Below are 288,358 nucleotides of genomic sequence, written 5' to 3'. Positions count from 1 at the left end.
CTTATCCAAGTATATTCTGATGTTACAGGAAGAGATTTTAAACTTTCAGGGCATTTATATTTGGGTAATAGAGACGACTTTCAATGTGCATCTCATTTAAAAACTACCTGTGAGGTAGCCAGTATTAGACATTTAGCAGTTGAATCCTGATTGCTACTGAATTGTTCAGGATTATTACTATTCTTGAGTACTGTATTTCCTAGTGGCTTGGTTCTTACAATCTCCATTACACCAGGAAAGGTATACAAAGCAAAGACTTATATTTTACACAGCAAAAACAAAAAAACAAAAAAAACCCAGACATAAATCTATATATATAAATTTGTTAGGGGCATCCAACGAGGAAACAAAACTCAAAAACCCCCCAACGAAACTTAACCAAAATTCCCATGCCCATAACACAACCCACAAGGTACAAACATATCTACTCAAAATGAAAAACAACACAACAACACACTCACAAAACGGCAAAACAACAAAACTCAAAAAAACCCAACGAAACTTAACCAAAATTCCCATGCCCATAACACAACCCACAAGGTACAAACATATCTACTCAAAATGAAAAACAACACAACAACACACTCACAAAACGGCAAAACAACAAAACTCAAAAAAACCCAACGAAACTTAACCAAAATTCCCATTCCCCTTAACACAACCCACAAGGTACAAACATATCTACTCAAAATGAAAAACAACACAACAACACACTCACAAAACGGCAAAACAACAAAACTCAAAAAAACCCAACGAAACTTAACCAAAATTCCCATGCCCATAACACAACCCACAAGGTACAAACATATCTACTCAAAATGAAAAACAACACAACAACACACTCACAAAACGGCAAAACAACTGAGCATGCGCATTGGCGCCCAGCCGCAAGTTCCCTGGCGCGCGCACATGGCCTTCCGGCCAACGTTCCCTCTGCGGAAACCATGCCCACTCCAAGCCCCGCCACGCCGCTTCCCGCACACACACACAGCCTGCCGCACACACACACGCAACCCCACTCCCCCCGCCGCCACACACACACACACAACCCCACGCTCCATCACTCCCCCCACCGCTGCACACACACGCAAGCCCACTCCCCCCGCCACCGCACACACACACGCAACCCCACTCCCCCCGCCGCCGCACACACGCAACCCCACGCTCCATCACTCCCCCGCCCCAATCTTACCTCCTTTTACTTCACACCACCTCCAAACCCCACCCCGCCCCTTCCCGCCCTGTCAAAATCTAGGAAAGACAGGAAGGAAGGAAAGAAGGAAGAAAGAGAAAGGGAGGTAAAGAAAAAGGGGGAAGGAAGGAAAGTTACAGGAAGAAGAAAAGGAAAGAAAAGGAAAGATGGAAGGAAAGAAAAGAGAGACAGCAGAAGAGAAAGAAAAAGGGGGAAGGAAGGAAAGAGATAGAGAAAGAAGAGGAGAAGGAAAGATGGGAAGGAAGGAAGGAAGGAGGGAGGGAAAGAAGGAGAGAAAGAGGGAAGATTGGCCACAGCAACACGTGGCGGGTAAAGGTTGTTATTTCTATTATTATTATTATGCTATTATTATTCCTATGAGACCCTTTTAGGGGGAATGGGAGAGGTGTCAGGTCCCGGAGGCAATGCATTGCATTATTGTTATTGTTATGATGGTGGTGAAATAAAAGCAAATAAAAAGTGAAAGAAGGAAGCAAACAGGGAGGGAAGAAAGGCAAAGGAAGAAAGGGGGAGGGAGTGAAGGAAAGAGAGAAGGATGAAACCAAGTAGTGAAAGAAGGAAAGAAAGAAAGAGATAGAGAAGGAAGAAAGGAGAGAAAGGGGGAGGAAAAGGGGGAAGGAATAGGTAGGTACCTCTCTTTCATAATAGTCCAGATATCTACCTCAACTTTGATAAGTTTTACTATAGGCCACAGCAACGCGTGGCAGGGCACAGCTAGTGAGATATATACTGGGTGTCCACCATTAGCCTCCCTTAATACAGGGGTAAGACATTGTGACCACAAAGTTTGCCCCCTTCCCTTCTCTAATACATCATCTACAGCAGTAAAGTTCCAGAAGTTGGGGGGGGGGGGGATCACATAGAAGGGCCCTTCCTCATTCCCACCAGCCACGCTTGAGACAGGGGTGGGACCGAGAGCAGGGCCTCCTCCACTGACCCTAGTGCCCAAAAAGGTTTGTATATGGAGATGTGGTTTGCTAAATAGTCTGGGCCCAAACCATTTAGGGCTTTAAAGTTAATAATCAGCACTTTTATTCATCCTGAAAGCAGACTGGCAGCCAGTGGAGCTGCTGCAACATGGGAGTGCTTCTCTCCCTGTATTTATTTATTTAGTACATTTCTATACCGCCCCTCCAGCCTTCTGGCGACTCGAGGCGGTTTACAAGGCAAGAATTCAGTGCCACCAAGGACACAATTACAATATACAGTATAAAAACATGAGCAACAATAAAATCAAACATTATAATGAAACATACTTCAATCGATAATCATTAAAACAATGTCCAGTTCCGCCATATAGTTATTCCATTATTCCATTATCCGTTATTCCGTATTTTCAAATGCCCGCTCAAATAGCCATGTCTTAAAATTCTTCCGGAATGATAGGAGTGAGGAAGCCAATCTAATCTCTCCAGGAAGGGCGTTCCATAGCCGAGGGGCCACCACTGAGAAGGCCCTGTCTCTCGTTCCTGCCAACCATACTTGTGATGATGGTGAGACTGAGAGCAGGGCCTCTCCAGATGATGATCTTAAAGTCCTTGCAGGTTCATAAGGGGAGATTTGTTCAGACAGGTAAGTTGGGCCAGAACCGTTTAGGGCTTTATAGGCTAAAGCCAGCACTTTAAATTGTGCCCAGTAGCGAACTGGCAGCCAGTGGAGCTGGCGCAACAAGGGAGTTGTATGCTCCCTCAGAGCTGCTCCAGTTAGCAATCTGGCTGCTGCCCGTTGGACCAGTTGAAGCTTCCAGACAGTCTTCAAAGGCAGAGAGCATTGCAGTAGTCTATACGGGATGTCACAAGAGCGTGGGCTACCGTGGCCAAGTCAGACTTCCCAAGGTACGGGCGGAGCTGGCGCACAAGCTTTAACTGTGTGAATGCTCCCCTGGTCACCCTCGAGAACTGGGGTTCCATGCTCAGCGATGAGTCCAGGATCACACCCAGACTGCGAACCTGTGTTTTCAGGGGGAGTGTGACCCCCATCCAACACAGGCTGTAAGAGCCGTCGCAAACTAGGTTCCTGCGGGAGAAAACCTTGCTAGCAAGTCCCTGACGTCATGAGCCTGCGCCTCTCTCCCCGCCCCTTTCTCCGCCCCTTTCTCTTTGCCAGCGTGGTTTTTCCTTTGCTAGGGCAGCATTGCCCGCATTTTCTCTCAGTTGAATTCTGCCAACTGAGAGAGTATGCTGGCAATGCTGCCCTAGCAAAGGAAAAACCACTCTCGCACGGAGAAAGGGGTGGAGAAAGGGGCGGGGTGAGAGGCGGAGTCTCGTGACGTCAGGGATGTGCTAGCAAGGTTTTCTCCCTCAGGAACCTAGTTTGCGACGGCTCTAACCCTATGCCCTGTTCGGCCTTATGACTGACCAGGAGTACCTCTGTCTTGTCTGGATTCAATTTCAATTTGTTAGCCCTCATCCAGATCTTCACAACAGCTAAGCACCGGTACAGGATCTGAACAGCCTCCTTAGTAGCAGGTGGAAAGGAGTGACAGAGTTGGACATCATCTGCGTACAGATGACACCTCACCCCGAAACTTTGGATGATCCGTACAGTGCTCCAGTTAGGTTTTTCCCCAGAGTTTTATTTTATTTTATTTTTTGTTGTTTCAACTTTACAATATCTTGCTTACAGTTTCTTTCTATTGATGCTCATATTTATACACACTTCATTTCCATGAAACATTGCTTTTATGTGACCTTCTCTTTTGATACATCCTTCTCTTTTTAAAAAAGGAAAAAAGATGGGGGAGGACAGGGGAGATCCGGTCTATCCCCATCTAGTCACAAAGAAAACTAATATCATATGCTCATATGCTCATATTACAACAAAAAAAAACCCTTCAATTTATTCTTCAAAACTCAGAATTGTCAAGCTCTTCTCTTCTTCATGCAAAAAGTGTATAAAAGATTTCCAGTCTTTTAAAAAAAAAATTCCCTTCTTTTAGTAGACATGTCAATGTGTCAGTTTCAGCCAAGTCTATCATTTTTATTATCAATTTCTTTGTTGCTGGTATTGTTGTACTCTTCCATTTCTGTGTGTATAGTAGTCTGGCTGCTGTAGTAATATATTGCCATAGTATGGCACTCCAGTTAGGAATCTTGTTGCCAATCTCAGAACTATTTTCAAAGGCAGCCCCACGTAGAGAGCATTGCAGTAGTCCAGATGGGAATGTGACTAAAACATTCTAAAACATGTGACTAAAAAATGTGACTACCATGACCAGATCTGGTGTTTCAAGGTACGGGCACAGTTGGCAAACAAACTTTAGCTGTAGAAAGGCACTCCTGGCCAACATCTGAGGTTCCAAAGTCAGAAATGAATCCGGGATTACCCCCAAACTGTGGACATGTGACTTCAGGAGGAGTGTTATCCTGTCCAACACAGGCAGTATCTCCATACCCTGATCTGCCTTCTGATTGACCAGGAGCACCACTGTCTTATCTGGATTTAGTTTCACTTGTTGGTCCTCATCTAGTCCATTACTGATGACAGATCACTGGTTTAGGACCAGGACAGTATCCTTGGATTTAGGTGGAAAGGAGTAACAAAGAAGCAATTGAAATCCACAAGCATGTGGACAATTACAACAGAAAGGAGGAAACTATGAAAATGAACAAAATCTGGCTACAAATATTTAAAAACTCTAAGATCAGGACAGTAGATAAAGAACAACACTCAGAAAACAGGGATATTCCAGGCATGGAACAATCAGAGCCAGCTAACACCTCCCAACTAAGAGAAGGCTGAGAGGAGACATGATAGCCATATATAAATATGTGAGAGGAAGGCATAGGGAGGAGGGAGCAAGCTTGATTTCTGCTGCCCTGGCTTCAAACTACAAGAAAGGATATTCCATCTGAACATGAGGAAGAACTTCCTGTGAGAACTGTTCAGCAGTAGAACTCTCTGCCCTGGAGTGTGGTGGAGGCTCCTTTCTTGGAGGCTTTAAAGCAGAGGCTGGATGGTCATCTTTCAGGGGTGCTTTGATTGTGCTTTTCTTGAACTGAATGGTCCTTGAGGTCTCTTTTATCTCTGTGATTCTATATCATATACCCCATCAGGCTCCATTTGTGTTTTAGTTCAAGTTGAAAGCATCCCCAAGATTCACCTTCTAGGTCCAGCCCTTCAGGAAGGATTGGAGCCACTATAAAACAGTGCCTCCTAGCCCATCCTAGAGAGACAACCCACAAGGATCCATGGTCGATGGTCTCAAACAACGCTGAGTGGTCCAAGAGAACTAACAGGGACACACTCCTCCTGTCTATTTGTCTTCGTAGATCATTCACCAAGGCAACGAATGCCATCTCTATTCTGTAGTGGAGTCTGAAATCAGATTGAGATGCATCCAGATAATAGGTTTTATCCAATAAACTTTGGAGCTGAGAGGACACCACCTTCTCTAGTATCTTGACTAGAAAGGGGAGATTTGAAACTGGCCAATAGTTGTTCAGTTGAGTGGGATCTAATGCTGGTTTCTTTAATAAAGGTCTTACTTACTACCTCTTTGAAGCTAATTGCCATTGTGCCTTATGTCAAGGAGGTGTTCGCCAGCACCTTCATTCATTCTGTCAGTCCCATCCCCATCCCGTCCCCCCGGCTGATTTAATTAGCCAAGGGGCAAGGGTCCAGAGGACAGGTGGTTGCCTTCATTTCTCCCAAGATCATTGTTGAGTTTCATCCCTGACTGCACAAGTCTCCAACTATCAATGAGCAGTTAGCCTAGATAGATTAGAGTGAGGGATTTCTTCCCCAATTTCCTCAAGCAAGCTTATCTTAAGAAGAAGCTTAGAAGGGAGGTTGTCTTACTCATCTTTGCATGCCACTATCTCCTCCCCCCTTGAATACTTAGCAGTGTGATCTCTTCAGGGAAAACATAAGTTCCTCTTTAAAGGTATTTTTATTGCCCTAGCGAGGCCATGTGGTCGGAGTTCTCCATATTGGACTGCCCTTCTTTCTTTTGCCTTCTCTAGAGTGAGGAGGCATCTTGCCATTGTCTAGGCAAAATGCAATAGATATAACTATTTTTATTATTTTTCCTTTCCTTAGAACATAGGTCAGTGAAGGTAATTAGCTCCAAGAACCTTTCCTATCCAGAATGGATTTCTTTTATCTTTAATAAACATATTATTTATGAAGTTGTGGATCTGCAATCCTGTTCCATCCTGTTGAATGGAAGCTAATCCTTGCTCACTACATGTACGTTTCTGCTGCTTATGAACTGTGCATCTGGCTATAGTTTTGTGGAATCACCCCCAAGTGAGTGTTATTTTGAGCCTAACAGCTCCTGATTCCCAACAATCTTGTCCATGTCATCAGGCTGAACAAGCTGAAAAGAATCCATTAAAATAGGACAAGCAGATGCCTCAGTTACCTCCACGGAGACTGCATTAATACTGGCATCTGAGTTGGAATGAATCTAAGGGACTTTATCTGCAAAGAACCAGGCAAACTCTTCACAATGAGCCGTCGATTGGTCAGGAATCCCTGGCAAAGCAGGATTTAAAAGTCCACTGACCATTCGAAACAGTCCTCTCAGATGGTTCTTTGCAGATACCATGTTCGCGGCAATTTTGTGCCACCTTCATTGCCATGGAGTAGGATCTTAAATACACTTTAGCCCACGTGCAATCGGATTTGCTATGAGTTTTTCGCCAACACTGCTCTAGTCTCTGTTTCACTTGTTTCATCGCCACCAGAGGATTGATTTGACTCTGCTTTGTGAAAGGAAACATTCAGGAGCAATTGTGTCAACTGTTCTAACAACCTCCTTATTCCAGAGGTCTGCCAGAGCTTTGATAGAATCACCTACCAAGGTGGCAGGAAAATCCCCAAGGGCCATCACGAATCTGTCCACTTCCATAAGCCTCCTGAGGTGGACCCTCCTCCCCTGCAGAGGTTTAGAGCCCAGTGAGTCTAAACCTACTATACCATCACCCTCATCTCGTCCTGAACAGAAGACCAGGTCTAAAGTGTGTCCAGCACTATGAGTGGGACCAGAAACCACTTGGGACAGACCCATGGCTGTCATGGTGGCCATAAAATCCTGAGTCACTCCCAACAGAGAGGTCTTGGCATTAATGTTGAAGTCCCCCAGCACAATTAGGCGTTGGGACTCCAACACCATGCTTGGTACAGGGCTTTAGAGCTTCAAGGAAGGGATTGGTGCTAATCTCAATTTCTAAGCTGAAGAGCCAGTATGGTCTGTAGACACTTCCAAGGTCAAGGTCATGTGACTGGCATGACTGCATGGAGCGCCATGTAATGACCTTCCCACCAAAGCAGTACCTATTGATCTACTACATTTACATGTTTTCGAACTGCTAGGTTGGCAGAAGCTGGGGCTAACAGCGGGAGCTCACACCACTCTCTGGATTTGAAACTGCAACCTTTTGGTCAACAAGTTATATAATACATCCTTAAAGGACAAAATGTATCTGTTCATTTTTTTATAACTATGGCTCAGGCACTATACATATCTTACGTTTCATTTACTACTGTACTAAATGTAAACCAGGGGAGCCCAGTACTCTGTTGGCCAAAGATTTTGATATGTAATTGAAATAGTATACATTATATAATATCTTTTAATGAAATTGTATTTGGACTAGTGTGAAACATAAATCAGCATATCTATTTAAATACTCATGCTAAAAAAATCAGGACAGAAAATTAATGAGCAATACAGTGGGTTATCTTTGTCAAATGCAGTTTGCATTTCCCCCACACCCACTTAGGATGTGTAAAAATATGTGCCAGATGAATTTTATCTCTTCTTATTGCTTCCTGACAGGTCAACATGGATGCAACTGCACAAAAAAGTGTGTTATTTAGGTCAACTTGGCATGCCTGCAAATATGAAGAAATGCCAGACACAGCCTGACATTTAGGGGCTCACCAGTGGTATTTCTGGGGGAAGACGTTAAAGGCTTGTCATGCTTCTTATACTAATGCACCCACCAAGCTTCTATCTTGCCTAGGCATCTACCTTCTGCTACACACCAGCTCCCTTTTATGATTAATGTTTGGTAAGCCTCTGCATCCCCATTCCACTTGGTGATGTTACTGAAATAATTGTGTGAAGGTTTTCTAATATATTTTATTACCTTGGTAAGTGCTATAGGATTATTAATAAAACTCTAGGGCTGATTATTCTGTCTTGGTTAGAGCACATCTGGAATACTGTGTCCAATTCTGGGCACTACAAACTGAACGGAGATGTTGACAAGCTGGAATGTGTCTGGAGGAGGGCAACTAAAATGATCATGGGTTTGGAGAACACGCCTTATGCTTAAAGAGCTGGGCATGTTTAGCCTGAAGAAAAGAAGGCTGAGAGGAGACATGATAAACATGTATAAATATGTGAGAGGAAGTCATAGGGAGGAAGGAACAAGCTTGCTTACTGCTGCCCTGGAGACTAGGACACGGAACAATGGCTTCAAACTACAAAAAAGGAGATTCTATCTAAACATTAGGAAGAACTTCCTGACTGTGAACGCTGTTCAGCAGTGGAACTCTCTGCCCCAGAGTGTGTTGGAGGCTCCTTCTTTGGAGGCTTTTAAACAGAGGCTGTATGGCCATCTGCCAGGGGTGTTTTGAATGCAATTTTCCTGCTTCTTGGCAGGGGGTTGGACTGGATGGCCCACGGGGGTTGGACTGGATGGCCCTCTAAATGAATTCATGTAGAGTGGCCAGGTATTCTTGGACAGCTTGTTTCCCAATTTGGGGTTGGATTTCCCCTAATCCCTCATCCAATCCAACTTGCTGAGGTTGAGGGTGACTTTCTTTTTGTGAGACGACTTGAGACAAAGAAGGCATTAAGTAGTTCTGCCTTTTCCCTATCCCCTGTCAGCATTGCCCCATCTTCTCCTTGCAGAAGCCCTATTGCCTCCTTGTTTTTCTTTTTTCCACTGATATAAGCAAAGAAGTCTTTTTTATTGTTTTTAATGTCCCTGGCAAGCCTGAGCTCATTTTGTGCTTTAGCCTTGAAAAACTTTTCCCTACAGGAGTTGGTTATCAGTTTCAATTCTTCTTTGGTGATTTCTCCCCTTTTCCACTTCTTGTTCCTTGTCTCTTTTGTGTCTTAGCACAGTTAGAAGTTCTTTGGACATCCATTCTAGCTTCTTTGCACTTGTCTTATTTTTCTCTCTCGTTCTTGGCACTGTTTGCAATAGCGCCTTGAGTATTTCACTTTTGAAAAACTCCCATCCTCCATAACTCCCTTGTCTTTTAGTATCAGCATCCATGGAATGCCGCTCAGTATTTCCTTCATTTTTTGGAAGTCAGCTCTCCTAAAATCCAGAATGCGAGTTTAACTTGTCTTAGTTTCAGCTTTCCTTCATATCACAAATTGCAGGAGCACATGGTCACTTGCCCCTAAGGATCTGACTACTTTGACTGCATTGATCAGGTCCTCCACATTTGTTAGGATCAGATCGAGAATAGCCAATCCCCTTGTTGCCTCCTCTACCTTCTGGACTATTAAATTGTCTGCAAGGCAACCAAGAAATTTGTTGGAATTTGTACTCTTGGCCAAGTTTGTTTTCCAGCATATATCAGAATAGTTGAAATCACCCATGACTACTATATCTCTTCTTTGTGCCTGTTTGGTCAACTGTTGACAGAAAGCTTCATCAGGTTTTTCATTCTGGCTTGGAGGTCTGTAGTAGACATCCACAATGAGAGTCCTGGTTCCTTTGATTCTTATCCAGATGCCTTCAAACTGGTTTCCCAGATTGCAGTGCTGTATCTCTTCTGTGATGTAACTGTTTTTCACATATAAGGCTACTCCGCCTCCTCTCCCATTTATTCTGTTTCTGTGAAAGAGGTTATAGCCCTCGATGCCTTCATTCCAGTGATAGGAGTCATCCCACCAGGTTTCAGTGATGCCTATGACATTGTAAGTGTGGTGTTGTGCTAAAAGTTGGAGTTCATCATGTTTATTTCCCATGCTCTGTACATTACTATAAAGACATGTGAGCCCCTGAGATCTTCCCCTGAACTGTTTATTTCGGATAATTGTACTTTTGGTACTTGATCCTTGTTGTGTTTTTGCAACCCTCCATTTAGCCTTCTGGCGGTTCCCTGACATTGTGGGTAAAGTACTGTTCACAAGGCTGTTGTTCCCTCCCCTGGTCTCTTAGTTTAAAGTGCGCCTAATGAGTTTTGAGAGTCTGTGAGCAAAAAGGTGTTTTCCTACTTTTGTGAGATGCACCCTATCCCTTGCAAGTAGGCCATCCTCCAGGAAATGCAGGTCAGGAGCAGCAGCAACAACAGGAGCCACAGCAGGGAGGCGGCAGATGGAACCCGACAAGGAGGGGGAACACCGAACGGCACCAACGCCACGCCACCGCCGCCGATCGCCACCCCGCCGGACTCACCCTTGGCCACACTGTCAGACAGGGCTCAATAAATATCCAGTAGGTGGAGGGAGCAATCCGGTTGCACTTTGCCTCAAACTAGGCGCTGCAAGATATAGTTAATGGTGGCCACGCTCCACCTTCTCTCCCCTGGTCTTCTTTGGATCTTTCTTCTGCCTAGCCGCATCTAGCGCCTTAACACCCCTCTTCAGGGATTCTCAAAGACGCGTTGATGGTTTTGGCAATTCAAGTCAGGCACAGGAGGTCTGTGGAGGTAACTGAGCAGGAACAAGAGGGGCTAGGCGAGGCTCAAGGGCCCGGCCCCTTTGGGAAAAGATTCGCCCGTCAACGAGGCAAGAAAGCCGAGGCTCCCCCCGGACTGCTAGGGCTGTTGTGAGCTGAGGGAGCGCTCCTCAAGTGGCGGTCGAGGGGCATTTACAGAGGCGCCTCTGCCTCTGCGCCCCTGGCAAAAAAAAAGTGTTCTGCGACCGCTTACTTCGCGTAATGGACGAGCCGCCCCTGGTAGGGGTAGGGGTAGGGGTTCACATGCACCACTAGGCTTCTTGCTTCCTCTACTTTTGTGGGAACCCAACTGCCACTTGAGTTCAAACCCTGGCTTATATAGCTTCAGGAAGCAAACACTAACTCCATAATCACTCACTAATTGCTGACCTGAAACTGTCAATCACTGCTGGCTGATTAATTTAGCCTACAAAACAAAACAAACCCTCAGAGCAGCTAGTCTCTAAGACAAGGCTTCTTGCTTCCTCAACTTCTGTGATCAGGACTCAAAGTAGCAAACAACATGTAAACAAAAACATTATATAGAATAAAACATAATAATCAAACCACAACATATCTAATAAAAATTATAAATCACACAACACATGTAATAAATAAATAGCAAAGATATAGTTAAACATTCAAAAGGTTAAAATCACATCTAATATCCTTGCCTTAGGCTGTGGTCAAAAATTCATTGCCGGAGGTCAACAATATAGTTCGCACATTGCACATATAGATCTGTTGTTTGCTATACTTTGACTTTTATATCTATATACATAGATGTGGCTTCCTTAAAAATAAAGATGAAATTTCAGCTGGCCCAGAAAATAGCCACTCGCATTCTGTCATCAATAGAAAAAAAATCTATAGAGATCTAGGAAGCTGGGGAGCTATTGAAGAAGGAACTAAGACAGCAAAAAGTTGTCAAGACTGGAATCTGAAAAAATTCTGTATCATGAAGGTTTCACAAGTTCTTCATATTTTGGTCAGATTTGATCCCCCTTTTTGTTGCACAGTCCTTTTGAAATAAAATAGAATTTCATCTAGTTAAAAGTTGCACTGAGATAGACGTACAGGGTTGATCTATCCATTACTAGTTCAATGGTGCTAGCTTTTAGGACTTGTAGAACATAGCAGCCTTTAATGAATTTAAGCCCTTAAAAGAATAATTCACTTGTCTGCAAACTTATCTAGATGATATTTGGCTGTGTAGGGACCCTTAGCTAATAGCCAGAGGTCCCAAAGTCATCCGACATATTGAATCCAGTGATGAGATTAGCTGGAACACCTTAGACAGTTATTGTTGTTTTGCCAAAATTAGTGTGGATGTGATTTTATGGCTGACCAAAGTCTCATCTAAACCTTTAGGCACAGTCCTTTATTCAATTGAACAGAGGACTTTTAATTGGTTCTGTCACTTCATTTTCTGTTTATTAAATACACATTAGTCAGTATGTCAGAGTAGATTACCATCAGTTTCAAGGAACAAACTCATCCCCAGATATAATAAAATGATCAGAACAAATCAAAATGTAATTAGTATATAAATGAAATGCTTTATGGTGATTATAAGCAAGGAATCAGTGCACAGAGCTGTGGAGCTTAATCCCCCAGTAAATAATTACTGTATTAACAGTCTTATACAAATTTATCTGGGAGTATCCTCTATTGAACTCAATGAGGTTTACTTATGAGTAAACATATTTTGGATTGCACTATAAATAACTGTTAAAGTCAGATCAATTGAGCTGAATCAACGGTGGCTCGGTTTTCAGGGCTACCAGTTGGCAATGGCAGTAATGCAGCTGGGTCTTGAACACAGTGGCCTAATTAGGTTATTTCCAACAGAGGTGCCATCTAAAAGTTCGGAAACCTATTCTGATACATATTAAAGAGTTAAACTATCCTATAACAATGTCGTTGAATAATGTAGGTTTTTATAGATAGCAATAACTATAAAAACATAATTAACATCCTTTATTTTTATTTTTTATCAATTAAGAAATCTGAATTCTGCCACAGCACTCAGACCTAAAAGAGCACGTGTATCTTACCACATGCTTTTCTAAGTTATATGTATTTGTCAATGGCTGCAGAATATGAATATATTTCCCTTTCTCAAACTGGAAAGTAAAGACATTAGTGGAGAAAGCAAAACACAAAAAATGGAAAGAGAAAATGGGGAATATGGAGAAAAACTTTTTTTTCAAATTCACTCAGCAACCATACTTTGGCAAGGAGGTTATTATTCTCTCTCTCTCTCTCTCTCTCTCTCTCACACACACACACACACACACACACACCCAAAGCAGCTTACTATATTTTGCCTTCTTGCAGAAGGAAGGGAAGGGAAATTGTATTGTGGAAAGGCTTTCATGGCCGGAATCACTGGGTTGTAGGTTTTTTCGGACGATATGGCCATGTTCTAGAGGCATTTTCTCCTCATGTTTCGCCTGCATCAATGGCAAGCATCCTCACATGTAGTGAGGTCTATTGGAACTAGGAAAAGGGTTTATATATCTTTGGAATAACCAGGGTGGGACAAAGGACTCTTGTCTGCTGGAGCTAGGTGTGAATGTTTCAACTGACCACCTTGATTAGCATTTGATGGCCTGGCAGTGCCTGGGGCAATCTTTTGTTGAGAGGTGATTAGATGTCCCTGATTGTTTCCTCTCTGTTGTTTTGCTGTTGTAATTTTAGAGGTTTTTTTTTTAATACTGGCTGCCAGATTCTGTTCATTTTCATGGTTTCCTCCTTTCTGTTGAAATTGTGCACATGCTTGTGGATTTCAATGGCTCCTCTTTGTAGTCTGACATGGTGGTTGTTAGAGTGGTCCAGCATTTCTGTGTTTTCAAATAATATGCTGTGTCCAGGTTGGTTCATCAGGTGCTCTGCTATGGCTGACTTCTCTGGTTGAAGTAGTCTGCAATGCCTTTCATAGAATCATAGAATCAAAGAGTTGGAAGAGACCTCATGGGCCATCCAGTCCAACCCCCTGCCAAGAAGCAGGAATATTGCATTCAAATCACCCCTGACAGATGGCCATCCAGCCTCTGTTTAAAAGCTTCCAAAGAAGGAGCCTCCACCATGCTCCGGGGCAGAGAGTTCCAGTGCTGAACGGCTCTCACAGTCAGGAAGTTCTTCCTCGTGTTCAGATGGAATCTCCTCTCTTGTAGTTTGAAGCCATTGTTCCACGTCCTAGTCTCCAAGGAAGCAAAAAACAAGCTTGCTCCCTCCTCCCTGTGGCTTCCTCTCACATACATGGCTATCATATCTCCTCTCAGCCTTCTCTTCTTCAGGCTGAACATGCCCAGCTCCTTAAGCCCACCTCATAGGGCTTGTTCTCCAGACCCTTGATCATTTTAGTCGCCCTCCTCTGGACACATTCCAGCTTGTCAATATCTCTCTTGAATTGTGGTGCCCAGAATTGGACATAATATTCCAGGTGTGGTCTAACCAAAGCGGAATAGAGGGGTAGCATGACTTCCCTAGATCTAGACACTATGCTCCTATTGATGCAGGCTAAAATCCCATTGGCTTTTTTTGCCGCCACATCACATTGTTGGCTCATGTTTAACTTGTTGTCCACGAGGACTCCAAGATCTTTTTCACACGTACTGCTCTCGAGCCAGGCGTCCCCCATTTTGTTTCTTTGCATTTCGTTTTTCCTGCCAAAGTGGAGTATCTTGCATTTGTCACTGTTGAACTTCATTTTGTTAGTTTTGGCCCATCTCTCTAATCTGTCAAGATCGTTTTGAATCCTGCTCCTGTCCTCTGGGGTATTGGCTATCCCTCCCAATTTGGTGTCGTCTGCAAACTTGATGATCATGCCTTCTAGCCCTTCATCTAAGTCATTAATAAAGATGTTGAACAGGACCGGGCCCAGGACGGAACCCTGCGGCACTCCACTTATCACTTCTTTCCAAGATGAAGAGGAAGCATTGGGGAGAATCACCCTCTGGGTTCGTCCATTTAACCAATTACAGATCCACCTCACTGTAGTTATGCCTAGCCCACATTGGACTAGTTTGTTTGCCAGAAGGTCATGGGGGACCTTGTCGAAGGCCTTACTGAAATCCAGGTACGCTACATCCACGACATTCCCTGCATCTATCCAACTTGTAACTCTATCGAAAAAAGAGATCAGATTAGTCTGGCATGACTTGTTTTTGATAAATCCATGTTGACTATTAGCGATGACCGCATTTGTTTCTAAGTGTTTGCAGACCACTTCCTTAACAATCTTTTCCAGAATCTTGCCTGGTATTGTTTGGGTCATCCTTTTTTTCCCTTCTTGAAGATTGGGACCACATTGGCCCTCCTCCAATCTGCTGGAACTTCTCCTGTTCTCCAAGAACTCTCAAAGATGATTGCCAATGTTTCCGAAATGACTTCCGCTAGTTCCTTCGGTACTCTTGGGTGTAGTTGATCTGGCCCTGGGGACCTGAACTCATTTAGAGCGGCCAGGTATTCCTGGACGACTTGTTTCCCAATTTGGGGTTGGATGTCCTCTAATCCCTCATCCACTCCATCTTGCTGAGGTTGAAGATTACCTTCTTTTTGTGAGAAGACCGAGGCAAAGAAGACATTAAGTAGTTCTGCTTTTTCCCTACCCCCTGTCAGCATTGCCCCATCTCCTCCTCAAAGAGGCCCTATCGCCTCCTTGTTTTTCCTTTTTCTACTGACATAAGAAAAGAAGCCCTTTTTATTGTTTTTAATGTCCCTGGCAAGCCTGAGCTCGTTTTGTGCTTTAGCCTTTTCATGTTCCTTGATTCGTATTTGGGCACTGCGTTTGGTGGTCCTTATGTAGACTTGTCCACAGCTGCATGATATATGGTAGACTCCTGCAGAGGTGAGAGGATCCCTCTTGTCCTTTGCTGAACGTAGCATTTGTTGGATTTTCTTGGTGGGTCTGTAGATAGTTTGTATGTTGTGTTTTCTCATCAGCTTCCCTATGCGGTCAGTGGTTCCCTTGATGTATGGCAGGAACACTTTTCCTCTGGGTGGATCTTTGTCTTGACTCTCATGGCTTCTTCTCAGTCTTGCAGCTCTTCTGATGTTTGCAGAGCCCAGTTTAGGTGGTTCAGTTCATTTTGGAGGAGGTGGGGTTCGCAGATTCTTTTTGCCTGGTCTGCCAAAGTTTTAATGGTGCTTCTTTTTGACTTTGGTGATGGTTGGAGTTTTTGTGTAGATAGCTATATGTGTGTGGGGGTTTTCTGTAAACAGTGTGACCCAATTGTTGATCTGGTTTACAGATGACTAGGACCTCTAGACTGCTGTCTTCTTTCATTTTCTTTTTCCATGGTGAATTGGATGTTTGGGTGGATGCTGTTAAGATGGTCCAGGAACTGGTTTAGTTCTTCTTCTCCATGGCTCCAAATGGTGAAAGTGTCATCCACATATCTGAACCATATACTGGGCTTTTTTTTTTTTTTTTGGCTGTTTCCAGGGCTTGTTTTTCAAAGTGTTCCATGTAGAAATTAGCTATGACCGGGCTGAGAGGGCTCCCCATAGCTACTCCATCTTTCTGTTTGTAGAATTCATTGTCCCACTGAAAGTAGCTGGTGGTGAGGCAATGGTGAAACAGAGCTGTGATGTCTTCTGGGAACTTCTGGTTGATTAGTGCAATGGTGTCTGCTAAATTTCCCACATTTAATTTTTCAATAACCTGCACCATAATAATTCTGTATGTCATAATTACCTGGTTATTTCCAGTACTCTGCTAATATTCTGGTAAGAAAAGCACCTGATTGGGTAAAGCTCCCAATTGGCAGTCAACTGCTGCTGAACACTGGGCAATGAATTTGGTAGGTATATTCTCATAGACTCCTGCGTAGGAGAAAGGCTGTCATATGTCAGCTTCAATTATGGAATGTGACCTCCAAAGGATTTAAAAATTCATTCCATTATAAAAGTGCAGAGAGCTGGTTAATTGTAGAAAACTCTATTTTTGAATTTTTTATGAAGTGAAACATAAAAGATTTAGATGAAATCTTTTAAGAGCAATAGCTTTAGAAAACACAGAATCATCTGGCTTTGCATGTACATGTCAACTCTTTACTACCTTGTTTCAATGTGGTATATGGCTATGGAGCATGAGATGGCAAAACAGATTTTTGAAAACTGCTTTGCCAATTGAGCCCTAAATAGGAACTTTAATTTTTTTCTCACATTATGAAAGCTAAAAATACTTTTGATTTGATATCTTGAATATCTGGACTATAATTCATAGTATAGTCAACTCTACCTTGAAGGACTAAGAAAGGTGGTTTGCAAGGATTTCTCAAATCAGGGAATTTCCAGGGCCTGTTCTTTCCAAATTATTCCTATTGTCTGGCAATGGATGTGGCCATTTGTCTGTCAGTTAAGATCATCACTGTCAGCTGTGAAGAGATTAGGCACCCAATACTGTTGGCAAATAGCCATTTTTTTTCTTCTTGACACTTTTTTGTTAGCAAAGCAAAATCTAGGTTCTTGTGGGTTTTTTCGGGCTATAGGGCCATGTTCTAGAGGCATTTCTCCTGACGTTTCGCCTGCATCTATGGCAAGCATCCTCAAAGGTAGTGAGGTCTGTTGGAATTAGGACAATGGGTTTATATATCTGTGGAATGGCTGGGGTGGGGCAAAGAGCTTTTCTCTGCTGGAGCTAGGTGTGAATGTTTCAACTGACCACCTTCATTAGCATTTGAAGGCCTGGCTGAGCCTGGGAAAATCTTTTGTTGAGAGCTGTTAAGATGTGCCTGGTTGTTTCCTCTCTGCTGATTTTCTGTTGTAATTTTAGAGTTTTTTTAATACTGGTAGCCAGATTTTGTTCATTTTCATGGTCTCTTCCTTTCTGTTGAAATTGTCCACATGCTTGTGGATTTCAATGGCTTCTCTGTGTAGTCTGACATGGTGGTTGTTGGTGTGGTCCAGCATTTCTGTGTTCTCAAATAATATGCTGTGTCCAGGCTGGTTCATCAGGTGCTCTGCTATGGCTGACTTCTCTGGTTGAAGTAGTCTGCAGTGCCTTTCATGTTCCTTGATTCGTGTTTGGGCGCTGCGTTTGGTGGTTCCTATGTAGACTTGTCCATAGCTGCATGGTATATGGTAGACTCCTGCAGAAGTGAGAGGATCCCTCTTGTCCTTTGCTGAACGTAGCATTTGTTGGATTTTCTTGGTGGGTTTGTAGATAGTTTGCATGTTGTGTTTCCTCATCAGCTTCCCTATGCGGTCAGTGGTTCCCTTGATGTATGGCAGGAACACTTTTCCTCTGGGTGGATCTTCATCTTTACTCTTGTGGCTTGTTCTTGGTCTTGCAGCTCTTCTGATGTCTGAGGTGGAGTATCCATTGGCCTGGAGAGCCCAGTTGAGGTGGTTCAGTTCATCTTGGAGGAGGTGGGGTTCGCAGATTCCTTTTGCATGGTCTGCCAAGGCTTTAATGGTGCTTCTTTTTTGACTTGGGTTATGGTTGGAGTTTTTATGTAGATATCTATCTGTGTGTGTGGGTTTTCTGTAGACGGCGTGACCCAATTGTTGATCTGGTTTGCGGTTAACTAGGACATCTAGAAAAGGCAGTCTTCAGAAAGGAAGAGACCATGAAAATGAACAAAATCTGGCTACCAGTATTAAAAAACTCTAAAATTACAACAGAAAAACAGCCGAGAGGAAACAACCAGGCACATCTTAACACCTCTCAACAAAAGATTTTCCCAGGTTCAGCCAGGCCTTCAAATGCTAATGAAGGTGGTCAGTTGAAACATTCACACCTAGCTCCAGCAGGGAAGAGCTCTTTGCCCCACCCCAGCCATTCCACAGATATATAAACCTGTCAGGAACCGGTTTACAGGCCTTGAGTTGGCGCAAAAAACCAGGATCCTGACATGTGATGCTAAGAATGTGCAGCTGGTGGCCTTGGGGGGAAGCAGTTGGCATTTGGCGGGGAATATTGCGCGGGACTCTCAGCCGGCAGGAAAGGGGAATTCAATTGTGAGGGAGGATATATAAGGGTTAAACTGTGGCGGCCGGCCAATCCTGGCTTTCTTCGTGTATGAATGTCCAGCAGTAAAAGTTCCTGATTGATTACGGATTGAGGAAACACAATGGCGTCCTGGCGTCCTGTGTCGTTATTGGGAACGGCTGCTGTGAGCTTACATTAAGCCAGGATTGATCGGTACCGTCCCGCGGCTGCGTTGAGGTACTCTTATGGAACGGGAGGAAATTCCAGCGGCAGAGGGAGAGCCGGACTCCCCTTTCGAGAATGCGGAGGAGGAGCTGGAGAGAGTGGCTGCCTTGGCTTCATCGACTGCTTATGCCTGGCCCAACGGGGTGACCCAGAGGCGAGTGAAGGGGGCAGAGGCGGCAGCGAGAGAAAGCAGTGGGCTAGATTTCCCCTCCCCGCAGAGGTTGGAGTATCTGGAGGAAAAGGTGGCATCCATGGAAACCACCCTCGCAGTGATGTCAAGGGTGATGGAGCGGCTGGCCCCCTTGATAGAGGAATCACAACCCCGAGGGGAATCGGTGTGGAGTGCAGAGGAGAGGAGTGACCAGGGACCCGGAGCACGGCCTAAAACGAAGGCGAGTTGAAGAGCCGGGGCAGAGAGTGATGAGGAGGAAGGACAGCCGCGGGGCCTAACGCGAACGTCCCAGCAGACGCTTCTGGTGCCCTCGGCCGGAGCCGGGCGCGGCACAGGGCGGTACGGATTGCCCCCGGAGCAGCATGGGCTCCAGGGAGGGCCACCGCGAGCAGAGAGCCGGGAGATGCAGCCCCTTCTCCACCACCAGAGAAGGGAGGAGCTGAGAGTCGAATTTGGAGGTGAAGCCAGAAGCCTCGATTATTTCTTAACCATGGTGAGGGGATATCTAGAGGACAATGCACTCACCTTCAGATCGGAGGCAAGCAGAGTGCGGGCAGTGGGCGCGGCACTGAGGAGAGGAGCGGCAGAGTGGTATGTCCAGCTCCACGCCAGATGTGACCCATGTTTGGGATCCACGAGGTGATTCCTAGCAGCGCTGGAAGCACGCTTCAGGGATCCGCTCGAGAGAATCCGAGCGAGAGAGAAGTTGCAGACAATAACCCAAGGCCAGCGTTCTGTATCCGAATACGTGGAAGAATTCCAGTTGCGGGCAGAAAAGGTGCCTGAGTGGTCCAATACCACTAAGGTCCAAATATTTAAGGAAGGCCTGCGGAAGGAAATCTTGGCTTGGGCACTTCATCGCGATGATCCGGAGGAGATAGGCGGATGGATTGAGCTGGCTGGTCGCATCGAGACGACCCTGGCTCAGGTCAGGAGACATCGAGGGGCAGCACCGCAGCAGACGAGAGCCAGGGAGGAGAGTCGGAGGACGGAGAGAGGCACGATCGGGAAAGGCCCAGCCGGAGGACCCAAGGAGCAGAGAGGCGGCTGTTTTGTATGCGGCCATTTTGGGCATCGGGCCGCAAATTGTCAGCAGAGAAAAGGGGGGGATCCCCCTCAGCCAAAGTTTAAACCGGCCACTGGCAAGAGAGCGGAAGAGAGCCTCCCTCACAGGGCCCCAGTGGGGGATCTGGTGAGTCACAACCCAGGGATGTTAGTGTTCCCGATAAGGCTAGAAGGGGAGGGGAAGTGGGCCAGTTGCAAAGCCCTCATGGATTGTGGCTGCTCCAGGAACATTATAACCCCAGAATTGGCAGACGAACTGAAATGTGAGAAAGCCGTCTTGCCAGCCCCTATAGCATTTTCACAGCTGGATGGCTCAGTGGCGGCTGGAGCCCCAGCGCGATTTGAAGTGGGGGAAGTGCAGTGCAAGATAGGGAATTGGGAAGGCAGCATAACATTTGTAGTATCCCCTATAGCAACTTATAATGTGATATTGGGGATGCCGTGGTTGAGGGAGGCAAACCCACAAATCAATTGGAGGAAGGGCAGCCTGAGCTTCCAAGACGAAGAAAAGGGGGAATGTTGTAAGGGGGAGGGAGGCACGACAGACGGAGTGCAGGAGATCCCTCCCGAGTATAGAGACTTTGAGGACGTATTTGATGAAAAGGAAGCAGATCAGCTTCCTCCCCCAAGACGGGTCGAGGTGAAAATTGAGCTCAATAAAGATGCTAAGCTGCCTAGGAGTAGGCTGTACCCAATGTCGGCGAAGGAGAAGGAGGAACTGAGGAAGTACATCGATAAGAACTTAGCCCGAGGGTTCATAGTACCATCTGAATCTCCATTGGGGGTCCCAGTGCTATTTAGGAACAAAAAGGAAGGCTCATTGAGGTTGTGTGTGGACTATAGGGGGCTGAACGCAGTGAGCACGACCAACAATTACCCATTGCCTCTAACCAAGGACTTACTGTCAAGACTGTCAGAGGCAAGGGTGTTTGCGAAAATTGACTTGATTGAGGCCTATCATAAGTTGCGAATACGGCCTGAGGACAGATGGAAAATGACTTTCTCATGTGCATTGGGGCATTCCGAATATTCCGTGTGTCCCTTCGGGTTAAAAGGCTCTGGAGGGGCATTTATGCAAATGATTAATGAGGTGTTGCACCCACTACTGTACCGGGGAGTGTACTGTTTTGTGGATGATGTAATAATATTCAGCCGTGATAGGCAATCCCATATTCAGTTGGTGAGGGAAGTACTCCAGAAATTGAGGGAAGCAAAGCTGTTTGCAAAGCTGCCAAAGTGTGAATTTAATAAGGAACAAATAGATTTCCTCGGATACAGAATCTCCCAGGGAGGGGTGGCTATGGATCCTTCAAAGGTAGAGGATGTCAGGGGGTGGGGGCCCCCCAAAACACGCAAGCAGTTACAGTCATTCTTAGGATTTGCGAACTTTTATCGAGTGTTCATAAAAGACTTTGCTCAGGTGGCACTGCCCCTCACTGAATTGCTGAAGACAAAGGGGAGGGGGGAGACGGTAAAGGTGCGGTCCCCAGGGGCACAGTTGAATTGATCAGCAGAATGCCAGAGGGCTTTCGAGGAACTGAAATGCAGGTTCACGAAGGAACCTGTCCTAATCCACCCCGATCTGACTAAGCAGTTTGTAATCCATTGTGACGCATCAGATTGGGCCTATGGGGCAGCACTGATGCAAAGGGATCCGGAGGGGAGGTTGAAGCCATGTGGGTTCATATCAAAAAAGTTCAGTGAAGCTGAGCGGAACTGGCCGGTGTGGGAGAAGGAAGCCCTATCGATCCTAAGAGCTCTGGAGACATGGAGGCATTTGTTAGAGGGAAGCGACATACCCTTTGAGGTATGGACCGACCATAAAAACCTACAATACATCACTTCGCCCAGGAAATTGTCAGCAAAACAAATAAGATGGGGGCAGTTCTTCAGCAGATTCGATTTCCAGCTGAAGTTCCACAAGGGGAGACAAAATGTGGTAGCAGACACTTTGTCACGTATGCCGGAGGATGAAGGGAGGGGGCAAGACCAAAAGGGGAGTATTTTCTCGGAGCGGCAGTGGGACATGGCAGCGCAGACAAGGGCGCAAGCAGAACGCAGTCAAAGGCTTGTAGGAGTAGAGAGCAAGGACGGGGGATGGGAGGAGGAGATAAGGCAGGCATGCAAGGAGGATGAGTGGCTGGAGAGGAACAAGGAAAAGGTGGAATGGAAGGGTGGATTGGGATTTGTAAACAAGAAGGTATACATCCCAGTCAGCCTGCGGGAAAAAATGATGATCAGATGCCATGACAATAAGGGGGCAGGACACTCGGGGGTTACGAAAACCCTGAAATTATTGGCGCGCCAATGTTGGTGGCCTGGGATGAGGGGTGACACAAAATCATATGTGTCCCGATGTAATACATGTGCAAGGAACAAGGTGCCCACACAAAAGCCAACAGGATTGTTGCAGAGGGTGGCAGAGCCATCAAGGCCATGGAGTGGGATCGCCATGGATTTTGTAGGCGAACTCCCGAACAGCCGGGGTCAGCACTACATATGGACGGTGATGGACCTATTCTCAAAACAGGCACATTTCATGGCGCTGCCTAAATTGCCATCTGCGGAAAAGTTGGCTGAGCTGTTTATCAAACACATATATCGGTTGCATGGGTGTCCCGATCAGGTGATTCGCGATCGAGGGATGCAGTTTACGGCACGGTTCTGGGAAAGGTTCATGCAACTGATGGGGGTGGAAAGGACCCTGAGTTCAGCATTTCATCCCATGACCAATGGGGGGGGGGGGGGGTCGAGCGCACTCAGCAGACGTTGGGATTCTTCCTAAGGACGTACACAAATCATTGCCAGAACGACTGGGCAGATCTCATCCCATATGCAGAAATCGCATATAATGGAGCCTGTCACGCATCCACAGGGAGATCCCCCTTTGAAATAGTCTACGGCATGGAAGTAGCCCCTTTACCAAAACTGCCGAGTTGGGAGGAGGAGGAACCGTGGGGAAAGGAGGGGTGGCCGGACAAGGTGAGGGCGAGTTGGGAGGAGGTAGTGAAGTCACTCAGAGAAGCCCAACGGAGGTATAAGTTATTTGCAGATAGAAAAAGGAGGGAAGGAGACAGGTTGGAGGAAGGGGACTTAGTATGGTTGAGTACCAAAAATCTCAAGCTGAATGCCCCGTCCAGGAAGTTATCTCCCAAATACATCGGCCCGTTTAGAATCTCCAGTAAAATCAATGATGTCACATATACCTTGCAACTACCGAGGGTTTTGGGGAAAATACACCCAACGTTTCACTGTAGCTTATTGAAAAAGTATCGAGGTTCGCTGGATGAGGAAGGAATATAGTAGTGACATGTATTTCCATTCCAGGAAGAAGAGGAGGAGGAGGAGGACGTCATGTCAGGAACCGGTTTCCAGGCCTTGGGTCTTGGCGCAAAAAACCAGGATCCTGACATGTGATGCTGATAAGAATGTGCAGCTGGTGGCCTTGGGGGGAAGCAGTTGGCATTTGGCGGGGAATATTGCGCGGGACTCTCAGCCGGCGGGAAAGGGGAATTCAATTGTGAGGGAGGGTATATAAGGGTTAAACTGCGGCGGCCGGCCAATCCTGGCTTTCTTCGTGTATGAATGTCCAGCAGTAAAAGTTCCTGATTGATTACGGATTGAGGAAACACAACATACAAACTATCTACAGACCCTCCAAGAAAATCCAACAAATGCTACGTTCAGCAAAGGACAAGAGGGATCCTCTCACTTCTGCAGGAGTCTACCGTATACCATGCAGCTGGACAAGTCTACATAAGGACCACCAAACGCAGCGCCCAGAATGCTAAGATAACACACCAAACAGCCTTTTTTCTACATAAAGCAACGCAGCTGAGAACTGTGTATTTGGAGGTGATTGGGGTAAACCGCAGGGGTGATGCAGATATCTGAACTGGATTGGGATTGAGTAATAGCTGATCTATTTTAACCTTTGTTTTAACCTTTGTCCTTAACCTCTGTTGTATGAAGATTTACCTTGGCACTTTGATGATGATGATGATATTTTTTACTTATCTTTAACACAATCAAGTTTTAATTGTGTTTTAATGTATTTTCATTATTACAGGAGTTTTAGGACAGTGATTAGTGTCTATTTGTGTATTTTCTTCTTTTTTCTTTTACTGTTGATATGGTCAGTGAACTAATCAATAATCTTTACTTACTATTCCTAACTAAATGATGTAAAAACTTTCAAGCCTTTTTTGGCAAATGTTTCATGATAGATCTCAGAAGTCTATAACAAAAAAAATTCACATTTTAAAAGAACAATGTAATTGATATGGAAGCAGCTGATCTTCTAAGCAACCCCAACCCATCTCCTGGGACCTAAAACATATCAACTAAAATTCTTAAACCCAAAAAATCCAAGGCATTCCATCTGTTTCTGGCAAGAATACAATGAAGATCTCACTGTTTATTGATGTAGGACTACAGCTTCTGGAATGCAAAATAAATAGAGGCTGAATATCTCTTATCTAGAATCCAAACTACTCCCAAATTCCAAAATTTTCACATAGGTCACTGAGATAGTGACTCCTTTTGGTTTCCTATGGTTCAATGACACAAACTTTGTTTTCAGTTCAAAATTATTTTTAAACGTTGTGCATAAAATTACTTTCTGGTTATGTATAGAAGGTGTCTATGAAACATTTAGACTTGGGTCTCATCTCCAAGAGATTCCATCATAGATATGCAAATATTTTTTTAAAATGTAAAAATCCAGCATCCAAACACCTCTGGTCTCAAGCATTTCAGATAAGGGATATTTAAAACGTATTACTATTTTAAAGGGCTCTTCCATGGATAATCCCTCTTGGCCTAAAGGCAGCCACCATTTCTTCAAAGTCCTCTCCTTTCAAGAATGCTTTGGTGTATCTATATGAATCACAAGATCTATTGGAGCTCGACTAGCTGAAACAGAGGGACAGGATTTTTACACGTTTGTTCATGTTCTGCAGTTTTATATGGTAATTTTTTAAAATGAAAGCAACAAATTAATCTCACATGTGAAAGCTCGCTCAGTTGTTTGATCAAAATGTTTTTGTTAATTGTAGACAAATGTACTCCATGTATTTATCAGCCTTATTAACCACTAGGTCCGGAGTGAATTACAAACATTTCTCTAAATATGATGCAAACTATTTACAAAATCTGTGAGCTGTAACAAATACCGTGCACACATCTTGAAGAAAACAAATCTAAGAAACATTAAATGCAAATTATTTAGCTTTATCATGCTATTCTTTTATACAATGTATAGATGTGTTATCTCATTCTTAATATTAGTATCAGAAGAAAGAGCTTCTCAGGCCCAGCCAACGCTTTAGGGAGATGTGCAGACACTAGTGAGTTGTCTCCACCTCTGAATTTCCTCAGTAATATGTGCAGGCATTCCTCAACAAATTACAATTCCAAGGGTTCCTTAGCATTGGCAGCTAAAGTGGTGTCAAGCTGCATTATTTCTGCAATGTAGTCACCTTCTAAGCCTCTGACAAAAACCCCAAAATCATACACTCCTTCTCCTCTCTCCAGCTGGAAGTTTAAAGCAGCACTGGCAGTAGAGGGATGGAAAAAAGGGCTAGAAAAACACAGACTTTTGATGCTGAATTGCAGTAGCATATATGAAGTCAACAAATCAATAAAGCATGAGTGCAAAACATTGGGTATTCCTCTAGCAAATCCTGCTGTAATTATGCCTGACTACAATGCCAATTCAATAGGTTTATTGTGTTAGTCAAAGACCATGACAATTTTTTTTAAAATTTAAGAAAAAAATAAGTCAGCCGATATATTACATGCAGTAAACAAAATTACTGGTATTACTATTCTCATACAAAGGACAGAACATTTGAAGTTATAGATAATAATAATGATAATAATAATAATAATATTCTATATAAATTACTTATTAATCGCCCTCCATCCAAGAATGCTCTAGGTGATTTACAGCTAAATTGTAAAAGATAAAATACATACATACAGAAATTAAAAATTAACAGAGATCGAAAGCTCTAGTAAAAAGCCAAGTCTTAAGTGCTAGAGTAAAAGCCCCATAAAGCAGGGGCAGAAAAGGAAAAGCTCTGCGTCTGGTACTTTCCAAGTGCACTTCTCTAGGACTCGGTATATAGAGTAAGTCACGTTGGGCTGGTCGTTGCGACCTTCGATGATGGGAGAAGGAGAGGCGGTCCCTAAGGTACGATGGACCCTGGCCGTAAGGAATGTTAAAGGTCAGAACTAACATCTTATACAGGCCACGGTACTCAACTGGAAGCCAATGTAAATGTTGCAGCACTGGTGTTATATGGCATTTCATGGGCATTCTTGTGAGTAACCTGGCTGCCGCATTCTGAACAATACGGTGCTTTCAGGTCGTAGACATAGGAAGGCCAACATACAGGGCGTTGCAATAGTCCAGCCTAGATGTGACTGTGGCATGGATGACAGTTGCCAGAGCCTCGTCAGATAGATAGGGTGCCAGTTGCCTCGCTTGTCGTAGATGGAAAAAGGTCTGTTAGCTGGCAGCAGCGACCTGAGCTTCCATTGTCAGCTGTGAATCCAGGACGACACCTAAGCTCTTAAGAGTGGTCGATGGAGATAGGGCGGCACCATCGAAGGTGGGTAACTGATGAGTCAGACCTGCCGGGCGGCCATGCCAGAGAATCTCAGTCTCCGCCGGGTTCACCTCCAGTCTGCTAGCACTTAGCCAATTCGACAGAGCCTTCAGACATCGGGTGAAATTGTCTGGAATTGACGTATAAATAAAGATTAATAATAATCTTTATTTATACCCCACCACCATCTCCCCAATTGGGACTCAGGGCGGCTAACATGAGTCCAAGCAAAAAAACACAATACAACACAATAAAATACAGAATGAAAAACAAAACTTACATCAAAAAATAATTACAGTAGCAAAATAAATAAATAAATAAAAGAAGAGAATACAAAAATGGTCTGAGATCAAGCATACTGCTTTTTGGCAATCTAATGTTAGGAATGCCAAACAAAGAAATGAAATCAATGTCTAAATCTGAAGTGATAGGCAAGAACTGAGTTCACCTAGTTAATTAATAACTCATTGTTATCTGAATACTTGGCAAAATGAAACGATTTCCTACAGGTGAACATGACATGTCATTGTCAGTACAACCTGACAATGCATTTTTGTAAATACCTAATTTTAGGGGAGTCCATAGGTCCAAAATAGCTTTGAGTTATCCAATACTTCCCTTTTTAGTTAACCTTCAACAGGTTCCTTTCACAGGCATTTTGTTAAGAGGTTTTTTTTTTTTTGTGGTGTCAGGAGCAACTTGAGAAACGTGAGTATGAAAGTTAAGAAACAAGAAGCAGTTAACAAGTCCTGCAACCTGTTACTTCTTTCAGAAACAGGCTTTTAACAAAGAACAAACTAGGATGTTAGAAATAATGTTGTCCATTCACGGTAACTTTCTGGCTACTTAAAAAAATGCTATGGGTATTTGTAGAGGCATTCTGAGCAGAAATGTTCAGGATCCACCCATTCCTTTATGGATCATAAAGCAATAAAAATGCAACATAAAGGTTAAAAGTAATTCTCTGAATTAGTTGGTGCGAAGAAGTATTAATGCCACCAAATATTGTAAGGTATTTCCTAAAATGCTAAATTAAACTGCCACCAATATGTATAGAGATGCTGGTATTAAAGTCTCTGTTTGTCCCTATTTGCGTTGTGAGGTGATTTTGGTAGAGTGGACTGCACCGAACGTAAAATCAATGGAGATGAGGCAGATTTAAAATAACAAAGAGAACAAGTTTATTGTTAAACAAAGCTTATTGTTGCAATATAAAGATGTTGAGCTTGGCATATGCTTGATGGTTACAATATGACTTGGTTGAGATACATTCAGGCTATTGATGTTACAACTTATAAACTCTTTCTTTTAGTGAAGCGCTTTAATATTTCAGTGTTCCGTGTTGTGAATATTCTCACTGTTTGTCCTATACTGGATCAAACCACTGATCTCCAGTCTTCCACTACTGGCGATCCTAAAACCCCTCTGTTAGCTCTTTAAACTCAAGCAACCTAACAGAGTTTTTCCCTTCAGCTCCCTTGCTGAAGAAATATTCACGAACACACTAAAAACTAACTGAGTCTACACTGCTTCACTTCTCAGAGTCCCTTCCTGACTCTGCTACTCTCCCAGAGTCCTATCTGACTCTGCTCCTCTTCTCAGGGTCTCTTCCTCCTGACTGAGCTACCCTCTCAGAGTCCCTAACTGACTCTGCTCCTCTTCTCAGGGTCTCTTCCTCCTGACTGAAACTTAACTGTCACTTTCAAACCTTTTTCTCTTTAAGCTCCTCCCACCTCCTCTTCAGCCTTGTCTCCATGGCAACCTATCCCTCACAGCTAGGCCATAGGCAACCAATGTAAAACACAAATACAGTTTTAAACACATTATAATAAACACTTTATAATAAACACTTCCGTACAGTTGGTAACAATGCTATGCAGTACTGAGAGGCTTTGCACGGAGCATAACGATTACTGAGAAAAATTACTTTCAAGATGGATGAGTTACTACAAATATTGTATGGGGAGGTTTTGCGCTGAGTTCTATAATGATTACTGAAGAAAAATAACTTTCAGGTGGATGAATTACTGCAGATATTGTATTGGGAGGCTTTGTATTGAGTTCTATAACCATACCTGAGGGGGGGAAATATTTCAGGCTGGATGAGTTGTGACAAATATTGTATTGGGAGGCTGTGCACTGAGGCCCCTTCTACACTGCCATATAATCCAGATTATCAAAGCAGATAATTTATTTAAAAATTATCTTTTTTAAAAAAGAAAAGTAACTTTCAGGCTGGATAAGTTACTACAAATATTTTATGATAATGTTTTGCATTGAGCTCTAAGAACAATCTGCTTTGAACTGGATTATATGGGTCTGTTGTTCATTCGTTCAGTCATTTCTGACTCTTCATAACATCATGGGTCTACACTGCCATATAATACATTTCAATTCAGATAATCTGGATTTTATAAAACAGTGTAGAAGGTGACTGAGTTCTCTAATGATTACTGAGAAAAATAACTTTCAGGTTGGATGAGTTAATACAAATATTTTATGGTGATGTTTTGCATAGAGTTATAATAACAATTACTGAGGGAAAGTAACAATAATAGAATCAGAGAAAAACTTAATAACAAAGATATATAAAAATTATTAGAATGGGAATTAGAATCAGGAAAAGGAAAGAATTATATGAAAAGATGGAATGAAAATATAAGAAGAAATATCAAGCAAGAAGAATGGGAAGAAATTTGGAAGAAAAATTAAAATATAGTTATGCAACTGATCTAAAGGAGAATTGGGTAAAGATAGCACACCGATGGTATATGATTCTGAAGAAGTTAGGAAAGAGCTATAATAACACGAGTACAAACTGCTGGAAATGTAAAGAAAAAGAAGGCTCATATTTCCACATATGGTGGACCTGTGATAAGGCTAAGAAATATTGGAAAGAGGTACAGAAAGAATTACAAGAAATATTGAAGATAAACATCCCATGGAAAGCAGAGTTATTTTTATTAGGAATGCATGACCTAGAGATAGAGAAAAACACAGATAAACTGTTATTCTTAATGACAATGGCAGCAAGGATATGCTATGCAAGAAGATGGAAACAAAAAGAAATACCAGATGAAGATGAGCGACTAACGAAATATTGGAGATTAAAAACATGGACTGGTTTACATTTCTTATGTCAAGAAATAAAGGAATAAATATGAAAGAAACAAATTGGGAAAAAGTCACTGAATACTTCAAACAAAGAAACGAAAAGATTTTGATTCAGTAAAGAAGAATTGACAAATACAAAAAAGAAGAAACTAAGTTGAGAGGAGAAAAAGAAGACAGGAACAAGAGGTTGGAGGGGAGGAAAAAGAAGGAAAGAGAAGAAAGTTTGACCTCTAGAAGATACCAGGAAGTCAAAACAACTTTTAAATATCCTTTCCCCCCCTTTCCTTTCCTCTTTTTCTTCTTTTCTCGCTCTCTTCTATTTTTCTTTCTTGTCTTTACTTTTTTCTTCCTGCTCTCTCTATTTTTTATTTTGTGCTATTATTTTAACTGTATTTGAAACATTTAATAAAGATTATATTTTTAAAAAAAGAAAAGTAACTTTCAGGCTGGATAAGTTACTACAAAACTGTGTTTCTTGTAGTTTTTTGTCAGTGTTGATGTGGATATTGTCTGGTTTACCTACTCTGGAACATACAACATATCATTCTTTAGGGGCCCCTTTCAAATCTATGATACTATGTGTGTGTGTGAATCATATATATCTAACTATATCTATGGCTGGATGACTCTTTGTTAGGAGGGCTTTTATTACGTTTTCTTACCCTGGTGAATGTGGACTGGATGGCCTTAAGTATTTTCTGCTGGTCATGGGGGTTCTGTGTGGGAAGTCTGCCCCAATTCTGTCGTTGGTGGGGTTCAGAATGCTTTTTGATTGTAGGAGAACTGTCAGGACCAAGTTTTCAGAGCCTGGGTTTTGGCGCTGGAAATAGGGTTCTGATGTGGGACGCTGATAAGACTGTTGCAGCTGGTGACCCTGAAAGACAACGGCTGGCGGCTTGGCGGGGAATTTACGCGGGGTTTTGCACTTGGCGGAGCCCCCGGTGGCGCAGTGGGTTAAAGCACTGAGCTGCTGAGCTTGTTGATCGAAAGGTCGCAGGTTCGATTCTGGGGAGCGGCGTGAGCTTCCGCTATCAGCCCTAGCTTCTGCCAACCTAGCAGTTCGAAAACATGCAAATGTGAATAGATCAATAGGTACCGCTCCGACGGGAAGGTAACGGCGCTCCATGCAGTCATGCCGGCCACATGACCTTGGAGCTGTCTATGGACAACGCTGGCTCTTCGGCTTAGAAATGGAGATGAGCACCACACCCCAGAGTCAGACATGACTGGACTTAATGTCAGGGGACTACCTTTACCTTTTACCTTTGCACTTGGCGGGAAGGATGCTTTCAAATGAGGGGGAGGGTATATATAAGGGGCACAAACGAACACCAAGCAATCTCGGCTTTTTGCATGTTTTGATTGGGAGCAGCTGTTGTGAGCTGGCAGAGAACTATAAATCCCAGTAGCTACAACTCCCAAATGTCAAGGTGTATTTCCCCCAAACTCCATCTGTGTTCATATTTGGGCATATGGAATATCTGTGGCAAGTTTGGTCCAGACACATCATTGTTTGAGTCCACAGTCAGGCCTGTAGCGAGGGGGTGGTTTTAGGGGTTCAACCCCCCCCCCGGAATGTTTCAGATTTTTTTTAAAAACCTGGTTTACTCATGAATTTTAACTGGTTCACCAAATCCCCATGCGAAGTCTATGAGATGCAAAAAATTAAGAGTTCCTCCAAAACTGTAAGCACTATCTCAAGCAAATATTGACAATTTATTCACACTATCATTACTTGCAGCAATAGCCAATGTAGTGAAGCAACCAAGTTGGGGGGGGGGGGGTGTTGAATGCTCTCATTAAGGAGGCCAGACTTGGTGGAGGTGGTTGACAGGTGCGGAGCTGCAGGCTATGGAAGGTTGCTCTGCCCCTGCTGTGCTCTTTGCTTCAGCGTGAGCTAGGAGGCAGGCTCCAACCCCCCCCCCCCCCAAATTTCAACCCTCCCTGAAATTTTCAACCCCCCCCCCAAATTTTCAACCCCCCCCCCCAAATTGTCAACCCTCCCCGAAATTTTTTTCTGGCTACGGCCCTGTCCACAGTTCTCTCTGGATGTTGGTGAAGGGACGACCTAGCTACGGTGATCCAGGCCACGGTCATCTCAAGACTGGACTACTGTAACGCCCTCTACATTGGCCTCCCTCTGTCGGTGATTCGGAAGCTCAAGTTGGTACAAAACGCAGCTGCTCGGCTTCTTGCGGGAATTCCGATGAGATGCCACATAACACCAGTCTTACTACAGCTGCATTGGTTACCAATTGAGCACCGGATCACTTTCAAAGTGATGGTACTCACCTTTAAGGCCTTGCATGGTCTGGGGCCAATGTATCTGAGGGATCGTCTCACCCCCTACCAACCCCAGAGATCCCTCTGTTCTGAGGACCAAGATCTATTGGAAGTCCCCAGTGTCAAGACCTTGCGTCTAACGACAACCAGACGCAGAGCCTTCATAGCAGTGGCGCCATCAGTCTGGAATGCTCTGCCACCTGAAGTTCGTGCCCTGCGGGACTTACCAGCTTTCCGCAGGGCATGTAAGACATACCTGTTTCGACAGGCTTTTAATGTTTGATACTGTTGTTTTTAAATTGTTTTAAATTGCTTTTAAACTTTGTTAGATTTTAGCTATTCTTGTAAGCCGCTCCAGGGGAGTGGCGGCATATAAGTTCAAATAATAAATAAATAATAAATAAAATAAATAAAAGTACAACTCCCAAACTCAAGGTCAATGCCCACAAACCCTTCCAATATTTTCTGTTGGTCATGGGAGTTCTGTGTGCCAAGAATGGTTCAATTCCATCGTTGATGGAGTTCAGAATGCTCTTTGATTGTAGGTGAACTATAAATCCCAGCAACTACAACTCCCAAATGACAAAATCATAATTTTTGGAGTGATGGTCACTCTTTGTGTTGTGAGGCGTTTTGTGGCCAAATTTGGTGTGATTTCGTTCATTGGTTCTTTTGTTTTTTAAGGTACTCATTATGCACAGAGCATATATATATATAAAAAGCTTTTGCATATATATGTTTGTTTTTTTTCGTGTCAGGAGCGACTTGAGAAACTTCCAGCCTGGATGAGTTACTACAGATATCGTATTGGGCGGCTTTGCGTTGAGTTCCGTAACAGTTCCTGAGGGAAACTAACTTCCAGGCTGGTTGTTGAGAAGCCCTTCTCCTTCCCTCCCTTCAGCTGCCCCACCCGCCCGGTGCCGCGCTGCCTTTGCGGGGAGGGAGGGAGGGGGGGAGGGCGCCGCTGGCTCTGGCCCGGGACCTGGCGGGAGGAGCCAAGGGCGCCGCCCCCGTCCGCCTGCCCGCCTGCCATATGATCCAGCCGCCTTCCTGCTCCGCCAGTGCCTCTCCACGGGCAGCCATGGAGGCGTGGGGGCAGCGGCTCTCCTTCGCGTCCTTCCAGAGCGGGCTCCCGGCGGGGGCTGCCTATGGCTACGATGGGCAGAGCCCTCAGGGGCTGCGGGGGAGCGAGTTCGCCCGGCTGGGAGGTAACCCGCGCTCGGGGGCCAAGGGAGCGGGGCGGGAGGCGGGTGGGTGGCCCCTCACGAGGCAGCTGTTGTGGCGTGCCCTTGAGTGGCCTCGTGTTTTGCTTTTGGAAGAGAGGACACCGTGAATAGATACTCTTCAAAGGCTGGGAAAGAATTGGGGAGTGGGCTCAGAGGGACTTCCCAATTTTTCTGGAGGTCCTCCCCAAGAATCATAGAATCAAAGAGTTGGAAGAGACCTCATGGGCCATCCAGTCCAACCCCCTGCCAAGAAGCAGGAATATTGCATTCAAATCACCCCTGACAGATGGCCATCCAGCCTCTGCTTAAAAGCTTCCAAAGAAGGAGCCTCCACCACACTCCGGGGCAGAGAGTTCCACTGCTGAACGGCTCTCACAGTCAGGAAGTTCTTCCTCATGTTCAGATGGAATCTCCTCTCTTGTAGTTTGAAGCCATTGTTCCGCGTCCTAGTCTCCAGAGAAGCAGAAAACAAGCTTGCTCCCTCCTCCCTGTGGCTTCCTCTCACATATTTATACATGGCTATCATATCCCCTCTCCAGGCATGTAGCCAGGGGGGGGGGGGGGGGGGGCTCGGGGGGCTTCAGCCCCCCCCCCGAAATTTTCATGGTGGTTCTCGAAAAGGCCTTAATGGTGCATTATTTAAACTGTTATGTTTATTCATATCATGATCTGATCACCATACTCAATATATCCCATATGCATGAAGGTATTGGGGTAACAATACAAAAGGTTTGCTAGGCTAGCCCCTCTTTCACTCAGACTCAGCCCCCCCCCCGAAACTCAGCCCCCCCGAAACCCCCCCTGAAAAAAAATTCAGCCCCCCCCCCCCCCCGAAACGAAATCCTGGCTACGGGCCTGCCCCTCTCAGCCTTCTCTTCTTCAGGCTAAACATGCCCAGTTCCCTAAGCCGCTCCTCATAGGGCTTGTTCTCCAGACCCTTGATCATTTTAGTCGCCCTCCTCTGGACACATTCCAGAATTGGACACAATGTTCCAGATGTGGTCTAACCAAAGCAGAATAGAGGGGTAGCATTACTTCCTTAGATCTAGACACTATGCTCCTATAGATGCAGGCCAAAATCCCATTGGCTTTTTTTGCCTCCACATCACATTGTTGGCTCATGTTTAACTTATGATGATATGGCAGTGTGGACTCAGATAACCCAGTTCAAAGCAAATATTGTGGATTATCTGCCTTGATATTCTGGATTATATGGCAGTGTGGAAGGGCCCCGTGAGTACACAACATATCCCATAAAAAGTTTTTGTTTATATATATTTTTAAAAAAACAATGTTTTGTAAGATACTAACATACATTTTCAAGATTTCTGTCATTTCTATTACTAATATTAATTATGTTGCTAATACTTACTAATTGGCAGCTTTGCTGCGTAAAAATGTATGCAAGCTGGTATTGCTTGTTTCATAGAATCACAGAGTTGGAGGAGACCATATGTGTCATCTAGTCCAACCCCCTGTCATCCAAGAAAAACACAAAATACATAGAGGGGGGATCTTTCTACACTGCTATATAATCCAGATTATTAAAGCAGATAATCTAATTATTGTCTTTGAACTGGATCATATGAGCCTGCACTGCGATATAATCCATTTCAAAGCAGATATTCTGTATTTTATATGCCAGTGTAAAAGGGCCCCCAGAGGTGTCTTGTGTTCATGCGATGCACCTAAACACTGCAGCTAACACAGTGATGTGCTACGACACGCAGTTTGGAAAGCTCAGTTCTAAACCCAGTTTTAATCTTGTTAAGATAGCCGTACTTGTGGCGTCAGTCAGGGATAAAATATGCAAACAGGTGCACATTGCTGGTAGAGCAAACGGAGTCAGTGGCGGTGCTTCTGCTCCCAATCCTGGCTGCCTCAGGGACCTCATGGTGGAAAGATTTATTTTATTGGACTCAGTCTACCCTGCTATGGGGGCATCCAGACATCTTGCAAAAAGCACAAGCTCCTACACTTTTACTTAGGGCATCCAAATGATGCCTCATGTAAAAGTGAATTAATTCTGCACAAAGCCGTTTTCCTGAAAGACCCAGGTTTAATCCAGCATGGCTGCCTTCTGGATTGCCTCCTCAGAAGTCCGTACAGCCCTCTCACATTTTCCATGAGTCCATAGGGCTGTAACCCCCTCTCCCAAACCCGCAGAAAAGCCTAAAAACTAAAAATGACTTACCCAGTCACCATTACCCTTCTGCCAGCCCTCTCCTGGTGTGTAGAAATGGTGCTCCAGGAGAAAGGGGGGCCAGGAGGAAAATCACTCCTGGCCCCTCTTCTCCTGGCGCATCGTTTCTACATGCCGGAAGATGGCTGGCAGCAGGGTAATGGTGGCTGGGTAAGTCATTTTTAGTAGTTGGGCCTAACCAGTGTTTTTTAAAATCCAGGTTGGACCTGACCTTTCCCCTTTTGTGGAACCAGCCTGAATACCCAGGAAAAAGAAGGGCATGAAAAGGAAACAAGGAACAGTTGCTGCCTTCTCTAGCTCCCCAGGTAGTCATCTCCCCAGATAATAGTACTTTGAGGTGAAAGACATCAAAAGTAGCTGCTGTCATCACATGATTGCTGGGCAAACTGGATGAGTGCTTCTGCCGCTGCACTTTTGTGCCCTCCTGGTGCGTCGATACCTTGCATCTTTGGGGGGATTCAGCACAGTGAGGTGGGATGAGCAGAAAGGGGCTGATCCATCAAAAAGTAACCACCATCCTTGTCCATTCACTCCCCTTCTATCAGACAAGTGACCAGTGGTGGAGAACTGGTGGGCTGTTGAAAGAAATGGCCTATTCTTGCAATGAACAATTGGAATGAACAATGAACAAGAGAGAAGGCAAACTTATTTGCATCTCTTGATCGTAGAATCATAGAATCATAGAGTTGGAAGAGACCTCATGGGCTATCCAGTCCAACCCCCTGCCAAGAAGCAGGAATATTGCATTCAAAGCACCCCTGACAGATGGCCATCTAGCCTCTGTTTAAAAATCTCCAAAGAAGGAGCCTCCAAAACAGAGAGTTCCACTGCTGAACGGCTCTCACAGTCAGGAAATTCTTCCTCATGTTCAGATGGAAGCTCTTTTCTTGTAGTTTGAAGCCATTGTTCCGCGTTCTAGTCTTCAAGGAAGCAGAAAACAAGCTTGCTCCCTCCTCCATGTGACTTCCTCTCACATATTTATACATGGCTATCATATCAACATCTCTCTTCAATTGTCAACATCTCTCTTCAATTGTGGTGCCCAGAATTGGACACAATATTCCAGGTGTGGTCTAACCAAGGCGGAATAGAGGGGTAGCATGACTTCCCTGGATCCAGATACTATGCTCCTATTGATGCAGGCCAAAATCCCATTGGCTTTTTTTGCCTCCACATCACATTGTTGGCTCATGTTTAACTTGTTGTCCACAAGTACTCCAAGATCTTTTTCACACGTACTGCTCTCGAGCCAGGCGTCCCCCATTCTGTATCTTTGCATTTTGTTTTTCCTGCCTAAGTGGAGTATCTTGCTTTTGTCGCTGTTGAACTTCATTTTGTTAGTTTTGTCCCATCTCTCTAATCTGTCGAGTTCGTTTTGAATCCTGCTCCTGTCCTCTGGAGTATTGGCTATCCCTCCCAATTTGGTGTCATCTGCAAACTTGATGATCATGCCTTCTAACCCTTCATCTAAGTCATTAATAAAGATGTTGAACTGGACCGAGCCCAGGACGGAACCCTGCGGCACTCCGCTCGTCACTTCTTTCCAAGATGAAGAGGAAGCATTAGTGAGCACCCTCTGGGTTCGTCCATTTAACCAATTACAGATCCACCTAACCGTAGTTTTGCGTAGCCCACATTGGACTAGTTTGTTTGCCAGAAGGTCATGAGGGACCTTGTTGAAGGCCTTACTGAAATCCAGGTACGCTACATCTACGGCATTCCCTGCATCGAAAAAAGAGATCAGATTAGCCTGGCATGACTTGTTTTTGATCAATCCATGTTGACTATTAGTGATGACCGCATTTGTTTCTAAGTGTTTGCAGACCACTTCCTTAACAATCTTTTCCAGAATCTTGTCTGGTATTGACGTGAGGCGGACCGGGCGGCAATTGTTTGGGCCATCCTTTTTCCCTTCTTGAAGATTGGGACCACATTGGCCCTTCTCCAATCTGCTGGAACTTCTCCCGTTCTCCAAGAACTCTCAAAGATGATTGCCAATGGTTCCAAAATTACTTTTGCTAGTTCCTTCAATACTCTTGGGTGTAGTTGATCTGGCCCTGGGGACTTGAACTCATTTAGAGTGGCCAGGTGTTCTTGGACAACTTGTTTCCCAATTTAGGGTTGGACGTTCTCTAATCCCTCATCCACTCCATCTTGCTGAGGTTGAAGATGACTTTCTTATTGTGAGAAGGCTGAGGCAAAGAAGACATTAAGTAGTTCTGCCTTTTCCCTATCCCCTGTCAGCATTGCCCATCTTCTCCTCGAACATCAGGAGATGAGAAGTTCTAGTTTGCATGCTTAAATAAAAACATGGCCTCATCTAGCCCCCAAAACCTCCCAATGGCTTCATTAAACCTGTCTGCTTGTCCTTGAATGTTCATTGGATCCTTTTTGCCTACTTTATTACCTGTGTACCATGCCCCACATTTCCCTCTCACCAGACTTCTGAAAGCCAAAAAGTGACTTCAGCTTCTGTTGGGTATTTTTGGTTGCTCCCTGCCTTGAAAGGAAACAGGAGGAGTACTCTGGTTAGGCACCTCTGCATTTCAAACTGAAGATTTACTTCTCACTGCTTAATCTCAGCTAAAACTTTATTATCCTGTCAGCCGCTTTCATAATTTGCTGCTAGAACTAGTTTGCATTATAAAAGACATCCCCAAGGCTGTAGGGTTTTTTTCTCTCCTGTTTTGGCTCTCTTTAGAGTAGGCACCTTTTAATTTTTTCTTTAAAAATTCTTCCTGTGAGTTACATTGCTTTACCTAGAATTTCTTGTGCTTCAGGGATGAAAAGTGGGTTTTGAGAGAACTCTTATGTCTGTACGGTTGTGGCAAACACCCCCCCCCCCTTGATGGACTGTCACCTTTTCGTGGTGAGGGGGCTTGCGTGTTCTAGTGAAACTGGAGTCATGCACTTCAGGAGTGGCCGCAGGGGAGGTTCCATACCAAGCACAGTCCGAAGACCCAAAGACCTCAATGGTGGAGCAGGCAGAAGATAACATGGTACATGTTACCACGGCTGTGAATGTGGAAGAAGGTTGCAACAGATTGAGAAGCCATGGTCATCTTGGTAAACTATGCCACCCGTGGAACCTCACTCTGTGAAGACTGTGTGTTGATCAGCTGTGCACTGACATCCACACATTTAAAAAATCCACGCACAGGCGTCTTCCAAGGAAAATAAAAACAAGCCAACCAAAGTCCCATGGCAATCAGCGAGTGGCAGCGGGGGCAGGACTGTGAAATCTGGAAGCCCCTAGTCACAGACTGGCACATGGGTGGTGGATATGAACTCAGTCTTTCTACCTCAAGGTCTGAGGCAGTTGAGTAGTTCGGCAGCTGTATCCATGACTGAGCAGCCCTTTTGAGGATCCACTCTGCTCACCTCTCATGGGGAAGGGGCTAGAAAAGGTGCCCTAAACATAGTCTGCCTCTCTTATCCCTGACTGGACTGCCACGTCCAGTGGGCTCACCACCCTGTGGCCAAAAAAGAAAAATGAACTTCGGAACATGGAACATACGGACACTGATGGACAACACTGACAGTGAACGCCCTGAACGCAGAACTGCCATCATTGCAAGGGAGCTGGGACGCTTTAACATTGACATAGCAGCCCGTCAGGAGACCCGGAGTGCAGGAGAGGGACAGCTGAAGGAAGAAAGAGGAGGCTACACCTTCTTCTGGAAGGGACTGCCTGAAGAAGACCAAAGAATGCATGGAGTTGGCTTTGCTATCAGAAATGATCTGGTGAAACGTCTGACCAAAGCACCCACCAGCATCAACGAATGACTCTCAATCCTCCGAATTGAACTTGCCAAAAACCAACAGGCAACCATCTTAAGTGCCTATGTATCAACACTAGAGGCTGATGAAGACATCAAGGAAAACTTTTACTGCCAGCTGGACACTGTCCTGTCGGAGATACCAAAGGAGGTCAAAATCATCCTCCTGGGGGATTTTAATGCAAAAGTCAGGCGAGACTTTGACCTGTGGCCAGGGACCATAGGAAAAGACGGGGTTGGAAACAGCAACTCGAATGGTATCCTGTTTCTCACCAAATGTGCAGAACACAACCTTTCATCACCAACATGCTATAACGCCAGAAAAACAAGTTCAATATATTGGCACCTCTTAGACTATGTAATCACATGTGCCAGAGACCGCCGTGACGTGCTTCTCACAAGAGCCAACTCTCATTTGCTATGTTTCTATCATTCGATATGTTACCTGGAACCGATGGGAATTGCATCAGCATCTAGAGAGCTAGGTCGACTCTCATGAAAAGGGATAAAGCTGTCAAATGCCCAGATTATTAAACCATATTTGAAATAATTTCCACGTCAGCTCACAGCGGCTGCTCCCAATGAAAACACAGGTATCAAAGAGAACTGCTGGAAACATAGACTTGCAAAAAGCCGAGATTGCCTGGCGCCGGTTGGCACCTCCTTATATACCCTCCCCCTCATTCAAAGACGTAACTCCCGCCAAGACAAAAACCCAGCATAATTCACCCGCCCAAACCGCTGGCCGTTTTCTTTCAGAGTCAGCCGCCACAGGTGCTTTATCAGTGTCCTACGTCAGAACCCTGGTTCCTGGCGCCAAAACCAAGGCAGGAAAAACGAAATGCAAAGATACAAAATGGGGGACGCCTGGCTCGAGAGCAGTATGTGTGAAAAAGATATTGGAGTCCTCGTGGACAACAAGTTAAACATGAGCCAACAATGTGATGTGGCGGCAAAAAAAGCCAATGGGATTTTGGCCTGCATCAATAGGAGCATAGTGTCTAGATCATGCTACCCCTCTATTCTGCGTTGCTTAGATCACACCTGGAATATTGTGTTCAATTCTGTACATCACAATTGAAGAGAGATATTGACAAGCTGGAATGTGTCCAGAGGAGGGCGACTAAAATAATCAAGGGTCTGGAGAACAAGCCCTATGAGGAGCGGCTTAAGGAGCTGGGCATGTTTAGCCTGAAGAAGAGAAGGCTGAGAGGAGATATGATATCCATGTATAAATATGTGAGAGGAAGCCACAGGGAGGAGGGAGCAAGCTTGTTTTCTGCTTCCCTGGAGACTAGGATGCGAAACAATGGCCTCAAACTACAAGAAAGGAGATTCCATCTGAACATGAGGAAGAACTTCCTGACTGTGAGAGCCGTTCAGCAGTGGAACTCTCTGCCCCGGAGTGTGGTGGAGGCTCCTTCTTTGGAAGCTTTTAAACAGAGGCTGGATGGCCATCTGTCAGGGGTGATTTGAATGCAATATTCCTGCTTCTTGGCAGGGGGTTGGACTGGATGGCCCATGAGGTCTCTTCCAACTCTTTGATTCTATTATTCTAAGGCCCTGGAAACTGGGTCCTGACATGATTTCCTCCTCCTCCTCTCCCTGGAAAGGAAAACATCAATCATATCTACAGTCCTTCATTGTCCAATGTCCCTTGATACTCTTTCAGCAGGCTACAGTGAAAAACTGGGTTGACCTTCCCCAAGTCCTTTGGCAATGGCAATTTATACGTGACTTCGTTGACCCGGTTGGAAATTCTAAAAGGCCCTATGTAACATGGAGATAATTTCTTCGAAGGAAAACCTATCTTCAGATTTTTCGTACTGAGCCAGACTAGGTTTCCTTCTCCCAATTCTTCCTCTTCTCTGCGTTTGTGGTCTGCAAACAGCCTATATTTCTTCTTTGTCTCCTGTAGCATATTCACCACTCCTTTCCAACCCGTCCTTATCTTTTCTGGCCATCCTTCATCACCTGGAGCTCCCTCCTCCCCCCATTCTGGCAGCCGGGGCAAGGGAGCTACCTCCTGGCCGTATACTATTTCAAAAGGGGACCGCCCAGTGGCTGAATGTACTGCCCCGTTGAACACCATCTCTGCAAAAGGCAACAGCTCTGACCAGGCCCGTAGCCAGGATTTTGATTCGGGGGGTGGGGGGCTGAGTGTGAGAGAAAGTCTACCCTAGCAAACCTTTTGTATTGTTACCCCAATATCCCCATGCATATGGAATATATTGAGTATGGTGATCAGATCATGATATGAATAAACATAACATTTTAAATAATGCACCAGTAAGGCCTTCTCGCGGACCATCATGAGAATTTCGGGGGGGGGGGATGGTGGTGGTGGTGAAGCCCCTCAAGCCCCTCCCCCCCAGCTACATGCCTGGCTCCGATCAATCATCTTATTGGTAATTTGAATACGTTCTCAGGAAATGACCTAATGTTTGTTGTGTGGGCTCGACCCCTCCGTTTGTCATTGGGTGGAAAGCAGAGCTTAAATTCCTCTCTGCTCCTAAAATCTGCACGAACCTTCCCCAAAACCTGGCTGTGAATTGAACTCCCCGATCGCTGATCACCTTGTCAGGGCACCCATGCAGACGATAAACATGTTTTACATATAGTACTGCTAACTTTTCTGCTGATGGTAATCTAGGCAATGTGATAAAATGTGCTTGTTTTGAAAATAGGTCCAGGACTGTCCAAATATAGTGGTTGCCCCTGCTGGGAGGTAGTTCGCCCATAAAATCCATCACGACGCATCACCAGGGTCTCATGGGTTCTACTACTCTTTGCAAGAGTCCCTGCGGCTTCCCTGGAGTCGTTTTGTTTATGGCGCAATGTTCACATTTGGTGATGTACGACCTCGCATCTTTTCTCATTCCTGGCCACCAATACTGCCTCACTAACAATTTCAAGGTTTTGGTTAGCCCCAAGTGTCCCACCTCTTTATGGTCGTGACACCATCCCATCATCTCCCTTCGCAACTCCTCGGGAATGTATAGTTTCTTATTCACGAACATCAATCCACTCCCCCCGCTCTTTATTTCCCTTTAGCCAGTCATCTTCTTCATATGCTCATTTTATGTCCTTCTCCCACCCTTCTCCCCCGGCAGCTATTCCCGTGAACCTGCTACTTCTTTCTGCTTGTGCCCGGGTCTGTACTGCTAGGGCCCACTGCTGTTCTGAGAAAAGGCTCCCACTGTGCTCTTGGAGGCCTCCCCCCTGTTGAGGCATCCGAGATAGCGCGTCCGGCAGCACATTGTCTTTCCCTTTAAAGAATTTGAGCTTGAAGTCGAAACGACTGAAAAATTGTGCCCATCTGACTTGCTTTGCTGACAGCTTGCGAGGCGACCTTATGTATTGTAAGTTTTTTATGGTCTGTCCATACCTCAAAAGGGGTCCCGCTCCCTTCCAAAAAGTGCCTCCAGCTTTCTAACGCTTTCAGTATTGCCAATGCTTCCCTCTCCCAGATTCGCTAGCGCCTTTCTGTCTCGCTGAATTTTCTCGAGAGATAACTGCATGGTTTTAGGTAGCCCTCTAAGTCTTTCTGGAGCAAAACTGCCCCATATGCACAGTCCGATGCATCGCAGTGCACCACAAACGGTTTGGTCATATCTGGGTGGGCTAGCACAGGTTCCTCTGTGAACCTTTTCTTAAGAGTTTCAAAGGCTTCTTGGCATTCCAACGTCCAAGATAGCTTCACCCCCGGGGATTTTACTTTGACTGTCTCCTCTTTGTTTTCAATAAGTCAGTGAAAACTTTGTTTTCAATAAGTAGTGTGAGTTGTGCAAAGTCTTTGATGAAGGTCCTGTAAAAGTTTGCAAAGCCCAGAAACGACTGCAGTTGTTTGCACGTCCTTGGCGCTTCCCACCCCCTCACGTCTTCCACCTTCATGGGGTCCATTGCTATGCCCCGGAGTGAAATCCTGTATCCCAAGAAGTCTATTTGTTCCTTGTTGAACTCACATTTGGAAAGTTTTGCATACAGCTTCGCCTCTCTCAGTCTTTGGAGGACCTCTCTAACTAGTTTTACGTGTTCAGATTTATCTCTTCCTAAAATCAGGATGTCATCTAAATATACATAAACTCCTTTATACAGCAGCGGATGTAGCACCTCATTGATCAGTTGCATAAATGCACCTCCCCCTCCACTTAATCTGAATGGAAGCACACAAAAAATGAACCGTCCGAATGCACATGAGAATGCTGTGTTCCACCTATCTTCAGGCTTGATTCTTATCTTACGATAGGCTTCTATCAAATCCAGCTTTGTGAATATCCTCCCTTCTGACAACAGGGAGATTAGCTTTGTGACCCGGTCGGCTACACACAAAACACCCGCTTCTTCTTTCTTTAGCATCTCCCTTCGCCTCTCCAACTCTCCCGGCTGGGGGGTTCTCCGACCTTCTGCTTTCCTCCTTTTGGTGGGTGTGCTGTGGCTGCGCTCCCTGATGCCGCCTCACTTGGGCCAGCGTTGTCTCTATGCACCCCGCCAGCTGTATCCATCCTTGTAGGATTTCTGGGTTGTCACGATGCAGCGCCCATGAGAGGATTTTTTGCCTTAGTTCCGCTTTTTAAAAACTCCAGTTTGGTCACCCCTGACCACTCTGGAACCCTTTCAGCCACGCACTGAAATTCCTCTGCATACTCTGCATACTCTGACACTGACTGCTGGCCTCTGCATACTCTGACACCGACAGCTTCTCTCTTGCCCTGATCTGCTCCAGTGGGTCTTGGAAACGTGTTTCCAGAGCAGCAAGGAAACGTCTCACCGACCTTAGACATGGGTCGTACCTTGCGTTCAGCTGGACAAACAAACTTGCTGCTCCCCTCCTCAGGACCCCTCCGATGGCCCAGACCCGACTGGCCCCCGTTCGGAAGGTATGGGCATTGTCCTCCATGTAACCCCTCACAGTGGTTAGGAAAAAATCCAATTCGGGGCCCTCTCCTCCATATTCGATCCTCAATTCCTCCCTTCTCTGCTGGGGAACTGGTGGCGGCGCCTCCTGGGGTCCTGCGTTCGGTGGCCCACCATGGAGTCTTGGATGCTCCAGGGGCAATCCTCATTGCCCTGTGCCACGCCCAGCTCCTACCAGGGGCACCAGGGGTGTCGTCTGGAGGGTGAGCACAGCACTCTCATCATCCTCGTTGCTCTCCTCCCCTCTCGCCCAACTTGCCTGGGGTTTGGGACGAGCTCCCGGCTCCCTCCGTGCTGCTTTCCACTTTGCTGCTGGGAGGTCCGCTGGCCCCTGGTTGCTTCTTGAGCTTATGTTATACAGTGACCCTGCTTGGGGCTCCTCTCCTTCCTCTGGTTCCACCAAAGGGTCTAAGCGTTCCATTATTTTCGACATCATCGCCAAGGTAGTCTCCATGGCCAGTATCTTTCCCTCTAAGAACGCCAGCCTCTTGGGGGGGGGGGAGGGTGGAAAGCTGAGCTTGCTACCTCCTTCAGTACTGTCCCTCTGTCTCTGTGGGCGCCTCTGGGTTACCCCGTTTGGCTGGGCATATGCCGTGGATGAGGCCAGGGCTACCGGCCAGTCAAGCTCCATTCCTGTGTCCTTGGAGGGGGATTTCAGCATGCCCCCCCCCCCGCTCTGGAGAGGTCTTCCCTCTCCTCTTTCCATTCTTCTTCCTGCATATTCACACTGCAGGATAGTGCTTGTAATCTCGGCTTAGATGTCAGCTCACAGCGGCTGCTCCCAATGAAAATGCAGGACCATGCTCTGGTATCCAAGAGAAGTTTACGGCTGGAAACATAGACATGCAAGAAGCTGAGATTGCCTGGTGCCAGTTGGCACCTCCTTATATACCCTCCCCCTCATTCAAAGACGTAACTCCCGCCAAGACAAAAAACCCGCGTAATTCACCCACCCAAATCGCTGGCCGTTTTCTTTCAGGGTCACTCGCCGTAGGTGCTTTATCAGTGTCCTACGTCAGAACCCTGATTCTGTTTCCAAGGCCCTGGAAACTGGGTCCTGACATTCCGCTTCTGATACCTATACTTAACTTTTGAATAAAAACAAAAGGATAGAGCCCTATCAGGATTTTAGGACTAACTGGTTAATTTTGCCTGTGCTTTCATGAATGTCATTATATATATTCTACTTCTTTGCTGGTTCACTGGTAGTGTACAGTATTGAAGCCACAATTGTTTAAACATGATTACATAACTGGGATACAGAAAGATGCAAATTGTGACATGGGCTGTAAACCTTCAAAGACTTGTGTAAGGCTACAGATTTATCAAGCAACTGTCCTTTTAGTCTTGAGGTGTCAGTGACATACATTCAACTTATCCAGAAGTTCATTCCATAGAAATAGAAGCTTTTTCTGAGAATGTTTAATTATATTTGCAACTGGGATGAGAAACTGTATACTAATATATGTAGTGTAACAAGACACCATTATCTTATTATCATACCTTTGCTAATCTGTGAAAATGTATTCAAATTTTGAATGTGTGGCTACAACTCAGTTCAGTTATCCTCTTCATATGATACCAGTATTTCTTTATTCCAGAGCTTTAGGTTGCAATTGTGTCCCTGAGGGTTTTTAAATCATTGATTTTATGTCCAGGGTGATTGAAATGTTCTGCCACTGTTTTTGCTTGTTGGCTTGTTTATAACCTTTGTAATGTCAGGTTTCTCTATTGATTCCCTTGGATGGACAGACTAATTGATTTAGAGATTTTACTCCTCAAAATTATTCTTGGAAAAGTCAGTATTTGTATGCAATCAGTATTGCCTTTTTCTAAAGTTAAAGCTGGAAATCTGGTTGTGTCTGTTGCAATGTGTTTTATTCAAAACTCTTAAATGATTTGTGGGGTGAAAATTTTGAGTGTCTTAGAATCAAGTCACTTTGAGTCTTTTCAAAATAAATTGGATTCTGCTGGGACTATTGCCAGTTTATCACAACTACCTATTCATCATCATCATCATCATCATGGATACCCTGCCTTTCCCCATTGGCACTCAAGGCATCTAACACTAGACAGATTTTAAAAGTGCAACACAAAAGTTAAAAATCAATTAAATGGTAACATTGTAGTAAAAACAGAATTTAAATACATTAAATACACTAAAATTGCATTTAAAATTCATACCCCCAATCCCCCTTCCAAGCCTGTCTATATAGGAGAGGTGGGCTTTAAGTCAGTACTGCATTATCTGATGTTCTAGATAGGTTTGCTTTTAAAAGTTGTAATATTCCTTAATCAGTTGGTTAATAAATGAGTAGCAAGGTAGTTAAGATCAAACTCCTCATGTGCCTGGATTTTGAGGAAATTCCTTTTGACTTGTACTCACAACTGCTAGTTTGCAGTTTAGTCAGAAAATTATTAACAGGTAGCTTCAGGAATATGATATTGGTATAGATATTGAAGTAACTGCCATTTCTATATTATCTGACACTTTTTTTCTCCTAGAAAGGTAGCAGAGTGGAATATGTTTTTGAACTTTCTTCACCTCCCCAATGCAAGGTTTATGCAGCCACCACTTTCAAACTCTGAAATCCAATATCTTTTGCATTTAATTGCCATGAAATCTTCTTGGTTATTTTTCGTAGTTAACAATATGTGTCATTATACCAGTTTCAGAGTCTTCCATGCATTACAAACTCTTAATTTTGAACCACCAGTTCAAAAGATCTAGAAATAAGTGAACTTTGATTGGATCGTGTAATCCATTCCAAGCAGTGTTGCTTTCTGTAGTTGTGCTGTCATTATTTATTATTACTATTGTTATTATTACAGCTAATAATTACTTTAACTTATGATGTTATTACAAGAGGCTGATAAATTACAGATAGAGTAGGATAAGAGTGTGTTTGACTGGTTATCAGACTATACGTCATGGCGTTTGTTGCTGCTTTGCATTTCAGTCATTAGTAGAGTGTCTCTTGTAATTGATGAAAAAAACCTGTTAATGGCTCCTAATATTGCTTGTGTTCCAATATTACTTGATGTGGTGGGTCCCTTGTGCTGCGGTTCTTCCAATATTCCAGCAGTCACATGGAGCGAGTGGGTGTGATTCCCTTTCTCACTAATCCTAAGCAGTATGAGGTTGTTTTTACTCGAATTTTCTTTGTGTGTGTGTATCATATTTAATAATTGCACAGTTGCAAACTATACATAAATTGAAAGGTTGCTGTAAGTTTTTCAGGCTGTAATGCTATGTTCCAGTAACATTTTCTCCCGATGTTTCACTTTCATCTGTGGACAGCATCTTCAGAAGATGTCAGCCTCCGTAGATTCCAGCCACAGATGCAGGTGAAATGTCAGGAGAGAATACAAAATTAAAGAGAAATATGATACAGTACAGCAGTTTCCAGACTGGTATGCTTCCATTTGGTTCAACAAAAAATTGCTGTAAGACAAGAGGCTGATGTGATAAAACCCTTAATTATGCGGTAGCTCTGTATCAGTAATACAAACCCTCATATTACTTCTAGAGCCAGAGGAGAAAAGACTGGTTTTCACCTCCAAAAAGAATAAAATAACAACTCAACAGGGAATTTGAAAGCATGTGCAAGGGGTGGTAGTGGTTAGACTTGTCAAGGCAAAGGAGGGTGTTGGCAGTGGGAGCAGGACTGTTACTGCTATCAAGAGAATTGTATTTGAAGTAGTCAGAAGGCAACCAACAGCAACATTGCCCAGAAATGGCAGTCACTCAGTCTGAGATAGCACATAAAAGGTAGAATTTTATGGGATGGGAAAAGATTTCAGGATTGCTATCTGCATGCATTGGATGAGCAAGGGCAAATTGCAAAGGCATTAAAGAAGCCATAGGCTGCTCAAACAGAAGAGAAAGCACTGCCGTCATGCTGAGGACAGAGACAGAAGACTCCCAGAACTTAGGGAAAATTAATGCTGGAAAGTAAAAAATTAATGCTGAATACCCTGGCAGTTCTTATCTCCCTGAAGAAGTTTAGGGCAGCAACTATAAATATGGGTTGGAGGATGTATGGAAGAATGAGATAGAGGTTTTTTTTAATGCTAATCTGTATAAGGCATCACTAAATGTCTTCATGGGGATTTGGGGGATTATGAAGGGAATTTCCACAATTTGGGTTGCTGGTAAAGGATCATCTCATCACTCCTTGCTTCATTGCTGTGTCACTGAATGTCATCAGTTGAAAAGTATCCTCTACTCATATTAGCTGTGATTTATTGTCATTACTATATGTATTTACTGGTCAAACTTTAACATGCTTAAACTGACTGATGCTATCTGCTTGCTGCCCTGGCTCAAGGAGTGAAAAGCATCTGAAGGTGGATGCTCTGCCTCTCTTCCTACCTCTCTGCTTACCTTCGCCAAGTGCTACTGCCTGTCTTCCTGCTTGTCTGATGTCCCGTTGCCTTTACTCTTCTTCTGTGAAGTTGATTCAGCTGTAGAGGTGAGGATCTTTCATCATTCCAGGAAGCAAAAGATGTCTGTCATCTTTGTGTTCTCTGTCACCACAAACAGCAGGTTGACTGTGCAAAGTAGATGCCATCTTGTGTCCCCAGGGTGTCTGAGTGGGATGGAGATGTAAATAGCCATGGTTGGTTACTGAACAGGAAGTTGTACAACTGCTTACACGGGCCTTATGCCACAATTTACTTTGGATTTTGGGGGGAAATCCAGAGCAACCCATAACCCAAATCCAGAGCAACCCATTAATTGTTGATGATGCTACTGTTTTTAACTATCCCATATTCGTTTTGTGATCTTTTGCATTGAATTTTGCTGTTGTTAACTGCTTTGAGTCACCTGAGCGCTGAGAAAAGCGGTATATAAATGAGGTAAATAAATAAATAAACAAACTTTTGTTTATGTGGTTCAGGGCCATGTTAATCTGAATCAGCTCTGTGTATTGTGCAATCACCACAGAACTGATTTGTTCTCCTTCAGGATGCAGCATAAGTGAAGACGCACCTTAGGATTTACAAGACGAATTTACCGTATAGACCAAATTGGCAGTCTTTTGATTAAGATATAGTAAAATATTCATGCATTTACCAGAAAAGAAAAATGTGTTTAAGAAGTAGAGTCTACATCTCTGCCGCATTAAATCATCTGGCTTTGTGTGTGTGTGAAATGTATTTTGTAATGTGATGCCTGAATGAATGTGCTCAAAATATCTAGAACTCTAGTGACAGATGAGTCTAACTTTACTATGAACAGAGTGGCCCCTAAGACAGAAATTAGTCAGTTGGGATTTAGTGCAGGTTTTTTAAATAAATAAATAAATAATGTATCTTGATAATTTGATTATTTCTAGGTAGTATTGCATAATAGTTGGAGTGTTAAGGTTTTGCTTTTTCAATTTGTTTTTAAGTTGTTTGCATATTTCTCAGAGAATCTGACATAGCAGCTGCCATTATTTGGAAGGCCCGATACCATATTTTTACTTATTGGCTTCAATTACTTCTTTCTTTCCTGAAAACTCGCTGTGGTGGATTATCAGACATTGACTTGCATCTGGCACTGGTCCATGAATTGCCACTTTGAGGATCCCTGCTTTACTTTACATTTTCTGTACTTCATTATATTAATTTCCTTAAAATTTAATACTAAGACAACTATTTTCCTTGGTTTGCTGGTTTGTGAGTTTGGACCCAGATTGTAGTTATGCCACATTGTGTTTGTTTCCATCACCATTTAGTCTGGATTCCTAGCCTCTATTGAAAATATCAGCAACAGCTCAATATGTGCCCACAGGTACTATTTTACACAGTTGTTTTGTGAGAAGTGACTTCACTGCTGCCTTTCAGTGTTTTAGCCAGAGTATGAATCATTATAAAGAGTGGGAAATCAGTTGAGGAGTTATTTATTTCTCTGTGAAGCCATCATGTCATACACATAGTTTGAAAACAGTCTATTCAGTATGAAAACTAAGCTACCAGATTTGTGGAACTTGAGTGTGAAAACACTAGTAAATTTGTGTGTAATACATTTTTGTTTGTTTCATTGCAGGAATCACTTATCTTGACCATGCAGGCACTGCAATTTTCCCACAAAGTTTATTGAAGGCCTTCACTGATGACATAAGTGAAAATGTTTATGGTAAGGAGAAATCAGGAGTGTAGGCTTTTTTCCCACACCAGGTTTATCCTTGAGTCCCAATTCAAGGTGCAGGTGCTTACCTACAAAGCCCTAAACGGTTTGGGACCCACCTACCTGCGTGACCGCATTTCTGTATATGAACCCACACGATCTCTTTGATCATCTGGAGAGGCTCTTCTCGCGATCCCTCCTGCATCGCAAGCGTGATTGGTGGGGACGAGGGACAGGGCCTTCTTGGTGGTGGCCCTCAACTCTGGAATTCACTCCCCAAGGACATCAGGCATGCCCCAACACTGGAAGTCTTTAGGAGGAGCTTGAAAACATGGTTGCTCCAGTGTGCCTTCCCAGAATAAGGAAACTCCAAGCAATTTGTCCCGAATGCACTTTATTAGAGATCTAAGATTGTCTGCACGCCTCACCTATCTTCAAAATACCTATCCTATTTCACCTGGTCATGTCCAGCATTTTTTAAAACAATTTTAATTATTACACTTGGCCCTGCCATAGGTTCTTTTAATGCATCGTGGTGTTATTGTTAATGTTTACTGCATGTTTATGAGTTTATTTATTGTTGTTGTTGTTTTACTGATGTATTTGGGCTCGGCCTCTTGTAAGCCGTACCGAGTCCTTCGGGAGATGGTAGCGGGGTACAAATAAAGGTTTATTATTATTAAAGCCTTTGACAATACATTTATTATTATTATTATTATTATTATTATTATTATTATGGTGATTGGCCAAGACTGTATGGGCCCATCTACTCACTGTTCTGTTAGTTGCACATGTAAATCTTACCCTCTCTTCTGAAGAAAGTATAACAGATTTCTTCATTTTAGTATGCATTATATTGAGCATGGGAACAGAAGTTATGCTCCAAGACTTTGTAACCTCATTCTAGTCTATTTTTTTGAAAATGATAAATTATGGAGAGGATGAAAATTTGCTTTCTCCAAGGTTTGAATGTCAACACCTGGCAACAGGATAGCAAGATAAGATGTGGATTCTATTGTTGTACACCTTTCTCCCTGTTTCACTATCTGAACTCCTGGAGGTAGTCTCAGGGGTGGTGTGAATCTCCTCCAAATGTATTTTATTAGGGAGGTTTTAACATCCTTGCTGTGACATCTTTATCAGGACCAACTCAGGGTATCATGGCTTCTGTGGCAATCTTGGGCCTGTCTAAATTAATATTTGGTCCCACACATGTAGCAACAGTATTGATCTGGTTTTTGCTGGTCAAGGATTTGGAAGAATTCCGTTGTCATGCATGGATTACAATACTACTTGATAGGCCTGGGTAACAACGGAAAAAATTGTTTCTAAAATCGATTTGTTTTTGGGGGTTTTTTGCATTTCGATATTTAAAAGAATTCCGAAATTTTTCTTTTAAAAAGTTCGATATTTACGAAATTTCGTAAATGATTAAAAAAATTACGAAAAAAATTACGAAACATTAACGAAACAATTTCGAAACAATAACGAATTGATTCGTTAATGGCGGACGCGACCGCGCAATACGCTAAAAAACCTCCAAATGGGACAGGGGGAACTTCTGAAGCTTCCCTCTCCCTCTGTTGTTGACTGTTGGTGTGATATTATAATTTTTTTTCACTAATTAAACAAAAAACAACTATAAAACTTGCCCCAGACATGCGGAAATAATAACGAAACGACCTCAAAACGATAACGAAACGAATACATAACGAATCCGAAGCATTTACGAAACGTTTTTAAGTTGCTCCAGAATGGTTCATTATCGCTTCATTATAAAAAAAATAACGAATTTTTAACGAATTACGAATTAACGAAACGAAACCGCCCAGCCCTACTACTTGATATAGTTCAGCTTTGGTGGGATTCCTAGCCTCTGCAATGGTGGTGTGCCCATTTAAATGGTTGGTCTCCAACGACCATTTGATCTTCAATGAAAAGCGATCTTCAGTGAAAAGTGAGACAGGATGCCTTCACCATATGAAGAATGCACCAAGGTGGGAAGAAGAGAAGTAGGGGGTGGGCAGAATTCCACTATCTTCATTGTGTGATAGCTTCACTTTCATTCTTTGCTAGTTACAGAAATCATTCAACAACCTGCTAAGACTTTCAGAGAACTGCAGTAAGGTGTAAAACGAATGCCATGCTTATTGATTAAATAAACTACTGTATTTACTCAAATCTAATGCTCACCTTTTTGGGCTAAATTACCTTCCCAAAATTTGGGTGTGCATTAGATGAGCGTAATATGGTAATCGTAGTGCTGAGCCAAATCAAATGGGGAAGCTGCTTCAGGAGCTTCCACTTTAACTTTAACTTTGGTGTTCTAATGCTTTTGTTTTTAAAGAAGGAATTATAAGCATGCAGCCACTGTAATTTGCACCTTTTTTGTTCAGATTACAAAGTGTGCTTTTTGCTGCTGCCCATTACATTTGCCAGCAAATACTTTTTTTAGTTTCAGGGTTTTGAAAATTGAGGTATGCATTAGATTCAATGGCATATTAGACTCGGGTAAATTCAGGTATTTTAGGGGGTGCTGCTTATCTTTTTAAAGATTCACTAAGGGTTTTTTTACTTCCTAGGTAATCCTCACAGCAAGAACATTAGCAGCAAGCTGACATATGACACAATTGAACACGTTCGATACAGGTACAGTGATCTTCACTTTACATACTGGCTGCTGTGCTTCATCTGTCTATTTGGGTGTTTCTTTGTATCATAAATCTCTTTTTTATAACTATAGGCATATATACACTGATGGGGAAAAAAGTCCTTTTTCCACTCCATTTTCACAGTCCATATTGGACTTTTAGTGACCTAGTTAATGCCACACACGTCATAAGTGGCCACACATTTCTCCCTGGCAAATTCACCTCACTGTTAGGGGGCAGTCTGCATGTCCTTTACATTTTTTTTTGGTCTAAGGCTTATGAATGCTCTGCTATTGTCATGATTATGCTGCATTATCAGAGACACAGTCCAGAAGGTAAATACCAAAAGTTTGTGGAAACACAGCCAAAGTCAATGCTCCAAAGTGTAAACAATAACTTATAAGGATAGTCCAAAACCATTGCCTAGATTCAGTTACCAGAGTCATGCTGAAGAATCATAGGATCATATCTGGAATAAAGAATAGCCAAGGTCCAAAAAACTGGGATCATAGAATCATAGAATCAAAGAATTGGAAGAGACCTCATGGGCCATCCAGTCCAATCCCTTGCCAAGAAGCAGGAATATTGCATTCAAATCACCCCTGACAGATGACCATCCAGTCTCTGTTTAAAAGCTTCCAAAAAAGGAGCCTCCACCACACTCCATCTTGCTGAGGTTGAAGATGACTTTCTTTTTGTGAGAAGACTGAGGCAAAGAAGGCATTTTTTCTGCCTAAGTGGAGCATCTTGCATTTGTCACTGTTGAACTTCATTTGTTAGTTTTGGCCCATCTCTCTAATCTGTCAAGATCGTTTTGAATCCTGCTCCTGTCCTCTGCAATATTGGCTATCCCTCCCAATTTGGTGTCGTCTGCAAACTTGATGCTCATGCCTTCTAGCCCTTCATCTAAGTCATTAATAAAGATGTTGAACAGGACCGGGAGTCCAAGAGTAGCAGAATATGGGTTGAGTCAGTGAACAACAATGTTGACTGCCACAACAAGCCTTCAGACTGAGCTGCTTTATTCTAACATCTGAACTGTTGCTTGTTGAGAGCTTGTTTCTCCGCTAATCTTGCAGATCTGCAAGATTCTGCACGTTCCCTTCAGCGTTCTAAAGCTGGAGTTTAATTCCTCTGGTTCTGCTGTATTTATCTCAGCTTGCTCAAACTAACTTGCTGAAACTGCTGGGGATTATCGTCACTGTCATCACATTAAACTGGGGAAACTACTGGGAGCAGATCTCTATCTCCCCTACCAGCCTTCCAGCTACTCCTCATCCTCACTGTTGGAGCTGGCCATGATAGCTATTTTCTCTGGTCATGCAGTTGAATAAACTTATTTTCTCTGAAGTGTAAGTCTGCTAATATTAATATACTGATATGCAAGTGAACCTACACACATGAACCTTTTTAGAAATTACTATACAACCCCCCCCCCCCGAATCCCTCCCCTCAGCTAAGCAGCAAAGTGCTGCTGCCTGGAGGGCCAGCTATATGCCTAAAAGTTTGGATTTTTTGGTAAAACCTTGAGCTAAAAGGCAAGTTTTTTGAAACAATTTAAAGCCCAATGTAACACATTGCAAATGAATCATCGTGGAGGTTGTGTGCCAGGATTAGAGCACTTACAAGTACAATTTTTTTAGTCTGTGTAGACAAGCCCTATATTGCACTTGATCTGTTCCTCATTTTAGGTCTAAACTTTAAAGTTCCAAGAACAATTTACTTCTTATTCAAATTGTCCCATTTAGCACTAGTTAAGATCAACCATCTTATCGTGATCTCAAATAGTTTCTTTCTTTCCCTCTTGTAAGTAAATCAGTTCCATTAATTTCAGTAGTACTTTGAAAGGAACCATTTTTACTCATGGAGCCAGAATTTATTGATAATGTAAGCAAAATGTGCCTTTTATTAGAACATATTGCTGGTGTTGAGATTATTCAGACATTATTGAAACTCCTTGATTGTTATCAATGTCTCCTTCAGAACAATAGTGTGAAGCTAATAACACACATGACAATCTCCTTTGACCTTTAATGCACAGTAAGAAACATCTGATATGGTACCTCTTCAGTATCGATTTGTCCCTTTCAAAGGTCACTAAATGGAGACTGCTGTACAAATGGATGAAACAAGAGCACTTCACTGTGTTCAGTACATCTACTTAAAAGCATATCTGAAGTTTTGATGGCTCAATTACTCATACTTGCTTAGGAATCTCTTGTAATTCATGTAATTATCTTCCTCTATGCAACCCATTATGCAGGAATAGGTAGGATTCATTCACGTGAAACAGTGCATGTATGGCTGCATATTTCTCATCCATACAAACATAAACAATGACAATATTCCCCAATAATTAATTTCTTTGTGTGTTTCACTAAAGTATAACCACTTAACAACTTTTGCAATAATCCACTGTCTGCATTTAATAATAATGTATGTGTTAACATCAATATAAAAAGTTAACAACCAAGTCTTTGAGACGGATCTCATAGTTCTTTCCACAGTGTTGGTGTTTTCTTTGGCCACCCTGAGTGGCTGTAATATTTAAAAAGAAATCAGTTCCTGACAAGAGCATTCCTTAAGCACCTGGTGACAAGGGAAACTGTGACCGAGAGAAAGGAAGGGTTAAATTGATATTCTTTCTTTTGGAAGCATACATTGCACTGCAGTTAACAGTCAGCTCTTAATAATGACTCAAATAACAATGTGGATGGTACAGTATTTTAAATGTTTTGTTTGTTTGTTTTTTTGCTAGCAGTGCTGGTGGACATTTCCCAGATAACTGATAATAGAATTTATTTATTTTTTCTCACCTGGATGGTTGCATTGCAACAAGGAAAAATGCACAAGTATAGTAATAGCTGTATTGTATTAATGTACTGTGGGCCTGCCATATCCATGGGCTCAGAAGCCATGGATTTAGCCAACCACAAATTGAAACTACAGTCCTGACAAAACAAAATTTTGTTTGTGAGACTGGAGAGGCTGCAGAGTGAATGTGAAGCTGCAGAAAGGCACAAGGCTGGAGAGAAATGTGAAAATCTGAAATGGTAGCAATTCAAGTGTAAAGTCTGGCATGAAGCCATGCCTCTCACCATTTCACAGATCCTCACATCTTTGCAGCCTTGTGTGTCTCTTGCAACAGCTCTCTGGAAGGCAGTCCCAGGATGTGAGGGATCTCAAAGAATGATCCTTGGTAGTTTGAGACTTGCCGCGCATCTGCTTTTTTCCTGTGCCATTTTATTAATAGGATCGAGGAGTTTGTGGCAGCATTCTGATTGACTGCCACTGTGGTGCTATTTGCATATGGTCTCTGATTGGCCAGCCTCAATTCCAAGATTCCGAGATGACAAAGAGAAGAAAGGAAAAGGCCAGAGGGGGCAGAGTCAGAAAATGACCAATACAGACCAAACTGGGCACACAGAGCCCCCATGACCCACTCTACATCCTGGTGCAGTTTGGAGGAGAATATAGCATAGATTTGCATATGGAAGTTGTAATTCACCCACACCCACTCAACCCACCTGACATTGGATCTAGACTAAAAGTGGGACACAGACAATGCCTTTCTCAAGTAACCCGAGCACTGCTGGGTCCCCAAGCTAATATAATAATAAATGACAGCAGGCATCCCAATTAAAAAAACCCTTCTACATTAGTTTATCACCCCAAACCTATTTAAATAAAAAGATATTTGCCTATTAGTGGAAGAAGAGCCTCCAGTGGAAGAAGAGCCTCCTGCGGAAGAGAATTTCACAGCTTGGGAGCAGCCACTAAAGGTGCCCTCTCACATGTGCCCGGGTGACGAAACAATGTCAGTAATAGTGTAAGGGACCCCAAATCAGGGTCCCTGTTGAAGTTCCGGTCGCAGGAGGCAAACAGGCAAAATGTCCAAGTCTCAGGAGTAAATCAAAAGCAAGGTTTATTCCATTATGGCTATAAGGAGACGGATCAGCCGTACTGCACATGCAGGTCACAGTACTTGAAAAGACTTCCATCCCCCACACCCCTTAACCACACATTATATAGGTTTTTCTTATCTATCAAGATTCTACCACACATGTTTTCTGGGGCAAATTTCAGTCAAATATTTGTTACCACTCAAGTCCTAGCCCATGTTCAGCCCATGTTCCGCAAGCCCTACCTTCATGACTAGCTTATCTATTGCAGAACACACAATTTCTTGGAGCATTTCCACCCTGCAATTGACGTGTTACTCCCTCTCTGCAGAGAGGGGTACTTTCTTCCCATTTTGTTACCAAAGCAAATCTACTACAGGCTTGAGCCTCCTTCAGTAGGATTGAGATCAAGCTCCCATCTAAAGATCACGGAACTCAAGCGGTTTCATAGAGAAGGATACAATCTTTCAGGTATTCTGGACCCAAGCCAAATATACAGTTTTAATGTTTCTCTTGACATCACAAGTGAGAGAGCCAGAAGCCATTGGGCCTTTTGCCACTGATGAAACTGCGTACATAAATGTACAATTGGGGAGCAATCTCTCACTGGAGCTTTCCGTAGGCGAAACCCCGTAGAACCAGTTTTGCCCTTTTTTTGGCAAGCAAATAAAATACTGGTATTATTTGCCAGATAATATCTTTTTTTTTCACCTAAGTGGTTGTACTGCAACAAGGAAAAAAATACACAAGTACAGTAATAGCTGTATTGTAGTAATGTACTTCGGTCCTTTTGCCACTGATGAAACTTGGGTAATCTCTCACTGGAGCTTTCCACAGAGGAGATCCTGTAGAACCAGTTTCTTGGAAGCATGGATGATTGTGGAAAAGAGTGGAACACATAGTCTGCTTTAGAACAAGGGAGCATGCAGCTTATCATATAAACAAATGATCTTATTTTAAATATTTCTGGGAGCATGATCCAACTTTGAAACAATGAATGTAAATTGCTTTTTTTAAAACTTTTTTTGTTTATTTCTGTTGCTACACCAGTCAAATGTGGTAGGACAATGGCAAATTCAGCCATGCAGGGCAACAGGTGGTTCAAAATCAAGCAGGAGTGGGTAAAAGAGGTGACCATACCCTATTACACTGGAGCACGACTTGATGTAAACTCGCATATAACCGGGGCCTTGGTCTTCAGAATCCAAATATGATCAAGTTTAGATTAGATATGTTGAAATAAAATAAGTTTCTAGACTCACTGACATTAGTGAGACTAGTAGAAGCACACCCAAGTCTGAGTCCAGCTCTACACACACAAAAGTAGCTCCTTTTAAAGAGAGAAAGCCTATACCTAGTTTTTCACTCTTTATTTTTTAACTATCCATGTGACAGTAGATGTGGCTTGAAAGGGTTGGTTGAAGGACATGAGCTTAAATCTGCCCTGATGGGAACCCACTAAAATGGTACACACTCAGGGAATAATGAACCCAGTGGTCCAAACTAATGTTTCACTCACTGTTAGATTTTTCAACTGGTGGAGTTCAAGATTCTCTTGATGTAGTTGATCTGTGGAATACAGAGATGATCTAGGACAGGGGTCCTTACACCTTTTAAGCAGAAGACTACTCCAAGGAAGGAAGACAAGGCGCAAAATGAACACCCAAGCCCTTCAGGAGCCCTCCAGACGAGCCCATCTCCAAACAGCACTCAAGGACCATTTACCCATAGTACACCCTGAAAATGTTGAGGAACATTGGAACAAACTGAAGACCTCCATCATCCAAGCCTGCAAAGAAACTATTGGATACCAAGCCAAGAAACATCAAGATTGGTTTGATGAAAATGACACCGAGATCCAACAGCTAATTGACAAGAAAAGGAAAGCCTTCCAAACATGGCAGAGACATCAACTGTGCTGCTAAGACAAAGATATACGCCAGTGCAAAAGCTGAGGTCCAAAGAAGGACAAGAGAACTCAAGAACATCTGGTGGACAAAGAATGCTGAAGAAATCCAACACCTGGCAGATACCCATAATGCTCAGGGATTTTTCAAAGCCACAAAGGTCATCTACGGACCAAGAAACCATGGCATACAGCCTCTACGCTCATCAGATGGAACCAAACTCCTGAAGGACCAAAACTCAATTGCACTACGTTGGAAAGAACACTACCAAAGCCTCCTGAACCGCAGCCCCAATGTGGCCGAAGAGGTCCTCTCACAAATCCCACAACAACAAACCAGGGATGAGCTTGCAGCATTGCCTAGTTTGGAAGAAGTGAGCAATGCCAGCAGCCAACAGAAGAATAACAAAGCCAGCTGACCGGATGGGATCCCTGCTGAAATCTTTAAAGAGGGAGGACCTGAGCTGACACACCAACTCCACCAGCTCATAGAAAAAGTGTGGGTGACCGAGAAAATCCCAGCAGATTTCAAGGATGCCACCATATTCACCCTCTTCAAAAAAGGGGAAAGAACAGACTGCGGAAACTATCGAGGTATCTCCCTTCTAACCTACGCTGGGAAAATCCTCGCAAGAAACCGCCTTCTGCCCCTCTCAGAAGACACCCTCCCAGAATCCCAGAGGAACCGTGGACATGACCTTCACTGCACGACAGCTCCAAGAAAAATGCAGGGAACAAAACCAACCTCTGTACATGGCATTCATCGACCTTGCAAAGGCATTTGACACAGTGAATCGCAGCGCTCTCTGGACCATCCTCCAAAAAATTGGGTGCCCTAACAAATTTGTGAACATCCTGCGACACCTCCATGATGACATGATGGCAACAGTCTTGGATAGCAATGGCTCCCAAAGTGACCCATTTAAAGTGGAATCGGGTGTCAAATGGGGAGGTGTTATTGCCCCAATTTTATTCTCCATCTTCATTGCTATGATACTTCACCTTGTTGATGGGAAGCTTCCCACCGGAGTGGAAATCATCTATCGGACAGATAGCATGCTGTTTAACCTCAGCAGACTGAAAGTCAAAACCAAAGTTACAACAACATCTGTTATAGAACTCCAGTATGCTGATGACAATGTCGTCTGTGTGGGGTGGTGATGGCTGACGGGGAGCTCTGGCGTGAGCTGGTCCATTAGGTCACGAAGAGTTGGAAGCGACTGAATGAATGAACAACATGATGATGTGGACAAATTGAAGAAGCTAGGCACATGTCCTTCCTGGCTGATCAGAGCTGTCAGGAAAGAATTGGTGGATTATGGATGAAATTTAGGTTATAAATGCTGCTTTGGAAGAACGCTTAATTCCAACCCCTCATAAAATTGCTTCAGTGGTCTTCATTACTCTAGGTAACTATCCGGCAGATTCATCTATTGGTTCTGTTGAATTTCTAAATGGCATTTGATTCCATTGTTTGTGATTATGCTGGTTGGATAAGGTGATAAACAAACTTCAGTTGATTTAAATTATGGTTTCATCGCTGTATTAGATACAAGCAGTGAAGGTGGTAGGGGGAAATAGATTCAGATCAAAAAGATTTCAGGCTAAACATCTGTCTTTAAATTATTATAACTTTGAAAAATAAAAGTCAAAGCTTAGGGAAAAAACTTTCAAGATTGTAATAACTTAGCAGAAATGGGCATATCAAAAGTACATGTTGAAATTGTTATGTTTCTATCTTGCCCAAAGAACAAAATGTACCAATTGCAAACTCCCTATAACATGTAACTGGGTGCACAATTAAATATTGATGAGAGTGATGAATTGCTAGACTGTATGATCTATGGACTCAGCCAGTGACTCAGTGTATCTTGTATGCATTATAATAGAGCTATAATGAAAATATTTTGAGAGCTTTCATAAGGAGAGATCCACCAAGCTACTGTCAGTCATAACTGAATTAATTTTGCAAAATGTGTGACTTTTTGATTTCAGCAGTGTTTCCCACAGCTTTTTGATGTAATGTACTAATTATTGCATTTTATATCACTGTGACGTACATTATTAGATTATCATTAGGTGGATTTGAAGGTTATAATGAACCTGTACCCGAAGAGTGCTCACAAAAGGCTTTTTTACAAAGTTGAAGAGAAAGTAGGATGCTTAGTCCTGCTGAATTGTTCAAAATTTTATAAAATAATTATGAAGTACCAAGGAAGTTTTAGGCAAGTTTTAGAGTTCTGAACCTGATGTGTTTGTGCGGGACTGTGTCCCTCTTCTAATGAGCTGGTCATTGACTATCATAAAGTGAACTTGAACCAAGGATATTCATAAAGTTTGTTGATGCGATTCAGTTTTAAAGGACCCCTCATTCCATAGAAAAGAGGATCAGGATCCAAGGTGGCAATGACTTGGTGGAATGCTGGGATGATTCTCAAGGGCGAAACAATAGATGGGGAAATATGAATGAAGGTGGTCCCTCTTGCCTGGTATTTGGTAGACATATTTTGTGACTGCTTCTTCATTTAAAAATGCTGGTGACAAATGTCCTATGCATTACCTCATGCCATAATTTAACAAACTGATCAGAATAATCTTGGTGGTGCATAAGATTGAAATTCAATATGGAAAACATAATGTAGCTTACATATCTCGTCTGCTTAAACACAGCAGCCAAGAAAAGTATTTTTTGTACTTTCTAAATGCCTCTTCAAAGTTGCTGTTTTTCTTCTTCTTTTGCAGGATATTACAGCACTTCAATACAACCGTAGAAGACTACACTGTCATTTTCACTTCAGGAAGTACAACTGCACTCAAGTTGGTTGCAGAGACTTTCCCCTGGATACCTGAAACACCGGAGGATCCTGGCAGCCAGTTTTGTTACCTCACTGATAGCCACACATCTGTGGTGGGCATGAGAGGAATTACTGCTGCAGTGAATGTCCCTTTTGTGCCTGTGAAACCAAAGGAAATGTCATGGACAAATGACATAGTAGTGGAAGAGAAGGGTAGTATAACACCTCACCTCTTCTGTTATCCTGCTCAGAGCAATTTTTCAGGCACTAAATACCCCCTTGATTGGATAGAAAAGATAAAATCTGGTAAACTGAGCCCTATTAAGGTCTGTGGAAAATGGTTTGTACTCTTGGATGCAGCATCTTATGTTAGCACTTCCCCATTAGACTTAAGCATTTGTTTAGCAGACTTTGTGCCACTTTCATTCTACAAGATATTTGGGTTTCCCACTGGTTTAGGTGCTCTGATAGTAAAAAATGATGTTGCTTCTTGCTTAAGAAAAGCCTATTTTGGAGGAGGAACTGCAGCTGCGTATTTAGCAGAAGAGGATTTCTATTTACCAAAACAATCAGTGGCTGAAAGGTAACACTGCAAAACATTTTTTTAAAATTAGTTATTCTCTGGTTATATAGGTTTCAGGTCATAGTGAGAGGGTCAGTTTAAATATTGTAAACCTGTTCGTCTGTTTTATGTATGCCTAAGCATAGGCTCTGCTCAGTATTCCTGTTATAAGTTCCAGTTCTTTCTTAGGAATATTTTACATCTTTTTGGTAAAAATTACCCCTTTTAGGTTTCATAGCTTTCTGTGACATTATATTTGGGTGTGGCTAAAATTCACCCAGTTTCTAACTGTATTTCAAATCAGAAAAATTGATTGTTCTGCTATCATAAAGCATGTTGAATTTGTGGAGTACCAAAGCCCTGGACCATGATTTGGCAGGATCAGCCATGAACGCTCTAAAATGAGACTACAGTAAGTCAAACTGTATGGGAGCTAACTCCAGAGAACGGAGGTCAGAGACACTGTTTACAAACGTCAGATTTTAGAATTCATGTGGTACTCACCAGTAGATCTTGTATATATATCTGATTGTTTATGGGTTATAACTGTTGGCCACAACAAATGCTTCTTTTTTTAAAATAAATTTTATTGTGCATTTTGTTTTACAATAATAAGTGGGTGAACAATTAAATAGATAGGATAGTAGGAAATGAGAGAGGAGGGTGGGGGTGGGCAGAGAGATAGAAAAAGGAAAAAAACACAAAAAAACCCATATATGCACATATATGCATAATATTTATGTATATGTATATATATATATATATGTATGTATATATATACATCAACATATAGGAAAAAAATTGAAGAAGAAAACAAAATAAAATAAAAATCATAAAAATAAATAAATAAAATACACAAAATTAGAAGGGGAAAAAAAGGGGGGAGTTGACTTCCATTCTTGTTCGTGGCAGTTCATCTGTTTTGTATGTCCCTATGTTGGTCTTTATATGATATGATATGATATATGTATAAATACTCTTCTTTCTTCCCTTTCTCTTCCTCTTTTTCTTGCATTTTTTTCCTTGTCTTTAAGAGTATTGTCTTTCTTTGTCTCTTACCCTTGGTTGTATATTCTCTCTTAATCCTTTTTCAGTTCTTCTTTGAGGTATTCTTCGAAAAGTTTCCATTCTGTTTGCTTTATACACTTTCCTGTGGTTTTCTTTAAAAAGAAAGTTAGTTTGTCCATGTCTTTTATCTCGGTTACCATTTATCTCGGTTAGCCATTGTTCTTTTGATGGTATTATCTCACTTTTCCAGTGTTTTGCAAAAAACATTCGTGCAGCTGTACTAAGATACGTAAACAAGATGTCTTCATTTTGATCTAGTTTTAGTTCATTATCAGTGATTCCTAGTAGGAGATATTCAGGTTTCATTGGGTATTTTTCCTAAGGATCTTCTGTATAGCTTCGTGTATTGTTTTCCAGTAATTGTTTGTTTCTTTGCAAGTCCACCACATGTGGAAGTAACTACCCTCATGTGATTGACATTTCCAACAGTTTGATCTTAAAGTTTTGTACATTAGACCTAATTTTTTAGGAGTCATGTACCATCTGTGGAATGATTTAAGCCAGTTTTCCTTGAGGTCTGATGACTATGTGTTTCTTGATTTTTTCTCTCCATAGTTGTTCCCATTCGTGCATTTTTATTTGTCTTCCAATATTTTTTGCCCAGTTTATCATACATTGTTTTACTCCCTCTGTCTCTGTGGCCCATTCTAGGAGTTTGTTGTAAATTTTTAGAAGTTTTTCTTTTCTGTTTTGATTAAGTTATCCCAGAAGTCCTCTTTATCGGTGAAGCCTAGTTTTTTTATCCTGATTGAAAGATTCTTTTATCTGTGCATACTGGAACCATGTTATGTGGCTAAATTTCTTAGTCAGTCCCTCTTGTGTTTTCGGCTCAAACTTATCTTTAGATTTTTTAAGGATTTCCTTGTAAGTTGGCCAGGTTGTCCATCCTAGTAATCTTCGTTGTTTAGCTTCTAGGGGTGATAGCCACATTGGGGTTTTGGTATGAAAATGTTGTTTATATTTATTCCAGATCTTTATCAAGGCGGAACGGACAAAATGATTCCCGAAATTCTTCTCCACTTTTGTTTTACCATACCAGATGTATGCATGCCATCCGGCTCTAAGGTCGAATCCCTCTAGTGTTAGTAATCTCTCCTTTTTGAGTATTATCCATTCCTTTACCCAAGTTAGGGTGGAGGCCTCATAATAAATTTTTAGATTGGGGAGTCCAAATTCTTAGCATTAGTTAGTAATCTATGTTTTATTCTGGGGGTTTTTTCCGTTCCAGATAAACTTTGATAGATCTCTATTCCAGATGTCGAATATTTTCATGTTGCGTATTATGGGGAGATTTTTAAAGAGGTATAACATTTTAGGGAGTATGTTCATTTTTATTATAGCTATTCTCCCCATCAGCGAGAGGTTTAAATTTCTCCAATTGATTAGGTCTTTCTTAATCTCTTTCCATTTTTCCATGTAGTTGTTTTGGAGCAGTTGTGCATTTCTAGCCGAGATCCATATTCCTAGATATTTTATCTTGGTCTTGACTTGGAATCCTGTCCTTTCTTGTAATTCTCCTTTTTTTCTTTTTCGTGATGTTTTTTGTTAGGATGACCGTTTTCTTACTATTTATTTTGAATCCCGCTATCTTCCCAAATTCTTCGATTTTTGATATCCACTTTTCTATGTTTTTGACTGGGTCCTCTATGATGCAGATTACGTCGTCTGCAAAAGCCCGAAGTTTGAATTCTTGTTTGGCAATCTTCAATCCTTTCAGCTCTCTGTCCCGTTTTATGTATTCCAGCAATGTTTCTAGTGCCATTATAAATATTAAGGGGGAGAGGGGATATCCTTGTCGATTCCCTTTACTGATTTGGAACTTTTCTGTTAACTGTCCATTTATTTGAATTCTTGCTTCTTGGTTGGTGTATATTGAGTTTATAGCATTCTTGAATTGGTAGCCTAGGTCTAATTCGTCCATCAGTAATTTGAAAAAGTTCCAATTTAGGTTGTCAAATGCCTTTTCCGCATCTAGTGATAGTAGTGCTAGTTCTTTCTGATGATGAGTGTCGTAATATTCCATTATGTTTAGTATTGTTCTTAGGCGCTCTTTTATGTTTCTGTCCGGTAAGAAACCAGCCTGATCTTCTTGGATCCAGTCCTTTAGGAAGAATTTCAATCTTTATGTTTGTATGTTTGTGAATATCTTATAATCGGTATTCAGCAGGGAAATCGGCCTGTAATTTCGGACATCTGTAGGATCGGTTGTTTCTTTGTGTATCATGATGATTACTGCTTCATTCCATGAGTTCGGTAGTCCTTTATTTTGTAAAGCTGAGTTCATTATTTCTTTAAGGAAGGGTGTAGTTTCCTCTAACATTGTCTTATAAAAGCCCATCGTGAAGCCGTCAGCACCTGGCGCTTTGTTACTGTCCATGCTATTGATAGTCTCTCTGATCTCTTCTTCTGAGATGTCTCTATTTAGAAATTTACGCTGCTCATCTGTTATTTTCTGTAACTTAAGTTTTCCTAAATATTTGGCTATTTCTTCTTCCAATATTTCTTCTTTATTGTATAGCCTTTCATAATACCTCTGAAATTCCTCCCGTATCTCTTTGTCTGATGTTATTTCTCTATCTCCTGATACTATTTTTGTTATTATTTGTGATTGTTTCTTTTTTCTTACTTTTCTTGCGAGCCATCTTCCAGGTTTGTTGGCATTCTCAAAATGCTGTTGTTTTATATACTTGAGTTGTTTTGCAATTGATTCTAATTCCAGATGATGTTTTCTTTTCTTTAATGCTTCTAATTTCTTTTCCCTTTTTCGATTGGATGTTTCTACTTTTAGGGACTTCTCTAAATTTTAGTTCTGATGGTATGTCTTCTTTTATATAAGTTGCTACTACTCTCCTCTTTTTTGTGTAAAGAATAATATACCTTTCTGGTTTTTTTTGTGTGATAGATATGCGACATGTCTTTGAGAAATATGAGTCTCCTGCAACGTTACAATGTAGTAATAATCTTTATTAATTTGATAAAATAGTGTCCTCCTTTTATTAGGAGAGTTCAGTCCATTTACGTTGTCAGAGTATAATTTTAATTGTCTTTCATGCATCCTGAGGTTTATTTTCTTCATCCAAATCATCATCTATATCCTCTCCATCTTCCGGTTGGTCTGTCTTGGACATTGCCTGGTCAGTTTTGGTTTCCTCTTCGTCTGATGATTGGGTTCGTTGTCTTTTCTTTTCTCTTCGATTCTTTGTGAAGGGTTCCTGTGGATTTTTCGATTGGTCTTTTTTTAGTCTTTTTAGGAATTCTCTCGCTTTGTCCTCCAATGTTATCCATATTCTTTGTTCTTTGTAGGGTTAACATAATTCCCTCTTCCTTTTCCCATCTGAATCTAATTTTCCATCTTTTAAGTTCGTCGGTAAGAAAATTGTATTTTTTCCTTCTGTGTAAGATGGAGATTGGAAGTTCTTTAAGAATGATTATCCTGTTGTCTTTGTGAAACAAAGGGGTTTTGTTAGATTGCCGGAGTATGTCATCTCTCGTTGTTTTCCTGATGGGTTGGACTATAACGTCTCTTGGGGTGTTATTTTTTCTTGAGTATGAAGTTTGTATACGGTACACTCGGTCTAATTCTTTGTCTACTTCTAGATCCTGTTTTTTGAGTATGTTTGCTATGAGTTTGGTTATTGTTTCTCTTAGGTCTTCTTGTGTTTCTTCCTGTATGTTTCTTATTCTTAATTGGTATTCTAATTCTTTGAATTGGATTCTTTCTATGTTCTTTTCTAGGGTTTCTTCGTTTTTCACTATTTTTTCTATTTCTTTTGGAATTTGTTTTGGTTCTCTTCCATTTTCTCTTTGGCTCCTTTTAGCTCTTTTATATCGGTTGTCGCTTTGAGTATTTTTCATTTGTCTTAGATATTCTTTTATTACATTTCTCATTTCATTTAACTTTTCTTGAACTTTTTCATATTGTTTATTTTGGCTCTCTATTAATGCTTTAACTTCTTTTTGTCCTTCCTCTTGTTTCTCCGATAGTTTTTGAATTTCCTTTAGAATGTCTTTAGTATGGTCTTTGGGGTTTAGGTCTTCTGAGCATGATCCTTTTCTGGCTGGTAGTTTTGGTTCTTTAGCCTCTCTCTCCATCTTTGGTTTTGGTGTAGCCATCCTTTCTTCTCTGAGATAGATGTTTTTGTTGTTTTTATTGCTTTTATTTAGTTTTTGTTACTTTATTATTATAGTTATTATTGTCAAATTCTACTTCTTTTATATTATTGTTTATTTTATTACTTTTGTTTAAATATAAATATTTATATTTATTATTGTTTTTGCTTAGATTCTCTTATTTTATTATTTGTTATTCTTGTGATTATTTTCTTTAGTTTTACTTATTTATTTATTATTTAAAGAATTTTTCTTGGTTTTTGTTTGGTTTTTTTTGTTTTTATAATTATTTTTATTTATTATTTATTTATTATTGTTGTTTTATTTTATTTTTTTGGCTTAAAGGATAATTAAATAAATTTATGAATGTATTATTTATTTATTTATTTATTTTTATCTTCTTTTTATTTTTTTGTTAATTTTAATTATTTTATTATTATTATTATTCTCTCCCTGTTATTCTTTAAAGTGATATTTTTTTAGATATTATTTAATTATTGTCGTTATTAATATTGTTATTATTATTTTATTCTTATTGTTCTCCTTATTATTATTATATTTATTAATTTTATTATTTTTTATTATTTTTTATTTTATTTTTAATTTTTGTGTTGTTTGTTCTTTTGATGTCTTTTAATTGGATTAGGATATTAGTTGTTGTTATTATTGACTGTTATTGCCTTGAGTTTCTTTGTTTTTGTTTTGTTTTGTTTTGTTTTATTTATTTATTAATTTGTTGTATTTTGTTATTGTTTTATATTTTGTGTGTATGTGTCTTTATGTTTTTGTGTTCTTTCCTCCCCTTGCTTCTTTATATAATTGATTATTGTTCTGTAGTGTAAATTTATTTCCTTTTATTTATTTTATGTCAATGTAGGTATATATGTATATGTACAGTGATGTCAATTTATGTTTGTTTCCTTCAGCCGATCTCGTTCTGCCTCCTCCCACCCTGTTTCCTCTCTCCTTGTTCGCGGTTTTATGCCTCTGATTCTGTCTTAGTAACCCTCCTTTTCCTTCTCCTTTGCTTCTCCGCTGGCTCTTTCTGTTCCCTTCTAATCCTGGTCCGTTGTCTCCTTCTGTCTTGATCTTTTCTCCGCTCCCAATTCTTGGCCTTCTCTTCTTTCCGCTTTCTCTCTCTTTTCTTGCACCTTTAGTTTGTATGTGCCTATGTTTTAATGTTTTATTCTCGCTTGGTTTTCTCCTGACTGTTGTCCTTCTGTCTATTGTTTGCTCCTTTCTTTGTTTGTTTGTTTGTTTATTTATTTTTATTTGATTATTTTACTTATTTTATTTTCTATTTGTGGTGGCCTTTCTATGCCGTCCTTTCTCTATGGTTGTAGTCTTCTTCCTTCTGGCTTCTGCCCTTCTTCCGCCTTTCTGTTTTGTCACTTCCTGCTGCTAGCCTTCTCCTTAGAACCTGCCTCTCCCTTTCCGCTGCTTTCCTTGTTTCGTTGCGTCACGTCGCCTTCTCCTTTCCCCTCCCTCCCTCCTCGTGAGTAAACCTTCCCGCCTCGCGAGGATGCCCTCCTCGCAAGGATACCTTCTCGTTGCCTTCTCTATCTCCCGGGGGAGGGGTGGAGGGGGGGTGGAGGGGGGTTTGTCCAAGCAGAGGGCCTGCAATCTGAATTACTTGGCTCTAGATGCTCTTAGAGTCTACCAAAGTCTGTTAAAGGTCAGTGTTTTTAATATTTTCTTTTGTATAAAGACAATTGTTAGCTTTTCTTTTGGGTGGGTCCGTTAGGGGTCTTCCCCCCTAGGTATAATCTCTCTCTTTTGAATTTCTTCGTATACTTATATTTTAAAGTTTCCCAAGGGCAAGTTCTGCCTAAAACAAGAATTATTTCTTTTGAAACTTACTTTTCAGCTTCTGGCTGTCGCCTTCGTAGTTTCTTTTCATGTTGATTTAAAATGAGCGGGGCTGGCAGTAAATGCGGATCCGTTTGGGTCTGCTTCCTCTGGAGTGGTCCGCTAGTCTTCCTCTCGGTACCTCTCCCTTGAGAGGAGGGGTTCCACTGGGGTCTTCGGGTTGGGTCTCCAGACTCAGCGACACCCCTGGTATCAATCCATCAGGGGTGTGGGAGCGTTTGCTCTACCAGGCCTATCTCTCAGAGTTGAGCTGCCAAGAGCTCCCAGCAGCTCCTGCCTGCCACCATCACCTCCCACCGGAAGTCGTTCTGCCACAACAAATGCTTCTAAACTACTCCTTACTCCCCCTCCCCCACACAGTTCTATTAATTGAATTTTTATAGTTGTAGCTGCTGTGCAAAATCACTCTGTTGCTGAAGCCAATGTTAATTAAAGAGAGTTAGTGATTTCTGCTAAATAATTTTCAGTTATATATAGCTTATATATGAACAGTATGCAATATGAACTATGCAAACTTAGTTGCATAGTTATGTCTTCCTTTTCTCCTTTTATATAGGTTTGAGGATGGTACAATTTCTTTTCTTGACATTATAGCATTGAAGCATGGATTTGATGCCTTGGAAAGACTTACAGGTTAGTATCCTATAGAGTATGTCTTACATCTATTTCTGAGCAGCAGTATTGTTGTTCTGGTTTGCATAAACCAGCCCTGATGATTTTCTTGATAAACGGCCTGAATTACAGCCTTGTGTATATAAACAAGCTTTTAAAATACTTGAGGATCTCGATGGAGGGAGGCAGAGGAGTAGAGAAGAAAATGAATGTAAAGCCAGAACAATTGAATTACTATCATTTGTCCAGGTGGTAAAGACAGGCTTACTGCTTTTTACTTTTCCTGTAGTTTGATACTAGAAAAAATATTTCCTACTTCCTAATGTTGTTTACAGCATTAACTATTGTTTTACATTACAACCTGTCATTATTTTAAAAAAAATAGTTCAATGTGTTCAGTGACATCTTTTGCCAGGAAAGTATATAGAATACTACTTGCTTTACCTTCTATGTAGAAGTTGACTTGAAATGCTCAGAATTTTTCCATTGCAGGCTGAGATTACCAAAGTACTTAAAGATCTTTGCAACTAGCCTTATATGAAATTTAATTTTTACCTTTTCAGTAGTTTGTGAACAATAATTTAAGGCTCTGCTCCTACATCTGGGAATAAGTCTTATTTGATTTAATGAGACTGACTTTGAACTGAGTTTGGTTCTTCAAGGAACTGATGAGGAAAGCAGAACAAATATGTTCATCCAGTATAGTATAGTGATGGTGAATTTCATCAGAAGCCACAGTTTTCATTATATGAGGAAATAACCATAGTAGTTAATCTTATCAGAAGACTTTTATGGATTTCGTTAAGAAGTATAAGACCTCTGCATTACTGCCCCCAAGTGGTTAAACCATTTGCAATAACATCTAAGGAAAAAGGGAGTGCCTTTCAGACTAACCAGTTGATTTCAGCGTAAGGTTTTGTTCATGGGATCACCATAGTTGACAGTGACTTCGAGGTGCACACACACACAATGTTTTGTGTTTTGTACATATTCAGTAGATGAAAACTGCTTCTGAACATTTATAAGTTCTACTAGCTGTCCCCTGCCACGTGTTGCTGTGGCCCAGTCTGGTGATCTGGAAAATAAAGTAATGAGAAAGTGTTGGTTTCTAATATATGTAATTTCTTTAGGGTTGTGAGTAAACAGTATTTCTTGTTTTTTCTTTGTCAGTGTTGATGTGGAGAGTGTCTGGTTTGCCTACTCTGGAATATAGAACATATCATAGTCCTTCTTTAAGGGTCTCTTTCAAATCCATGATACTATATCTGTGTGTGTGAGAGAGAATCATATCTATCTATCTATATTTATTTATGACTAGATGGTTCTTTGTCAGGAGGGCTCTGATTACATTTTCTTGCCCTGGTGAAGAGAGTTGGACTGGATGGCCTTAAGTATTTTCTGATGGTCATGGGGGTTCTGAGTGGGAAGTTTGCCCCATTTCTGTCGTTTGTGGGTTTCAGAATGCTCTTTAATTGTAGTGAACTATAAATCCTAGTAACTACAAATCCCTAATGTCAAGGTCTATTTCCTCCAAACTCCATCTGTGTTCATATTTGGGCATATGGAATTTTGTGTCAAGTTTGGTCCAGATCCATCATTGTTTGAGTCCACAGTGCTCTCTGGATGTGGGTGAACTACAATTCCCAAACTCAAGGTCAATGCCCACCAAACCCTTCCAGTTTTTTCTGTTGGTCATGGGAGCCCTGTGTGCTAAGTTTGGCCCAATTCCATCATTGGTGGAATGCTCTTTGATTGTAAATAAACTAGAAATCCCAGCAACGACAATTCCCAAATGACAAAATCATTTTTTTTGAATGGAGGACATACATTGGGTTGTTAGGTGTCTTGTGTCCAAATTTGGTGTCAATTCCTCCAGTGGTTTTTGAGTTTTGATGGTATCACAAACTAACATTCCATTTTTATTTATATAGATTGAGCTATTAAGGGTAATCCTCATGGATGTGATAAGGCTGAAAACAACATCGGCCAAATTAAATTAGGGATAGAGAGCAGGGGTCAACTCACAAGAAGATCTAGGAAAGTAGAAAGGCGTCAGTGCTTAAGGAAAAACATGTTAAGAACAAGAAGGGCCATATTTGTTGGGGCATATCAGTTTAGTCCTTCCCCTGCTCCTCAAAAGACCGAAGAAAAGTCTGGTTGCATGAAGGGTGTTTTGTAAACCAGAACAATTTGTGATGTTCTACATCATTTCTGGTCATAGAATTTTGCCAGTAGTTATTGCTGTAATTGAGCAAGTAAATTTTAAATGAAAGCAGCTTTCATTTAAGATTCTAGCTTCTGCCCAACATAAGTTCACCATTTGTTCCAGTGGAGTTTAATACAGTGCAAAACTTTTAATAATCTTTGAACCACCATTTAGAATTTTACCAAAACAATGAATGGCACCTCTTACTCCACAAATTACACCCATAATATTCATTATGAACCCATACAGTTCTTTCATGTATTATATATCACTGAAAACATTATGTTTCTGAATACAGGTAGTCCCAGAGTTACAAACATCTGATTTACAAATAACTCAAAGTTCAGAAGGGGGGGGGGGGTGACACAACAGGAAGTGAGAAAAATCTACTCTTAGGAAGGGAAATTCACTCCTGAAAGAGATTGCCTCCTGAGGTGCAATCTTCTGACCAGGGGCACACTCAGCAAAACAAATACCACAGTGGTCTTAACCCTTCCTGTGCTATCCAAAGCATAAGGAAAGCAAAAGGCTGTTAGAGGTAGGAAGGCTCTAGTATCTTCAGGTTCACAGCAGCCGTATATATGTGTATATCAATCACACACACACACATATGGCTGGTGTGTGTGTGTATGGCTGGAAATACACTTACAAATGTACCTTTTCCGACTTACAAATTCAGCTTAGGAACAAATCTACAGAAGCATTCTTGTTCGTAATTTGGGGACTGCATGTAAAGCCTTCCCTTCATTCTGTAAGCTTTTCAGGTGTGAACTTCCAATTTCAGTTTTTCTCAGAATTGATCTTATTCTCTATTTTGATGCAATTTTTCTGCAGTAACAAACAATCTTTCTTTTGGTGATAAACATTCAAAAACTGCAATTTTCTTACCAGATTGAATTTTTTAAAAATATGATCAGTACAGTGTTATAGCAAGGATTTTTTCATTTATAAAATGTTTCATTTCTCTGCTGGCTTGATCCAGTCCTTTCTGTAATGCAGAAATGATATGCTAATTCCAGAGGGACCTCATTAAAGAAAAAGAAAATTTGCATATTTTGAGAAACTTCTTATTCAGAAGCTGTAGATTAAATGGCACTAATCATAAACAGTAGATATATTAAATCCTTTTGAAGTCACCATGGGATTAAGTCAGCTTCTACTTTACCCTGGCACAAATGCATTAAATATGTCATGAAGTCTTGTTTGACATCTTCTATTAATGACTGCATATATTGTAATAAAATTCTCTGGATAAAGTATGCTGTTTGAGAATTTTGACCTGCAAAAGAGAAAATAGTTTATACTGAAGGGATTTCTGAGTTTGAAACTAGCAGTAGTTTTCTGATGCAGCTAAAAGCAAGTAAGGCTGAAATAGGAAGTTGAACTGTGAACTGCCAGGCCATCCAAATATTGATGAGCAGGTTGCCAACTGAGCTAATGTTTGATGATGTAATTAATTAATTCATTATAAAAATCTAGTCTATCACCAGAGATTTGAATTTGAGTAACCAAGTCTTATCATACAATAGGCACTCCCAACAAATGACCACCCAGCCTCTGCTCAAAAATCTCCAGAGAAGGAAACTCTAGCACACAGTAATGCAGCATGTTCCTTTGCTGAACAGCTTTTACTGTGAGGAAGTTCCTCCTAATTCTTCTGTGGAATCTCTTTTCCTGCAATTTGAATCCATTGCTCCATGTTCCAGTCTCTACCTTCTACTCAATGTGACATCCTTTCTGATATTTAAACATGGCTATCATGTCCCCTCTCAGCCTTCTTTTTCTGCAAGCTAAACATACCTAAACTGCTTCTCATAAGGCTAGGCTTCCAAACATTTGACCATTTTGGTCACCTTTTTCTGGACACATTCCAGCTTGTCAATATCCATCTTGAAATGTGCTGCCCAGAACTGGAAACAGTATATTCCAGGTGAGGTCTGACTAAAGCCGAATAGAGTGGGGCTATGACTTCCTTCGAACTAGAATAGAGCAGAATAGCTTTATTTGTTATTATGCTACTGTACAACAAAATTACATGCCTTCCGCCCCCCCACCCCCACCACAAAATAACACACCTGTCTCTCCACATTCCCACCACCATCATATAGCCTCTAATGCCACATCAGTGTGAAACCACAGAGTTCAGCATGGCCACAGCTCCTAGGCACTATATTGATGCAGCCTAGAATCACAGTGGCTTTTAAAATTTATTTATTTATTTATTTATTTATTTACATTATTTATATCCTGCCCATATTAGCCCGAAGGCGACTCAGCACATCATGCTGTTGACTCATGTTCAGCTTGTAGTATACATGGCCTCCTAAATTCATTTCACTATTGTATTTGTGCCAGGTAGTACCCGTCATATACCTGTACATTTCATTTTTATTGCCTAAGAGTCCATACATATCTCTGTTGAAATTCATTTTGTTAGTTTTGTCTCAGCGTGAAAGGAAGGCAAGGAGAAAACCCATCTGAACAAATTCCGCTAAGAAAACCCCTTGATAGATTTGTCTAAATGTTGCCATAAATCAGAAATGACTTGAAGGAACATGACAATAACAACAATAACAGTAGCTCAACTGTCATTTCCCACATTTTAAAAAATCAAAATCTGTTAAGGTCATTATGAATTCTGATTCTGTTTTCTGGGATATTAGCAATCCCTCCCAATGAGGTCACGAAGAACTGGAAGCGACTGAACAAATAAACAACAACTCAATTTGTTGTCTTCTGCAAATTTGATAAGCACGCCCTCTATTCCATCATCTAAGTCAATGTTTCTCAAACTGTGCTCCTCCAGATGTTTTGGACTTCAGCTCTCACAATTCCTAATAATTGAATTGTTTAAGTCAGAAGGCAAACTAATGCAAAAATAATACCCCATTAGGGATATCACGTTTTTAAACATGATAATCTCACTATCGATTGGGTGTGTGTGTGTGATTAAAATACATCAACATATATGGATACCAGCTTAAAACACAGAACACCATGCAGTTAAAAGAGCATAATATCATTTAAACAAGCATACTAAAATAATAAATTCATAATTTTAAAAGTATAATTTAAAAAAACATCTGGATAGGTCTGTCAGAAGATATTAGTTTTTAGTGCTATTTTAAATGTGGGCAGCATATCCAGCTATTGAATTGCTTCTGACATTCCACAGTCTAGGCCGGGACAGCTGAAGATTGTCATATTGGAAGAAGCAGGCTTGTTTCCTTCTGCTTTAGAAACCAGGACACAGAGCAATGGATTCAAATAGCAGGGAAAAGATATTCCACTTGAATATTAGAACTTCGTGATGTTAAGGACTGTTCAGTGGTGGGATAAGTGGCCTCAGGGCATGGGGAAATCTCCTTCTCTGGAGGTTTTAAAGCAAAGAAACATCAGGAGACCTCTGAGGATGCTTGCCATAGATGCAGGCGAAACGTCAGGAGAAATGCCTCTAGAACATGGCCATATAGCCCGAAAAAACCCACAAGAACTGAGTGATTCCGGCCATGAAAGCCTTCGACAATACAAAGATTGGATGGCCATCTGTCAGGAGTGCATTGATTGTGTGTTCCTTGCATGACAGCGATTTGGACTAGATGGTCCTTGTGATCTTTTTCAGCTCTCTGAATCTGTCATGGCCAGCTCAGATAGCAAGGAGTTGCTAGAAGAGCCATCAGAGGAGATGGAGGCCAGCAGCTCCCAGAAATCTGCCTAGCATAGGTCAGTCACTGCTGCAGACGAGCCTTCAGCAGCAGCAAAATCTCTATCTGGTCAAGCTGCTCTAGAAGTAACTGAAGCAAACATATATGTCTGAACAAGCAACAGAGGGATTAAATATAACCATACTTCTAGAGCATAGGAAAGAGTGATCAGGGTATTGCAGTTCTCAGAGAGAACATTAAGCGAGCACCTGCTGACATTTTAAGATTAAAAACCACTCATTGTTGTGAATCTTTTGTGGAGGACAGCGTTGTTCCATTGTTTGAGTACAGGCCTTTGTCCTGGGATCTGACTCTTGGCTAGGACTGATGGGAAATGAAATCAAACAACTTCTGGAGGGAGATGTGTACCCCCAACTCTGTGATAGAAAAAGGATTTGAAAGAAATTAAAACAGGAACTGCTGCTCATGAAGTAAAAAAGAAAAGTAACATATCATAGGAGGCCAGTTGGAAGACCTCATTGAATTGATTTGGAAAGAATCAACACAGACTGTGTGATTGCACATGCTCCTGATGTCTGTGGTGGAGTTTTGGCGCACAAATGCTAAATGTTTCAGAAGCTTTAAGAGATTCACTACACTAACGGTACGTGAAAATAAATAATGAAGTTTCTTTCCTGCTGATGGTAGTTTCTTTAAATGGAAACATCTCTCATAAGCTTAAATGTTTCAGTTCATTTTGTATGCAAAGCTTCTTTCAGGGTATTAAACCATTTCATTTCAAAGACTTAAATGTTGAAGTAGAATGATAGTTGGAACAGGAAGGTAGAGGAATGAAAAATTGTTATTTCCCAGTTTCTTCCCGGCTTTATTAATATTCACAAGGCCACATAATCAGCACTGGAGACTCAAAATGGTGTCTTGTATAAAAATACTAATAAAATATGATTACAAACTCCCTTAATGAATGGCAAGGAATTGTGATCCTGGTTATTAGACACCAACTGCCATTAGTTACAGCCAGTAGGCATTATAGTTATAGTCCAATAACTTTTGGAGGTCACTGTCCATGATGCATGGTTGACTAGAGAGCCAACATGGTATAGTGGTTTGAGTGTTGGTCCACTGAGATATCAGGGTCTGAATCTTTGCTCCACCAGGGAAAACCACTGGGTAACTTTGGGAAAGTCACATTGTCTCAGCGTGAAAGGAAGGCAAGGAAAAAACCCATATGAACAAATTCCGCTAAGAAAACCCCTTGATAGATTTGTCTAAATGTTGCCATAAATCAGAAATGACTTGAAGGAACATGACAATAACAACAATAACAGTAGCTCAACTGTCATTTCCCACATTTTAAAAAATCAAAAGCAATTGTGGATTTCAATTTTGAACACAGGCTTGTTGAGAGAAAGGGAAAGGGCTGTCTGCCTTGAGAAACTGTAGCTGTCTTAAGGTAAAGCTACTCTTCCGATGCAAATACTCAAAGTATTATTGAGAAGTTTTTTCCTCAGAGTTTATGCCCTTCAATCTGTTTCTATCTACTTCAATTAATTAATTGGCTTGCTCTCTTTGAGATAAACAGTCTGGACATGTTGATTCAGCCCCTTTAGAATTTCTTAATAGTTGCAGGATTTCCTACTTCAAGGAAAAGAAAATGGGCATTTGTAGGGATGTTTATTGTGCCAAATCTCTTTATAAAACTACTGTTCTATTTCAAACTTGCTGGTAGGCCAATAGGATGCAAACAACCCATGACAAAATATCTTGTGTGGGAGTGGAAGAGAGTTGTCACAGTACTGTGATATATTTACCTTTGCCTGCATGCTCCTCCATACTTCTGTTTTTATGAGGTACAGAAATATACAATAAATCCTCTTCATAAAAATCCTTTTCAACAGCACTCATCTTTTATCATTGTTGTTGAACTGCTTTGTTCACCATTATAGTTTCTTCCTTCAGTCTACCCTTGGGAATGTAAAGAATGCGGGAACATTTTTTGTACATTTGAAAAAACATAAAAATAAAAATGATCCTTATTTCAGTCAGAAACAAACATTGTCCTACTTCAAACTAGGTCTGCTAGTGCATTTTTTTAAAGGAACTCTAATTGTTCATGTTACAATCAACCTTTTTATGGCAAAATCTTATCTTTGAAGTAAATTGTGTAAATGGTTTAATATAACTAAGAGCTTAGATCTGATTACTTAAATGCACAACCAAACAGCCAAGTCTTGAGTGCCTTTACAAAAGGTCACAACTCCGACATTGCTCTAATGTATGGAGGCAATGAGTTCCACAGAATTGGAGCATAGATTGAAAAAGCTCTATGCTTGTAGCTTCCAGGTGTACCTCCCTAGGTCCCGGTATGTATAGGAGTTTTTCCTGGGTGGATCAAGGTGACCACTGATGGAGAAAAGGAATGAGGCGGTCCCTAAGATATAAAGGTGCTTGGCCAATTTGAGCTCTAAATGTCAGGATCAGTATCTTGTAAGAGATGTTCTATTGGTAGCCAATGCAGTTGTTGCAGAATTGGTGTAATATGGGTTCTTATAGATGATCCCGCTAGCAGCCTGGCAGCTGCATTTTGGATTATTCAAATCTTCTGGGTTGTTGACTTCGGAAGGTCGGCATATAAGGTGTTGCAATAGTCCAACCTCGTGGTGACTGTTGCGTGGATTACTGTTGCCAATGCTTCTACCGAAAGGTAGGATGCCAATTTCCTTGCCTGGCGAAGATGAAAAAACGCCTGCTTACTTATTGCAGATATCTGGGCCTCCATCGTCAGTGATGAGTCCAACACACTCCAAGACTTTTAACAGTGGCAGATGGAACCAGAGCTTCCCCATCGAAATCAGGCAGAGACTGGATTAATTCTGGCGGCTGGCCAGGCCAGAGGATCTCAGTTTTAGCAGGATTCACTTTTAGTCTGCTCGCTCGCAGCCAACTCATCACTGCTTCCAAACACAGCCTAAAGTTCTCAGGAATCGTGGTTGTTCCAGGTTCGAGACGCAAGTGTAGCTGGGTATCATCTGCACACTAGTAGCACTCTATGCCAAAGCTCCGCACCAGTCCAGCAAGTGGTCGGACATAGATGTTAAATAACAGGGGCGAGAGGATAGCACCCTGGGGGACTCCACAGCAAAGGCAGGAGCTCTCCGAGCTTTGGCCTAACCACTCCACCCTCTGTCTCCGGCCCCAGAAGAACGAATTGAACCATTTCAGGGCTAAACCTTGTACACCAGACATAGCCAATCGATGAATCAGCAAGTCATGCTCCACGGTGTCAAATGCAGCTGTGAGGTCCAAGAATACCAATAGCGCTGATCTGCCTTGGTCTAACTGACGACGAATTTCGTCAGGAATAGCTACCAAGACAGTCTCTGTCCCATGATCTGAATGAAAGCCTGATTGAAAGGGGTCCAAACCCGCAGTCTCATCTAAGAATTGCTGTAGCTGCCCCGCCACTGTCCATTCAATCACTTTGCCCAAAAATGGAAGGTTTGAAACTGGGTGATAATTACTAGGTATAGTGGCGTCTAGGCTTGGTTTGTTCAAGAGAGGGTGGACCACTGCTTCTTTAAGGCAATTTGGAAAAATTCCTTGCTCCAAGGAACTGTTGCTGATGCTCCTTAAGGGATCTCGTAGTCCCTCCCAGCACTCCTTAATCAACCGGGAGGGGCAAGGATCGAGGGAGCAGGTGGTTGGCCACTAGATGGTCAGAAGACCTCTAGTTCCCTCTATGTGTCCTCTGTGGGAGGTAGCCCTTCGCGGAGCAGATTGATCTTATTTATAAAGTGGCTCTGGAAGGTCTCTGCTGTAATATCTTGACTAGCCACATCTTTGGCCATATGGGTTGGATTTGTGATGTTACGAACAATTTTAAATATTTGAGCAGGTCGAGATCTGGCGGATGCTATCAATGAGGAATTATATTCTTTTTTGGCCTCTCTGGTGGCTGCTTCGTAGATTTTTCGATGCATTTCAAAAGCCGACTTTGATATTTCATCAGGTTTCTTGCGCCAATTACGTTCTAATCTCTTCCGCTCAAGTTTCATCTGACGTAATGCATCCGTGAGCCACGGAGCCCGTTTAGGGGCAACTATATCTAAGGCAGTTGATAGATTTTTGTTCCAGTTTTCCACTCGTTCACATAGAGAATCAGCGGTGTAATCCAGTTCTTTAAGGGCACTTGAAAGTCTAGTAGGATCCATCAGCTTCCTCGGCCACACAAAAATTTGTTCAGTCTCTGGACGCTGTGGTGGTGGAATCTCTATTTGAGTGTTCAAGATGTAGTGGTCAGACCAAGGAATCTCTAAGACTGAAGATAGAGTCACTTGTATTCCGATACTAAAAATCAAGTCCAAGGTGTGCCCGGCTCGATGAGTAGGACCGGTCACCATTAATGAGAAGCCTATTGTTTCCATAGATTGTACTAGGTTCCTTGCTATCGAAGAAGACAACAACCTATCTGCATGTACATTGAGGTCTCCCAATACGATGAGACTTGGGAACTTCAGGGCCCAGTCTGCCACAAGGTCTAATAACTTGGGGATGCTCTCGTTCGGGGCCCCAGGGGCCCGATAAACTAAGAGGATAGTCACACTTTCCCTAGCAGCCAATGTCAAACCTATATATTTGATACCCATAATATCTGGGGTAGGAATAGTTCTAATGGAGAAATGATTGCAGGCTACTATTCCCACCCACCCCTCCTCGACCCCCCTTTCGAGATCTTTGAAGCATCTGGAAACCTGGTGTTAGTTCATACGAGGGAGTTTGCCAAATAGTCACTGTTGAATGTTTTTATGTTGAGTGTTTTTATATTGTGTAAATGCTATTTTAGACTGTAAGTTGCTCGGAGAACCTTGGTGGAGAATGACTAATTAAGAAATAAAGTGAAGTGAAGTGAAGTGAAGTGAACTTTTGCTTTTCACATAGCATTGGTCTCTGAATAAAAATAAGTTGTATTTTGTATTATATTTTGTATTATATTTTCTTGCTGTGAATCTCAGGTTATTATTCTTCATGCCAGATGTCTCCTGAATATCTAAGTTTGAAACAATAGATTTAAGACAAATTCTAGTGTGATTATGTGATTAAACAACCAGGAGTTGCATTTTAAAATGTGTTTGGAAATGATGTAATTAAATAGTTGGTCATGCTATATTTCATTTTGCTTTATCTGAGAATTCTGGCAAGAAAATGTTGAAGTCATTAAAATGTTTTCAACTAATACGGCTAAATGGTTGTCACAATTACAGGAAGACATAATATTCTCTACCACCAGATTTTGATTACTGTATAGTGAATGCATTTTCAAGATGCGAGGACATTTCAAGATGCGAGGAAATCGTTATCATGAGTAAACTTACCAATTTTGAATAAGTATGAAAATGAAGGCATGTTTAAAGCAGATATGAAGACGTCATTTCTCAATATCATTCAGTGAACTTAAGAGAACAGAATCAGGTGGCGGAGCATTTAAAAGGCCACAAGCAACCATGTAGGCTTTTTAGGTAGAAAAAAATAACTTGGTTGGAAAGAAGATTATTTTGCTTTAATGAAACTGAAATTTTTGGATTCCGTTCTTTAAATTAGTGGTTCCCAACCTTTTTTTGACCAGGGCCCACCTTGACCAGGAACCACTCTCCAGCATTAGTACCAAAGGGGGTGGGGCTGGTTAGCTCTGCGCAAAGGAGTGGAAATAAAATAAAATAAATAGGAAGGAAGTTGGCAGACCGGATTTTCATTCTCGGCCACGGCCCACAGCTTGAAAACCACTGCTTTAAATGCTCTCTTTTCCTCTCTTTTTCTGGAGCAACCACTAGCAGAGAAAAATATGTTTCTGTTAATATGAAGAAAACATTGCTTCTCAGTATATCAAAAGGTTGGACAATTTTATTGCATTGGTTCATCATAGGCTTTGTATATTGGTTGCTCTTTCAATCCAACTATCATTTGAACCAAATGTTCAGTTATCTAGTCTACAAAAAAATCAAATGATTGCAAGGAACACTGACAATGATATACTTTAAATAAATAAATAGTAAATAACTTATCTCTTTTGAAGCTTCCTTACTGAGTACAAAGGTTCTATACAGCCTTAATAAACACATTGACTGTTCAATGAAATGAGATGGGGAATTTCCAGAAGCGTTCTTTTCACTAAGGTTAAGTAAGACTGAAAACTTTTAACATGTGCTCTGGATGTACTGTCCTTAGTGAGAGGATTAATCCTCTGCTTTCTGAAACTACACACAGGGAGAAGAAACCAAAAAGGAACTGCATATTTTATTAGAGTTGGCAAAATGTTTCTTTTTACACATACATTAGAGCAGATGACAGCTAAAATCTTGTTCTGTAACCTATGGTGTCTTCTCAGGGAATTGTGTCAGAGAGGTGGCCAGTTCCTCAACAAGCAAACACATGAGTGAGTACCTATTAGGCAGTTGTGGAATATATTGGCACAGAACTTGGTGTCTGTTGTGCAACATATGCAATTAATTGCACAATGGTGAGATCCAGTGTGATTACACTGGTGAGTATTTAGTTTACCCATCTGATTTTGGAAGCTAAGCAGGATCTGCACTGATTAATACTTGGACAAGAGACCACCAGTGAATACCAGGTACTGTGGGCTGTATGTCAGAGGAAGGAATTGGCAAAGCCAGCTCTGAATATTCCATGCCTGAGAAAGCCCTATGAAATTCACAGGGTCACCATAAATTGACAGGTGATGTGAAGGCATTGACACTCACACAACCCACAGAAAATCTTGGCCTTTGCCAAGAGTTGTTCTATTTATATTTGTGATATATCATGCCAAGCGAAAAGGAAATTCATGGCAAATGTGAGCTCTTGAAAATGTTTGCATGCTTCATTTCAGACATGAGAGATGGGGGCAATTCTATGATTAATGCAGTCAGACATATATTATTAAGTCAGACACACTATAGTGTTTTCAAAAATTAGAGGAAACCAACATTTCTTAACTATCCCAACACCTGCTTCTAAATTGCATTGCAATAGATGCAGAGGTGAATGAAGAAACAAGAGATATGCTTTGGGTTGTGTTTGTAGGTCAGGAATTCTGCCAAGGTAGAGACTCTGTGGATAAGTGGGTCTGAGGAAGCAGTATATACCATACAACTTGTACTAGATGGGATCGCACTTCTTCTGAAAGAACAGATTTTTTCCTCCAGGGTGTTCCTAAATTAGGGGTGGGAATTCTGTGGTCCTTTATATGTTGAATGGCAAATCCCAAAATTCTTCACTAGGCTGGCTTGGACTGCTGGAACTAGCAGTCTAGCCATATATGGATGACTTTCCAGCCCTGTCCTAGATTCACCATTTTCACCAATGGAACTTGTCAATCTATTGGAATTCAACAATGCTCTGAAAAAGCTACAGAGCCTTATAGTGGTGGTGAGTAAAATAGTAGATAGGGATTAAGGAAGTTTAGGGTGATCTGAGCTCTTCTTTCCTTTTATGATTATCTATTCTGCACGTACACACATTGGCTGACATAGTTTTACCATTTTTTTCATGTCAGGTGTGACTTGAGAAACTGCAAGCCACTTCTGGTGTGATAGAATTGGCCATCTGCAAGGACATTGCCCAGGAGATGCCTGGATGTTTTAACATTCTGTGGGAGGCTTCTCTCATGTCCCCGTATGATAAGCTGGAGCTGACAGATGGGAGCTCACCCCACTCCCCGTATTTGAACCGCTGACCTGTTGGTCAGCAATCTTGCCGGCACAAGGGTTTTACCATGCCTCTTCTCTATTTCCATTCCACCCTTGGAATTTTCCATTCTCCTATTCCATTCTCTTAGGATGTAGTCATGCTATGTCAGGATTAGTCCCTCTTTCCTATCGGTAAATAGAGTTCTCTTGGTAAAGATTACTTTAAATGTTAGCAACTAATGTCCTTGCTCCTTAAATGCCATTTCACACTCTTTCAGAGGTATGTTTACTCTGCTAATATGCATTACCTGTAGCTTTCAGTGATACATAGAGAACACATTCGATAAATGGCTACTATATTTTTTTCTGAAAAAAAATATTTTAAAAAGATTACAAAGTGAACAGATCATAATGAATTCTTACTAAGTTCATGTGGAAAATGCTAAAAACAAGATACTGATTATTGTGTTTCCTCTCCCATTTTAGGTGGAATGGAGAACATAAAACAGCATACATTTGCTTTAGCTCACTATACCTATACCATCCTCTCTACCTTGAAATATGCTAATGGGGCACCTGTGGTGCACATATACAGTGATACAGACTTCAGCAGTGCAGATACCCAGGGTCCAATCATTAATTTTAATGTATTGGATGAAAATGGAGAGACAATTGGTTATTCACAGGTACATTTTAACAATTTGCCTCTTATATATTTTGCTGGTTGTTTGACTTCTAAAATAACTATACACAATAACACTCTGGAGTGTTAAGAATCTTTTCTTCTGCATGGAGAAATAATGCACTTGATGTGCCCCCCACTTCTATTGGTTTATGAGAAACATCAATTATTGTCCATAGTCTTTTCAGTCATTCAGCAAGAGGCTGTGAGAGTGAAATGTGACTAGGATAACGACAGACAATTGGGTTTTTTTCTCCAGAACTGAGGGTGAGGTGGTGGAGCATCATTGATCGTGATGTGTAAGCTAATCTGCTCTGATCTATAGGATTTTCCATGCACCTTCATTTTCCCTTTGCTTAAGGAACTATTGGTGAAACAGTAGGAATTAAGATAATTACAAACAAAGCAAAAAGAAAAAAAATGTCCTGTCATGGCCGAACGTAAACTAACCAAATTTAGTCCAATCTGCCTTTCTGAAGTTGAATTTTCGTTTAAATCGAACTTCCTGAGGCCTTATTGTTGGGAACAGCTGGCATACTATTGGTTGGTGCTGTGTGTTTGGGATTGGTGGTCCCAATTGCTGTACGATGCTGTCGCTCACAAATAAGAGGTCTGGGTTATAACCTCGGTGCCATCTCCCGCTGTTGTAGGATGGCGGGAGCTTGCTATCATAGATGAGTGATAGTTTAATGAGCAAACCCTTCAGGCAGCGCAGAGCATTATGTCCTCCATCTCTGAAGCCAAGAAAGAACAGTGGATCAAGCTGATCACAGAGGTCGACATGGGCAGGAGCGGCCAGAAAGCCAGAAAGCGTGGAGGCTGCTGAGACGGCTGAGCAACGACCCCTCACAAACTAATACCCATGCCAACATAAAGGCAGATCAGATAGCACACCAACTCTTGAAGAATAGGAAACCCAACTTTGCCACCAAAGTAGGAAAGAAACCAATAGCCAGGCAACCAGAGATTGAGACCAGCAACCTCCATGAACCCTTTACACCTACTGAATTGGACATGGCTCTCAATAAATGTAAAAATGGCAAAGCAGCTGGCCTGGATGATCTACGGATGGAACAAATCAAGAACTTTGGTCCCAAACCAAGGCGCTGGCTGCTGGAGCTGATGAACACTGCCAGATCCCCAAAATCTGGAGAAAAGCAAGCTACAAAAAGCTACAGACCAATCTCCCTGTTGTGCCACCTCTACAAAGTTCTGGAGAGACTTATCTTGCATAGAATTATGGAAAATTATGGAAAAAATAGACCCATGTCTGATCCCACAGCAAGCTGGCTTCAGAAAAGGCAAAAGCTGCACATCACAAGTGTTGAACCTGACTCAGCACATAGAAGATGGCTTTGAAAGGCAGCAAATCACAGGAGCTGTCTTCATAGACCTGTCAGCAGCCTATGATACTGTGAACCACCGCCTCCTCCTGATAAAAATGTATAATATCACAAAGGACTACCACCTCACCCGCCTCATAGGAAACCTGCTACAAAACAGGAGCTTTTTTGTTGAGTTCCAGGGCCAGAGAAGCAGATGGCGGAAACAGAAGAACGGCCTGCCTCAGGGGAGCGTGTTTGCTCCATCCATGTTCAACATCTACACAAATGACCAGCCACTGCCAGAAGGGACAGAGAGTTTCATCTATGCTGATGATCATGCCATTACTGCTCAAGTAGGGAGCTTTGAGACGGTAGAACAGAAGCTCTTCGAAGCTCTAGGTGCTCTTACTGCCTATTACAGGGAAAACCAGCTGATCCCCAACCCATCTAAAACACAGACGTGTGCCTTTCATCTCAAGAACAGAGAAGCATCCCGCGCTCTGAAGATCACCTGGGAAGGAATCCCACTGGAGAATTGCAGCGCACCCAAATACCTGGGAGTCACTCTGGACCGTGCTCTTACCTACAAGAAGCACTGCCTGAACATCAAGCAAAAAGTGGGTGCCAGAAACAATATCATATGAAAGCTGACTGGCACAACCTGGGGATCACAACCAGATACAGTGAAGACATCTGCCCTTGCACTGTGCTACTCTTCTGCTGAATATGCATGCCCAGTGTGGAACACACCTCACCACACTAAAACAGTGGATGCAGTTCTGAATGAGACATGCCGCATTATCACGGGGTGTCTGCTCCCTACACCACTGGAGAAATTACACTGCTTAGCCGGTATTGCACCACCTGAAAGGACCAAGGCAGAGACATCTCCAGCTCATCCCCTGTTTGGGTATCAGCCAGCACGTCAACGACTTAAATCTAGAAATAGTTTTCTAAGATCTACAGAGACACTCGCTGGAACACCTCAGCAAGCGAGAGTCCAAAAGTGGCAGGCTCAAACCCAGAACCTCAACCAATGGCTGATACCAAATGAGAGACTCCCTCCTGGGCACACAGAAGACTGGGCGACTTGGAAGGCACTGAACAGACTGCGCTCTGGCACCACGAGATGCAGAGCCAACCTTCAGAAATGGCGCTACAAAGTGGAATCCTCGACATGCGAGTGTGGTGAAGAGCAAACCACTGACCACCTGCTGCAATGCAACCTGAGCCCTGCCACATGCACAATGGAGGACCTTCTTGCAGCAACACCGGAAGCACTCCAAGTGGCCAGATACTGGTCAAAGGACATTTAACCAACTACCAAACTCACAAGTTTTGTATTTGTCCGTTTGTTTGCTTTGTTCTGTTAATAATGTAATATAATGGACTGGTTGCTCTGACACAACAAATAAATAACTAACCAAAGCTGAGGAATTCATTGTCAGGTTGAGTCATGGCAGGAAAGGCAAAGGCAATTTTTTGTCAGTAATCTAGACAGAGCAATGTTTTTTAAGAGATATGGCACATACTGGGTGTGGTCATATCAGCAAAGTGCCAGAAGCTTTTTGAAACCTTGAAGCAAAGTGAAAACCATCTGATTTGGCTTTGCTGTTAATTCCATTCTCTTTTAAGGTAATGTCTGAATTTTTAAAAGGACAGTTACTTAGTTATAGAGCCACTAGTTCCTGTAACATGGAGGTGAGAAGGGCAATGCCAAGAATATTGTATTCTTCCCCCATGCCTCCCCAAACTGTCAGACTTGTTTCTATATACACCCATCAGTGAATGATATGAAGAATGGGAAAGAAGACAACCTGGGAGTTGCATTTAAATCTTCCAGAAAATAATGGGGGATGGGAGTGGAGTTCTTGATGGAGCTACTTTTTTAGTGACCGCCCCATTTACAGTGCAGTCCTGCCGCAGAAAATGGCCAGATAAACATAACTACAGGGAATAGTGTTTACTATAGCTGGTCTGTTTTCTTCAATACTATTATGAAAAATTATCCTTTTGTCCTTCTATAAGTTACATCACTAGAGTCTTTCAGGTGATATTGAAAACAGCCATGATTAACCCTCCCACCTCTTTAATTCTGCTAAAGAATATACTACTCAGTGATTGTCAAAGAATATGAATTAGATATTCCAATGCTTTTAAGAGCATGTTCATTCATTACATTAAGTGTGATGACTCCAGCTAAGACAAATATTCATAGCTGGCCTAATGGATTTTTTTGGCTATATTCCCAAAAACTGTCTCAAAACTACTGTGGTGATTGCTCAGTATTGATTTTTTAAAACATTGATCTAGCCATTAAGACTCCAGACAACTCAAAGAAGTTGATGGACTAGGACTACAAAATACAAATCAGATTAGGAGAAAGGCAATTCTGCTGATGCATTCAAATTCTAGTAATTCTTTAGCTTTGGATCATTTTTACTATTGTTAAATGGATGGCCTAGCACCCGATGCCCATGGTTAAAGCATTGGGTTGTGTTTTGTATAACCACAATAGAACAAATATTGGAGTGGTGTTTCATTATCACATGCTGCCAAAGTGCATTTTAGAATGGTTTGCAGCAAAACCTTTTAAAATGTGCTGCCAAATATACATTTATGGAAGAGAGGGTATGAATTTCCAAAATAAAATATTATGGTTAATGTATCCTGCATCAGTGCTCTAAAATCCACAGGGGCTGAACTAACATTTTGTCTGGAATTGCCGTGTCTTGTTCATCCTTTTCTTGCAGTGGGACCACACAGAATTGCTTTAAATTTACTCTTAGCATGGGTTTAGTTTTGAAAAATATCAGAAAATTTCATTTGGTCCAAAACAGGGTAACTAGACTGCTAATCTAGGTGGACTGACAGTTTTATGAAATACATCTGTTTCTGAACTATAAGAAAGAGGATCATCTAAAATCTTTCACCAGGTATGGTGATGTGCTCTCCCATTATCTGAAGAAGTATAGTCCCTCCTCTATGGAAACATGATGTAATGACTTTAGATTACATTTATTTATCAGTATGATTAAGAGCAACAGAGATCATAGAGATAATTGATCAATGAGAATGACTGTTTGAGGAGAAGTATGGAAGTTTCCAAGATGCTTCCAAAATGAGAGCTTATAAAAGATGGTAACACAAAGTACAAGAAAGACTGAGAGATCTTGAGAATCTTTGAGGAATCTTTTGAGACTGATAGAAAGGTCAGGAAAATTCACCTTGTCAACATCTTTAGAGAGTCTTGGCTGTATGCTGGAGTAAGGTGTGCAGACTCCCAGCTTTCCATGAACATTCAGATCCGGAACATAATTATTATTATTATTTATTTATTTATTTATACCCTGCCACCATCTCCCTGAAGGGACTCAGTGTGGCTTACATGAGGACAAGCCCGTCAAATAAAAATACAACAATACATCAACAAACAAGCTAGCAAATAAAACAATAAAAATAATACAATTGAACATATAAGCAATAAAACACAAAAAATTCAAAAACATTAAGGCAGGGCCAGATGTAGATTAAAAATTTTAAACCCTGGGCATGTACAGAGTAGGGTATGTCTAGGCATTAGGTTTTTAAAAAGTGCTATGGGGGATCAATCCAACGGATAGATAAAGTGCTTCAGAGGACGTATAGAAGGAAATTAGTCAGATCAGGCATTATTTCCTTCATTCATGGAAGGCACACTGGAACAGCCACATTTTCAAACTCCTCCTAAAGACTGCTAAAGTGGGGGCTTGCCTGATACCTTTAGTTAGAGAGTTCCAGAGTTGGGGGGCCACCATAGAGAAGGCCCTTTCCCTTGTCCCCACCAATCACGCCTGCGAAGGGGGCGGGAGTAAGAGCAGGGCCTCTCCAGATGAACAAAGAGATCGCGTGGGTTCGTAAACAGAAATGCAGTCACGCAGGTAGTGCTCTAAAATCCACAGGGTCCCAAACTGTTCAGGGCTTTGTAGGTAAAAACCTGCACCTTGAATTGGGACCGGAAGATGAAAGGCAGCCAGTGGAGCTTCTTAAACAGGGGAGTAGACCCTGTAAGTCGCTCCAGTTAGTAACCTGGCTGCTGCCCGTTGGACCAACTGAAATTTCCAGACCGTCTTCAAGGGCAGCCCCACGTAGAGTGCATTGCAGTAATCCAATCTGGTGGTGACTAAGGCATGGACCACCATGGGCAGATCCGACTTCATGGGGTACGGTCGCAGCTGGCGAATGAGTTTTAATTGTGCGAAGGCCCTCCCAGCCACCGCCGATGCCTGAGCTTCTAGTGTTAGCGATGGGTCTAGGAGGACATCCAAGCTGCGGACCTGTGACTTCAGGGGGAGTGCAACCCCGTCAAGCACAGGTTGCCACCCTATACCCTGATCCAGCTTACGATCAACCTGGAGGACCTCTGTCTTGTCAGGATTGATCCTCAGCTTATTCACTTCACTTCACTTCACTTTATTTCTTAATTAGTCCCTCTCCACCAAGATGCTCCGAGCAACTTACAATTTAAAATAGCATTTCACAATATAAAAACATTCAACATAAAAACATCCAACAGTGACTATTTGGCAAATTAGATCTGATCACTTTACTTAAATGCACAACCAAACAGCCAAGTCTTGAGCGCTTTTACAAAAGGTTGCAACTCTGACATTGCTCTAATATATGGAGGCAATGAGTTCCACAGAATTGGAGCATAGGTCGAAAAGCTCTGCGCCTTGTAGCTTCCAGGTGTACCTCCCTAGGGCCCAGTATGTATAGGAGATTTTCCTGGGTGGATTGAGGTAACCACTGATGGAAAACAGGAATGAGGTGGTCCCTAAGATATAAAGGTCCTTGGCCATTTTGAGCTCTAAAAGTCAGGATCAGTATCTTGTAAGAGATCCGATGTTCTATTGGTAGCTGTCATGAACTCATACCTTTGCTAGGCCGCAGCCTGGAAGTCAGTGAGCTGGCCTCCATGTTGGGAAGGCAGCTCAGGATGGTGGACATGATGGTATAGGCAGAGAGGCAAGGGGAGGAGTCAGCTAACTCCTGATTGGTTCAGACCCCAAGGGGAGGAGTTGAAGGAGAGTGTAAATAGGCTGTCATTTCTGACAGAAGGAGGAGAGAAGGATTTGATCTAGCAGAGAAAAGATTAGGATTTCAGACAGGGAGAAGAGAGTTTCTTAGTGAGCTAGGAATTAGCCTGTCAGGAAATAATTAAGAGCAAGTGCTTCTGTATAGTTTGACTAGGGCAGTCAAAGTGAAGGCTTGTTTACTTGTATTAGGACAGAATACAAGTGGGGTTATTTCACTAAAGGTCAGAGTATTCCAGGGGAAACCTAGATACTCTGGAAGGCAGCCAGGGGTGGCTGGTCAAAGAATCTCACTGTTACATATTACAGGGTAGAGTGAGGAAAGTAGCTCATGTTAAGGAAAAGATACTCCTTCTAAAGAAACCATTTGCTTAATAAGTCTGTGCTTCAGAAACAATTTACGCGTATGTACCTCTTAGTAGTCAGTTGTTTGTTTCAAATACTTCAATAAACCTGTTCTCTAATTTACTGTTAATCTGCCTCAGCCTTGTTTCATCATATAAGGTTAGATCCAGTAATCCTCCACATCTCTACAGTTCAGTCACCAGAAAGGGAGCCAAAAGGAAGAGCCGGTGTATAGGGACATTTTACCTCAAGTACAACAACAAGACAATTCCTCAAACTTTAATTTTGGGGTGGTGGCAGCAAACCTACCATTACACACTCACATTCCACAACACACATTAAAGTGTTTTGCAACAGGGCTGTCTTAGCGTTCTCGAAGAACCTAATGGAGTAAAACCCTGTACTCTGATCTTTTAACGTGGTGTTCAGCCGAGAGTTATATAGCAGCTGGGGGAACGCGTGTGGGTGTGTGTGAGAGGGGATCTGTTAGAGACATATTAGTATAAGATCTTCAGCACTCTGTTACAGTGGTGACCAGCAAAGAGATTTAAATTTTCGAGTCAATGTCATAAGGATCCCCCCTCCCCGATTTAAATGTAAGATTCTTTTACATTGGTGGCAGCGGTGGGATAAAAAGGAAAGGTCTCCCCTGCCACCTGCAAAACCATCGTTTACAGTAGCCAGTGCAGTTGTTGCAGAATCGGTGTAATATGGGATCTTATAGATGATCCCGCTAGCAGCCTGGCTGCCACTTTTAGGACCATCCGAATCTTCTGGGTTGTTGACTTCGGAAGGCCAGCATATAAGGCGTTGCAATAGTCCCAATAGTGACTGTTGCATGGATTACTGTTGCCAATGCTTCTACCAAAATGTAGGATGCCAATTTCCTTGCCTGGCGAAGATGAAAAAAATCTCATCCTCATCCAGACAGTCACAGCGGCCACGCACTCGTCCAGCACCCTAGGGGCATCTTGGAGTTAGGTGAAAAGGAGTAGTAGAGTTGGGCATCATCTGCATAGAGATGGCACCCAACTCCAAAACTCCAGATGACCTCTCCCAGCGGTTTCATGTAGATGTTAAAAAGCATGGGGGACAAAATGGAACCTTGCGGGACCCCACAGGTCAAAGGCCAGGGGTCCGAGCAGGTGTCCCCCAGCTTTACCATCTGGGAATGACTCTCCAGAAAGGTCCGGATCCACAACAAAGCAGTGCCCCCAAGACCCATCCCAGAGAGCCCTCAGAAGGATACCATGGTTGATGATATCGAAAGCCACTGAGATGTCCAAGAGAACCAACAGGGTCACACTCCCCCTGTCCAGCTCCCTGCGGAGGTCACCCAGCAAGGCGACCAAAGCTGTCTCGGTACCATGACCAGGCCTAAACCCAGACTGTGACTGATCCAGGTAATCGATGTCCTCTAGGAATCCCTGGAGCTGAGAGGTGACCACCCGCTCCAGCCCAAAAAAGGGAGATTAGAGATTGGTCTGTAATTGCTCAAAACTGTAGGGTCCAGGGAGGCCTTTTTCAGGATTGGTCTAACCACAGCCTGTTTTAGACCAATTGGGAATGTCCCCTGCTCCAGTGAAACATTAATGATCAATACAAACCAATCAATCAACCCGTCTCTAGGCAATTTAATTAGCCAGGAAGGGCAAGAGTTCAGAGCCGACGTGGTCTCCCTCATAGCCCAAGGATATCGTCAGGATGAACAAGCCGGAAAGAATCCCACAAATCAGACAAGCAGATGCCTCGGTCACCTACTCTGGCCCTGCATTTAAACTGGTGTCTAGCTCTAGGTGTATCCGAGCGACTTTATCTGCAAAATGGTGCGCGAAATCACAGCACTGGGCTGTTGGATCATCGATGATCCCCTTCACCCCAGGGGGTTGGAGGAGTTCCCCAACGACCCGAAACAGCTCAGAAGGTCTATTGGATGCAGTCGCTATGTGGGCAGTCAAGAAAGTCTCCTTGGCTACCCGTATAGCTGTGGTATAGGCCCAGCACGACCTTGTACTTCCCTGAGTCCCCTTCTGGGTGAGAAGGCCGGGTAAAAGTAAACCAAATAAATAAATAATTGAGCCTCTAACCTGTGCTCGGCCGGAAACACCCTGAGATTTCCTCCAGATGCACTCCAGTCCCCTTCTCACCCATTTCATCTTAGCCACTCCTCAGAGAACCAAGGAGATGATGTGACTCTGCGCAGTGAGAGAGGACGTTTCGGAGTGATCGTGTCTGGCCACCTCGCTATTATAGCGATCAACCAGGGCGTCAACAGGATCATTTGTATCATGAATAGAATTAGAATATTCATTTCATCACAGAAGGCTTATTTTTCTTCTGACTTTGGCTAAATACTGTATGACCAAGACTGTAATGGTTGAAGGAAGGTGCCTTCATGTATTAGGTGCTCTCTTGCTAATGTAACATTGCTTGCTTAGAATGAGGTGTTGTTGTTTGCAGAAAGAATTCAGCATCCTCTCTCCTACTCGAGCAAGAGACAGAACTGGGGCCTGTGATACCAGGTTGCCCTCTTCTTCTAATGACTGAAAAATTGAAATGCTCAACATTTTGGTTGAGATGTTCATTTACATCTCCCACATTTTTGTTGTTACTACTGATGCTGACATAATGTATGTATCCTTCATATCCAGTAATGATTATATTTATCTGTATTGATGAATGAATGCTGCTTTCATTTTCATTATTTAGGCAAGCACGAGATTCTAAAAACGAAAGCGCAGATTTGTAATTAATTTTTTTTCCATTACAGTCTGGTGGTTGATTGGGGCCTCTTGTGCATTATAAAGTTATATAATAATGACTACACAATTATAGTTTCTATTCACAATCATTTTAGGATATATAATCTAACACCAGTTGATGTGAATACCCTCATCTAAGTAGACCCATTAAAATAATGGAAATGGTATATCTGTTGAGTGAGTAACCATTCAGTTGTTGATTTGATGGATCTATTCTAGTTTGGCCTAACCAACAGGATCCAGGCAATGTGTTAGTGGAGGTTTGTCTAAATTTCATATCTTACTTTTTTGATGTGAGGGGAGCAAATTATTATTGTGTTATTATTCCTAATCTGAGAATTACTGATATTTGATTTGATTTTCTTTTTTTTCTTTTTCTTTTTGGCTGTTCTAAATCCACAAGGTAGACAAGTTGGCTGGATTGTACAACATCCACATGCGCACTGGTTGTTTTTGTAATACTGGTGCATGTCAGCAGCATTTAGGGATCAGCTCTGATGACATCAAAAAGAACCTAAAGGTCAGTGTATATTGGATCTGCCAGTCACCTCAATTACAGTGTTTAATGTACAACTGCATGTTTCCTAATATATCTCAGCAACATAATGGCATCACTTGAACAGGTTTTACCACCTTCATATTACCAATATTTGTTAATTCAAAAAGTAATACAAGGTCCCCCATGACCTTCTGGCAAGGAAACTAGTCCAATGTGGACTAGGCAAAACTACGGTGAGGTGGATCAGTAATTGGTTAAATGGATGAACCCAGAGGGTGCTCACCAATGCTTCCTCTTCATCCTGGAAAGAAGTGACAAGTGGAGGTGAACTACAAATCCCAGCAACTACAACTCACAAATGTCAAGATTCTATTTCCCCCATACCCCACCAATGTTCACATTTGGGCATATGGAATATTCGTGCAGTTTGGGCCATATCTTTCATTGAATCCACAGTGATTTATGGAGGCAGGTGAACTACAACTCCAAAACTCAAGGTCAATGCCCACCGAACCCTTCCAGTATTTTCTGTTGTTCATGGGAGTTCTGTGTACCAAGACTGGTTCAATTCCATCATAGCAATAATAACTAATATAAAAACAAAAAGAACCACACTGATTCTTTTGTTAGAGCTCACAATTCAATCCTATAATTTTTTAAAAATTAGTGTATTTCAGTTTATAGAAGTCCCAAGTGAGTAGTAAGAAAACAAATAAAGACTAAACAGATTTCTCTAAGCCTGACTAATCACAGTCCCTGAGTAAAATAAACTTCATTCTTTTCCTGTTGCCTTCTTCTCATGTTGCAGATAAGTTTCTTGCAGAATCATATTAGCAAACTTTTCTTCAAAAAATGTGCACTCCCTGTTCTCTCACAGATCATACCTCACATTGGCTATTCTTCTGAATCCTTTCTTGAGTTCCTTCTTGGTCTACTTGTGTCTCTGTTCTATCTTTTGTCTTCTTCATTTTTTCCTGCAAGCTTAGTTGTCCTTCCAGCTCTCTTTTCACAGCTTTTATTCAGCTTCCTTTTTCACCATCCCCCCAACTTTTTTGACACAAGTGAAAGGATTGCTCTTTCACACAGTAGACAGAACTGTATATATCAGTTATTTTAAAAGGAAGTAATCTTATTGCTATTAAACAGTAAACTATGCCATTGCATACTAAATATTTACAGTAACTTAAGTATGTTTCTTTTTATTTAACCAGGCTGGTCATGTGTGTGGAGATGACATTGATGTAATTGATGGATGTCCTACTGGCTCTGTGAGAATCTCTTTTGGTTATATGTCTACATTTGAAGATGCACAAGCTTTTCTAAAATTCATTATAGCCACCAGACTCTCTGGCTGCACTATGGTTAAAGTTACATCTTCAAGAGATGGCATTTCAGAATTTGTAGCACCTCCCAAAGAGAATGACCACACATATGATGACAGAAGCACTAACAAGGTGCTACATGAAAGGACCATTGAGGATTCTCATCTTAGTGCTAATGCTGCTTCAGTGATTATGCCAATCAATCTACAGCCTACTCGGGGACATGTAGAAAGGACCGTGCCTGATGTTTTAGGGAATTCAGTTGAAACATTACCAAGTGATGGAAGGACAGTTGTCATCACCAATATTTATCTGTATCCTATCAAATCATGTGCTGCGTTTGAGGTAAATTATTTTCATGATACTGTAAAACAACCATTTTGCCATTTTATTGATGATAGTGTTGACTGCATGTAGGCTACTTCCAAGTGGCATGGAGTTCTAGTGCTTTTTGAGGTTTCCATTTCCTTGTGGTGGAGTTATCAACAATTTAGGGCATTACTGTGATCTATAATTAATTTCCCACAAACAATACTACCTCTCCAGGACATTGGGATTGTGTGCTACTGTGAAGGAAGAGGTTATGCTGATGGCAGAAGTGCTGCTGGTAAAGTTTCCCAAATCAGATAGGCATTTGCTGAGTAGCCAGACTAAATGTGCCAAACAGTACTGGACAGCAGCAATTGTTGTTGTTGTTGTTTTATTATATTTCTTACCCACCTCTCCTCCTGTTTGAGACAGGTTGCAGCATAGTTAAAACACATAAACATTGTAAAGATTCTATAAATACACATATCAAATGTATTTCTTTAAAAGATACATATTAAAACACATTTCCATAAAATACATATTAAAATACACAGAACAGAGATTAAAACACAGGACATGAGTTTAAAATACATGATTAAAACTGGCTAGGTAGTGGAGGGATGATACTGGTAGAAGATATGTCAGAAACAACAGCAGTGGCACCATAGCTAACACTCGGTAATATTGTATGAGTTGAAGCATACTAATTTAATAAAGACACTTTACTACAAAATTCTCATGATGTGACAATCCAAATGAACCAAGAGAGAATGCCAGAAGATGAAACTCGTAGGTCAGATTGCACCACTGGGATATAGTACAGGACAACCACAAGCCGCACTGTGTTGAATAATGCAACTGCAGTCAGGTTGAAAGGATGCTGTTGATGTGATCACAGGCAAAAGGAAAGTGTGAAGCTTCACAGCACATACTACCAGAATATTGAATGAGAGAATCATGAATGAGAGCTAGACATGGTAAAACAAAAACAAAAAAAACCTGGAATATATAAACATAATAATTGCAGGAGCAGGCTAAAATAGAAAGGAATGAGACATCTTGAGTCTGATGATTCTAGTGTGCTTTACACAGGAAATGAAAATCTAGGAAGAAATGAGGTCACATTTATAGTGAGGAGAGGTGTAATAAAAGCAGTTAAACTAATGTAAAGTCTGGTGAAATCATGTCAATAAGACTCCAGAGGAAACTCATCAATGTAACCTTACTTCAAGTTTATGCTCTAACTATAGGAACAGGGGAAAATGAATGATTGTGCTGGGGCCTAGAAGGAAATAAAGTACATACATACATACCAAAACCCCTACTTGAATAACTTAATCTAAATCTACTCTAAATATTAAATCACTAATTTGCATGCTTGTACCCTTTGGCATGATGTGGGCTGCAGCCAGTGATTGGTTTTAAACAGTAGAAGCAAATCTTGAACATACTATAATTGGGAGGAAACACATTTGCATTACAAAGAAATGTTATAATTAAAAATACATTTGCAACAAAATATGACATTTGTTGTGGCAATTTTTGAAAGTTCATGCTTTGAAGATTTTAATTGGTTTTCTTTTTCAAAGTTAATAACTTACCTTGCCTGTTTGTTTTTTTTAAAACGAGGTATGAAGAAATACATGGGTGGTCTGCACACTGACCTAGAAACTAATTTTCCTGTGCAGCATTTTTCAGTGTATTAATTACTGTTAATATTATTAGAGTTTCTGTTGTGAAAATTTACTAGTATGGTTCACAGTCCTTGCACTTCACTGAAAATTGAAATTAATAGCATTGACGAGTCATCTGCTTTTGAAATATTTTCTGTTTAATAAGGTTTGAAGATAAAATTAATGAGAAAGATGAGCAAGACTGTGACATGTTTTTATGAGTATAAATACAGTAAGTTGAGTTCTAAGTTCACAACCTTGTCAAGCAACACATTTCTCATTCAAAATTCCATGCAATAGCAATGCCACAGCTAAATCACATACTTTACAAGTATTAATTGTTGTGGCAAAATGTGCAAGATTTTGTTTAAAAATATGAAAAGGTTGAATCCCCCAATCTGACTTCATTATTCATATTAAGTCAAGGTACATGAACCAAATCCTTCAGAAGTTCCATGGTACCATAAAATCAGAGAACACTTTGGTCTCTATATATTGTGGCATAAATATCACAGATCTGTTTCCAGCAGTATAATGACAGGCATTTTGTGATGACTTGCCATGATCCCACACTTCACAGAATGCAACATGTACCCGAAAGGCCCCAAAGGTTAGGAAAACCTCTAGGTAGCATGAAACAGAGGGTTCCAACAGGCAGAAGCTGCCTTAGAATAATAAAAAAAATTCTCACACCTTTCAAAAGGCTAAAGAAAAACTTGGCATGGGAAAAGTAGGCACACACTTTGGTGAGTCAAAGGGCAAAAATCATATATTTATACACGATATGTGCATATACTCTTTTTGAGATCTATTTAGACAGCATTAGGTTATATCCAATAAATAAATATTGATGTTTCCCTCAACTATATTAACAGAGTAATACAAAAATAGTTGAACATGTTCATCTTCATCAGAGACTTATATGATGGCAGTGAGCCAGAAGAAAGACAGAAAACTAGCTGTTTCCAAACTCATGCTTTTAACAATCTGCAAACTATTATATCAAGGAACCTCAGTTTTATATACTTGTGACCTCATCAGATGGGTGTAGGGCTCCATTTCCATGCATTGTGGAAATGGAGCTCCATAGGAGTCCCATGGAGGCCATCACATGATATAAGGGCACTTCTCCAGGGATTCCATGGGGCTCTGTTTCCACAGTGCATGGAAACAGAATAATATACCCATCTTCAGATACCTGACTCCAAACAGCTTTAAGATAGAAGAAAGATGGGCATCAATGTGGTAAGGATGTAGGATAGCTGACCATCCCACAAGTTGATGAAAGACAGGAAGGAATGGGGTAAGATGCTTCCCTCCACTTTCCCCTGCTTTCCTCCATTTTCCCCTTCTCCATCTGATGGAAGTCCTTAGCCAAGTTTGGTTAATTCATCCTAGTTCCCTCACCCCAGATAACTTTGGGGCCTGAAGCAAAATAGGTTACTGATGTTTGGGGAGACCTGGACATTCAGGAGGCATATTTGGATTTGGGCTATTGCTTAACAATTGTTAGAGGGTCTGAGGTAGTTTTTCTATTGTTTCCTCCATTACCTTAGCTTAAAAGAATAAACCAGTCTTGGCTGCAGATTGTCAAGCACCCTGACATTACACAATAATATAGAATTGGGAGAAAAAATGCTACTTAAGGTAATAACCACATAGTGATACTCACATGATGTAATTCCAAGAGGAAATGTATTTTCCCATTGGAATGCCCTTCTGAACAACTCCACATGAACATTGTTCATAGTATTGTTGTAAAGGGGTGTGCTTGTTACGTTTTCAGAACACCAACAAAAACAGAGCTAAATCACAACTTGGACTCTTTGTATGTGTGCAAAATGATAACATCCTTTGGATCATCTAATTGTTAATAGTCAGCACCATAAAACACTTTGATTTTCACACATACACACACACAATTACAAAAGTACTTTGCCTTATTTTATTGTCAAGTGTGATAAAGAACTGACAAAGGATGGGGTTGTACACATTCCTCCATTTTATTTTAGTATGCAGAGGGGTAACCATGACAGTCTCTTGTAGCATAAACTAGAAAGAAGAGAACTTATAAACAAAAACATTATTTTGATATACAAAACTTTCTATCACAAATGTGTTAAGTGTTTAAGACAACCATAAGTCTTATTGGGTTAATCCTATTCCAGTTATTCTTAAAACCTGTTGAAACCAATGGCACTTAGATTAACCATTAAGTAAGCTGAGTTCTTTGTTCTGAGTATGGCTTAAACTGGGTCCCATCTTTGTCCTTTTATCTGAAACATTTATATCCCAATTCTAATTTATAAACATAAACTGCTAGCAGCATGCTTTAAAATTCCATTAAAATTGCATGTCATTTCCCTGAGAGAAAAAGGAGGAAAGAGGAAAAAGGGAGACTGCTAAATGTAATAGTGTAGTCATCAGACACTGAAGAGGTTATACTTCGCACTATAAGCTGTTGTGACCTTAGATCAGGGGTCCTCAAACTAAGGCCCGGGGGCCGGATGCGGCCCTCCAAGATCATTTACCTGGCCCTCGCTCAGGGTCAACCTAAGTCTGGATTGACTTGAAAGCACACAACAACAACAACAACAATCCTTTCTCATCAGCCAAAAGCAGGCCCACACTTGCCATTGAAACACTTATAAGTTTATATTTGTTAAAATTGTTCTTCATTTTAATTATTGTATTGTTTTAAGTGTTTTTTTGCACTACAAATAAGATATGTGCAGTGTGCATAGGAATTAATTCATTTTTTTTCCAAATTATAATCCGGTCCTCCAACAGTTTGACAGACTGTGACCTGGCCCTCTGTTTAAAAAGTTTGAGGACCCCTGCCTTAGATAAATCACTTCTGGGAAGGAGAACAGATTGTGTTCAAATTGCAAGGAAGAGGAAGAAAACTTTGCCCTTTATTTTTTAAGAACCAATAATGTCCCACATTGTAAAGCACCTCTCCAAATAACTTACCATCAATATTATGAATCATTGGGTGACCTTACATTGTATGTTGCTTTCTGAAAGTTTTTCTAGAAAAAAATATCCATCTAAAATGTAAATTGTTATTTCTGAAAGAAACAGTTATTGTAAGGGAATGGACATATGCTGAGAAAGGGACTAGTCTGGGTGAGTAATAGTGATGCTATATGTATGAAAAATGGCTATGTAAGATTGATGTCTGTTTTCTTACAAGTTTTCAGCAAGACAGTACCTGACATTATATCTGCCTCGGTATTCGACTTTCAGACTACAGTTATTGGAAAAGTCTCTGTCTCTCTTCAGCAAAGACAAGCTATACATTATTATTAGCTCTTTACAGTCCTTACAAAAACAACTATATATGCATTAAACTGAAATGAGGATCACCAGAAAAAAGGGCAAAGAATACTGATTTTCACCGCATAATAGTTACAAGCCCTTTTACGCCTTTAGAAAGGAAGATGCAACTATTGTGCAATGAAATACAACAGTTAACCCTGCCTGTGCTACTATTCTCATCAGTTCTTAATACTTTTGAGTTCAAATCTTAATACATTCTAGTCAATCTGAAGTGACCAGTAGCTGCTTTGCATTAAAAATGGGCAAAACAATTTAGAACATTTGAATCAAACATTTCTTATTAGAATTACCTATTACCCCCACTGTAAAATAGTAACCCCTAGGTTGTAATGGGAGCATTACTTTTGTGACTAGAGCTTGCTAACTTTAGCATAGTACCATATGAATAACATAAAATACTTCATTAGTTTGGAAAAAAGGTTAAAACATCCTTGGCTAAGTGTCATATTTTCCTCCTTCAGGTTACAACGTGGCCAGTTGTTAATCAAGGCTTGTTGTATGACCGTAACTGGATGGTTGCAAATCAAAATGGTGTTTGTATTACTCAAAAGCAAGAGCCAAGATTGTGCCTTGTACAACCAATAATTAATCTGGAACAAAATGTGATGATAATCAAGGCAGAAGGTCAGTAAATGAGATTCTTCATCCTTTTTCTGTGGGACAACTGGAGTAAAATGTACATTACCATAAATCACAAATATTTCTGAAATGCTTCTTAGAATTTCAGCTATTGGGATAGAAGATAATTCCTCCATGGGTGAGGTGACTCTTTCAGGGATCTACATCTCCATGTTTCTTTGTCCAATACAAATGCTCTTGGGATAATGAGGCCTTTGTTATGGATCTTTATTATTTATTTTGTTTTACTAGGCCTTTATTACAGACCCAGTTTCAACTGCTTGTTCAGTCAGCTTCAAGACAAGTTTGACATCAAATAATGGTCATGCACAGGGTCCCAAGGGATCCTTTAATAATAATAATAATAATAATAATAATAATAATAATATTATAGAAACCCCGGTGGCGCAGTGGGTTAAACCCCTGTGCCGGCAGGACTGAAGACATGTCGCAGGTTCAAATCCGGAGAGAGCGTAGATAAGCTCCCTTTGTCAGCTCCAGCTCCTCATGCGGAGACATGAGAGAAACCTCCCACACAGATGGTAAAACATCAAAACATCTGGGCATCCCCTGGGCAACGTCCTTGCAGACGGCCAATTCTCTCACACCAGAAGCGACTTGCAGTTTCTCAAGTTGCTCATGATACGACAAAAAAAAAATTATTACTATTAATATCCCGCCCCATCTCCCGAGATGGACTCAGGGCACCTTACAAAACAGCAGCAATGCAAACAGGACAACATATTATATAAAAATTCAACAATAACCTAATCAGTGTACAGCAACCAAAAAAGAAAAGAAAAGCTAAAGCATGACCATGAAATTGAACATAAACCACATAAAATTAAAATAAAATGACAATACACATAACAAGGTTAAGAGAGAGAAGTTAAAACCATGGTATATAAACCCATTTAGACTACCCAGCCACAAATCAATTAATATCAACACCAGGGTAACTTCAGCCATCGTTAGATCCTTTAATTATTGGATGTTTTATTAGCCCTTATCGAAGTCTATTTGAAAAGCCATGTCTTCAATTCTCTCCAAAAAGTTTGAAGTGTGGGGGCCTAACTAATCTCCCCAGGGCATTCCAGAGCCGGGGGGGGGGGCACAATTGAGAATGCCCTCTCCCTCATCCCCACTAACTGAGCTTGTGACGGAGGTGGGACTGAGCAGGTTCATAGAGGGGATCTTTCTCTAGAATCTCTTTCATATTTTTTGATTTGATAACATTCAGCCCAGTTAGGAGTTTGACATTAGTAAGATCTTTTAAAATATTTTCTTAGAACAGTATAAAATAAAAATATACAAATAAGTCACTAAAGAAAGAATGAAGGGAGTGGAAAACAGGAAAAATGTAAGAGGGAGGCAAAGTATAGCAAAAAAAAGTAAAAATTGCAATCTTTTTCATAACTACAATCACTAAATTCTGATTAAGCCTTCGTCGTTTTTTAAAATATAAAACAAAAATACACTTTTTTCCTAGTCTGTCAATATTGCAAGTAGACATATGAATACTAGCTTGCTATACTAAATACAGACCCTCTGCAGAAAGTTAGTAAAGGGTTAACTCCAGTATCTATTCATTAGTATTAATAATAATAATTACTTTTATTCAAACAAGAAACAATCTTGCATTCTTCCAAATTCTTATAATCCTAAAATTTGTTTAAGAATTAGAATTAACAATTTAACACACCTGTTAACAATTTAACACACCTGTTAATGTTCTGACACCATTACATTAATGCCTCTTCTATTAATAAAATTCACTTCTCCTCATTATACAGACATAATATAAGAATTCATATATTTTATTAAATGAAAAAGTATTTTTTCCTTTTGATTCTGACAGTAGAATATCAGTAAATTATTTGTAATAATCACCTCTCAAGTTTTAAATGAAATTAACCCTACTTCATTATCCCCACAATGTAATAAATAACAGTACATATTTTAAATATACTTTTCCACACCATCACCCCATCTTAATCCCCACCTCTTCCTAATATATTTTCAATATTTTCTTCATTTCACAGTAGATATTTTCATCACAACTTCAATATTTTTGAACATTATATTTATATCTTCAACATTCTCCATTGTATTAGACTGATCTTGTGTCCAGTTCTGGGCACCACAATTGAAGAGATATTGACAAGCTGGAATGTGCTCAGAAGAGGGTGACTAAAATGATTAAGAGTCTGGAGAACAAATCCTATGAGGAGCAGCTTAAAGAGCTGGGCATGTGTAATATTCTTACCGAGTAGGCCGAAGGAGAAGCCTGGGATATCAGTAGGCAGGCCTCCATTTTGGGAGTGTAAACAAAGGAAGCAGACATCTTGTGAGTGTAAAGTGAGAAGAGAGGAGGAGCTGGAGCTCTCTTGGGATTGGTTAGGACAGATGGGAGGAGTTGTCCTGAGAGGGAAAAATGTCAGCTTCACAGAGAGGAGTGAGATGAGTTTTGGGAACTGACGAGAGAAGAGGTGTTTTTGAGCTAGGATTTTTCTGACAGAGAGCGTTTGTGACAGGCAAGGCTGCATTATTGGTCAGGACAGTCAAGTAGTCGCCTGGGTGCTTGTGTGGGTTTACACAAGTGGTTTGCTCTCTGGGTAGAATAGATTAGCCATATAGAGAACTCTGCTTAGAGTGGGCTAATTGCTCTGAGGACAGCCTGAGTAGGTTAGTCTGGGGACCTCACTGCTACTGTGTTACTGTAGAGTGAGGAGTTTTACTGGTGATTCAGTCAAGTAACTTGTTTATAGAAACCATCAAGAATATTGTATTCTAGTAACCATTTAAGCTTTTGTGCCTCATTGATCTTATCAATAAATATTTTCTCTATTTCAACCTTTAAAGAAGCCTCAGTAGTATATCATTCTTGTGGGGAATATTCTAGTTGTTTTAACATCTTAACATCACAGTCATCTCTGGGAGCTAAGGGAGAGCTGGGTGGCAGGAAGAAGTTTACCTCAGAGAAACATCTTTAATATCCTAAGTTGTCTTAGGTGGTGGCAGCAAATCTACCAGAGCACACACGCGTTACCTCATATATATATATAGACGCTCCGTGTCAGAATTCTTAGTCCCATAAATTGGTGTCCAGCTTTGGGATTAGTAACCATGATCCTTTAAAGTGGTGTCAGTGGTGGGATGTGATATATCCCCCCCCCCCCCACTGACAGTGTAAAAGGTCCCTTCACCCTATCTTATTCCTTTAAAGTGGTGACCAGTGGTGTGATTTAGAATAGCATACTTATAATAACTCCATGTCAGGATCAGATTTCTTTATAGCATATTTAGCCTGAAAAACAGAAGGCCGAGAGGAGACATGATAGCCATGTATAAGAGGAAGTCATAGGGAGAAGGGAACAAGCTTGTTTGCTGCCCTGGAGATTAAGACGTGGAACAATGGCTTCAAACTACAAGAAAAGAGATTCCATCTCAACATAAGGAAGAACTTCCTGACTGTGAGAGCCATTCAGCAGTGGAACTCTCTGCCCCAGAGTATAGTGGAGGCTCCTTCTTTGGAAGCTTTTAAATAGAGGCTGGATGGCCATCTGTCAGGGGTGCTTTGAATGCAATTTTCCTGCTTCTTGGAGGGTGGTTGGACTGGATGGCCCATGAGGTCTCTTCCAACTCTATGATTCTAACCTGCTTGTTAAGCTTTTCATCTAATGTCACATCCCACCTTGTTCATTCATTGCCTTTCCCTCCCCTGACAATATATTTTTCTGTTCAAACACATCGACATCTTGCAATTTTTGATTAATCTTATTGTTATAATCGTCGTCATCATCATCATCATAATTCATCCCATCATTTTTGTACTCGGTTGATTGTTCAAAACATAAATTGCTTTTAGATTCCCTATCTCCTTTCTCAAAGACTTGAACAAGGACTTTGACATGGACTTTAACATTCTTCTCATTCCTCTGAAATTAGCAAACACCAGTCCAAAAAAAGTTTCCAACCCTTTTGGCCATTGCAAACTCTATTGCTTCTAATTTAGTGCTGTGTTGCTTTTAGTATTATTGGAACTTTCTGTGCTTATTTCAAAAAGAAGGTAGCTTACTGAGGCAGAAATATCACAGATGGGTCCAAGATTCCTCCAATTCCAAATCTTAATACATTACATCTAGAAATGAGAAGATTTGGGGTTCAGTGTCTATAGAGATCTGCTTTCCAATTCTTCAGATGAGAAGATGATGAGAGGTAAAAAGGTGGATGAAAAGATAGTGTATGTTGTGTGTATGTGGTAACAGGATAATGATTCTGAAAAACAGCAGAAGTTACTCTTATAACAGTTTGGCCGGTGATGCTCATGTCAGTGAGGCAGTGCATTTTTTGGCTTTTAATCTGAATGTTAAGCATTCAGGCTGGATCTAAACTGACATATAACCTACTATCTGATCCAGGATTATCTGCTTTGAACTGATTATATGAGTCTACACTGCCATATAATCCAGATCAAAGCAGATAATGTGGGATCCGAAACTGGATTATATGGCAATGTAGACCTAGTCTCAGATTAAACAAGGTGATAAACCTGTTTGAAGGATCAGGTTCGGCTTCTTAGGCAGCGTCTTTAGGTTTTGGAATAAATCCCAAAGAAGATCCATTACTCAAGTACATAACATAATTTCTCACACATGATTCCATCTTCCAGTTTCTCCACTGCTTTGGTGAATATTTAATACAGATGGGATCTGTGATAGAATTTTGCTAAATTTCTATGCTAAACTGTAAGGTCAAAACACACCATTGATAAAAAAATATTTGGAGAGTTTGTCCAGCTATGCTGGTTTGTTTCTTAATGACTGTAATGCGCATGTGAAATTATTGGATAAACCTAAGTACCCAGATGGCAAAAATAATTTGTTTTGCTATGGAAGATTATTTTCAATTAGCCATGTCCAATAACATCATATTTTTCTTTTATTCTATAAGTGATTGCAGTTTCTACAATCCCTCTGTTCATTTTATTTTAAGGTAGGATAATATAGCCAGAAAAAAGTATTGCTGATTGTTTTTAAGTCTTTTTAAATCTGAAGGGGAAGGGGATGTGTGTGTACTCCAAGCTACTGATTAAGCCTAATTAATATTTTCCCAAATGATACACATTTTAATGGCAGGCATTTGTATTTTCTCCTTTAAATAGGGCATGTTTTTTCAATAGGATTCTCTCTTTGTACTCTTTTTTTGAAAAGCCCATCTTTTCCTTTTATTACAAATTACAGAGGTGTGGTAAAGTTGTCTTTTTCTTGGTAGGCAATAGTCATGGTGGCCACAGTAAATTTATGCCAGTCTCAATATATGCAGGGTATAGCTTTACTGAAAGCTGAAATTGTATAATGGCAAATGTGTTGTAGGAGCGAAAGCTACACAAACCATTGCTAAATCCTCGTTTAATAGTATTTGGAGCCACCTACAGGCCTCAAAATGTAATTTTCTACAGTAGTTATATTATTTTAACCTGGTGTAGTTCTAATTGCTACTCCCTAAAAATCATTGTCCATACCTAGTCATTACTCCCAACTATATCAGGTCCATTGAATTAATGGAATTTACATAAGTGTTTATTAACTGTGTTCCAGCTGAGACTAGCAATTAGATTTAGATTCAACTGGAATTCAGTTAATCATCACTTAGCCCCAGAAGTAGCCCCACTCTTCTAGCAATCTCCCTCTGAGTGAACTCTCCCCTTTTTTCTTGTAATCATTAATGGTTTTATGTTACATTCCCATGATGCTACACCTGGTTTTCTTGTTTGTATCAAAACAAAGTACATAAACATTGAATCTTCGGACATTGAACTCTGGAAAACTTCATACCCTCAGACTACAAGATTGTGTGAAATACCTGTGAAAGCAGTTGCTCCTTTAATTGAAAGAAAATTAAAATAAATGCAAATCCTACACAAGAGAATCAGCAGCATACCTCTAAGAACAGAAGGAGGGAAAAAGAGTGGATTTTTAAATTAAAAAATGAAGTTTATGCACTGCTTTAATTCAACAGAGTATCTAACAATAACATTGCAAGGGGTCATAAAAGAGGAAGATAAATTCTTGCCTAAAATACCATGTGGGGGGAAAAACTCTCTGAACATCATTTTTAACTGTGTGTGTGAGAGAGAGAGAAAGAGAGAGATTATAAATAGGAGAGTGAATAACTGGAGAAGGGGACAGGTGAGAATGAAAGCGAGAGATAGTTTCACACTGGTGATTTTGGACTCAAGCATTTTGGAGATAGGTAAAGACCTAAGAAAGGGAGAAAAGAAGAAAGGAAGAAAAAAAGGGGGGGGGGGGGAGAGAGAAGTATGTGGAAAAACCGAAAAAGCAAAAATAAACCATAAGTCACAGTTTGATCCATATGTAGGAGGAGAATTCAAAGTTATGTAATACATTTATTAGAAACACTGAAATACCACAAATGAGGGCTTTCCAGTTCCCCAGAACTTTTTCTTAGGTTAGTTAGTACAAATTTAAAGAATAATAGAAGAAGAAGAAAAACCCAGCCAAGATTGGATATTTATGACATTTCTTTTATTTATTTATTTATTTCTTTTATTATTTATTTAATGCACTTATTAACCGCCATTCTCAGCCCGTTCGGGCGACTCATGGCGGTGTACAAATACATATAGAAGACAACCTACAAGAACATATAGACTATACACAACCACAAACAACACTAAAAATCCGCTTCGTCTCTTAGTAGAATCATAACCAGTCTCATATTCCTTGTTCCATTCCGATCTTCTTTGCCATATTGTCATATTGTTGTTGCACATTAATTGAATGCCCTCTCGAAAAGCCATGTCTTGAGGCTTTTTCGGAAGGACATGAGGGAGGGCGCCTGCCTGATGTCTTTCTTGTAGTTACCCCATTCAATCCATCCCAATCTTTCCTATTTGCCCCAATCTTTTATACTATCAAAAACATGTTTTTAATCAATAAAATTTTATTCTGGATTTTAAAACTTAGCAAAATATTAAGAAACCAGAGAGGAAGAGTTTATTGGCTTATGTCGCAATTAAAAGAGAACTTAGTCAATGCAGATATTTTGCCTCTCATCTGCAGATGTGAAAAAGAGAGAAAGATAAAATTAGAGGAATTCTTCCAGGATCAAAAGTAATTAAGTACTTACTTCCTTACTTAGGCGATCCCTCGTTTTCCGAGGATGATTGTCTTCCAGTGTTCTTGTGGGTCCGTATGTGGCTGTGGAGCCCTATTCTTGCTCTGCATCTTCTTCCGCAGTGAGGGCATTGGTTTCCAGGGGGAAGGCGGTCTCAGTCGGGGTTGGCTTGACGTGCCGTCCTCTTGGCACGCTTCTCCCTTTCGCCCTCCATTCATGCCTCTTCAAATTCTGTAGCACTGCTGGTCACAGCTGACCTCCAGCTGGAGCGGTCAAGGGCCAGGGCTTCCCAGTTCTCAGTGTCTATGCCAGAGTTTTTAAGGTTGGCTTTGAGCCCATCTTTAAATCTCTTTTCCTGTCCACCAACATTCTGTTTTCCATTCTTAAGTTCGGAATAGAGCAACTGCTTTGGGAGATGGTGGTCGGGCATCCGGACAACGTGGCGGAGGACCATTGCTTCAATGCTGGTGGTTTTTTCTTCTTCCAGCACATTGACGTTTGTCCACCTATCTTCCCAAGAGATTTGCAGGATTTTCCGGAGGCAGCGCTGATGGAATCGTTCCAGGAGTTGCATGTGGCGTCTTTAGACAGTCCACGTCTCACAGACATATAGCAGGGTTGGGAGGACAATAGCTCTATAAACAAGCACCTTGGTATCCCTATGGTTGTCCCTGTCCTCAAACACTCTCTGCTTCATTTGGAAAAATGCTGCACTCACAGAGCTCAGACGGTGTTGTATTTTGGTGTCGATGTTGACTTTGGTGGAGAGGTGGCTGCCAAGGTAGTGGAAATGATCAACATTTTCTAATGTTACACCATTAAGCTGTATCACTGGCATTGGAGAGGGGTTGGCTGGTGTCTGCTGGAACAGCACCTTGGTTTTTTCAATGTTCAATGACAGGCCGAGCTTCTCGTATGCTTCTGCAAAGGTGTTTAGAGTGGCTTGTAGATCTTCTTCTGAATGCGCACAGACGACGTCATCAGCATACTGGAGTTCTATAACAGATGTTGTTGGAACCTTGGTTTTGGCTTTCAGTCTGCTGAGGTTGAATAGCTTGCCATCTGTCCGATAGATGATTTCCACTCCGGTGGGAAGCTTCCCATCAACAAGGATTCTCCATCTTCAAGACCAGTATGTGTCACAACAAACTCCAATGAAGAAAGAGAGAAGGGAGTCACATGTTGTTGTTTTTGTTGTTGTCTTCATGTCATTTCCAACTCATGGTTGGAAACTTTCTTGACATTTGTTCAGAAGTACTGATTCCTAACTTGCAAGGTATCTGCACGCAGCCTCTGTATACAGTAGGCCTGGGTAACAACGCAAAAATTTGTTTCTAAAATCGATTTGTATTTGGGGGATTTTTTTGTTTCGATATTTAAAATAATTACAAAATTTTCCTTTTAAAAAGTTCGATATTTACAAAATTTCGTAAATGGTAAAAAATTAACAAATCGATTTCCGAAACAATAACGAATCGATTCGTTAATGGCGGACGCGACCGCGAAATATGCTAAAAAACCTCCAAAAACTTCTGAAGCTTCCCTCTCCCTCTGTTCTTGACTGTTGGTGTGATATTATAATTTTTTTTTCACTAATTAAACCATAAAACTGGCCCAGACATGCGGAAATAATAACGAAACGAATACAATAACGAAATACGAAGCATTTACAAAACGTGTTTAAAAATTCGTTTTTTTTAATGATTGCTCCAGAATAGTTCGTTATCGTTTTGTAATTGGAAAAATTAACGAATTATTAACGAATTACGAATTAATGAAACGAAACCGCCCAGGCCTAGTATACAGGGATTGTTCAAGGCACAGTCGTTCCTCCACATTTGTGGTTTTGACTTTTGAGGATTTGATTAAAATGTCCTCTCTAGGTCCTCCAGTGTGACTTTGTGGTCATCTTTCACCAGTCATGCTGGAGGACCTAGACAGAACATCGCTAGGCCTCCTGACACAATTCTGTGGTCAACTTCCAGGAGAATTCAACCATACAGTCATGCTGGAGGACCTAAAAATTCTTAAAGAAGTGTCTCTCTGGTAAGAAAAACTAGCAATTTCATTATTCTTCATGATCTTTCACTTTCACCAGGGTTCTGTGCCCCTAACCCCAGCAGATATGGAGGGCTGGCTGTATTATGGAAACCGTAGTCCAGAAATTCTTGATCACAGACATGGGTTGCAAGCGTAGCAGTAGTACAAATAGTATTTAGTATTTAGCAGTAAGTACAAATAGTATTTGTAGAGATATTACGGAACAGTTGGAACAGCTGTTTGGTGGTTTCTGGGTAAACCATGCTTGCAGTCCAAATCCATCAAGGAGTACATGAATTCCCAGGTGCTGAATGAAGAATCTTAACATTATTTAGGCCAGAAGAGCAATTTGATCACCTGTGCTGGATTATGTGAGTGTGCTTCATAAATGAGGGCATGAATGCTTCCCTGTGCTTTTTTCCAATATAGGGATGGATCCTATATCTGTATCCTTAGAAGAAAAGAGTGGAAGCCAAAATGAAATCTGTCAAAGCAAAGTCTGCTCACACAGGTGAGAAGGAAAAGGTACCAGGAAGCTATAGATGTCATTTTTTTTATAAACACTTCTTTTGAGTATAGAGATTTGTGAGGGCAAACACTATTTGGCTATAGCTCTGAACTCTGATGTATTACTATGTGAATGGACTCATATCTTCTCCCTCATCTGTTGGTTCAACCACAAGAAGGTAATCAAAAACATTTGATTCTGTTTTCAAGTAACAACATTATTGGGTTGCTGTGAGTTTTCCAGGTTGCATGGCCATGTTTCAGAAGCATTCTCTCCTGGCATTTCACCCACATCAGTGGCATGCATCCTCAGAGGTTGTGAGGTCTGTTGGAAACTAGACAAATGGGGTTTATATATCTGTGGAATGTCCAGGGTAGGAGAAAGAATGTATAAAACTCACTTGCATAGTTTCCAACAAACTTCACAACCTCAGAGGATACCTTCCATAGATGTAGGCAAAATGTTAGGAGAGAATGCTTTTGGAACATGGCCAAACAGCCCGGAAAACTCATAGCAACCCAGTGATTCTGGCCACGAAAGCCTTCGACAACACATTTAACAGCATTAATGTTTGCAGTCAAACTGGGACAGATTTTCAAATAGTCTTGAATACCTTCAATTCACGCTCTTATCACCAGTGAAGGTGTTTGGCATGAGTGCCAGATATTGAGGAGTTTGGTGATTAGCATCAATGTTAAAATTAAAAATGGCACTAAGTTTATTAATATATTTATTTGCATGATTAGTCATAATATTGGAACCATTTTATAATAAGCATTCTTTTGAGAAACTAATAGAGTAATGTTGTGGAAAAGAGAAACCCAAGTTCAAATTCCTGTTGGCTAATGTAAACAAAATGTTAGACTAAAGAGTCTGTTGCAGTAGATCTCAGGCCCCAAAGACTTTATGGTATACACACCTATACTACTTCAATAGCAGTGAATAATATCAGTAATTAACAAAACAGTCAGGGGTGCATATATTATCACTAATGTTGTAGCTAAAAATTCCTATAATAGCTGCTGCTATTTTCTGTTTAGCAGGTATAACAATATCTAATTATCCATTGCCACCAAACTTACATTACTTTTTAGAGTGCTTTTGTGTGTTTTTATTCCCTTCCAGAGTACAGACATATGATTGTGGAAGAAGAGTAGCTGACTGGTTTTCTGAATTTCTTGGCCGGCAGTGCCGCCTCATCAGGCAGAATTCAGACTTCAAAAGGAATGCTAATAAGAAAGATGAAAAGGGTATATATCTTGCATGGATGCTAGAGAAGAAATAGTCTAGTATTGCGAATATGATGACTCTGCATGGCTTATATATTCCATAGCCAATAAACAAAATGGCTGCAGTGATAAGGGAAGCATTAAAATTTCTAAATAAATACTCAATAAGTTAGGGCTTAATTGTTTTAGTTACTACATGTCCCCCTGGTCAAAGGCCCAGTGCTAAAGATATGGCTTGCTGATTTTCTTATCCTCTCATTTCCACTCTCAATGTTTCTGTTATCAGTATTTTGTTGTTTAGCAACTGAGTAAAAATCAATGGGACTCAAAGTTGGAAGGGACCACCATGGCTATTTACTACTGTCCCATGCCATGGTCTCTTCCATCTGTGTGATTCCATGATTTCTTCAGAAGTAGCCATCCAGTATCTATTTTAAGACCTCAGACAAAGGAGAATTTATCTGAAATCTTTTACAGCTCTTTCTGATAGTGATTCTCATTGGGTTGAACATTTGCACATGATTTTGTACTGTTTATTGTAGTTTGTTTATGTCTATAATTCATTTCAATGCCACTTCTAGAAGAGGCCACACATGTGCAGAAGGAGGGAGAGAGATTAGTTCCCATGCTTTTAGGATGAGGAACCTGCAGAATTCTTTGAAAAAATAAGCCTTTGCTGCTATATCCTATACCCTAGCCTCAATGGCCAAAACAAGCCACGTATGTATTCTACACACACACACACACCCCATTTCTAGATCCATTTAATATATGTGTTGGTTGTTGTTACATACCTTTTAGTCAACTGATTTATTATGATGCAATCACAGGGTTTTCTTTGGCAAGATTTATTCATAGGAGGTTTGCCATTGCCTTGCTCTAAAGTTGAGAGAGCATCACATGCTCAAGATCATCCTGGTGGGCCTCCATTATTGAGAGGGATTTGAGCCCTGGTCTCCCAAAGTCCTAGTCCGACACCCAAACCAATACATCATGCTGGATATTTCCTTTAACAATACTTAAATTAAAGTACTTAAGATCACATACCTCTCAGTTACATCAGTATATGTCACCAAGAGGATTCTGGTTGGTATATGGAAATAGAGTAGCTCTAAGGTTGAAAATAATGTTCATAATTTGTTCATCTAAAGTTTGAAAAACTGGTTTTTTGACTGTCAGGAAATCCTGTCATGAATAAATGTAGACCAGTGACAATTTGGTGCATTTTTCTCCTGGTATTTGACTATTCCAAACTGTTGCAGATTAATTACTCTGTGGTTATTTTGTATAATGTCCTCCTGGATTCTGTGCAGAAAAATGTATTTCCAGTATGTAAAATACAATTTACTGTGCAAATAATGTATTTTCTGCATGGAAAATAGGTTTTATACTAAAAGCCATTTTTTCTCCAGTGATAATTCCTCTGCAGCAGTTCAATAAAGGGAGAATACTGAAAGAGAAAAACTTATCTTTTTTCCTGCAGCGGAGAGAAAATTGTAGTTGTTTGTCCTCTTATATGAAGATGCAATAGTTGAAAAATTACACATATGTAAGCATTAGAGGGCACGCATGGAACATGTATATAAGTCCCAATTGCATCATATCATTGGCCTACAATATATCTGACCCATGGGAGACATTGGAAAAACTTACCTTTTTTCCTGCAGCAGAGAGAAAATTGTAGTTGTTTGTCCTCTTATATGAAGATGCAATAGTTGAAAAATTACACATATGTAAGCATTAGAGGGCACGCATGGAACATTTATATAAGTCCCAATTGCATCATATCATTGGCCTACAATATATCTGATCCCTGGGAGACATTGGAAATATGGTAGATCACATTCTTTATGCTATGGTCACTGCCTCCAATTACTATTGTCTTATATTTTATATGTTTCAGGAGAAGCATCTGCTGTAGCTGCCTCACTCTCTCTAGTAAATGCGGCACAGTACCTCCTGATAAACAGAACAAGTGTTTTAACATTGAGGGATCACATTATTGAAATGTAAGTGCTTCCTATTATGTAACTGAACATTCCCCTAGAGTTAAGCATTTTGATCTTTTGCATGAACAACTATGGCACTGAAGTTGAGGAAGTTGAAACCTGCCCCTCTAAAGCAGGAAGTAAATTTACCAATGCAATTTATGCAACTACCATCTTTAAGTGGGATTGATGAGAGGAGACGTCATACTCATATATAAATATTTAAAGGGGTGTCATAAGGAAGAGGGAACAGGAATGTTTTCTGCTGCCCTGGAGACTAGAACTTGGAGCAATGGGTTCAAATTACAGGAAAAGAGATTCCATTTGAACATTAGGAAGAACTGACCACAAGATCTGTTCAACAGTGGAACTCTCTGCTTTGGAGTGTGGTGGAGGCTTCTTCTTTGGAGACTTTTAAACAGATGGCCACCTGTCAGGGGTATTGTGCTTTTCCTGTTTGGTAGGGGGTTGGACTGGATGGTTCATGTGGTCTCTATTCTGTCCCCCATGCTATTTAACATCTACATGAAACCACTGGGAGAGGTCATCTGGAGTTTTGGAGTATGGTGCCATCTCTACGCAGATGACACCCAACTCCACTACTCATTTTCACCAGATTCCAAGGAAGCCCCTAGGATACTGGACCAGTGCCTGGCCGCTTTGACGATCTGAATGAGGATGAACGAGCTGGGAGTCAATCCTGACTAGACACAGGTTAATAACCAGATTAATAACTGGGGTGAGTTACAGGGAGCGGTCAACCCCCCTGTTTAAGGAGCTTCACTGGCTGCCATTCATCTTCTGGTCCCAATTCAAGGTGCAGGTTATCACCTACAAAGCCCTAAACGGTTTGGGACCCGCCTATCTTTGTGACCATATCTCTCTCCATGAACCAGCCTGAGTTCTTCGATCATAGAATCATAGAATCATAGAATCAGAGTTGGAAGAGACCTCATGGGCCATCCAGTCCAACCCCCTGCCAAGAAGCAGGAATATTGCATTCAAATCACCCCTGACAAATGGCCATCCAGCCTCTGCTTAAAAGCTTCCAAAGAAGGAGCCTCCACCACACTCCGGAGCAGAGAGTTCCACTGCTGAACGGCTCTCACAGTCAGGAAGTTCTTCTTCATGCTCAGATGGAATCTCCTCTCTTGTAGTTTGAAGCCATTGTTCCGCGTCCTAGTCTCCAAGGAAGCAGAAAACAAGCTTGCTCCCTCCTCCCTGTGGCTTCCTCTCACATATTTATACATGGCTATCATATCTCCTCTCAGCCTTCTCTTCTTCAGGCTAAACATGCCCAGTTCCCTAAGCCGCTCCTCATAGGGCTTGTTCTCCAGACCCTTGATCATTTTAGTCGCCCTCCTCTGGACACATTCCAGCTTGTCAATATCTCTCTTGAATTGTGGTGCCCAGAATTGGACACAATATTCCAGGTGTGGTCTAACCAAAGCAGAATAGAGGGGTAGCATTACTTCCTTAGATCTAGACACTATGCTCCTATTGATGCAGGCCAAAATCCCATTGGCATTTTTTGCCGCCACATCACATTGTTGGCTCATGTTTAGCTTGTTGTCCACGAGGACTCCAAGATCTTTTTCACACGTACTGCTCTCGAGCCAGGCATTGTCCCCCATTCTGTATCTTTGCATTTCATTTTTTCTGCCAAAGTGGAGTATCTTGCATTTGTCACTGTTGAACTTCATTTTGTTAGTTTTGGCCCATCTCTCTAATCTGTCAAGATCGTTTTGATCTTCGAGGGAGGCCCTCCTTTTGCCCCTGCCAGTATCACAGGCCCATCTTGTGGGCGCAAGGGAGAGAGCTTTCTCCTCTGTGACCCCCCGACTCTGGAACTCATTGCTCTGGAACTCATTGAGATTAGGAAAGCCCCCACCTTAGAAACCTTTAAAAAGAATCTTAAAACCTGGCTTTTCTGTTTTGCCTTTGGAGAGTAGCCACACAACTTTACTCTATTGATCCCCTCAACTTTATTGTCCCTGGAGTACACTCCCCCTTGTTCTCTTAGAAATGTAATACAACTGTGTGGTTGCCCCTGACACAATAAATAAATAAATAAATAACCTCCCCCTTGTATGAAGCCCTGTTTTTTACAATCCCGTTTCTTTATAAGCTCTCCCTCACAAATCCTCTCCTCTTTTATCTCACCCTGAGTTTTAGTATTTTATTTTACACATTGTGATTGTGGATATTGTACATGTATATTTTTTTAGTGTATTCATATGTTTTATGTATTCTACTGTGTTGTTGCTTGTGTTTTGGTTTGTAATTTGCTGTTTGGGCCTGGCCTCATGTAAGCTGCCCTTAGTCCCCATTGGGGGAGATGGTGGCGGGGTATAAATAAAGTTTATTATTATTAATAACCTATCAAGGTAAATACAGCCCTTTTATTAAGTGGGGGATTGTTGAATCAGTGTAATTTATTTTATATCAGGTTTTGGTAACAAGTCCAGGTTTGCCAGCCGAGTTCCTGGCAAAAATTAATTTATAATGGCATGACAGTATAGCCCAGTGTTGCTATTATTTTTATTATTATCACTATCATCATCATCACTCCCTATGAGTGTTTATCCATATACCTATTAATGAGAGCATCCTGATTAAAAAAAGAAACCAGGCCTTCCTGTAATTTTATTAGACAATCCTATTTATATTTTACTGATGGTTATTAATGGGGCCAAATCTTCTGTATGAATGTTTATAGGATAGATTTACATTCTTAATGCATAAACAGTCACTAAAAATATGATTGTTTCAATATTTCATTACTTAATGTAACTTATCTCTACTTGTTTCTTTGTAATCAATTCAACAAAATAATATTTATTTGTGATTATTTCCTATTTAATAAAATAAATTATATATTGGGATAAATGCATTTTATTAATTTCTTCCTGGCATCATTAAGAATAATTAATTTAGAAGTACTAGAACTAAGGGGGAAAGTTAGATTGTTTCAGTAATGTCATTTTCTCCCCACTAATTGCTAACAAGATTTTTGAATAGTGTTTCTTAAAACAGTGGATTAATAAATTAGTACTTATTGTAGTTTTCTTTGTCTTTATTTCTATCTTCTCTGATAATTCCGATTAAAGTAAGATGTATTTATATGAATTAATTGATATTTTTATATAATAAAGTTTTAACAGTTTTGGATGACCTATTCATATTGAACGTATTTGTGACTCTGTCTTATTTACCTAAATCATGTCCATATATTATTCATTCTTATTTAATTATTGGCTAACATGCATGCATGCAAGCAAGCACATTAAACATATTGCAATGTCCCCGTCCCCCCATGGGAAGAATACATTGTTCTGAATATTAATATCCAGTTGGAACTAGCTTTAAGAATTATTTTCAAAGGAAAGCCATTGTCCGTTCAACAAATCTTGCTGCAAAAATTCAACTATTATTTTAAAATGCCTCTGAGAAAAGAGAATAAAATCTGATTATCAGCAAGTAGTTCTGAGGAATTACCTCCCAGGGAGGCTGGCCCTGTCTCTGCTCTCTTCTACCAGCATTTGTTGATCAACTGGTTATACATAAAGGTCTTTAAATGTTGTTTGTAATACCTCTATCATGGGTTTAGTAATTTTAATAAGATAGCTAATTTAGTTATTTTAACACTTTTTATTATCAGGATTTTAGCCATACACCACAATGTTTGTATCAGTTGGGGATACATTCCAGGACTTAATATGGATACATGAAACAGTGGACAATAAAAAAAATCTATTGCATGAAAAACTTTCAGCAGAAGCATACCATATAGTCATGCTGGAGGACCTAGGTAATGCCTACAGAAGGCCTATTTCTAGGCATCGCTAAGTACTCCTCACTCAGTACAGGAAACCCAGTTAGAGTATCTCCAATAGAATCATAGAATCAAAGAGTTGGAAGAGACCTCATGGGCCATCCAGTCCAACCCCCTGTCAGAAGCAGGAATATTGCATTCAAATCACCCCTGACAAATGGCCATCCAGCCTCTGCTTAAAAGCTTCCAAAGAAGGAGCCTCCACCAAACTCCGGGGCAGAGAGTTCCACTGCTGAACGGCTCTCACAGTCAGGAAGTTCTTCCTTATGTTCAGATGGAATCTCCTCTCTTGTAGTTTGAAGCCATTGTTCTGCATCCTAGTCTCCAAGGAAGCAGAAAACAATCTTGCTCCCTCCTCCCTGTGGCTTCCTCTCACATATTTATACATGGCTATCATATCTCCTCTCAGCCTTCTCTTCTTCAGGCTAAACATGCCCAGCTCCCCAAGCCGCTCCTCATAGGGCTTGTTCTCCAGACCCTTGATCATTTTAGTCGCCCTCCTCTGGACACATTCCAGCTTGTCAATATCTCTCTTGAATTTTGGTGCCCAGAATTGGACACAATATCCCAGATGTGGTCTAACCAAAGCAGAATAGAGGGGTAGCATTACTTCCTTAGATCTAGACACTATGCTCCTATTGATGCAGGCCAAAATCCCATTGGCCTTTTTTGCCGCCACATCACATTGTTGGCTCATGTTTAACTTGTTGTCCACGAGGACTCTAAGATCTTTTTCACACGTACTGCTCTCGAGCCAGGCATTGTCCCCCATTCTGTATCTTTGCATTTCATTTTTTCTGCCAAAGTGGAGTATCTTGCATTTGTCACCGTTGAACTTCATTTTGTTAGTTTTGGCCCATCTCTCTAATCTGTCAAGATCGTTTTGAATTCTGCTCCTGTCCTCTGGACTATTGGCTATCCCTCCCAATTTGGTGTCGTCTGCAAACTTGATGATCATGCCTTCTAGCCCTTCATCTAAGTCATTAATAAAGATGTTGAACAGGACCGGGCCCAGGACGGAACCCTGCGGCACTCCACTTGTCACTTCTTTCCAAGATGAAGAGGAAGCATTAGTGAGCACTCTCTGTGTTCGTCCACTTAACCAATTACAGATCCACCTCACCGTAGTTTTGCCTAGCCCACATTGGACTAGTTTCCTTGCCAGAAGGTCATGGGGGACCTTGTCGAAGGCCTTACTGAAATCCAGGTACGCTACATCCACGGCATTCCCCGCATCTACCCAGCTTGTAGCTCTATCGAAGAAAGAGATCAGATTAGTCTGGCATGACTTGTTTTTGATAAATCCATGTTGACTATTAGCGATGACTGCATTTGTTTCTAAGTGTTTGCAGACTGCTTCCTTAACAATCTTTTCCAGAATCTTGCCCGGTATCGACATGAGGCTGACCGGACGGTAGTTGTTTGGGTCATCCTTTTTTCCCTTCTTGAAGATTGGGACCACATTGGCCCTCCTCCAATCTGCTGAAACTTCTCCCGTTCTCCAAGAACTCTCAAAGATGGTTACCAATGGTTCCGAAATGACTTCCGCTAGTTCCTTCAATACTCTGGGGTGTAGTTGATCATTAAGAGCGGCCAGGTATTCCTGGACGACTTCTTTCCCAATTTGGGGTTGGATGTCCTCCAATCCCTCATCCACTCCATCTTGCTGAGGTTGAAGACTCTCTTTTTGTGAGAAGACCGAGGCAAAGAAGGCATTAAGTAGTTCTGCCTTTTCCTTATCCCCTGTCAGCATTGCCCCATCTTCTCCTCGAAGAGGTCCTATCGCCTCCTTGTTTTTCCTTTTTCTACTGACATAAGAATAGAAGCCCTTTTTATTGTTTTTAATGTCCCTGGCAAGTCTGAGCTCGTTTTTTGTTTTAGCCTTGCGGACCTTTTCCCTACAGGTGTTGGCTATTTGTTTGAATTCTTCTTTGGTGATTTCTCCCTTTTTCCACTTCTTGTGCATGTGTCTTTTGTGTCTTAGCACAGTTAGAAGTTCTTTGGACATCCATTCTGGCTTCTTTGCACTTGTCCTATTTTTTCTCTTTGTTGGCACGGTTTGTAATTGCGTCTTGAGTATTTCACTCTTGAGAAATTCCCATCCATCCATAACTCCCTTGTCTTTTAGTATCTGTGTCCACGGAATGCTGCTCAGCGTTTCCTTCATTTTTTGGAAATCAGCTCTCCTAAAGTCCAAAATGCGGGTTTGACTTGTCTTAGTTTCGGCCTTCCTTTGTACCTCAAATTGCAGGAGCACATGGTCACTTGCCCCTAAGGATCCTACCACTTCGACCGCATCGATCAGGTCCTCTGCATTTGTTAGGATGAGATCAAGAGTAGCCAATCCCCTTGTTGCCTCTTCTACCTTCTGGACCATGAAATTGTCTGCAAGGCAAGCGAGGAATTTATTGGACCTTGTACTCTTGGCCGAGTTTGTTTTCCAGCAAATATCGGGATAGTTGAAATTGCCTATGACTACTACATCTCTTCTCTGTGCCTGTTTGGTCAACTGTTGACAGAAGACTTCATCAAGTTCTTCCTCCTGGCTTGGGGGTCTGTAGTAGACGCCTACAACGACATCTTTTTGAGGTAGCTATCTAGCTGCTTTTCAGAGTTTTCAGAGTTAATTGCTTCTCTTCCATGCTTTGAGGTCATTTATATGAAAATAGCACACACTGTAGAGATATCATCAGTAAAAAACAAAACAAAACAAGACCATATGTGCAAGGACTAATAAATGAGTTTAAAAAACAATTTAACTTTTAAAAATTGTGAACCATGACAGCATTACGACGACAGACATGCTCTTCAAAAGTCAGAGCTCCCACTGTGCCAAAGCCCAGTGATTGGATAAATTCGCATAAAGATAAAACATCATTAGACTCACTCCCTCTCCCATCTCTCCTTATCCAGAGAAAAATTATGGAACTGTAGGAGGAAATGGTCTCTACATCCCTAAATTTGGAAGCCTTAAGTCCAGTTCTATTATTTATCAGCTGGTTTGGTTATTTCACCTTAAGAAACAACCAAACCAGCTAAAAAAATCTTATTATCTTGGACTTCAAATCTCATCCGAGTGGTCAGCTCATCTCCAGAATCAAGTGGCCAAAATACAATAACACCCCTCAGGCAAGTGATAAAATCATCTTATAAATATAATTCTGTCTTTATTGTACTGAGGAATGTACTGGACTGATAAATCACAAGTAAACAAGTCATTTGGGTTAGCCCATAATCTTGTCTTCTCTGCTTCTGTGGAACAGAATAGGTGATTCGCTTATCCTGCAGGATCTCATCCATCGCTTCCGTGCTAATATTGTTATCAGCACAAATGAGCCATTTGAAGAAGACCTATGGGAAGAGATTTCTATTGGTTCCCTTCATTTTAAGGTACAAATTTGATGTATTTTAGTTGTATAAAGCATGCTGGGAAGGTGAGAGGTGTATTTCCTGAAAAAGTCAAGTTGGAAAAAATGATAGCTGCTCCTACAGGAGAGCTGTTAAGAAATAACACCAAACAGAAATGTGTATTATTGTGTGTATGAACTGACTGTCCAAATTGTTGAGTTGTGCCACAGCCATTCCATGATATGATGAGTATTCTCAACGTGTCAGCAACTATTTATCCCATTCTAGGCTTCAGGGTGTGTTGGGAGATACCTTACTTGTCCCTTCCCACAAGGCGCTCCAACATGTCCCAAAAAGTGCAGTGGTGGCACTTTTTTATAGAACTGATTGCTAATTTCATCCATGGTAGGTGGCTCTATCTCAAATAAGATAGTATCTCTTTTCTGAAGAAAGAAGCTTAGTGCCTCCCTTGGGTGAGGATGTCACAAGCAGAGAGGAGACTGTCAGATTCAGTGAAGGATTTAAATTGAGAAAAAGAAAGAATGAAAAAGGGAACTGATCAACCATGTAGGTGAGAGAAAGCGGAGTGGAAAAAACAATAGGATGACAAGAAAGCAAATAGTACTATACCTCTAGTTAAGTAATTATTTCAGAGACTTTTCTGTGCAAATTTCAGGTTATGGGTCCATGTCATAGATGTTTGGTTATCTGTATTGATCAACAAACTGGACAAGGAAACAAGGATTTTTTTCAGGGTCTTGCTGCAACCAGAGATAGAAAGGTCAGTATAAAAATGCCTCTTCTTAAATCATTGCAATTTAATGAAAGTGATAGGAACTAACTAACTGAAATCAATTATCAAATCCAAAGTAATTTGGAAATGGGATGATAAACTTAATAAAATTTACTTGTAGATTTAAAGTTACTGGCTTTTATTGGAATTTCAGCATGAATATGTCTCTAGAATTAACTTGTTAATTGATTAAATAAGTGGCAATGCTAAAGAGCCAGTAAATTTTACCTCATCTACTTGGTTCTTTACTAAACATCTAGTTCTCTTGTATTTTGCATAACCATTTAATTTTTGTTGGACCTGCGTTAGGCCATAAGACCCAACCTTCTTACTCAACAATGGATTCAGGGGGATGAATTGGGTTACAAGGCTTCATAAATTAAAAACCTTAGGGCCCATCTACATAGGCACACAAATCTGGGGCTGGTTTGAGGTGTTGCTGTTTCAACTGACCTCAGGTTCTGCCAAGATATTTTCAACTCTGTACTTCTGAGCAGCAGTAGAAGTGGAACATAACTGAGCCCTGCTGTGTTGCCATGCTTACTTTTTGTGAACTTTGTTGCCACAGTGGTAACCATGGAGCTTGAGATGTCAAAAAGGTGCCCGTGTGATATACAGTGAAACGGAAGGAGAGGAGGAGGCAGTCCCCTTCCTCCTTCCAAGTGCTTCTCCTCTCTCCAGGACGTACAGGCACCTTTGTGACATCGGTAATAAATAATATTGACTCGAATATAAGCCGGCGGAGACTTTTTCAGCCTTTTCAGCCTTTTCCAGGACTGAAAAACTAGGCTTATACTCTAGTATATACAGTATTACAGATATGGTTCTTCCCTGCTAACAGAGACTATAGACAAAGCTACCAGGTTCTTAGTACAACACTCTGGTTTGGTTCTAGAATTCTAGAAAGTTGTGCTAATAGAAAAAGTCATTGAGCTCAGTAAGCAAATACAAAAAAAAAATCCTCAGTAACGTTGTACATTGAATCTTTAGAGCAGAAGACTTTAAAAAAAAAAAGAAAAAAAAGATGCAATTGAAAATTTGTTAACATTTTTAACTGCAGTCACAGCATATTCTTAGCTTGTGGTGTAAGTCTGACTTTGGTCCTGTAAATATATGGATTAACTCATAGCTTGCAACCCAAAGCACTCTTATTAGACAATCATCCCCCTGCCAAGAAGCAGGAGTATTGCATTCAAATCACCCCTGACATATGGCCATTCAGCCTCTGCTTAAAAGCTTCCAAAGAAGGAGCCTCCGCCACACTCCGGGGCAGAGAGTTCCACTGCTGAATGGCTCTCACAGTCAGGAAGTTCTTCCTCATGTTCTGATGGAATCTCCTTTCTTGTAGTTTGAAGCCATCGTTTTGCATCCTAGTCTCCAGGGAAGCAGAAAACAAGCTTGCTCCCTCCTCCCTGTGGCTTCCTCTCACATATTTATACATGGCTATCATATCTCCTCTCAGCCTTCTCTTCTTCAGGCTAAACATGCCCAGCTCCTTAAGCCGCTCCTCATAGGGCTTGTTCTCCAGATCCTTGATCATTTTAGTCGCCCTCCTCTGGACACATTCCAGCTTGTCAATATCTCTCTTGAATTGTGGTGCCCAGAATTGGACACAATATTCCAGGTGTGGTCTAACCAAAGCAGAATAGAGGGATAGCATTACTTTCCTAGATCTAGACACTATGCTCCTATTTTTCTTCAATACAATATGCTGAGGTATGCACTTTAAAAGAAAGATTTAAGCAGACCTTTTACTAGTTTGAATGAGTTATAATTCAGAACATGATCTCTGACCCCTTTTTCTTTAAATGTATCACTGAATACTCCCTTTTTTTCCTAGAATTTCTTTCAAATGTGCTAAGAAAGCAAAGCTGGAATGGTCATATGATTTTAGGGCTGCAAATCAGTTTTAATTAAGCAAATTTGTTGTGTTCATTCAAGTAGTTTCCAACTTGTGATGACTTTAAGGTAAACCTATCACAGGGATTTCTCGGCAGTTTTTGTTCAGAAAGGATTTGTAGTACTACTACTTTTACTGAAAGGAGGTAATTTAGAAAGATTTAGAAAGACAATTATCATTCTTGATTAATTTCATTGGAAGAAAACAACTTTATAGGAGAAATAATAACACATGTTAGATTTAACAGCAATTGATTCCTTCAGGAAGAAAGGAATGTGGAGTCTAAATTGGATAATCTCCTTCTAATGTAAATCTTATATACTCTTGGGAATGGGTTTCGGGGGCACTGCCTTGCAGTGGCTCGGTTCCTTCCTGGAGGACTTAGTCAGTGAAGCTGGGGGATACCTGCTTGGACCCCTGATCATAGACATGTGGAGTCCTGCAAGGTTCTATTATTTCCCCTATGCTATTTAACATCTACATAAAACTTCTGGGTGAGGTCATCCAGAGTTTTAGAGTTTGGTGCCATCTCTATGCAGATGGCACTCAACTCTACTACTACTTTCCACCTGACTCCAAGGAAGCCCCCCGGATCTGGCTGCTATGATGAGCTGGATGAGGGCTAACTGAAGCTTAATCCTGACAAAACAGAAGTCCTCCAGGTCAGTCATGTAGCCGATCGGAGTATAGGGTGAACCTGTGCTCGACGGGGTTACACTCCCCCTGAGGACACAGGTCTGCAGTTGGGGGTGCTTCTGGACACTTCTTTGACACTTGATGCTCAGGTGTTGGCAATGGCTGGGAGGGCCTTTGCACAACGCACCCATACCTCATGAAATCTGACTTGGCCATGGTGGTCCAAACCCTAGTTACCTCCAGGTTGGATTACTGCAATGCACTCTAGGTGGGGCTGCCTTTGAAGATGGCCTGGAAACTGCAGTTGGTTCAGAGATCGGCAGCCAGGTTAATAACATGAGCTGGTTACAGGGAGAGGTCAACCCCCCAGTTTAAACAGCTCCACTGGCTCCCAATAAGTTTCTAGTCCCAATTCAAAGTGCAGCTGATTACCTACAAAGCCCTAAATGGTTTAGGGACCTGCCTATCTTCGAGATCGCATCTTCCCCTATGAACCAGCACATATTTTAAGATCACCTGGGGAGGCTGTGTTCTCGCTTCCGCCGCCATCTCAAGCACAGCTGGTGGGAACGAGAGAGAGGTGGTGGCCCTCGGCTCTGGAGATCAAGTTGGTCCCTACCATTTCCAATTTTCCTCAAGGAGTTAAAAACCTGGATGTTCCGCTGTGCGTTTGAGTAGGCAGTTTCACCAGAGAATTGGATCGATCTCGCCATAACTTTTTGCACTTTCTGTTATTACTTTCTGTAATCCTGTTATTGTAAATGCCTATGGACTTCATCCTTCCAGCTGTGACCTTAATTTGATTTGAAGCACACCTTGTACTTTCCCTGGGCTCTCCTAGGAACAATTGCACATTCTCTGATCCCTCCGCACTCGGCACTTATTTCTTCAGTCATGATACTGTTTTTAAAATGTGTAACGTGATTCTATGCTTTTCTGATGTTGCAGATGATTTTGTTTTGTCTTATTTTTATTGTGTGTGTTTTAATCTGTACACTTGGGCTTGTCCCCTTGTAAGCCGCCGCAAGTCCCTTTGGGGAGATGGTGGCAGAGTATAAGAATAAAGTTATTATTATTATTTGAAACACAACAAGATGAGTCCACAGCAGACACTCTGCTGGCTGTTTTATTGGATCACACGTCGGACACTTCCCAAGTGTCTAGGACTGTGTAATGTATCAACAAATAATGAGTGCAGATCCCAGTAAGGTTGCCTTTTGCAGCTGGCAGATGGTAATTTTGTCAGTGCTGATTGTGTTTAAGTGCAGGCCTAGGTCTTTAGACACTACACCTAGTGTGCTGATCACCACTGGGACCACTTTTACTGGCTTGTGACAGAGTCTTTGCAGTTTGATCTTTAAATCCTCATATCCTGTCAGCTTTTCCAGTTGTTTCTCTTCAATGCTGCTGTCACCTCGGATTGCAACATTGACAATCCATACTTTGTTTTTTAACACGAACGTGAGGTCAGGAGTATTATGCACAAAACTGTCTGTCTGAATTCGGAAGTCCCAGAGTAGCTTGACATGTTCATTCTCTGTAACTTTTTCCGGCTTGTGTTCTTTGTCATAGGCAGATAGTATTTGTGGCACAAGTTCCAATGAATCATCTGAGCAACGGTGTTATGCCTCTGCTTGTAGTCTGTCTGCGCGATCTTCTTGCAGCAGCTGAGGATGTGATCTATTGTTTCATCTGCTTCCTTGCAGAGTCTACATTTGGGATCTGTCGTTGACATTTCAATTCTGGCTTTGATGGCATTTGTTCTAATGGCTTGTTCTTGGGCTGCCAGAATCAGGCCCTCCATCTCCTTCTTCAAAGTTCCATTTGTGAACCACATCCATGTTTTTTCTTTGTCAATTTGGCTCTCAATTTTTCCCAGGAACGGTCCATGGAGAGCCTTCTTTCGCCAGTTTTCTCTTCTGCTCTGGATTGTGTTGTTATGGTATTCACTCTTTGTCTTTTGCACTTGAAGCAGTTTACTACTATTGACTTCCCTCAATATTGGTTCTTGACTGCCTTTCACATAATCCGCTAGTACATGTTTCTCTTCTACCATTTGTTTTACTTGCAGAAACTCTCTGCCTCTCGATTTTCTGGGCAGGTAAAGTCTGTCGACATCACTATGCGGGTGTAATGAGTAGTGGATTGTCATCAGTTTTCTTGTTCTTCTGTCCAGATTATCCTGCTCTGCTTGTGTCCAGTTCACAATTCCAACACCAACATTATCATCATCATCATCATCATCATCATCATCATCATCATTATTATTATTATTACAAAACAGAAAACAAAACACACATGCATACATACACACAAAACAAATAAAGAATTATCTACCAACTTCCAATGCTTATTTGATGTTTCATCTTCCTCTTCTTTTCCCCTCTGATATTTGTTGAATCTTTCTCTGTATTTCTCCGTGAATTCTTTCACTTTTTGCACTGTATTTAATCGTTTGATTAAATCTGGGAGAGATTCCTTCCAATTTCTCCCATCTAAGTGGGAAATCCTTTACCTTCAACTTCAGAATTAAGAGAGATTAGATCATTTCATAAAATACTCATTGGTTCAGCTTTGTTTCACACATTTACTAGCATAGAGGTTATTTCATGCATCCTGAATGTGAACCCTCAGCTTTTTCAGCAGTTTATGGCCACTCTAGATTCTGACGCATATGACTAGGTCAGAGGTATTAAGATTGTGGCCCTCCAGGTGTTTGGGACTCCAACTCTCAGAAGTCCAAACCAGCTTGTCCAATGGTCAGGAATTCTAGGAGATGATGTCCGGAACACCTGAAGGGTCACTAGTTGCAATGGGTACTATGGGAAAGCAAGTATCCTTTTATGTCTCTTTTCTTTCAATGGTTGATGTAGTTAAGTGGGTTGATGCTGCCCAGGACTTCGTGGTGACTTAATTTTCACTGATGCCACTCTTATGTCCCTAATGTTACTGTAGCTTCCTGGGCATTCTTAAATAGCACAGAAAATTAAATCCTCCATATTTTCCAAATCCTCACCCTTTCTATCCCAAGGCATTTTCAGCTACTGGGGGATTTTTTTATATAAATGTGTGATCATGGGTTTCCTCCTTGTCTTTGCAGTTACCAAACCTCCCATTGTCCAGCCAAGCTACTTTTGTCAACCATGCAAGTGTCAGTGCTTCAGAAGGAGTCGTCGAAGCAGTGTTGACTCATAATAGCATTTCTAGAGAGGCTAAAGACTTGGGGTTTTTTTTAACAGTTAACGCATGGAAGATAGGAATTGGATATTTTGGAAATCACTGAGAAAAGTGAGAAAGGTGTTTACAAATCATGGCTATTCTGTCCAGACTGGAATTGGGGCATTGTTAATTATTACTAAGCATAAGCATTTCAAGTTAATGGTGGGAAATTCATCAAGTACTTGTTCTTACAAACTTACAAGTGTGCTTTTTTTCAGACTAACTTTGGAATATATCTCATGAATGACCCAGCAAAGCAGTCCTCCCTTCCAGATACCTTGTCAGTGGGATCTCAGCTACTTGCAGTGATGAAGGGCAGCATCGTGTCTTCAGCATCTGCTAAAGAGCAAAATTCAGGATGACATCTTAGCTATCTCTGCAAACAGTGCTACCTTGCATACTGTTCTCAGTTCACATTATTCATCTTGCACACTTGTAAACACTAAATGCCTTCTCCAATGTTTCTAGTAAAGTATCAAATGTTGGTGAACAATGAGTTGATGTTCATCAATTCAAGTTGCATCACATCTTATGGCTCTTTACACCTAATTCCTTTGCTAAAGGACAAGCTCAAAAAAGGTATATTGAAGTACTGAAGACCATTTCACATTATTTGCCAAATAATGGTTTTCATGTTGAGTTTGGGAGAGGCAAAGGTCACTCTTGTGGAACAAGGTTAGGAGACAGAATGGCACGAGTACAGTAGAAGAACGCAAGATTATGATCATTGCCAATATGTATACTCTCAGTAAACCAGAAATCAAGCAACCAGAACTCTCAAGCAACTGGCAGAAATTGAAGAAATAATACTAGAAATAAAAATTAAAATATATGGATAATACAATAAAACAATGTTACATTAAGTTTATCGTTATTTGTCATGATTTGCATTTACAGTATTTCAATATTAATATCAAGTCAACGTATAGTTTACGGTATGGTATAATATGGGGTATTAGTTAGGCCTATTTTTAATAATCACTCATAAGCAACCAGAAACTGCATTTATCCAGCATCTACCAATCCCCATGAGAATCTACTGTACTTTGTTTATACTCCCAACTCTTTCTCAAGATTGATACTCAATGTGCTTTACACATTAAAACAATTAAAAACATAACAAAAAGCCAATATCAAAATATTTTATTATAATTAAACTGGTAATAAATATTAAAATAATTAATAATTATTAATAAACAATATTAAACAACTTAAAATATACTCTTGAAAAAGCCAATAAACTACCAAAGCAGTACTATTTAAAATAATACAGCATCTACTTAAAAGTTTTTTCCTTAAAATTCTTCACTTTTATTTCAATTAAAATATCTTTGTCTGCCAACTGAAGGAAGAACCATTCCAGCTTCGTCAGAGAAGACATTCCAAAGTCTAGAGGCGCATCCAACTGAGGGGGCTCTGGCTAATGTTTGCACCTACCATACATCTATGAAACTGCAGAAAAAGCCGTTCAGTTTTTTCAGAAAGGCTGAAGTATAGAACTGCATTTGCATTCTAAGATGATGTGTCTAAATGGCTGTTCAAATTAATTAATTAATTTCTATATCGCTTTTCTCACCCCTTGGGGTACTCAAAGTGGTTCACAGCAAAATCAATAGGAAAATTCAATCAATAGGAAAATTCAATAGGAAAATTCACATAAAATGTAAAATACATCACATATCGAAAATATGAAATTATTTCTAAAATAACTATGAATTAAAACCAGTAAACTATTTCAGTAGTGGTTCATATACCACTGAAATGAAAATGAATTCAATCTGCCAAGAATTAGCCCACCCTAACTTCAAATTCTTGTTCATGATGAAGTGATCAAGAGATAAAGCTCACATAGTGACTTTTAAATTATTTTTCTCAGTAAAATCCACAATATCCTCAAATCCAAGTTGTAGTTTGCTATCGCAGTCGTAGACCAGAAAACAAAACTGAAGATATTACTTCTGCTGGTCAGCAGTGACAATTTTCAATGCTTCGGCATCATATAAAACAAAGTGGTACAACCTCTATAGGAGCTCTTTGCTTAATATGAACATACAGAGTTCCCTGCGTACCTTAGTATAACTTGCTCAAGTATGTGAAATTATGAATTGCATCATAGCAACATCAGCTATAATGCTGTTATCTTTCAGTCTTCCACAACATTTTCAACATGATTACTTCATGACTTCAAACACCAAATCCAGAATACTGTTCAGGAGAAACCTTTTTCCTTTTGATATGTCTTGAAATAATAACAAAAGAATCCCACACGAGTGAAAATATGATGTTGCAAATAGTGCTTAAAATTCCTAGGAAATAGGGGCAACAGAAATATGTGGTTATTAAAAAAAACCAAGAACACCTGCAATCAATATTACAACCTCTAGACATATCTGCCCTACCTTGTGGATGCCAGTTTTATTTTTAGTTCCTCGTTGTGCCACTAGATGGCAAACTTTTTCTTTCATATAAATGCTTCCTTAAATGTACAGGCAGTCCACAAGTTACAAACATCCAGTTTGCAAACTGCTCAGTTAAGGGGTGAGGGTGGGGAGACAACAGGAAGTGAGAGGAATCTGCCCCAGGGAAGGGAATTCTCTCCTGAAAGAGTTATCATCGGGAAAAGGTGTCTTCCACTGAAGCTTTATCACCAATCCTTGTTTCCATCACAAGCATTTTTTTTTTCAAAATCCAATTATCACAGGGACAGAAAGTGAGGTGTAACCTTCTGAACAGGGGAGCAGACAGCAAAACAAACACCATGGGGATGTTACTACTTCCCTATGCTACCCAAAAGTACGTTTTAAGTGTAACTCCTGTGTGTGCGTGTGTGTGTGCATACATACATACAAGATAGGTTCTATGGATTTGTTCTGAAGTTGAATTTGTATTTTAAAGTGTAACTCCAGCCATATGTGTGTGTGTGTTATACTTTAAAATGTACCTGCTCTGACTTACATAAAAATTCAGCTTCAGAACAAATCCATAGAACCGATTTTGTTTGTAACTTGAGGACTGCCAGTATATGCCTTCAAGTTACCTGAGGCAAAGAATCCTCAGATTTTTTTCCAGTTTTTTTCCTATGACCTACAACACCTTGTATCCACTAAACTATTTTGTACTATTTCCCCTAAAATATAAGTTGCAATTTTTATAAGAAAAAAAATTATGTTCGGACAATCCATAGCTCACAAAATAGTGTTCTAGCTTTTGAGTTCTCCAAAGCCCTTTATCAAGTTCTACAATTAAAAAGATGTTTAAAGAAGAAGTTAGATGATTGATGGTAAAGCTGTATACTACACTAATATTCCAAGGACTATCTGAAGAGATCAGTAGTCTTAAGATGAACAGTGAGAAGTCTTTGCAGATATTCAGACTAGGCTCTTGTGATACTCTGTTGATTCCCAGGGATTGTGGCGCAGCTGGCTGAGTGTCAGCTGCATTAAGATCACTCTGACCAAAAGGTTATGAGTTCAAAGCCAGCCCGGGTTGGAGTGGGTTTCCAACCAATTGTGTGTAGCCTGTTGTCGACCTTTGCAACCCGAAGGACAGTTGCATTTGTCAAGTAGGAAAATTAGGTACCACATTAAAACTGTGGGGAGGCTAAATTAACCGATTTATGAGGCCATAAAGAAGACTCCAGCAAAGCATTCCAGCGGGGAGGCATGCGGGGAATGCAGATGGACGATCGTTGCAGATGGACGATGAAAGCGACAGCTCCCCTGGTGGCCAGAAAAAGTTAAATAGCCTCTGTGTATGTCTATATATGTTTGTATGTCAAAAATTGGCATTGAATGTTTGCCATATATGTGTACACTGTAATCTGCCCTGAGTCCCCTGGGGGGTGAGAAGGGCAGAATATAAAAGTTGCAAATAAATAAATAAATAAATAAATAAATACATCTCAAACTGTTCCAAGGACTCCTGACGTTGAAAAAACCCTCAGGTTTTAGATAACAGATGTTTTTTTACTGCTTTTTTATGACACTTGCAGACTATTAAATTTAGTCATTCAACAATTTATCATGTCAGAAGCAAACTGAGGGTAAAATTAAAATGTATTTAAAAACACAAAGTTTTAAAACTTGGCATTTTGCTAGATGTCCTTTGACTAGAAGCTGGCCACTTGGAGTGCCTCTGGTGTCATTGTGAAAAGGTCCTCCATTGCGCATGTGGCAGGGCTCAGGTTGCATTGTAGTAGGTGGTCTGTGGTTTGCTCTTCTCTGTACTTGCATGACACGGGCTCCACTTTGTAGCTCCTTTTCTTAAGGTTGGCTCTGCATCTCAGGGTGCCAGAGCGCAGCCTGTTCAGCGCCTTCCAGATTGCCCCATCTTCCGTGTGCCCAGGAGGAAGTTTCTCATCTGGTCTCTGCCACTGATTGAGGTGCTGTGTTTTAACCTACCACTTTTGGATTCTCGCTTGCTGAGGTGTTCCTGCAAGTGCCTCTGTCGGTCTTCAGAAGCTGTTTCTTGATTTAAGGCATTGGCATGCTGGCTGATAAACAAACAGAGGATGGGCCGAAGATTTCACTGCCTTGTTCCTTTCATTATAAGCTGCTACTTCCTGATGGATGTCAGGTGGTGCAATGCCAGCTAAACAGTGTAATATCTCCAGTGGTGTGGGGCGTAGACATCCTGTGATAATACGGCATGTTTCATTAAAAGCCACATCTATTGTTTTAACATGGTGAGATGTGTTCCACACTGGGCATGTGTATTCAGCAACAGAGTAGCAAAGCGCAAGAACAGATGTTTCCACTAAGTCTGGTTGTGATCCCAAGTTGTGCCATTCAGCTTGCATATGATATTTCTAGCACCCACTTTTTGCTTGATATTCAAGCAGTGCTTCTTATATGTCAGATCACGGTCCAGAGCAACTCCCAGGTATTTTGGTGTGCTGCAAAGCTCCAGTGGGATTCCTTCCCAGTTAATCCTCAGAGCTCGAGATGCTTGTCTGTTCTTAAGGTGAAAACCACACCTCTGCATTTTAGATGGATTAAGAATTCAGCTGGGTTTCCCTCTAATAGGCAGTGGCTGGTCATTTGTATAAATGTTAAACATTGGTGGACCAAGCATGCTCCCCTGAGGCAGGACAGTCTTCTGTTTTCGCCATCTGGCCCTGGAATTCAAAAAAGAAGCTCCTATTTTGTAGCATATTTCCTATGAGGAGGTGGTAATCCTTTGTGATATTATAAGTTTTTCTCAGAAGAAGGTGATGATTTACAATATCATATGTTGCTGACAGGTGTAATCTGCTATCTTTCAAAGCCATCTTCTATGTGCTGAGTCAAGTTCAACACTTGCGATGTGCAGCTTTTGCCTTTCCTGAAGCCAACTTGCTGTGGAATCAGACATGGGTCTATTTTTCCCATAATTTTATGCAAAATAAGTCTCTCTAGAACTTTGCAAAGGTGGCACAACAAGGAGATTGGTCTATATCTTTTTGGATCATTACGGTCTTTGCCTGGTTTCAAGATGGCTATTTCTTTTAAATTTTTTACATCCAGCTATTCCTTAAGGCATGGAACCATATGCAGGGTTGTCAGCTCACAGCAGTTGTTCCCAGTGAAGACACAGGGCTGCACTCTGGTATCAAAGAGAATCTTTACTACTGGATACATAGACGTGTGGAAAGCCAAGATTGACCAGCAGCTGCTGGTCGCTCCTTATATACACACACCCTCAATTGAAAGTACAACTCCCGCGAAGTCAAAACCCCGCACAATATTCCCGCCACACTGTGAGCCGTTGTCTTCCAATGTCGACAGCAGCAGAGTCCTTATCACTGTCCTACATCAGGGGCCCAGTTTTCAGCGCCAAAACTGAGGGCCTGGAAACTGGATCCTGACATGGCGTCCTCCACCTCTTCTTCCTGGAATGGAAACATCAATTATATCTACAATCCTTCCTTATCCAGAGATCCCTGATATTTTTTAACAAACTACAATGGAACACCGGGTGTATCTTTCCCAAATCCTTAGGCAGCCGTAACTTTTATGTAATCTCATTGACCTTACTGGAAATTCTGAATGGCCCTATATAGCGTGGGGATAGCTTTCTTGATGGGAAGCCTAATTTGATATTCTTCGTACAAAGCCAAACCAGATCACCCTCTTCCAGTTTTTCCCCCTCCCTACGCTTGCAGTCAGCAAACAGATTGTATTTCTTTTGGGCCTCCTGTAATGCTCTTACCACTTCATTCCACCCAGATCTGATCTTATCCAGCCATTCCTTACTACATAGGAATTCCTCCTCCTTCCACTCTGGTAGCCTTGGCAAAGGGGCCACCTCTTGACCGTAAATTATTTCAAACGGGGACTTTCCGGTTGTTGAATGGAGGGCTCCATTGAATGCTACTTCTGCGAATGGTAGGGGTTCTGCCCAGTCGTTTTGGCGATAATTAGAGTATGTCCTCAGGAAATGTCCCAATGTCTGCTGCGTACACTCGACCCCCCCCCCCCCCGTCATGGGGTGAAAAGCAGAGCTCAAACTCCTCTCTGCCCCCAACAATTGCATGAACCTCCCCCAAAACCTGGTGGTGAATTGAACTCCTCTATCGCTAATTACTTGATCCGGGCACCCATGCAAATGGTATATGTGTTTTATGAATAGTTTTGCGAACTTTTCTGCTGATGGGAGTTTGGGTAGTGCAATGAAATGTTCCTGCTTGGAAAATAAATCTAGAACTGTCCAAATGTAACGCTGCCCCCTACTGGCAGGAAGTTTGCCCACAAAGTCCATAGCAACACAGCTCCATGGTCTTGAGGGCTCCGCCACCTTTTGCAACAACCCCATGGGCTTCCCTATAGTGGTTTTGTTCCTGGCGCATAGGTCACATTGGGATATGTATGACTTCGTATCCCCCCTCATCCCTGGCCACCAACATTGCCGCGCCAGCAGTTTTATATTTTTGTCACCCCCAAATGCCCCGCACCTTTATTATCATGACAGTGTATCATCATCTTTCTCCGCAGACTCTCAGGGATGTACAATTTCCTGTTTACGGATCCCATCCATTTTTCTACTCCACCTTTTCTTTATCTCCTTCTAGCCAACTGTCCCCCTGGTATGTTTTTTAAGCTCTTCCTCCCACCCTTCACCTCCGGCTACTATTCCTGTGAACTTTTGACTCTGATCTGCCTGCACCCGGGTTTGCACTGCCAAGCCCCATTGCAGTTCAGAGAATAGGCTTCCGCTTTGCTCTCGTGTCTCCCGTGACAATCCGAGACAATGCGTCCGACAAAACATTTTCCTTCCCCTTGAAAAACCTGAGTTTGAAATCAAACCTGCTGAAATACTGACCCCACCTTATCTGCTTTGCCGACAACCTTTGGGGTGAGGTAATATAATTGTAAATTTTTATGGTCAGTCCACACTTCAAAAGGGATACCACTCCCTTCCAACAAATGTCTCTAATTTTCTAGTGCTTTCAATATGGCCAATGCTTCCTTTTCCCATATTGGCCAATTCCTCTCTGTCTCACTAAACTTCCTTGATAAGAACTCACATGGTTTCAACCTGCCCTCCGAGTCCTTCTGCATGAATACCACCCCGTATGCCCATTCTGAGGCATCGCAATGCATTATGAATTGTTTGTTTGTGTCCGGGTGGATCAGTATCGGCTCCTCTATAAATCTACTTTTTAGCTTCTCAAAAGCCTCTTGACATTCCTCTGACCAATCTAGTTTCGTTCCTGGAGATTTCACTTTGGCGGTTCCCTTTAGTTTTCAACAACTCTGTGAGTGGCAGTGTGAGTTGGGCAAAGTCTCTTATGACTGTCCTATAAAAGTTTGCAAACCCTAGAAAGGATTGTAGCTGCCTGCACGTTTTAGGGGGTTCCCAATCCTTTACATCTTCCACATAGCGATGCCCTTGTGTGAAATCCGGTATCCCAGGAAGTCTATTTACTTCTTATTAAACTCGCATTTGGGGAGTTTGGTGTATATCTTCGCCTCCCTTAGCCTCTGGAGCACTTCTCTCACTAACTTTATGTCATCATCCTCATTTCTACTAAATATAATAATATCATCAATATAACAAAACACACCCTTGTACAATAATGGATGTAGTCCCTCATTGATCATCTGCATGAATGCCCCTCCCGCTGCATTTAAACCCATAGGACAGACACGGTAATTGTATAAACCTAGAGCACAAGATAAAGCCGTCTTCCACCTATCCTCTGGCTTTAACCGGATCTTATGGTAGGCTTCAACCAAGTCAAGTTTTGTAAATATTTTGCCTTCTGATAACTGTGACAATAGGTCCTTGGTTAGCGGTAATGGGTAGCTTGGTGGTGGTGCTGACAGCATTCAGTCCCCTATAGTCCACATATAGCCTCAGCGACCCGTCCTTCTTGCGCCTGAATAACACTGGGGCTCCCAAAGGGGATTCTGATTGTTCTATAAAGCCTCGGGCTAAGTTTTTGTCTATATATTTCCTCAGTTCCTCTACCTCTTTCGCTGACATTGGGTACAGCTTTCCCTTTGGGAGATCAGTATCTTTATTCAGTTCAATCCTTACTTCTACCCTTCTCTTGGGGGGAAATTATCTGCCTCCTTTTCATCAAACACATCTGCAAAGTCACGGTATTTTGGGGGAAGGTCCCGGGCCAATTCTGGTAGCCTGCTTTTGTCTTCCTCCCCTCGGCTGCATCCCTCTCTTGGGGCCTCTTGGAAGTGCATACTTCCATCTCTCCAGTTGATTTGGGGGTTTACTTTCTTCAGCCATGGCATCCCTAGGATTATGTTCTACGTAGCCATCTGGGATATTACGAATATTATTTCCCCTTCCCAGTAACCTATCTTGCACTTCACATTCTCCACCCCGAACTGTGCCAGGGTCCCTGATTCTACTGATCCATCTAACTGAGAGAAAGCTACAGGAGATTGCAGGGTCACTTTCTTGCACCCTAGATTGTCTGCTAGCTCAGGGGTGATTATGTTTCTGGAGCATCCACAATCTAAATGCTCTACAGCTAGCCCATTTGTCCTCCCCCCTCCAGCTTAATAGGGAATATCAGCATTCCTTGGTCATGACTCACCAAACCCCCTATCGGGGCCCCGAGGGGGATGCCTTCCTCTGCTTTCCAGCAGCAGGCTTTGCTTTGGCCTGAAGGGCTCCTCCCCCTTTCCGCTGCCAGCACTCGGCTGCTCTGTGGCCTACGCGCCCACAGACAAAGCATCCGCTCTGTTTCTCTTTAGCTTCCCCCTTCGGCTCTCCTCCTCTCCCGGCTGGTCCTTTCTCCAGTCTCCGGCCTTCCTCCCTCTGGCGAGCGTGCTGCGGTGTCAATCCCCGATGTCGTCTGACTTGGGCCAGCGTCGTCTCGATGCGTCCTGCCAGCTGTATCCACCCCTGGAGCGTCTCTGGGTCATCCCGGTGTAAAGCCCAAGAAAGTATCTTCTTTCTCAGTCCTTCCTTAAAATTTTAGTAATTTCGGACCATTCCGGAACTTTTTCGGCGTATTCGGACACTGGCCTTTGGCCTTGGGATATGGTTTTCAGTTTGTCCCTTGCCCTGACTCGCTTGAGTGGGTCTCGAAAGCGCGTTTCCAGGGCGGCTAGGAATCTTCTCACCGATCCCAAGCACGGATCGTGTCTCGCGTGGAGCTGGACGTACCAGCTTGCTTCTCCTCTCCTCAACACTGCGCCCATGGCCCGTACCCGACTGGCTTCCGATCTGAAGGTAGGTGCGTTGTCTTCCATGTAGCCCCTCACCATGGTTAGAAGAAATCTAGTTCCTCAGCTTCTCCACCGAATTCGATCCTTAATTCCTCTCTCCTCTGCTGGTGAACTAGTGGCTGTGCTTCTTGGGTGTCTGCATGCGGTGGCCCTCCCTGGAGCCCTTGCTGCTCCTGGGGCAATCCTCATAGCCCTGTGCCACACCCGGCTCCGGCCAGGGTTACCAGGGGTGTAGTCCCCACAGTCTCTCCCCTACTTCGTCGCTCTCCACACCTCGCCTCCAGCTCATCTGGGTTTTGGGGCGGGCTCCGGTCTCCCTGTCACTCCTCTCGCTTGCGCTCCACAGCAACTCCGTCTGGGGCTGTACCTCCTCCACCAGAGGGGCCAACGTTCTATCACCCTTGACATAACTGCGAGGGTGGTTTCCATGGCCATCACCTTCCCTTCCAGTGACTCCATTCTCTGGAGGGAAGGGAAATCCAGGTCGCTGCTTCCCCTCACAACATCTACTGGCTCCTTCACTCGTCTCTGGGTTACCCCATTGGGTCGGGCATAAGCAGTAGACGATGCCAAAGCCATTATCCTCTCGAGCTCCACTTCTGTTTCCTCAAAAGCCAGCACCTTGCTTTTGAACCAAAGTTCTTCTTTTGTTCCATCTGTAGATCATCCAGGCTAGCTGCTTTGCCATTTTTACATTTATTGAGAGCCATATCCAATTCAGTAAATGTAAAAGGTTGTTGAAGGTTGTTGTCCTTATTATCTGGTTGTCTGACTATTGGTTTCTTTCCTACTTTGGTGACAAGGTTGGGTTTCCCATTCTTCAAAAGTTGGTGTGCTATCTGATCTGCCTTTTAAGTTGGCATGATTATCAGTTGGTGAGGGTTCATTCCTCAACTGTCTTAGCAGCCTTCACGCCTTCTGGCTGCTCCTACCTATGTCGACTTCTGTTATCAGCTTTATCCACTGTTCTTTCTTGGCTTCAGAGATGGAAGACAAAATGCTCTGTGTTGCCTGAAGAGTTTGCTCACTAAATGGGTCTTTGTTGTGGAAACCTGTAGTAGTCTTCCAAGAAGGCAGCTATTTCAGGAGTAATGCCCTGAAGGTAGTGTGTTCTGCAGCCTCTCAGTATAGAGGTTCGTGAGCAGGTTTTCACTATTTCAATAAAGTGCTCATATTCTTCAGGGATTGGCGTGACCGATATGATCATGTCATCTAACATGTCTGAGAATTCAGTCCAATCTGCCTTTCTCAAGTTGAATCTTCGTTTAAATCGAACTTCATGAGGCCTTATAGTTGGGAACAGTTGGCATACTATTGGTCAGTGCTGTGTGTTTGGTATTTGGTACATTGCTGCACAATGCTGTCGCTAACAAATAAGAGCTCTGGGTTGTTTTTAAGGTACTCATTATGCACAGAGCATATATATGTGTATGAGAGAGAGGTGGGGGGGAGGGAGAGAGAGATCCAAATTAGACACTAGTTTCTTGATTTTGAACAGGGTGGATATATAACTATTACTCAATTACATCTGACATATATACCAGAGTTGTTCCTGGGCCAGTTTTACAGGTATTTCAGGAGAGGAAACAGTAAGACTATGATTATAATTAGGACAAGGCGGAGGCAAATCTTGTGAGATGAGTTATTAGGTTTGCATAAAAAAATCCTTGAACTATATACAGGAGTGGACATCCTTGATGAGACCACAAAAACTACCACGGAGGATACAATGGTGGAGCAAGATATTTGGCTAGAATGTCCCCCTCCTCAAGAAAAAGGTAAGTTTTCTATATTGTTTTAAAACTCTGCACTATAAACGGCTGAGGCAACAATATTAGATCTTTAGATGTTTCTAATGTGATGGTTTCATTTCCAGTGTAAAAATAAAGCAGAAATAAATCTTGTTTCTCAAAACACACACATCAGTAGTTTCTTGGGGCAGATGACAAAAAATTTTCTATATGTTTAAACTGGGTATGAGACAGATTTTTTGAAAATAGTTTCCAGTGAAAAAGTATGCAAAGAAATAAGCTATTTTTAAACTCTCAACATTAGTTAAGATTTAGTGCATGTTGTGTGTAATAAAATTCAACACGTTTAATTAATATAATATAAAATGCTAATTTAAATAAAACACTTTGGCAAACTTGACAGGAAATTGTGTGCTTGTATTGTACATATATGTTTTCAGATACAATTTTGTCTCATTTGTGCAATGCCTGTTTATGAGTATGCTTAATACCTCTGATGATTTGTCCTAAATATTCTGCCAATACCTTAAGTTTTTTTTGGTCCACTTTTATACTTTGGCTAAGCATGAGTGCAAAGTTTTCAGAGGCTGGGGAGTTCCTGGTTAATTCCTCATTTGTTGTTGCGATTTTGTTGTTGCTTCGGTCAAAAAGGAGCTGGGCTGAAATGGGAGCCAAATACAAAATCAAACATGACAACTTGCCAAAAAGGCCGACAGGCCACAGGGCAAATCCGGACACGTCAGAGACATTTCAAGAGGTATTTATATATTAATGCTAAAAGCTTCTGAGCCAAGAGAGGAAATTTGGAGTGTTTAGTTTTTAAATAAAACACAATGGAAATCTGCTGAAACAGAGTGAAACACAGTGAATGTCACCTCTGGATATACATACACCTTTACTGGAAAGATGAGGATGGTCGTGCTGAGGGCATCAAAGTGGTCATATTATCAAATAAGCTAGACTTTTCAAAAGGGACTGACTCCTTGATACAATCATTGTGGATAACATTGTGGATAAGACATTTATAGCACTGAAGATGTATTACTATCCCGCCTGACCCAAATGTTCAGGATAATCTTAAAATGGAAATGAAATCAAGGATCATTCAAAGGGATAAAATGTTGCAGAAATGCCATGGGTGACTCTGGTCATCCTTAGAAAGAGTACATTTACTACAATTCCCAGAATCCCCTAGCCAATTAGAGCTGTGGAATTTTGGGAATTATAGTCAAATCAATAAAATTTTTCAAGGAATAAATGTATCTTCCAGCCATGGCAAAGTGGCCCAATGTCTAGATTGCCTAGATTATTTATTTATTTATTTATTTGACTTGTATACCGCTACTCCCAATTTGCCTCAGAGAGGTTTACAGCAGTAGATTAAAACAATACAATTAACTTTAAAATACAATAAAAACAAGAACAGACATGGTCCCGAGTTATTCACCCATCAAAAGCTTGTCGGAAGAGAAAACACAGAACAACTGGTTAGAGAATTGACAAAGAGAGGCCAACTGGAGACATTCTTCAGTGGATGCAGAACACAGTGCAAGATATAAATGTCACTGGACCGATTGAGCCCTGAGCTGTCAAATTTAAGCTGACCAAGAAATCCAACAGTCATATTCTACTTCAAAATATGGATGCTCTCTAAAATGAAAGTTAAAAGAAAAATTCAAGAATGTGAAACCTTTCAAAACTTGGAGATTATTTTAAAATTGCAATAAAAGAAGCTCAGCTGGAGAGCATACCTCAGGTAAAGAAAGGTATCACAAATTCCTAACATAATTAATAAGTAGTGTTAAGGTAGACTTCAGAGCAAAAGAGGCTTCCTTCTGGAAAAGGAAGTTCCGCCCAAACATGAAAACCAAAAGGGAATATGAACTTACACAAAGTAAACACAAACAGAGAAATATAATGTTAATAACATCAAAAGGAATGCTATAAAATTATTTGCATACATTACAAACAGATTATTAGCTTGGGAAATATCTGAACTGTTGGGTGAGAAGCTAAATGAATTATTAGTGTCTGTGTTCAATGCAGAAGATGAGAGGCAGATATGTGCACCTAAGCTCATATTTTTATGTCCTGGGACCAGTCCTGTTCAACATTTTTATTAATGAAGATGAAGGATTAAAAGGCATGATCACCAAGTTTGCAGACGACACCAAATTGGGATAACCAATACTCCAGAGGACAGGAGCAGAATTCCAAACGATCTTGACAGATTAGAGAGATGGGCCAAAACTAACAAAATGAAGTTCAACAGTGACAAATGCAAGATACTCCACTTAGGCAGAAAAAATAAAATGCAAAGATACAGAACGGGGTATGCGTGGCTCGAGAGCAGTACGTGTGAAAAAGATCTTCGAGTCCTCACGGACAACAAGTTAAACATCAGCAAACAATGTGATGCAGTGGCAAAAAAAGCCAATGGGAGTTTGACCTGCATCAATAGGAGACCAGGGAAGTCATGCTACCCCTCTATTCTGCCATAACTAGAACACACCTGGAATATTGTATCCAATTCTGGGCACCACAATTAAAGAGACAAACTGGAATGTGTCCAGAGGAGGGTGACTAGAATGATCAAGGTTCTGTAGAACAAGACCTATGAGGAGTGGGTTAAAGAGCTGGGCATGTTTAGCTTGAAGAAGAGAAGGCTGAGAGGAGACATGATAACCATGTTTAAATATGTTAGGGAAAGTCATAGGGAGGAGGGAGCAAGCTTGTTTTCTGCTGCCCTGGAGACTAGGACACAGAACAGTGGCTTCAAACTACAAGAAAGGAGATTCCATCTGAACATTAGGAAGAACTTCCTGATTGTGGTAGCTGTTCAGCAGTGGAACTCTCTGCCCCAGAATGTGGTGGAGACTCCTTCTTTGGAAGCTTTTAAACAGAGGCTGGGTGGCCACCTGTTGGGGGTTGTTCCGTCTTCCAGGAGCATGGTTTACATTGCCTTTTAGCTGCATAGGATAGCATTCTTTTGCATTTCCCCAGGGTTTGCTACAGTTTCAGCTGCACCCTGAAAGTTAACAGCATCAGAGGCTGGAAAGCCAGCCTGCAGGCCTTTTTGCAGCTATTGGTTTAGAAAGTATCTCTTTGGGTTTAGAGACCGTCCTTTTTCCTAGGGTTTGAGATCTCCATTTTGGAATCTTCCCTGCCTCCTTCAGTTTAGAGAAAAAGCCTCAGATGTGCTGTTAGGCCAGTCAGGGAGCTCTGAAAAAGCCATTGTAAGTACAATTGAGTCTTAATTGAGTTATTTAGATAAAGAAACAAATAGAGAATATAGATAGATAGTAATTGAGTCTTAATTGAGTCTTTAAGATAGATAGATAGATAGATAGATAGAGAGACAGATAGGTAATTGAGTTATAGATAGATAGGTTTGTTGAGTCTTAATTGAGTTATAGATAGATAGGTATTGAGCTATAGAGAAGCGTATTGAGATTTTGAGCTATTTAGTATAAAGGACTATTGAGATAGTTATTGAGGGCTATTGAGATAGTTATCGAACACTGTTTGCTTCATCTCCAAAACTAACCTTGGGCTGGAATAGGGGAAGGCCTACGCTTTCTAAAGATAGTAGCTCAGGGTTGGGGTAAAAAGATCTCAGGATATTTTCTACCATTTGGAGGAAGGCAACTCAGCGACTAGAGGAAAAAAGAAAGAAAGAACATCTCTATGATTTCACCAATTGACTGTTTTGTTTGTAACTTTGATAAGCTGTGCCAAGTCTGCAAGGACTTTGAGAATAAATATTCTGTTTTGATGTTCCAAACCTGTAGTAGCCTCAGTTGCTGGGAATCTCAAGCTTTTAAGAAAGACATCCGCAGTTTGCCCAGATATAGAGAGAAGCACATCTTAGTTTTATTTTTATAGTGTCTTGGTGTGATGGCACAGGGGTGCTTTGAATGAGATTTTCCTGCTTCTTGGTAGGAGGTTGGACTGGATGGCCCATGAGGTCTCTCTTCCAACTCTATGATTCCATGATTCTATGTAATACACATTTTGAAAAGAGGATCCGAAAAGGATCCAGAAAATTACAGGCCATTTTTGTATAACATACTCTGCTTAAGATCACTATTAATGACAATTTATGAAGAATATGGAAAGAGAAATCATGACAATTTATGAAGAATATGGAAAGAGAAGAAAAATTGGCATGGGTTTCACAAACATTTCAGAATTGTTTGAAAGTGTCAACAGTATTTAGACAAGAGTACATTATTGGGCTTTCTTTTTATTTGTCTTTTGACAAAGTCCCTCATAAAAGGTTCATGGCCAAACTAGGAAGTCATAAGAGAAAAAGCCCTGTAAGGATCAATAAATGGTTGATAAATAGAAATAAATTAAAAATAAGTTGTCAATTCTCACAATGGTGTTTGAGGGTAAATAGTGCCCCTCCCCATCTACTGGAATGAGTTTTTAACTTGTTCAAAAATGATAGAGTTCATAAATGATAAGTAGAAGTATGAAAATGGCCAAATTTGCATATGATCCCAATATTTTGTTTATTAAAACTGAGAAGTGTAAGTGGGGAGCTCTGAGAGTTTTATTTGAAATTGTAAATGTACTGTAATTTAATGTATGAAAGTTTAACTGACTGATATTTGGACAAAGATTTCTAGGCTCATATATAGCATCTCTTTCCTGATCAATCATCACAAGTCCTAGTCACATCAGTGTGTGTGTGGGTGTACACACAAACACACATTTACTGATGTGAGTAGGGCTTGTGAGCAGGGCTTGTAATGATTGGCCAAGAAAGAGATCCTGTGGATAGGTCACTGTGTCTGGCTGCTGTAAAAAAACCATGCTGGATATCATCAGGAATGGATTGCTGTTACTAAAATCCACAGTGTGACTACATGTTATTTAAATGTTGTGTTCACTATAGCCCAAGAAAATATGTTGTGATACTAGGAAAAATTATCAAGATGATTGAGCAGCTCCTCAATGTGGAAATTAACATGCTTTAGGCATTTTAGATTAGAGGAAAAAAGCAAATAAGGGTGGGGGACTGACAGGCAATCTGCTTTGGGGAATGGGGATATATTCTAAAGTCCTGTTCATAATAATGGAAGATGGGATCACCCCTGAAGGCTTAATGATAAGCAATGCAGGTCAGACAACACAAAGTACTTCTTGACTCCATTTCTGATCAACCATTCCATTTGCTACCATCAATCGGTGTTGGAATGATGGCTGCCAATATGCAGTTTTTAAAGAGGATTATACAACTTCATGTCTAGCTTCATGTCTTGGTGACAGCTATTATAATCTTAAGGGATGTTATCTGCTGTTGTACCCACACCTGCTTGATAGATTTCTTGTGGTTCTTTGACTGTTCTTTGTATGTTTATCCTGGACTACATACATTGTATGTTTATCCTGGACTAATGCTTGTTTTATGTGGACAATCAAGAATAATGCCCTTCTTTATATCAAGTTATCAAGAAGAATGGACATTTCATGCATCTTGTCCTGGGTTCCTTCTCTCAAGGGACTAACCGCTCATTTGTTATTTGTGATTTTATCTCTCATTTTCTCCCAGATTATGGGGATTTAGTACTTGTATATATCTTAAAACACATATAGCATGTGGTTCCAAGGTTTAAAATACTTCAAAAGATCCTGGAAAGCATCATTTTATACTCCTTAGGGTCATAAAACCTAAGTTAGTCATTTTTGTTAGTCATTTTTGTATAGTTTTAACATTAACAAAATAAAATATTTTATTTTTGTATTGTTCCAGTTAAAAAAAATCCCACAACTAAATTGGGACTGGAATTTGGCAACATAGGATTTCAGCCTTGAATTGCATTTACACTGTAAATGTATCTACTTTCTCAGGTTTCACACTCCCAGTTTTGATTAATCACAAGCCTGTACTGTAGCTCCTGCCTCCCAAAGTTGGGGGTGCTTTGTAAACTTTCACACAGCAGGCCAATCTTCAGGAGGTGGAGAGAGGTGAGGAATCACTTCCTGTGCTGTGCCTGGTTCCTGCAGATGGATCTACCATGTGAACATTCACACAGCAGCAGGAGCTGACCTGGGGCGGGGGCTGTTTGTGAGGCAGGCATGCTGCATGTTTCTGTTTTTCCCAGTACCTCCCTTCCTTTGCCCAGGGCAACACAGGCATTTGCAGGAAAAGTAGGTGCTGGCCCCACCTGCACTACATTTACTCAATGGATCCAGTTCCTTTTCCTCTTCCTGTGTGTCTTGAGTGTCTGTTTCACCCAGGCAAAGAAAGGGAAGTACCAGGGAGGAGGCACACAGAGGAGCCAGATCCAAAGGGTAGGTGATGTTACAGGCACTCGTGAAGCTGTTCCTCTTCCTGATTCACCCAGTACCTCCCCTCCTTTGCTCAGGTGAAACAAGCACAGGAAACACGCAGGAAGTAGAAAAGGAACCAGGATAAGTGAATTGGTATGTGGGGCTGGCTCCTCCTTCTCTTTCCCTTGGGACAAATGTGTCAAGCTCAAGGCCCACAGGCTGAAACTCTCATGTCATTTTATGTGGCAATCCAAATGCTGGACTACAACTCCTGTATTCCTCATCATTAGATATCATGACACAAGCTGATGGGAGCTGTGATGCAGTAACATCTGGAAGGCTGGAGTTTGTTCTGTTTAGGATAGGAGTTCACGCCTTCCCATGCTCTGATACTGAAAAACAAGCTCATGACAAGCTAATTATTGGTGTTAATAGTCAAGACAGGAGATGGATCACATTGGACTCATCAGTGAAAGTTGTAATTGCTTTGTATCTTTTGGGATGGCAGTATGTTATAGACGCTATTCCAGGGGTCAGGAACCTTCGGCTCTCCAGGTGTGGTGGACTTCAACTCCCACAATTCCTTGAGGCTCGGCATTCACCCCAAAGGCTTACCTTGGCCTCAAGGAATTGTGGGAGTTGAAGTCCACCACACCTGGAGAGCCGAAGGTTCCCCATGCCTGCGCTATTCAAAGCTATTTATTTTCTATCCCGCCATTTAAGGGGAAAGATGTACCTATTGCTGCACCTTCCTGTCTGAAACAGTCAACAAGGTTAGGTTTCGTTGCTCAAATATTCAAACTACTCCTTTGTGAATAAATCAAATTAGTTCCTGTAGTCTTGTAGTAAAACAAACTATGAAAGTTATATAATCTTTTAAATGCCTACCTGCCACAAAAATGGGCAGACTTGTGACTGATTTATGATATTCTGTGCTTTGAGGGAGTGGGATGTCAAGTTTCTCTGCCCTCAGGAAAAGAATTTGTGAAAAGCCTGTGCTCACAACTAGTCCCCATATCCAGTGAGTGAAATGAAGCCAGAAAGCTTTTACTATTATCTTTCTCACACATAAACACACATAAACATACACAAAAAGAACAATGCAGAGGTGCAAGTCCTACTTTCCCACTTCATTAGGAGTGAACTGTCAGCTACTTTTAAAAAAATGCAAAAATAGTATTTTTGGAGGAGTTACATAGTGATCTCAGAATGGATTTTTTTCTTCTTCCAGTGTCAACCAAAGTAGTTTCCAACACTTATATTCCAAAAATATTGCATGTGTTTCTATCATATCCATAACATACAATAACACAATCATCTTGTGTCCTTACACCAGTAGGGATTTTCTTGTTTTTCTTGCTGTGCTTTCAACTCTGAAAGTATAAAACTAAAGACTTAAATGGATCTTGTCTCAGGGTTATGCTAAATTTCCCTGCACATTGAGGATTCCCCTTGTCATCCTTCTTGTACCTTCAAGAAACAAAACACATACTTACAGAATATAAACTCTTAAAGTAAAAGGTAAACAGCTAAGAGTCCTGATGCCATTCATGCCTCCTCACAGCTTTCAACTTGGGCTCCCATCCCACTAAACCAACACATTAAAAAAATGTTATTCAATAGCAAGAATGGGGTAAGAAAACCATGGAAAATGGTATCACTAGAGGGCACGAGTACCATTCTAAGAAAGGAAATTTTTATACGGTACTTACTTGACCTACTTCCATTTACAGCTAAAAAAAGACTCGGAGATGTTTGCAGCGAACAAAGATAAGACATAATGCAAAAGAAAAAAGGATGCAAGGGTTTGAGAGGGATAAAAAGCAAACTAGTTCTTAGCTACCATTTTATTATAATAATTAGCTGTCCCCTGCCACACGTTGCTGTGGCCCAGTCTGGTGATCTGGAAAATAAAGTAATGAGAAAGTGTTGGTTTCTAATATATATAATTTCTTTAGGCTTGTGAGTAAACAGTATTTCTTGTTGTTTCTTTGTCAGTGTTGATGTGGAGAGTGTCTGGTTTGCCTACTCTGTAATATGGAACATATCATAGTCCTTCTTTAAGGGTCTCTTTCAAATCCATGATACTATATCTGTGTGTGTGAGAGAGAATCATATCTATCTATCTATATTTATGACTGGATGGCTCTTTGTCAGGAGGGTTCTGATTACATTTTCTTGCCCTGGTGAAGAGAGTTGGACTGGATGGCCTTAAGTATTTTCCGTTGGCCATGGGGTTCCCGAGTGGGAAGTTTGCCCCATTTCTGTCGTTTGTGGGTTTCAGAATGCTCTTTAATTGTAGTGAACTATAAATCCTAGTAACTACAAACCCCAAATGTCAAGGTCTATTTCCTCCAAACTCCATCTGTGTTCATATTTGGGCATATGGAATTTTTGTGTCAAGTTTGGTCCAGATCCATCATTGTTTGAGTCCACAGTGCTCTCTGGATGTATGTGAACTACAACTCCCAAACTCAAAGTCAATGTCCAGTGTGTTCCATTGGTCATGGAAGTCCTGTATGCCATGTTTGGTTCAATTCCATCATTGGTGGAGTTCAGAATGCTCTTTGATTGTAGGTGAACTATAAATCCCAGCAACTACAACTGCCAAATGTCAAGGTCTATTTCCCTTAAACTCCACCTGTGTTCATATTTGGACATATGGAATATTCGTGCCAAGTTTGGTCCAGATCCATCATTGTTTGAGTCCACAGTGCTCTCTGGATGTGGGTGAACTTCAATTTCCAAACTCAAGGTCAATGTCCACCAAACCCTTCCAGTTTTTTCTGTTGGTCCCTTTGTGCTAAGATTGGCCCAATTCCATCATTGGTGGAGTTCAGAATGCTCTTTGATTGTAGGTAAACTATAAATCCCAGCAACGACAATTCCCAAATGACAAAATCAATTTTTTTGAGTGGAGGACATACATTGGGTTGTTAGGTGTCTTGTGTCCAAATTTGGTGTCAATTCCCCCAGTGGTTTTTGAGTTCTGATGGTACCACAAACGAACATGACATTTTTATTTATATAGATGTTTGTTATATTTGTTATTCTGTATTTTATGATGTGGCATTGAATTATTGCCAATTTTAAACCGCCCTGAGTCCCCCCAGGGGTTGAGAAGGGCGGGGTAAAAATGTTCGACATAAATAAATAAACAAATCCAGTTCAAAGCAGACATTGTGGGTTATCTGCTATAATATATGATATTGGTTGCCTTAGTGGATGATCTGCGCCTGGAGCTCGACAGGGGGAGTGTGTCCCTGTTGGTGCTGCTGGACCTCTCAGCGGCCTTCGATACCGTTGACCACGGTATCCTTCTGGGATGCCTCGCGGGGATGGGTCTTGGAGGTACTGTTTTGCAGTGGCTCCGGTCATTCCTAGAGGGTCGATCTCAGAAGGTGTTGTTGGGGACACCTGTTCAACCCCACAACCATTGTCTTGTGGGGTTCCTCAGGGCTCAATATTGTCTCCCATGTTGTTTAACATCTACATGAAGCCGCTGGGGGAGATCATCCGGAGTTTCGGGGTACGATGTCATCTGTACGCGGATGATGTCCAACTCTGTCACTCCTTTCCACCTGCTACTAAGGAGGCTGTCCAGGTCCTGAACCGGTGCTTGGCCGCTGTGACGGTCTGGATGAGGGCGAACAAATTGAAATTGAATCCAGACAAGACAGAGGTACTCCTGGTCAGTCGCAAGGCCGAACAGGGCATAGGGTTACAGCCTGTGTTGGATGGGGCCGCACTCCCCCTGAAGGCGCAGGTTCTCAGCTTGGGTGTGACCCTGGACTCATCGCTGAGCCTGGAACCCCAGGTTTCGGCGGTGACCAGGGGAGCATTTGCACAGCTAAAGCTTGTGCGCCAGCTGCGCCCGTACCTTGGGAAGTCTGACTTGGCCATGGTAGTCCACGCTCTGGTTACATCCCGTTTAGACTACTGCAACGCTCTCTACGTGGGGTTGCCTTTGAAGACTGCTCGGAAGCTCCAACTAGTCCAACGCTCAGCAGCCATGATTTTAACAGGAGTGGAGCGCAGGGAGCATACAACCCCCCTGTTGCCCCAACTCCACTGGCTACCGATCTGCTACCGGGCTGAATTCAAAGTGCTGGCGTTGGCCTTTAAAGCCCTAAACGGTTCCAGCCCAAGCTACCTATCCGACCGCATCTCTGCCTATGAACCCACCAGGACTTTGAGATCTTCCAGGGAGACCCTGCTCTCGATCCCGCCTGCTTCTCAAGCTCGGCTGGCGGGGACAAGAGATAGGGCCTTCTCGGTGGTGGCTCCTCGGCTGTGGAACGCCCTTCCTACGGACATTAGACTAGCACCATCTCTAATGGTATTCCGCAAAAAAAGTGAAGACCTGGCTGTTTGAGCAGGCGTTCCAATAATTAGTGCAATGATTGGTTAATGAACACTGGAATGGAACAATGGATGACGAATCTGGAACATGTTTTTGATGACGAGACGACAGTGAATGGGTATTGTAGTAACTGTTTATTAATTGTGTAATGTGTTAGGTTGTTAACTGTTTCTATACTATAGCACTGAATTTTTGCTGTTCGTATTTGTTGTGAACCGCTGTGAGTCGCCTTCGGGCTGAGAACAGCGGTATATAAGTAAGGTAAATAAATAAATAAACAATATTCTGGGTTATATGGTTGTGTGGAAGGGCCCTTCACTCCCCTCTGATGATTCCTGAGGCCCACAAGCGTCTCTCTTGTTTTCCTTCATGCAAAAGCGCGTCACCAGCAAAAAAACGTTTTGGAGCGTTCAAAGGGCGCTCACTTCCTGGTGTAAACTGGGGACAGCATTGAAGAGATAAACAGCCCCCCTGCTCCCGCCTTCCTTTGCCCGGCGTTGGCGCGAGGCGGGCGTTGTTCCCACAGCTGGAGCCCTTCCCACGCGGCGTTCTAAGGCCAGCTCCCAGGAAACGCGTGTTGACCGCTGGGGGGCGCCCCGCGAGCGCGTGAGATGGGGCCGAGGTGGGAGGCGCGTGGAAGGAGAGGGCTGGCTTTGCCTCCGCTTCGCCCCGCAGCAGAGCGCTTCCTGGTCTCGTGGTCAGCCGCAGGTGGAAGGCACAGGGTCCCCGAGCCCCCTCCCCACAGCAGGCAGGCAGGTAGGTAGCAAGCAAGCGGGAGGGTTGTGAGCTGGAGCTGGAGCGGCCGGAGGAGGAGGGGAGGGAGCGGAAGGAGGAAAGTTGGCCAAGCCAGAAGCATTTCTTCCTGGGGCCCCGCCCTCAGTTGAGGGAATCGGGTGAGAGGCGGGGGGAGGGGCTTTGGTTTCCTGATCCCATTGGGGACCCCAGCAGGGAACATGGCAAGATGAAAAATAGTCTGATTGGAATTCCCCCCCCCCCCCCCCCCCAGGACCCAAGTGTACAGGGCAAATTGTATGGGAGAAGGCGATCCTGCAGGTCATCTGGATCCAAACCATGTAGACCAGGGGTCCTCAAACACTTCAAACAGATAGGAGCATAGTGTCTAGATCTAAGGAAGTAATGCTACCCCTCTATTCTGCTTTGGTTAGACCACATCTGGAATATTGTGTCCAATTCTGGGCACCACAATTCAAGAGAGATATTGACAAGCTGGAATGTGTCCAGAGGAGGGCGACTAAAATGATCAAGGGTCTGGAGAACAAGCCCTATGAGGAGCGGCTTAGGGAACTGGGCATGTTTAGCCTGAAGAAGAGAAGGCTGAGAGGAGATATGATAGCCATGTATAAATATGTGAGAGGAAGCCACAGGGAGGAGGGAGCAAGCTTGTTTTCTGCTTCCTTGGAGACTAGGACGCAGAACAATGGCTTCAAACTACAAGAGAGGAGATTCCATCTGAACATTAGGAAGAACTTCCTGACTGTGAGAGCCGTTCAGCAGTGGAACTTTCTGCCCCGGAGTGTGGTGGAGGCTCCTTCTTTGGAAGCTTTTAAGCAGAGGCTGGATGGCCATTTGTCAGGGGTGATTTGAATGCAATATTCCTGCTTCTTGGCAGGGGGTTGGACTGGATGGCCCATGAGGTCTCTTCCAACTCTTTGATTCTATGAGTGCCAGGTCACAGTCCCTCAAACTGTTGGAGGGCCGGATTATAATTAGAAAAAAACTTGAATGAATTCCTATGCACACTGCACATATCTTATTTGTAGTGCAAAAAAACACTTTAAAACAATACAATAATTAAAATGAAGAACAATTTTAACAAATATTAGTGGTCCCCTGCCACGCGTTGCTGTGGCCCAGTCTGGTGATCTGGAAAATAAAGTAATGAGAAAGTGTTGGTTTCCAATATATGTAATGTCTTTCTGCTTGTGGGTAAACAGTATTTCTTGCTGTTTCTTTGCCAGTGTTGATGTCTGGTTTGCCTACTCTGGAACATACAACATATCATTGTCCTTCTTTAGGGATCCCTTTCAAATTTTTGATACTGCATCTGTCATATACACATATGTGTGTGTGTGGATGGCCCTTTGTCAGGAGGGCTATGTTTATGTTTTCTTGCCTTGGTGAAGGGAGTTGGATTGGATGGCCTTCAGGCAGCATTTTTCAACCTGGGGTTTGGGACCCTTTGGGGGTTGCGAGGAGGTGTCAGAAGGGTTGCCGAAGACCACCAGAAAACACAGTATTTTCTGTTGGTCATGAGGGTTCTGTGTGGGAAGTTTGCCCCAATTCTGTCATTGGTGGGCTTCAGAATGCTCCTTGATTGTAGGTGAACTATAAATCCCAGTAACTACAACTCCCAAATGTCAAGGTCTGTTTTCCCCAAACTCCATCTGTGTTTATGTTTGGGCATATTGAGTATTCGTGCCAAGTATGGTCCAGATCCATCATTGTTTGAGTCCACAGTGCTCTCTAGATGTTCAATTCCATCGTTGTTTGGTTCAATTTCATCATTGGTGGAGTCCAGAATGCTCTTTGATTATAGGTAAACTATAAATCCCAGCAACTATAACTCCCAAATGACAAAATCATAATTTTTGAGTGATGGTCACTCCTATTGTGAGACGTTTTGTGGCCAAATTTGGTGTGATTTCATTCATTGGTTTTTTTGTTTTTTGTTTTTAGGGTACTGATTATGCACAGAGCATTTATATATATATACTAGCTTGGGGACCCGGCATTGCCCAGGTTATTAGAGAAAGTGGGTAATAGTGGTTCTGTATGCCAAGTTTGGTCTTTATTGGTCTTTGGATAACGGCTGCATTATTTTCAGGAAGTGAGTGAAGGTACTTGAAGTCCCATCATCCATGGCCCATCCTCCTACAAACAGCAGCAGGATATAGAGTGGGTCATGGGGGCTCTGTGTGCCAAGTTTGGTCTTTATCAGTCATTAGATGAGGGTGGCATTGGTGTCATTAAGTGAGTGAAGGTACTTGAAGTCCCATCATCCAAAGTCCATCCTCTTTCAAACTGCAGCAGGATGTAGAGTGGATCATGGGGGCTCTGTGTGCCAAGTTTGGTCTTGATTGGTCATTAGAAGAGTGTTGCAGCAATCTTCGGAAGGGAGTGGAGGTACTTGAAGTCCCATCATCCATGGTCTGTCCTCCTCCAAACTGCACCAGGATGTAGAGTCGGTCATTGGAGTTCCATGTGCCAAGTTTAGTCTTGATTAGTCATTGGCTAGGGTCTCAGTGGTCTCAGGAAGTGAGCAAAGGTACTTCAAGTCCCATCATCCATCTCCAAATTTTTCCAAACAACACCAGGACGTAAAGTGGGTCATGAGAGGTCTATGTGCCAAGTTTGGTCTTGATCTGTCATTGGATGAGGTTTGCAGAGGTCTCAGAATGTGAGTGAAGGTACTGGAAGTTCCATCATCCATGGTCAACCCTCCTCCAAAACTGCAGCAGGATGTAGAGTGGGTCATGGGGGCTCTGTGTGCCAACTTTGGTCTTGATTGGTCATTAGATGAGATTGCAGCAGTCTTGGGGAGTGGAGGTACTTGAAGTCCCATCATCCATGATCTGTCCTCCTCCAAAGTGCACCAGGATGTAGAGTGGGTCACTGGAGCTCCATGTGCCAAGTTTAGTCTTGATTGGTCATTGGCGAGGGTCTCAGTGGTCTCAGGAAGTGAGTGAAGTGACTGCAAGTCCCATCATCCATTGTCAAATTCTTCCAAACCGCACCAGGATGTAGAGTGGGTCATGCTGGGTCTCTGTGTAAATTGTGGTCCTGATCCATCATTGTTGGCAGTCGTAATGGTCTTAGGAAGGGAGTGCAGGTATTGCAAGTCCCATTGTCCATGGTGCATCCTCCTTCAAACTGCACCTGGATGTAGAGTGTGTCATGGTGTCTCAGTGTGCCAAGTTTGGTATTTATTGATAATTGGATGAGGGTTGCAGTGGTCTGAAGAATTGAACAATGGCACTGCAAGTCCCATAATCCACGGTCCATCCCCGGCCAAACCACACCAGGACATAACGTGGGTCATGAGAGTTCTATGTGCGAAGTTTGGTCCTGATCAATCATTAGATGAGGTTAACAGTGGTCTCAGAATGTGAGTGATGGTACTGCAAGTCCCAACATCCATGGTTCATCCTCCAAACTGCAATAGGATGTAGAGTGGGTCATGGGGGCTCTGTGTGCCATGTCTGGTCTGTATTGGTAATTTTCTGACCCAGCCCCCTCTGGCCTTCTCCTTTCCTCTCTTTGTCATCTTGGAATCTTGGAATTGAGGCTGGCCAATCAGAAACCATATGCAAATTTCCTTCTCATGTCCCCGTTTCTATCATGAACTCTTTTCTCCACCAGGGGCTCCTATTGAAGCTGGCCAATCAGAGACCATATGCAAATAGCACCACAGCGGCAGCCAATCAGAACGCTGGCACATACTCCTCCCGCCACACTTTTGTCCTCCGCATACAAGTTTTGACTTTTATTATATACATAGACTAGCTTGGGGACCCGGCGCTGCCCGGGTTATTAGAGAAAGTGGGTAATGGCGGTTCTGTATGCCAAGTTTGGTCTTTATTGGAGGTAAGATCAGCCCCCTCGCTGATGGTGTTCCAAAGAAGATTAAAAACCTGGATGTTTGGACAGGCATTTGGTTAATTCGGTGCAATGAATGTGATGATTAAAGGATTGGTAATATGGACGACGAAACTGGATCACGATTTTAGTCAGGAGATGCATTGGATTGTTATTGATGTACCAATATTGTGTATTATGTTTTTATGGTTTTAAATTGTATACTGTTGACTATTGTATTTGGTATTTTGTTGTAAACCGCGTTGAGTCGCCAGCTAGGCTGAGAAACAGCGGTATACAAGTACAGTAAATAAATAAATAAATAAATAAAATATTGGTCATTGGATAATGGCGGCATTATTTTCAGGAAGTGAGTGAAGGTACTTGAAGTGCCATCATCCATGGTCCACCCTCCTCCAAATAGCAGCAGGACGTAGAGTGGGTCATGGGGGCTCTATGTGCCAAGTTTGGTCTAGATTGGTCATTAGATGAGGGTTGAGCAATCTTGGGAAGGGAGTGGAGGTACTTGAAGTCCCATCATCCATGGTCTGTCCTCCTCCAAACTGCACCAAGATGTAGAGTGGGTCATGGGGGCTCTGTGTGCTAAGTTTGGTCTTGATCAGTCATTGGATTAGGGTCGCAGTGGTTTCAGTAAGTGAGTAAATGTAGTGCAAGTCCCATAATCCATGGTCAAACCTCCTCCAAAACTGCAGCAGGATGTAGAGTGGGTCATGGGGGCTCTGTGTGTCAAGTTTGGTCTAGATTGGTCATTAGATGAGGGTTGCAGCAATCTTGGGAAGGGAGTGGAGATACTTGAAGTCCCATCATCTATGGTCTGTCCTCCTCGAAAGTGCACCAGGATGTAGAGTGGGTCATGGGGACTCTGTGTGCCAAGTTTGGTCTTGATCAGTCATTGGCGAGGGTCTCAGTGGTCTCAGGAAGTGAGTGAAGTGACTGCAAGTCCCATCATCCATTGACAAATTCTTCCAAACCGCACCAGGATGTAGAATGGGTCATGCTGGCTCTCTGTGTAAATTGTGGTCCTGACCCATCATTGTTGGCAGTTGTAATGGTCTCCTCCAAACTGCACCAGGAAGTAGAGTGCGTCATGGAGACTCAGTGTGCCAAGTTTGGTCTTTATCAGTAATTGGATGAGGGTTGCAGTGGTCTCAGGAATTGAGCAAAGGTACTGCAAGTCCCATAATCCATGGTCCATCCCCAGCCAAACCACACCAGGACGTAAGGTGGGTCATGAGAGGTCTATGTGCCAAGTTTGGTCCTGATCAGTCATTGGAAGAGCTTAACAGCAGTCTCAGAATGTGAGTGATGGTACTGCAAGTCCCATCATCCATGGTTGCAGTAGGACAGGGGTCCTCAAACTAAGGCCCGGGGGCCGAATGCGGCCCTCCAATGTCATTTACCTGGCCCTCGCTTAGGATAAACCTAGGTCTGAAACGACTTGAAAGCACACAACATCAGCCTAAAGCAGGCTCACTTCCCATTGAAATACTAATCAATTTATATTTTTAAAAATTGTTCTTCATTTTAATCATTGTATTGTTTTTAAGTGGTTTTTGCACTACAAATAAGATATGTGCAGTGTGCATAGGAATTCATTCATGTTTTATTCAAATTATAATCCGGCCCTCCAACAGTTTGAGGGACTGTGACCTGGCCCTCTGTTTAAAAAGTTTGAGGACCCCTGCAGTAGGATGTCGAGTCGGTCTTGCAGGCTCTGTGTGCCAAGTGTGGTCTGTATTGGTAATTTTCTGACTCAGCCCCTAGCCTTTTCCTTTCCTCTCTTTGTCATCTTGGAATTGAGGCTGGCCAATCAGAGACCATATGCAAATTTCCTTCTCATGTCCCTGTTTCTGTCATGAACTCTTTTCTCCACCAGGGGCTCCTCTTGAAGCTGGCCAATCAGAGACCATATGCAAATAGCACCGCTGTCCAGCCAATCGGAATCTTGGAACTTTCAGGCTGGCCAATCAGAGACCACAGTGGCAGCCAATCAGAAAGCTAGCACATACACCGCCACACTTTTGTCCTCCGCATACAAACTTTCACCTTTATTATATACTAGCTTGGCGACCCGGCGCTGCCCAGGTTATTTGAGAAAGGAATTGTGTATCAAGGTTGGTCTTTATCAGTTATTTATATGACTCGCAGTTGTCTCAGAAAGTTAGTGAAGTTACTGTGAGTCCCATTATCTGTGGTCCATCCCCCTCCAAACTGCTCCAGGATGGAGAGTTGGTTATGGGGGTTTTGTGTGCCAAGTTTGGACTTGATCAGTCATTAGATGAGTGTTGCAGAGGTCTTGGGAAGTGAGTGGAGGTACTTGAAGTCCCATCATCCATAGTCTTGTTAAAGAAACCTAGCTTGGATCCTATGACCCTTGCCAATTACCGTCCTGTTTCTAATCTGCCATTCTTAGGCAAGGTGAACTGGGACAATTGCAGCAATTCCTGGATGACACAGCTGGCCTGGACCCTTTCCAGTTAGGTTTTCGCCCGGGTCATGGGACGGAGACAGTCCTGGTTGCCATTACGGATGAACTCCGTCGCCAATCTGACAACGGTGGATCTGCACTACTGGTACTTCTCGACCTTACCGCAGCGTTTGACACCGTTGACTACGATCTAATGATTCACCGTCTTGCCATGTCCGGAGTTCGTGGTCAGGCCCTCAGTTGGTTCAACTCATTTCTCCGGAACCAGAGTCAACGCGTGGAGTACATGGAGCAAGTCTCCGATAGATCCCCCTCCTATGTGGGGTCCCCCAAGGTGCAATTCTCTCTCCCCTTCTCTTCAACATCTACGTCAGACCCCTTGCTAGTTTGGCTCGGAGTTTCGGCCTGGACTGCTACCAATATGCAGACGATACCCAACTCCTTCTGCGCCTGGAGCAACATCAATTCCAGACAATTTCACCCTACGTCTGGAAGCTCTGTCAAACTGGCTACGTGCTAGCAGACTGAAGGTGAACCCAGCGAAGACTGAGATTCTCTGGCATGGCCGCCCGGCAGGTCTGACTCCTCCATTACCCACCTTCGATGGTGCCGCCCTATCTCCATCAACCACTCTTAAGAGCTTAGGTGTCATCCTGGATTCATAGCTGACAATGGAAGCTCAGGTCGCTGCTGCCAGCAAACAGGCCTTTTCCCATCTACGACAAGCGAGGCAACTGGCACCCTACCTATTGACGAGGCTCTGGCAACTGTCATCCATGCCACGGTCATGTCTAGGCTGGACTATTGCAACGCCCTGTATGTGGGCCTTCCGATGTCTACGACACAAAAGCTTCGTATTGTTCAGAATGCGACAGCCAGGCTACTCACAAGAACGCCCATGAAATGCCATATAACACCAGTGCTGCAACATTTACATTGGCTTCCAACTGAGTACAGTGGCCTGTATAAGATGCTAGTTCTGACCTTTAAAACTCTTTACGGCCAGGGTCCGTCGTACCTTAGGGACCGCCTCTCCTTCTCCCATCATCGGAGGTCGCAACGACCAGCCCAACGTGACTTACTCCATATACTGGGTCCTAGAGAAGTGCACTTGGAAAGGACCAGACGCAGGGCTTTTTCTATTTCTGCCCCTGCCTTGTGGAATTCCTTGCCACCCTACATGAGAGCCATGCGTGACTTAGGGCCTTTTACTCTAGCACTTAAGACCTGGCTTTTTACTAGAGCATTCGATCTCTGTTAATTATAAATTTTTGTATGTATGTATTTTATCTTTTATAATTTAGCTGTAAATCGCCTAAAGCATTCTCAGATGGAGGGCGATTAATAAGTTATTAAATGGTGATGACGATGATGATGAATTGTGGTGCCCAGAATTAGACACAGTATACCAGATGTGGTCTGACCAAGGCAGACCAGAGGGGTAGCATGACTTCCCTGGATCTAGACACTATACTCCTATTTATGCAGGCCAAAATCCCATTGGCTTTTTTTGCCACCACATCACATTGTTGGCTCATGTTTGACTTGTTTTGTCCACGAGGACTCTAAGATCTTTTTCACACATACTGCTCTCGAACCAGGCGCTCGAGATTCTGTATCTTTGCATTTCATTTTTTCTGCCTAACTGGAGTATCTTGCATTTGTCCCTGTTGAACTTTGTTTTGTTTGTTTTGGCCCATCTCTCTAATCTGTTGAGATAGTTTTGAATTCTGCTCCTTCTGGAGTATTAGCTATCCCTCCCAATTTGGTGTTGTCTGCAAACTTGATTATCATGCCTTCTAATCCTTCATCTAAGTCATTGATAAAGATGTTGAACAGAACCAGGCCCAGGACTGAACCCTGCGGCACTCCACTCGTTACTTCTTTCCAGGATGAAGAGGAAGCATTGGAGAGCACCCCTTGGGTTCATTCATTTAACCAATTACAGATCCATCTAACTGTAGTTTTGCCTAGCATACATTTGACTAGTTGGTCTTTCTAGTGAATTAAGTTTCAGTTCAGTTGGCTTCAAGGGGAAGTTCAAGCTTGATTTGCTCTAGGACCTTTTTGATTGTCTTTTTCCAGTCCATGGTGTCCGTAGAACTCTTCTCTAATAACATATTTCAAATGAGTTGATTTTCTTCCTTTCAGTTTTAAAAAGGAAATGAAGTTCAACAGAGATAAATGCAAGGTACTCCATTTAGGCAGAAAAAAATGAAATGCAAAGTACCTCCACTCCCTTCCCAAGACGGCTGCAACTCTAATCTAATGTCCAATCAAGACCAAACTTGGCACACAGAGCACCCATGACCCACTCTACAACTCGATGCTGTTTGGAAGAGGATGGATGATGGGACTTCCAGTACCTTCCACTCACTTCCTGAAACCACAGCGACACTTATCCAAATACCAAGAAAGACCAAACTTGGCACAGAAAGCACCCTTGGCCAACTCAACATTCTGGTGAGGTTTGGGGGAGGATGAACCATGGATGATGGGACTTGCAGTACCATCACTCACATTCTGAGACCGCTGTTAACCTCATTCAATGACTGATCAGGACCAAACTTGACCACTGCGACCCTTGCCAATGGCTGATCAAGACCAAACTTGACACACTGAGTCTCCATGACGCACTCTACATCCTGGTGTTGTTTGGAGGAGGATGCACCATGGACGATGGGACTTGCAATACCTGTACTCCCTTCCTGAGACCATTACAACTGCCAACAATGATGGATCAGGATCACAATTCGCACAGAGAGCCCGCATGAACCACTCTAGATCCTGGTGCGGTTTGGAATTATTTGACAATGGATGATGGGACTTGCAGTAACTTCACTCACTTCCTGAGACCACTGAGACCCTCTCCAATGACTGATCAAGACCAAACTTGGCACACAGAGCCCCCATGACACACACTACATCCTTCACTTCACTTCACTTCACTTTATTTCTTAATTAGTCGCTCTCCACCAAGGTGCTCCGAGCGACTTACAGTCTAAAATAATATTTACACAATATAAAAACATTCATAGAATCATAGAATCAAAAAGTTGGAAGAGACCTCATGGGCCATCCAGTCCAACCCCCTGCCAAGAAGCAGGAATATTGCATTCAAATCACCCCTGACAGATGGCCATCCAGCCTCTGTTTAAAAGCTTCCAAAGAAGGAGCCTCCACCACACTCCGGGGCAGAGAGTTCCACTGCTGAACGGCTCTCACAGTCAGGAAGTTCTTTCTTATGTTCAGATGGAATCTCCTCTCTTGTAGTTTGAAGCCATTGTTCCGCGTCCTAGTCTTCAAGGAAGCAGAAAACAAGCTTGCTCCCTCCTCCCTGTGGCTTCCTCTCACATATTTATACATGGCTATCATATCTCCTCTCAACCTTCTCTTCTTCAGGCTAAACATGCCCAGCTCCTTAAGCCGCAACATAAAAACATTCAACAGTGACTATTTGGCAAATTCGATCTGATTACTGAAATGCATAACCAAACAGCCAAGTCTTGAGTGCCTTTACAAAAGGTCGCAACTCCAACATTACTCTAATGTATGGAGGCAATGAGTTCCACAGAATTGGAGCATAGGTCGAAAAAGCTCTACGCCGTGTAGCTTCCAGGTGTACCTCCCCTAGGGCCCATTATATATAGGAGATTTTCGTGGGTATATCGAGGTGACCACTGATGGAGAAAAGGAATGAGGCAGTCCCTAAGATATAAAGGACCTTGGCCATTTTGAGCTCTAAATATCAGGATCAGTATCTTGTAAGAGATCTGATGTTCTATTGGTAGCCAATGCAGTTGTTGCAGAATCGGTGTAATATGGGTAACAGCCTGGTGCACTTTCGAGGAGGACAGACCATGGATGATGGGTCTTCAAGTACCTTCACTCTCTTCCTGAAACCACAGCAACACTCATCCAAATACCAATAAAGGCCAAACTTGGCCAACGTAACATTCTGGTGAGGTTTGGGAGAGAACAGACTATGGATGATGTGACTTGCAGTACCTTAACTCACTTTCTGAGACCACTGCGACCAATCAAGACCAAATTTGGCACACAGAGCCCCCATGACCCACTCTCCATCCTGGTGCAGTTTGGAGGAGGATGGACTACAGATGATGGGATTCACAGTACCTTCACTAACTTCCTAAGGCCTCTGCGAGGCATATAAATAACTTATAAAGACCAACCTTGATACACAATTCCTTTCTCAAATAACCCGGGCAGCGCCGGGTCCCCAAGCTAGTATATGATAAAAAAATTGTTGTAGATTTTTGAGCATCATTTTGCTTGCATAGGAGATTGGATTATATATTGAATGTTATCAATCTGTGGGCCATTGTTTGTTTTCCATTTTTGTTGACAAAGTTTAGTTACAACTAGAGTAGATGATATCTTTAGATTGAAGATCTCTATTGATATGCCATCTGTTCCTGATTATTTATTTCTCCCAAGTGCTCTAAGTGTAATTTCTACTTCAGTTTAAAAATAAGAGATTCACCTTCTTACAGTTCTGGAATGAATCTGTAACCCATCATCTCTTCTTTATAGTTCTTCTGTGTATTGTTTCCCCTGGCTTTTTAGCTTTTCAGCACAAGTTGTTGGTGTGGCCCGCACCCCACCCCACCACTTAGTCACTGCCTCCCCCCCCCCCCCCCCGTTTACTGCCAATTGCCACTGCTTGTACCCACTGCTGGGAAGGAAGGGCGGAGGAATGAAAGGAAGGGAAAAAAGGTATTTTATTTATCGTGTCAGGAGCAACCAGACATTTGCATTACATTTTTAACTAAACAAACAGACAAAACACAAAGTTTGCAAGCTTGGTAGTTGATTAAATGTCCTTTGACCAGTATCTGGCCACTTGGAGTGCCTCTGATGTTGCCGACAAGGAAGTCTTCCATTGTGCATGTAGCAGGGCTCAGGTTGCATTGCAGCAGGTGGTCAGTGGTTTGCTCTTCTCCACACTCGCATGTCGTGGATTCCACTTTGTAGCCCCATTTCTTAAGATTGGCTCTGCATCTCATGGTGTTCAGCGCCTTCCAAGTCGCCCAGTTTTCTGTGTGCCCAGGGGGGGAGCCTCTCATTTGGTATCAGCAATTGATTGAGGTTCTGGGTTTGAGCCTGCCACTTTTGGACTCTCGCTTGCTGAGGTATTCCAGTGAGTATCTCTGTAGATCTTAGAGATCTTAAGGGGGGGGGGGTAGGAAAAAGAAAGAGAAGGAGAGAGGGGGGTGAGGGGAGAGAGAAAGGAAGAAAGAGAGGGAGGTAGGAAAATGAGAGTGAAGGAGGGAGGGGAAGAGGAGAGGAGAAAGAATTATTTGAGTCTACACGGCCATATAATCCAGTTCAAATCTGATAATTTTGATTCGGAAACTGGATTATATTGCAGTGTAGATGAGGCAATAGCCTCTCCTCTCTTCCTCATTTACATGAAGACTAATATATTCAAGAAGCTTTAGCACAGAAATTTCCTTTTCCTCTTATATCTAATACTCATCACATTCAAGTATATAATATATTTAAGAATAAACCACCATTTTCCCTACCTCCACTTAATCATAATTTATTTAAGTTTTCTAAACAGAAGGGATTATTGGATTTGGTCCAACATAATATTTATCTGCTTCAGACCCTGATTTGCTTTTCTTAGAAGAGTGTTAAAGGGGCAGTGTGTACTGCTGCATCTCTTTATTCTCTCATTGGTGGCCAGTATAGTTTTATAGCTATGACATTAAGTAAGTTGAAACAATTCTAGAACAGGATAGTAGTTAGTAAAGGTGGTTTTAAAACGATGACAGAAGCTTTAGGAATATGGTAGAAAGAGCCAACATGTACACCCTAATAATCTCAGATTACTTGGCACACATTCTTCAACATTAATTGCAAAATGAAAAAAACCCTACGTATGCCTGGAAGTTACAAATGTTCTTGGCATAGATAAAATCAAGAATATGAAATGCACAGTATTTTCAGCTCAAGGAAACAAATGATCATTCATGTGCTACCATATGAAATTCCATGAAAGCTGTAATAAGAGGTGTGTGCATAAATGCAAAAAGATCTTTTAATTCTGTTTCTTATGAAATCGTATGGTCTTCCAGATGATGAGGAATTGCAACTCCTAGCAACCTTAGCCAACATAGCCAGCGATGAAGAATGCTGGGTGTTGCAGTTCAGCTTCTGAGGGGCTTCATATTTCACATCACTGCTTTAAAAACAAATATTACCAATTAATTTTCTATTTTACCTTTTAAAATGCAGGTACCTGTCACAGGATTTTTTTTTACATTTCTCCACTTTTATTTCAGAATACTTACATTCCTTAAACAAGTGGTCCCAACCAATACCTCTCTCCTAAATGTGTGCTTGACCTAAATCCAGTTGTTAGTTGTGACTAAAGTAAACCTAGTTAGTTGCTGAATTGTAATGTAATATTTATAATAATATTTATAACAGCAATGCTTTTGCGTGATATGTGATGTTATTTTTGTGATGTGTTTAATAATGTTTAATGTTTTATCATGGGAGTGTCAATTTTGATGTTTTATACTGTTTTTATAGATCACATTGAATTGTTGCCAACACTGTGAACTGCCCTGAATCCCTTTAGGGGTTGAGAAGGGCGGTATATATAAATACTCCAAATAAATAATATAATAATCTAATTAATTCAATTTGTCTACTGCGGATAGGTCTAGCAGTTTGGATTCATTACAGAGTATCTGTTGTTGTCTTAAAGACTAGCACATTTCATTAAATTATGTTTTCATGGATTGTAGCTCACTTTGTATGGTTTTGAAATCATTGTAGTCAATTTGTGTTGTTAGAGCAGTGTTTGTATTTCCTTTCTGTTTACAAGGAAAGACAAAATTACCTCTACATGAATTGGCTTGAATCTGAATGAGGTGTGAACTCTCAACCATAGGAAGTGGGTAGCCTGTATTACTGGTTTAGTCATATGATTGCTCCAGGGCTATCTGCAACTAGTGCGTACCTTGCCAGAAGAAAATATGAAGGAAGTCTTGCTGTCATAGTTAACTCTTCCTTGAATTAAATCGCTTTCTGAGCCCCTCTCCTGTCATCTCATTTGAACAAAAAAGAACCCCACAATTTCTAGAGTTCGGATGCTTGCAAGTGTTTTATCAAAAGAGTAATTTAAAAGTGACTGTACTGTGTGCTTCATCAAAAGGCTTATAGGAGGGGTTATTCATTTTAATCTGTATACCAGAATTGTATTGTCTATTAGTCATTTGAATGCTGCTATTATTATTATTATTATTATTATTATTATTATTATTTTACTGACAAAAAGGCACAGTATGTCACAGCGTCTAGGATAGTGTGATGTATTTTCGAATGATGCGCGCAGGTCCAAGTAAGGTGGCCTTTTGCAGTTGGCAGATCATGATTTTGTTGGGGTTTTTTTTTGGTTTTTTAAAATAATTTTTATTGAGAGTTTTAGTTGGGAATACATCTATAGAATGGTAATCATCGACATATCGAATAATAGCTAAAACAAAAAGTAGAGGGGGAGGGGGAAAAGGGAAAAGGGGAGAAAGAGAAGGAAAAAAAGAAAAAAATAAGAGGGGGGGAGAGAAAGGTTGTGAGGGGAATAGAAAGGTGAGACAGGGAGTGTTAGTACTCTTAATTACTGGTTGGTTTCATATAGCTTTGTTAGTATGTGTCTTGGTACATCACCCCTAGTAAATTGGCAAAATACTACAAAAATGTCTCCTATGTTTGTTGGAAATACCAAGAAAAGAGAGGCACCTTCTTCCATCTATGGTGGACAGGTGAGAAAATCCAAAAATTCTGGATAGAGATCCACAGAATCATAAGCAAAATATTAAACTTAAAAACGGAGATGAAAGCAGAATATGACCTACTGGGAATCCTAGACTTTGAAATTGAGAAGAATAAGGACAAGCTCCTTTTCCATATGGCAAGGCTGGTAATAGCCAGAAAGTGGAAGAACAAAGAAACACCGACAACATCAGAATGGAAATTAAAGCTAATGGACATAATGAATATGGACGTATTAACACAGCATATGAAAAACAAACTGATGACAGGGGTAAGCGAGAGGGACTGGTCCCCAGTCAAGAGATAGAATCATAGAATCAAAGAGTTGGAAGAGACCTCATGGGCCATCCAGTCCAACCCCCTGCCAAGAAGCAGGAATATTGCATTCAAATCACCCCTGACAGATGGCCATCCAGCCTCTGTTTAAAAGCTTCCAAAGAAGGAGCCTCCACCACACTCCGGGACAGAGAGTTCCACTGCTGAACGGCTCTCACAGTCAGGAAGTTCTTCCTCATGTTCAGATGGAATCTCCTCTCTTGTAGTTTGAAGCCATTGTTCCGCGTCCTAGTCTCCAGGGAAGAAGAAAACAAGCTTGCTCCCTCTTCCCTGTGGCTTCCTCTCACATATTTATACATGGCTATCATATCCCCTCTCAGCCTTCTCTTCTTCAGGCTAAACATGCCCAGCTCCTTATCTAGAAGCAAAGTAATAACAGGAATACAAGAGATTAGACAAGAAAGTAAACCCAATTGAAGACAAGGCAGATCATGATTTTGTTGATGTTTATTGTTTCCAAATGACAGCTGAGATATTTTGGAACGGCACCCGGTGCGCCAGTGGCCATTGGGACCACCTGTACTGGTTTTTGCCAGAGCCTTTGTGGTTCGATTTTGAGGTCTTGATAGCGGCTGAGTTTTCCCTGTTGTTTTTCCTCAATATGACTGTCACCTGGTATGGCGACATCAACAATCCAGACTTTTTTCTTTTCCACAATCGTATTGTGCTCCAAAACTTTGTCAGTCTGGATTCGAAAGTCCCACAGTATTTTTGCATGTTCAGTTTCCACGACCATTGCGGGTTTTTAATCCCACCAATTCTTTACTGCTGGCAGGTGGTACTTGTGACATAAGTTCCAGTGAATCATCTGGGCCACAGAGTTGTGTCTTTGTTTGTAGTCTGTCTGTGCGATTTTCTTGCAACAGCTGAGGATATGGTCCATGGTTTCATCAGCTTCCTTGCACAGTCTGCATTTTGAGTCATCAGCTGATTTTTCGATCCTGGCCTTAATTGCATTTGTTCTGATGGCTTGCTCCTGGGCTGCAAGAATCAGGCCTTCTGTCTCCTTCAGTGTTCCATTCGTGAGCCATAACCAGGTCTTCTCCCTGTCAACTTTTCTTTCAATTTTGTCAAGGAACTGCCGATGCAATGCTTTGTTGTTCTAGCTGTCAACATCTACATTGTTAATTAAATGCAGTTGTACTAGCCAGTCAACATCACTGCGAGAATGCAGTGAATTATGAATGGTTACGAGTTTTCTTGTTTTTCTGTCCAAATTGTCTAGTTCTGCCTGCGTCCAGTTTATGATGTCAGCAGTGTATCTTATGACAGGTATGGCCCAGGGGTTTATGGCCTTGATGGTATTGCCTCCATTGATCTTGCTTTTGAGAATTTTTCTGACCCTTTGAATGTATTCTTTGCTGACCACAGTTTTCACATGTTCATGTTCGATGTTGTCCAGCTGTAGCATGTCCAGATATTTATAGGCCTCTGGCTGGTGACATTTTATCGCTTGGCCATTGGGCATATTTATGCCCTCACTTTCAATGATTTTTCCCTTCTTCAGTGCCACTACAAACATTTGTCCAAACCAAACTCCATGTTGATATCAGTGCTAAAAATTCGGGCAGTGTTAGTCAAGAGACTGGATTTCAGTTTCACTTTTCCCATACAGATTCAGGTCATCCATGTACAGCAGATGTGAAATTTTGTAAGATCTCTGAGACATTCGATAGCCAAGGTTTGTTTTTTGTAAGATTGTTGACAGATTGATCATGGCAATTATGAAAAGCAGTGGGAACAATGAGTCTCCCTGGAAAATTCCTCTTCTGATATTGACAAGTCCATAGTTTTCATTTCCAACAAACAGTTCAGTTTTCCAGTGCTTCGTCATATTTTCAATAAAAGTGCCAACATTTTTACAAATTCCAATGTTGTCTAGGCACATGAATAATCCAACTGTGTGGGAGTAAGTCAAAGGCTTTTTTTCCCTTTTTTTTTTTTTGGTCAATCCATGTCATGTGAAGATTGCTTTTCCGGCTTTTGCAGTTCTCCAGAATCATTTTGTATTATTATTATTATTATTATTATTATTATCTCTCTACATCACTCCCAACCCCCCCCCCCCCCCCCCCCCCCCCCCGTCTAGACATACCCTACTCTGTGCATGCCGGTGTTTTTAAATTTTTTAATTTATTGCATCTGGCCCGCCCACAGTGTTTTAAATTTAATGTGTGTTACTGCTTATATGTTATTTGTATTGTTTCATTGCTTGCTTGCTTTGTTGTTGTACTGATGTATTTGTTGGACTTGGCCTCATGTAAGCTGCCCCGAGTCCCCTTGGGGAGATGGTGGCAGGGTATAAATAACAATTATTATTATTATTATTATTATTATTATTATTAGCTTTGTATTATTCTTTTGGTCAATGTTTCATCAAAATCAAACTACTTGAAAGTAGGTTTTGTAGGCATTTCTTTTTTGGTCTTTAGTTGACTCACACCTTTGTGTATAAATGTCTTCTGAAACTACTGTTCTATATTGTAAATAGCAAAATCAATGTTTGTTTTTTTCTCATTTAGTTAATGTAATATTATACTGAATATAAAAATTATGAATAAGATAAATTATAGAAAAGAATGGAACCAAAGATTAGCAGCTAAAACAAAAGCCTTCTTAAAGCAATGTGAAGGCCTATCAGTCTTAACATTTCCTAAAGAATGTCTTTTAAATTTCTCAGTCAGTTGTAGGGAGGAATGTCTGTTTCCAACAAATTGTGAATGCTATGCTTATAGCATTGCTGTTAATATGCTACTTCGGTTTTTTGTGACATATCATTACAGCATGAGATAGAAGTAGATTATGAACTTGCACTATCATTTTCAGCTAACTAAAGTTGCAAACTGTTTCTTTGATTTGTCATTGGCAGGGGTGTGGCAGCACAAGTCCAAAGTTCATTTCCAGTGTCAGTGTCTAGGGAGTGAAGCGCCTGCATTCCTTGAACAGGAGCTCTGTGCGTAGTTTGTAATTACTTGATAAATAATTGTTTTCTATAGAGGGAATAGCACTGGCTGAATAGTTCAGTGGTATTTTAAATCCCTAAGGATTTTGGTGTGCATATCAAAAGGTACAAAAAATATATTGTTCTTACTGCTGCTGCAAATAAGCAACTGGTTTCATTAAACCTGCTACTCTGGAAGAGAGAGAGAAATCTCTGTGCTTTGCTCTTGAGTATTTTTATTTTGTTTTGTTTTGCATTTCTTTTAGTGCAGCCCTTGTCAACTTGGCTTGCTGCTCACATTCTTCTGGTATCCGTTGTTTTAGTTGTTTCAGCATGCAGAAATGACTTGCAGGGAAGGAGAGAAACAGTTTACCTGCTAATAAGAAACACCAAACTTGCAAAAAAAAAACCCACACAATTCAGTGTTGCACTTGATTGGATTCAATAGACTCATTAATAATTTTCTTATTCATAATGTTGAGTTCAGAGTTATATTTAGGAAGAAAATAACATTGTTAATGGTAGAGGCCAGTACTGTTAAGATATTTAATTTGTAACATAAATGATCAGAAGGCACAATGCCTATAATTTGTGAGATTGTATCATTCATTTTGACCAAACTTAAATGAGTATTGAAGAATATTTGGGGTAAAATCTATTGCTCTGTGAGCAGACGTCCATTCATTGCAAATGTATATCTGATTCCCTTTTTCCACCTCCCTCTCTCTTCCAGATGATCCTCACAATCGTTAATGTACATTTAAGGACAACATAGGGACTCCAAGGCAGGACAGTTCAGGCCTGTAGTATTCTGTTGGTGAAAGTATTTTGTTTGAATCAATAATTGCTATTTAAATAATACCCTGAAGTAGGGTATTAGATGAATGGTTGACTCTCTGTGCACACACCATTTCAGAAAATGTCCTGCTCTCAAATGTCATGGACTTTCCTACCCACGATCCTAGTACCCCTTTCCTGCATGCTTTGAAACCTTTGGTGTAACATTTTTCAGGGCCAAGAGAAACAGGTGTCAAAAACAGGACCCCTTTCAATCAGGCTTTCGTTCAGGTCATGGGACAGAGACTGTCTTGGTAGCTATTACTGACGAAATTCGTCGTCAGTTAGACCAAGACGGATCAGCGCTATTGGTACTCTTGGACCTCACAGCTGCATTCGACACCGTGGACCATGACTTGTTGATTCATCAATTGGCTATGTCTGGTGTACGAGGTTTAGCCCTGAAATGGTTCAATTTGTTCCTCCGGGACCGGAGACAGAGGGTGGAGTGGTTAGGCCAAAGCTCGGAGAGCCCCTGCCTTTGCTGTGGAGTTCCCCAGGGTGCTATCCTCTCGCCCCTGTTATTTAACATCAACGTCTGGCCACTTTCTGGACTGGTGCGGACCTTTGGCATAGAGTGCTACCAGTATGCAGATGATACCCAGCTACTCTTGTGTCTTGAACCTGGGACAACCACGATTCCTGAGAACTTTAGGCTGTGTTTGGAAGCAGTGATGAGTTGGCTGCGAGCGAGCAGACTAAAAGTGAATCCTGCAAAAACTGAGATACCCTGGCCTGGCCAGCCACCAGAATTAATCCAGTCTCTGCCTGATTTCGATGGGGAAGCTCTGGTTCCGTCTGCCACTGTTAAAAGCCTTGGGGTTGTGTTGGACTCATTGCTGACGATGGAGGCCCAGATAACTGCCATAAGTAAGCAGGCCTTTTTTTATCTTCGACAGGCAAGGAAATTGGCATCCTACCTTTCGATAGAAGCATTGGCAACAGTAATCCACGCAACAGTCACCCCGAGGTTGGACTATTGCAACGCCTTATATGCCGGCCTTCCGAAGTCAACAACCCAGAACATTCGGATGGTCCAAAATGCAGCGGCCAGGCTGCTAGCGGGATCATCTATAAGATCCCATATTACACCGATTTTGCAACAATTTCATTGGCTACCAATAGAACATCAGATCTCTTACAAGATACTGATCCTGACATTTAGAGCTCAAAATGGCCAAGGACCTTTATATCTTAGAGACCGCCTCATTCCTTTTCTCCATCAGTGGTCACCTCGATCCACCCAGGAAAATCTCCTATACATACCAGGCCCTAGGGAGGTACACCTGGAAGCTACACGGCGTAGAGCTTTTTCAACCTATGCCCCAATTCTGTGGAACTCATTGCCTCCATACATTAGAGCAGTGTCGGAGTTGCAACCTTTTGTAAAGGCACTCAAGACTTGGCTGTTTGGTTGTGCATTTAAGTAACCAGAACTAATTTGCCAAATAGTCACTGTTGAATGTTTTTATGTTGAATGTTTTTATATTGTGTAAATACTATTTTAGACTGTAAGTCGCTCAGAGCACCTTGGTGGAGAGCGACTAATTAAGAAATAAAGTGAAGTGAAGTGAAGTGAAAAAGAGGGGGCAAGAAAATCTACTTTCCCGTGGGGCACATCTACATTGTTAATTAAATGCAGTTTCATACCATTTTAACTGCCATGACCAGATTGGACTAAATTCTCAGACATGTTAGATGACATGATCACATCGGTCGCACCAATCCCTGAGGAATACGAGCATTTTATTGAAATAGTGAAAACCTGCTCACGGGTCTCTACGAGAGGCTGCAGAACCAACTACCTTCAGGGCATTACTCCTGAAACAGCTGCCTTGTTGGAAAACTGTTACTGGCTCCACAACAAAGACCCATTAAGTGAGCAGACCCTTCAGGCAGTGCAGAGCTTTGTGTCCTCCGTCTCTGAAGCCAAGAAAGAACAGTGGATCAAGCTGATCACAGAGGTCGACATGGGCAGGAGCAGCCAGAAGGCGTGGAGGCTGCTGAGATGGCTAATACCCATGCCAACATAAAGGCAGATCAGATAGCACACCAACTCTTGAAGAATGGGAAACCCAACTGTGCCACCAAAGTAGGAAAGAAACCAATAGACAGACAACCAGAGATTGAGAACAACAACCTTCATGAATCCTTTACATCTACTGAATTGGACATGGCTCTCAATAAATGTAAAAATGGCAAAGCAGCTGGCCTGGATGATCTACAGATGGAACAAATCAAGAACTTTGGCCCAAAAGCAAGGCGCTGGCTGCTGGAGCTGATGAACAACTGCACTGCATCCTGTCAGATCCCCAAATTCTGGAGGAAAGCAAGAGTCATCGCCACGCTGCTCTGAAGGCCCAGATTGAGATTCCCATCTCCTCCTCCCCCAGTTGTTAAACCAATCCTTGCTCGGCCTAGGAGACTCATGGAAACTGCTAGGTTTTTGAATGCCCTTAAGGGCCTGGGAACTGTGTGTGTCACTCTCAATGAGCAAGTTAACAATTGTTGTCTGCCTTGGATGAGATTGCTCCCAAACGCCACCTTCACCCTCATCGGAATCACTCTCCTTGGTATACTAATGAGCTACGGCTGATGAAACAAGCACAAAAGCGGCTAGAACATCAATGGCGGCGGAAACCCGATAAGGTGCCAATGTCCACTTTTAAGGCTTTTCGCAAGTCCTATGAGTCAGCCGTCAAGGACACAAAAAAATCATATAATTCCTCCTTAATAGCCTCTGCCAGATCGCGACCAGCACAGTTGTTCAAAATTGTTCATACTTTGATTAGTCCGGCTCCCCCAGTCCAGAACCCAGCAACCATGGCTCCTACAGCTGCGGCATTCCAGAAGTTTTTTTACTGACGTGGCTTAATCATAGCCTTTTGGTGGTGGAGGGACGGAGGTGCAACAGTGATCAACACTGACAGGGAGAGTGTGTCTCTGTTGGTGCTTCTAGACTTCTCAGAGGCTTTCGATACCTTTGATCATGGTATCCTTCTGGAACGCCTGGAGGGGCTGGGAATCAGTGGCATTGTGCTGCAGTGGTTCCGGCCTTAGGCAGTGGTTCCGGTCTTAGGCAGGTCCCAGGTGATGGTGCTTGGGAATAGCTACTCCTCCAAAAAGGTGCCATTCTATTTCCAATGCTTTTAATATTTACATAAAACCACTGTGAGAGATCATCTGTAGGAATGGGGCAGGATGTTATTAGTATGCTGATGACACCCAACTATATTCTCCATTCCTTCAAAAACAACCTCAGCTAAGGATAGCATGTCACTTCTGAATGAATGCCTGGAGGAAGTAATGGGCTGGATGAGGAAAAAATTGAAACTGAATCCAGAAAAAACAGAGGTGCTTGCCATCAAGGGTCCTAATCTAGGGATAGAGGTATGTCAACCAGTCCTGGATAGGTTTACACTCCCCCTGAAAGATGGTGTTCACAGCTTGGGGGTGCTCCTTGATTTGTCTCTCCAAATGTCAGCTCATGTAGATGCAGTGGTAAGGAGTGCTTACTGCCAGCTTCAGCTGATATGCCAACTGCATCCCCTTCCTAGATTTGGAGGACCTGGAGATGTTATTGCACGCACTAGTAACCTTGGTTATGGGAAAATCTAGGAATGAGCATATTACACCGATCCTAAAGTCACTCCACTGGCTGCCAATTAGTTTCCAGGCAAAATACAAGGTGCTGGTTTTGACCTTCAAAATCCCACATGGTTTGGGTCCAGGTTAGCTATAGGATTGCCTTCTACTGTACAATTCACCTTGAACACTTAAGTCCTCTGGGGGATACCTACTGCAATCAGTCACTGTCAACCAGAGGACCTTTTCATCGGCCTCTCCAAGACTCTGGAACGACCTGCCGGAAGAGCTCCAACAGCTAGATCTACTGTCGGAATTTTAAAACCATCTAAAAACCTATCTCTTCCAACAGACCTACCAAGCCAGTCGAAGCATGAATTTAAAATTCACACCCTATGTTTTGGTCTCTGCACTTTGTGAATAATGTGTATTTTATAGAAATGCTTTGATATGTATCTTTTATGAAACTGTATTTTAATATTTATTTATTTATTTATTTATTATTCGAATGTATATGCCGCCACTCCCCTGGGGTTCGGAGTGGCTTACAAAAACAGGCTAAAATCGAACACAATTTAAAACAATTTAAAAACAGCAATATCAAAGATCAAAGGCCTGTCGAAACAGATATGTCTTACATGCCCTGTGGAAAGCTGATAAGTCCCGCAAGGCACGGATTTCAGGTGGCAGAGTATTCCACAGTGATGGTGCCACTGCTGTAAAGGCTCTGCGTCTGGTTGCTGTTAGACGCAAGGTCTTGACACTGGGAATTTCCAACAAATCTTGGTCTTCAGAATGGAGGGATCTCTGGGGTTGGTAGGGGGTGAGGCGGTCCCTCAGGTACATCGGCCCCAGACCATGCAAGGCCTTAAAGGTGAGTACCATCACTTTGGAAAGTGATCCGGTGATCAATTGGTAACCAATGCAGCTGCAGTAAGATTGGTGTTATGTGGCATCTCATCGGAATTCCCACAAGAAGCCGAGCAGCTGCATTTTGTACCAACTTCCAGATCACCGACAGAGGAAGGCCAATGTAGAGGGCGTTACAGTAGTCCAGTCTTGAGATGACCGTAGCCTGGATCACCATAGCTAGGTCGTCCCTGGACAGATAGGGGGCCAGCCGTCTAGCCTGCCGCAGATGAAAAAAGGCGGTTCTGCTAACAGCGGAGACCTGGGCCTCCATCGTCAGCAGAGGGTCCAAAAGGATTCTCAGACTCTTTACCAATTATGATGGGCGTAGCGCCTCGCCATCCAGGGTAGGCAGCTGGATATCCCCACTGCCCAGTTGTGTTTGTAGACTTTTTATAGTAGTTGTGTCTTTTTGACTATGCTGTGACGCGCTTCTAGCCATGTGGAGAGGTGGGTAAGAAATAATAATAATAATAATAATTATTATTATTATTATTATTATTAAACAGCATAATTGTAAAAAACATACATTCTCTGTAGACGTCTAAATTACAGATTTAAATATAATGTTCCACAGTTCTTTGCCAGTGAACTGCTGAGATCCTTGGAAACTGTTAAATGTGACACAATGTTCAAATAATTAAAACCAAGAAAAAACAAAGCTAAAGAGGAATCTGTCTACCAATGTATATCAAGTAGCAGAACTTTGTAGAAAGGTGCAGACTTGTATTAGGGACTGCAAGTAAGCTTGGGCTCTCTTCCCCATTATCACTCTAAATTACATTATTTCTGTTTCTGACCTGTAAGTGGATGTTTGTGTGGCAGATATAATCCATCCTTTGTCTCATATGAGTGAATGATGAATGAATCAGTTATGAATTTTTTATACTATAGTTCTTAATTTTGGGGGCAACTTTTCAAGCATAGTCACAACCAATGTAGAAGGACACTGTTTTTGAATATTTTGAAAGCCCTATAAATTCAGGAGTTGTTTAGTATTCCAAAACACTGTCATTAAACGTAACAAGTACTTTTGTTCTCCTAAGTTGCAATATTATTTCTTAGTATGTTGTGTCTTTTTTGTGTTGTATTTTGAATGAGTGAGGTAGAATTTTTGAGTTTAGTATGTTGGATAAATTATACCTTGCTATCCCTCTTGTGTTACAGGCTTCCCTGCAATAGTTATGAACACTCGATTACGAGCATTGGGTGGGAGAATAAATAACATTTGTGCATCAGAACTACCAAAGGACCGTATCCGATCTGACATAGTTTGCAATGTCCACTTTCTGGATGGTTCACTACGAAGCTTCAAAGTTAACGTAAGTTTTGAAAATTTAATTCACCTTTGAGTGAATTAAAATTAAAATCACATTTTAAAATTACCTACCTTGATCATGGCTATTTCTACAAAAAAAATCATTTTTGGGATATACTTAAAAAGCAAAGGTCCCAGAATTATCGTTTTCAAGGCAATAGGTTAATTAATATTTATTTCTGAAATCTCCCCAAAAAAATACAGCTTATGAATCATCACATTCTGTAGTTATGATCAGACTTGGGGGGAGGGAAAGTTTCTTAGAAAATGGCTCAGTATACCAAATTGCTTGACAGTTTGTTCTGAAACTTCTCAAAATAGAAAAGATCAGTCTGAAGATATTCTGTCTCAAATGTTGAAGTAAAAAGAGTAATAAATGCTTAATTTTATAGAAGTACAGTTTGATAAGTATTTCTCAATTATTTGAAAGGTTTTTCCCTGATGATTTTACAGGGGTTGAACTCATGATAGCTGATGTTTCCATTTTAATGTGTTTCTGCGATGTGTGTGTATGTTAAGTCATAGACAACTTCAACTTTATGCTTTATTTTTTAACAACAGTTTAAAGGGGGGTTTTATAATACAGTTTTCTAGTACTTACAGCCTGTGATTGATGGCATGGATTGTCATTATGTGCTTAACACATTCCTGAGTGGCATGATCAGTTAGTTGACTGCTTAGAGTAGTGGAATGAGGGCTCCTTAAGGGATGATAGACATAGGGCTCTTCCACACTGATCGCTTAGATAGGTTTGGAACTGGTTTGGCAATGTCTGTTTCACTGTGTGGATGATTAGATTGACATTTCTGGAATAGGTTCAATGCCAGGAAACCATTACGACACCACACACTGTATAAATTACTTGATGGAACTTATCATCCTTCCATGAATTGGTATTTTCTGCATCACATTTTTTTATCCCTCCCTCAAAATGTGAAGGTATTTGTTTACTTATTGGGTTTATATCCTGCCTTTCTTCTAGATTCTTCCACTAGAAAAACCATAGTTATATGAAAACACTAACTGTCTGGAATTTGGATGAGTTCCCAGAATACTTGAATATTTTAGGAAAAAAAAATGAAAGTTTATTGAAGCATGTCCTTTGGACAAATTAGATAGGGACTGATTGTTCAAAACATCTAATTCAGCTTATTAATATGTGTGTATATGTGTAAGTCAGAGATGGAATATGGGTACCAAAATCCTTCAATTGTTAAATTGGACTGGAATTTTATTGATGCTAACTGCACAAATGACAGTCCTTAATGGGTGTGAATCTCGGACTTGAAAATATCCTTTCCTACTTCCCCTGTGCTTGCCTTTACTTCTACCAGCATTGTTATGCTGTGTGCAGAAACTAGAGGGCTCCAGTCTTATTCTTATACGTGAGAGGTTCTGTTTTCCACGTGCTGTGCACTTTAAAGTTGTTCATAAATGATATATCAAAATATGGTTGCCTGAACAGACTGTGGCCTCCACCTGTGTTATGAATGGTTTCTGAAGATAAATTTACAAATACTGTATAGAAATAATTGCTGTTATGATGGGGGGGGGGGGGGGGGGGGTCTGTGACCAAAATAAACCAATTCATTAAAAAGTGTAGATCTTCCTTTTATTTTTTGTTAAAAAAATCTCTGTTTCAAATGGGATTATTAGTGCTTCAGAATTTGTTTTACTGTATTAGATTACTTCACTTAATATCTCTCATTTTATTTACATTTTTAGAAACAAGATATTGGTCAGGTGTTGTTGGATTTGACCTTTAATCACATGGGTGTGACAGAGAAGGAATATTTTGGTTTACAGCACTGTGAAGAGTCAGCTGTTTCACCAGTAAGGAATCCTTTTAACATTCACAGTGCAGCTTTTGCTGTCAACAAGCTACTTCACTATTTTTTTTTCCTTTTCTTCCCTTGAACTTTTACAGAGATGGCTTGAATCTGATAAGCCTATCCGGAAACAACTAAAAGGTAATTAAAATGTCCTTGTCATATTCAGCCTCCAGTGTATATGTGCAATGTCCTGCATAAGACTATCACCAGGCTGTGGCCTGAAACTTTTTTTAATTTTATTGATTTATGGTGTATACAGGGGGGAAAAACAGAAAAAAAGATTTACAAAAGAGTATGCACATTTACAGAATAGTATACAGTCAGTGCTCGTTAACATGAAAAATCAACTTTGACTGTACAATTATTATACCTTAACATTTATTATCCCTCTAACCTCACACCCATGAACCCAACCCTCATGATCTCCGATACCACTCAGTATGGATCACATAACTAACCCACAACTACCTGCATGTCTTCTTTCACTAAATCCCCTTTATGGTGATCTTCAAATCTACTTTTGTCTTCTTTTTGAAATATCCAATTGCCAACCTCCTTCTTTTTTTTTCTTTTTCTTTCTTTCTTTTTCTTTTTCTTTTTTTTTTTTTTTTTAAATTCTTCTTTATTTCCTCCTCTGCTGCTATTTGTCAGTTTGGCCATTTGGATATAATCTACTAATTTATCTCTCCAATCCTTAATAGTTAACTCTTTTTCTTCCATGTTTTAGCTATTATTAGTCTCACAGCAACAAAACAATACTGACAAATTTCTTCATCTCCTGCCCTAATACACCTTCTAAATATTCCTAATAAGCACATGTCCACATTTTTCTTGACTTTTTGTTAATCATTTTGTTTGTTTCTATCACTACTTTTTTCCAGAATTCTTTAACTATGCTACAGGTCCACCATATGTGGAAAAAAGATCCCTTCACCTTCTTACATATCCAGCAAGCCCCTTCTCGTGTTTTCTCTATTTTAGCCAGTAACTCTGGAGTTATGTAGGTTCTGTAAAACATTTTAAACATATTTTCTCTAATTGAGCTGGCAACTGAAAATCTAAACCCCTTTTCCCAATGATGTTCCCATTCAATATTTCTACCTAAATCATAACAGTTTTTATTTTGTTGTCTACTAAATTGTATTCTAAAATATATTTGTAGAGCATGGAGATTAGGCCTTTGCTGCCCTTCTTGAAGATACTTTCTAACTCTTATTTGTTAGAGGCAAATCCTACTTTTGCATCCTTCCTAAATCTGTCATATAGTTGGAAAAAGCTGAATCAATCTTTTCACCCAGATTCTTCTATAACTTTAAATATCCATTGCCCTTGTTCTTTGACCAGATGATCCTTGTATATGCCGGCGTCAGTATGTGTAGCCGGTCTCTGAGCTGCTTCCAGTGGGAGTGGGGGTGGCTCCATTTCCTCTTATTCCTTTTCCATGTTGCTAAAAGGCTGTGTTGAAAGTATTATAAAGTGTGCAAAATTATATTGTTCATTGAATGGTTTTGGTTGTGTTTGGTTGGTGGGTTTGTGCCTTTAATTGTTGGAATGCTTGTGGTTTGGGTCTTATCAATTGGATGCAGGTGAGGCTCATTACTGTTGTTATTATAGTTTGCATCTGCCTGTAGTCTCTGGTCTGGTCTCTGGGTGTTTCTTTTTGTGTCTACTATGAAGCTGTAATAAAGTAAGCTTCGGCTGTAGTATTTTTATTTGATATCATAACTCTGCTGACAAGCTGGCTCTTATTGCATGCCCATTAAATTCTTTATTCACCTTATCATCCCATAGATAGGCATGCCATCAGCTTCAGCTCCTCATGCGGGGACATGAGAGAAGCCTCCCATAAGGATGATAAAACATGAAATCATCCGGGCGTCCCTTGGGCAACGTCCTTGCAGACGGCCAATTCTCTCACACCAGAAGTGACTTGCAGTTTCTCAAGTCTCTCCTGACATGATAAAAAAAAAAAAACCTTTCCAAATGACTGGGAAGTTTTAGGTTTTTTCGGGCTATATGGCCATGTTCTAGAGGCATTCTCTCCTGACGTTTCACCTGCATCTATGGCAAGCATCCTTACTACCTCTGAGGATGCTTGCCATAGATGCAGGTGAAACGTCAGGAGAGAATGCCTCTAGAACATGGCCATATAGCCCGAAAAAACCTACAACAACCCAGTGATTCCGGCCATGAAAGCCTTCGACAATACTTTCCAAATGAATTTGACTAGATCTCTTTTCCAATTTCCAAACACCTTTATTCCCTCAATAGTTGGTAAGTTTTAAAACAAAAACAACATTTTGGGTAATACTATCACTTTTACCACTGCTATCCTCCCTAACCATGTGAGTTGAAGTCTTTGCCAATTTTCAAGATCTCCTTTTATCTTCTTCAGTTTTGTCATAGTTATTTTGGTAAAGTTTACTATTTTTGTTACTTAACCATAGTCCAAGCTATTTTACTTTCTGGACTACCTTACAATTAGTTATTTTCTCCAATGTAACAATATTGCTTTTAGATAGGTTCTTAGTTAAAAATCATCTCGCCTGTCTGGGCTGATTGCCAAGGGGCTGATGACATCATATGCTAATGTGACAGGCAGTGCTGCCAAACAAAATAAACAGCCAGATACTAACACTCCCTCTAGTGGTCTCTCTGAGCAAATCCTTCTGGAAATTAGATCTATGATCCAGGATATAAAAGGAAGTATGGACTTATTGAGGGAAAGTGTCACAAAAATAACAGAAAGACAAAATATTGTGAAAAATAAAGTGACCAAACTAGAGACAGAGAGCAAGTCCCTGAAAAAAAGTTTGAGGAGAACAATTTTTTGAATTGAAGCGGGGGGGGGGGGGGGGGCAGAAGCAGAACAATTTGTTTTACAAGATCAAATGAATTTATTGGAACTGAAGGTCAATGAATGCTCAATCAGAATCAGAAACTTGCAATAATGGTAAAAGGTCGTAAAATTCTGTTTCTCAAGAAGATACTAATGAAGCTGCTGAGAAAAATAAAAGAATTGACTTTTTTGGTGACAACACTGAAGCAGAAAGGGGTTACCTTCCGATGGCAATACCCCTGGGGATTATCATTCTATAACAAATATAAAAGACACACCATTCTGGACATATCAAAAGCAGAACAATTTCTACAAAAATATAACAGGGAATTTGAGGAGGACACTGATTGAGAGTAGATATAGCCCCCCCCTCCCAAAAAAAAAAGGATGCAGAAGGATCAGGTTTCTTCGATGGCGTCGCAGAGCCAACAAGCAGAAGGGGAAGAACAGAGCCACCAGAAGGGGGCAGATGATGATGAAGAAGACGTCGATGAAGATGAAGAAGCAGAAGAAGAAGAAGAGTCGGTTTCAGAGACTGTCTAATGTTTTGGGGGTATACAAATAAATGGTAACAAGATGTGGGAAGTACTTGTGGATAGGGGAGGGAGAGGGATGAGATTGTTAATAGATGAAATTACATAGGTTAAGTACTATATGAATGCAAACGGGCTGAATAATTGTATAAAAAGGAAAAGGGGTTTTCACTTCTTACATAAGAATAAGGTAGATATAATTTGCATTCAAAAATCCCACTTTATATCAAAAGATAAAAAATTTATTAGTCCAAGATAAATTAGGGCAGTTATTCATGGCTTGTAAAGAAAACTATTCTATATAAATAAATATCTAAAACCAGAGAAAATATATGAGGACCAAGAGGGCAGGATACTAATTGTTAAAGTGAGGTATCAACATAAACCTATTCTATTAGTAGGGATTTATGTGCATAAACCCAAATCACATTTCAGTAGGGGATAGTGAAATGTTGTGGTTAGGGGATTTTAATGGAGTAATGGATACAAAGTTAGACAGGAATTATTTTTTTAAAAAGGACTCCAAGGAAGGGAGACTTCCTACTAGAAGATTTAACACTGGGAATTATATGATCTATGGAGGATACAAAATCCAGATAGAAGGGAATATTCATACTATTTCCTTAGACACGACTCGTCGTCCAGAATAGATTATATATATGCAACTAAGGATTTGGTAATCAAAACAGAGAAGGTGGAATTCCTTCCCATTGTGTTTACAGACCATAATCCTATGCTGTTACAATTAAAAGGGGGACTTTGGGAAAGGAGACTGGAGACTAAGGAGATCTTTAAGGAAAAGATTAGATTAGGAATAAAAAAATCACATTAGAGAGAACAGTAAGGAAGACATAGTGGAAAAGACAGTTTGGGATGCAGGAAAAGTGGTGGTAAAAGGTTTATTAATTCAATAACAAGCTATTTGGTGTAAAAGAAGAAACAACATGCAATTAGAGATGCTTAGCAAAATTAGGGAGAAAGAAAAAGAATTAGAAAATCCAAAGGTGGATAAGAAAAAACCACAAGAGTTAGCCAAAGTGCAGCAGCAATATTATTTATTTATTATTTTATTTATTTCTTGCATTTGTTAACCGCCGCTCTCAGCCCTAGGGCGACTCGCGGCGGTGTACAGTACAAAAAAGGACACATTACAAAGGAATCAGAACAACAACTAACATCACTAATACATAACACCTAACTTACACTAAAAATCCGCTCCGTCATATTTATGGAATCATAGTCAATCTCGTAGTCATAATTCAATCCGGTTGTCGTTACCCGTAACATAGCACTTAGTTGAAAGCCTAATTAATTATTTTATTTATTATTTATTTATTTTGGGTACTTTTACCCTGCCCTTCTCAACCCCCGAGGGGGGACTCAGGACGGCTTACAAAAGGCACAATTCGATGCCTATACAAAAATTATACATAGTGTACAAAACCATAGTTAAAACAATTATCACAGTTAAAACAACCATAACCATCAATATACATCACATCATATAAAAACTATTCACATGCTCAGTGTTCGTCTTTCAGAGTTCCAAATTCCATTCCATTAGTCATTTCCTGGCCATTCTCAAAGTCCTTTCTTTATCTTCATGATTGTCCGAATGCCTGGTCCCAAATCCATGTTTTCAGTTTTTTCCTGAAGGAAAGGAGTGATGTCGCTGATCTAATTTCCCCGGGGAGCAAATTCCACAGGTGGGGGGCCAACACCAAGAAGGCCCTGCTCCTCATCCCTGCCAACCTCATTTGTGATAGTGGCGGGGTCGAGAGCAGGGCCTCCCCAGAAGATCTTAGACTCTGGGGTGGGACGTAAAGGGAGATCCGTTCGGACAGATACACTGGGCCGGAGCCGTATAGGGTTTTGAAGGTCAAAACCAGCACTTTGAATTGTGCTCGGAACTGGATCGGCAGCCAGTGGAGCTGACACAACAGGGGGGTGGTATGCTCCCTGTATGACACTCTGGAGAGCAATCTGGCTGCCTCCCGCTGGACTAGTTGGAGTTTCCGAACAGTCTTCAAAGGCAACCCCACGTAGAGCGCGTTGCAGTAATTTAATTGGGATGTAACAAGAGCGTGGACCACCGTGGCCAGATCAGATTTCCCAAAGTACGGGTGCAGCTTATTCCTATCAAATGAACTAGAAAGGAAAATTATGTATAACAAGCATAATTTCTTTGAAAATGCGAATAAACCTGGCAGACTCTGGGTATGGCAAGTGAAAGATCATAGGAAGAGGCCATTAATAACTAAGATAAGGTACAAAGGAGAAATAACTATGAACATATGAAAAATTCAAAAAGTATTTAAAGATTTATTTATTTATTTATTTATTTATTTGGTACACTTGTATACCGCTAATATCTCAGCCTATACGGCGACTCATTGCGGTTTACAGCATATTTAAAACTACAATATTCCAATATAAAATATAAAATTAAAATATAAAATACATACATATACATACATAGTATTGGGCCACCAATACAGACCAGAACATCTCATAATTAAAGTCACAATCCAATTCGTTGTCCGAGATTGCTAATCCATGATCAAAACATCATCACGTCGGGTTAGCCGAAAACTTGCTGGAACATCCAAGTTTTCAGTTTTTTCCGAAATGCCATTAGCGAGGTGGCTGATCTTATTTCAGTAGGGAGGGCATTCCAAAGCCGCGGGGCCACCACAGAAAAGGCCCTATCTCTCGTACCCGCGAGCCGCACCTGTGAAGCAGGCGGGATGGAGAGAAGGGCCTCTCCCGAAGATCTTAGGGTCCTGGTGGGCTGATAGGCCGAGATGCGTTCGGATAGGTATGTAGGGCCAGAACCGTTTAGGGCTTTAAAGGTCAAAGCCAGCACTTTGAATTGGGCTCGGTAGCTAATCGGTAGCCAGTGGAGCTGGTACAGCAGGGGAGTTGTATGCTCCCTGCGCCCTGCTCCTGTTAATACCATGGCTGCTGCCCGTTGGACTAGTTGGAGCTTCCGGGCCGTCTTCAAAGGCAACCCCACGTAGAGAGCGTTGCAGTAGTCAAGGCGGGATGTAACCAGAGCGTGGACTACCGTGGCCAAGTCAGACTTCCCAAGGTACGGTCGCAGTTGGCGCACGAGTCTTAACTGTGCGAATGCTCCCCTGGTCACCGCCGAAACCTGGGGTTCCAGGCTCAGCGATGAGTCCAGGATCACACCCAAACTGCGAACCTGTGTCTTCAGGGGGAGTGCGACCCCATCTAACACAGGCTGTAACCCTATACCCTGTTCGGCCCTGCGACTGACCAGGAGTACCTCTGTCTTGTCTGGATTCAATTTCAATTTGTTCGCCCCCATCCAGACCGTCACAGCAGCCAAGCACTGGTTCAGGACTTCGACAGCCTCCTTAGTAGCGGGTGGAAAGGAGTGACAGAGCTGGACATCATCTGCGTACAGATGACACCGCACCCCGAAACTCCGGATGATCTCGCCCAGCGGCTTCATGTAGATGTTGAACAACATGGGGGACAGTATTGAACCCTGAGGAACCCCACAAAACAAAGGTTGTGAGGTAGAACAGGAGTCCCCCAGTAACACCTTCTGAGACCGACCCTCGAGGAATGACCGGAGCCATTGCAGAGCAGTACCTCCGAGACCCATTCCCGCGAGGCGTCCCAGAAGGATACCGTGGTCGACGGTATCGAAGGCCGCTGAGAGGTCGAGTAGCACCAACAGGGACACACTCCCCCTGTCGAGCTCCCGACGGAGATCATCCACTAAGGCGACCAAGGCTGTCTCGGTACCATGTCCCGGCCTAAAGCCAGACTGTGCCGGATCTAGATAATCCGTGTCTACCAAGAATGCCTGGAGTTGTGAGGCCACCACACGTTCCATGACTTTGCCCAAAAAGGGAAGATTGGAAACAGGCCGATAGTTTACCAATTGAGTGGGGTCCAGTGATGGTTTCTTCAACAGCGGTTTTATCACAGCTTGCTTTAAGCTGGCTGGAAAAATGCCTTCCCGAAGGGAGGCATTAACCACCACCTTAACCCACTCGGCCAATCCCCCTCTGGCCTCCTTTAGAAGCCAGGATGGGCAGGGGTCTAGGATGCATGTGGTAGCTCTCATTCCTCCAAGCACCTTGTCCACATCCTCGGTTTGAACCAATTGAAAAGAATCCATCAAAATTGGACAAGCAGATGCTCGTGTTACATCCTCAGAGACTGCCGTTAATGTGGCGTCCAGTCCAGAGCGGATCAAAGCGACTTTGTCTGCAAAGAACTGAGCAAAAGCTTCACAGCGAGCTGCCGAGTCATCAGGGCACCCATCCTGAATGGTGGGTTTTAATAGGCCTCTGACAACTCGGAACAGTTCAGCCGGACGGTTCTTTGCAGACGCAATAGTGGCCGCAAAGAAAGTTTTCTTTGCGGCTCTTATTGCCGCGGCATATGACCTTAAAAAGGACACAAACCGTGTTCGGTTTGGCTCGCTCGGATCCGAACGCCACACGCTCTCTAGTTCCCTCTTCTTTCGCGTCAACACCGCCAGCTCCTCAGTAAACCAAGGGGCTGGTTTAGTTCGGCTACTTGAGAGGGGACGTTCTGGAGCGATCGTGTCTATTGCCCTAGTCATCTCCCCATTCCAGAGAGCGACCAGGGCATCAACAGGATCACCAACCGAGGTGGCGGGAAAATCCCCAAGAGCCATCAGGAATCCTTCCGGATCCATAAGCCTCCTGGGGCGGACCAATTTAACGGGTCCTCCACCTCTGCGGAGGTTAGGGGGTGCAGTAAGTCTAAAGCTGACCAGGTGGTGGTCGGTCCATGGCAACGGAGAGATGGATAACTCCTCAACACCGCCACCTTCCTCCCATCCCTGACAGAAAACCAAGTCCAATGTATGTCCAGCACTGTGGGTGGGGCCAGATACTTGTTGGGACAGCCCCATGGTCGCCATGGTAGACATGAAGTCCTGAGCCGCTCCCGTTAGGGCAACCTCGGCGTGGACGTTGAAGTCCCCCAGCACAAGCAGCCGTTGGGACTCCAATGCCAGGTCCGAGACTACCCCCGCTAGCTCAGGTAGGGAGACTGTAGTGCAGCGAGGTGGACGGTACACTAACAGAATCCCTAATCTGTCCCGGTCACCCACCCTCAGGTGGACGCATTCAAAATTTGTTGACTGCGGGATGGGGGTCCTGGTCAGAGAAATAGAATCTCTGTAGACTACTGCAACTCCGCCTCCCCGCCCTCCGGATCTCGGTTGGTGCTGCACAGAGAACCCGGGTGGACAAAGCTGGGTCAAATTTACACCTCCCGCTTCGTCCAGCCAGGTCTCTGTGATGCACGCCAGATCTGCCCGTTCGTCCAGAATTAAGTCCTGGATGAAAGTTGTTTTACCGTTGACAGATCTGGCGTTCAACAGCACCACTTTCAATCCAGAGGGACCGCCATCCTGGTTACACCTACTTACCGTATCAGGAGACCGATTTGGAATTACTAATGTTGTTCTACGTTCCCTAGGCCGAATTAAAGGTCTCCCTTTCCCGTATCTCCCCTTCCCCACCACGACTTCTATGGGGACTCCTCGGTTAACGGAAGCCTCTCCCTCCTCCATGACGCATTTGATACCTATAATAATAAACCAAGGATCATTGCGGTTTGCATGCCATGTTACAATTTCAGTTTGCCATGGCTTTGTTTTCCAAGTGTTCCCCGGTCCTGTTGAATTATATTCGAGTTCCCCCGTGCTATTCCATTTCTTATGACCCACATATGCAATTAGCAACCAAATTAACAGATGCCAAGGAGTGGGTGGTAACATGGGTAGTAGTTGTTAAGCACAGTCAGGGGCAAGATTAAGCTCTTGGAGTACAGATGGAGACTTATTCAGCACAACACAGTAGAACAACAATTAAATGCGATGGCTTGACAATTAACCCAAGGTTTTAGATAAGGTGCGTCATGGAGGCCTGATTCAACACTGGATGTATCAAATCAACTATCAAATCAATTAAAGTGCTATAGTTGGTTAAGTGCCACAAAAAGGTAATTTAAAGTGCTAATGGCATAAAGTGCTAAGATCACAACAATTAAAAAATACTCGATGTAGCCAACTGGTCATGGAGTCAAAATTAGTTAGCAACCATCAGGAGCAGTCAGCACAATTAAGATGATCAGCATAGATTCCGATAGTAGTCAATAAAAGCAGAGATGATTAGCACCATCAGAGATGATTAACACACTCAATAAATGGTTGACAAAGTTAAAAGGATTAAGGTGCTTAGGTTCAATAAAGTAATAGTCCACTGATGTAATAGATTAAAGTGCTGATAGTATAAATACTAGTATCCCACAAAATTGGAGACCGTGAGATGCCGGGAGATGGCAGTAATCAAACCAAAACAGAGGGTGGCCCACACGGTCTTCCGGATTTGATGGATTGCTCGACGAGATGGTGAAAACTCGAGCTTAACAACGAACAGCACAGTTTGTCCAGGATTGGATCAGCGAGATGCAAGGTGGCAGTAATTTGGTCACAGGTGGCCGACTCAGTCTTCCAGAGGTGGTGGGCTCTAAGTTAACGGCCGCGATGGTGGGCGGCTCGTGCCTGATGGCGGGCAGACCACCCCTCCCCCCTCACAGGATGACAATACTCGGCCAAGAGTTTTAGTAATCAACACAAGAATATAGGAGTCTCAATAGTCGGTCGGCACAGGGCTGCTGTAGGTACTCTTCCTAAGGCAAACTTGCCAGTAACAGGAGGTTGGAGAATGCAGTCAGCCAACCAGATGGAAATAATACAACTCGATCAACACAAACTCGGTCGGCACAAATAGTCAGTCAGCCAGATGGAAATAATATAGCTCGGTCAACACAAACTTGGTCAGCACAAATAGTCAGCCAGATAGTACAACACAGACTCGATCAACACAGTCACACAGCCTGATGATGACAACACAGTTCAATCAAAACAGGGCCGACTCAAGCCGGAGCCGATGAAGGCCGAACTGAACCAGCAGAGGGCCGGTGCGATGGAGGACGGGGGTCTCGAAGGTCGGGGGACGGGGGGTCTCAAAGGGCGTCAGGACGCCGGAGAATACCAGAGTTGCAGCTGCGGGCGCCTCACTGCAGACGGGCCGCGGAGCAGGCCGGACCACGCATTAGGCCCCGGCTACGACAGATGGAGGATCGCGGCCCGCCTCCTCTGGAAGACCAGGCGCGGCCGCGCGGCAGCAGGGACGCCGAGGTCGCGGCAGCTCGGCGCAGCAGGGCTTTTTGTGTTCACAAAAAGCAGCTACACAATAGTTCTCCAGGGAGCAACAACATAGGCCAACATCACGAGTAGAGCCTAGAAAGGCAGGCTGATAGCAAGGTGCAGCTGGGAGACAGAAGTTCTTAAAGCCTCCTTTCCTGGCTTGCTTTCTCACCAGTGTGGGGGAGATGCAGCCAGGACGCCGACCCTCTCCTGTTCTTGCAGGCAGGCTGATAGCAGGGTGCAGCTGGGAGACAGAAGTTCTTAAAGCCTCCTTTCCTGGCTTGCTTTCTCACCAGTGTGGGGGAGATGCAGCCAGGACGCCGACCCTCTCCTGTTCTTGCAGGCAGGCTGATAGCAGGGTGTAGCTGGGAGACAGAAGTTCTTAAAGCCTCCTTTCCTGGCTTGCTTTCTCACCAGTGTGAGAAGATTTCTTTACAAAAAATACACCGATAGACATAAAAATAGATCAATACCTAGTGGATATGAAGGTCACTAAGCTTTCAGAAGATATGAAATCAGATCTGGATAGGCAAATCACATGGGAAGATAAAGCTTAATTAAATAAATTATAGATAAAGCTTAATTAAATAAAACCCCAGGTCCAGATGGATTCTCTGCTTTGTTTTATAGTGTGTATAAAGCAGAATTAGGCCTGTTATTGCTTTCTACGATAAATGAAGTGCTCCAAAAAGGAGAGATGCTTGAGTCTTGGGAGGAAGCTACAATAGTTCTTTTACCTAAACAAGACAGAGATATCAAGCAAGTAAAGAATTATAGACCAATTTCATTGGTCAATAATGATTATAAGTTATTTGCAGAAATTTTAGCGAACGGATTGAAAACAAATCTTAACCAAAATAGTACATGGGGATCAAGCAGGCTTCTTCCCAGGTAGGCATGTGAGCCAAAACGTGAGAACAGTGATAGATATATTAGAGTATGCTGAACAAGACCCAAATACGAGATCGACGAGATCGCCCCTAGACGCCCTCTCCAACCCCGTAAGAATCGGTCTCCTTGGTTCACTGAGGAACTCCATGCGAGAGAAGAGACGGCTAGAGGTTGTGTGGCGGGAACTCCGTGACGGGGAATTGGAATCAGCTTATAAGAATTTTAGAGAGTCTTATGAGCATGCTGTCACCAAGGCTAAAAAATCTTATTATGCTTCCTTGATAGCGTCTGCGAGCTCATACCCAGCACAATTATTTAAGATTATTAGATCCCTGACAACAATCCCTTCTGTCCCAAACAATAATGATCTGGCCCCTTCTGCTGAGGTTTTCCAGTGCTACTTCGCAGAGAAGATCTCGCTTCTCTGCCGGGATCTCCCTGCCACGATTGATACAGTAAGTGAACTTGAGACTCCATGGCCACTCGCGGGGCAAATCCTCGACCAGTTCACCCCGCTGGATGCAGAGGCTGTCGATAGGATCATGACTGCAACTAGGCCGACCACCTGCTCCCTTGATCCGTGTCCCTCCTGGCTAGTAAAATCTTGCTTGGAGGGATTACGTGAACCTCTGTTGAATATAATAAATAGCTCCCTTGAGCAAGGAGTTTTTCCAGAGGGTTTAAAAGAGGCGATGGTATCTCCGCTGCTGAAAAAACCAGACTAAGATCATTTGGTTCCCTCTAGCTACCGCCCAGTCTCGAACCTTCCGTTTCTGGGCAAGGTGGTTGAGAGGGCAGCAGCGGAACAGTTGCAGCAGTTCCGAAATGACACAGCCAGGCTTGATTCCTTCCAGTCTGGCTTCCTTAGGGTGCACGGGACGGAGACTGTGCTAGTTGCCATCACAGATCAGCTTCGCTGCCAGATGGATCAAGACGGATCAGCACTGCTTGTGTTATTGGACCTCACAGCAGCATTTGATATGGTTGATCACAATCTATTGACCCACCGCCTAGCCATGACTGTGGTTAGGGGGATACCCCTTAAATGGGTGTCTCCCTTCCTCCAGAATCGGGAACAGCATGTGGTGAGGGGAGGGATGGTTTCAGAGAGATCTCCGCTAACTTGCGGGGTCCCGCAGGGAACTATTCTCTCTCCTCTATTATTTAACATCTATATGCAACCACTTGCCCGACTGGTGCGGAGCTTTGGGCTTGAGTGCCACCAGTACGCTGATGACACTCAGCTCATTCTGAGGATGGAGGGCCGGCCAGACTCTGTACCCGAAAATTTCTATCAGTGCCTTGAGGCCATTACTGGCAACCGCGTGCCAGCAGGTTGAGGGTGAATCCAGCGAAGACGGAGATCCTTTGGCTGGGCCATCCGGGTGGGAGGGAGATCCAGCTTCCTACCCTGGATGGCGAGACACTACGTCTGTCATCTTCTGTAAAGAGTCTTGGTGTCTTATTGGACCTGCTGCTCACAATGGAGGCCCAAGTCTCTGCTGTGAGCAGATCTGCATTTTTCCATCTACGTCAGGCTAGGCGACTGCCTCCCTACCTATCTAGGAACGACCTGGCTACGGTGATCCAGGCGACGGTCATCTCGAGGCTTGACTACTGTAACGCCCTCTACATTGGCCTTCCTTTGTCAGTGATCTGGAAACTGAAGCTGGTGCAAAATGCGGCGGCTCGTCTGCTCGCCAGGGTGCCGGCAAGGTGTCGTATCACCCCAATTCTACAACAGCTGTACTGGCTACCGATTGAGTACCAGATTACTTTCAAGGTGCTGGTATTAACCTTTAAGGCCTTATATGTTATGGGGCCAGCATACCTGAGCGCCTGCTTATCCCCCTACCTGCTTATCCCCCTTCGGACCAGAGATTACTTTGGTCCGAAGACCAAAATTTGCTTGAAGTCGCCAACATCCGGACTTATCATCTGTCCTCTACTAGGCAGAGAGCCTTCTCGATTTTAGCGCCTTATTTATGGAATGCCTTGCCAGTTGAAACCCGATCTATCTGAGACCTACTTGTTTTTCGGAAAGCCTGTAAAACCTTTCTCTTACGACAAGCTTTCGATGGGTGAATAACTCGGGACTATGTCTGTTCTTGTTTTTATTGTATTTTAAAGTTAATTGTATTGTTTTAATCTACTGCTGTAAACCGCTCCGAGCCAAATTGGGAGTAGTCAAATAAATAAATAAATAAATAATAAAATAAATAGAGAGATTGTGTTACTGTTCATAGATGCAGAGAAAGCATTTGACAATGTTTGATGGGATTATATGTTTAAAGTATTGGACCATTTCAGAATAGGTCAACACTTTAGAAAGGCAATAGGAGCTATCTACTCAAGGGAAAGATCCAAATTAAAAATAAATGATCAAATGTCAAATTATGTAGAAATTCAAAAAGGGACAAGACAAGGCTGTCCCTTGTTGCCCCTACTGTTCATTTGGATACTAGAAATTTTGAACAGTAGAATTAGAGAAGTTAGTGAAATTAAAGGAGTTAAAGTAAAAGGGTATGAATTTAAAGGGAAGGTGTATGCAGATGATTTGCTGTGTTTCTTAAGGAAACCTTTAAGAAGCATACATGCCTTATTGGAAATTATCAATGAATTTAGTATTGTGTCAGGCTGTAAAATTAACAAGGAGAAAGTGGCCTGAAACCTTTTGATTTCTCCTAGCTAGAGTAGACTCCATAGAATCATAGAGTTGGAAGAGACCACATGGGCCATCCAGTCCAACCCCCTGCCAAGAAGCAGGAAAATGCCATTCAAAGCACCCCAGCCTGTTTAAAAGCCTCCAAAGAAGGAGCCTCCACCACATTCTGGGGCAGAGAGTTCTACTGCTGAGCAGCTCTCACAGTCAAGAAGTTCTTTTTCATACGTACTGCTATTGAGCCAGGTGTCCCCCATTCTGTATTTTTGCATTTCAATTTCTCTGCCTAAGTGGAGTATCTTGGATTTGTCTATGTTGCACTTGAATACATAGATAAATCCCATTTGTGTACTCTAGGACAAACTATGGGTTTTACCATCTGTAAAGTACCAGTTATTTTCAATGGCATATCCATGTAGATCACACACACACACACAGAGAGAGAGAGCGAGAGAGAGAGAGAAAACAGAGTCATGTAGCTTTTCCTTGATTTTTCAATTTCATTTAATACCATGGTATCTTGCATTGGGCCTGTGGGTCCATATTGAGGATTTTGTCCTTGAGTGTTTCCACTTCTCACTGAATCGTAGTTTCTAGATATTGCTGTTGTGAGATGGTTTGCGACTTCTGTTATGGGTACCACAGGTTACCATCTTATCTCACACAGTTTTTAATATTCATCCTAGTAGTGGGAATAATGTAGCCCTGTTGCAAATTCCATCAGCCCTAGCCATGGCACTTAATGTGAGGGAATATGGGCCAAAATCGGGCCCAATGTGGTTTTCAGACTATAAAACAGGCAAAAGCTCATGCAGAGAAATAAGTAAAAATAGTTCAAGTAATTTTTAAAATGCAGTTAAACTCTCTATAGAATTTAAACCATTTAAAACTAATTGGCTTTTAACAGTGTGCCATTAATTAACCATTTAAAATTAATTAATTAATGACACACTGTTAAAAGCCAATTTTGAAATAGAAAAACGGAGAAACTATTACCTTATAAACTCCTGTATAAATCTAGAAATTTTATTCAAAAAGGTAAACCCGCAAAACCTGGGTCAACTTATCCCCAAAACAGTGTGGTTCTGTACCTTAGCACTTATAAAAAAAGCAACTGCCCCTTCTCTGAGTGGCAAAAGGCAAGAGTTTGATCCATCCCAGGACAACCTGAAAGAAGCATTCGCCTCTCCTACTCTCTCCACCAAACCATCACTTCTGCCATCTTTAAATGCCTGGATGAGGAAATGGTGCTTGTGGCCAGTGCTTCCTAGCTCCCTTGTGCAGCATTGGCACTTTCCCATCCCTGCAGAATAGCCTTCAACTTATTCATGGGCTGTATTGAAATTCATAATTTTGGCCTCAAAACTTGCCCTCAACTTTGGCATGAGTATACACATGAGCATATCTGTCTGTGCTTATGTCTTTTTGTGCCTCCCTAATATGCCAGTCACTCAACCAAGATATGAATGGTTTTCACATTTGATAGCTCATAAACAGGCTGAATTATATGTGAAATGATGTGGTGCAATCCGTTTCTAAAAATATTATTTGTATTTTTAAAATGGAAAATTGCATCAGTGTTCTTATTGTGTTTTTCTTATGAATTAAACATTTAATAATTGAGATTTATTCATTTTCTGTTTTAAGAAGATAATGCCTAAGATTCTGTTTTCCTTATGAAATATCATCTGATATTTTAGATGGTATATTGCTTTCTCCTTTTCATGTATGTATAATATATATGCATATATCAGTCTACTTGGAAAAAAGAATCTATTGATCATTGACTGTAATTTTATAAAACATTGTAGGAGGTTCCCCCTGCAGTCTGTACTTCCGAGTAAGATTTTTTATGCCTGATCCCAACACACTGCAGCAAGAAAAAAACAGGTAAATCCCCCCCCCCCCCCGGTCCCATATCTATTGTCGTATGTTAAGAACTGCTTGCATTTCTCTTATCCTGGTATTCTTATTAAATATGTCATGATTGCTATCTTCTACCTACAGTTGGCATTTATATTATTGGACAGTTCGTTTAAAGCACACATATTAAATTTACAATAGGAAATACAACATATTGAACCAGATGTAAATTTAGTTGAGATATTTTGTTTTTCAGAAAGTGCTTTTTCCTATTGCAGAAATTAGGTTTATAATTTTAATGTAAGTAATTTCTAGAAATCTATAATTTTTTTCTCATAAAGTGTTTTTTACTGAAAACTATTAGATAAATATTTAGATATGCTGCAAGAATAAAACATGGAATGATGATTTTAGTAGGTGTAATGTTTACTTTCTTTTGCAGATAAAGAAATTCTTAGTATTACAATTATTATTCATATTAATTTTTATAATGTAGTTTCTTGAAGAATAATCCATAATTATTCTTTACTCATTCTTTTTGTAGACATTTAATCTTCTTGCAGTTGAAGGCTGATATTTTGGAAGGAAGGTAATAAGTTCAGACTGAAACAGTTTGATTGGTTAACTGTTGAATGAATGGTGCCCAGATTTGGAATGATCAAAGAATAGGGATTCAGCCTGCATTGGATAGGTTTACATACTCCCTGAAATGTCAGGTTTGTAGTTTGTTCTGAGCTTGAATGCCCAGATTTCAGCAAGACTAGGACTGCATGTGAATAGCTTGAAACTAGTGTGGCAGCTGCACATGTTCCTTAAAATATTACATCAGTTCACAGTGACACAAGCTTTGATTGTATGACATTTAAATTGCTGTAAAATGCTCTACACTTCTTTTGTAAGCTGTTCAGAAACTTCCGCACATCCAAAAGCTTGTGACCAGAGTGATGACTTGGGTTAGTTAGAGGGAACATTGTTGAAACAGCTACAGTATTGAAAGAGCTACAGTATTGACCAGAGTGATGACTTGGGTTAGTTAGAGGGAACATTGTTGAAACAGCTACAGTATTGAACCCTGCTGGTTCTTTTTTCTAGAACAGTGCTGGGGATGTCTTGGGTCCAGACTATATGAAAGACATTATTTCCCTGTAGAAGTTTTCTTTTGGTCCCATCACTGTCACATGCCTCTCTGGTGAGGAGATGGGCTTTATCTTCTTACTATTCTCCTTCCACCAACTGTGAAAATTATTGTATTTTAAAAAGACTTTGAGAGTTTGTGCAGAATGGTTTTTTAATGGGATATGTATACTGCACTAATATTCTTATTGTTATGTTTTTAAATTCTACCATAGTATTTTAAAGTAATATTTTAATAGAGCAGAATCACTGAAGGTGGCAGGCAGATATTGCAGCAATCAAACATGAGATTGCAGGCCTCTGGATCAGTATGAGGCAACAGTACAATTATAGCACATGTAGATCTATATCATAGAATCATAGAGTTGGAAGAGAGCCATCCTGCCCAACCCCCTGCCATGTAGGAACACACAATCAAAGCACCCGTGACAGAGGCCATCCAGCTTCCATTTAAAAGCCTCCAAAAAAGGAGCCTCGAAGACAGAAGGTTCCACAGTGAAACAGCTTTTACAGTCAGGAAGTTCTTCCTAATGTTCAGGTAGAATCTCCTTTCCAGAATCTTTATTGTTTTATTTAGTTTAACTGAAATGTCTATTTTTTTTTTTTTACAGAAAACCAGTTCAGGATAAATTCATGGGTATTATATTTGTGGTTTATTTCATGGCACAGATAGAATAGTTTATCTATTTCTCTGCTTATCATCAATTGGTGTGTATTGATCAATCTCCTCTCCAAAGGAGTTGCTGCAAAATGTATGACCCTATAATTCAGGTGTTTTAATTAAAGTAAAAGATTATGAATCCAGTGTTTTACCTGTGAACGGCTTGATAGGTTCTGTTAGATCTAAAAGGAGGTGAGGGCGAAAACACAATATGCACTTTTTATATGAAAGTGGCAGGTAGATGCAAGGCAAAATAAACAGTGTTGATTTAAAACTATAGCTTATTACAACTGTGATAGACATTTTGGTGTTTAGTGGTTAAACATATAATGTTCATGGTGCATTTTGGCATATAACTATAACTACAGATCATGCAGAATGTTAATAACCTTTCACTTTTCTCTTTCAGGTTGTTATGCCCTGTGAATTCAGCTGTGGTACTTGCTTCATATGCAGTTCAGTGTAAGTAGTGATATTGTCAGTAAGTTGTTCACTTCTATTTCCTTGAAACATGAAAGAAACGTTTGTGCTTTTCATCTTTATTGTCTAGTTCCTTAGCCTTTCTACTTCATTGTGTGAATATTACAGTTTTTTTAAAAAAGCTTAAAACGTCCAAGGTGTTAATGAAATCCAGTGTGTGAAAATGCATTTGGATGCAGATAAAATACATGTCAATAAATAACTTATCCATAGAACCAAATCTGTTTAACATTCTCAAAATGCTTTCATAACTTTGTTTAGGAATTAAGATTTCTTGCTTAGTTCCTTGGGCCAGCTAGCAAAGACACACACACATCACTGTCCCCAGTAATACCCCTGTAAATGTTGAGTTAGTAAGCAAGTACAGAAATAAATGACAGAAATAGAAATGAATTTCAGTGAAATTATGTATCTCTAGATGTTAACTGATACAAAATTCCATGTACACTACTTGAAAGGGAAAAGTGTCTGGCCTAGCTTTGCGAATTAACTCTCCATTTGCTTAGAACAACAAGACGTGAGTGTTTCCTTCAAATATGTCATTAGTACATGAAGGCATCTCCTTAAAAGATTCACCACGTGGACATATCTTGAAAGCACATCACGATACATGTAGGCACCCTCTAAAAATAGGCTTTCTTCAAATACATACACCTTATCATTTCCGAAATGATCTTATGTAGAACACAGTAGTTCTGAATGTGGAAAATAAGCTCCTAGCCCATGTCAACTTCCTCTTGACTTCCACATGTAGGGTCCACACCCCTGATGGAATTGCAATCATCTCTCACTGGCTAAATACCAGGTTTTTTCCATCCTGTTATATGTGGATTTTATGAAATTCTTGTTAAAACTGACATGAATAAAGACAGGCCTACACTCATCAAATTCATAATCTACTAGCTGTACCCACCACGCGTTGCTGTGGCCAACCTTACCTCCCTCTTTGTCTCCATTCTTTGGGAGGAGATATAGTGCATGCACACACACGCGCATACACATATGGGTGTGGATAATATGGCAATGTCTATGTTGAAAGGAAGTTGTGGAGAATACCTACATGGATGTTAATTTTACTATATTTCCTCAACTCTCCCCTCAAATACACAGTCACGCGGGAAATAAGTGGCTCTGGTGGAGTGCATGTCTTGAGGGGTTATTGTGGGGATGATCTTGCATGTGCATTAATTCCACTATATTTTCACAACTCCACACACCCATATGCGGCCACTGTTGCTCTGCCAACATGTGTATGTTGCCAAGTTGTAAAAGATAGATAGATAGAATGATTTTCAATTCATACAGCAGTTCAAAAACATGCAAATGTAAGTAGAGCAATAGATACCACTCTGGCAGGAAGGTAAGGGCGCTCCATGCAGTCATGCCAGTGGCCACATGACTTTGGAGGTGTCTATGGAAAACGCCGTCTCTCTCTCCCCCCCCCCCCACCTCTCTCTCTCTACCTCTCTCTCTCTCTACCTCTCTTTCTCTACCTCTCTCTCTCTCTCTGTACCTCTCTCTCTCTACCTCTACCTCTCTCTCTACCTCTCTCTCTACCTCTCTCTCTCTCTACCTCTCCCCCTCTCTCTACCTCTCTCTCTACCTCTCCCTCTCCCTCTCTCTCTCTACCCCCCCCCCCCGGGCTGTGCAAGGCGCGCTCTCCCCTCTTTCCCATGCTTCCTTCTTTCTTTCCCCCCTTCTTCCTTTCTCTCTTTCCTCCGTTGCCACAGCATGCAAGGAGGAAGGGGAAGGGGAAGGGGTCATGGCGCCATGGAGATCGCCTGGGAAGTTCAAGGGGAAGGAGCGAGGGAGAGAAGGAAAGAGGCAGGAGGAGGAGGAATGAGAAGGAGAGGAAGCTGCCTGAAGGGAGAAAGGAGGAGGACTTGCAAGCCTTGCAGGGAGTTTCCTTCCCCCCTCTCTCACTCACACACAACCGTCAGGAAGAAATGCCTCTTTTGCGCCTGCTTGCCTCACCTTTAAAAGAAAAAAGCAAAGAGCAAGGGGAAGGCGAAGTTGTGTGTATGTGTGTGGCCATGTGTGCGGGATAGGCTCCCGAGTATGCTGCCGTGAGGGAGGAAGCTCGCACGCGCTTGGATCTCAATGCTGTAACGGTAGCTCTTCCCTTGTGTGGATTTTTGGGGTGTCTGCTGTTTCTTTGGGGGTTTTTTTGAGTGGAGGACAGGGCGCGCGCGCGCGTGTGTGTGCCGCGCGGGGGTGTGTGTGAGGGGCCATGTGTGTGCGCGCGCGCCGGGGAGTTTGCGCCAGTGCGCATGCTCAGTTGTTCTGCCGTTTTTTGGGGTTGTTGTTGTGCGGTTTTGATTTCTGACTGGATTAGTTTGTACCTAGTGGGTTGTCCTTGGGGCATGGCAATTTTGGTAGAGTTTTGTGGAGGGGTTTTAGAGTTTTGCTTCCTCGTTGGACGCCAGGAGGAAATTTATAGATATAGATGTTCCCTAAATTCACCTGATACTGTTATTCCCAGATTGAAATGATCATATTGTACCTATCTTCTTATAGCTTTCTGATGTAGGAGCTTGCCATTCTGTTTCCACACTAACATAGTTAAATGTAAACGGGGTTAAATCTAGATTTTTATGAATTCTTTTTAAAAAGAAAATGCTAGGAGATGTCATCCATGCCTTCCGGACCTCTATTCCTCGATGGACTGTCACCTTGTCCTGGTGAAGGGGCTTGCGTGTTCCAATGAACATGTGGGCACAACGACTGGAGTCGTGCACTCCTTGGAGTAGCAGCTGGGGAGGTTCCCGAAGACCCAAAGACCTCAATGGCGGAAGAGGCGGAGGATAACATAATACATGTTACAACGGCTGTGAAGGCGGAAGAAGGCTGCAACAGATTGAGAAGCCACAGTCGTCGTGTTAACTATGCCACCAGATGGAACCTCACTCTGTAAAGACCATGTGTTGATCCGCTGTGCACTGACGTCCACACATTTAAAAAACACACGCACAGACATCTTCCAAGGAAAATAAAAACAAACCAACAAAAGTCCCATGGCGATCAGCGAGTGGTGACGGGGGCAGGACTGTGAAAACTGGAAGCCCTTAGTCACAGACTGGCATATGGGTGGTGGATATGGACTCAGTCATTCTACCTCAAGTTCCGAGGCAGTTGAGTAGTTCAGCAGCTGTATCCATGACTGAGCAGCCCTTTTTAGGATCCCATCTGTTCACCCCACATGGGGAAGGGGCTAGAATAGGTGCCCTAAACATAGTCTGCCTCTCTTATCCCTCACTGAACTGTCATGTCCAGTGGGATCATCATCCTGCGGCCAAAAAAGAAAATAACTTTGGAACATGGAACATACGGACACTGATGGACAACACTGACAGTGAACACCTTGAACGCAGAACTGCTATCATTGCAAGGGAGCTGGCATGCTTTAACATTGACATAGCAGCACTTCAGAAGACTCAGAGAGCAGGAGAGGGACAGCTGAAGAAAGAAAAATGAGGCTACACCTTCTTCTGGAAGGGACTGCATGAAGAAGACCGAAGAATGCACGGAATTGGCTTTGTTATCAGAAATGATCTGGTGAAGAATCTGACCAAAGCACCCACTGGCATTAACAAACAATTCTCAACTCTTCTAATTGAACTTGCCGAAAACCAGCAGGCAACCATAAGGGCCAACACTAGATGCTGATGAAGACATCAAGGAAAACTTTTACTGTCAGCTGGACATCATTCTATTGGAATTACCTAAGGAGGACAAATCATCCTCCTGGGGGACTTTCATGCAAGAGTTGGACGAAACTTCAACCTAGAATGATAGAATCATAAAGTTGGAAGAGACCTCAAGAGCCATCCAGTCCAACCCCCTGCCAAGAAGCGGGAAAATTGCATTCAAAGCACCCCCAACAGATGGTCTTCCAGCCTCTGTTTAAAAGCTTCCAAAGAAGGAGCCTCCACCACACTCCGGGGCAGAGAGTTCCACTGCTGAACTGCTCTCACAGTCAGGAAGTTCTTCCTAATGTTCAGATGGAATCTCTTTCTTGTAGTTTGAAGCCATTGTTCTGCATCCTAGTCTCCAGGGCAGCAGAAAACAAGCTTGCTCCCTCCTCCCTATGACTTCATCTCACGTATTTATACATGGCTATCATGTCTCCTCTCAGCCTTCTCTTCTTCAGGCTAAACATGCCCAGATCTTTAAGCCGCTCCTTATAGAGCTTGTTCTCCAGACCCTTGATCGTTTTAGTCGCCCTCCTCTGGACACATTCCAGCTTGTCAATATCTCTCTTGAATTGTGGTGCCCAGAATTGGACACAATATTCCAGGTGTGGCCTAAGCAAGGCAGGATAGAGGGGGTAGCACGACTTCCCTGGATCTAGACACTAGACTCCTATTGATGCAGGCCAAAATCCCATTGGCTTTTTTTTCCACGGTAGGACCATAGGAAAAGATGGGGTTGGAAACAGCAACTCAAATAGCAAGCTCCTTCTCACCAAATGTGCAGAACACAACCTTGTCATCACCAACATGCTCTTCTGCCAGAAAAACAAGTTCAAGACATGATGGAAGCACCCCCGGTCAAAGCACTGGCACCTCTTAGACTACATAATCACACATGCCAGAGACCACCGTGACATGCTTCTCACAAGAGCCATGACAGGTGCTGACGACTGCTGGACAGACCACAGGCTAATCCAATCCACGATGGCTATCAAGTTCGCCCCCAAGCGATCTTGATAGCCAAGGAAGAAAGACAAGGTGCAAAATGAACACCCAAGCCCTTCAGGAGCCCTCCAAACGAGCCCTTCTCCAAACAGCACTCAAGGACCATCTACCCATAGAACACTCCAAAAATATTGAGGAGCATTGGAACAAACTGAAGACCTCCATCATCACAGCCTGCGAAGAAACTATTGGATATCAAACCAAGAAACATCAAGATTGGTTTGACGAAAATGACAATGAGATTCAACAGCTGATTGACAAGGAAAATAAAGCCTTCCAAACATGGCAGAGAGACGTCAACAGTGCTGATAAGAAAAAGATCTATGCCAGTGCAAAAGCTGAGGTCCAAAGAAGGACCAAAGAACTCAAGAACATCTGGTGGACAAAGAAGGCTGAAGAAATCCAACACCTGGCAATACCCATGATGCTCAGGGATTTTTCAAAGCCACAAAGGTCATCTGTGGTCCAAGAAACCATGGCACACAGCCTCTACGCTCATCAGATGGAACCAAACTTCTGAAGGACAAAAAATCAATTGGAAAGAACACTACCAAAGCCTCCTGAATCGCAGCTCCAATGTGGCCGAAGAGGTTCTCTCAGAAATCCCTCAACAACAAACCAGGGATGAGCTTGCAGCACTGCCTAGTTTGGAAGAAGTCAGCAATGCCATCAGCCAAAAAACAAAAACAAAGCTAGCACATTTGATGGGATCCCTGCTGAAATCTTTAAAGAGGAAGGACCTGAGCTGACACAACAACCCCACCAGCTCATAGAAAAAGTGTGGGTGACTGAGAAAATCCCAGCCGATTTCAAGGATGCCACCACCTTCACCGTCTTCAAAAAAGTGGAAAGAACAGACTGCGGAAACTATCAAGGTATCTCCCTTCTAACCTCCGCTGGGAAAATCTTACTGTGTGCTTCATGGCTGTAATTTCTGATGCTATTTGGTTTATCAGATACTGTTGCCCCATCTATGAATTGTTTGCTGTGGTAGTCTACCACATAAGCCCACTTCAACAAAATCTGGAGAGTGATATGCTCTTTAATTCCATTGGCTTTCATTGATAACAGTCTTCAGCTTTCTGCTAAACCTTGGCCAAGCCTTTTTGACACTTTATTAGGTCTTGGAGCTCCTATGTCTACTAGTTCCCATGCCTGCTGAATAAAAACATGATTGAGAGCAAGCAGGACCAGCTTTTATGGCCCATTTAGCCCCGCACTCTTGATATTTATATGTGTGTATGCATAATTCCCACATTGGTTGTGCTTGCCTCTTGCGCAAGCCACTTGCAATGACTAGTTTCTCCCGTCTGTGAATTTCAGTGCGTTTGGGAGGGTGTCAGGCAAAAATACCTTTTGGTATCATGACCACTTGATTCCACTATTGATTTTGTGTATAATTTTCCAAATCAAAAATGAAGTAGGCTATTCTCCATAAAAATGTATACTACAATAAAACCCCAGTTTTCAAGGTTCCACAAGACTGTTGCATTTAAAATTCTGGTTTCAAGAGCAATGCAAATATTATTTCCTTAGGGAGACAAACTACTACTTTGTCTGGTTCCCATCCAGGTATATCTGAAGATGTATTTGTTTCATACCAACAAATGTAGAGTAATTATGTAGTTCAGCTCACTTAAACAATTTGCATCAACTCTGATGGGGAATTTTTAAGATTTGACACATAAAGATTTTTGAAACAAGAACATAAAAGATATTTTCCTTTCTTATTCCACAAATTATGTCTTCATTTCGGCTCATGCACTAGCATCCCGTAAATCTGGAAAAACAAAAAGAGCATTAAGTTCTCGTGGGTTTTTTCGGGCTATATGGCCATGTTCTAGAGGCATTTCTCCTGACGTTTCACCTGCATCTATGAGGATGCTTGCCATAGATGCAGGCGAAACGTCAGGAGAAATGCCTCTAGAACATGGCCATATAGCCCGAAAAAACCCACAAGAACTTAGTGATTCCAGCCATGCAAGCCTTCGACAGAAGGAGCATTCAGTTGATTTTGAATACAGAAGGTTCTTCAATCCTAGATGAGAATAAGAGCATTTTATTACATTACTTAGGTCCTTGCGTGGAGATTTTATAGATCTATCCCTCAATTCATAGAGGCTCAGGATAAACAAATAGCTTTTGTGTTGAAATATAGAGCCAGCAGCAGATTAAACTAATCTTCTAATCTCAGTGATAGAGTTTGTTTTAAATGCCAGATTTTATGTAATGGCAAAGGTTAAATTTTACTAAATTACCAAATGCATAAAGTATCTAGTCATGGTGAATGTCAGTAGAAAACTTATCACATTCAAATTCAATAAGTTTAGAAGGAGTCACAGATGCCAATCACTGCTTTTGCTGATTTGAGAGTGTCTACAATTTTATCCTCACCACTTTTCTTTTGAGCCAAGAAAAGGTGTTAATGTACGCTTAATCCTAAAAGCAGTCAAATATAAGTAATGAAAGAAAACATGAATTCAGTCTGCTTCCAATGTCTTTAGCTAATAAATTATTCCCAGTGCTATTAGTGTTGCAAGACAGATCCCTTAAAGCACCAGACCAGTATTTAGTAAAAGTAAAGTTTATTAGTTCACAACCAAGAGAGTCCAAAAACAAACCAAAAAGGCTCAAAACACATATTCTTCAGTGTGAAACAAAGTTAACCCAAAACACAGGACCTGGAAAATAACCTGGATTAAACAGGAATATAATCTGGTTTAAATTTAAAGCTATGCAGTCAGCAGGAAAAAAAGCACTCCAATCCGCAGCAGGATCTCAGTGAACATGAAGGGTCAAACAGAAAGGCCAGAGTCGTCTACCAAAATCAGTCCAAATGTGGCATAGTCGTCGTGGTGAATCCAATCCTGGTTGAAGAAGGAGAAGGCAACAAACACGGTAATCCAGTCTAGGTCTTACATAGAGCCAAAACGAAGAACGGCAGCGCAGCAGCTAATGCATAAGATCAACACAAAGGCAGTCCAGAGAAAACCCCACAGTTCCAACCCCCACAGCCATGGATAATCCAGATTAAACTTACGTCCACAGAAGTCTTCCCAAACAGCTCTCAAGGACACACAAATACCCATCAACACCTTACGGACTGCAAGGAACCCCATCTCCCAACCCCACTTTTATTCACAAATCATCCTCCGAACTAGAACCAGCCAACACCCTGTTACGAGCTGAAACCCCTTGCCCCGATTCCTCCTCAGAACTGGAATCAGACAACGCCCACCAGACCTCCTTTCAGCTGAAGCCCTTTGCTGATCTCTCCAATATCTCCATGTTCTATCCAAACCCATAACTCCCCAAGACTCAGCTGGATCCCCACTGTGCCAACCAGAGAACCCCACAAACGTGTCACTACTTGTGGGCTCTTCACAAATGTTCTGAACCTCCCGCACTTTAGTCCGTTTTCTCCATCCTCTGAACTTGTCATATCACTCTCCTCAGTCTCAGACCCATTATTCCCTGCAAAGCCCTCAAATATTCATCATCACTGGATTCCATAAATATTTCCCTGATCCGCTTTCTCTGTTGCTCCTCATCGAAGTCTTGCTCACGAGTAGTCTTTCTTCCCCTCCTAATACTCCCAGTAGTATCACTACTCGAAGACTCCATCACAACACTAAGCAAACAGTAGTAATGGAATGAAAGAATTTACTTTTAATTTTTGGTCAACCACTTACCTTCATTTGCAATTGCTACCTGTGGTCTCTTACATTTCATAGAATCATAGAATCAAAGAGTTGGAAGAGACCTCATGGGCCATCCAGTCCAACCCCCTGCCAAGAAGCAGGAATATTGCATTCAAATCACCCCTAACAGATGGCCATCCAGCCTCTGTTTAAAAGCTTCCAAAGAAGGAGCCTCCACCACACTCCGGGACAGAGAGTTCCACTGCTGAACGGCTCTCACAGTCAGGAAGTTCTTCCTCATGTTCAGATGGAATCACCTCTCTTGTAGTTTGAAGCCATTGTTCCGCGTCCTAGTCTCCAGGGAAGCAGAAAACAAGCTTGCTCCCTCCTCCCTGTGGCTTCTTCTCACATATGTATACATGGCAATCATATCTCCTCTCAGCCTTCTCTTCTTCAGGCTAAACATGCCCAGCTCCTTAAGCCGCTCCTCATAGGGCTTGTTCTCCAGACCCTTGATCATTTTAGTCGCCCTCCTCTGGACACATTCCAGCTTGTCAATATCTCTCTTGAATTGTGGTGCCCAGAATTGGACACAATATTCCAGATGTGGTCTAACCAAAGCAGAATAGAGGGGTAGCATTACTTCCTTAGATCTAGACACTATGCTCCTATTGATGCAGGCCAAAATCCCATTGGCTTTTTTTGCCGCCACATCACATTGTTGGCTCATGTTTAACTTGTTGTCCACGGGGACTCCAAGATCTTTTTCACACGTACTGCTCTCAAGCCAGGCATTGTCCCCCATTCTGTATCTTTGCATTTCGTTTTTCCTGCCAAAGTGGAGTATCTTGCATTTGTCACTGTTGAACTTCATTTTGTTAGTTTTGGCCCATCTCTCTAATCTGTCAAGATCGTTTTGAATCCTGCTCCTGTCCTCTGGAGTATTGGCTATCCCTCCCAATTTGGTGTCGTCTGCAAACTTGATGATCCTGCCTTCTAACCGTTCAACTAAGTCATTAATAAAGATGTTGAACAGGACCGGGCCCAGGACGGAACCCTGCGGCACTCCGCTCGTCACTTCTTTCCAGGATGAAAAGGAAGCATTGGAGAGCACCCTCTGGGTTCGTCCATTTAACCAATTACAGATCCACCTCACCGTAGTTTTGTCTAGCCGACATTGGACTAGTTTCCTTGCCAGAAGGTCATGGGGGACCTTGTCAAATGCCTTACTGAAATCCAGGTACGCTACATCCATGGCATTCCCCGCATCTACCCAGCTTGTAACTCTATTGAAAAAAGAGATCAGATTAGTCTGGCATGACTTGTTTTTGATAAATCCATGTTGACTATTAGCGATGACCGCATTTGTTTCTAAGTGTTTGCAGACCCCTTCCTTAACAATCTTTTCCAGAATCTTGCCTGGTATCGACGTGAGACTGACCGGACGGTAATTGTTTGGGTCATCCTTTTTTCCCTTCTTGAAGATTGCAACCACATTGGCCCTCCTCCAATCTGCTGGAATTTCTCCCGTTCTCCAAGAACTCTCAAAGATGGTTGCCATTGGTTCCGAAATGACTTCCGCTAGTTCCTTCAATACTCTTGGGTGTAGTTGATCTGGCCCTGGGGACTTGAACTCATTTAGAGCGGCCAGGTATTCCTGTACGACTTGTTTCCCAATTTGGGGTTGGATGTCCTCTAATCCCTCATCCACTCCATCTTGCTGAGGTTGAAGATGACTTTCTTTTTGTGAGAAGACCGAGGCAAAGAAGGTTTTAAGTAGTTCTGCCTTTTCCCTATCCCCTGTCAGCATTGCCCCATCTTCTCCTCGAAGAGGCCCTATAGCCTCCTTGTTTTTCCTTTTTCTACTGACATAAGAAAAGAATCCCTTTTTATTGTTTTTAATGTCCCTGGCAAGCCTGAGCTCATTTTGTGCTTTAGCCTTGCGGACCTTTTCCCTACAGGTGTTGGCTATTTGTTTGAATTCTTCTTTGGTTATTTCTCCCTTTTTCCACTTCTTGTGCATGGCTCTTTTGTGTCTTAGCACAGTTAGAGCCGCCGCAAACTCTGTTCCTGCGGGAGCAAACCTTGCTAGCACGTCCCTGACGTCATGAGCCTGTGCCTCTCGCCCCGCCCCTTTCTCCGCCCCTTTCTCTTTGCCAGCGTGGTTTTTCCTTTGCTAGGGCAGCATTGCCCGCATTTTCTCTCAGTTGAATTCTGCCAACTGAGAGAGTATGCTGGCAATGCTGCCCTAGCAAAGGAAAAACCACTCTCGCAAGGAGAAAGAGGCGGAGAAAGGGGCGGGGCGAGAGGCAGAGTCTCATGACGTCAGGGACGTGCTAGCAAGGTTTGCTCCCGCAGGAACAGAGTTTGCGACGGGTCTTAGAAGTTCTTTGGACATCCATTCTGGCTTCTTTGCACTTGTCCTATTTTTTCTCTTTGTTGGCACAGTTTGCAATTGCGCCTTGAGTATTTCACTCTTGAGAAACTCCCATCCATCCGTAACTCCCTTGTCTTTTAGTATCTGTGTCCAAGGAATGCTGCTCAGTGTTTCCTTCATTTTTTGGAAATCAGCTCTCCTAAAGTCCAAAATGTGGGTTTGACTTGTCTTAGTTTCGGCCTTCCTTTGTACCTCAAATTGCAGGAGCACATGGTCACTTGCCCCTAAGGATCCTACCACTTCAACCGCATCAATCAGGTCCTCCGCATTTGTTAGGATGAGATCAAGAGTAGCCAATCCCCTTGTTGCCTCTTCTACCTTCTGGACCATGAAATTGTCTGCAAGGCAAGTGAGGAATTTGTTGGACTTTGTACTCTTGGCCGAGTTTGTTTTCCAGCAAATATCGGGATAGTTGAAATCGCCCATGACTACTACATCTCTTCTCTGTGCCTGTTTGGTCAACTGTTGGCAGAAGAACTATTTGAAGAACATTTGAACTATTTTAGATTGGGAGAGTGAAGGTCTACTAGGAATCTTTGTAGATGTTATAGAATAATATATGCCATTGTATTAAAGGGCATTTTGCTTTAAAAAAATCTGTATTGACATTAAAACAAATACTTTTTCTTCATCTTCTCTTTTTCTTCTCCTTCTCTCCTTCAATAGCTCAGCTTGGAGACTACAGTGCTTCCACCCATCTTCCAGGATATCTTTCAGACTATTGCTTTATACCAGAACAAAATAAAGATTTTATAACCAAAGTGGAATCTTTGCATGAACAGCACAGGTAATTCCAGTTTTCCCCATTTATTATTACATTTTCTTGAAAGATTTGTTGATTACAAATGAATTTCATCTCTCTGCCACTGCTTCACCCATGATTTATTTATTTATTTATTTCAATTACTTATACCCCGCCCTTCTCACCCCCGAGGGGGGACTCAGGGCGGCTTACAGACAACGGATATTTGGATATGATATTCTCTCTGATACTAAACCCATGAAACCTCTTTATACATCCACCCATATAATGAATTTATAGTTTGAAATTTTGATTTTTTTTTTCATTGCATGTGGGAGAAAGAGATCACCTGGAATCTATAATGAGAAAAGGACAACGAACCCAGATAAGGCAACTGTTGGAAAGGCTAATATCAATGGATTAGAGGTTTTACTGAGTCCTGAGGTCCTTTTGAGGATTGCTAGCAGTTAAAGTGAACAGGAGTCCAGAACACTGTGTCCTAAGTAACTTTTTTGTGTCAAGTGTAACCTAAATACAAGGCAGAATGCGCAAATGTAAACTTGATTGTGGCTAATGCAGAACTCCAGTTACCTCATGTAACATTTACTTTCATGTTACTTTAAGATCTAAACTTGGAAAGGTGACCTTTTTCAAATCAATAGTTTTGAGAAGATGGAGTTGGCCCAGCCTCAGTGGACTCCAGCACAGTCAATAAACCTGGGATTTCAAATGTCTCGATGTGTGACTGGCCCAAACTGAGTTTCAAAACAACGGTGTTTGCAATCTCACATTTCAGTCTCACATGATAATCTTTGAAACAAATGCTTTCATTTTGATATAATGCCACATTTAAATTAAGTATTTATCCAGTCCCTTCTGAAATACTGTATTACAGGAATGCACACTAAAATATGTAAAAAAATTAATCATTTCAAACATTTATTTATTTTGTATTCATGATGTGGGTTGCTGACCCCCTGGCTTTGACTTTTGTGACACTGCCCACTTTACCACCATTTGCAATTATCACTAGCTGCCCGTTGAGTTTGATATTATCAAGTGTCACATTTGGCAGCCATAATGTCATCATCTAAGAGGCTGCCATTCTCCTCTTACTTGAGGAGGTTCCTTAGTAATAATCTGAAACGGGGCAGTGAACTTGGATGACAATTGAGCCTCAATTCTGCGGCTATACTTCAGGTATTTCCCCATAACAGAATGAAATTATTATCAGCCTAAGATGTTAGTTCTTGCTATGTTTTTTAAATATATATATATACATTTATTTTTACTTTGGAAGATTGATTTGTGTCCATACATCCCAGGGGTAGCTTTCAGCATCAGCGTCTGATTGTAGCTTCCCCTTTGGAATGTTTACCTGGGGCTTCATTTGTACTCACAATGACCCTAAAGGTCTTATAAAGTACATGTCTGCTTTCTCTTTGCCCCTTATTCAATGTGTGAGTTTCTTATCATGCATCAGCACTGGCTGTTGATGGTATCCTCTAATCAGCAACTATAAAGTTGGGATATCTAGGATTAAGATATAAAAATGCATGTGATATCTATCAAGATCACTCCAATTTATTATGGGAATTTTGATTTTGAACTATCAAAGTACATCATGTTCAGAAATATTCTAGGAACACAACTGGGAACTCAATCACAACACAATCTTCCTGCCTAAAATCTCTTTCTTAGACTTTGACTCACATCACTGGGGTTCCCCTCTGGTGGATAGCTTTGCCAAATGCAACAATAGAAATATAGCTCATATTGCAAAGTGGAAGGAATGAGGCAAGACATCTTTGATGACGATGATTATGATGATGATTTTTTTTTTTTATCGTGTCAGGAGCAACCAGACATTTGTATTACATTTTTAACAAAACAAACAGACAGACAAAACACAACGTTTGCAAGCTTGGTAGTTGGTTAAATGTCCTTTGACCAGTATCTGGCCAGAAAACCTGAAGAGAGGGGGCTAATTAATTTCTTTAGAGAGGCTATTCCAGAGCCAGGGAGCCACCACTGAGAAGGCCCTCACCAGTAAATAAAGCAATTTTATTCATGTAGCTTTTCACTCACTGTCACCACCAATTTTTGGCAGCAGTTATGATGAAACGGGAGTAGAGGAGGGCTTGGTGCATTGCAGTGTAATCTTATCATACTCGTTATAACTCAGAGGTCCTTCCCTACTGTTGTCTTATTTGGGTAACACTGGGTATCAGTCTTTCATATACGAATTTATGAGACAAGACAGGGTAAAGATAATGTGTTCCTAACTATAGTTACAATTTTAAAATTGTATTATTCTCCCCTTAACTTTTTTCTCAGGATCTTTCCTTATTTATGCATGTATATTCATCCAGACATGTTGCATATAAAAAAAGAGAAATGGATAAAAAATCCACCATGCCATAAATATAGGGGAATTTTTTTTTAAATTGTCTCTGAATGTGCATACTGACTGAATGTAGATAATAGCAAGTTTTATTGCCTGTAACTTTTTGTTTCTCTGTAGTGGCCTTAAACAATCAGAAGCAGAGTCCTGCTACATTAACATAGCCAGAACGCTTGAATTCTATGGAGTGGAACTACACAGTGGTAGAGTATGTTTATAGCATCGTTTTTATATTAAGAACAATTTTATTCTGGAACTACAGGGTGAGGCAGCATAACTTCCCTTTTTCAATTTTTTTGCATTTGTCATGACTCTTGCCAACATAGCAGGCGTTATGTTGGCAATTTCTTCCTGGATGTTGGTCTTCAAATCTTGTAGGGTCCTTGGACAGTTCACATAAACACGGGATTTCAAAAAACCCAATTGAAAAAATCACAAGGGGCCAAATGTGGAGAGCGGGCTGGCCACTCCAAATCCACTCAAAAAGTAGACCTCAATGGCAACAGCCCGCTCCTCACTGTTCCAACGCATGATGGCAACTGAACTGTGTCAGGACAAAACTTTATACTCCCGCCTCTCGAACGAGATCACTAGCGCTCCGCTACGTCTTCAACTGACTGAATGACGTGCATTTTAAAAAAGGAAGTTATGCTGCCTCGCCCTGTATATCTGTTGATGGATGGCAGAAATCCAGTTTTGTTATTCTTTTAACTTCCTTTGAAGTTTACTTACTTGATACACCACAGAGTATTCCCACCAAAATGAAAGTGACGTGCCTCAATACAGGAATGTAATGTTAAACTATTGTTTGTTGTCTTAAATGAGTACTGGTTTGCCTCAAAATTAGATATATTGCTATAATTGCTCAATTAAAAACTGATGTGGACCTTTTGGTAGTCATGTGGATATACCATTCAACATTTTTCTGTGTGTTTGTTTTTCTGGTGAATAGCAGATCCTCCCTGTCTTCATCATATTATGAACGGTTTCTTAGAAACATTTATTCAGTTTTAAAACAGAATTGGTCTGTGATAGACTGCTACTCTTTGGATTTATGGAACTAGTTGTGTATGAATGTATTTATTAGCTAAGATAATGCCCATTTCAGCAATTGCTTATATTTAAGATTATATTTCCCAATGAGAGCCACTGGCTTGTTTATATAAATCTAAACTGATTACAGATCAACATGCTGTGGAGGGTTGAGGCATTAATAAGCACTGAACAGGTGTAGACTAAGCAAAGTGACTCCATTCCATCAGTATTCCCAGATACATTTCATTTTCTTTTTTCCATAAACACCAACAGGGAGAAATTATGTTGTCTATTTATACCACATGCTGTCAACCCAGTTTTTTTTTCTGAAGTGAGCAATGGGCAGCCTTTTTCTTTCTAGTTTGCCAGGGACCAGCACTAAAACTGTGCTCACTGAATACAATTGTTTCTTTCTTTCCTGGAAATTTGCCAGGGTCCAATAGCCAATGGCTCAGGAACTGGCACTACCAATTTTTGGCAGCAGCCATGCTAAAATGTGATGAAATGGGAAAAGGGAAGGGCTTGGTGGCTTGTAAGTTTCTCGCAGGTGGGAGCTGGAGACAGAGATTTGTATGTCATGAAGTCAAAACCCAAAACTTTCATTCCTGCAGCATAGAGGTATTTCATGATTAAGGAAAGAAGAAATGAATTCTTTTGTTTTGAGAAACTTATTTCCTTCCTCAAGCACACTAAACACACATATATAGCTCCTGTTTGCAGCCGGTTGAAATAACATATTTACTTGAGACCAACGCTCACTTTTTTGCCTAATTGCATTGCCAAAATTGAAGTTTGCATTCGTTTTGATGGCACATAAACCCACCTGCATGAAAAAGCATGAAAGGACCCAAAGCCGTGAAGCCTGGAAAGGGAGGTGGCGGCGAAGAGGCTGCTCCTGGTGGCCGTGGCTTCAGGGCTTCTGGTGCCCAGAAAAGAAAGAGGAACACCCTGCTAGCAACCCATACATTTCTGTTGGATCTTGTCTTTGCCAGCCTCAGCCTGATGGAGTGATGTGGCTTCCCAAATGGCCTCATTCACTCTGCCCACCTCCCTGATGTACTGTGCCTTTGCAAATCAATTTTTTTTTGTAATGCACATCTTCAAAATTGAAGTGAGCATTACATTCGATGTTGAATTATATTTGAGTAAATACGGGTACATCTGTTTGGACTTTGGGAATATTTCCTTATGGGCACTACTTGCTTTAGTAGATTTTTCTCATACCTAACAATATCATGCATAGTATTGAAGACTGAACTGCAATATGTATTGACAGCCATGTTACATGCAAGAAGTATGTGTACTGCTTAGTACAACATGAGCAACTGCAGTGTTCACCTCGTTGCATAAATAATTGGGTTGTATATACCAAATGCAAAGATAGTGAACTCCTTTCTTCTTCGCAAATAAAATATGGAAATTACAATTAGTAGATTAGGATTCCTAGTACTTCAATTTTCAATTTACTGACATTTTTCTCATGTGTGTGTGTGTGTGTGTTTGTTTATTTTTTAGGATTTGCATAATCTTGATCTTATGATTGGAATTGCTTCAGGAGGCATTGCTGTATATAGAAAACTCATCTGTACAAGTTTCTATCCATGGTAAAATGAACGTACTTTATCTTATGTGTGAATAAAACCAAAAAAAGTCTGAATTTTGAAATTATACATTTCACCTACAATAAAAACAGAAGTTATAAACTAGGTTTTGAACTCCAATTCCCAAATCCTAGCCACTGGCAATACTGCATGGGACTGATTGAAACTGAAGACCAAAACAATTAGAAAGTATTGGATTGAGGAAGGCTGGTAATTAGTGTGTTGTGATATGAGTAAATTTAAGCAAATATTCCTCACATTTATTCCTGTCTCCTTGGTAAACTGTCATAATCACTCCCATCTTCCTACGTTCTTCTATGTATGTTTGACAGGAGACTTGAATGCAAAGCAAACAGAACAAAAATGAGATGAATAAAATCACATTTTAATAAACACTAGAAACATTTTATAGGAGCACAAGGGAAACTGGGCTTAGACATTTCTTCAACTCTGGAAATCTGGGAAAGCAATACATTTTCCTTTTTTTTTTTTTTTTTTGAGCTGCAAAATTGCATTTAGATGGTGCCCAGGAACCCTTGATTCTACTGGAGTCTAACTGGTCACAAGAGTGAACAGTGGTGCCCTGTGGTAGATTTGAATGTAAGACTGAAGGAAAGCCTGGTAGAAGAAGCTGTTAGAGGTTTACATTGCTCCACTGATCATATAGGATTTCGACCACTGTGTCCATATTGCCCAGCAATACTTGTTTTGTTTGTGTGCATTTTACAACATTACTTAATTTAGCTTTCTTTCCAGGGTGAATATAATAAAAATTTCTTTTAAACGAAAGAAATTCTTTATTCAGCAGCGGCAAAAACATGTGAGTATAGCTTCACAAGGAATGTATGGATTAATCTTGTCCCAGGTTTATTATTTTCTTGTGGGCCTTACTTCCACTATGTAACTTTAGTGGGGGAGATAAATAAGAAAGTGGCCACAAACAAGAATTCTGATATTTTATTTCAGTCCCACTGGTGATGTTTTAAAAAAGACTTTTATAGAACAGAGCAAAATGGGAATTAGAATTAAGAATAAATTAAAATACCTGGGAGTAATAATAACAAAGGATTTAAAAGAAATGGAAGAGGTAAATGTAGAAGCATTGAGAAAAGTTGTTCAAAAATTAATAGAATATGAAAATATACATTTATCTTGGGTTGGAAAGATAGCATTAGTAAAAATGAAAATACTTCCGAATATAAATTTTGTATTTAGAATGCTGCCACTTCAAATTACAGAAGAAGAGCTAAATAGATGGCAACAAATGATAAATAAATATTGTAATGGTAGTAAAAGAAATAGATCACACAAACAGTTATGGTACAGATCGCAAAAGAGGGAGGATTAGCACTCCCTAATATTAAAAAATATTATGAAGCGAGCAGATTAAGATTGGTTATAGAAGGAATGATAAAAAAAGAGGGAGTAGATTGGCTAAGAAAGGATTCAGAAAAAGTGGAGGAAGAAATTTGGAATATATTTTTTAAACAGTTTACGAGAAAAGAAACTAGGGAAATTAAAAACCCAATGTTGAGCAATATATTAGAAGTATGGAACAAATATAGGAGAATGTTAATAACGGATGGTTCAGTAATAACCCCAATTGTACTGGAAAAGAAATTTCCAATTTTTTTTAAAGTAATGGATAAAAAGTAGAGGAGCATGAAAATTTGAAAGGAATAACTAGTAAAGTATATAAGATAATAAGTGAAATAAAGAAAGGAAAAACAAAAAATAACACCCTCAAGGAGGTCTGGGAAGAAGATTTAGAGATACAAATAAATGAAACAGAGTGGCAACAATTATGGAGACAAAGACATCTAAAAAATTTATCAATACGGCTTAAAGAAAATTATTACAAGTTAATATGGAAATGGTACCTAACAACCAGTAAGAATAGCAAATATAAATAAAAACTATTCAAAAAATTGCTGGAGAGGATGTCAAGAATCAGGAACATATATACATATGTGGTGGCAATGTAAATATGTAAACAATTTTTGGGGGAAAGTATTTAGAGAAATAGAAGATATAATGAACATTAAAGTAGAAAGAAGTCCTAGTATAGCTTTATTATCATTATATAATAATAAACAATTGGAAAAAAGAGGATAAAGATGTGATAACTAATTTATTAACCATAGCAAGACTGCTTATAGCAAGGAAGTGGAAAAGAGAAATAAATATACAAACAGAAGAGTGGTATGGAAATTGGCAATAAATGACAAGCTGACATGTATATTAAAAGTTAAAAGAGGTATATGGAAACAAAGTGATTTTGATGATGTATGGAGAAAATTTATTGAAAAAAGATTTAAAAATAAAGAAGGAAAGTTACCTCTACAAGAAGAGTTGAAATTTTGAACAGATGATATGTAAAAGCTGTGGTTTGGGAGGGGGGAGGGGAGCACAGCTGTGAGAGATAGATAATATGTATAAGCAGAAAAATTAACACTAGATGCCAAAAGTATGGTAGGTTGTATTGAATAATATGTATCTGCTGTAAAACAAACAACGTATAACAAATATTTATATATATACAAATATATATATATATATATATATATATATATATATATATATATGGGGGTGTAACCTTCATCATTTGCAGTTACCAAACACAATGTTTTTTTCCGCCCTTCTTTGAAGAGCCATGATGCTAAAGTAATATAATCTAATGAGTATTGCAGTCAATATGAGTATAGTGCACACTGTGCATTGTGAAATTGTGTATGTTTCATTATAACTATACAAATGCCTAAATATCATAAAGGCACTAGATCCTCTCTGATCTTAGAAGCTAAGCCAAGTCAGCTGTGTAAGTTAATATATAGATGGGTAGACCAACAAATTGCAAATGCTCTATATGTCCATACAAGTTGACCTCATGCATAAGTCAAGGGGAGATTTGGGAGTAAAAGTATGGATTCTGAAATGACCTGTGGATTTGTTGAGAATAATTTCACAAAGAGGGGAGGCCATTACCCCTGGCCATGCATTCAGAAAGGGTTTTGCCACACTACCCAGAGAAGGGGTTCCTTTTTTGTGATAAACATTAAGGTGTGGTATTAATTCTTATCAAAAAGGGAACAACCCCCTTCTCTGACGTTTCTTAGAGCTTATTTGAGGGAGGTGCCAAAGAGCTGCTGCGGCCATCACCGTTTTCCCACACAGGCGTTCAAAAAAGCCAGAAAAAGCACCATGGCTGGGAGGGTGCAGGGATTCTTTGCTTCTTTTAGGTTCTCCCAGGATGGAATAAACTCTCACATTTCATCATTCTACCCAAAGAAAGGGGTGGTTTCTTTTATATATGAGTTAAGGTACAGTACTTACAGTAACCTGAGGATACGTTGACCCAAGTTTTTTTGGGATTATTTTTACTAAAATATTTATACTTACACATGAGTATGCACAGTATATACTGTATTAGAGGAAAGAACTGATAAAACTACCTATGAGTATTCCTTGCCTAAGAAATTCCTATGAAATACATGGAATTGCCATAAGTCAACAGGGGACTTATGGCAATACATACATACACCTGTACACATACACACAAACCTATATAAAATCCAATTAATATATAAATGAATTGAAACAGTAAATAACATAATTTGCAATACAAGGAATCATAAAGTTGCAAGAGACCACATGGACCATCTGGTCCAACCCCCCTGCCATGCAGGGAAAGCACAATCAAAGCACTCCCTATAGATGGCCATCCAGCCTCTTTTTAAAAACCTCCACCGCACTCTGAGGCAGTGAGTTCCACTGTTGAACAGCTCTTAGTGTCTGTCAGGAAGTTCTTCCTTAATCTTTTCTTACGTTATTGATTATTGTTACCCACAAAGAAAATTCTACAAAGATTACTCCGGTTTGAAGACCAAAATTTGCTTGCAGTCCCTAACATCCGGACTTATCATTTGTCATCTACTAGGCATAGAGCTTTCTCGATCGTAGCCCCTTTATACTGCTTTCATCGTATCCCACACAGTTGCATAGGAGCATTGCTTGTTGCATAGGAGCATTTCCTAGATATCTCATAGTTCTTTGGCTATTTTTTCCACTGTCGTATTGTTCTCTAATATTGCATTTCCTATCTTCCAGTTAGTAATCCTTCTTTATTTGGAGATCCAAACTTATTAATGCATGGCCTGAGCATCTTATTACCTCTATTCCGGTATCTAGTACTTTGGGTAGTACCTGTTGTGAAACAAAGAAGTAATCAATTCTAGAAAAATTTTGATAGGCTGTTTTGATGGGCTTTTCTCATTTCCCTTTAACATTCTCCAGATATCGACCATATTTTTATTACTTATTATTCTACTTAGAGTTGTTCTACTTTGTGTGTTCCCTTTTCCTTTCTTTGTGTGGTGGGATTTATCCATTTCCATTATTCCATTAAAATCCCCTCCTAAGATCAAGTACCCTTTTTGTATTCCTTCTATTTCTTTAAATATTATTTCATAAAATTCTGCTTGGTTAGTGTTTTGAGCATATACATTTGCAAAAGTGAAATCCTCATTTCCCATTGTCCCTTGTATATATCTTCCTTGTTCATCTTATCATTGTTTCCTTTATATTGAAACCACATTGATTTTGAATAATAATTGCCACACCCCTCAATTTGGATGTTCCATATGATTTTATATATATTACAGATTCATGCATCTTAAGCTTGTTCACCCCCGGTTTTGATTGATGGGTCTCTGGTAAGAATACAAAATTAGCTTTAGCTTTATAAATCAAATCTGCAATGCTTTTCCTTTTATAAACTGAACTCAAACCTTTACAACTCAAAGATACAATCCCCAAGTGTTCCCCTATTTCTTTATCATTCTACTTTTACTCCTACTTGGCTGGTCCCTAATGTGTGCTCTCCCCTGTTTTACCTCCCTCTCCCTCCCTTCCCACCCTTCCCTTGTGAAGTGTTCTTCTACCTCTATTCCTTTCCCCCCACTATGTTCAGAGACCACTTGTCTCAAACCTGGTTTACTCCAAACTTCTTTGTGGGGTGGGGGGAGGGGGCCCATCCTCCAGGCAAGTGCACCCATTCCGATATCATCCAGGGTATTCTTATAATGCCTTAACTACTAGGGTTGAATGTTTTATACTAAGTTAGTTAGTACTTCCACAGTCTCTTTCCTTCATGTCCAGGAGCAGGACCACCTTAAAAGAATGTGGGAATCAGATTATAATAAAGTAATACACCCTCAAAATTGGAAAGGAATGTGGAATATGTGTATAGTAAAAATATCTCAATAAGAATAAAAGAGAATTATTACAAAGTGGGGTGCAGATGGTATCTCACACCAGTCAGATTAGATCAAATGGATAAGAAACACTCTAAGCAGTGTGGAGGGACTGTCAAGAAACTGGTACGTATATACACATGTGGTGGTCTTGTAAATCTATTCAAAAATTTTGGAAAAAGGTATTTCAAGAAATAAGAAGAATCACCCAAATAGAGATAACAGGAATGCTGGAAATAACACTGCTAGTGACAACGTTAAAATATCAAAAGAGCTAAAGGAATTAATTGCCAATCTGGTAACAGCAGCAAGAATGGAAAGAAGGAGGGGAGTGCCAATTGGAAGAGTGGTATAGGGAGAGCTGGGATATTGCAATAAACGATAAATTAACAGGTAGTATAAAGATTAAAAGAGGACTACTGAAAAAATGATTTTGGGAAGATATGGGGGAAATTGATAGAATATGTATATATAGAAGGTAAGGGGAGCAAACCTGTAATAAAAACAACGGAATTTTGGAAATAAGTAATGCAATTGGCTGGTCTAGGGTGAAGGGTCAGCACTAGGTGATTGGACAAAATGTAACAAAGTGGGAGGATGATATATTATAGGTATTAAGACATATATGTTCTGCATATAATTTGTTAAGGGCAAGTGATAAATATAAGAATGTTTAAATACTGAATATGTAAAACTTGCAATAAATAAAAAGTTTTTTTTTTAAAAAAAGAACAAAATTGAGAGCAGAGACATATCAAGAAAAAGATCTCAGACAGGCCCCTACATTGGCAGTCTTCAGAAAGAATTTGAAGACCTGGCTGTTCCGATGTGCCTTTTCCAATTAGGAAATCTCCTATACCAAGTCCCAGAAGCACTTTATTAGAATTAAGATTGCCGCATACTGCACACTGCACTTGCCTTATAATACCTACATATCACCTGTCACATCAGCACTTTTTAATCCTGTACCCTTTACTCTGGCCCGGCCTAGTTTTATCTTGTTTGATGTACTGTTTATTGCCTGTGGTTTCATTGTTTTAATAGTGCTTTAATTGTTTTAATTTGCTTTAAGTGTATTGTTGTGTTCTTTATTGAGGTCTTGGCCTTTGTAAGCCGCATCGAGTCCTTTGGGAGATGCTAGTGGCGTACAAATAAAGTTTAATAATAATAATAATAAAATTAGTAGATATTCGAAGGTGGGTGAGCTGAAGAAATCATTGTTTTTAAGTTGCTGCTGTGATAATAATCACTACCAAATGTTTTTTATTTTCCTAAGGAATTATTTATTTATTTTATTATGGAGATTTCTATGCCACCTTTCTCCAGGACAGATTGAAGGCAGCTCACATCATATTTAAAAACATACATACAAATAATTAATTTTGAGTGTATCAAAAATATTTTAGGTGACTTTAACTTACAGATCTAGAAACATAAGATGTTGCAGCTTTATGCTACTTGAAACAGTAGAGGAAGCAATATGTTGTTTGTTGCCCTTTTGTAAGGCAAAGCAGGTGTTTAATTAAGCAGCTGTTAGAAGTATTTTGTGCTTATTTTTAGTACCTATATTTCTTATTGCAGAGTGAATCCAGGGAATACATTGTTGCCTTCAATATGTTGAACTACAGAGCATGCAAAAACTTGTGGAAATCTTGTGTAGAGCTTCACACATTTTTCCAGGCAAAAAAGATGCTACCTCAGGAAAAGAAATTACAATCCCATTTTTGGACCATGGGTTCTAGAACACCAACTAAGTGAGTACCTTCTTCTAAACACTCTAAATATATATCTACCTTTCTGAATCATTTAAGTGTTACTGTAAGGTACTGATTTGGTAAGCTTGTTTCACTATAGATTTCTGGTTAAATTTCTAGCATGTAGAAACCTCAATATTGTACCACAGGAAAAGAAAGGCATATTTATTGGAATTGGGTGAGGCCTTTTGGATACCAAAAGAAATCATCTTTAAAATACAGTGTGTTTCAAAAAGATGGACCTGATTTGACACCACCATATCTCTGCAACCACAGATATGGGCATAGAGTTTCAAATGATTACTACTGGATGCCTCTCTTAGCACACAAACAATCTCTAGCCTCAGTCATTGCAATATGGCAGCCCCATAACATAAGGTCTAATTAGATATTCTCCATTTGTGGAGTTATTTTTTAGATTTGTTTCTGGTTAGCAAAACTTGATTAACTTGATAACTCATTAAACCATTTGCAACTCTTTTCTGTAATTGTAGCGTTACTATCATGAAATATTCTGATTTGAAATGGGGTTCATCATTTTGAAATACCCTGTATTACCATCTGTTGAACTTAACAAAACCGATCACTGGATCAAGTGTCATGCAGATTTGGATTTCAGTCTTAATATCTATTACTTTGGCATAGAAACTTTTAAATAATAGCCGATTAATGAAACCAGATTGTTTCCCCTCTCAGATTTCATTTGCTGGTTACCTGGATGCTCAGTATGTAGCTATTTTGTACTTGAAATGATCAAATGGGATGGAAATAAAAAGTGTTGGAGCATCATATTACTCTGAGAAAGTGAGGTGTTTAGGACTGTGCTAGTTTATCATTTAATCCACATGAAGACTGGGTATTTTCAGATCATTTAAGTTGATTTTGGTGAATCCATTAAATTTATTGAATGTACTTAAACGTCCAAAAAAGTGAGATTGCCAAACTTGTGCCCTTTATTCAAGGTAAGACATAATTAACTATAATTAATTCTGGGTATTTTGGGATTCAGGCCAGAGCAATTATTGCAGATTTGGCATCTGAGTAATAAGGTGAGATTCCACTTATAAAAGAGGTTAATAGTTGTTTGGCTTGAATCTGGATACATTGTTAGTTATAGTCTCTACATTTTAGGGATGATGCATATTTGTTTTTTCAGGGTTGTATTTATCAAATGTAGGGCATGATGATTGCTAAGTGTTTAATTCTATTTGTGATTACGGTATGCTGTTCTTTCTTTGCTTAGTCTGCTCACATAAAGTAGTTGTACCAGAATAAAAGCTGAAATAAGCTGTGCTCAACTGTCAGACCAAGATTGGCTTAATAGTGTGTTTTAAAATGGTGAAGAGGGGTTAAGGAATAGCTGTAGCTGTATTCCCTTAATGATAAGATCAGTTGTAAAACAGGACAAATTTCTCAGGAAAAAAATTAAAAAACGGGAGCCCCCTGGTTATGAACAAGATTAAACATGAGCCAACAATGTGATGTGGTGGCAAAAAAGCCAATGGAATTTTGGCCTGCATCAATAGGAGCATAGTGTCTAGATCTAGGGAAGTCATGCTACCCCTCTATTCCGCTTCGGTTAGACCACACCTGGAATATTGTGTCCAATTCTGGGCACCACAATTGAAGAGAGATATTGACAAGCTGGAATGTGTCCAGACGAGGGCGACTAAAATGATCAAGGGTCTGGAGAACAAGCCTTATGAGGAGCGGCTTAAGGAGCTGGGCATGTTTAGCCTGAAGAAGAGAAGGCTGAGAGGAGATATGATTTTTTTGTCGTGTCAGAGCAACCAGTCCATTATATATTACATTTCTAACAGAACAAAGCAAACAGACAGAAAAATACACATCTTGTGAGTTTGGTAGTTGGTTAAATGTCCTTTGACCAGTATCTGGCCACTTGGAGTGCTTCCGGTGTTGCTGCAAGAAGTTCCTCCATGGTGCATGTGGCAGGGCTCAGGTTGCATTGCAGCAGGTGGTCAGTGGTTTGCTTTTCTCCACACTCGCATGCCGAGGATTCCACTTTGTAGCCCCATTTCTGAAGGTTGGCTCTGCATCTCGTGGTGCCAGAGCGCAGTCTGTTCAGTGCCTTCCAAGTCGCCCAGTCTTCTGTGTGCCCAGGAGGGAGTCTCTCATTGGGTATCAGCCATTGGTTGAGGTGCTGGGTTTGGGCCTGCCACTTTTGGACTCTCGCTTGCTGAGGTGTTCCAGCGAGTGTCTCTGTAGATCTTAGAAAACTATTTCTAGATTTAAGTCATTGGCGTGCTGGCTGATACCCAGACAAGGGATGAGCTGGAGATGTCTCTGCCTTGGTCCTTTCACTATTGGCTGCTACTTCCCGGTGGATGTCAGGTGGTGCAATACTGGCTAAGCAGTGTAATTTCTCCAGTGGTGTAGGGTGCAGACACCCCATGATAATGCGGCATGTCTCATTAAGAGCCACATCCACTGTTTTAGTGTGGTGAGATGTGTTCCACACTGGGCATGCATACTCAGCAGAAGAGTAGCACAGTGCAAGGGCAGATGTCTTCACTGTATCTGGTTGTGATCCCCAGGTTGTGCCAGTCAGCTTGCGTATGATATGGTTTCTGGCACCAACTTTTTGCTTGATATTCAGGCAGTGCTTCTTGTAGGTAAGAGCACGGTCCAGAGTGATTTCCAGGTATTTGGGTGCGCTACAATGCTCCAGTGGGATTCCTTCCCAGGTGATCTTCAGAGCTCGGGATGCTTGTCTGTTCTTGAGATGAAAGGCACATGTCTGTGTTTTAGGTGGGTTGGGGATCAGCTGGTTTTCCCTGTAGTAGGCAGTAAGAGCACCTAGAGCTTCGGAAAGCTTCTGTTCTACCAACTCAAAGCTCCTTGCTTGAGCAGTAATGGCACGGTCATCAGCATAGATGAAACTCTCTGTCCCTTCTGGCAGTGGCTGGTCATTTGTGTAGATGTTGAACATGGATGGAGCAAGCACACTCCCCTGAGGCAGGCCGTTCTTCTGTTTCCGCCATCTGCTTCTCTGGCCCTGGAACTCAACAAAAAAGCTCCTGTTTTGTAGCAGGTTTCCTATGAGGCGGGTGAGGTGGTAGTCCTTTGTGATAGTGTACATTTTTCTCAGGAGGAGGTGGTGGTTCACAGTATCATAGGCTGCTGACGGGTCTATGAAGACAGCTCCTGTGATCTGCTGCCTTTCAAAGCCATCTTCTATGTGCTGAGTCAGGTTCAGCACTTGCGATGTGCAGCTTTTGCCTTTCATGAAGCCAGCTTGCTGTGGAATCAGACATGGGTCTATTTTTTCCGTAATTCTATGCAAAATAAGTCTCTCCACAACTTTGTAGAGGTGGCACAACAGGGAGATTGGTCTGTAGCTTTTTGGGTCATTACGGTCTTTGCCTGGCTTCAAGATGGCGATGACTCTTGCTTTCCTCCAGATTTTGGGGATCTGACAGGATGCAGTGCAGTTGTTCATCAGCTCCAGCAGCCAGCGCCTTGCTTTGGGACCAAAGTTCTTGATTTGTTCCATCCGTAGATCATCCAGGCCAGCTGCTTTGCCATTTTTACATTTATTGAGAGCCATGTCCAATTCAATAGGTGTAAAGAGTTCATGGAGGTTGTTGTTCTCAATCTCTTGTTGTCTGGCTATTGGTTTCTTTCCTACTTTGGTGGCAAGGTTGGGTTTCCCGTTCTTCAAGAGTTGGTGTGCTATCTGATCTGCCTTTATGTTGGCATGGGTATTAGTTTGTGAGGGGTCATTGCTCAGACGTCTCAGCAGCCTCCAGGCCTTCTGGCTGCTCCTGCCCATGTCGACCTCTGTGATCAGTTTGATCCACTGTTCTTTCTTGGCTTCAGAGATGGAGGACACAATGCTCTGCGCTGTCTAAAGGGTCTGCTCACTAAATGGATCTTCGTTGTGGAGCCTGTAATAGTTTTCCAACAAGGCAGCTGTTTCAGGGGTAATGCCCTGGAGGTAGTTGGTTCTGCAGCCTCTCGGTATGGAGGCCCGTGAGCAGGTTTTCACGATTTCAATAAAGTGCTCGTATTCCTCAGGGATTGGCGCAGCCGATGTGATCATGTCATCTAACATGTCTGAGAATTTAGTCCAATCTGCCTTTCTGAAGTTGTATCTTCGTTTAAATCGAACTTCCTGAGGCCTTATTGTTGGGAACAGTTGGCATACTATTGGTCGGTGCTGTGTGTTTGGAATTGGTGGTCCCACTGATTTAGTGCATTGCTGTACAATGCTGTCACTCACAAATAGGAGGTCTGGGTTATAACCTTGGTGCCATTTCCCGCTGTTGTAGGATGGTGGGAGCTTGCTATCATGGATGAGTGATAGTTTGTGCAGTTCAGACCAGGAGAGGACAGCCTCTCCATTTTTATCTTCTTGGGCATAGCCGCATACGAGATAGCCCCATAGGAGATATGATAGCCATGTATAAATATGTGAGAGGAAGTCACAAGGAGGAGGGAGTAAGCTTGTTTTCTGCTTCCTTAGAGACTAGGACGCGGAACAATGGCTTCAAACTACAAGAGAGGAGATTCCATCTGAACATGAGAAAGAACTTCCTCACTGTGAGAGCCGTTCAGCAGTGGAACACTCTGCCCCGGAGTGTGGTGGAGGCTCCTTCTTTGGAAGCTTTTAAACAGAGGCTGGATGGCCATCTGTCAGGGGTGATTTGAATGCAACATTCCTGCTTCTTGGCAGGGGGTTGGACTGGATGGCCCATGAGGTCTCTACCAACTCTTTGATTCTATGATTCTATAGGTAATGTGGGCTTGTTCTTCAGCTGAATTTGTATGTAAGTTGGAACACCCCTGTGATTGTTGTTTTGCAGTCTGTGCCCCTGTTTAAAACATTTAACCTCACTTTCTATCCTTGCGACTTTTGAATTTTGAAAATTTAGACTTCTCATGGAAACAAGGATTGGTGATAAAGCTTCAGTGGAAACACCTTTTCCCCCAGAACTCTGCCAGGACTGAATGTCTCTTTCTTGGGTTGGATTTCCTTTTACCTAGTGTTGTCTCACCCCTGTTCTTTACTATGAGTTGTATGTAAGTCAGGTGTCCGTAACTAGAGGAACTGCCTGTAATGGAAAAATGAATTGTAGGCTGCTGTCCTGAGAATCAAATTACTACAGAAGCAGTGGTTGGGAACTCTCTTTTCAAAGTTCTTGCCAAATCCCTAAAAAGATAGAGGGGGATGCTAAGGAGCTTTTCAGATCAGCTTGTGATATGCCATGGAGGTTTACTGTTCACGCACAAATACTCAGATGTTGAGATAGTTCAGCTGACAGGGCTCTACCTTGCACTTGTGTATTCTGCCACCCTGCAGTATCGTCACATTCTTCTGTTGCCTAACTTGCAGCACCTATAACTTTGCTGTTCTCCTTTGGTAGCTGGATGGTATGCTGGAGCAGGGTGCACTTTTATTTATTTATTTATTTATTTACTTCATTTGTATACCGCTTTTCTCAGTCCTTAGGCGACTCAAAGCGGTTAACAACAGCAAAATTTCAATGCTAAACACCACAAAAACAGTTAAGGGACAGTTAAAACAGTAACATAATAAACAATTAAGCATCAATATAACAACTCATTAGCGTTTCATCAGTAGAATCAAGATCCAACTTCATCATCCGTTATTCCGTATTCCTATATTCATTACACTGCCTAAATCAAATGCCTCCTCAAACAAGCAGGTCTTCACTTTCCACTGAAATGCCAGTAGGGAGGGGGCCAATCTAATATCTGTAGGAAGGGCGTTCCACAGCCGAGAGGCCACCACTGAGAAGGCCCTGTCTCTCATCCCTGCCAGGCATGCCGGTGTTGAAATTGAATCCAGACAAGACAGAGGTACTCCTGGTCAGTCGCAAGGCCGAACTTTACATAGGGTTACAACCTGTGTTGGATGGGGTCACACTCTCCCTGAAGACGCAGGTTTGCAGCTTGGGTGTGATCTTGGACTCATCGCTGAGCCTGGAACCCCAGGTTTCAGCGATGACCAGGGGAGCATTCGCACAGTTAAAACTAGTGCGCCAGCTGCGCCCTTACCTTGGGAAGCCTGACTTGGCCACGGTAGTCCATGCTCTAGTCACATCCCGTTTAGACTACTGCAACGCTCTCTACGTGGGGTTGCCTCTGAAGATTGCTCGGAATCTTCAAATGGTCCAACGATCGGCAACCAGGATGCTAACAGGAGTGGCACTCAGGGAGCATACCACTCCTGCTGCGCCACAGACACAGAATGTCGGATAACGAGTTTGGATTCTGATTTCATGGATGAGACCTGATGGATTTGTTATATTGATGTAATGATGTATTGATATTGATGTTTAATGATTTGTGATGCTATTGCTTTTGAATGCTTAATGATTTTGTATTGTGTATACCTAAATTGTTGTAAACCGCTCTGAGTCGCCTAAGGGCTGAGAAGAGTGGTATACAAATAAAGTAAATAAATAAATAATAAATAAATAAATAAAACTTGTTTTGCACAATGTAGTTTCTTTACATAGTCTGTTATTTCATTTCAGATCTAATAATCAGTGTTGCAGAAAAGTAATAGGTGGCATGATTTGGAATCCATCTTTGAGGAGATCGTTATCTGTTGAACACCTAGAGACCAAAAGCCTTCCTTCACGATCTCCTCCAGTTACGCCAAATTGGTAAAGTATAGTTTGGATCTTTCAGAAAATGAAAGAGGACTGAACCAAATATATTGATTTTTATTTTATTTTTTTGTCGTGTCAGGAGCGACTTGAGAAGCTGCAAGTTGCTTAAAAGAAAAGCATCCTTCGGGAAACTATGCTTCCTTCTTTTTAGATGAGGAATCTATTCGTTTTGTGACTGGTTCTCCAATAATATATGGCTATGTTTATACAGGGTGAGGCAGCATAACTTCCTTTTTTCAAAACTTAATAAAACCCATTGTATGAATCAGATTTTTTTTTATAATGTAGGCATATACCTAAAGTTTTGTTTTATGTAGTTTTGAAGATCAAATTAGGTAGGTGACGTCCCCCATTCTCCATACACTGAGTAAACCGATTTCTGGCGTTTGTCATTACTCTTGCCAGCATAGCAGGCGTTATGTTGGCAATTTCTTCCTGGATGTTGGTCTTCAAATCTTGTAGGGTCCTTGGACGGTTCACATAAACACGGGATTTCAAAAAAAAAAAAAACATAGAAAAAAATCACAAGGGGCCAAATCTGGAGAGCGGGCTGGCCACTCCAAATCCGCTCGAAAAGTAGGCCTCGACGGCAAAAGCACGCTCCTCATTGTTCCAACGCATGATGGCGACTGAGCTATGTCAGGACAAAACTTTATACTCTCGCCTCTCGAATGAGACCACTAGCGCTATGTCTTCAACTGACCGAATGGTGCGCATTTTAACAAAGGAAGTTATGCTGCCTCACCCTGCTTCCAAGGATTTGCTTCCACGGGTTTGCTTTGGCAGTACACATGTACATGTATGCACATGTGCATGCATGTACAGACATACTGAGCAGTCTAATATCTTTTCCTCTCTCTGATTTGTGAGCAAATGTTAAATTATGCTAAACACAATTTAACATGTATATTTTCTTCCCGTTTAACCATTTTGCTGTTGTCTCCAGTGGTTGTTATAGTACTTTGCTTAATGGCACAGCAGCCCTTATTGATGAATTTGTGGAGAAGCTAAAATTAGAAACTGGCTTCCCAAACCTCGTTGGCCTACTTGCCTTAAGTAGAACAAGAGTTCACAATCACCCCCTCCCAAATACTAAATTAAAACTTAGGTTTTATTTCAGTGTGCATAGAAATACATAGTAGAATTAACATCTGAGTAAATATGCATTGGATTAAGCTGGTACCATGTTTGTTCTATCTGCTAATAGGTTAAGTGTTTTTTCTTTATGTTGTAGTGTAAACTCACTTAAAATGAATGTGGCTGTGAATGTATTATTAGGAAATCAATAAATTGCATGCATTGAAGAAACTTTATGATTAATATTATAAAATGACTAGCTTGGGTACTCAGCAGTGCCCGGGATATTTTAAAAAGGCATTGTTTGTTTTGGGGTATTAGGTAATATCATATATTACCTAATACCCTAATAATTTCCTAACACTATTAATTAGGAAAAAACCAGAATGTGATTTCGTTTTTTATGAATGCTTCAATTAGAAAATACATAATGGTGTGGGTGAACTACAATTCTCAGAATCATGGGTCAATTCTTACCAAACCAGGCCTGTATGCACAGTTGGCCATGTTGCATCTGTGTGCCAAGTGTGGTCCATATCTGTCATTGGCTGGGGACTGTAGTTCAGTGATCTCTGGATAAGGGTGAACTACAACTTCCATGTGCCAAGGCCAGGCACCCCCAAATCCTACCAGTATTTACAGTTGGCCTCAGTCCCCCAAACCCTTCTGTTCAGTTAGTGATCAATTCCTCTGTGTTTGCTGTGTGCCATAGGAAAGGGTAGGAAAGGGTTAAGGGAGAGGCAGTGGGTGGGGTCATGCAAATTCCACACAAGGAACCCTGGGATGCCTAATTGTGGTGGAGGAAACATATCAAATCTAGGATGAAATGGTCCCCAAATAAAAGCATTCCTTGGGTGGTGGACCGTAGTGTTTGTAATGTTCATGGCGCTCGCTATAACCTGCAATGTCAGTCGAGGGAGTGCCTTTGGAGGCTTCTCAGCACTTGGAATTATAGTCTGTTTGTAGAAGTGGGAGACTGTCTGTGTAAGTGGATACCTCTGCCACATACACACATACACATTTTCCATTTTTATTATGTGTATAGATAGGTTTCTTACTTTATGTCTTTCAAGAAAGTTTCTTTTAAAAATTTTTTAATTACATTTCTATTTCTTTTGTTACAAAAAAACCCATCTCTACAATTCATATAGTTATTTCTTCTCTTTTGCCCCGTTGTGCTAATTGTTGTGCTCCCTATCTTTGGAGTCCTTTTTTTCTTTATGATCCCACCAGAACTTCATTTCTTCTGGTGGTGGTTGGTTCCCATCTTCTCTCTTTAATGTTTCTTCAACATTTTTAACAATAAATTTATCATTTATTGCTAATTTCCAAATGTTCTTATATTGTTCTTCTATCTTAACTTCCACCTCTCATTTCCAGGTTGTTTTTTTGTTTTGTTTTGTTTTGTTTTGTTGTTTTTTTCGCTATTAGTAGCCTTGCATCTACTAAAATGAAAATTCTTTTCATTTTTATGAAAGGCCGCCCTGAGTCCCCTTGTGGGGAGAAGGGCAGGATAGAAGTATATGTAATAAATAAATAAATAAATAAATAAATAAGTCTGCATTATAAATTGATAACAGTATAGTCACTGTATTTATATAAATGTTTTCTTCATAATACTTTCTATCTCTGCTGTAACTTTTCCCCAAAACCTATGTACATATTTGCAATGCCACCACATGTGAATATATGTTCCCCTTTCCCGGTAACTCCTCTAACATTTTTCTAAACAGCTCTTGTTCATATGGTGTATCTTTATCGGGGCCAGGTACCATTTCCATACCATCTTTTAGTAGTTTTCTTTTATTCTAATTGATTTTTTTTAAATTGTTGGGCAATCACATTTTGTGATTTAATGTGGAAGTTACTAACCTTCTTTATTAAAATATCCCTATACTTAGGCAACTGTATCCAGCCAAGCAGTCTTCTTTGGCCCGCTTCCAGGGGCGAGACCCACAAAGGTGTCTTTGAATATAACTTATCTTTATATCTTTCCCAAATTCTTAGAAATGCAGATCTGAATTTCATGCTGTAAACCAGCCTGAGTCCCTCTTAGGAGGTGGAGAAGACCGGTATACAAAAACTCTAAATAAATAAATAAATATCTTACAAAATGATTTCTGTAATTCTTATTTTTTCCATAGTTTTGCATAACATATCCTTGCTGCAGTAGTTAATAAAAACATAAATTTTTCAGTATTTCTTTCTAATTTGTGCTCTGTTATTCCCAGAAAGAATATCTCTGATTTTAAATGTATATTTATTTTTAACATTTTTGCAATATATTTTTAATTTCTCGAAATTCATGGTCTGTCCTCCTTCAAACTGCACTGGGATGTAGGGCTTTGTGTGTCAAGTTTAGTCTTCATCAGTCATTAGATGAGGTTTGTAGTGGTCTCAGGAAGTGAGTGAAGGTACTACATGTCCCATCTTCCATGGTCCATCCTCCCCAAAATTGCACCAGAATGTTGAGTGGGTCATGGGAGCTCTGTGTGCCAAGTTTGGTCTTTATCGGTCGTTGGTATTGGTTGCAGTGGTCTCAGGAATTGAGTGAAGGTACTGCAAATCCCATCATCCATGGCCTCAGGAATTGTCTGTCCTCCTCCAAACAGCACCAGGATGTAGAGTCTCTCATGGGGGCTCTGTGTGCCAAGTTTGGTCTTGATTGGTCATTAGATGAGTGTTGCAGAAGTCTTGGGAAGTGAGTGGAGGTACTTGAAGTCCCATCATCCATAGTCTGTTCTCCCCCAAACCTCACCAGAATATTGAGTTGGCCATGGGGGCTCTCTGTTCCAAATTTGGTCTTTATTGTTAATTTCTTTTCTCCTCTCAGCCACTTGAGGATGTTAGCGTTTTCAGGCTGGCCAATCAGAGACCATATGCAAATAGTACCACAGTGGCAGCCAATCAGAAAGCTGGCACAGACACCTCCTGCCGCACACATACATACATACGTACGTACGTACATACAAGCACTCTCTTTTATTATATACTAGCTTGGGGACCCAGCACTGTCTGGGTTATTTGAAAAAGGCATTGTGTGGCAAAGGTGTTCTTTAGGAGTTATCAGTTAGGGAAGGTACTGCGAATCCCATTGTGCATGATCCATCCTCCTCCAAACACCTCCTGGATGTAGAGTGGTTTATGGTGGCTCTGTGTGCCAAGTTTGATCTTGCTCTGTCATTGGTGAGGGTCACAGTGATCTCATGAAGTGTGTGAAGGTACTGCAGGTCCCATGATCCATTATAAATCCTCCTTCAAACCACAACAGGATGTTGAGTGGATCATGGTGGCTCTCTGTTCCAAGTTTGGTCTAGATCAGTCATTGGTGAAGGTTGCAGTGGTCTCAGCACGTGTGTTTAGGTACTGCAAGTGTCATCATCCATGGTCCAACCTCCTTGAAACTGCATCAGGATGTAGAGTGGGTCATGGGGGCTCTGTGTGCCAAGTTTGGTCTCGATCAGTCATTGGATGAGGGTCACAGTGGTCTCAGAAAGTGAGTTAAAGTACTGTAAGTCCCATCATCTGTAGTTCATCCTCCCTAAACTGCACCACAGTGTTGAGTTGGCCATGGGGGCTCTCTGTGCCAAGTTTGGTCTGTCTTGGTAATTGGATGAGTGTTGCTGTAGTTAAAGGAAGTAAGTGAAGGTACTTCAAGTCCCATCAGCCATGGTCCATCCTCCTTTTTTTTTTGTTAAATCTCACTTCCAGATCCTGTGTCTGGTCTGCAAATTTCCTTTCCATTTGGACTTCTATTTTACTTATCTATTTATCATTCTCCATTCTCATTATTTGGGTTAATTTCCCCATCCAGTCTTCTCCTCCTTCTCCTCCCTCTTCGGGTGGCTTTGCTTCTCCTTTTTTAGGGTTCAGTCTAGTGCCATTGTTATTCTTGGCACTGCTCTTTGACATATTTAATTGTCCTTGAGCTATAGTCTCAAAGTCTTTTCCCTGCTGTTCTATTATTTGTAATCTGTGATCGGATGGTCTAACCCACTTTTTTTTCTACATTCCTTTTTTATATGGTTGTCAGCTTCTTTATTAGTTAGTTGGAGGGAAAGGGTAACTTATCTGCTGCCTATTCCAGCTTCAAAAAGGTTTACTTCCTTTGATATTCTTAATTAATCTTAACAGAGTCTTGATAGCGTTTCAGCTTTCTCAGAGAAGTGTCTTCCCTCTGAATATCTGGTTTACTTTTCCTGATTGCCATTTTGCAATTTACCTCGTCCAGTCCCCTTCAATTCTCTGGAACTTTAGTTGCAAAGCCTCTGTTTAATGGAGCTGAATTATCTCTCTTTTGTTTTATTAATCCACAATCTTTGTATCACTTTCTGGAGCTCCTGGAGAATGCAGTCAACCGGCCATTCTCCTAAGCCTTGCCCCCTCAAGAAAGTTTCTCTCAGAAACAAATTCTGCATCCTGAGATTTGGGCTCTGGGATCATGACAAAATGCACTCTTTCAGTCCCACCACCATCACCAGCACGATTGATGGGGACATGAGGGGGAGCCTTCTTTGTGTCTGCCCCTCAACTCTGGAACTCCCTTCCTGTGGTGGCCACCTTTTTATTCAAGCAGGCTGTTAAAATAAAATGTTAACAGCCTGCCAGAGGATACTGCATGTTGTTAGTTATGGTAACTGTTTTCAACAGCAATTTATTTATTTGGATGATATTTTAATCAAATTGTTTTATTAATTGCAACATGTGTAAATTCTATTTTAATATTTACATTTTGTATGTTTTTAATTGTATGTTTTTTAAAATAGTGAGCTGCTTTGAATCCCAGTCCTGAGAAAAGCATATACAAATAAATATAATATAATAATAATAATAATAACAACAACAACAACACTATCAACAATACTGCCTCTTTTTAGGAGAAGTCCTAGACTGCGTCATGAGATTCGCAAACCAAAGCATTCATCTGTAGATAACCTTGCAAATGAGATTTCTTATATAACAGAAACGGAGGATGTTTTTTACACCTATAAGGATTCCCCAGCTTCAAAAGACTCTGATTCAGAATTATGTCAGAATCTCCAGCAAAGGTAAATAAATTATGTGATTTCTGTAGTGCTTCACCTTCTTTTTGGCAGAGTTAGGTAGTTGCCTCAGAGAACAGGTGCTGAGGGATACAAAGTAATGATAAGGAGTTGGAGTGCTGTGTATCTGTTCCCATTAAAACAGTGTACTGCCTTAGTTGTCTACTCTGATTAAACTGTCTAGTTTCACCTCATGTAGAAAGTGTGAGGTGCTGCTTACCCTTTCCCTCAGTAAGCCATTCACACACACACACACGCCCCACCCCCAGTCTACTGCTAACACTACCCCAGCTATGTTCCATTCGGAGTAGTCTGGACTTGTGAGGTCACATTATAATACATCTGAAGGAATAGACCAGAAAGATGCATGTGAATATGGAGAATAGATGTAGTGATTTTAAAAATATTTTAATACTTCCTATTTTTGTCATTATACTCATGGAATAACAATGAAATTTGGCAGTTTTTTTTAGATCTCATCAAGAACATTATGGATTTGGGTTATCATTTCTATATATAAAATATTGATAGAAAGTGAGGTGAAATCTTCTGAACAGGCATATTGACAGCAAAATAAACACCACAGAGGCATTAACCCTTCCCTATATTATCCAAAGTGAATATATATTTGGCAGGAATTACACTTAAAAATGTACCTGTTCCAACTTGTCTACAAATTTAACTTAAGAACAGACCTACAGAACCTCTCTCATTCATAACTTGGGGGTTGCCTATATATCTAATGTGTCCCTTTAATGTATAATAACAATGTAAACCTTTTCCTACCCCAGAAATAACTCAAACCTTCAAAAAGAAAAAAAAAACCCCAAATATATTCATATCAATTGTATCAACCCAGATTTAGGATGTGTAGTAAGAAGTGTTAGAGGCCTTTGTTGCTTAAAATTATTTCGTATAGTAAATGAATATATATGGATATATTTCCCATATGTTGAAAATGTCAAATACCAATGCCAATGAAGACCGAATTTTCAAAAAATCATATATACATCATGTTGAAAGTAGTCATTTTTGTAGAAAAGGTGGAACAATTTGACATACAGTGTTTGTCTTATACAGTTCCATGGGTTTACACCTCAGTACTGATGTCTTGTTTATTTTCCCTTAATGAAGGAATATATTGGAAAACAATTCAGCACAGAAGTCTTCACCTCAAACAATCAATGAAGTTAGCAGCCTTCAGGGGTCTTATCCTTTGAGTGGAAAAGATAAACAATTTTCAGAAAGAAATGAAAATCTTGTAAAAGGTCTTTCAGTGGAAGATTCTAATCAGTACTACTTTGATAAGGTATGGTAACTTGAAATGGGCAAATCATCTATATCATACAGTTTGTTGTAACTTCGCTGTTATGTCAGTGTGAGACTTTCCAATTCAAACTTTGCTTCAAGGAAAACTTAATGATAATTACTTAATTTAAGATGCATTGATTTCAGTGGTACATAAGGATAAGTAATTTATAGGACAATCCTGCAGGTATCTATTTAGACGTAAATCACAATAATAGCAAAATATGTGAAGAATTATTATTATAATATTTATTTATACCCTGCTTTTTCTCTCCATGCAGAGACTCAAAGCAGCTCATAACTAAAATGATTGCAATGCAACTTAAAATATATGAATATACAAGTATTTAAACAGTAAAAATATCATTAAAAGCATTTAAATAACAGCAGTCCCTGACTATCCTTAAAACCTTCTTTAGAAGCCTGCCTGAATAAAAAGGTTTTAACTTGCCACCTGAAGGACAGGTGCCATTCTGGCTTCCCTGGGTAGAAGGTAGTTCCATTGTCAAGGGACAGCCGCCAAGAAGGAAGGCCCACTCTCTTGATCCCACTAACCAAGCTTGAGATGGAGGAGGGACCGAGAGAAAGGCCTCTCCTGAACATCTCAGGGCCCCGGTAGATTTATATAAGGGGGTGCAGTTGGCCAAGTAACCTGTACCTGAACCGTTTTTTGAAGAATTGCAGCCTTTGTCTGCATCTAAACCATATACATTGATGCAGTTGATTGCTTGCCTATTATTTTGAGTTATTTTTCTTTTTTCCCCATGATGATTGAACCTGGCTTTGTCATTGTATGTTTACTTTAGATACAAGTGTTGATGTCATGATCTCCAGCTCATGCCATACAACTGACACAAACCACATGGCCATGGGACATTGGGCCAAAAGGAAATGCAGGACAAATGGGGCAGCCATAGAACTTAGCTGCCAAGGGTGAGGGGAGAACTGGGCTTTGATATGGGAGGGCTTTGAAATGGTAAAGGCACTAGGTGTCAAAGGTAAGGGAGGAAATGGGCCTTGATATGGGAAGGCTTTGAAATGGTAAAGGTGCCAGGATACCTAAGTGTATGATTTATGGTATGCTAGTTAGTACTATATAGGAGGCCTGTAGTTGAAGCTCTTGTATTCCGAACAATAAACGTGTTGATGTCTACTCCACTTGTGATTCTCTGCGTGATCCTTCATAGGAGATTTCTCCAGAGCCGCACAGCTTGGAACTGAGATATCTGACAGTTTATTTCTAAATTGACATATCTAGAAGAAGGTTGCTTTGAATTTGATATATTATCCAATTGTTTTTAGCAGGTTTTACATGTTGTTGTGTGTCTTCAAGTTGTTTCCAACCTATGGCAACCCTAAGAAGAACTTATCACAGTTTTCTTGGCAATTTTTTAAAAGATTGGCCTTTGCCTTCTTGCTTGCAAAAAACCCAGGACTGTAATTTAAAACAAATGTATACATGTTGCAATAATAATACACATACACAAAGCATATTGCTATCAAAAGGAACTACAAAAAATAAAAAAATGCACTAGGCTAATTTTTAATGGCAAGAAGAGCACCATTCCACAGATTTACATAGACTGCAAAAGGTGCATATCATCTATTTTGCTGTTGAAATATTTAGTAAAAGTTAAAAATGCTAATTCTGAATTAAAAGTTGTTAATTCCTCCTGAATTTCTCAGTCTTCTCAATTTAGAGGGAAACTTCTCTAAGTGCTGGATCCTATGAATGGATTCTCCATCTATTGAGGCATTAAATGTTTGCCTTTTTGTATGTTGGAATCTGCCCTGAGTCCCCCTGGTGAAATACAAATAAAGATTTGTTATTATTAGTTATACAGATGATAACACTCTGATGGTGGAAAGTGGGGAGTAGCTGAGGAGCCTTATAACCAGGGTGAAAGAAGAAAGTGCAAAAGCTGGGTTGCAGTTAAACATAAAAAAACCAAGATGATGCCAACCAGATTGATTGGTAATTGTCAAATAGAGGGAGAAAACATGGAGACAGTGACAGACTTTGTATTTCTAGATGCGAAGATTACAGCAGACACAGACTTCAGCCAGGAAATTAGAAGACATCACGCTGGCAACAAAGATCTGTATAGTTAAAGCAGTGGTATTCCCTTTAGTAACCTATGGATGCAAGAACTGGACCATAAGTAAGACTAATGAAGGAATATAGATACTTTTGAACTGTGGTCAGAGGAAAATTTTGAGAGTGCCTTGGACTGCAAGAAGATCAAACCAGGCCATACTCCAGGAAATAAAGCCCAACAGTTCACTGGGGGGAAGGATATTAAAGGCAAAGATGAAATACTTTGGCCACATAATGAGAAGACAGGAAGACAGGAAAGCTTGGAGAACATAATGATGCCAGGGAAAAAGGAAGGAAAAAGGAAGAGGGACTGACCAAGAGAAAAATGGATGGATGTTATCCTTGAAGTGACTTGCTTGACTTTGAAAGAGCTGGGGCCACAGCAGACAGGGGGCTCTGGCATGGAGTGGTCTATGAGGTCACAAAGAGTTGGAAATGACTGTATGAATAAACAAGACTATTTTGCTTCAAACTGAATCATCTTATGGCAGGAGATTTGTGGAATGAGATAGGTTAGTTCAGTCACATTAGTATTTTGTGTCAGTCTCTGTGTGAGCACCTTTAGTACTAACTGGCAAATTCATCAGAATGCAAGTAATTATACAATCCAGTTTCTAGTCATAATCAGTCCATTTTCTTGATGCCTGTTAAAAATCTATGTCAAAGTTCATTCAAGTTATCATGGATGTGCTTGGATACTTACAAGCACTATATTCCATATTATTATGCGAGTGCAGGCTGCGTTTGTAGAGTGCTCCTGCAGATAGTTTTATTTTATTGTTTTATTAGCCAAGTAGTTATTGCCCTAGTCTTTTATCAGCCAGAGAAGGTGTTTACATTTCCTTCTGCTCTCCACCGGGAACTGTCGGTCTTACGACAACAAGGCAAAAGGTCTGAGAAAACAAACTGAAAACAAACTGAAGACCTTTTACTACAATGAATAACACCAAAGGAAAAAACGGCCCCAACGGAAAAAAGAGGGAAATGGAAGCTCCAGAGAAGAACTAATCTCCCGAACAATCCAGAAAACTAGGAGAGCCTCCCCAAACAACATAAGACCTTCTACTAAATAAGGACCCTTCATGTAAGTCCCAACTTAATTCCTTTATGGACTGTTCTAGGGGTCACTTAGAGAGAATAAACTCCACTCTGGAGCCTGATGATCAGGGCCTGCCTATGCTCCATGGAAGAAATTGTAACAAAGGATAAAGAATATTACATTTTAATGGCTAACCACTGCTCATTAACTTCAGAGACAATGCTTGCTTTATTTGAGCGGATCCAGGCAATTAACAGATCCATAGAAGAATTGAAAGCCTCCTTTGGAATCCTCTCAACCTCCTCTGACAAACCCTTAAGTAAAAAACTCAAAATGTCTCAGACTGTTAATGGAGTGGAGTTAGGTAAAAATCAAGATAACTCCTCAATGCACAACTTAATTCTCCAAAGGAATAAAATACTTCTCTCAACTGACAATAACAAAACACAATGGCATAGGCGTTTTCACAAAAAGTCTGTGATTATATGGTCTCTATCCCTTTTATTGAGAAAAAAAACTCTCCTGATGACATTACCCAAATCTCCTGGTTGCCTGATTTCCTTGGAAACAAAAGAATCATTCTGACATTTAGGCAAGAGGACCTTGTGGCCATGCTCTTAAAGAGGAAATAATACGTAAGTGCTTTTGGGATCCTATCGATAAGGGTTTGCCATAACACTCAAATTAAAATTCCTGTTGGTTGAAGCATTGTTTATGTTATTGGGGCTTCTTTTCTCAACTGTTTTCCCCAAGGAATACATCTCTTGAGTAATAAGTGCCACAGGGTTCAATTCTGTCCCCGATGTTATTTAACATCTACATGAAGCCGCTGGGGGAGATCATTCGGAGTTTCAGACTAAGATGTTATCTCTACGCAGATGATGTCCAAATCTGTCACTCCTTTCCATCTGTCACCAAGGAGGCTGACCAGACCTTGAACCGGTGTTTAGCTGCTGTGTCGGACTGGATGAGAGCTAACAAATTGAAATTGAATCCAGACAAGACAGAGGTCCTACTGGTCAGTCGTAAGGCCGAACAGGGTATAGGGTTACAGCCTGTGTTAAACGGGGTTACACTCCCCCTGAAGACGCAGGTTCGCAGCTTGGGAGTGATCCTGGACTCATCGCTGAGCCTGGAACCCCATGTGTATATGCATAGTTTTCAACAAGATTCTATTGAATTGTTATATTCCTACCTATAATAAATAATAATAATAAACTTCACTTGTACCCCACCACCATCTCCCCCAACGGGGACTTGGGGCGGCCCAAACAACAAATTACAATACAATAAAATACAAATTACAATAAAATAAACAACATTGCAGTAAAGTACAAAACATATAAATACAATAAGCAATATATACAAAACATAAAAAAGCAGTAAACCAAACATAATGACAGTGAGCGGGCTGCATGTACATAAAATGATTTAAAAACTCAGGGTGAGATAAAGGAGCAAAATTATTTGCAAGGGAGAACTCATAGAGAGACAAGGTGATAGACAGACCTTCGTACAAGGGGGGAGGGAGTGTACTTCTAGGACAAGAATATTGAGGGGATCAATAGCTTAAGATTATGTGACTACTCTCCAAAAGTGCAATGGCAGAGCCAGGTCTTGAGATTCTTTTAAAAGGTTTCTAAGGTAGGTTTCTATCTCTAGCTAATTTATTTTTATTTATATAGATTTAATACTCGGTACAACTGTGAATTTCAAATGAGAGATAAAGAATGTCAGACTTGGGATATTAATTCGATAGGTGTTATTTTTATAAAGCACCAAAACTTTGCATCTTATAATGATAAGAGGGTTTTTTTGCAGCTCATCATAACTGAAGATATACTCATCCTTAATACAGATACTGTATATGTACAGTAAAAATCCAATCCTGACATGTGGATTCTCAGTAGCTATAAGGGTGGTCTCAGCCACATACAAGCATAAGATCATTTGAATTAGCCCAGAGATATAGCATTCATTATTTATTGTTTATTTGCCATATTTGCATACCATCCTTCTCAACTCCGAAGGGGAATCAAGGTGGTTGATAGTGTTGGCAACAATTCAATGCCATTGAGAAAACATGAAAATTGACCCTCCCCTGATAAAAAATTAAACATTATTAAACACATCACATAAAATAACATCACATATCACACAATTTAATATGTTATAAACATCTAAGTGATTATTTCCATATTTTCCAGAATGATATTATTGATGGAGACTTGCTTTTGGTACACATCTTGCCAGATGAAGACGGGAAATTTGGGTTTAATCTAAAGGTAAAACAGCTCTGATATAATGATCTTGATATTTTTTGTTGTTGTTGTTGTTGTGTCAGGAGCGGCTTGAGAAACTTCAAGTCGCTTCTGGTGTGAGAGAATTGGCCATCTGCAAGGATGTTGCCCAGGGAACGCCTGGATGATTTGATGTTTTTGTCATCCTTGTGGGAGGCTTCTCTCATGTCCCCGCATGGGGAGCTGGAGCTGATAGAGGGAGCTCATCCACCTCTCTCCAGATTCGAACCTGTGACCTGTTGGTCTTCAGTCCTGCCAGCACAGGGGTTTAACCCATTGCACCACCGGGGGCTCCTCATGATCTTGATGATATATTGTAGCTTGAGCATGGGGAACATTAGGTAGAGAAATTCAGAAATGCAATTTTTGTCAACATATACTTTCTTTGGCAAAGTATCAGCAGCTCATGTGGTTGGCTACTACATTTTTTTACTGCCCAGTTACTATGAATTATATCAGTGCAGTAAATAATGAATATAACAACTGTTCATCACAATTGTTAACTTAACAGAGGGGGGAAATAATAAAATTAGGAATGAATAAATCATGACAGATTTTACTAGTCTTACCTTAAAATTACCTTAAAATTCTTCAGATGTTTTGCCTGTGCAGGAATGCTGAAATTTCATTCAACCTTCATTGTAGGTTAGAGTCATTATTCAAAATCTGTTAAAATGTTTATTTTCTTTTAGCAAGAATTTTTTCCAATTTTTTCCCTGTTTTGTTTCCCCAAACTATTTGAAACAGTGATTTGCCCAGTTATTGTCTTTCAACATTTGTTAAAGGCACTAGTTATAAACTGTACACATTTAACCAGGCAGCTGATTAATACCTACTATTTTCTATCATTTAGAGGCATAACTATATTAATCTGTATCAGTATGAGAGGGGATATTGTAGCATCTCTGAGGCTGACATGTTTGTAGCATCAACATTCATAAACTGAGTCTAGTAAGAATTTTTTATCTATATATTGGCTCCTCTTCCTAGATATTTTTTAACTAAAGTAATCCAGAGCAAATCAAATGCAGTGTTTTTAAAATAAACTCTGCAAGTACCCAGTTTATAAACACAGACCATACCTCTTAACATATCAGCCTTTGGTGAAATGACGCTTAGCTCTTGTTATGTCTTTCCTCCCAATTAGAAGGCATGCCTGTTCAGAAATAATTTATTGATTTTCCCGTCAATGGGGCTTGCTGCAACATCAATGAGTGTAATGGTTGCAACCTCAGTGTGTTGATATTAACTATTTTTGGTATAATGTTTTAGGGTGGTATTGATCAGAAGATGCCTCTTATTGTGTCCAGAATAATGCCAGGTTCTCCAGTAAGTATTACTTTTAGAACTTCCTTTTTGTGTTGCTAGGGGGAAAATCTGGATAATCAAATCTTACTTATATTGAATTGTTCAACTGAACATTTTTGTTCTTAGCTGAATAACATGAGTAACTGGTGATGGAAGTTTAAGCTTCAAATTATTTATTGTGTCTTAATTTAGAAACTTAATCTACAGTACAGCAGCTCTTTAGTCATTTCATGATTTAAAAAGAGTGGCTCTCAGGAAAAGGATAGCACTGTTAACTAATGTTTAATTCTTCCAGATTGAATTGAAAGTGCATTTTCTCTCTTAGAGGTTTGATAACACTGACACCATTTTTTTGGGTTTTATGGCAGTCTGATAAATGCACTCCAAAATTACTTGAAGGTGATCAGATAGTATTAATCAATGGCCGGGACATCTCGGAGCATACCCACGACCAAGTAGTAATGTTTATAAAAGCAAGCAGAGAATCACACACAAGAGAGCTTGTGCTACTGGTCAGGCGGAAAGGTAAGTAAATCTGTGGGGATTTAGTATTGAAGAATGTCTGGGTGGCCATGGCAGCAGGTGGATGGTGAGGGGGAATGGAGCTGTTGGCCACCCCTCTGGGATGGTGGTGCTAGGTGTCATAATGCTGAGAAGTCATTTTTACATAATTTTGTCCTGTGGGATGAACAATAATTTATTCAGTTTTGTCTCTGCTGTAAAAACATATTTGGAAACTCTGCGTTTTGGAAGTCATTGTCAGAGCAGACAGAAAATAGGTTTGCAATTCATTTGTCTCCCCGCTACAAAAATTGACTATTTCACTGTGCCTTAGAATCATAGAATCAAAGAGTTGGAAGAGACCTCATGGGCCATCCAGTCCAACCCCCTGCCAAGAAGCAGGAATATTGCATTCAAATCACCCCTGACAAATGGCCATCCAGCCTCTGTTTAAAAGCTTCCAAAGAAGGAGCCTCCACCACACTCCGGGGCAGAGAGTTCCACTGCTGAACGGCTCTCACAGTCAGGAAGTTCTTCCTCATGTTCAGATGGAATCTACTCTCTTGTAGTTTGAAGCCATTGTTCCGCGTCCTAGTCTCCAAGGAAGCAGAAAACAAGCTTGCTCCCTCCTCCCTGTGGCTTCCTCTCACATATTTATACATGGCTATCATATCTCCTCTCAGCCTTCTCTTCTTCAGGCTAAACATGCCCAGTTCCCTAAGCCGCTCCTCATAGGGCTTGTTCTCCAGACCCTTGATCATTTTAGTCGCCCTCCTCTGGACACATTCCAGCTTGTCAATATCTCTCTTGAATTGTGGTGCCCAGAATTGGACACAATATTCCAGATGTGGTCTAACCAAAGCAGAATAGAGGGGTAGCATTACTTCCTTAGATCTAGACACTATGCTCCTATTGATGCAGGCCAAAATCCCATTGGCTTTTTTTGCCGCCACATCACATTGTTGGCTCATGTTTAACTTGTTGTCCATGAGGACGCCAAGATCTTTTTCACACGTACTGCTCTCGAGCCAGGCATTGTCCCCCATTCTGTATCTTTGCATTTCATTTTTTCTGCCAAAGTGGAGTATCTTGCATTTGTCACTGTTGAACTTCATTTTGTTAGTTTTGGCCCATCTCTCTAAACTGTCAAGATCGTTTTGAATTCTGCTCCTGTCCTCTGGACTATTGGCTATCCCTCCCAATTTGGTGTCGTCTGCAAACTTGATGATCATGCCTTCTAGCCCTTCATCTAAGTCATTAATAAAGATGTTGAACAGGACCGGGCCCAGGACGGAACCCTGCGGCACTCCACTTGTCACTTCTTTCCAACATGAAGAGGAAGCATTAGTGAGCACTCTCTGTGTTCGTCCACTTAACCAATTACAGATCCACCTCACCGTAGTTTTGCCTAGCCCACATTGGACTAGTTTCCTTGCCAGAAGGTCATGGGAGACCTTGTCGAAGGCCTTACTGAAATCCAGGTACACTACATCCACGGCATTCCCCGCATCTACCCAGCTTGTAGCTCTATCGAAGAAAGAGATCAGATTAGTCTGGCATGACTTGTTTTTGATAAATCCATGTTGACTATTAGCGATGACTGCATTTGTTTCTAAGTGTTTGCTTCCTTAACAATCCCTTTCAGAATCTTGCCCGGTATCGACGTGAGGCTGACCGGACGGTAGTTGTTTGGGTCATCCTTTTTTCCCTTCTTGAAGATTGGGACCACATTGGCCCTCCTTGTAGAGTCTGAGAATGGATGGGGGAAACAGGGGATCATATAACACTCTCTGGAACTTTTAAAGATCTTCCAGGCATTCCTACATAATTGTGCACCTAGCTACCAAGACATAGTCAGACAGTAGTCAGTACAAGTCAGTAGTGGGTTTGGGGTAACCACAGAAAGTCCAAATGTGTTCCGATTAACAGAATGCACAAAATATAGGCATCCTCTCTGAACCACCTCTCCGAAAAGGGTCCTTCAGAGGTCCCAGAGAATGAAGTGTCAGTAAACATTGTATATCCAGCTATTTGAACATAACCAGATGATCCTCAGTTGCCTCTGCTGTAAAGCTGTAAGATTTGGGGTCATGGAAGTGGTGTAGCTGACACTACATTTCCTTGATGCAGGATCTTAAAAAGCCAGGATTTTTCATCAAGAACTAATTTTTGTTTAGGGATCTTTTCTTCATGTTTCCCCAACACTGGTGAAATCCAATTTTTCATTATCTGTCCCAAAGTTTCCATTCTATTATCTGCCCCAAAGGTTCCATAATAGTGTATCTGGGATCTATAATTTTTGACTCAACAGCACATGATGCTCTGTTTCCAAATGACCACATATAGACAGTTAAGGCTGGAATAAAAACAGGCCATGAATTGTATTGTTTACAGCTGCAGAGAGGCTGACACCTACATTGCTCTTTATCCAGGTACTGACTAAATATCTCTGCTAAATATCTCTGATAACCTGACTAAACCACCAAAATGCTAGGCATGCATTTGGAATGAGGGACATGGGCAGATGTTCCTGTTCCCCTACCAGGTTGGAGTGGGATAAAGCCAGGCAGTACTGAGTGATCTTTGCTGCCCACACTCCCAAAGTCCCCCAAGGACACCTCTTTACTTTTCTGATGGGTGTGCAAGTCCTAACTCTTTCTACCTGAATTCAGATCTCATGTCCAAACTGCCAACCAATGTTGTGACAAAGTGCAGAAAATGCATGTTGCATAACACATTAAAAGAACAAAAAAGAGGGCTCCTACAGATGACTGAAATTAGCTGACTGCTTATTTAGTGTAGCTCTCAACCAGAGTGAAGCCTTCAGACAAATTCTTTTGATCCTGCTCACCAACCAATTGTCTCATTTTCCAATTGTTTCTTGCTCCTTCACAAAATCCATGCAAATTGCAAGGGTTGCCAGGAAGAATAAACAATCCAGCTGAGCCATCTCTGATTATACTCACTTGCATCCTATCACCACAGCCCACAAAAATCACCTCTCAGTAAATTTCCATTATGTGTAGATCATTGTTCAAGAGCAATAGTTGTAGCAAACAACTTTTTAAATATCCATTTATTTTTATGTACATGTTGTTGAAAACATTTAAATACTTGAAAAATTATGGGGATCTGATTTTGCCTCTGTATGTTTCAGTCATCAAACCATTTATTGATAACAAGTCAGAGGATGAAACTGATAGCTTTAACTTCCCAGAAACAATTCCTCCTGCCTGTTCAGAATATGGTCAGACCCTAGAAGAATCAATGGAACGACTGAAGAAAGGGCTAGAAAGTGGAACAATCTTAATTCAGTTTGAGGTAAGTAACCATCACAATGCTTATTCCTTGCTTTGAATCCATTCTTTCCAGATAAGACCCAAAGGAGCTGCCAGATTCTTGCCCACCCCCCTCCTCCTCCTCCTCCTCCTCCTCCTCCTCCTCCTCCTCCTCCTCCTCCTCCTCCTCCTCCTCCTGCTCCTCCTGCCAAGCATGCAGTTTTGACTCACTAAGGCTTGTTTTAGTCACATTGGACAACAAACAACCTTCAGGTGTTAAAACTATAACTGCAGTTATATATCATTTTGTTATATAATTGCAGGTGAGACTATTACTGAAGCAGTTCTAGTCAACTTTTCTCTGCTTTCTGTTTCAGAAGGAAACTAAAATTTGAAGGCAGCAATTTAATTGGCTATCTTAATATTCAATAGCGCTATCTCTTTGGTATCATTATAACATAATGTAAATTTTATTTGACAGTATATCTGGATGACATCCATCTATCAGTATACCAAGCTCTTCCTTGTAACTTCAATAATATTATAGTCATGATATGCATCCATAATATGCATTCATAATTTCCTAAAATTGTGTATTTGTAATAAATATAAATGCTTATTTCTTCTGTTCCTTTATAACTTCCACATTTTCTTCATTGCCCCTGTGCAGCCACACACACAACACTTCTACAGATATGTATCCTCCTTTAGAAATTTCTAGAGCTAGGCTAGCAATTTGGCTAATGTTTTGTTTTTATTCTTATTCTTCATGTGAATTTTGCCATCTGTTTAATTATTGGTTTTCTTCATGCCTCAGGATATTTTTCTTGCCTTCTTCCAGGTGTCTGGCTCTGAAGTAGGCTCATTTCCACAATTATTCTGCTTGTGGAAGTAACCCTCCACTGTGAAGTGTAGGTCTTGTTTCTCTCCTTGTTTCTCTCCTTGTTTCTCTTAATCGTGCAGATATTGCTTTGCTTGAATCCAGCTCTGTTTATCATGTTACTAATGCCTGGTCGTTTGGAGTAAGGAGTTATTAATAAATCTAGGACAGAGATTCTCAAACTGTGCTTCTCCAGATGTTTTGGACTTCAGATCCCACAATTCCTAACACCTGGTAAGCTGGCTGGGATTTCTGGGTGCTGAAGACCAAAACACCCAGAGGAGCACAGTTTGAGGAACACTGATCTAGAATGTCCTTTGGTGTGGTTACAGTGATGCCCCAACTGAACTGATTGTTTTTGTTTTTTTTGTTGCTGCTGCTATGTCTTCAAGTCTATCAGCCAAAATGCTGTTTCCCAGGACATCTGCTTTCCTTAGTGTCTTCTGAGACTGACAGGTCTTTTCTTTTCCTCTTAAGGCACCCACATCCTTGCCATTGACTCTTAGAAGTCCTCAAAAGAAGAAAAAAGATTAGATTGTCAGTTGTCTTTGTACCATTTTGTTCAATCTTAAGTCACTGATATCTTCTACTCCATTGTTGGAGATAGACACTCTTGGTTCTGAGCAGGATAAATCTCTTACGCATACATGGCTGAATGCCAACACCAAAGTAATTTGATTCTGATCAAAGGGCCTAGACCCTATCGTAATCCTGGTTAGAATACCATTTAACAATTAATGTAATGGTTGTGAGTCAACACATGCAATTGCCACTGATTCATTTTTTATATTCTAATTGGGACTACTGGTAGAGGTCAAGCCCACTCTGACTGCTCTTATTCACTTTCAGAACTGTATAGCAAGGTTTGTTATATTCAGCAAATAATACTCTGGTTTCATGTCAAATTTCATTTTTATTATGTTTCATATGTGTTTGTGGACCAGTGACCAGAACTTTTGAATCTCCTTACAACTCCAGAATAGATGGTAGTATGTTCCTGCTTCTTTCTTGCATTTCCAACATAAATTGTGTTTTCTATTGAATTTGGCTGGTTGGACTGGCGTTAGATGCCGGTAAAATACTTTATAACAGTTCTCTATTATGGGGGTAGCTCTTGTGATTTTTATTTTATCTTTCCACACTTGTTCCCATTCTTTAAGCAATATGGAGCGACCTATATCTCTTGCCCATTTGGTCATATTTTCCTTTACTAAGTCTTTTTCATTGCTCCACTCAAGAAGGCTCTGATATAATATTTTAATCACTTTTTTCTCTTTTCTCATTATAATGTCCCAACAAGTGTCGTTGTCGTTGAAGCCTACTTTACAGTCTTCCTTAAAATATTCTTTAGCCTGTAAGTAGTGAAACCATCCTATTTCCTCATTTCGCCATTCATTATTATCTTTTAGAGTTGTTTATAACTTCCGGTGGGTGATAGCGATGGGAAAGCCGCGTTGAGAGGGAGCTCCGACGTGGACCAGTATAGAGGTGTCCTAAGGGTGAGCCAGTGTTCCCCCACCTTTGCCAGATTGAGGGTGAAGGTGTAGAGAAACCCGTGGGAGGCTCGTAGACCCCAAGAACTCCCTTCCCTCAAGGAGGGGGTCAAGAGGGTCCGAGCCGATGGGAGATCAGACACCTCGCTGGGATCGGGCTAGCTAGCCTGTTTTAACCGTCGCCAGCCCATGTAACAATAACAAAGAAAGAAATATAAGAATCTCTAAGGAGAAAAGGAAGAAGATCTCACCATCAGATAAAAAGAAGTATTAACTCTCAAAAAACAAGATATAAGCAGGAGAGTGGAAGAAGAAGAAAATAAGGAGACAAAAAAAGGGGACATAGATCCCTCTTTAAATTTAGAAATATTACTTTTTGAGACCCGGAAAGGAAGATTCAAATTGGATTAATTAATTAAGTCGGGGAAACTATATTCTATATTCGCTCTTTGGATATTTTAAATATTTGGGAAATAATCAGGGAATAAGGGAAGTTAAAAATTAATGGATTAATACAACAGCATACCGCATACTGCCGGGGCTTACCTCCCCTCCCGCCCCCCTAGCGACCATTAAAGAATTAAAGAAGAAATAATTCCTGACCTTGACGCCATATTGTTGTGGCTAGCAGGCATCCTTCTTTATAAACAAAGGGGGAAAAGGAGAAGGCAGGAAGTGACAAAGAAGAAGTGACGGAGAGGAAGGGTGACGAAAGGAAGAGGAGGGTTCAAGAGGTAAGGGCGGAAGTAAACTCAGGGAAGGGCAGAAGCAGAAAGGAGGAAGAAAGAATCATAGAGAAACAATGATACAGAGCAGCGGAGCAGCGAATATTGCAGCAATAAAATTGAATACTCCAGGACGAGAAGTAGACGAGGACGGGGGCAGCCAGGACAAGAAGCAGATGTAATTCGAGGACGAGAAGCAGACGAGATTCCAGGATGAGAAGCAGACGTAAACATCAGAGATAAGCGGAGGCAGATTACAAGGAAAAGAAGCAGACGAACCCAAGGCGAGAAGAAGACAATTAGGGAAATTTCAAAATTAGGCTTAATAAACTACCTAATTAATTTAAATTGGATTTAATGAATTATATTTGAATTTAATGAATTTAAGGTTAATAAATTTAATTGAATTTATATATATATATATATATATATATATATATATATATATATATATATTGAATTGAACAGTCACTTTGAAAAATTAATTGATAAATAATATTAATCAGATAGAATTAATTAAAATTGATCAAATCTAACTAAAATTAATTGCTCTGTGCAAATATAAACTGAAGAAAGAAGACCAAGGATTAGGACGGGGCCTTTTGAATTGGAGTTTATAAAATATATATTTAAGCCAATAGATTGTATTAAGAGGTATATGTCACAGAAAGGGAAACCAGATAAAGGAAAAATTCAACTAAGGAGAGCTTCGTTGGATACCAGCCTCAGTATGGAGAATATTTTAAAAGAAATAAAGAAATTATCGGAAAAACAAGATACAATAAAGAAAGAGATGGCGGAAAAACAAGACACAATAAAGAAAGAGATTGTGGACAAACAAGAAGAATATTTTAACAAGCAAGAAAAGAATTATAAAAAGATGACTGAAGAGTTTAAAGAAATGAAAAAAGAGATACAAGAAGAATTTGGTCAAATTAAAAAGATATAATTCAGTTATATGGAGAGGTAAAAGAATTGAAAATTAGTAAAGAAAAAACAGAAGAAACACAATCTCAGATTTTGAAGAAGATTAAAGGTTTAGATAAACAAAAAGAAAGGTTGGAGGTAGAACAAGAAAAACTACTACACAGGCAAATGGATTATCATTTAAGATTTAGAAATATTCAAGAAGAAAAATAGGAGGATATTGGCCAAATTATACAAACCTTAATTGCGAAATGTTTTGGAGTGTGAAGAAGATGAACTAGAGCAGGAATTGGACCAAATTTACAGAATATCCTCATTTTATTCAAGGAAAAATAAAACAGCAAGAGACGTAATAGTCCCGTTCACGAGGAAAAAAAGAGAGATGAAGTTTTATACAGAAGTAACAAGAACCCAATTTACTATAAAGAAATCAAGATCGCGGTTTTAAAGGAATACCCTCAAGCAACATTAAACAGAAGAAGAAAGTACTACTTCCTTACTGATGTATTAAAGAAAAGATCAATCAGATTTAGATGGGAAAGAATAGAAGGCATCATGGTGACATATAAAGAAGGGAGATACGGCATATGCCGTCACTGCCGTGGTGGAAGCCATGTATCTCAGCATAAGGCCTATGCCCTCTGGGTGCTGGTGGCCTCCACTTACTCCTTGCTGGATAGGAGCGCGGCGTTGGAAAACCAAACTTCGATGCAGCCTGCCGCACTTCCTGAGTGCTTTTCAACTTTGTATCAGTATCAGGGTTAAACAACCTTTCCTTATGCACAGGAGGTCTCTCTGCCAAGGATTTTCCTTCCTACAATAAAATGGAAGCGCGTAACCACGCATGCCGTCTAATTGTCGTTGCGGATGCAAACATACAACTTGCTGTTTCAGCCATGTCCTTAGACATTTCCTTCTGCGCCCTTGACAGAGTAAGAGCTTCTTGCTGGACGGCATGAACATAGATTTGATTTTCTGCAGGTACAGAGTCCAAATAAGGTACGATTTTATTCCACAGGTATTCCTGATAGACTGCCATATAAGCCCCATAGTGGGCCAAGCAAGTCACAGCCCCAGCTCTGAGATGGACTTTCTTCCCCATTGCTTCTATCTTCCGTCCCTCTTTCTCTGGAGGGGAAGAGTAAGTTTGCACAAAACGCTTAGAGTGATTCATCTCAGCCACAACAGTATTTGCTATAGGTGGCTTGGAGACCCATGTCTCCTTACCCAAATCCACTTTGTAGAGGGCATCTATCCTACGAGGGACTGCAGATACCATGACAGGCGGATGTTCTGGTGCAGTTGCAAGCTTGAGGAGATATGGCACTGCTGGCAATGCTGAATTAGCCGATCCTTGACGCTTCTGTTGGTCAGAAGGAAAAAGATGATCTTCTACAGGTTGATCAGGCTGAGTAACAGGGACAGATAATGCTTTGGATAAACGTGACATCAAAGAAGAAAAGCTTGTAAAATCATCTGGAAGGTCTGACTCAAGCAGCTGATCAGCAGGCTGTTTGCCGTCTGAGTGCAGAGAAGATTCTGAGTGTGTAGGAGAAGCTGCATGCTGAGGAGTAACAGTGCCCACAGGGTCTGGAAGACAGGGCAAACCGTGGGAAGAGAGGTTGGGCGGGTGAGGCACCACAGGCTGAGAAACCTGTAAAGGGCCAAAAAAGTACTCACGACCTCCTGGGGAGCGATGAACATAAGCAGCTCCAGAAGGGAGAGAGTGACCCACAGAAGCATGTGGCGTCCATAGCAACTCATGGCCATACCCCTGCCTTCTCGGAGGCGAGGGGAAGGAAGGCTGCACAAAAGAACCTTGGCTCTGGGAGCAGAGAGAAACTGCTGGGGAGCTCACAGAGGGACGCAGCGAGAGAGCAGAGGCTCTAAATGCTTGCTGTTCTTCCTCCCGGGCCTCTTCCTGGGCCCCAGCAGGCACCTGAGCCTCCACTGCCCGTGGTGAGGCAGGAGGGAGGAGCTGCAGGTGAACTGCTGCGGAGGGGTGGGCTACTTCCTCTCAGGGAAGCAAGGCCGCCCCGTCGCCGGCAACAGCGTCAACAGCCGAGGATGCTGCGGCGGCCGCACGCTCGGCGTGGGCGTGGCCAGCAAGCACGCCGGCTCCTGCGTGGTGACGTCAGCACGCAGAGGCGTGACCACCGCCGGTGCCGCACTCGCCGAGCGACGTGTTTTCTGCTTTTTCTTCTGGCCCCCAGCAGCAGAAGAGGAGGTCTTTGGAGGAGTTTTGAAGCGCTGCCGCTTTGCTGCCGATGATGGAGCTGGCGAAGGGGAGGCAGAAGGTAAGTTGCAGCGTGGAGTAGGAGGGGCTGAAGCTGCTCTCCCAAGCCCAGGCAAAAGAAGAAGGGCACACTCATAAAGGAGCGTCTTAAGCCGTGCCTTCCTGTCCTTCTGAGCCCTTGGCGTGAAAGCCAAAGAAGCCGGACAAGCCTTAGAAGCATGTGCTTCCCCCAAACACAAAATGCATTTAGTATGGCCATCTGAAACAACCAGCTTTTCTGCACAAGCAATACATTTCTTAAATAAAGCCATGAGGGTAAACAAACCGTAGTCCAAATGAAAGTCCAGAGAATCCAAATGAAGTCAACAGTCCAAAAGACAGCCAGAGAAAAACAAACAGTCAAAAATAACACAGAGAGGTTCCTAGGAGCTGCTCAAGGCGGCGGAAAAAAGGAACCAGGACTGAGGCTTCATTCAGTGTTTTATACCTTCTGGGGAAGGTGGGCGGGGCGACAGCCAGATCTTTTTCACCTGAGAGGTTTCCGAAGAGTAATGCTTGGGGGCAATTACTACCATATGTGCAATTCCACAGAGACCACGAAGAAGAAAGAAGGTTCATCCTCAGAGGACATTAAGAATTACAGACCAATTTCCCTATTAAATGTGGATTATAAAATATTTACGAATATACTGGCGATTAGGCTGAAGGAATTTTTGAATGATTGGATAGCAGAGGACCAAACAGGGTTCCTCCCAGGAAGATACATGAAAGACAATATTTGCACAGTTCTAGATTTGATTGAATATTTTGAGACAAATCACCAAAAAGAAGTTGCCATCTTATCTATCGATGCAGAGAAAGCTTTTGATAATCTGAACTGGGACTTCTTTAAGATATTAATTAAGGAATTAGATATGGGGGCCAAATTCACAAATGCAATCAATGCTATTTATTATCTGCAAAAAGCTAAAATTCGGATAAACGGCCAACTATCGGAGGAGTTTTTGATTACAAAAGGAACAAGACAAGGTTGCCCGTTATCCCCTTTCATTTTTATAATGGCTCTGGAACCACTGATGATGAAAATAAGAGAAGATACAAACATTAAAGGAGCAAAAATTGGGAAATATGAATACAAAATGAGAGCCTTCGCAGATGATCTACTGGGAATAGTGGAAGACCCAATAAATAACTTGCAGAGCTGGATTGGAAAAATACAAGAATTTGGAAAAGAGGCAGGCTTCAAAATGAATAAAGGGAAAACTAAAATATTAACTAAGAATGTAGGAAAGGAAAAACAAGAGAAAATTGCAACGACTACAGGAATGGAAATAGTAAAGAAACTATCTGGTGATTTGGCTGACAGTAAGAAATGGTCAACTTTTGAAGAATAACTATGAACTGGCTTGGAATAAAATACAGAAAGATTTTAAGAAATGGAATTTTTTAACCTATCTTTACTCGCTTATAAAAATGAATGTCTTACCAAAATTATTGTTTTTATTTCAAAATATACCCATAATCAGAAACCAAATCGTTTTTTAAAAATGGAATAAAGAATTATTGAAATTTGTTTGGAAGTGGAAAAGGCCCAGGATTAACTACTTGAATTTAATTGATAAAAACAAGAGGTGGATTAGGATTTCCAGATCTTAAAACATATCACGAGGCAAGTGCTGTCTTATGGATTAGAGACTGGATGACGCTAGAAAATGAAAAAGGTCTGAATTTAGAAGGACATGATCTATGTGTGGGATGGCATGCCTACACGTGGTATGATCGAGATTTTTTTTTAAAAAAAATTGAAAACCATTTTGTGAGAGCATCACTATTAAGAGTCTGGATGAAATACAAGAAATATTTTTTATAATAAAACACCATTATGTTTCTCACCGATGGAGGCACATCAAAGAAGATTGTTAGGTTGGAGAGCGTGGCCAACATATAGAGACATTTTAGTAAGGAATACTACTGAGATTAAATCCTATCAGCAAATAAAAGAAACAAATGTGAATATGACATGGCTACATTATCTGCAAATGAAAGAATATATTAAACAAGATAATAAGATAGGCTTTGCCTGGGAAGAAACAATTTGGGACAAGATTTTGAAGATGAAGAAAAAAGTAATCTCAGTCATTTACAATACACTTTTAACTTGGCTAACGGAATGTGAGCAGGTTAAACCATGTATGATAAAATGGGCAGAGAATATAAGAAGACCTATTCAATTTAGAGAGTGGGAGCAGATGTGGAACAAAAAGTTAAAATACGTTTACGCGACAGATTTAAAGGAAAACTGGATAAAAATGTTTCACAGATGGTATACCACTCCTAAGAAATTGGCCTTTATAAATAAAAACTCTTCTGATAAATGTTGGAAAGGTTATCATCAGACAGGTACCTTTTATCATATGTGGTGGACATGTAAAGAAATAGTGAAATATTGGTCGATGATACATGAAGTAACACAAAAAATCCTGAAGAGAGTATTCAAGAAGAAATCAGATTATCTATTAGGTTTTACAGATTTGGAATTACAACTAGATGAAAACGAAGACAAACTATTTACCTACCTGACGACGACGGCAAGAATATCTTTGGCAAAACTTTGGAAACAGGACAGTATCCCTACCATAGAAGAATGGTTAGGAAAAATTAGAGAAATAAGAGAGATGGACTAGCTTTTTTTTTTGAAAAAAAATACCGGTAATCCGATCAAGGACAGATCAAGGACAGATTGGACCCTCTATGATAATTACGAGAAAGAAAGAAGTAAGTAACATTTTATTGTGGAAGCGCCAGAAACATTTTTTTAATTTTTTGGAGACACAACACCTGATGAGGAGATGGAAGTCAACCCTTTTTAAAAAAATATTTTCTATTTTTTTATTTCTTTTTTTTTTACTGTTTTTGTGGGGGGGGGGTTGGTTTTTTATTTTTGATTTTGGATTTTCAACTTTTTTCTTTTCTTTTCTTTCTTTTCTTCTTTTTTTTTGAATCTCGGGGGGGGGGTGTTTTCTATTTTTTCCTACTGTTCTATCTTCTTTTAAATATTCACCCTCTTTCACTGTAATTTTCATATATTTCAATAAAAAACTACTAAAAAAGAGTTGTTTATAACTGAGCCATCTTTCCCTGGGTAATTCTCTCCTATGAAATGCCTCCATTGGTGATGTCCACCTAGGTGTTCTGGTATAGATGTAGCCCTTGTATTTGTTCCAAACTTTTAGTAAGGAAGATCTAATATAATGATTGTTAAAAAAAATCTGTCTTAGCCTTTCCATACCATAAGTAGGCATGCCATCCTCTTCTGATGTCATATCCTTCAAGAGTCAGAATTCCTTTTCGCTCGAGGATAGCCCACGCTTTGGTCCAAGACAGAGCACACGCTTCAAAATACAATTGTAGGTCAGGCATTGCCAGACCTCTCCTGTTTCTTGTATCTGTTAGGGTTTTGAATTTAATCCTTGGTTTTTTACTGTTCCAGATGAAGTTTAAAATATCTTTATTCCATTTTTTGAAGCACACACTTGTTTTGATAACAGGGATTGTTTGAAACAGAAAAATCAGTTTGGGCAATACATTCATTTTGATAACAGAGATTCTTCCCAGTAAAGATAAATTAAGGTATTTCCAGTTTTTTAATTTCTTTTGGATGTTTCCCCGTGCCTTTTCGAAGTTGTCTTTGAATAGGCTTGCATTGGATGCAGAAATTGTTATTCCTAAGTATTTATTTTTTTTTACTATTTCCATTCCAGTTTCTTTAGTGATCTTATCTTTTCTATCTGCCTTGACATTTTTAGTTAGTATTTTGGTTTTACTTCTGTTTATCTTAAAGCCCGCAAGCTTCCCAAATTTCTTAATTTTTGTTTGAGCAAGTTCTGTCGGATTCTCCATAATGCATACTACATCATCCGCAAATGCCAAAACTTTATATTCCTCGGATCTAATCTTTGTGCCCTTTAGATCTTTATCTGTTCTTAAGTCCTCTAGAAGAATTTCTAATACCAGTATAGACAGTAGCAAGGATAGGGGGCATCCCTGTCTTACTCCCTTTTGTATTTTAATTTTCTTGGTGCTTTGTCCATTCACTATGATTTTTGCCGATTGTTTGGCGTATATGGATTTTATGACATTTAGTATCTGGTGGCCGGCGTCCATTTCTTTTAATGTGAATGTTAAGAAATCCCAGTTTATGTTGTCGAACGCCTTCTCGGCATCGAGGAAGAGAAGGCCTACTTCTTTTTGTCTGTTCTTCTCGTAATACTCCACTATATTCAAGATTGATCTTATGTTATCCCTCATCTGTCTGTTCGGGAGGAATCCTCTCTGATCTTCCTTAACTCTTTTTTTAAGTAGTCCTTTGAATCTTGCAGCAACTATGCTTGCAAAATTCTTGTAGTCACAGTTTAAGAGGGAGATTGGACGATAATTTTTAACATTTGTGGGATCTGTATTCTCCTTGTGAATTAATGTTATATATGCTTCCTGCCAAGCATCTCTTTTTCTTCCATTATATTGTTCATAATTTCTTTTAAATGTATATTTATAGTATTCTCTGATTACCTAACAGTCACTATCAAAGTAACAGTTACTGTTAACATTAAAGCCAAAAATGTCCACAGCTTTCCTAGCAGCACTACTGGAGTGTTTGTAGTCCCCAGAAGCATGCCAAATCCCTGTTGGAACAACATTTTCAGCTATTTGTATTCAAAGGATTTCAACTTGAAAAATACTCAGGCTAATGTTATGTGTCTTTTGTTATAAACTGGGGAAAACATTTGTTCAAAGATCTAGACATCATAAATTCAGGATTTATGTTTCACGGAAGGGTGTTCCAAGATTGGTGAGCTAACCTCCAGAATATCCTGAGGAAAACCAGATGGTTGCTATTGCAGGTCTTGGACACGCTTGTCTTTTACCAAGACCTAGTGCACTGTGGATCGATCACACATGCAGTGTTTGTAGCAGTTACAATTTCCTTAGCAGGATCAAGAGTTTTAGAGAAATACCTTATGATCGTGTTTCCAGAATGACACAGTAGGGATCTCAGTTGGTAGCTGGCACCATTGTAACTAAAGGAGTTCCTCTTTCAACACCCATCAGGAAAATTATGAAGATCAGTGAGAGTACATTCAAATGGTGAGCTTAGACCGATCACAAACTTATCCATGGAACTCCAACTTAGAGATGAGGGTAATTTCTAGCCTTGTATGAGTTTAAATGGAAGATAGTGATATATTTATTAGGATGGAAGGCATACAAAAGCTTGCATTTTTAATAAGGAGGAGAGCACATGGTCTGCAAAATAGTGGCAGAGTGGTGTCTTTAGCACATTGGATTTTTTCAGCACCTCAACCAAAGTTCTTCACAAAGATAATTTGTCCAGGGGACACCTGCATTCCTGTCACATCTTAGGTTAGTAGCAGGTTACATGGCTTTGTTTTTCTCTCAAATTTGTATTCGTTTCACATGCATGTTTTCCTCAATGTCCCCATTTGTTTATGCATTTCTCTGAATGCACACACATTTGTATATATAGTTTATTGACTAAAGCAAAGTTCTGCGTATTTTTAAACTGTATATATTTTATCTGTTTGCAAATTTAAAACATCAACATGGTTTTATGCATATTTTATGCATCACAAGTTTTGCAAATGTGTTGATTTTTCAATGCGAGATTATGATTTATCTCTTAACACATCTTGGACATTGTGAAATTAATTAGTATGGAATCAGTGTCTTCCTTGAGTGTTTTGATTTCAGGTAGATTCTTTTCCATCCTATATCTAAGTTGAGGTTTGAGTATCAGTACCATTAACTGGCAAGCCATCTGTACTGGGCAGTATCCTAAGATCCAAACAAATAAAAGCATTTCTCTTATCCTGACTCAAGAGACTCCTAAAAGCCTCAGTATCTGTTATATACCGATTCCCTACTTGAAGTTCATAAAGTTTTCACCCAAAAAAGGAGTTCTAACAAAAAAAATCTTTCCATCTTAAAGCTTCAATATAAATATTCCACAGGAAAGTTTAATCTTAAAAGGACCTTTCTGGTGGCCATCAATTATGTCTATTAGGTTTTTCTCATCTGAGAAAGAATCCTTATTGATGAAGGTTCTGTTTGAGCTGCTGCTGATGTTTTGGCTAAAATAACTTCGGCGGAAGTATGTTTTCTTTTAAACTTATTTGAGTGCTTTTTATTTGATTTGCTTAACAGAAGTGCTAAACATTGTTTAAAGTAAAAATCAATCTGAAATTAATTCAAAAGAAATGATAGAAGCCTTTTTGTTAACTGAACTATTTATCAAAGCCAAGCTTTATTATCTTTATTATCTTCCAGCAACTTTACAGAAAAAAACCAGGTTTAGCTATTACCTGTGCAAAGCTACCTCAGAATATGGATAAAAATCGATACAAAGATGTTCTACCTTGTAAGTATTCTACAGTATTTATCTAGATGCTCATTCCCTTTAATATAAATATAGGTCATATCTGTCATTTTGGGAGCAAAATAGTACATCCCCTCCCTCCCAAATAAATTTGAATAATTGCTAAAGGTCTATAGAATATGAGGGAGCTAAAGCCTAAAGCATCGTGTCAGTGAAGTGAGGAATGGGACATTGAAGCATGTGAAAAGATAGTCATACTTGTATTAGGAATGGGAAAGGTGTGCCCTATTGAGTTATTAAAACATAACAAGAAAAGGGAGAATATTAGCATTCTTAGCAATCTCAGAAGTAATTAAAGAGTCAGTCTTTGTGCCCCTCTGTCGTGAATACTTTTTGAACCTTAAAAATGTTCTTTAATCCATTTCAGTGGGTCAGATTGCATCAGGCATTTGCAGAGAAAGAAGTAGACGTACCGTATGGTTTTATAGTAGCTATATTGATTACACAGACAAAAGGAGGAACATATACTCAGCATTTACCCCACATACATTCAGTCATCCATACTTACTGTTCTTCATTCAGTCCATCTTAGAAGGAGGCAAGTGGACAAGCTGCATTCCTCACAAATCTGCCACATTTTTGAAGAGAAAAAATGTCTCTTTATGTAGCAACTTCTTGCTGCTGCTGTTCTGGATTGTTTTCCACCTGTCATTCAGCTAAGACTGAATTCCGGACAGATGTTGTTTTTCTTCCTTATAACCATTGTTTCTGACTTCCTTGACTTAAAGAGTAATTGTCTCTGACCATGTAAACATGTGTTGTTTACACCAAAAGGTCTCAGGTCAGTTATGTCAGTTTAGCAGTTTTTCTTCATCAGTACTTTTCATACCACAATGAATTCTTTACCTCCTTTGTTTCTCCATAATGCAGTTTTTCAGGTTCCAATTTTCCTTCAGCTTTGGCAAGCCTTAATAAACCCTTAGCCAGACACCAATCACAATGTCATTCAATCAACTCATGACACTTCCTCAGTTTTTCATGGCATTACCTTTTACAAGGGCAGGGACTGCTAGTTCCATCCAACTCTGGGATTTAGCCAAGGTGTTGGTTTAGTGCCAGATGACTAGGCAGAAGTAAGCATCTCATTGTATTTCTCACCCAGCTCCCATCTCATCCCTGGAGAGCCAATAATTGTATTTAAAAACTTCTGTTCCATGATGTTTATAGCCTTGAACAGGAGTTTTGGTTGCATGTTTCTTCCTTCTCTTACATTTATTATTTATGCAGTGTTTTTATAAAAATGACTTTATTCATGCACTGCAGTCTTGTTTAGCTTGCCTAGCCAACAAATTGCTCGTTTGCTCATTTTTGTGCAGTTAATAGACCCTTCCTTCTCCCTTCAATTTGATTTAAAGATCTGTACTACATTTATTCATTTAGCATAATTAGTATTCATTACTTACTTTTCTTCCAACAGATGATATTACGCGAGTGGTATTACAAGGAGAGGAAAATTATATAAATGCAAATTATGTGAATGTAAGTAATACCAATTACTTCTGAACAAAAAAAGGATTTTGTGCTTAAAACAGATGACCTTTTACAAAGTTTAGTAGTAACAAAATTACTCAGATACCTTTGTGTACTCAAATCTTGCTAACAAATAGGAAGACAAAAGCCAAGGATTATCTTTACTTCTGATAGGTATAAAATGTATCTGCAAAAAAGATTAGGAAGTTGTACATTGAATATTAATATATTCTCATTTGCATACTCACACAAACCTTTTGGTAAGTAACATCTGTAGAAACTACAGATGGGAGGAGGGGTTTGTGTGTCCTTCCCTCCCCCTCTTTCCTCACTTTCTTATCTCTTTTCCCACTTTCCTATCATAAACCAATTATTCCCCCACTTTTTATGTAACTATATACCCACAATAAAAATTATGGAAAAAATATAGGAAACACAAGATTTAAAGACTTAACATTTCTGGGTTTACTATTAGAATCTTTTAAAAATATGCTTGATACCAATATATGGTTTACTTCCTTCTTTTCTAACATATTTTATTAAGCATTAAAGTGTTAATAGTAGAACTAGAAAATTCTTTAAATACTTAGTGAAAGGATTCTCAAATATTACCCTGCTTGTTAGTATAGTTTCTTTTTCATAATTAAACAATGGCCAAATTTCACACTTTAGAAAATAAATATTTGATAGGATTATTAATTTATTTCTTCAGTTCATAGATAACTTAATACAATTATAAGCAAACATGTGTATAGCACAGATATAGTAAAAGCAAGCTTAAAATAATGTGCAGTGGTATATAAATTGACTAAATGAAATAATTCACCTGCTTGCCTTTAGCTAAACCTTAATTTTGGCTTACTTTATTTTGAAAAAAGGATGGAAAAGTTTGTTTTCAATAATTAGGAAATAATTTTTCATCAGAGCCAAGCAGAGGAATAAGGTGAAATTCTGTTCTTAGGTTTGCTCTGTTGTTCCCATATCTTAACATGTTTATATTAAATGTAAGGAGCCACATTTAATGACACATCTCCTTTGGCCTTTAGGTTGATAGAAAATAAAGACAGAGCAAAAAGATCAAGTGTAGTAAGAATTATGGTTCCAGTCCTATTTGTGTGTGTGTGTATCAGGAGCAACTTGAGAAACTGCAAGTCGCTTCTGGTGTGAGAGAATTGGCAGTCTGCAAGGACATTGTTGAGGGGATGCCCAGATGTTTTGATGTTTTACCATTCTTGTGGGAGGCTTCTCCCATGTCCCCTGCATGAGGAGCCAGAGCTGACAGAGGCAGCTCATCCGCTTTCCCCAGATTCGAACCTCCGACCTGTTGGTCTTCAGTCCTGCCAGCACAAGGGTTTAACTCATTGCACCACGGGGGCTCCTCCAGTCCTATTAAATAAATAAAATAATGAGCAAATTCAGATGAAAGGATCGGGTTTTAGTTAGCTCTGTTATTCTGGAGAATACTGCAGTCTGTATCTCTCTAAAGTGATAAAGCTAAGCCATATTTCAGTTCAGTCAGCAAGTACTGATACATATTACATTCAGCTAAAAAGGTAGACAGTGGGGAGAAATACTTCTTCAGGATGGTTGTGGGCCACAGTCTAAATTCTGTCAAGAGTTATGGGACTAACCAGTGATTGTGATGCAAGAGTAAGTCATCATCAAGCCACAAGTCAGAACAAAAAAACAAGAATCTCGGGGGACCAGAGAGTGAGGTTAAAGAGATATTTGGGGCTAAAGAACAAACCTGGACAAAGGAGCAAATCAAGACTCAAGGGAAACGAAAACCTATGGGGACACAACCAAAACTGCAAGAAGATCTGGTTGTCTACGCATAATTTAACTTTTGGAAATAGTAAACTTTCCTCAGTGCCTGGGATAGTACCCTAAGAATTTGGATAGGTGCCTGCAATGAATTCACCACCCCTGTGACACCTCAGAATGAGCAGGGCTATTCTGAGTGGGTATAGTCGGTACAGACCTGAGGATACTAACCTGTGAGGAGGCTGAAAACAATGACTTATCAGATGGGACAAACACAGACAAAGCCAACATTTCCTAAGCCCCAGCAGCTCCCTGACATTCAAGTTTCCAATAATGCGAGGCTGTAGATGTCAGCTTATCAAGTTATAAGTTTATCTGGACTGACATCTAAAATTCATCCAGATGTGTGATTTGGAAAATATGTCTTAATATCTGAAATTACTTTCATATCTCATTTGGTGTTTCCCTCCTATGAATCTAGAAGTTTTGTAGAAGGCCTATGGTGATAAAACAACCTTATCTCCATAATAAGTCACGGGACTAATATCTTTCCTCTACTCAGCAGGCTCTTGAAGATTAAATGGTGGCACTCTTGGCAAAAGTGAATCACAGAAAACATTTCTTGCTCAAATTTCTTCCTTGTTATAGTAAAGAGTGATGAATTATTCAGGCTGCAATAACTGGGTGAAAATTGAGAAGAAACCTGACTGCTTTTGTAACCAAACAAGAATTGGCATTTGTTCGCTTGACAATGCCGTGCTTTAAAAATAAGTGATTGCTGGATCTCACTGTGTTGACCCATGAAAACAGGCTGTTCACATCAGTATTTTCACTGTGGTTGAAAAAAAATTAGTGTTATTAAATAAATGATTTTTTTAAAAGAGGCTAATTTTTATAAACATTCATAAAATATTGCTGTGGAAAATTATTCATCCAACTTCACATAGTAGTATATTTCACTCTTTATATATATATATATATATATATATATATATATATATATATTTAAATCTCAATGTAATTTGAGTAATGTTGTATGGACATGTAAAAATAGCTTAGACTTAGAGCAATGAAATTACTGGAATTTTGCCAGTCATGTAGAACTAATTGCGTAGTTCTTTAGTATTTGACGTTTGATTTGTCATCATATTTTCTTATAATTTATGAATTCATTTAGTGTGGAGAAAGAAAAAAACATTGAAAAAATGTTTACATTGGGAGAGCTTCAAATGCAACTACATTTAAAACTTCATATATGCCACAACCAACATAAGTTATATGTATAAGCTGTACAGATAATTAAATACCATACTTTTGTTCATATATTATTTCCTGACTTTGCTTCTGTGAACTTGAGCTTTAAAGGAAAATAATTATGATGCTCTGATCAAAATAAAAAGACTCCAGAAGACACCTCTTTCTTCACCCTGAACTTTATTATGATTCTTGGCTAACTATCTTTTTTGGGTCTTTGATATATTGCAAGTGGTAAAAATATATTTTTTAAAAAAAAATCTGTGAACTAAATTGATGTGTGATTGTAGGAAATACGTCTTTTACTTATAAGTTGGAGCCCCCGGTGGGCGCAGTGGGTTAAACCCTTGTGTCGGCAGGACTGAAGACCGACAGGTCACAGGTTCGAATCCGGGGAGAGCGTGGATGAGCTCCCTCTATCAGCTCCAGTTCTCCATGCAGGGACATGTGAGAAGCCTCCCACAAGGATGTTAAAAACATCAAAACATCCGGGCATCAGACTGCCAATTCTCTCACACAATTCTCTCTTCTCAAGTTGCTCCTGACACGACCAAAAAAAAAACAAAAAAAAACCAACCAAACAAAAAAACCTTATAAGTCTATGACCAACATATCCTTATCTAAATTGATTGTTAACTTCACATTCTGAGGCACTAAATGACCATATTTACTCAAATCTAATGCTCACCATTTTTGGCTAAATTACCTAGCCAAAAGGTATACATTTGATTTGATGGCATGTTAGAATTGTGCACATAAATCCGCCCATGCCCCTCAGTTAGGCCAACGCTGGCAAACCTTACACTCATCAGGCTGAGGCTGGCAAACTCCCCAGTTTCAGCCTGATGGAGGGGCATGGCTTCCCAACTGGCCTCATTCACAAGGTCTTGAAAACCTCCCCCTTGTTTTTGAAGGTTTTGTGGATGAGGTCTTAGTTGGGAAGCCACTGCCAGTCTGTCAAGTTGAGGTTGGTGAGTTTGCCAGCCATGGCCTGATTGAGGGGCACAGCTTCCTCTTGCCTGTTGGCTGTTCTGGGGCAGGTAACAGAATGGGCGACAGGCAAGGGGAAGCTACACATTACATTTGACAACAAATCTTCTTTTTTGCATCACACACCTTCAAAATTGAGGTGTGCATTACAACTGTTGGTGCATTATAGTTGAGTGAATACAAGTAAATTAGACCTGTGGCTTAATAAATCCATGGATGTATGACGTCTTGTGTCCTAGCCTCAGGGGAAGATGTGCTGGTTCACTGCTCACTATTTAGTGGCTGCGAACCATTTCTATAGAAACTGATTAAATCAACTCTACACTTAAAATGAAAGCATATTTTGGAATATAGGTCGATGCAAGTTGAGTCTGTCCTGCTTCATAACAAGAATACTCCATGGAGAATGTAAAATTTGGTCATGCCTTCATGTGGTATTCCATTCACATGTGTGGATTGGCCTTTAAGACATACTGATTCTTTTCAAGGTATTGTCTAATGTAGCATTTCTTATACTTTGAACTTCCAGGTGTTTTGGCTGTGGTGTCTAGGAGCTGAAGTCCAAAACAGCATATCTTAAACTGCCAATTTCATCTATTCAAAATTTCAGTTAATATTTGAGTACTACTTCAAATTCTTCTGTGTATATGTATTTTTGGGTGGGTAGTGTATGTATACATGGATATTTCATCACTGCCATTGTTAATCACAATTTTTCCAAATAATTTCCTATTGACATTTATGTACAGTTGTGTTTTTCCTTATAGATGGAGATATATTCCACTGGCATTGTAAACAAATATATTGCCACTCAAGGCCCTCTTCCACATACCTGTGTGCATTTCTGGCAAGCAGTTTGGGATCACAAATTGTCACTAATTATCATGTTGACAACCCTCACAGAACGAGGGCGGGTAGGTAGAATTGCTGTTCAATACATTCTACGCATGTGGAAGTTTATGTAGAAAGACTTTCATGTACATTGAAATGTGTTTATGAAATTGGTTTCTTCGATGTTCAATATTCTATTTTTTTAAAGTAATAAACTGCACCTTGTGAATATCAGAGACTTTATACTGGCAGTCACAACCATAAAGCCATTGTTTTGCTTTGTTAACCATTTACATCAAGCTTTTTCGCACAAAATACAAGGTAGCTAATAGTATTTTTAGGATTAGTAGAATGATATTTTGGCATTTGCACTCCACCACATACAGATAGACCATCTGTAACTTTTATCCTCTCCCATATCATTTTTAGATCACTAGTTTTTTATGTCAAACTTATGGAAAAATTCAAATATTAGAAAGTTAGAAAATAAATCAAATGAAATCTCTTAATTATTTGCAGTGACCAAAATTAAATTGTTTCTCGTATGGAGAAGGTCATGCTTTGTCAGACCTTCTTAAAGTGTTATGCCTAGAGATAACGTTTTAAATCAAATCTGAGAGTAATAAACACCACAAGTAAACATAAATTTGGAGGGTCGACTGTAATGTATGGTATGTGGGCTGCCATGAGTTTTATTTCTGACAGTTTGGAAATCAAAGTCAAACTGTTACTGACCTCTGTGAGCCTACTTTCAAGATTCAGAATTAGATTGTTTCATGATACAAGGCAGGAGACAATCTAACTCTGAATCTTGAAAGTAGGCTCACAAAGGTCAGTAACTGTTTGATTTTGATTTCTAAACTGTGCCAACAAAGAGAAAAAATAGGACAAGTGCAAAGAAGCCAGAATGGATGTCCAAAGAACTTCTAACTGTGCTAAGACACAAAAGAGACATGCACAAGAAGTGGAAAAAGGGAGAAATCACCAAAGAAGAATTCAAACAAATAGCCAACACCTGTAAGGAAAAGGTCCGCAAGGCTAAAGCACAAAATGAGCTCAAGCTTGCCAGGGACATTAAAAATAATAAAAAGGGCTTGTTTTCTTATGTCAGTAGAAAAAAGGAAAACAAGGAGGCGATGGGGCCTCTTCGAGGAGAAGATGCGGCAATGCTGACAGGGGATAGGGAAAAGGCAGAACTACTTAATACCTTCTTTGCCTCGGTCTTCTCACAAAAAGAAAGTCATCTTCAACCTCAGCAAGATGGAGTGGATGAGGGATTACAGGACATCCAACCCCAAATTGGGAAACAAGTTGTCCAGGAATACCTGGCCGCTCTAAATGAGTTCAAGTCCCCAGGGCCAGATCAACTACACCCAAGAGTATTGAAGGAACTAGCGGAAGTCATTTCGGAACCATTGGCAATCATCTTTGAGAGTTCTTGGAGAACGGGAGAAGTTCCAGCAGATTGGAGGAGGGCCAATGTGGTCCCAATCTTCAAGAAGGGAAAAAAGGATGACCCAAACAACTACCGTCCAGTCAGCCTCACATCGATACCAGGCAAGATTCTGGAAAAGATTATTAAGGAAGTGGTCTGCAAACACTTAGAAAAAAAATGCGGTCATCGCTAATAGTCAACATGGATGTATCAAAAACAAGTCATGCCAGACTAATCTGATCTCTTTTTTCAATAGAGTTACAAGCTGGGTAGATGCGGGGAATGCCGTGGATGTAGCGTACTTGGATTTCAGTAAGGCCTTCGACAAGGTCCCCCACGACCTTCTGGCAAACAAACTAGTCCAATGTGGGCTAGGCAGAACTACGGTGAGGTGGATCTGTAATTGGTTAAATGGACGAACCCAGAGGTGCTCACTAATGCTTCCTCTTCATGTTGGAAAGAAGTGACAAGCAGAGTGCTGCAGGGTTCTGTCCTGGGCCTGGTCCTGTTCAACATCTTTATTAATGACTTAGATGAAGGGTTAGAAGCAGGATCATCAAGTTTGCAGACGACACCAAATTGGGAGGGATAGCCAGTACTCCAGAGGACAGGAGCAGGATTCAAAACGATCTTGACAGATTAGAGAGATGGGCCAAAACTAACAAAATGAAGTTCAACAGGGACAAGAGCAAGATACTCCACTTAGGCAGGAAAAACGAAATGCAGAGATACAGAATGGGGGACGCCTGGCTTGAGAGCAGTATGTGTGAAAAAGACCTTGGAGTCCTCGTGGACAACAAGTTAAACATAAGCCAACAATGTGATGTGGCGGCAAAAAAAGCCAATGGGATTTTGGCCTGCATCAATAGGAGCATACTGTCTAGATCTAGGGAAGTAATGCTATCCCTCTATTCTGCTTTGGTTAGACCACACCTGGAATATTGCGTCTGGGCACCACAATTCAAGAGAGATATTGACAAGCTGGAATGTGTCCAGAGGAGGGCGACTAATGATCAAAGGTCTAGAGAACAAGCCCAGTGAGGAGCGGCTTAAGCAGCTGGGCATGTTTAGCCTGAAGAAGAGAAGGCTGAGAGGAGATATGATAGCCATGTATAAATATGTGAGAGGAAGCCACAGGGAGGAGGGAGCAAGCTTGTTTTCTGCTTCCTTGGAGACTAGGACACGGAACAATGGCTTCAAACTACAAGAGAGGAGATTCCATCTGAACATGAGGAAGAACTTCCTGACTGTGAGAGCCGTTCAGCAGTGGAACTCTCTGCCCCGGAGTGTGGTGGAGGCTCCTTCTTTGGAAGCTTTTAAACAGAGGCTGGATGGCCATCTGTCAGGGGTGATTTGAATGCAATATTCCTGCTTCTTGGCAGGGGGTTGGACTGGATGGCCCATGAGGTCTCTTCCAACTCTTTGATTCTATGATTCTAAACTGTCAGAAATGCAACTCATGGCAGTGTTTATTATTCTCAGATTTGATTTAAAATGTTATCTCTGGGCATCTGTAGATCCTCCAATTTGCATTTTTTCGACTTACACAAGTTTCCTGTGTCCATAACCCCAGCAAATGTGGAGGACTGACTGTATTATAAGGACTGTGATAACAGATACATTGTTACTGCCTTCCTGCTATGTACCTTTATATGGACGATAAAAGCAACAGCTCCCCTGGCAGCCAGAAAAGGTTAAATAGCCTCTGTGTATGTCTGTATATGTTTGTATGTCAAAAATTGGCATTGAATGTTTGCCATATATGTGTACACTGTAATCCTCCCTGAGTCCCCTGCGGGGTGAAAAGGGCGGAATAAAAGCTGTAAATAAATAAATAAATAAATTATGTTGTTAACATTGAATAACAGATGAAATGTAACCTTCTCAGAGATGGTGCAACTTCTGCTAGATAGAAAACCTGAATATAATCCTTACATCAACTTTGGGATTTCCCCCTATCTTAGACCAAATGCCATCCTTATTGGCCAGATCCCCCTGCCATTGTGGAATTCGGCAACTTTCGTATCAAGTGTTGCACTGAAGATTGCACCATTGCTTACGTCTTCAGAGAAATTCTTATTACGAATATTGAAGTAAGTGATTATTCTTATTACTCTTCTGCATCATATCGGGTTATATACCGTAAAAACCGGCATACTAGACGACTTTCTAAACCAAGAAAGTCATCTTAAAAGTGGGGGGGGGGGGGTCGTCTTGTGTGTCAGCTATAAGTTCCACCACTTGAGGATGCTGAGAGCGAGGGACGCGAGCAGCCATCAGAGGCCAAAGGGAGCCTGCTGGTATCGCAGCTCAGCTGGCCACCACTCCCGGCAGACCTGCTGATCCTCCTCCTCCCCCCTCGCCACCCCCAAGCAGCGCAGCCTGCTGCTCTTGCCCTTGCACAAGCCCAGCTGGCCATCACCCCCGGCAGCACTGCCGCTCCTCCTCCTCCCCGTCCTCCTCCTGAAGGAAAAAGGGGCAGAAGAGGCTGCCCCCAAGCCTCCCATTCCCGGCCAGCTCAGGCCTCTTCCTCCCTCTCCTCTCCTTCCTCAAACAGTGCAGGCAGGCAGGCTACTCAAGGAGAGTGAAAACAAAGGCACCTCCGAGAAAGTCCTGCTGGAGAAACTTCTTCTTTCCCCCCTCTTTGGGGTTTCTTTCCTTTCTCTGTGCTCAGCTCCCTCTAAAAGAACAGCCGCTCTTAAGTTTTAAAAGTTTTAAATAGCCTGCAGAGGGAGGAAGAAAAAGTTTCCATTCAGTGCCATGGAATCACAGGAATTGTAGTTTTACAAGGTCCTTAGCCTTCCCTGTTTAAGAGAGCCAGTACCATACCAAAGTACAAGTCCCAGTTTTCTATCAGATTGTTTTGAATGTCAACTCTCACAATTCCTAACACCAGGCATAGGCAAAGTTTGCCCATGCCTGGTAGAGAAGCATCCTACGTTTCTTCAGGGTACATCAATAGTACTGTAGAAAAACACAAAAGGCTCGGTTCTGTTGAGCACAAACTCCCATCACCAGATATACCTCTGGAAAAATAGTATTCTAAGATAGTTTAGCTTTTGAGACATATCCAGAACATGCTTTTTTAATAGCAGGAGAAATTAACCCATTTCCAGCCATGCCAACAATGTGTGTATTAAGTGGGAAAATCATGAACACATTTTCCTTTAATGCTAAAAGTTGCATTTAGATCAGGCTGTGACCCTCCAGTTGTTTTGGACTTCAACTCCCACAATTCCTAACAGCTGTGAGTTTTCCAGACTGTATAGCCATGTTCCAGAAGTGTCCTCTCCTGATGTTTTGCCCAGATCTATGGCAGGCATCCTTGGAGGTTGCGAGGTCTGTTGGAAACTTGGCAAGTGGGGTTTATATATCTGTGGAATGTCCAGGGTGGGAGAAAGAACTCTTGTCTGCTTGAGGCAAGTGGGAATGTTGCCATTGGCTACCTTGATTAGCATTGAATGGCCTTGCAGCTTCAAAGCCTGGCTGCTTCCTGCCTGGGGGAATCCTTTCTTGGGAGGTGTTAGCTGGTCCTGATTTTTTATTGTCTGGATTTCCCCTGCTTTTGAGTGTTGTTTTTTTATTTACTGCCCTGATTTTAGAGGAGTTTTTTAAAATACTGGTAGCCAGATTTGGTTCATTTTCATGGTTTCCTCCTTTCTGTTGAAATTGTCCACATGCTTCTTGTGGATTGCAATGGCTTCTCTGTGGAGTCTGACATGGTGGTTGTTAGACTGGTCCAGCATTTCTGTGTTCTCAAATACTGACTGTTAGGAATTGTAGGAGTTGAAGTCCAAAACACCTGGAGGGCTACAGTTTGCCCATGCCTGATTTAGATCTATCTCAAAAAGGGTATATTCATCAAACCCTTTGGGCATGATCTTGGAAATATCTGGCTGCAGTGCAAAATGTTCTCACGTGTTGGGTTTTGGAAGCTGCACAAGATGGCTTTAAGACAACTTCTGTCCCCCCAGCTTACCACTAGCTGCTGCATTTCCCTCCCCTGGCTTATAACCGAGTCAATAAATTTTCCCAGTTTTTGGTGGTAAAATTAGGTGCCTCAGCTTATATTCGGGTCAGTTTATACTCGAGTATATATGGTAACTAGAACTGGATGGCCACCTGCTGGGGAGGCTTGCATTGTGTCTTCCTGCCTGGCAGGAGTGAGTGGGTTGGAATGGATGGCCATTGGAGTCCCAACTCTAGCATTCTGTTGTTGTTGTTATTGTTAAGCAGAGTTGTATGGCCACCTGTTAGGAAGGCTTGCATTGTGTCTTCCTGCCTGGCAGGAATGGGGTTGGACTGAATGGTCATTGAGGTCCCTTCCAAGACTAGGGTTCTATTATTATTGTTGTTATTGCTATTATTAAGTAGAACAGGATGGCCATCTGTCGGGAGGGATTGGACGTGTGTTCCTGTCTGGCAGAATTAGGGTTAGTCTGGATGGCCATTGGAGTCCCTTCCAATTCTAGGTTTCCATTATTGTTGTTGTTGTTGTTGTTGGGGAAAGGACATTGGACCCGGCCCTGGTCTCACTCTAGGTAAGGTAAGGTAAAAATTTATAGAACTTTATTACGCTCCATGGACCCACAACTGTTAAATAAATAATAAACATACAGGAGTTTACAGGTGAGCTAAAGGTTTTCTCCTGACGTTAAGTCCAGTCGTGTCCGGCTCTGGGGGTTGGCACTCATCTCCATTTCTAAGCAGAAGAGCTGGATACTGCTTTGATAGTCTTGGATTTGAAATCAAATCTGATGTATTTTTTTTTATTTGGTGTGCGATGGAAGAGGGGTGGTCTTTTACGGCGAGTATATACCAAACTCTATATTTTAACTGGAAAAGTTGGGGGTCGTCTTATACGGCCAGTCGTCTTATATGCCGGAATATACGGTACTCTGAGGCAGACTGAGACTGGGTCATCCCAGCAGCTTTCTCAAGATCATAGGTATTACCTCAATGTCAATTGAGCTGGGGGGGGGGGTGATCTCTGACCAATTTGGGTGCCAACCCTGATAAACTGTAACTAAATAAAATCAAACAACATAATGTTTTTTATGATCACTTACACACATTGCATTGCATTGCATTGAGTCTCATATTGTTCTTGCCTCTCTACTTCATATACAATCAATTCACAATCTATATTCTGTAAGATGGAAGATGAAATTCTAGTACTTTCATTGTCACTACTGTGTGAATATATACATTCTCTGATGTTGTAGAGAATGGATAGGATTTGTAACCAAAAGGAACCTTTGGTGACTTACAATAAAGTTTGGAAAATTGCTCTTGACAACAGTGAGTTTCCTTCTTCTGTAAAATAATATATGGGGTGAGATGAAGGACTTAGATAACTGTGTTATCAAATGCAACTCACTGGTAACCACTCAGCCTTCTTATGCACATCGTTTCCCAAAGGGACTGGTTCAATAAAAGATTATTGATATGGTATATAAAATCAATTGTAACTCATGTAACATGGCTCACATTTGATGTAGCTATGTTCTGTACCAGGACTTCTTAAACATTTTCCATTTGCAACCATTTTCTACCCAATAAATTGTTTCATGACCCCAAGTATATAGGTATATAAAACAGGTATAAAAATCAGACATTAATGATAATAAATCAGCATTTATAAGGCTTTTCTTTTATTATTATTATTATTATTATTATTATTATTATTATTATTATTAACTTTATTTGTACCCCGCTAGCATTCCTGAAGGACTCGATGTGGCTTACAAAGGCCAAGGCCTCAAACACAACATAACAATACAAACCTAGAGCAAATTAAAACAATTAAAGCAATATTAAACAACAAAACAGCAAGCAATAAACAATACACTAAAACACAATAAAACTGGGCCGGGCCAGAGTAAAGGGTACAGAATTAAAAGTGCTGATGTGACAGGTGATATGTAAAGATTATAGGGCAAGTGCAGTGTGCAGAGTGCGGCAATCTTAGTTCTAATAAAGTGCTTCTGGGACTTGGTATTGGAGATTTCCTATTCTGGGAAGGCACATCAGAACAGCCAGGTCTTTAAGTTCTTTCTGAAGACTGCCAATGTAGGGGCCTGTCTAAGATCTTTGGGAGGGTGTTCCAGAGTCGGGGGGCCACCACAGAAAAGGCCCTGTCTCGTGTCCCCACCAAATGCGCTTGTGACGCAGGCAGGATCACGAGCAGGGCCTCTCCAGTGGGAGGGATACGACTGAAGCATTTTCTGCAAAGTGTATTGTAAACACTGCATGCTCTGGCTAACAGATTTGTGTAAATGGGTAGCATTCAAAAACCTTTTACTCTTGGCAGATATTGCATGATCCTAAACATTGAGCTTAAGGGCACCCTATTTGGGGTCGGGACCCATCGTTAACAAAAACAGTGTTCTATGTTGGCATAGGAAAAGTATAGTTCACAGACCACATATTTCTCCAATACCCTTCATAGAATCATAGAACCATAGAGTTGGAAGAGACCTTTTGGGCCATCCAGTCCAACCCCCTGTCAAGAAGCAGCAGAACCTTGTAAAACTACAACTCCCATGATTCCATAGCATTGAGCCAGAGCAGTTAAAAGTGATGTCAAACTATAGTTGCACCCTATGTTTATGGGAATGCATGCAATTCTGTAGGTCTGAAAAATGAGATTCAGTATGGAATCTTTAAAAGATAAAAATCAGCTTTTTTTCTCTTGTTTTTAATATTTATTTATTTATTTATTTATTTGCTGCATTTGTTGACCGCCGTTCTCAGCCCTAGGGCGACTATTTTATACCACAAATATAGTGTGTTTCTTGTAACACTAAGCTCTGTAATCTCCAAACTCTAAATTGTGAAACATTTCATACTTGAAAGAAATTGTCTGGTGGTTTCTTTTAATTGAGGCTGTTTTCACAGTAATCCCACAAATAATGTCTAGTGAACATGTTTATTCATTTCAGACAGAAGAAGAACACACTGTTACTCATCTCCAGTATGTGGCATGGCCTGATCATGGTGTCCCCGATGATTCCTCAGCCTTTTTGGAATTTGTGACCTATATGAGACCAAAGAGAATAGAAAATGAGCCAGTTCTGGTTCACTGCAGGTACTATAAATTATTGTGTATAATAGTCTCAAAATTGCTCTGGCAGGATTGCTAAGGGGCTCTCACGTTCATTTGAGTTGGTAATGTTTTTTAATGAATTGTGACAAAGGAGAGAAAGCTTGCTTTATGAATTGTTGTACAAGGTGTATGTGAGAAGGACACATAGTTTATGTATAAAATTTGCTGCCAAAAATGGGATGACATAAACTTAGCTAGCTTTAAATTCATGGAGGATCATGCTACTGCTTCCCAGATTTTCTTGAATGTATATAATCATGTCCTGCTGTGGTAGACAGAGAAATTTAGAGGAAGGACATTTCTGCTAGAGAAAGAGCCCTTTCAAGTACACTTGGGCTCTGTGCTACCAATATTGAAGGTTGTAAAATACTTCCCTCAACAATTGCAAACAGAATTTAAAAGAGGGAAAGTGATGGAGATTTCTTTAAGTCATGCCTCTTCCCATAGCTAGAGAACCTATGAGCATTATGTTGATGATAATGTCTTTCTCCCAGAATTGGGAGAAAGGCATCCCCACCACCAAGATGTCTTACAACTAAACAAAAGCATAACAACTAAACAAAAACATAGCAAAAGCATACAAAAAATTAATATGGGACTAATCAATAGGATTAAACCACATCTGTCAGACTTAAGGCTCGCAGTCCAGATTCTGACCCTCCATGTCATTTTATGTGGCCCTCCAGACTCCTGTCTTCCTCATCATTAGACATCCTGACTACAAGTGATTGGAGTTATGATATAGTAACATCTGGAAGGCTGCAGTTTCTTCTGTTTAGTCAGGAGCGTAGGGGGCAAATTTAAATAAAAGGCTTGTGGGAATGATGTCTGACTTTAAAATACCCTTTAGTCTTTCCCCTCAGAGCCACAAGTGATGTTGGGTTGCAATTCCCATTATCCCCAGTTCACATGGTGGATAATCAAAAGTGATGGGAATTGTCATTCAATAGCATCTGGGGATCCAAAGTAGGTAAAAACTAAAGAACACTGATCACTATATTAAAAAATCATAGTTTGTCCTCTGTGTCAATAGATTTAATGGCTCTTTGAAGGCAACTTTAGGGCTGATGTGGCCCTCGATGAAAATGAGTTTGACACCCCTGGACTTATCTATCAGAATAATTTAAAACTAAACTTAAAAATACAAAATACTATTGAAATGATTAAAATCCTCAGTTTAAACAGATCAGCACAATCAGTTCATTTTTAAAAGGCTTTATATTGCAAGAGCTGGCTAATTTCCCTGGTTAAGCCCTTGGCCTGGTTCTGGTTCCTTGGCCTGGTTTATGTTGATAGCAGTGTATTATTCAACCATTTTTGTGGTGGATGTAAGGAATATATTTTGGATTGAGAGATGGCATTCAGTTTGCAGGCGGGATGGTGGTGGTGCTCCTCATCTTTAAAGTGTAGGTAAAAGATATGGCACATTAGATTTTTTTTTCCTCGTGTAGTTTGCAAAATGTGCACAGATGGGTTTCCTTTGCGCATGCACAGTATTTTCGGAACATTCAAGAGTTTATAGATGAAAATTTAGGCGGAGGCGTCACCCACTCTCCCCTTGACACAAAAGACAATGGATTCCCACAATCACAACAAACACAAATCCACTACTAAATCACAAAGGTAAATGTTTTTTTCCAGCTTATATAATGCAATATTAAATGAAAGCAAAGCATTTTGTATTGAGCAATCCACCCTGGTGGATCTGCTGAGTAGCCAAGGAGGGGACGGCACAAGCTGCACACAGACCCCAGGTCAAGGTATACCCCACCAATGCTCCCCGGAGCTTGTTTAAAGCCAGCTCCATCTTAGCCACGGTGCAGTAGCAGTCCAAGCTGATGAGGGTCATGAAAGCCATGGCATTGTTAAGTAGCCAAATAATATGTGGCCCCAGCCAAGCAGCAGAAGGCTTCAGGCAGAACCCAGTGGCCCTCTGCCCAGTAGTAAGGGATCCAGAAAGGCAGGGTGAGGTTGAAGAAGATATCCGCCAGGGTAAGGTTAATGAGATAGATACGGATAGCCTTCCGCACTTGTCCGCTCTGCAGGAACACAAGGAGGGCAGTCACATTTCCCGGGAAGCCCACACAGCACCAGGCAGTAGACAGCCGGCACCAGGATGAACTGGACAAGGTCACTGAGATGGCAATGCCCATCCACAAGCCCTGTGCCAGTGAAGTTATTTATCCCAATGCTCATTCCAGGCAATCCAGGACTGTCTTCCCAGCTCTCTAAGCCGTGCCACCAACATGCACCCTTTTCTAAAGCCTGAAGACTTCTCGATAAAGAGGAAGCATCACAGCTGCAAGGAGATGCCTCAGAAAGCTGCCATCCATCTCTGGAGACAAAGAGACTGGCTCCAGGCACAGCTGGAGAGGCTTAGCATTGGTTCGGCCATTGAGGGCCAGAGTGACTCCTTAGCTGCCCACGCCATTCACCTGTTTCAACCCTGTCTCCATGGCAAACCCGACTATCACTACCCATTATATCCCCCTCCCCCCATTCCCCATGTTTGGACCTTACTACCCTCCATTTGATCAGCAGCAGAGAGAAGCCTCCACTCAGCCTACACCTAAACATGCACAATTGAGCCAACCTCAACCTCCCCGAGCTGCTCCCTCAGCCACTATCTCTCATCCTCCTGCACCACCTCTATCCCCTTCCTCCCCAGTTGATCTTCCTACACCTCACCCTCAGCCCACCCCTTCCCAATAGCTGGAGGAGGAATGTGAAACCATAGAACTCCAATCCAATCCAGATAAACCCACCTCATCTGGTCCCCCTGCAGGCCCCATCCCTGACCTCCAACAGTCAGAGGACTTCAAAAACGTTGCTTCTCTCCTTATCAGGCTCTTAAAGCCCTTAATCTTACTGTCCCCCAGGCCACTGAGGTGGTAGAAGTTTTTCTCCTCTGAACAACAGACTCCTATGTCAACTGCTTTGCCAACCCTACCATACCTACTTCAAGTAATAAAAATGTGTATATCTCCTGCTCTAGTTCCAGCAACCCCTAAACAAGCAGAAAATCTTTACTGCCTTGACCTTTCCTCAGTCACATGGCTTTCCAAACTACCTAAAACCAATTCTGTTGTAACGGACACTCAATCAAAGTCTATTCAAAGGAATCAATCCACTCCCTCTGACAAAGAAGGAAAGAAACTAATATAGTCATGGGGAGAGTGGCCGAGGCCTCCACCTAAATTTTAATCTCCAAGCTCTGGAATGTTCCAAAAATACTGCACATGTGCAAAGGAAACACTCAAAGAAATACGGTTACAAGTATATATACTTTCTTTCCCTGTGAAATCTTCTCAAAATAAAACTACTAAGCCAACAGTAAGGGGGGGTCATAACTTTATCCATCTGATTTCCACTTTTCTTCTGACAAATGCATAAAGCACACATTGCTAGCATGATTTTGAGTGCTTCATTGTTTGCAGGAATCTTTGTATTTTTCAAGAGTTTTCTAACATTAAAAAAGTATCAAGGTAATAATTTGATTTCAGGATAAAGCCACTGCTTTGGTTCCTTTATGCAGTGTGGCTTATCTCTTACAGTGCTGGAATAGGCCGGACTGGGGTATTGGTTGCTATGGAAACAGCTATGTGCTTAATTGAAAAAAAACGACCTGTTTATCCACTGGATATTGTACAGAAAATGCGAGACCATCGTCCCATGATGGTGCAAACACCGGTAAGTGAGAAAGATAGAAATCTGTTCTGTCTCTGTGATGTATGTCCCAGTTTTAATATAGGCTGCTAGCTATCCATTTTAATTCCAAAATAATATACTTTATTCACACACAAAAAAACCCTGGATTCTTTGCAAGATTGCCTTTTCAGAATTCAAAGTAGAATAGTGAGTTTGCTTTTAAGTCCCTGTGTTTTATTGAACAAGCCACAGAAATGGATGAAGGAGCACTCCCAAATCAGACAAAGTAGAATCAGCTTTGGGGGGGGGGGGGGTGTCCCACCTTGAAGAAGCAACAAGGCTATCTATTAGACTTGAGACCTCAATACCTATAAGGTCTTCCGAGGATTCAGACTATATGGATTGGCCCTTATCCAGCTCGTTGCCGTTCCAAATACTGTTTACGGACTTTGCACTGCCTTATCTGATTCAGTTGTGATAAAAAGGTAGAGTTTTATGTCCTCAGCACACCGTTGACATTGTAATCTTAAACTCCTAAATATGTCCCCATAGCAGAGCATATTTTAAACTGAACATAGCAGGAAATCTGACAGAAAATTGAGAGTTTGGGTTCATAGAGAATTAACTTGAAAATGTTTCTGATTTGCCTAATGGGAATAAACCATTAGCATGTTGTGGCCAACCAAAAAGGTTTCAAAGATGAAGCCCAAATGCATGAGTCAGAATCAGAGGCCCATCCATCTACACTGCCATATAATCCCATTTCTACATTGATTATCTACAGATTATCTACTTTGAATTGGCAGTCTGGAATCAAATACTGGATTATATGGCAGCATAGATCCAGTCACAGTTACATTTAAAGAGGAAAGATCTCTAAAATGATTAAAACTGCTGAAAAAGGAAGGATAACTCAGAAAGGTCCAACCTCTCCAAAATGCTGGGAAGTGACTCAGTATTCCAATCATGGAGATTCATTACAATAACTAAATAGTACAAAGTCCATGAAGTCATCAATATGGGTAGTTGTCAGCATAAAGAAAGCTTTAGGGAAGAAATAATTCCTTTAAAGACAGGGAGAAGTAAAAGAGCCTACATTTGCACAGAGGAGACAACAGCAGTCATTAATGTTGGGGGAAGGATTTTGAAGAGCCCGTTATTAATAACATCAAGACCAATGGTAGGCAATTCATTGAATTCATCAAAAACAGCTAGGGAGGTTGTTGGATCATTTGATGAGAATAGGATTAAAAGAGTACACTGCGGTAAAAAAAAGATAAATGCTATTTTAGTCTGCATTAATAAAAGCATAGTATGTCAGTACGTGGGTACTTGAGGGCACCAAAAGAAAGAAAATCTCTGAACTAGATGAAAGAGCATTAGACTGGTAAATGATATTTGATGTAAAATAATGCCTCTTATAACAAAACAAAAAGACAAAAACAGTGTCAGTAGATGGGATTTAAATTAGCAGCCATTACAAAAAAAAGGGTCTTAGATAGATAGCTTAGAGGCTATCTAACCACACATAAGTAGATAGCTTGATAGAAATGGCACCCCAGTATATGGTTCCAGTTTAAGCAAAAACCAAATTGTCTGCAGGGTGTAATTAGAAAATTAATCAAATGCAAAACTGTATAGCCTGCTGAAAAATATTATAAGGGCAACCATGTTGCCCTTATAATATATATCCATGGGAAAGTGCAGAAAAGGTCAAGAGAGTGGAACAACTCCCATTGATGAAATTTTACTTTGGTTCTTTCATTGAAACCTTAGAAAATCCGCCACTTTCTACAAAGGAGCCCTTGAATCTATGTGCAGCGTCTTCTGTTCTACATGATCAAGTTCTATGTGATCCAAAAAAAAGAACAAAGAGTTTGGTGACACATGTTTTAGATATTGGTTCGTGTTAGTCTTTAAGATGCTGCTAGACTCAGCTGTTTTACTGTATCAGACTGACACTCTGTCTGAGTGTCTTATGCATGTAATTGTGAGTGAGGCTTCAGGAGATCTTTGTAAGTAATACAAATAGCTATAGCCATATAAGCCTTAAAATTTGACAGTGAAAATTGTAGTTAAATTAGAGCTGAACTTGGCCTACATTTAAACTGGACTGCCCTTTCCTTAAGAATATCTTTACCCTATATTGTTTCTTTCTTTCCCTCTCTCTTTCCCGCTCTCTCTTTCAAGATTGTTGGAAGAGAGCATGAGATGTTGGTTCCACATCAACATCTCACACACATTCTGATGGACGCACACACACATATAAACACTCTATCATTATCTCTCCTTCTTTTTAACATCTATCTCCAGTCTCTCTTCAGTACCCTCCCTTTTTCACTACACACACAGCACACAAAGAAGGAGAAAGAAGGAACACAAAGATCTGTCTGGATTCACACTTTGCAAAGACTCTTTTTTTTCCTTCATAGGTAGGGCCTGCCAGAATACATCCTGACCAGTATGCAGTCCACAGGTTTTTCATGGCTTAGATCAGGAGACATGTTTTGTGGTGCTTTGAAAATAATAATAATAATAATAATAATAATAACAACAACAACAACAACAACAACAACAACAACAACAACACTTTATTTATATTCCACCCTTCTCACCCCGAAGGGGACTCAGGGCGGATCACAGTACATGTACTTGGCAAACATTCAATGCCGCTTTTGTATAGACAATACACATACAGACAAACAACAGAAGGAGGTGGTTTGTTTCAATTCAGTGTCCAGCTTTTTTTGATGCCATGGAAGATTGGGCTGGAGTCCAGGAGGTGCTGTTGCTCTATCTTCTATGACGAAGAGCCATCAGGACTTCCTCCTTTTGGTCGCCCAGCCTTTTCTGATCTTCTTTCTTTATGGCGTCATAAAACACCTCCCCCACTTTTTAACGGTACCTAATTTCTCTAATTACAGCTAAAGCTGTTTTCAAATTGCTTAGGTAAAAAATGAGCTAGGGTGTCATTTGGCAGCTCATGCCAACCCGGGGTTCGAATTTGCAACCTTTTGGTTGATAGATCTTACAATTGCTGATGATTTACCAGCTATACTAAACCTCAATACCCAGCAATCCTATCCAACATAAACAATGATGAGGGGTGTTGGGAACTGTAGTTTTGCAATAGCTGGAGGGTTGTCTGGTTTCCACCCATGTCTGAAATGAACAGTTATACTGCATGTATAAGTCTAGAAATTTAGTTTAAAAAACCAGTTCCCCTAATATGGTAAGTACTTTACCTTAACCCTTGTTTTTTGTTTTTTTTTTAAAGGAACTATTTCTGAATAGAGTGGCAAAATGCAAGAGCTTCGTCTGTTCCAGGAGAATCTAGTTTTTTCTCCAGTGCCTGGGTGGGAAAATAGCATGAGAATAGTGAGGGATGGCTGGCTCCTATGCACTGCTGGTGCTGGCCCAATTTCTAGACTTATATATGAGTATATACAGTATGTCTGTTCATTTTAGACATGGGTGGAAACTGCAGCCCGCAGATATTGCAAAACTACCATTACCAACACCCTTGACTTGATATGATCATATGGTCATATCAACATTCATAATTTTGTCCTTCAAAACTGTTCCCATGTTATATAGTGTTTGTGTGTGTGTGTGTGTGTGTGTGTGTGTGTGTGTATACACACACACAGTATTGCTATTTCATTTATTGAACTTATTCCTTTTCTAGTTACCAAAGAACAGAACTTTCCAGCTTTTTTTACATTATTCCCTCGTCAGCTGCTTGCGACTTTTCTCAACTACCTATCAGTCCTTTAAAGACAAACCTGAATAACTTAGAAAATGCATATTTAAAGCCACATAACATTTGTAATGCTGATGTAACTTCTTGGATCCCTAAAAGATAAAGGCATCATAACAGAACCTTATTTTATAGCATAAGTGTATTTAACTGAAGATGATTTTAACCTTTTTCCTTTGTGTGTTTGCATCTGTTTTACACAGAGTCAGTACAAATTTGTCTGTGAAGCTATTCTTCATGTTTATAAAGAAGGAATTGTTCATCCACTGGATTCCAGCTAGCGTAACTGTGAAAAAACTAGTTCATCTATCTGAAAACACATCAATAAAACCCAAGTGGTTTATGGTTATAAATTACACTGGAGCTCACCAAAGCTGTTGGGAACAGAAAGCAAGCTTATACTCGCACTTTAATTGTGTAGAAAATGATTGAACTCTGTAGCTTATATAGGCAAGTTTGCAAAGAAATGGGACATGGAATGTACAACCTTGAAAACAAGGAAATCTTAATATACCCACTATATACATCTTTTATTGCCTTAAAACATTTTTCATTAGAAGGATCTGTACATCTGGTGCATACCATTGCAAACAGGAAAAGATCAACAGCAATACCACTGGAAAACAACAGTTGCTGAAAAGCCATGCCTTTATTCTGTGGAGAGCTGAGTATCTCACCATAGCTGACTAAAAACTGGACTGAATCGTCCAATACAAAGTAGTACTGGCAATATTTGCTAGCTTCTCAAACATTTTCAGAGTTGGAAAATGCCTGACATGATTTTTATAAACCTGTTTGCATCACTATTAAATGTTCGTAAATGGAGCACAGATTGCATAACCCACAAAAATGTATGGTTTATATCAGAAATAATGCAGTCTTGTGTCTTTGTATGTGCTCTCTGTTATTCTTTTTCTTCAGGTTTGTTGTTCAAAGTAGGAAATAATGTTATTTTTCAGTTCAGTTTGTGTAATATACTTTTCTAATTGTTTATACTGGAGATGGTACCTGATTTTTGCACCTGGCTGCTGAAGTTTCTTTACTGTGTTTAACCTTATGTTGGAGATCTTTACTGCTGAAATGAATAACCTATTGCTGCTAAATGTAAAAGGGTATAAATGTTCAGTTATTTAAACATTTTTTTTCGATCAAGAGTATCTACCTAACTTTGGTCCAATCTTGCAGCATCATTGCTAATGCAAAGCTTGTGTCATATGTTGGGTGAGATCTCAAAGGTACATCTTATATTGTTATCGCATTCTCACTATCAGCCATAGCTCCTTCCATTTGAAAATATCCTTGAGTGTTCGCCTGCAGATAGTTATACTAGAAAGAATGGAAAGACCGCTCCCACAACAGCAAGAGTACTGGCCAGTGGGAGTTGCAGGGAATCGTCATTGAGAGATCTGTGGAAAGTGGCTGCTGAGCAAGAAAGGAGCTAAGGGTTGGATCTAAACCTGTGAATGGAAAGTTTAGGGGATCTTTCTGCCTTCCCTACACAGCTTCCCCCATTCTTTTGGATGCTTTTTGCATCTGTTTTTGCATGGATTTAGTAAGGCTGCCATGGAAAGGCTAAAGTGGACAATTATGCCTCAGTGGCTCAGTTGTAGTCATGTAAATTTTGATCCAGCCTATTTGATTTTGTTCTTCCAGAAGAATTGTGGTTTGGATTGCGCAAAACATGTTTACTCAGAAGAAGTGCTACCACTATCTTCTTGGGAACGTCTGCCTAGTAAATGCATTAAGCCTTAATTCCTATATAAATCATTATACTTGCAGATTTGGGATATTACCTCTGTGTATGCAAACACTTGTATAGTTGCAACATGAAAGTCAATGAGTGTCGCTGCTGTAGAAGTAGCAAGTATACTAGGAAGGTAAAATCTCAGCTGACCATTTTATTGGTGTGGGTGAGAAGTGGAAAAAATATGAGTCAATGTAATGCAAGAATTAAGTTTATAATTATATTTTGGTTATTTTCTTTAAGGTGTGTTGGTCTCAGTTTCATTTCAAAGGAGAGAATGTAAATACGCAACCACTGTATGATGTTTAAGATTCTTTCCTCGTGAATTATGCTGTATTAAACATAAAGAAAATGTTCCATAGTTATGTTTGTGTTATACAAAAATGTTTTTGAAGAAAACTGCTTAGAAAATTGAGAAATATTTCATTGGATCAGACTTGGTGAGACATGGAGTGGGATCATTAAACTAAGCCATTGATTAATGTTGATTTCAATAGCTATGAATATGGCTAAGTCTGAAAACAGACAATTGTGTCTGAGTGTTAAGCTGTATTTTTAACTCCAAGTGTATTATACTGGGCAGAGGGCAGTAATGCCTTAAGGGGCTCTTTTCTATTCCATTTTCCTATCTGAAATCAACAGTGGCTTGAAAATGAAGAGTATCTACCTAAATTTCATAAATTGTGAAATTTGTTGCTCTGAAACCTCATGATTGCATGTTTGTGTGAGTGTTACTTTGCGTGGTTGATACATTTACAGATTGCCAGGTCTGAGCATGAAATTAAAAGGGTGACCAGTGGCGATTACAATTACAATGTTCTCCTTTATTATAGTGAGGTTTTATTTAGGCATTGATTTACTGAACCACTGTGATCTGGTTAGTAAGGTATGACACACACATTTGAACATTGGGTTCTTCAAATCTCTTTTCTGACTGGTCATTTTTGCCTTGTGTATTAGTGTCATAATAGCAAGTTACAATGCCGTATTGTTATAGATATCAGAAGTACTAATGTCTGCCATATTGAGTGAAAAATACTCCTCTGCATCGAGTTAGAAACTGCTAGGCAAAGTATTTCATTTACAAGAAAAAGTGAGAAAAGTTGTGGGAATACTAGGATTACCCATGGTACAGGCCAACATCTGAATTGGCAATAGGTGTATCTGCTTTATGAGCAGTTAAATTTATATGTAGAAATTGTATCTCAATATTTTATTCAAGACCACGGTGTATTTCAAAACAAGAAACAAATGCAAGAGCATTCCTTATACCTTTTTACATTTTTCGGTTGAACCTAGTTGGGCCTGCTTCATTGTCTTGCCTCACCATCAGGGGCAGCTGAAGCATTAGGCAAATTACGCGTTTGTGTAGAGCGTCAATTCCCTAAGGGTGCTCTTGAGGCGCTCCTCCACCAGCCGGGCACCGGAGTCGCCATAGGACCTGAGGAAAGAGGCAGGAGGACAGGCGAGGATCCCTTCTTCCTCTATCGCGCCTCCCTGGCCTTGCCCACTGGCCCTTTCTCCTCTCTGCCTTCAGGCTGCATCCCCACTGTACACTCAATGCAGTTTGACACCGCTTGGACTGCTAGGGCTGTATGCTGAGGGATTGGGCAGTTTGGCACCAGTTCTCTTGGGCAGAGAAGGGGAGAGATGTTCCACCATTCCATTTCCACACAGCCCTATTTCCCAGAATATCAAGGCAGAAAATCCCACATTAGCTGAGTGTGGACTCAGATAACCCAGTTGAAAGCGGATAATATATGGGATTTTCTGCCTTGATATTCAGGGATATAGGGCTGTCTGGAAGGGCCCCCAGCCATGACAGTTCAAGTATCTAAGGCCCCTTCTACACAGCTGAATAAAATCCCACATTTTCTTCTTTGAACTGGATTATATGGCAGTGTGGACTTAGATAACCCAAGGTCCTTTCACACAGCTCTATATCCCAGAATATCAAGGTAGGAAATCCCACATTATCTAAGTATGGACTCAGGGCCCTTCCACACAGCCCTATATCCCTGAATATCAAGGCAGAAAATTCCTCATTATCTGATTTGAACTGGGTTATCTGAGTCCACACTCAGATAATGTGGGATTTTCTGCCTTGATATTCTGGGATATAGGGCTGTGAAAGAGCCCTCAGATAACCCAGTTCAAATCAGATAATATTTTGGGATTTTCTGCCTTGATATTCTGGGTTACATGGCTGTGTAGAAGGCCCCTTCTATGCTGCCAGATAATCCAGGTTTATCAAAGCAGAAAATCCACACTATCTGATTTGAACTGGATTATCTTTGTCCCATTCCCACAGCTGAATAAAATCCCACATTTTCTGCTTTGAACTGAATTATGTGACAGTGTGGACTCAGATATCCCAGTTCAGAGCAGATATTATGGGATCAGATTCTGGGATACAAGGCAGTGTAGATCTAGCCAAAGGCAAACTCTCTCTGAACAGATTTTGCCAAGAGAACCCCGTGATAGGTTTTCTAATGTGCGGAGCCAGCACAGTGTAGTGGGTTTGATTATGAATCGCTGTTATGCTGTGGAAACCTACTGAGGCCCCTTCCACAGTGCCCTTTATTCCAGGATCTGATCCCAGATTATCTCATCTAAAATGGATTATATGACTCCACACTGCCAGGTGATCTGGGATAAGAATAATTGGGGATCAGATCCTAGGGTATAGGGCAGTGTGGAAGGGGCCTGTGTGACCTTGGGCAAGTCACACTCTCTCAGCCTCAGAGGACGGACATGGCAAACTTCCTCTGAACAAATCTTGCCAAGAAATCCCAGTCATAGATTAGCAACAGGACTGTCAAATGTAGGAACAGACTCAAAGGTGCACAACATTTTAAAACTCTTTTAATGTGAGGTGCACATATAACAGATTGGACCAAATGGGCTAAAACATGAACCTCCTATACACATCGGGGTCAATCTTGAGGTGAGATAGGGGGGTGGAAGAAGGAGGCTATAAATAAAGATAATGGTGGCAAATGACCACTAGAAACCCCAGGTAAGGATGCTTGTGCTCATTTTGCAGTGAATCTGGCCAATTTGAATCTGATTTGAATGCAATATTCCTGCTTCTTGGCAGGGGGTTGGACTGGATGGCCCATGAGGTCTCTTCCAACTCTTTGATTCTATGATTCTATGAATTGAACAGGATTCGCTGTTGCACAAAAATGTTCTTGAATGCAAAAATGCACTTGGAATCAGTGCTTCGACATGCAAATCCACCTTCCTGACTGTTGCAGTAGTTTTGTAATCAATGTGATCAGGTCATACAGAGTCCAGACAACACACTGTGCTATGTACATCTTGGGGGAAATACATTTGGAGTTGTTACTATGTGCTGTCAAGTCAGCTTTGCTTCATAGCAGCCCTGTTAATTAGATGCCCTTTTACTAGCAGCCCTGCTCAGATATTGCAAACTCAGGGGCATGGCTTCCTTGACTGTGCCAATCTTCCTGTGATGAGCTCTTCCTCTTTTCTATTGCCTTTACTGTATACTACTATAGGTACTTAAAGTTGGCGATGTTGGGTAAGTTTGCTGTAGATGCCGCATCAGTGGGTTTCAGTATGCTCTCTAACTGTAGGGTAAACTACAATTCCCACTATAGTGAGTCGGTCCCCTCAAACCCCTCCAGTAGGTTGAGTTAGTCATGGGTATTCTGTGTGCCAAGTTCAGACCACGTCCATCATTGGTGGAAGTCACAGTTTCTCTGGTTGTGGGTGAACTACAACTCCCAGAAAGGTCAGTCCCCCGCCCCCAAACTCCTCAAGTAATCAAATTTCAACATATCAGGTATGTGTGCCTAGTATGGTCCTGATCCATCAGGGTTAGGGTTCACAGAGCTACAACTCCCCCAAATCAAGGTGCATTTTCCCTAAAGACCTCCAGTATTTTTTTGCTGGTCATGGGGGCTCTGTGTGCCATGTTTGGTCCAATTCTATCTTTGGTGGAGTTCAGAGTGCTATTATTAACAAGCCGAAGTCAGAAAAATCTTTTGAAGAGACAGCATGACCAGGAAACCTTTGTGTAGTACTTATAGACCAAAAGTAACAACAAAAACTTAAAATGGTTGCTAAGTTTAATAATAATAATAATAATAATCATCATCATCATCATCATCTTTATTTATACCCCGCCACCATCTCCCCAAGGGGACTAGGGGAGACTTACATGAGGCCAAGCCCAACAATACAGCAATGCAAATAAACAACATACAAATCTCCCCTATTTGGGCAAAGTCATGGAACGTGTGGTGGCAACACAACTCCAGGAATTTCTGGTAGACACTGATTATCTAGATCCGGCACAGTCTGGCTTCATGGAACGGAAACAGCCTTGGTCGCCTTGGTAGATGATCTTCGCCGGGAGCTGGACAGGGGGAGTGTGTCCCTGTTAGTTCTGCTGGACCTCTCAGCAGCCTTCGATACCGTCGATCACGGTATCCTTCTGGGACGCCTCAGAGATATGGGACTTGGGGGTTCTGCCTTGCAGTGGCTCCAGTCCTTTCTTGAGGGACGGTCCCAGAAGGTGTTACTGGGTGACACTTGTTCGGCCCCACAGCCGTTGTCATGTGGAGTCCCACAGGGTTCAATTCTGTCCCCAATGTTGTTTAACATCTACATGAAGCTGCTGGGGGAGATCATTCGGAGTTTCGGACTGAGGTGTTATCTCTACGCAGATGATGTCCAGATATGTCACTCCTTTCCACCTGTCACCAAGGAGGCTGTCCAGACCTTGAATCGATGTTTAGCTGCTGTGTCCGACTGGGTGAGGGCTAGCAAATTGAAATTGAATCCACACAATACAGAGGTCCTACTGGTCAGTCGTAAGGCCGAACAGGGAATAGGGTTACAGCCTATGTTAACGGGGTTGCACTCCCCCTGAAGACTCAGGTTCGCAGCTTGGGAGTGATCTTGGATTCATCGCTGAGCCTGGAACCCCAGGTCTCAGCGGTGGCCAGGAGAGCTTTTGCACAATTAAAACTTGTGCACCAGTTGTGCCCGTTTCTTGGGAAGTCTGATCTGGCCACAGTGGTCCACGCTCTTGTTACATCCCGAATAGACTACTGCAACGCACTCTACGTGGGGTTGCCCTTGAAGACAGTTCGGAAACTTCAACTGGTCCAGCGAGCGGCAGCCAGACTGCTCACCGGGGCGACATACAGAGAGCACACCACCCCTCTGCTGTGTCAGCTCCACTGGCTGCCGGTTCAGTTCCGAGCCCAATTCAAGGTGCTGGTTTTAACCTACAAAACCCTGTACAGTTCCGGTCCAGCGTATCTGTCCGAACGTATCTCCCTCTACGTCCCACCACGGAATTTAAGATCATCTGAGGGGGCCCTGCTCTCGACTCCACCGCTTTCCCAAGCGAGGCTGGTGGGGACGAGGAGCAGGGCCTTCTCAGTGGTGGCCCCTCACCTGTGGAACCTGCTCCCAGTGGAGATCAGGGCGTCGACATCACTCCTGTCCTTCAGGAGGAAGGTAAAGACATGGTTGTGGGACCAGGCCTTCGGGCAATCTGCTAACTAGGTAAGGACAACCAGAAAAATAAAACCGGCAGGACTGATAAATGTGGAAGGAAACTCTGAACTAAGAGATAGCGAACATTGACCGGCAATAAGGAGTAATTGGTTTATATTGGTTTGTATGAAATTTTTATTAGTTTTATTGTTTTTAGTGAGTATAGATGTAATGTATTGCTGCTGATTGTTAATTTGCGTTATTTTGTTTTATTGCTGCTGTATGTTACGGGCATCCAATTGTGCCTTGGTTGTGTAAGCTGCCCTGAGTCCCCTTCGGGGTGAGAAGGGCGGGGTAAAAGTAAACCAAATAAATAAATAAATAAAACGACAATAAAATATAAAAATAAAAAGATAAAATACTAAAAAAAAATATAAATAAGCACATCGAGCAATGTAAAATCACAATAATTTAAACACAGAAAATAAATCATAGTGGGCAGGGTTTAAAACACTGGGTGAGGAAGCAATGTATTGTATCTGGACAGAGGATCAGAGGGACGAAAGTAGGGTTTAATTCCACTAGTAGGTAGAAAGTAAAGTGCTTCCGAGGGCATTTTTGCAAGGTTAGGTCGCAGGGGTTATAGTTCAGTTCATCATTCCTTGAAGGCATACTGGAACAGCCAAGTTTTCAAGCTCTTCCTAAAGACTGCCAGGGTGGGGACTTGTCTAATTTTTTTTGGGGGGGGGGGAGTTCCAGAGCTGAGGTGCCACCACAGAGAAGGCCTTCTCCCTCTTCCCCACAAGTCGTACTTGTGGGGGGCCTCTCCGGAAGACCAAAGGGATCGTGTAGGTTCATAGAAGGAAAAGCAGTCACGAAGGTAAGCGAGTCCCAAACCATTCAGGGCTTTGTAGGTAAGTACCTGCACCTCGAATTGGGACCGGAAAATAAATGGCAGCAAATGGAGCTCCTTAAACAGGGGGGTAGACCACTCCCTGCAATTCGCACCAGTTAGTAGTCTGGCTGCCACTCGTTGGACCAGTTGGAATTTCCGGACCATCTTCAAGGGCAGCCCCACGTAGAGTGCATTGCATTAGTCCAATCTAGAGGTAATTAAGGCGTGGACCACCTTGGCCAAATCCAACTTCACGAGGTACAGTTGCAGCTGGCACATGAGCTTCAATTGTGCAGACCCTCCCAGCCACTGCTGACACCTGTGCCTCAAGCGTTAGCACTGAGTCTAGGAGGACCCCCAAGCTGCAGACCTGTGACTTCAGGGGGAATGCAACCCCAACAAGCACAGTTTGCCACCCTATACCTCAATCTGGCCTGTGGTTGACCTGGAGGACCTCTGTCTTGTCAGGATTGATCCTCAACTTATTCGTCTTCATCCAGACCATTTTAGATATTTGCATTCTTAAAAAAGTTAATTTGTGTTAATTCTATGTAATGTAACTATATGAACATAATGTTGTAAGTAAACTTCTAGTTTGTAAGATAACTCTTTTATTCACCTCTACCTTCTACCTTTTATTTTTCAGCGATTGGTTCGGGGGGGGGGGGGGGGGGCAAAATACTGTTTTTTTGCACTTGAAAATTACCTGGGGCTGACCCTTCTCACCATACTGTTTATGACATGTTTAAAACTGATCAGATGTTTAAAAATGATTCCTCTTTTTAAGTATTTGGAATCAGAATTAGCTTCTGCAGCTTTTCCATGTAATTGTTAGTATATATTTTCAGGAAATCTACTTTCCTAGGTTTTTATGAACTACATCTCTGTGGCACTCTGTTGTACTAAAAAAAATAAAAGGTTTGCATCAAAGTACTAAAACACAATTCTGTCTTATGTGTAAATTATGCAATCAAATAAATGCCTCTGATGATTTGCATAATTATTCCCTGTATTGAAGGTTCTGATCTTGAGTTACTGAAAACCAGCTCATTGGAAGTATTGTTTAGCAGTCCCCTAGCTTCTGACATTTTTCTCAGGCACTCAATAGGCACATTAAGATTATAACTATAAGGATGAGCAACTAATGAAACTCCTGGTGCTATTAGACTATGATTCCCATGATTCTCAACATTGGCCATATCTATCTTTAAAATTGCATCCTTCACCCTAAGGTGACCCTCTCAGAGTTTTCTTGTTAAAATTCATTCTAAGCAATTGCCCTGTGATTTCCTCTGAAGCTGAGAGAGTGTGACTTGCTTAAAGTCAGCCAGTGAGTTCAGCGCCACAGTACGAGGTTCAAGCCACTTTGCCATGTTTTCTGAATTCTGAATTCCTTCTTTCAGTTTCCTAGCTAACTTCCTTTCTTCCATTTCTCTCTCTATCCTTCTTTCCCCCTCATTTTCCTACCATGTTTTTCTTTCCTTCTTTCTCTTTCCCCACCTCCTGCACCCCTCCTTTCCTCTTTTTCCTTCCTTTCTTCCCTCCTCTCTCCTTCCTTCCTTCCTTCCTTCCTTCCTTCCTTCCTTCCTTCCTTCCATCCATCCATCCTCCCTCCCTCCCTCCCTCCCTCCCTTCCTCCCTTCCTTTTCTTCCACACAAACAGCAGTGACAAGAGTGGTGGGTGCAAACGGAGGTGATGTGTGAAGGGGATGGGTACAAATGACTGGTGAGTCTATAGTTTACAGTGAGGGATGGGGAAGTAATCTTGGTGGGCTGGATACAGGCCACGAGCCATAACTTGAGGACCTTTGGTCTAGGATATTCATTTGAGAATGCTTTGTACGTATATGACATGTTTGTGTGCGAGAAAGTGAATTATTGAGGCAAGGGAATAGCGAAGTGCATGTTTATATTCATTTTTAATTTTAAAAAGTTCTACAGAAATTAGGTCATCAAGGGAACTTGCAATTAAGTCCTGTAGAATAAAATAGCAAT

The 288,358-nt window shown here is 41.2% G+C and overlaps 3 protein-coding genes across 8 annotated transcripts; 2 read left to right on the top strand and 1 right to left on the bottom strand.

The window, feature by feature from the left end:
- Positions 1 to 33,243: 33,243 nt before the first annotated feature.
- MOCOS (molybdenum cofactor sulfurase) lies at positions 33,244 to 128,985 on the top strand. 2 transcript variants are annotated; one of them, XM_060781445.2, is made up of 15 exons: positions 33,270 to 33,468; positions 50,423 to 50,512; positions 53,086 to 53,152; positions 61,705 to 62,340; positions 69,923 to 69,999; positions 84,021 to 84,220; positions 94,127 to 94,243; positions 95,434 to 95,889; positions 101,330 to 101,492; positions 111,096 to 111,177; positions 112,300 to 112,424; positions 114,307 to 114,412; positions 121,490 to 121,616; positions 122,251 to 122,355; positions 128,341 to 128,985. In XM_060781445.2, the coding sequence occupies exons 1-15, from the start codon at positions 33,294 to 33,296 to the stop codon at positions 128,482 to 128,484; spliced, it is 2,670 nt and encodes an 889-aa protein (XP_060637428.2). In that variant the 5' UTR covers positions 33,270 to 33,293; the 3' UTR covers positions 128,485 to 128,985. The 2 variants fall into 2 exon arrangements, with proteins under 2 accessions (XP_060637429.2, XP_060637428.2); XM_060781446.2 differs by lacking the exon at positions 122,251 to 122,355 and having other exon boundaries at positions 33,244 to 33,468.
- Positions 128,986 to 139,459: 10,474 nt separating this feature from the next.
- On the top strand, positions 139,460 to 287,034 carry PTPN3 (protein tyrosine phosphatase non-receptor type 3). Of its 5 annotated transcripts, none has more exons than XM_060781441.2 (26): positions 139,460 to 139,577; positions 174,822 to 174,976; positions 176,698 to 176,805; positions 176,900 to 176,942; positions 192,769 to 192,847; positions 193,365 to 193,409; positions 195,025 to 195,077; positions 206,537 to 206,657; positions 209,137 to 209,224; positions 211,567 to 211,655; positions 212,409 to 212,472; positions 218,486 to 218,658; positions 225,183 to 225,314; positions 231,275 to 231,445; positions 232,574 to 232,748; positions 238,092 to 238,169; positions 239,457 to 239,513; positions 239,861 to 240,017; positions 243,151 to 243,314; positions 255,878 to 255,968; positions 257,404 to 257,465; positions 262,232 to 262,378; positions 265,695 to 265,823; positions 270,675 to 270,820; positions 274,393 to 274,528; positions 278,450 to 287,034. In XM_060781441.2, the coding sequence occupies exons 1-26, from the start codon at positions 139,529 to 139,531 to the stop codon at positions 278,525 to 278,527; spliced, it is 2,790 nt and encodes a 929-aa protein (XP_060637424.2). In that variant the 5' UTR covers positions 139,460 to 139,528; the 3' UTR covers positions 278,528 to 287,034. The 5 variants fall into 5 exon arrangements, with proteins under 5 accessions (XP_060637424.2, XP_060637425.2, XP_060637426.2 ...); XM_060781440.2 differs by lacking the exon at positions 139,460 to 139,577 and adding an exon at positions 150,802 to 150,951; XM_060781442.2 differs by lacking the exons at positions 139,460 to 139,577; positions 176,698 to 176,805 and adding an exon at positions 150,801 to 150,951.
- Positions 272,496 to 273,034, bottom strand: LOC132779137 (C-C chemokine receptor 1-like protein 1). Its single transcript, XM_067469538.1, is given in 3 exon segments — positions 272,496 to 272,705; positions 272,707 to 272,926; positions 272,928 to 273,034. Coding segments are annotated over 3 exon segments (537 nt in total).
- Positions 287,035 to 288,358: the final 1,324 nt, after the last annotated feature.

Source organism: Anolis sagrei, chromosome 6, assembly GCF_037176765.1.
Source record: "Anolis sagrei isolate rAnoSag1 chromosome 6, rAnoSag1.mat, whole genome shotgun sequence".
NCBI lineage: Eukaryota > Metazoa > Chordata > Lepidosauria > Squamata > Dactyloidae > Anolis > Anolis sagrei.
This window is presented reverse-complemented; position numbering and strand designations above follow the sequence as displayed.

Coding starts and splice junctions, on each gene's coding strand:
- PTPN3 (XM_060781440.2), top strand. CDS start 150,807: ATGGGGCCGAGGTGGGAGGCGCGTGGAAGGAGAGGGCTGGCTTTGCCT. Junction 206,658..209,136: donor TCTTTGCATGAACAGCACAG/GTAATTCCAGTT, acceptor GTTTCTCTGTAG/TGGCCTTAAACAATCAGAAG. Junction 212,473..218,485: donor TTCAGCAGCGGCAAAAACAT/GTGAGTATAGCT, acceptor TTCTTATTGCAG/AGTGAATCCAGGGAATACAT.
- MOCOS (XM_060781445.2), top strand. CDS start 33,294: ATGATCCAGCCGCCTTCCTGCTCCGCCAGTGCCTCTCCACGGGCAGCC. Junction 94,244..95,433: donor ACATCAAAAAGAACCTAAAG/GTCAGTGTATAT, acceptor TTATTTAACCAG/GCTGGTCATGTGTGTGGAGA. Junction 122,356..128,340: donor CTGCAACCAGAGATAGAAAG/GTCAGTATAAAA, acceptor GCTTTTTTTCAG/ACTAACTTTGGAATATATCT.